The sequence below is a fragment of the Channa argus genome, chromosome 9 (assembly GCF_033026475.1).
Source record: "Channa argus isolate prfri chromosome 9, Channa argus male v1.0, whole genome shotgun sequence".
Taxonomy (NCBI): domain Eukaryota; kingdom Metazoa; phylum Chordata; class Actinopteri; order Anabantiformes; family Channidae; genus Channa; species Channa argus.
This window is the reverse complement of record NC_090205.1, coordinates 2,477,273-2,763,265: the sequence shown is the minus strand read 5'-3', so window position 1 is coordinate 2,763,265 and position 285,993 is coordinate 2,477,273. Positions and strand designations below refer to the sequence as shown.

General features: G+C 41.0%; 16 protein-coding genes across 34 annotated transcripts; 4 read left to right on the top strand and 12 right to left on the bottom strand.

Moving 5' to 3' along the window:
• Positions 1–27,145: 27,145 nt before the first annotated feature.
• LOC137133418 (5-hydroxytryptamine receptor 2A-like) lies at positions 27,146–86,788 on the top strand. Its single transcript, XM_067517033.1, has 3 exons — positions 27,146–30,254; positions 63,728–63,928; positions 82,040–86,788. The coding sequence occupies exons 1-3, from the start codon at positions 29,795–29,797 to the stop codon at positions 82,900–82,902; spliced, it is 1,524 nt and encodes a 507-aa protein (XP_067373134.1). The 5' UTR covers positions 27,146–29,794; the 3' UTR covers positions 82,903–86,788.
• Positions 86,789–111,338: 24,550 nt separating this feature from the next.
• Positions 111,339–133,209, bottom strand: sucla2 (succinate-CoA ligase ADP-forming subunit beta). The gene is made up of 11 exons (XM_067516108.1): positions 133,085–133,209; positions 130,756–130,951; positions 128,564–128,663; positions 127,324–127,486; positions 125,788–125,916; positions 121,560–121,698; positions 117,096–117,257; positions 116,316–116,458; positions 115,958–116,078; positions 114,609–114,697; positions 111,339–113,725 (listed from the first exon to the last, which is right to left on the bottom strand). Exons 1-11 carry the CDS (start codon positions 133,199–133,201, stop codon positions 113,651–113,653), a joined length of 1,434 nt encoding a protein of 477 aa, XP_067372209.1. The 5' UTR covers positions 133,202–133,209; the 3' UTR covers positions 111,339–113,650.
• Positions 133,210–134,450: 1,241 nt separating this feature from the next.
• Positions 134,451–140,601, bottom strand: med4 (mediator complex subunit 4). 6 transcript variants are annotated; one of them, XR_010915128.1, is made up of 8 exons: positions 140,462–140,601; positions 140,200–140,266; positions 139,945–140,115; positions 139,222–139,279; positions 139,050–139,136; positions 138,839–138,970; positions 136,956–137,184; positions 134,454–134,821 (listed from the first exon to the last, which is right to left on the bottom strand). XR_010915128.1 is itself a non-coding variant. In XM_067515006.1 (7 exons), exons 1-7 carry the CDS (start codon positions 140,533–140,535, stop codon positions 137,012–137,014), a joined length of 762 nt encoding a protein of 253 aa, XP_067371107.1. In that variant the 5' UTR covers positions 140,536–140,601; the 3' UTR covers positions 134,451–137,011. The 6 variants fall into 6 exon arrangements, 2 of the variants coding, with proteins under 2 accessions (XP_067371107.1, XP_067371108.1); XR_010915130.1 differs by having other exon boundaries at positions 134,454–134,802; XR_010915127.1 differs by having other exon boundaries at positions 136,960–137,184.
• Positions 140,602–141,615: 1,014 nt separating this feature from the next.
• On the top strand, positions 141,616–157,833 carry itm2bb (integral membrane protein 2Bb). Of its 2 annotated transcripts, none has more exons than XM_067515003.1 (7): positions 141,616–141,848; positions 153,513–153,695; positions 154,109–154,177; positions 154,899–155,048; positions 155,681–155,791; positions 156,560–156,710; positions 156,996–157,833. In XM_067515003.1, the coding sequence occupies exons 1-7, from the start codon at positions 141,765–141,767 to the stop codon at positions 157,082–157,084; spliced, it is 837 nt and encodes a 278-aa protein (XP_067371104.1). In that variant the 5' UTR covers positions 141,616–141,764; the 3' UTR covers positions 157,085–157,833. The 2 variants fall into 2 exon arrangements, with proteins under 2 accessions (XP_067371104.1, XP_067371105.1); XM_067515004.1 differs by having other exon boundaries at positions 141,617–141,848; positions 153,513–153,644.
• A 1,490-nt stretch (positions 157,834–159,323) lies between these two features.
• On the top strand, positions 159,324–181,835 carry LOC137132488 (serine/threonine-protein kinase Nek5). Of its 6 annotated transcripts, XM_067514996.1 has the most exons (25): positions 159,324–159,473; positions 161,113–161,243; positions 161,604–161,700; positions 161,789–161,886; positions 161,975–162,058; positions 163,164–163,234; positions 164,828–164,914; positions 166,329–166,383; positions 167,100–167,213; positions 168,767–168,853; positions 169,310–169,406; positions 172,600–172,721; positions 172,931–172,995; positions 173,098–173,274; positions 173,667–173,745; positions 174,871–174,978; positions 175,748–175,828; positions 176,140–176,235; positions 176,460–176,528; positions 176,752–176,850; positions 176,926–177,100; positions 178,826–178,936; positions 179,043–179,142; positions 179,496–179,792; positions 180,280–181,835. In XM_067514996.1, the coding sequence occupies exons 2-24, from the start codon at positions 161,118–161,120 to the stop codon at positions 179,779–179,781; spliced, it is 2,484 nt and encodes an 827-aa protein (XP_067371097.1). In that variant the 5' UTR covers positions 159,324–159,473; positions 161,113–161,117; the 3' UTR covers positions 179,782–179,792; positions 180,280–181,835. The 6 variants fall into 6 exon arrangements, with proteins under 6 accessions (XP_067371097.1, XP_067371098.1, XP_067371099.1 ...); XM_067514997.1 differs by lacking the exon at positions 168,767–168,853; XM_067514998.1 differs by lacking the exons at positions 175,748–175,828; positions 176,140–176,235.
• On the bottom strand, positions 180,697–187,018 carry LOC137132489 (GDP-Man:Man(3)GlcNAc(2)-PP-Dol alpha-1,2-mannosyltransferase-like). Its single transcript, XM_067515002.1, has 6 exons — positions 186,869–187,018; positions 186,502–186,723; positions 185,424–185,626; positions 185,156–185,324; positions 184,223–184,875; positions 180,697–181,610 (listed from the first exon to the last, which is right to left on the bottom strand). Exons 1-6 carry the CDS (start codon positions 186,922–186,924, stop codon positions 181,327–181,329), a joined length of 1,587 nt encoding a protein of 528 aa, XP_067371103.1. The 5' UTR covers positions 186,925–187,018; the 3' UTR covers positions 180,697–181,326.
• Positions 187,019–191,507: 4,489 nt separating this feature from the next.
• On the top strand, positions 191,508–202,605 carry lcp1 (lymphocyte cytosolic protein 1 (L-plastin)). Its single transcript, XM_067515008.1, has 16 exons — positions 191,508–191,667; positions 195,524–195,605; positions 195,780–195,928; positions 196,069–196,192; positions 196,281–196,413; positions 196,735–196,816; positions 196,907–197,072; positions 197,464–197,606; positions 197,727–197,822; positions 197,927–198,122; positions 198,210–198,288; positions 198,546–198,660; positions 198,938–199,071; positions 201,016–201,136; positions 201,440–201,564; positions 202,184–202,605. Exons 2-16 carry the CDS (start codon positions 195,539–195,541, stop codon positions 202,314–202,316), a joined length of 1,863 nt encoding a protein of 620 aa, XP_067371109.1. The 5' UTR covers positions 191,508–191,667; positions 195,524–195,538; the 3' UTR covers positions 202,317–202,605.
• Positions 202,606–203,678: 1,073 nt separating this feature from the next.
• Positions 203,679–207,612, bottom strand: cnot11 (CCR4-NOT transcription complex, subunit 11). Its single transcript, XM_067515018.1, has 7 exons — positions 206,634–207,612; positions 206,059–206,223; positions 205,581–205,733; positions 205,098–205,300; positions 204,758–204,960; positions 204,433–204,529; positions 203,679–204,179 (listed from the first exon to the last, which is right to left on the bottom strand). Exons 1-7 carry the CDS (start codon positions 207,007–207,009, stop codon positions 203,982–203,984), a joined length of 1,395 nt encoding a protein of 464 aa, XP_067371119.1. The 5' UTR covers positions 207,010–207,612; the 3' UTR covers positions 203,679–203,981.
• A 710-nt stretch (positions 207,613–208,322) lies between these two features.
• Positions 208,323–239,456, bottom strand: LOC137132493 (abl interactor 2-like). Of its 8 annotated transcripts, none has more exons than XM_067515009.1 (12): positions 239,274–239,454; positions 231,414–231,581; positions 226,233–226,409; positions 225,740–225,757; positions 223,862–223,965; positions 216,810–216,962; positions 214,760–214,884; positions 213,860–214,201; positions 213,273–213,437; positions 213,027–213,107; positions 212,395–212,574; positions 208,323–212,154 (listed from the first exon to the last, which is right to left on the bottom strand). In XM_067515009.1, exons 1-12 carry the CDS (start codon positions 239,388–239,390, stop codon positions 211,979–211,981), a joined length of 1,806 nt encoding a protein of 601 aa, XP_067371110.1. In that variant the 5' UTR covers positions 239,391–239,454; the 3' UTR covers positions 208,323–211,978. The 8 variants fall into 8 exon arrangements, with proteins under 8 accessions (XP_067371110.1, XP_067371116.1, XP_067371117.1 ...); XM_067515011.1 differs by having other exon boundaries at positions 212,016–212,154; positions 212,264–212,574; positions 239,274–239,455; XM_067515015.1 differs by lacking the exon at positions 212,395–212,574 and having other exon boundaries at positions 239,274–239,455.
• A 958-nt stretch (positions 239,457–240,414) lies between these two features.
• On the bottom strand, positions 240,415–244,761 carry LOC137133165 (transmembrane protein 237A-like). Its single transcript, XM_067516452.1, has 10 exons — positions 244,556–244,761; positions 243,851–243,976; positions 243,538–243,640; positions 243,293–243,447; positions 242,963–243,083; positions 242,655–242,846; positions 242,496–242,569; positions 242,336–242,423; positions 241,471–241,592; positions 240,415–240,591 (listed from the first exon to the last, which is right to left on the bottom strand). The coding sequence occupies exons 1-10, from the start codon at positions 244,623–244,625 to the stop codon at positions 240,524–240,526; spliced, it is 1,119 nt and encodes a 372-aa protein (XP_067372553.1). The 5' UTR covers positions 244,626–244,761; the 3' UTR covers positions 240,415–240,523.
• Positions 244,762–247,531: 2,770 nt separating this feature from the next.
• On the bottom strand, positions 247,532–261,613 carry LOC137132899 (MAGUK p55 subfamily member 4-like). Its single transcript, XM_067515918.1, has 20 exons — positions 261,582–261,613; positions 261,315–261,393; positions 259,834–259,840; positions 257,747–257,868; positions 257,581–257,658; positions 256,893–256,976; positions 256,670–256,801; positions 253,370–253,451; positions 253,189–253,274; positions 252,541–252,612; positions 251,987–252,183; positions 251,837–251,895; positions 251,275–251,292; positions 250,329–250,400; positions 250,050–250,214; positions 249,867–249,947; positions 249,062–249,155; positions 248,696–248,804; positions 248,124–248,258; positions 247,532–247,977 (listed from the first exon to the last, which is right to left on the bottom strand). Exons 1-20 carry the CDS (start codon positions 261,611–261,613, stop codon positions 247,792–247,794), a joined length of 1,890 nt encoding a protein of 629 aa, XP_067372019.1. The 3' UTR covers positions 247,532–247,791.
• A 4,642-nt stretch (positions 261,614–266,255) lies between these two features.
• On the bottom strand, positions 266,256–267,256 carry LOC137133054 (olfactory receptor 6N2-like). The gene has a single exon (XM_067516182.1). It carries the CDS (start codon positions 267,180–267,182, stop codon positions 266,256–266,258), a length of 927 nt encoding a protein of 308 aa, XP_067372283.1. The 5' UTR covers positions 267,183–267,256.
• A 4,347-nt stretch (positions 267,257–271,603) lies between these two features.
• Positions 271,604–272,557, bottom strand: LOC137132898 (olfactory receptor 11A1-like). Its single transcript, XM_067515917.1, has one exon. The coding sequence runs from the start codon at positions 272,525–272,527 to the stop codon at positions 271,604–271,606; it is 924 nt and encodes a 307-aa protein (XP_067372018.1). The 5' UTR covers positions 272,528–272,557.
• Positions 272,558–274,093: 1,536 nt separating this feature from the next.
• Positions 274,094–275,020, bottom strand: LOC137132637 (olfactory receptor 6N2-like). The gene has a single exon (XM_067515450.1). It carries the CDS (start codon positions 275,018–275,020, stop codon positions 274,094–274,096), a length of 927 nt encoding a protein of 308 aa, XP_067371551.1.
• A 1,826-nt stretch (positions 275,021–276,846) lies between these two features.
• On the bottom strand, positions 276,847–277,870 carry LOC137133490 (olfactory receptor 6N2-like). Its single transcript, XM_067517155.1, has one exon. The coding sequence runs from the start codon at positions 277,765–277,767 to the stop codon at positions 276,847–276,849; it is 921 nt and encodes a 306-aa protein (XP_067373256.1). The 5' UTR covers positions 277,768–277,870.
• Positions 277,871–282,171: 4,301 nt separating this feature from the next.
• Positions 282,172–283,098, bottom strand: LOC137133220 (olfactory receptor 13C2-like). Its single transcript, XM_067516589.1, has one exon. It carries the CDS (start codon positions 283,096–283,098, stop codon positions 282,172–282,174), a length of 927 nt encoding a protein of 308 aa, XP_067372690.1.
• Between the last annotated feature and the right edge of the window lie 2,895 nt (positions 283,099–285,993).

Below are 285,993 nucleotides of genomic sequence, written 5' to 3'. Positions count from 1 at the left end.
GAGAACTGTAAGTACTTTCTATGCTCTTCATGCTTCACATTTATTTCTTGGCCTAACTGATCATTGAGCAGCAGTTGTTGAATCTGTTGGGAATGTACGTTTAAAGTAGTTTTTAATGATGACTTTCTCCTTGTGAGAGCATCTACACTCAACAATAAATCATATGATGGACATCAGTTTTATCTGGAGGACAGACACAAGCAGGTTAATAAAGACCTAAAACAATTTATGCCATTGAAAATGAACTATGTCGAATTAGCAGCAGCTGTAATCGCACCATCGATATGCTGACAATTTTCAGTTAATTACTTTGGTATTGAAAATGTACATATGTGTTAATTCTATTTTTTTTGCTTCCTGCACATCCAGTAAACACGTTTGAGTACAGTTTGGCTTTTGCACCACCTGCTTTTTATGGAGCAACAGAAAGTTAATTAGAACAACCTGCTCAGATGTGGATCTGTTATCATCTTATTTGACAACGGAATTAAATTATATCCAGATCAAACCACAACGAAAACATTTGAGCTGTATTTTGCATCCTACACCTCCTTAAGTAATGACATTCACCATCATACAAAGCCGGCTGGATGAAAGGTCGTGCAGGTGGGTCCAGGGACAGTATAGTGCAGATAAGTTTCTCATTGAAGGCCCCTCACCCCCTGTGGAAACCTTTAATTGAGCTGTGGTGGCTTCAGAATCTCAGGTTGGAAACTGCCCAACGGGACGAGACTTTTCCACTCGTGGAATAAAAAGCTTGCAGTCAACATTTATCACAGAGCTTGGTGAACATTCCTTTATGTCACTCGATGTGATGGATGGCTACTGGAGTTTATGAGTCGTGGGTGCGTAAACACATGTGACCGCCAGCCACATGGAGACAGAGCAGTTTCTGGGAAGTATGGAAGGTTTTGAGGAGGAAACTAACTGTTAATAAAGCAGCGTCTCTGACCTTATTCGAGCTCTTATTTGCTCAGTAAGTTTCCTCCCTCTGATTTGGCCCAGACTGTCTAAAAGCGACTAACAGCCCCCTAATGAAATGGACAATGAAGGCAACACAGACTTCCACCCACATGGCCTCTTATGCTGAAATATATTACACTACCCAGCTGCTTTACGAATCTTGCGGCAGTACAGTGATGAATGCTGCTGCTGCACCTTTAAGACGACTTTCCCTGAAACACGCTGGGAATGATGTGACACAAGTTCATCAGAGATGAACAAGTGAGTATGAGTGACCATCAATTCTAGTACAAACACACTAATACCTGCAGATGGAACAATACAAGTTCATCATCCCCAGACTCTGTACGTGTGGGAAGACATGGACGTGAGCTAATATGGACCAGCTCGACTCTTTGGTTGTCAACACACTGACTTGTTCATTTCAAACTGCATATTATCCAGCAGTGTGAGACATTGGTGTTACCCGAATATCCTCCTCACATGTGCTGTAGCTGTAACCTTAATTTAATAAATTTATAGCACAATCGAGATAATTTAAAAGAAAAAAATGCTGTTGTTGATTTTAATCAGGAGAGTTTTGGAAATATTTCTGGGTGGACACAGTGGTTTTCATTTCCTCAAGGAAGCACAAAAGGCTGAGCAGTTACGTGGAAAAGTGCTACTCAAACGTAAAGAAAATGAGGAAACCAAAAGTCTCAACGTATCAGAATGTGTCAGTTCAAGACGTGAGCATGAACCAAATTAAGCTACAAAAGCATTTACCTGAAGCAGGTAGTGAAGTGGCTTATTAATTATTTCAGTAATGACTGAGCTCCTGTTCAAAGATCAAACAGTTTTATTAGATTTTTCAGAGTGTGGGTCTGACAGGAGGCTCACTCCTCCTCAGTGTTATCACAAAGCTGCCAGAAGAGGAGAAATAAAAAAGCTGCAGGTAAAAGGACATTTTCAGTTCACAGACACTTTTCATCGCAGCACAGTTTAACTCTGCTGTCTGCTGGTCTGTCTCATGTCAGCTCAGCGGTGCTGCTGAATCCAGTGGGGAGACGAACTTCCAGGCAGCTCCACGCATGGTTTTCTTTTGAAAGCCTGTTAAATTCTGGGATCATCTGACTCAGGTTTCCATCAGTCTGGCTTTAACATCCGCTCTCAGTCTGTTCTTCCCACAGAGGTCTGAAAAAATATCCCCGAATGCAGGAACAGAGGAGTTGAAAGGATGAGTTCATTGCTCGCTCTCTGACACAAATCATCCGGTTCTTACTCAAATGATTTCTGACAGAAACAAAGAAAGGTTCATTCAAGATTTAGGAAACATTTTTAGCATTTTATCTTTGTTATTTTTTACTTTTCTCACTTGCTCTATTCTTCCTTCCCTTTCCCCCTTATTTCCTTCCTTCCTTCCACTCCCAGCTTTTATTGCTCCCACTATGAAATATGATTTTTTTAAAAATGCTTCTTTCAGGTTTTCTCTCCTTGCTCACTCGGTTCATTGTCATTCTTGCTTCATTCCCCCTTTTCTTCTCTCACAATAATTGGTTTGAATTCTGAAATTGAGCACTTAAAGTAAACATTCAGATAATGGCTAGTTCTCTGATAATAGCAGGGGGAGAAGAAAAGTAGCTGTATAATGACTCACGTGTTACATTTAGCCAAACGTACCGCGTGTTTCTGCAGTCAGCACAACAGAGTCAGACATTTCATGTGAAAAACTGCCATTTTCATCAGTTTATTTTATCATATTGATTTTATTGTGCTTGTTGTTGCCTCCGTTTTATGTAGATTTTGACATTTAAAGCACTGGAAATAAAGTGTGTTGTTAACCTTATTATTACAGTACTGAGCTGAACCATTGCATGTGTTTTAAAGGAAAAGTTCAGCATGTAAAGAAATTCCATATTTAGTCCAGACCAGAAATAAAACCTGTGCTCACTGACTGTAAAGTATCTGGCAGCTCACACCAGCATGGAGGGATGAATCTTTGTTTGTTCCACGTTAACAGTTCGTAGAAGCCTGGTTGTGATTGACATGCTGTGGACATCAAATGGCATCATCGGCAGCCCAACACAAGTCCTGGCCTTTCCAGACCTTTTCCTTTGTCCTCCACCCTCCACATCTGTATTCAGCTGAATTCTAACTGGAGGGAGAACAAAATGGGTCCAGATGGCTCCAGATTTGGATTCAGCTGCAGAGCTGGTGGAGGCTGTGGATTAGGAAATCAGCCAAAGTACATGTTGAGTGTGAAAACACACGAACCACGAGATGAATATCAGATAAAAACAAAAAACAAAAAACAGTGTGACGACTGTTTCACGTGTTCAGGGAAAATGAAACCACAGTGAAGCTTGTGTGATATCTGCAGATGTTACCGAATTATACCCACTGTATTCATCTGAAACCTTCACGAGGTTTTCGTTCTGCTTTTACATGTCTCACACCAAATAGTCAGACAGCTTGTGATATGAAGAGGTTAACTTCTCCATCTCGAATAACTGGTGTTGGTGGTAAAATGCTTCACATGTGAAACGCAGGTATCAACACCATTTCATCAGACATACAAAGTTGTATGAAATATCACATTAATTGATCCAATATGTTCTTTGGGATACAGTACATTTAACTGGAAATGAATGTTTGGAATAGTAATACTGACTAGTCCATACTGAGTTATACAAAACACATCCAGTAAACATTTTCCAATAGCTGATACAAACAAACCTTAAAAGTACAGAAACTCCAACAGAAAATCCAACAACAACCTCATGTGAGCTGAGAGAAAGTGAATCGCAATCTGATTCTCATCTTTGAACCAGTAGCTCCTGAAAAAAGGGTGGGTCACATACAGATTTGATAAAATGTTACTTTAGGTGAATATTTATTCGATTGGACTAAATATTGAAGGACTCAGATCAGTGATTAAAAATAAATAAATCTGGACCTGAACATTCCATAGGACAGACATGACTATTGCACATGTTTCCAAACCTAAACCTGGTCCTGACCGTCATCCTAAAGCTCTGTTTGGTCTTCACAAAAAGATAAACACACACAGCTCCGGAATGGAACCGTGGTGCTGGTCACTGAGACCTGAGTCTGACCCTGTCTCGCTCAGCTGTCATGTCACAGCCAATTACTGCCACTTCCTGTGTGTCTGACAGCTTCAAGCAGCCAATCATAGACAATGTCAGTCAGGAGTCACTATTGCCATAGCAACCAAATGCCACATCAACGCAACCGGACTCAAGCAAATGTTTCTGTAAACACACACACACACATTTTGTTACATTATGTGCACAGAGCATTGTGAGGACTGTCAGATGGTCTTAATTGCTCACACACACTCTCTTCACCATTTGTTTGATTGACAGCTCCCTCCCTGGCTCTGTCAGAGCAGCAGGAGGGAATAAAAAGGTATTTCATTATGTTGGGCTTTAAAGCTTTGAACGTACCCTGAGCTCTGTGTGTGCTCATGCACAAATCTTCAGTCCTCCAGGAGGGGTTATGCCCGAAGCTCAATGTAGGCCGGGAACTTGCTTGGGTCTTTTCCACCCTTTCCAGTGTAAACATCCCATAATGCAGTGAGCTCCATCATCTCACAACTGCAGCTGGATGTTTACGGTTTTTCTCTGTCTTCATAACTGAGTGGTCAAACAAGCAGCAGTTGCCTGGGATGAAGGTCAATAATGAAGGCAAACGATAGACTGCAATTTCCACATTGGTCAGTGCAGTGTTTACACCTCCAGAACTGCTGGGGGCGCTGTCCTACATGGTGCCAGATTTGCTACGTGGTCATGTTGCTGCTAGCAGCAATCGACTGTTCATGGTTTGACCGCTGGTGAGTGTGTCGGTCTAGTTTTAATGATGTTCAGCAGGCTACAGAAACGTTCCAAAAGAATATCTAGAGGTTGGAGTTTAGTCCACTTTTGTCCACCGTCACCATGTCCAGGAGTGGTCCACCAACAAAGATCATACCAGGAGCAAGATGAGTAAAATTCGAGGAGGTCACAAGGAACCAGGGTAATTTCTATGAAAGTAAATGAGTGTCTTTCAGTTGCTGATATCAAAGTTCCTGAGTCCACTGTCAGGAGAATCTTTGAACAACTATGGCAAACATGTCAGAGCTACAAGAACGAAGCCACTACTCTCCAAAAAGAACATTACTGCCCAGAAAACCAGAAAATGGGGAGGATGCCCGTGGATGGATGAGACCAAAGTAGAACCTTTTGGGCTTTAATGCAGAAAGGTAGGCAGAGAGATGGATAGATGCTTAATGGGAAATTCACAAAAATCCATATCCATAGGATCGATGGTAATCAGATGTACCAGAGGAAAACAAAAGCACACAAAAAACCACGGCACACACAGAAATGCCGGAAAGGCTGCTACTCGTGGCAGAGGCAGAACGGCTCTCCACAGTGAACAGTTGGTGATGATCAAACTCTGTATTCCGGTGCGACAACCTGATCCCATCTGAAAATGTGGTGGTGGCAGGATCAGGATCGGGATCAGGATCAGGATCAGGATCAGGATCAGGATCGGGATCAGGATCAGGATCAGGATCAGGATCAGGATCAGGATCAGGATCAGAAGCTCCTTTGTTGCCTCTGGACAGCGATTAATTTTCCTGTAGAATTTACTTATACAACTTAAAATTCAAAGTATCATCTATCAACTGGAACTCAACAGAAAGGTGATCATGCAGCAAGTCAATGACCCCAAACGAACAAGTGGTTCTCCCACAGAACTTTTAAAGCTGAAGAAATGTGATGTTTTGGAACAGCTGACCTTAATCCCCTAAAATCCAATAGCTTTGTAAAGGCCTGGAGCAGGCAGTTCATGCATACAGACAAACAACATCCCTGAGCTGGAGCTGTTCTGTGAGGAGGAATGTGCTAAAACCCTCCAAGCTGGTGTTGAGGGCTGATAAACTGCTTATCCTTGATGCAGAACAGTTTGATAGTGACACCACAGATGTTTTCACAATACGTTACCATATATCTGAACAAAGGTGTCCATCCTGGTGCATGTGACACACAAAGAGTAGAACAGAATGCGTTAATCAAGCTTCAGTAGAAATGGCCCAGAGTGGCTGAAGAGGTCGAAGAAGATTTATAATGTCTGCAACAATGTGTGCATCTGAGTCCCATTGGCTGTAAAGTCCCACTGATACAAATTCAACACATGCACCAAAACAATGTCAGTTTGTTTTTCCTATAATTCAGAATCCAGCAGCACTTCTGGAACCCAAATCCAGAAACCAGCAGATGTGTGAGCTTTTTGTGTTTGTGGTCTTATATAAGCACGTAAAGAGCCTGTGAGTGAGTGTGTTGTCCTAGAAATATGACAGGCAGTACAGAAGACAGCCCTGAGGCTTGTAGGGCCTCTTGAAAGAAGTAAAAGCAGTTTGGGAGGCAGCGATGCATCGATGGCCCTTATCTCGCTCTGCAGACGAAGCCTGTGGTATTTAGCCTGTGAGTTTCCACCCATGCAATGGTCCTACATCACCCACACCTGAGATATTTGCTGCATGCGTGCTTCTCTCCGTGTTTAGATGTATTTCACTGTTTCTACATAAATAAATCACAAAGAGCACCAGTGGGACTATTTTCCAGTGGGACCAAGAAGGGGCTTAGATGTTGAACAGAGTAAACACTCAAACACAGAAGGAGCAGCACAGATGAAAAGCTGGATCAGCATCTTTCATTCTGCCTTAAAGTGCAGAGCAGTGAAGTTAGGAGCTGTTTGGGTCGATCTGTTTTCTTTTTTTTTTTTTTTTATTAAAAAGGGTACAAGTTCTTTAAGCAGCAACCTAAGGCAAAGCCCTGGGCTCCCCCCTCCTGCTGCCAGCTTTGGGTGAGCCCCTTTAAAGCAGGGGGAATCCCAGGATGCAGACGTTGGAACAGGTCAATGCAATATCGTGCAGACTTTCGTTGGAGGGAGAAACACCCTCAAGCCTGCAGCAAATGTGCCAGATTCACAAACACACAACTTGTGTAAAGTTTGCATTTTTCCGCTCTGCTTGGAATTCGTCTGCAGAGAAGAACTGGATGGAGCAGTGAGCTTTATTGACGTGACCTCCTCTGCAGCCTACAGTTACTTCTACCACTCTTCTCTGTTTACAGAAGCAAAATTCTAACTGAGTTTGTTTTGCTACTTCTGACATTTTAGGTTTAATCTCTGCTGCTATCGACATGTGGAGACGTCCCTGAGTTGGACAACATGTATAATCTGTAACTGTGTGTCGTGTCATGATCAAATACAAATTAATAAGAATTTTGAAGCACGGTGCCCCCTGAAGTTCTGGAGGGGTAATTTTTAAAAAGATGACTTATAACTTATGAGCGTAAACAGCATAGTTTTAACATTAAGCCTCTGGATCAGTTTGAGATGAAGCCAGTAACTGCACTGCAGAGTTTAACGTTTTCATAGAATCTGTGGCCAAGATTCATGAGTGCTGTAGTATTTACAGCCATTTTGATTTTAAATCCTTTTTCAGTTTGTCAGTTTGCACTGAACATCTCTTGAAGATTGTGAAGAATTTTGAAATTGGTTTTCGCTGATGGGACCAAACACGTAAAAAGAAAAGTTTCCTTTAATTTTATGCAAAGCTCTAGAGACGATGCACAGATTTTTGTTTGCACGCTGCAGTCATATCACTGACCCCCTGCTGGGAGCTGGAAATGTCACAGCAGTTAATGTGCGTCGGGGTGTTCGACCATTTTCGATCAAATCCAATCATTGTATCTGATAAAAGCTCATGTCTGTGCTCTGGAGTTAAACAAGTGAAGCTTTCAAGTACCAAGATGGCAGTTACAGCTAGAAAGTTTCTAACAGCAGTGTTTCCTAATAATCCGCTCAAATATGCTCAAAGTGTCTGCTTAGTCAGTTTAAAAAGAGCTCTGAGAGTTCACACAGTAAGTATGAAATTAAGGAGGACAGTCTGTAAAACCTGAATGGCATCATGACATTTGTGAGAGTTTCTGGGTTTTAAGTGCTAAAAGCTGTAAGTGACGTCTGGGACAAATGGAAACTAAACAGTGTGAGAACAAAGGAAGCTGCTGTAGGAGGCGACGGGCTGATCAGCACCAACATATACGGAGGAATCAGGTGGTCGAACCTCCCTGATGATGTGACACTGCTCCCAGGCTGATGCAGGTACAAATTTATCACAGAGGAAAATTAACATGAACTAACACACGGATGCTTCACCTTTAGGTGGTTTGTCCTTTTCCAAATCTGAGACAAGATCTTTGCATGTAGACTATTAAGAAAAAAAGGGTTTTCGAGAATCGGAATAATATCCCAAAATGTAAATTAGTGATACTCAAGTGGCCACCCAGCCTCTGGCCCAGAGCCGTGGGGAACCGAGCATCAGGGCCGGTCACGCACAGACCCATTGGCTCAGAACATCCAACTGAGTGCGGCAGCTTCACTGTAGCCTGCCCCCCGTGTGCTCTCCTAAGTGTTGTAGCCGAGAACAGGAAGGGCTTGGAAATGGAATAGCTGGAGCCCATTTTCTCCCTTGCTCTGCAGCAAACACAGGCCAACAGTTTCCTTCATTAAATCCCAGTCTTTCTACTTCCCTCTGAGCCACACTGTGCAGCAGTTAGTGTAAAAATGGAAAAAAGGCTTCGCACCATTAAAGCCAAAGCACTGACTCGCAACACCTTTCAACATGTGGACAGAAAGCAAAGCTGCGACCTGCAGAGGTGCGTCTGCGTTCGTTTGAACTAACCGCAGCAATGTAAGTGTCTGCATGTTCCTGTGATTGATTTTCTGTCACTCGGGGACGAGGCTCACAGGCAGCTACAGAAAGAAACACAACGCAGAGACACAAATGTGCGCCGGTTCAGTCCTCCAGAGACAAACATTGGACGAGAAAAGATGAATGTCTGAGTGAAGAAACCTCTGTAACAGCTTCTCACTTCATTTCTACAGCAATTGCAGAGAACCAGCGTTCAGCAGGAATCTATGACTCATATATGCACATATGAGTCACCCAGGCTAAGTGACAGAGACAGGCACCGCAAGCACACTTAATTGACACTGCAGGAAAAAGGATGCGTTTGTGTGTTTGTTTTTATCAGTACATAGAATGACACAGTGTGTACTAATTTAGTTAATATACAGCAATTATGAAATGTCAGCACTTACATTTGCATAGTACAATAGATTCCTCAGGTCTTTATGGAGCCAATTAAGGCCTAAAAAATGACCCTGGTTTATCAAAAGTCAGAGAAATTCTGTCACCGCTGTCAAAGCTTCTGCAGCAGGAGCAGAGATAAAACCTGTTTGATTTCACGCTTTTGTAGATGTTTGCACATATTTGAGAGGAGATAAGGGAAAACCAAGCTCAAAACAGGCTCCTGAACTTCCAAATGGGAGTTTTTTTCATGGGTTAGGGTTTAGAATAAAACAGCACTTATCAATAAAAGACACCTTCTAGTTTACTGGTAGCTACAGTTTGATGAGGTTTTTCACTGGGTGAACGTCTGACATGTGGAATCTGTCCCACACACAAAGAATTTACTGTTGTATTCTGGTTTTATTGTGCAGATTGTTACCCAGCACCTGGATGTGGACGGGTGTGGACGTGCACTTTGTGCTTTTATCCTAAGCAAATACTTTGACATTATAGTCACTAAGACTGGTGTCAAAGTCAGTCCCCCGTATTAGTGTCCAGCTGTCCATCCCTGCTCTGATACAGCTCTGTTTTATGCTTAATGCTCCACCATGCTCTGCAGAGCCCTTCAGGTGGTTGTAGAAACCATGTACAATTAATAAAATGCAAAAACGTCCTAATCCTGCTGACATTGTTTCTCCTCTCTGATTGGTCAATAGAGCGAGTCTCACTCACTTTTATAAGTGAATATTTCTGCCAGTGCTATGTGAAGCCAGCGCAGAGAATCTATCAGTGATGTGATGTGCACTTTGTGGCTGATCAGAAACGAGATGTGCTGCTGTGTGTAGCATCACATGGACGTAGATTAAAGGTTTGGAGTTTGGTATCACAAACACGATGCCTCTCTCCAAAACAGCTCTTTTCTTTACCCTGGTTCTAATCAGTGGTCCAGTTTCTAAACTTCCATTTTACCTTTGGTCCCTTGGTTCATTCCTTTCACATATAGAAAACCAAAAGGCATCACGAGAAGTTATGCACAAATTGTATTGTCTGCTCACTGGTTACATGGATTCAGGGTGGGAACCCAAAATAAGCTATGGCTTAAAAAACATGAAACACAACTGCACCATAGGCATTAATTCATAACCGACAATACCATAATATGACAACACCGCTTTGTAAAGAAGCACCACCAATAAATTGCTAGAGAGTGTTTGGGACCAGACTGGGACCACATCCAGTCAAGGGCAGCCTTTACCCGAGCCCGGATAAAAATAAGAGGGTTGCAGCAGGAAGGGCATCCGGCATAAAACCAAATGTCAAATCAGCGTTCGGGACACGTTCCGCTGTGGTGACCCTGAAGGACAAGCCGAAAGCCGAAAAACTCTAATATGTCCTCTAGATGATAGTAACCGAAGAGACATCCTCCCAAAAACAGTTTTTCCATCTCTTCACTGACGTCTTCCTCAGGAAGGACTGGTCTCCACTCTTTGTCTCATTTTCTGTTTACCATGAATCATCTTCATGCTGACTTTGAAGTACTCTCCTCCTCATCCCTCCATCCTATTTCTCATCACTTCAATCCCAACGCCAGTCACCTGGGATACACATGGGACTCCTCCTGCTGCAGGTGCATGAATCAATTTTACTTTTATGTTCTGCACAGTTCATAGAAAGCAGCCACAGTAGTGTGCAGCAACATTGTCACCTGCCAGAAGTCTGCTAATCATTTAGTTGGTTTTCAGAAATGTTGTTTGGCTGGCTGCAGGTGTAGTTGGCATTTCTCTTTGACCTTCTCCAAAACAAATTGAATCCACTCCCATACAACCCCTGAAATGTTGAGAAAGATTTTATCTCCAAACTTAAAGAATCTTTATCATGCAGCAAGACAAAGATCCACAACACACTGCCAACTTGACAAAAGACTTAAACATCAACATTCAGACCTTAACCCAACTGAATTCAACTAGAAGAGAATTCACCTCAAGAATATGTAGCGAACATAATCTGTCTTAGAACATGGTCTAAGTTTTGGTGCAGACTCAGACTCAAACTTTGTCTGACTTCCTCAGCGAGTGTTCCTGATTTCTCTGGAAAAGGACTGTTTATGAACGAGAAGGCCGACAATGGAGGATGTGAATGTGTGCAGTGGTTGAATGAATGTGGCTCAGTGAAAAACAGCAAAAACTTTGAGTGTCTGCTGAACTTTAGGTCTTCTACCGGAGACATGGGACCTTGAGGGTCCCTCACAGTATCTTTGCTGTTCCTAGGACTCCTGGACAGATGTTGTTCCTGGAATCAGCTGAAACCAATCTCCCAGTTTGGGTGTCACATCCCCCAGTGTTCCAGTTAAACCAGGGACCACTTGTGCCTTCACCTTCCACATTTTTTCTAACTCTTCTTTCCGCCCTTGGGATTTCTTGAGCTTCTTGTGGTCTTTCTTCCTGATGTTGCCATCGCTAGGGATTACTACTTCTATCACCTCGGCCCTTATCTTCTTTTTGTCCACCCCTACTATGTCCACTTGGTTGGCCATTACGTATTTTGACTTTGGGACTTCAGTCTGTACTAGGCACAGATGGTTCTGGACACTGTGCCAGCCACTCAGTTCCTTGTATGCCCTGCGTGCTAGAATCTTGCACCCTGCTGTTATGTGCTGGGTTCTATATATATGAAGGTTTGGGGTGCTACTGAGGGGAACAGGTGTGGACAGGTCTGGGGACAGGCAAGTGGATGGACAGTGACAGGATATAGGGGCAGAATTACTAGAATCAACGACCAAATTCAGGTTTACTTAATGAGATTTAATGAGTCAGCTCCAAAATAATTTCACATTTCCTCCAAGCAAACCAAAAATGACCTGACCCTGCTGCCTGATGGCTGACAGTGCACAGTGTGCTGTGAACTGGCCAACCTCATGTCTCATGTTTGTGTCCTGGAGGATTATTTCCCAAGCCTGCACTCGCCTCTTTCTATAAGTAAAGGTTAATTGCTCTCCTCCACGTTTTTACAGTAACCGACACGCTCATAGATTCCCTCTGGGCACTGCCCACTGCTGAGGGAGATGAGCTTACTGCTGTGCTCAGAAAGCAAAGCTGCAGTGCACATAGGACACTGGGAAAGATGAGGACCGAGATCAAAGAGGAGGACTTAGGGGGATATGAGTGGGAAGGAGAGGACGAGCAAACAGGTTGACGAAGCAGTAGATGAAAGGGACATTTAAAGTAGATTTACTGTTCAGTTGTAATGACAAGCAGGAAAGTCTTAGAGCTCTTCTGTTAGGCAGAGACCGAACACATTCTGGCTGATATCACCCTGATTCAGTAAGTCAGGAGCCAATAAATGCAGGGTGGGGAGGTTTGTTATTGCTACTTATTATTTATGCTTTCAATTCTCCATTGAAATCAGTAATTGAAGAATCCCATGAATCCTCTGGCACATTGAGAAGCGGGATGTGATTCAAAAGCATCCCACCATAACCCTCATCACATCTCTAATAACTGCCGGTATAATATTTGAGGATCTTTTCAGCATGGGGGGCTGTTGTGACTGTTTTTAGCAAATATATAATATCTGCCATCATTTCCTCAGCGGTGATTGATCAAGTGCAGCAGCTGTAATATACATTTCTGTTTCCCTCACACACACTTTATACCTTATAATAGAAACATAAAGCTTCAGCCCAAACACAGAAACATGTTTCCTCTTAGTACTTCAATACACAGGAATAAGCACAAATGGAGAGATTCTAACCTACTAGAAGACTTCAGATCTTTAATAAATACATTGGTTTTCTTTACACGCACTGCATAGAAGTGTGGGGCTCTGTCAGTCTGCAGATTCAAACATGCACTTCTCATCTTCTGCCTCCTGGCATTGCGGAAATGTCATCGGACACTTTATTGTAGAGGTCAGAAATTGGTGGAGAAGCTTAATTTAGTTGAATATTGGCCATAAAACCTGGCTGAAGATCAGATCTGCACACTGCTAAGGCTCACAAAACTGCAATCTCCATGGCAAACAATGGCCGTCCCCTGCTCCCCTCCTCGCTCTGACTCATGCAGCCAGCAGGTATGAGTCAGTCGGCCACATGTGGCAGCACCTCGCTCATGGCAACAACAACCCTGGGCAACCTGCAGTCACCTGTCTCCTACGATTCCACTTTCTGAGCAACTCCACTGAAAATGTGTATTTTCTGACTAAATGAAACCTTAGATTTATTAGTTGTTTTTATCCTCTGTTAATCAAGACCTGTCTTTCTTGATTATGTGAGTCCAAACCTCAACATCTAACTGTTACATACGGTCACACTGTTGTCAGACAAACTGGTGCATGTTCTGCAACATAGAAATTCTCATGATATAGATTCAGAATCAACAAAACCATTTGTGTTCGCATTTTAGTTATAGAAACTTAATTTTGACCAGACTGTAGGGCTGTTTAAATTAAATGCAAGTACTCGATGATGGTTGTAGATGTCTGTGTGTGTGTGTGTGTGTGTGTGTGTGTGTATTTTGTCCTATATATTTCTGAATACCCACAGTAAACTTCAGGAAGGGCATCGGGCGTAAATATCTCAGGCCGGATCAACGTGCGGAACACGTTCCACTGTGGTGACCCCTGAAGGGACAAGCCGAAAGCCGTTGATCTATAACACTGTAAACCAGAAGAGCCAGACTTCAGCCAACAGATCTATAGTTGTAAACAGTTATAAACAGGTTCAGGTTTAGAGAGCAGTCCAAACAAAAACAGAGCAAAATTTGTGAATGGACAAAAGATGATAGGGCGACTCGACAACACAGAAAAGGTGAGGTGGCTGTAGAATTCACATCGGGAGGAGGCCATGTGGGTGGATGGGTCAACATGACACAGGACTTTCTGACAGGAGACTGAGGTTTGAGTCCAGTGTGAGTTAACAACCTCGATCATTTTATTATTATGAGGGAAATAATTATCTTAATTTTCACAACCAGGATTTTCTTTCTTTCGTTTTTTGGGTGAAAAGGTTAAATATTCATCAGATCTGTCACAGGCTGAAAATAAGCACAAGATGATTTAGTCCTCTAGTTTCTCATCCTTGTCCAGTTAATGAGCACAGGTGAGGACCTGGACGTCCTGGAAGGATAAAAAGTAACAACCCATCTTTACCTGATGTCTCTTTACTAGATCTGAGTGAATGTGGATAACAAGGGGGATCCCTCCCACTTCCTCTTTCTAACAAACTGCATTTATCGGTTGTTACCTAGTCGGGGATATTTCAATGAGCTGATTTATAGTAAGCGCGTATCGCTGCATTCACACCGTGAGCGAGACGACCGACACAAATCACAGCAAAACAAAACAAACAAACAAAAAATCTTTATGGTTGTTTTTGCATCTTTTTGTGGTTTTTCCTTGGGTCCCACCATCTGTGCCGACTGTTGACAATATCTTTTTTACCAGGGTGACTTCCAAAAAGGGAAGCTTGTTTTTAGTCCTTTTCTGGTCAAAATAAAAAAAGAGAAACCACAGAATCGAGACTCTGATGTTTAATCAGAGAAAAAAAATGCAGTATCCATAACCACTGAGAGTGTGTTTGTGCTGAACAAATACAAACCGCAGGTTTTAAACAACAAACACTTTTGTTTGGATGGACGATTATCCACAGTAGAACTCTGCCTCTCTGAGAATCCACTTCATAGAAAACGTTGGATTGAGGTTAATGGGAGGACATTGAGGAACAAACTTTAATATTTTCGTCATACAGGGATGAAGGATTCAAGCAGATCAAAGACCAGAAAAAGGTTTACAGAGTTTTAGATGGCCTGATGACTGTGGATATGCTGAGGCAGCATTTGCAGCACTGAACCTTGTTACCACAGTCCAACCCAGAGACCATGGACTTTCTTGGCACCCGCCACAAAGCTAGAAGAATGACTGAAATAAAAAGTACTGCAGTTTTGGGAGTTCTAGCCAAATTGTGGTCCCTGGGCTCCTGCAGTGGAAACAGTTCAGCTTCTGTCCATCCTTAGAAACTGGAAGAACTATAAAAAGGGCCTTGATGAGCATTGTAAGGCTCTGTCTATCCATTGGTATCTGTTTTGCTTTGCTTCACATTTTTTGTAATTACAGCCATCATTCTTTATATAAGCTGTGTACATAATGTAAAACCACGATGGATTAATAATCAACTGATACAAAGCTTCTTATTAAGGCACCAAATGGATGAAGCTACTTTTTGTTTTATTGCTGTTTCCACGAACCAACAAAGTCCTGCACTGTTACATGTTTTAGAAGCAGAAGGACTTAACTAGGATTTGTCTTCTTTCCTGTTGAGTCACAGTCAAAATCTTCAAAGCTCAATTGTGGAATTGAATTGTTGATTACGAACAAAATAGAGACAGCAGATGGAGATGTACTAATCCCTTACATAATTTTAGTTCCTCTCAAGGGAGTCTCCAAACTGATTGCCAGCTTTTTCTTTCCCTATTCATTGGAAAACTACTAGTGTCCTGTTAGGACAAGGGTCAGTGGTCCGGTTGTGTGTCTGTCAGAGCTCTATAACTACTGAATGCAGGTGCATGAAATCAGCTGCCGACAGACATTTATGAAAACTGAAAATTCAGGTCAACATTCGTGGAAAAAAAAACAACCACAGCCAGGGAGTTTGTAGAAGCCCGTGAAATCTGAGTGCTGGTCCCAAGCCTGGCACAAAGTGGGGAGGGGTGCATCAAGAAGGACTTAAAAATAAAAACCCTGCAACAGGAAAATGCTGAAAGCATTCATGAAAAATTAAATCTCCATAGTAACACTGTATGTTGTGTTTTTCCTTTTTACGGCAAAGTCAGGACCCTGTCACCTGAAAGTTATCTATACAACTGTACTCCAAACACAAATATGTTTTATACAAAATATTTCTGCCAAAAGATCTGATCTCGCAGGAGAACATCCAGTTTCTTTCTTCAGCATTACTGAACTCGTCTGGTTGTGTTTGGATTCTCAGAAATGGGTTAAGTTTAGAGAAAGATTGTGGTCTGGCTGCAAAGAGACAATGTCACAACCACCGCTTTCCTTTAAAAACATCATCACATGTAGCTTATAGGAGGCAGGGTTGAGTAGACAGGACATAAGTCAACACATGACAGAAAGAGAAAATGGAAACGTAGTTCGGTTCTGCTGTGGACAGAAAGTAAGGACGAAAAAAGACATGGACCTACAGATATCACGAAGATGCAGACTGTGTGTATTCAAAACAGAAATTTACCACGTACAAATATCAGCTCAGTGACATTAAGGAACAAGCTCAATCACTGCAGTCACATCAAATTTTGATAATATGGCACCATGTTGCAAATGAACAACAGTACACTCTGTCCCCAGATGCTTCAATCAGAAAATGAAACATCCTAATCAGTTTAATCAGTTTGTTGTTGCTTTTGTTGATCTTTTCTTTGCTCTCTCCACTTTCCACTCACCCCAGCTGGTCAAGGCAGATGGCCGCCCACCCTGAGCCTGGTTCTGCCGGAGGTTTCTTTCGTTAAAGGGAGTTTTTCCTCTCCACTGTTAATTAGGGCTTGTTCAAGGGGGAATTGTTGGGTTCTCTCTATACATCTTTATAATCTTGACTTTATTCTGAAAAGTGCCTTGAGATGACTTTGTTGTGAATGGGCGCTATATAAATAAAGTTGAATTGAATTGAACTGAATTTATCTTTGAATCCAAACTGTTCCTGAGAACAGGAGGAAAACCAGCAGAATAAGATCAGGATAACTGTACACTTCCAGCTGCTGCCACATGACCTCCTCCACCATGAAATGAGGACCTGGAAGGAGGACAGACTTATTTACACATCTGGAGAAGGGACAAACACAAAAGAAGGGAGAGACAAAAATAAGCTGAGACTCTTAGGGGGTGAATGTCCAGATCCAACCCATCTGGAATGAGGTGGTGACAGCCAGGAGACATAAAAAGATCCCAGGGCACACAGCCTGGTTCATGTTTGAGAGACAGAGCAGAGTATTAGAGATGCAGTGATTTTCAGACTATTACAATAATCATTGTCAGCAGAACAACATGGACACATACAAGCCCTAAAATAATCAGATAATAAGGCTGCAAGTGAAAGCAAAAGCATATAAATGAGTTTTACCTTTGTATTTAAAAAAACTCTGCAGACTGACTAATGTCAGCAGAGAGGTTATTCCAGCCCTGCAGTCAGCAGACTTCTTATTAACTCTGGGGACAGACAGGAGTCCTGCAGTCCCGCTGCCTTTAAAATTCAGGCACTGGGATTTCAATTTGACAGATTCAGTGTAATCGTTTCCTCTCAGTCTCTGGTGAGAATTCTTCCCCATCACTTCCTGTTACTCACACTGCTAATTGTCTTTCATTCTTTTCTCTCATCACCACATCTGGTCAACAACCGCTCACCGCTTGCAGGAACAGTTGTTTGAATATGACTCTGCTTTTGTTACACAGTCCACCTCCTCTTAAGCATCACCTCATCCTGAAGGACAGTGTCAGCTGTAAACGTCCACCTTCACTGGCCTATATGCTCTCACCACTGGGGTAGAATGGCCAGAATCCTCTACTGTGGTAACTGTTCTTATGGACATTCTATCCTTACACCTGTCCCCTCATGTACGCAGTGTATGGTTGACAGCAGCTGAATGCACCAGGGTAGAGGAGGACAGAGGACTGAAGCCGCCACCAGGCAGTTTAGTTTGAGGAAAAATACAGTAGAAACAGTTTGTACGTTCCAGGTATAAGACAGGAAACAAATGAGTCAGAGTTCACCGAACCATTAAACCTGATTCATACTAACCATTAAGAGATGCTTCCTAATGCACTTTCAATACCGGTGACGGGAACAAAATCCACTGTTGTTCTGTGCAAAAGTATTTTAAAAGGTTCATATGAAGGTAGTCTGAGTTAGAAAGACCTAACATCCTCTCAAGGTGCAGTGTGTGGAATTTAGAGGAGTTAGCACGTTTTCATTTGCATGTAATCGCATTAAAATAAAAATCACCACATTCTCTTTGGCTTGGAACTCGGAAGTCTTTCTTTTCTAGCAGCCGTCATGTTTGTACAGTAGCTCACAATAGACAAACCAAACAGCGGCTCTAATAATCAGTGAGAATGTGGGAAGCTTGAGAGGATTTTTTTACAGTATAACTGCAATTTGACTAGGCACACGACAGATTCAACTTCAAGACTCACAACTCATGCCATCTGCAATTTTTCAGATCATCTCACAGAAATAAATTAAAACATGTTTATGATGCCGAGCGGATTACAAATCACAGCCTTTACTCTATAGAAACGGTCGGAAGTCTCACCTCAAAGATCCAGGTGAATGAGGCTTGAACACAAAAACAAATAATATTAATGCTAATAATAATACTGTAAATGTAAAACAGGACCCGAACTAAACACAACATGTGTTGTATGACGGAGGCGAACATATTTGTGTCAGATGTGAGCTATTGTTGGTCCTGCAGGGAAGTGAGGGTTTATTTCTGCAAAACCCACAAATGTGTCCACGAGGTTCATATAGTTGTTACATAAGAGAGACAGTTCAAAAGGAGGATTTCTGCATCACAGCTCTGCAATGAGTGTGTCCCAACTAGCCAGTGACCTTTTTATTTTCAAAATGAGTCAGGGGGCTGAAACGTAGTTTGACTCCTTCCACTCACTGTACGTACTCTGGTGAGTTTTAAAGACTCTGGGGTCTCAGGGAAACACTCAACTTCTCATTTTCCGCCTCTCTGACAAACATTTAAGGCTCAGATGTTGATTAAAATGATGTTGCGATTCCCTGCAGTTCAAACCACTTCACCCGCACTTCAAAGAGGCCAATTTCTATCCTGAACACAGAAGCTGTCATGCAGCACGCTCTGCAGTAGTACATGAATTAATTAACATTTAAATGGAGTTTGGAAGTGAGGTGCTGTAAAACACATCAACGTGCTTCGAGTTTATAGCAAAATTAACTAGTAGATAATTTGGGGTCAACCACAGGAACAAGCTTTTTAAAGGTTTTAGTTAAACATCCAGGATTTATGGTGAAAAACCAGTCCTATCGCTGTTGCCTGCTCATAGTTCAAATATGCGATTCAGCCAGCGTGAGTGCTATTGTGTCTGAACAATAACCAGTTGTTATCATGCACAGTGAGGGTTCAGTGGGTCACCTACTGAGATGCTCCCGATGTAAGTATGTAAGACGGTGTAAGTGATGTAAATGATACCATCACAGTCTTTGGTTCTGAACGTGAACATAAGCAAAATATTTTGTGCCTAAACAAAACGACATAGCAGCACATTATATGGTTTGATAATGACCTACTGAGCCTACTAACACGTGGGGCAGGTAGATACTGGCCCCTATCCATGGCACTGATAACAAGAGATTACAGCCAATGTGTTGTGACTTCATATGATCAGATAAAGTTTAGTGTTGTGAGGTTGCAGAGTTAAAGATGCTGCAGTTTTCATTGGGAGGGACCAGGATGGACGGGGTTAGGAATGAGTGAATCAGAGGGACAGTGCAAAGTAAGAGAAGCGAGACTTAGAAAAGGGGTGTGGGGTACATGTGGAAAAGAAGGCTGAGGATGGAGCTGCCAGAGAGTAAGAAAAGATGAAGGCCAAGGAGGAGGATCATGGACGCTTTGCAAGAGGACATGTGAAAGATTGGTGTAACAGAAGAAGACACAGAGGACAAAGCGAGATGGAAAAGCACTATAATGTGGTGACCCCTAAAGGGAGCGGAAGAACAAGACGATTGGTCCATGACAACTTTTATCCTTAACTAAATAGTTTACACTAATACAGCATTTGTTTTACTTCATTTGTCCCCAAAACACTTTACAATATTGCTTCTCTCTCCTGGGGTGGGGATCAAACCACTGACCACAAAACTGTTTCACAACCGCTCTACCTCTTCACCAGAGTCCCAGATTGAATCCAGAAGTATCTAAATAAAACCTGGTTTTTAAATATATTCACAGCCAGCGGATTATTTCCCTCAGGGTTCAGCTGAGGAAACATTTCTTTTCTGAGTCAAGTTGGTCACAGTCTACAAATTGAATGTGTTGTGTGGAATAAGTTTAAAAACACAATTTGACATTTCATTGTCTCTCATTGATCCCTCAGTGCTCACTTTGATCTGCTGTCATTTTGGTGGACCTGCTGTTTATAAGACGGTGAGTCTGAGTCACTGTCAGTGGATAACGCTGTCATATAAATGTGTCGTCAGGCATTAATACTCATGGTGTCTGAGTGTGAGGAAATTAGTTTGTCTTTCTGGGTATTTTATCTTCCCACATTACCTTAAATCTGTGCTGCACTCAGGAATTTACTGATGCAATATACTGTTAAATGAAAGACGACAATATTTTTAAAAGAGCAAACAAACTCATGGTGATAATGTTCATACTGGCAAATTTCATTTTTATGTTTATTATATAAGAGTCCACACTGTTTAACGCAATGATCCGAGAAATGTGTCCATGGATAAATTATTGAAAGGGGATACGGGGGACAGCTCTAGGTCCGTGAGAAGTCAGGGAGCTCCTACCTTTTTGTTCAAAAGGTAATTATAAAGTACAAAATGATCATAAAGAAACAAAACGATGAAAAAACAGACACTAAACGAGAACAAAAACAAGACAAAATACCCACAGAGATGAAAAACAACCACAAAAGCAAAAGCAAATATGGCAGCGTCACAGGAACTTTGACTTGGTAATTTAGCAGTTTGTGTGTAAAAGAGCAAAGAACGAAAAACACAGCAACACTATGTTCATGTAAAGCTGTAGTTACTGTAGCTCTGCCTCTGTTGGGACGTCATTGGTAGACGACTGACAGTGACTGGGTCTTAAGACTAGAATCTTTACACAGCACACACTTAACGATCGTCTTTGACGACTGCCAGCACCGACTAGGCTGGACTCGCTCTGACCAGGACCAACTATGTTTGAGCAGCCGTCACGGCTGAATCGCATTTAGCCGTACGGTCATTAACTGTGCGCCGGCCTAAACTTCAGTCCTCAGAAATTGCAGGTAAATGTGACGTCCATCATGCAAAGCAAACATCCAAGAAAATGAAGGTGAATTTGAGACAGAAGCAATGTGGTTGCAACGTGGAGACTGAAGTGCTGTGTGACGTTAGTGTATACATCACTAGTACAGTATATGGTGACACCGCTGGGATCCTGTCTGTGCTGTTGTTGGCTCAACACCATTAAAAGACAAACATTCCCAAACTAGGCTCCAACCTCCATCTGAACATGGTGGACCAGCCTAACAGGCCAAATACAGAGCAAATGTTTGTGAACACACACATAATGGACACACTGCCCAGATAGTGATTCATATGAATGTGTTCCCATCACTGACTGAAGGCTTTATTTTGAGGTTTTAGGCTAAATCAGAGTTACTGTAATAAATGTGCTTCTATGCAGATGCTCATTAAACACATAAAAAGATTCTTTATACGGATTACGAAAGTGCTCTTTCATTGTCAGACTGCTCCTCTCTCCTCCTCCATCCCTGCATCAATGTGAGAGGGTCCCAACATGAAAGTGTTGATTGGTGATGCATTTTATGCTGCGAAAATAAATCAGATTCAGATTGTATTATAAAATCCTGGAACATTTATTTGGCGAAAAGCAATTTGTCAGTGTGATGTTCAGGAAATAATCAGCTTTTAGGATTCTTCTACCCACTGTAAAAATGGCTGTAATGTACCTTATGAAGTGTGGGACTCATGTGTCAGGTCCCGTGGACTGAAGTCACTCAAGATGAGTGATGATAAAATTATTCCCAATTAGTGAAGTTAGTTTAAAGATCCACTGTAGCTGCTGCAGCGTGAGTGGGAACTGGGTTTCATGTCTGACACTCTAATTTAATAATTTCAGAAACTACTACTCAAAATATTAAGTTCAGTTTTATTACTACCATGTTATTATACTACTGTGAAGGGATCATAATGTTCACGTACATCTTGTTGAACATCTCGAGTTGACAGAAATTCAAACCACTTCACACCTTATACACATGAGTTGTCCTGACGTCATTCATTCCATTGCTCTCCTTCATAATAACATAATGAAGTTATTAAAATGAATTCAGTTCTTACTAACAGAGACTGTCCTGTAAACTGAGAATCTGAGAGTATTTGCAGATGATGTCTTTGTGACTTTTCTTAAAGCAAAAAAAAAAAACTTCATGTCACCGTAAAGACTTTATTCTTATAAAGTCTTATTCTAGAAAATGTAAAAAAATAATAAAAATGTATTTTGACTGACGATTGAACTTTAAGTTTGTAAGTAGAATTATTGGGCGAAGAAATATAAAAGATTTTAAGTTGATTAAACTTGATATGTAGTGTGTTGGACTCAAAATAACAGTTGTAATCCTTCAAGTTTTTAAGTTAAAAACTCAAGTTTTCATAACACATTATCTGTACACCAACAAAAACTGTCCGCTTCTTCCCAAACAACAAGCCATGTGTCACCAAAGACATTACAATCACAGAGAGGAAGCCTGAACAGAGGCTCCAACAGAAGGACACCAGAGCAGTTAAGACTGGCATGAACTGGATATAAGACCAGCAGTCAGAGGACAGGGACAGTACAAATAACTGGGTGTCTACCTGGACAATAAACTGGTTAGTGGTCAGTTAATACAGCATGAATATACAGGACAATCCCTCTCAATCCTGGAAAATCCCTCCCACCCAGTCCCCTGTGTGCTGGCTGCACAGAGCAGCACTTTCAGCCAGAGTCTGATCACAGTCAAGTGCTCCACAGAACAGCACAGGAGACCCTTTCTCCCAGCGGCCATTAAAGTGTTCAACTCATCCCCCTTCTGTAAAAAGGGTCAAATAGTATTGTTTTTATTTCAGTTATTGTCTTGGTATCTTTGGTTTTTCCTTTCTTTTCAACTTTTCACATGGACAGAAGCTGTAACAAGGCACCACAACTTTCCTATGGGATCAATAAAGTTGTTTGAATCTTGAATCATTGCTTATTTTTTTAAGGCAAAAATTTCAAGTAACTTCAAAGTATCCAGACTTACTGTGTACGTTAACAAAGTTGAGCTCCTTTAATCAACTTATCCAACAGAAGACATTGCACCTGTTGACCGCCGACCATCAGCCTGCTGTGTCATGGTCCTTAAGCTTTGGAGCAAATAAGTCCTTCTTACCGGTGCTGGAGGTGTTAACCTGTTAACTAAGCTTTGCTGTGGCTCATTGTGATGGGTTCTCGCCTCCCAGCCACCTCCACACTTATTTATGTAAGTGTTAGCTACCAGTTATTTGAAGATCCAAATGAATGATATAAATATCATCAAGTACATTTATTATTACAGGTTAATACATTATTCTGTTAATAGCAACCTTGAAAATACAGTAAATTTTAGTTTATGTACTGTGCAACTACTATGTGACAGAAACTGCAGTTTCACAGTATTCCCTCCTTTTTATGATTAATATGCCAAAGTACCTCAATTAATTGGACTATTTTAAGAGCAAAACTAATCACAAAAGCTTTAATTTGACAGTTTTCAGCTGCCAGGTGTTAAAGCCTAATCAGCACCTTTCATAGCACACAACCCAAAGGCTGAGACTGAAGATTATTCTTCTATAAATAATGTATCGTTCGCACACATTTATCAAGGTAAAATAGCTCTTAATGTGCACAGTGTCAGCTTTTCAGAAGCCAGGACACATCTTTCAGTCTGCATTCATTGTGATCCTTTAACTAAAAACTCCCAGGCTTGTTGCAATCACAGCCACTGAACATTTCAACAATGTCATCGCTCGCTCCTTTTCTTATTTCTTGTCTTAGCCGACTCTGTCCAGACCCCCTCTCCAATATGACAATGGCCTAAATGTGTGTCTATGTGCCGTCTGCATGGCCGCTCATCTGGAGGATTCCGTTGTTTATGTGTGAAGGATAACAGACAAACTGTTGCCTCTTCATCCCTCTTGTCCTCTTTATCTCCTCTCCCTCCTGCTGCCTCTAAATATTTATCTCTGCTGTCCACTTAGTGTGAAGTCTCAAATTATCTCCACCCTGTCTTCTTATCTGTTTTACTGCTTCTCTCAGTGTCAGGTCAGTGTGTGTCTGTGCTTGTCTTTTACGATCAGACATTCTTTCCACCTGCACAAAGAATTACTGGATTACAGAATCTGCATTGATTTCACGTTACAGCCCTTCATATTCGGTCCTTGCCTCTTACATATACTGAAGAGCAGGGAGAAAAGATCAGAACTCCAGCAGCACTTACAGGACACACAACTTTATTGCCTGGCAAAGGCAAAAAGGCCAAAAAACACATTGAACTAGATTTAAAGTTGTTCTTCATCCGACAGTTTTGCCTAACTTTTAGCAACAGTGGGTGTTTCTGTTTTTGGGGAGCATGATAAATTCACCAACCCACACAAAATATCATCTTGGCTTGTGAGTGTTTACAGACAACTATCTTTTGAGCTATAATAGGTTTTTGTCAAACCAACCACACTTACATACACTTACGTCTTGGTGCCTAAATACAATCAAACCACTATCTTTGCAAAGTTGGAATATGTTGTTAATGTTTAGGATGAACAAAGTGTCGAAGTGTGACTGGTGCAACTTCAAGAGGTGCCAGCTGTGGGTGTAAACGGTTGCTCCCCCTCCCCAGTTAAATAGAACTGGCTTTTTCCCAAGCTAGACAGAAACCTTCAGGAAACAATTACTAAAAAATCGAACCTGTGAAATAAAGTTGCCCTAGTTTTTCAGCACAAAATAAGTAAAAACACCAGATATTCAAAGGTCTGTTTGTCCAGTAAAAAGCTGCAGATGTTAGACTAGTGTGAATAAAGCCAACCATTATCTTTGTCTTCAGTCTATTATGCACACCCCTCACAAATGGCTCCATTAATAAGGCGTGAAAGGTTTTTTTGATAGTGTAACTCCTGCTGTTGCTGAAAAACCAAGACAGGCCAAAAACAAACAGGAAAATGGAGACAGAGCTGGAGAGAAGCTGACAAACCATCAACTAGAAAGGCAGCGACACCGAGCAAATGACAGTGAGTGTAAGACACTTTGAGACTCAGGGAGCGAACGGGGGAGACAGTAATTACCCTTCAGTGTGAGAGGGAGGCTGACAGAAGAATACAGAGACTCGGTCACACCGGACATTTCGTGTTCTCTCTGTTTCACACTGAAAATGTGTTGTTCCTCAGTGCAGCAGTTAAATCCAATTAGAAATCAAATCCCACTTACCTTTAAAGCTAAACACACTGCAATTTGACAGAATACTCACAGTGTGGCTGACATATTTATATGACACACTGTGTTTATTATTAGCATAATGAGGAAAAGTGGATATGTAAATGTCACATTGCAAATACATGATATCGAACAAGCAAAATTTTGCTTGAAAAAGTAAGAGAGCTTTCTTTTTTCCTACTATAACGTCCAATCTTTCAGAAAAACATTGCGAAAGACTGTGGATCCAGGTTTGAGATCCGTGTGTGGTTTATTGTAGACAACAAAACAACTTGGCTTAAGGTTAGAGAACGTTCATGGTTTTGGTTAAAGTTGACATGGGGATACATTTATTGGTGAACTTCAGTGGGGCTGGCAGGTCGATGGGATGAACTGAAGCCTGAACTCAAAGGCTGTTTTTTTTATAGAGCAGATTCAGAAACAATATAAAACATGGCTACAATCTCACTTGGTCTGATGTGTCAAGTTGGTTATGATGTAAAATATTAGGTCATGTTAGCTACTGTTGGCTAAATTATACTAGATGGTGCTTTATAACTAATATTTGTGAGACAGCTTATCAACTTTGACTCGTCTCTATTGCGTTAGTGTAAAAATATAGTTTATTAATAACTCGACACTGAATAAAGTTAAAGTCAATGTTCTGGAATTGAATATCGGAGGTCGAGAAGGTGCAGAAACCTTCGTCATAACTATGGACATAACAGACATAAAGTACAAAAAGAAAGGAAAACGACGACCACAACACAGATTTGAGATGGACATCGTGGACTTTAGAGTCTACACAGGAAAATTAAGGTAAAATAACTTTGGAAAACAATGAGAACTTCAGATAACATGTTAGCTACTATTAATTATGTTAAGCCCTCATACCTCTCCATCACCCAACCTCCATACCAGTGCCCCTCAGCTCCCACTCAGGATGAAGACGCTTAACTATCTCCGCTCTCTGATGAGCCCATCAATGGACCCAATTCAGTTTGCCTACCAGCCAGGGATCAGAGTTGAAGATGCTGTCATCTTCCCCCCGAACAGGGCTCTCTCTCACCAAGAGAAGACTGGGAGCTTAGTGGAGAGTTAGGTATTTGACTTCTTGAGTGCTTTTACTACAATCAAACTTGTGCTTTGGAGAGATAAGCTGTAGCACATGGGGATGGACTGTCCACCTGGTTAACATGCTAACCAACCAAAGGACTTGTGCCTGTGAGTCGGACATGGTTGTCTGCGACACAGGAGCCCAGCAAAGAACGATTCTGTCTCTTCACCATTTACACTGCAGATCTCATGTTCAGCTCAGCAACCTTTAGAAGTTCTCTGATGACTCTGCCATTATCGATCTGATCACAGATGATGATGAAAGCGGAACTGCCTCCAGTTCAATGCGAGAAAAAACCAAAGAGCCAGTGGTGAACTTCCGCAAACACACACGCTATTCACCAATTACCGGTGAACATCCAGAGAAATGACATCAAGAAAGTGGACAAATACCTGGGAGTTCACCTAGGAAAGGACAGAGCAGACTTTCTGCTGAGGAGAAGCACTACCGAAGACCTTTTTTGATTCTGTGGAAGCTTCCGCCTTGTCTACAGTAGACAGGAAGAGACTGGATAAGTTGATCAGGAAGGCCAACTCAGTCTTTGGAATGCCTCTGGACACAGCACAGTAGGAGATAGAAGAATGGAGGTTGGTAGCCAAGCCATCATGTAGGTGGGTGTAAGAATATTAATATCTTATTTATTGTACAGAAACACAGAGTTATGCAAAACACTTTCTTTCAGTTGGCAAAATACTGGAAATCTACATGATAAAAACACTGAATAGTAATTGCAAATTCTAATTTGTAAATAAAATTCCCTTCTGTTTATAACTATCTGCATCATTATTTTCACACTACACAGAACATATGTGATAATAAAAATATGAAATACATAATTTGAAGCCAGAGAAAAAAAGCGGTTCAGTAAAAGAAAATGAACCGGACAAAAAGAAAGCGGAAACGTTTAATCATCTTCTTTGTGATTTTCCTGCTTCACTGAATGCTTCTGTCTGATGACGGCCTTTTGTCTCAGCAGCCGCTCTGGATTGTGAAAAAAAAAGCTTTTACTCCACCTGAAGGGAAGTGAAAGAAAAATGTCGACTGCACACGACACAGAAGTGAATTCAAACATCAGACGAGCTGTTGCTGAAACAGCTGCTGTCACGTCGATCAAACAAAGCAGATTCAGCAGACTGCTCATCGGTCACCATCACAACAGTCAACATTAGATGGAGCGTTTACACATTCATTACATTTAGTTACAGCTGGAGAAATCTCGAAGAGACGCAGCTGTATGTTCTCAATCTGTGGTCTGTGTAATATATTTGCCAATTGTCAGCAACTGCTCCAAAACATCACGTCTTCGGCACAAACAATGCTGCACGGTCCATTTTCTGTTGAGCTTCGATACACAGATGATGCCCTGATATCTTCCTGTAGAACTTTACTGTACAGCGGAAAATTCCAAGCAGCTCTGGGATGCAGGGATTCTGGTAGGTTCATGGTGACTGTAGGTGTGAATGTGAATGGGTGAACGGCAGGATCTTCCAGACTCACACCTGGTTGTCATCACATTGACTGAAATGCCGGACCCCCAAGGTTCACATACTTTTGCCACACACAAATGTTTAAAATTGTAAAGAAATTGATAGGCTTCACGTTTTAGTCTTAGCGGTTTGATTCTTTTTATATACGACTTGTGTGGAATCACTTTTTTATACTCTTGCAGAATTAGAGAAAATTGTAAAGGGTTCACAAACTTTCAAGCACCAATGATAAAAATCTGTCCTCCTCCAGATCTTAATATGCAATAATTTTCATTTGTTTTGCAGCTTTTTCCAGAAATTGACCGACTTGAAGGAGGGAAAATGAGGCAGCATTTCATTAAAGGGAGAAAAGGTGCTGTTGTCTTAAAAACAGGGCCTCACAGATTCAGTGAACGAAATGGCAGCGAGAGAGAGAAAGAGCAAGAGAGCAAATACAGTGTGAGTGAGAGACCCCGAGTACAGAGAGAGAGAGAGAGAGAGAGAGAGAGAGCGAGAGAGAGCACAGGAGATCCCAGCCCTCAAGCTGCAGAGAGAGAGGCAGCACGAGCAGAGTAAGAGCCACTCAGCTCCTGATCATCACAGAACACCGACCCTCTGCTGGAAAACCTGGAAACCACATGAAAACACTTCCGCCTGCTGATGGGCTCCAGACAAATGGGAATTCTTCATTCCTTTCCTCTTTTTTATTGGGTTTCCATAGGAAAGTGGCACACAGTAAGAGGCGTGGAAGTATCCCAAGAGGGAAAGATGAAGCTTTTTAAAACCTGAGGATTTACGGGAGCTGGAGGAATAGTGAGCCACATCTGTGCCGGTCTGTGGACGTGCAGGGTGACTGACGTTTTCCACTGAGGGCTCGTTCAAGCTGGAGGACGGGGAAAAAAATCACGGAATATTTAAAGATTGTTTTTGGACAAGGTGAAAAACTGAGGAATGTTGTTATGTTACTGCAAGTCAGACATTTATCACCAAAGTAAAGTAAGTGTGTGTGTGTGTGTGTGTGTGAGAGTGAAGGGAAAAGTTAGTGAGCGCACACACACGTCAAACATCATCATGTTCAGCATCCATCTCTGTCGGCTGTCGACAAACTGTCACAGGTGCAGGGATGAGTTGAGAGAAGACGGCAAGGACACACACACACACACACACACACACACAGGCAGTGAGTCCATCTGTGCAGGTATGTAGCTCAGAGTGAACCTGCTTTCACACAGGAAATTGGAAAAGTTATGTGCTAATACAGAGTGAAGCTTTATTTTTCCTTCTTTCTGGATGTTTTCATTGTGAAAAGACTGAAGCCTGTTCGCTGGACTTTGGTTCCACCAGCAGATGAAACTCTGAGCCACAACACCCCGGACTTCACATGGACCTAATGTTTTTAACATGAGTGCAGACTTCAAGGACGAGGAACCTGCAACTTACCACTGTGCTCCGGCTTCAAACGGATTCTATAATCACAAGACGGGAAACCTTTTTTTTTTTTCTTAAAGAATGAAGACACGAGCAAATGAGTCCGACTCCTTTGGAATAAGCAGCGATGGCGTTAAATGGCCTAATTTCAATCCATTCAACATTGTGCTTTGAAATTGAACAGCTGCTCTTTTTGTGGCGCTGAATTCAGCAGTCTATTTCTGCCCCACCACCCCGCCCCCACGTGTGGATCCAAACAATTCCGAGGTTGGAGAGTAAATATGTGACAGCTCATTACTGCAGTGATAAATGCTGTTATACTTGCAGTGTTCATGCGGGGAGAGAAGATGAGAAGCCAGTAAATAATGACAAGACTTCCCTGTGTCTTACTCCACTCTGACCCATTTTCCAGGCAGCAGTCCTGAGGCGTTTCCGTCTCTGACTGCGTTACCAAGCTGACACCATGAACCTGCGTGGTGGTAACGTGTCGGAGTTGATCTCCAACACTGTCACAGCTGTTACCACAGCGGAGTCCGACCCCGGGCGTCCACGTGGATTCGAGGAAAACACCCTCCACATGGGCAACGTGACTAACTTGGGGTGTCAAGGGGGCGACGTGCTCCGTAACGCTGTGGACGCACAGTTGGGAAACTGGTCTTACCCTAACGCTGGAGGGGTTTATGGTGAGGACAGGATTTATGGGCCCCAGTGTTCCCCCCGAGAGATGGGGAAGAACTGGGCCGCGCTGCTGATTTTAGTTGTCATTGCCGTCACCGTCATGGGCAACATCCTGGTGATCCTGGCCGTGTCCCTGGAGAAAAAGCTGCAGAATGCCACCAACTATTTCTTGATGTCACTGGCTGTTGCTGACATGCTCCTAGGCATCTTGGTCATGCCGGTTTCCATGGTGACCATTCTGTACGGTAAGTGACGAGTGACACTGATGCTGGTGCTTCATTAAGTTGACATTTGGTGTGTGGCTGAATGTAATCCGACGGGCGCACTCTTCCTTCTCTCCCTGTAAACAACGTGCACCTGCCTGCATGTTGGAGGCTGACGTTTGAATTCAAGCTTGACTCTGTGATGGAGGTGTTCAGCGTTGTTGACACTGGGTTTATTTGGAGAGCTGTTTCCGTGTATAAAGAAGCTGGTGCACGTGCCGAGACGAACGAGCGGAGCCCACAGGACAGTGCCAGTGCAGAATTGTACAAACAAAAAGTCCAAAGTACAAACTGAATAAAGAAGAAGTTGGAGTTAGGATCTCGCTTCATCTGTTATGTACTTTGTCACCTGCAAGTTCCCATGACATGAACACTGTGGCAGCTTTGACAGTGTAACAACACCATCTGCGTGTCAGCTCGTTTGATCAAACACACTGTTATTTAGGTCGACACACTGCGTCAGCACAAAGTCAAGAAAAGACGGAATTTGTTTCAGTTATTATGTGATGCAGCTTTTCAGACACGTGTATATATGTATATATATATATATATATGAAAAAGAATGAACTTTTAATTATCCGCCCGGTGTTGAATATAGATTTTCAAACAGAGCTGCAAAAAATGTCTTGTCTCACTGCAGGACGTGTCTTAGCTGGCACCTGGATGGACATCACTTACATCTGCTATCTTAAAGAGAAGTCTAAGGGTACAAGACTGTGGATATTAAAGTAAAGGGATATTAGTCAACCAATGAATTAAAGGGCGACTTCACCAATTTTTTACTTGCTGTCTAGGGCTTTAGTTTAAGGTGTAAATGTACATTAATGCTTTTAAACTCCCTCTGACTCCCCTGTAATAAAACATTTCTCTGCTTCTAGATAAAAAACTCCTCGAGATGACATCAGCCGGAGGGGTTTTTAACATTAGGTGTTCAGATGATGTAATCTGGGGGAGCTCTGGAAAAGCAGGTTGACCATGATTACAAGCTCTATAGTGTGAACAATGAGATGACATAATCTGAAGTGAAGGTTCCTCCATCCAAGTGATGTCATATGGAGGCATTTGAGGCGCCTTGAAGGAGAGAGATCTTTTGATACAGGGAGTCAGAGGGAAGTTTAATGACATAATGAACATCCACTCACTACCTATGAACAAATGAAGTTCAAAGTCAGTGAAGGCATCTGTTAAACTCACTCTGATGTCTAATCCTGATCACACAGTTCACCGTAATACAGATAATTTACGAACGAAATCTCACCTGCTGTTCGACAATGGTTATATGCAAATGCTGGAATACAAACAGTTTCCAGCAGGACTCCTGCACCATGTGCAGTGTGGCGTTTTTTTAATTCCAAAGGAAATTAGGTCATGATACAGTTAGATGTTTATTGTAGCTTGTGCTGATGTGAGCCCTGATTGACAGCTGTCACAGGGGTGTCGCTGTATGCACTGCATCATGGGTACTGTAGTAGCTGAAGCCACGCCCCCATACCACAGTATTTTTAGAACAGTTATTAGAATCATGTATGTTCTTCCTGCGTGGAACCTCAGGAAAGAGAAACTGAGACAAGCATTTTTCATATTTTCATACTGTATATCTACATCTTTACATCTCGGTGTTTCTGCCTACACTTCAAAAAATATCCTGAAATATGCATCATGCTCGGTTCAAGAAAGCTCTAATCGGATAAGAAGCGAGGATTTGCTCCGGTTTGATGAAAGCCCACTGATAATAGCATCAATTCTGTCACTGCCCTCACTATCAGCAGGAAAAGACCTGACCCGCTCCGTCGGCATCTTTTCACCCTTTTAGATCTGACACTTATGTAACGGCATCTGTTCTTTCCAGCGAGTATAAGTAGAGTGTAAATAATTGAGGAAAGACATCGTTTTGCGTCATATTTCATGTCCTAACATGGAGCGGAACGGCACGATGTTGGCCCGAGGCAACAACTTACAGTGTGGGGACATGGTGTGTATAAAATTAAAATATTTCTTTAAACTATTGAGCACATGTCTTTTTAGTCAAGTTAACGGTGTGTAAAGGTGGAAAGGAACATTAAATTCATTTCAAACATGCACAGCTATGGAGCAGAGCCACGGATCCAGTTTAAGGCTTTGAGTTTTCCTTAAACCGACATCATTTGTCAGCCAACGTCCTCAATTTCAGCTCCTCAACGCAACACAACATTCCCCAAACATTTTTTTTCATTGGAAATAAAGTGTAAAATAAAATTACACACAAAAAAAACAACGCGTGAACCTAATTTCACGACAATCCTTCCAACAGTTGTTGAGCTACTTCACCAGAGGCCAAACCAACTTCATGCTGGTCCTAAAAGAGAAAAGATCATGGGATCTTTGGGTTCTGGTTGTCAGACCTTTACCATAATATAGAGTCCGCAGTGCTGTGAAACAACAGGGGCTGCAGTTTGTGTGTGGAAAGCAGAGCTACCATGACGGGATGTAAATTAACTCCAGCTGCAGGCAGCTAGTGTCCATATGCACTTCTTTAACCACGTCCCTCACAATAATACTAGTACACACACACACACACACACACACACACACTGGAACAGCAGCACATGTGAGCTGCAGTAAATACAAAGGCCTCCCTACACAATGCAATGATCCCAGCAGACTGGGTGGCACAGAGGAAAGGATAGAAGGCGCATTACAACCAAAAAGAGACTTGAGACGTGATCTGGACTGGCAAACAATGGTGTCAGCATCTCAGTTGGAATGAAAGAAAAGAACAAGGATGCATTGGGGTGTTAGGAACCTGGTGCAGACGCAGAAAAAAAACCCAGGAACTGAACCATAAAGTGCACAAACTCACACATATTTGGATTTACTTTTTTTATTTGGTTTGTACATCTCATTATAGATTTGCGTACCTGTGATGGACATCGATAAACTTTGTAAAAGTTTGTAAATGTTTGTAAAATAAGCAGACACCTATCAGACTAACTGAACCTTTGGTTCTATCCTCTTAACTCTGGAACTCTGGAACCTGGTGGTTCAGGTGGCTGCTGGTTAACACTGAGGTCTGTGGACTTCAGGAAGCAAACACACACACACACACCTTCCACCGTCCTTCACTCCGCCCCGTTTCCTTTTCTCCCAGCTTCCCTCTCCGTCTCCGGAAATGTCACGAGCCACTGCTCACACAAGAAGCTTTAAGCCTCGATTTGCAAATTCATTTGCATGAAAACAAGCGCAGCAAATTAGTCAGAAGGAAGAGCACTTCCAAAAAGAACGACCTCCAGTGCTTATTCCTCTCTTTCCGCGGTCTTTAATGAGGAGACAAAAGAACTCATTAGCCACGCCGATGCCAAACACAAACACAGAAACACACACACGCTGCAATTATCTTCTCATGTTGTTACACAGCAATGGTTTTTTTGATTGGTTTACTGAGCCAGAGAGAAAACACAGCATTGTCTCAGGGTGAGGGAGCAGCCTGATAATATCCCAGGAGAGAGACTGTGGTCATGAGTCGGGGGGCAGGAGGTTATTATTGATGTCAAATAGAAGATGATGGGTGAAAATGAGGGATAAGGTTGTGGATGCTTGTTAATGAGGTCATGGATTAGTTAGTGGCTGATGTCACTGTGGAGATTAGATTATTAACGAGGTCATTCGCTCTCATGCATGATGCAACAGGTGAGATCACAGGTGATCATTTAGGTCATGTATTAGACTGGATGAGATGATAAAGTACGCACATTGTGGATAAGATCCATTAGGTTGCATTAGTAAGAAGACAAGCTCCTGAAAATGTCCCGACTGTAACCGTGGATCGTTAGCATCCATTAGCATCAGGAGGTGAGAACCAGAGGTGCGCTGTGACAGTTCTAGCTAAGATTTTCCAATAATGCGACTGCAGCCTCGGAGCTGACAAAAAGAGACATTTATTGTGTCTTTTCTTCAGCAGCATTTAGTTTTCTATGTCTTATGAAGCACAAGTGATACTGGTGTTGGCGAACTTGTCAGTAGGGATTTTCAATCATCTAGTTCCCACAGTAGTTCAGCAAGTCCTCAGTCTTAGCACAGACTCAAGTAGTTTGTCGCCACCCTCTCCTACAGCCATAAACATGCTTAGATGTAAACCGTTAAAATGCCATTTTTATAATAAACTTGAGCATCTGAAACTGAACTTATTATCTCATTACAGTATTTATGATTCTTAAAATTGTACCTGAACAGAATAGAGGTGTTTTTACTAGCAGGACCATTCAGTGCAGTCACTTGTTCATGTCGCATTGTACAAACCAGACTGAGGAGCATCAGGGTTAAAGAAAACATCAATATCAGACTATTGGGATTAAGTCTGAGTCAGAGATATCAGGACAGCTACAGAATCTACATCTATTCATCAAGCTGCAAATTCATGAAGACTGGCAGTGAAAAATCTGAATCTGTACAAGCCAGTGGGCAAAGATACAAAGTATGTGTTTTCTCCACAAAAGAAGAAGAAGGCAGATTTTTACTGAATAAACAGGGATTTTCCTGCAGAGGAAGAAGTGAGGGCGAAATACATGAAAGTGCTGGGAAAAAGTGAAAAAGAAAACTAGCTGTTGCGAAGCATCATGGTTCATAAATGCAGTCTCTCATATGCAAATCTCTCCTCATTTTGTAAAGCTTGGAATGGACATAATAGTTAAAGCTTTTAGGCTTTCGGAGTCCTTGTACGTGCAGTCATGTATCTGACAGGAGGGCGGCAAATTCAGCTCATCAGTTTACCAGCTACAGAAAATGCTGATGTGTTTGTCTGGTGGAGCCACGTTGGCAGATGGCCTGACGATGACTTAAAGGTCCTGTTGTGTCCAACAAAGCTAAAACAAACATTCCAAGTGTCCTGGGAAAATAGGAACTGACCCTGCAGATACTGTGTGACTGTGTGAACTCTTCCTTTCTATTACACACAAAAGTGCAGATGGCAAAAACCATTTTATACTTTATAGTTTGTTTTTGTCGTGTGTTCCCCTGGGATGAGCTGTCAAAATAAACCTGACAGCCCGTTGCGCTTTCTTACCTCCCACAATCCTCCTGCCACTGCTTCCACAACTTTAAAGAGCTTGAATAACTTAAGTTTCACTTGACTAGAATTTGCACCCATGATAGTTGAAAGATGTACAGTTGAGGGCTCCTGTCTGAATTATCGACCAATAAAACATAGAGAATGATCATCACGAGCTTCTTTTACCAGATGGTTCCTGCATGTTTTGGCAAAATTCCTCTGGGGAAATTGACTTTTTTCCCCCAAAGAGATCAACAGCACTTGAAATACTGTCGTTCATGTTCAAGTGAAGCAACTCTGGAGTGTTAGACTGAGAAGCAGACCAGCAGGCAGCAGATTTAGCTGTAAACTCCCATCGGTTTATTATTTACATTTTTTTTGTTTGTTTCATTTTTATCTTTCATCGGCAGTATTGCCAAGTAAGTGACAGAACTGCTTTGGAAGCAAAAATAATCCCAATCAAATAGTTTTTCTAAATTGAGTTCAATTTAGTGCAGAGTGAAATGTTTAGCAGCCTCAGACTGGCAGAATGCTTTAGAGGGAAACTTTGCTTAATTGGCCACGTCAACGTCTTGCATTCAAAACGTTACTTAAAGAGCAATTTCACAAGTTTTCAACTATGGCTTTAGTTTAGGGTGTAAATGTACATTATTACTGACTTCCCTATATTAAAATATTTCTCTGCTTATAGCTGAAAAACTCCCCCTGGATGACATCACCCAGAGGAGTTTTTTTTTATCATAAGGACTGATGATCCGTTGATGTCACGTGGAGGAGCGATATTTTAATAAAGGGAGGTCAGAGTGACATTTAATGAAATGTGCTACTCAAACTGGAACCAAAAGAAACAAGTTAAATATTAGTGAAGACGTTGTTTAAGTAAAACTACATTCTATTATTCTGTATTTTTTATTATTAAAAATGTAAATCTGAAATGTAATTAGTTCCTATATCAAATCAATCTAGACATAAACGTATGAGACTATAAGACAGTGAGACCAATGCACGTAAAAATGATAAGAACCTAATAAAAATAATTACATTTAGATTAAAAAATACCTGGTAACAAAAATACCTTGTAATAACTGGTAAAAACAATCATGAGTAAAAAAAAGTAGTAAAAGAAACAAACAGATAAAAAAAAAAAAAATTAATAAAAAGCTCAATAGCCAGAGAGAGAGTTTCTATACACGATAAAGAAATTTTTAAAAAACATATTTATGCTCATTGCTAAGCTAAAAGAGCAGCTGTACCTGAAAACGTGCCACATAAATACATTTTCTGCAGAATCTAAAATGTTCAGTCTCTAAGAAAATTCAAACCCCAATTTTTCAAATCTTCCCAAATTTAATATTTTACTATTTTAAATGCTGCGTTCATCCGTAAACATCAACAGTGTTGCAGCTGGTGAAGGTGGAGCTGATTCTAAGTGCATTCATTAGTTCATTGTTCTAAGATTCTTCATCAAATGAATAAATAATTGTAGAGTAAAAAATAAAGTAACATAAAATGGAAATTCACAGTACAATTACCTCAAAACTATACTTCGGTCAGTACTTGAGTAAATGTACTTCCCACTATCATGTACTGACCAGTGAGAAGTGATGTATTGTGCCAGATTTAACTATTAATCATTACTATGAGAAGATAAACGGTAAGTAGACGAGTAAAATGATGCAAATACAAACCACTGAACTTTAAATATTCAATAAAACCGTACAGTCGCTGGTGTATAATTCATTCACTACATGTACTTGCTCCTCCAAACCCACATTTTGTTTATGTCGACAGACTCAGAGCAAATATGAGTCACAACAACAGGCAAATGAATTCTGGGTCTGTGTCAAATTACTGTTGACAGATCTGGTTTCTGCAAATCAATTTTTTTGGCAGCACATGAAAACATATTAAAATCTCCACATGTTTCCAGTACCAGCGAGTTTGTTCTGTTCCCTAATAGCGTTCAATGAAAAAGACATATTGTACAAAAGATCTTTTACAGATTGTGCTCTCTCCCCTGAGAGTTCACCTTGAGGCTCCGCTCTTCTGAGCAGAACTGAGCGAGTTTTGTCAGCGCTGAGGGTCCACTGGTGACACATGTTGTTCTCTTGAAGGTTGGATGAACAGCAGATCATCAGTGATGCAGTATTTGACAAGTTTTATTTTACTGACCATCCAGATGTTCCATTCTCCATGAACTGGGTACGAGAACACAGTAACTAGCAGCCCCAAGTTTCCCCCAAGTTTTCAATCACAAATTGATTAAATGGTGCTGTAGTCTAGTTGTTTAGGTCCCTTTTCGCACTAGACCTTAAGCCCGGTCCTTAGGTGGCCCTGCCCTACTGGTTTTCAGACCTGAGTGACAGCACATTACCAGGATCAGCTGTGGTCTGTCAATCACTAGCTAGAATATATATTATATATATATATAATATATAATATATTGGTATCTTGCAGCTTCTGACTCACTGGACACACCTGATGCAGGTAATCAGCAGTGGGCACATGTAAAAAAAAAAAAAGGAAGGGGTTCTTTGAGGAAACGAACTGAGAACCAGTGCATAACAGACTTTAAGTGGCTCCGTGATTGTGCAAATGAAGCTTTACCACAATCAAAGCAGAACAGGAGCCTTAATAACGTTGCTCTTGTGATGCCAAACATCACATCAACAGTTCCCGTGCCGTCAACATGAGACAAGAAAAGACGTAAAAAGGTGTAGCAATTTGACGCTTCGAGAAGTCTCATTGTCTGATGCTGTGGGACGAGGACGTGTTGGAATCTCACATGAAGCTGCAAATGAGAAATTCAGGACAATACAAAAATATGACAGAAAATCAGATACTGGTGGTTTAAAGAAGTAAACGCTGAGTTAGGATTGACTGCTTTTGCAAAATATAGCAATTCTGCTGCTCATACCTCAGAGTTTTGTTTTGTTCTGAAATCATCACCACTTCATCAGGGATCAGGGAGACATCCCCCTGTCCACCTGTCCATTCCTTCATCTAGAACAATCTTAAGGTTAAGACCTGACCATGACTGGGGACATATGTTGCGTTTCTCCGGTCTGATTCTAATGAAGATTTTTTCGGCAGCCATGCACATACAAATGTCATGTGACTCCTCCAGCGAGAAGCTTCGCGTGCTGATGAGGTTGGTCCTAATGTTTTAAAAGGACTGACCTTTTCCTTCTGTAATCTTAGTCTTAGTACTTCAGTCCTCCTTTCTGTTCTCCACAGGGCCTGTAGAAACCCAGAGCAAGCGTCTGCATCTCTTACCTCCTCAGTGACTTCAGTCTAATGTCATTCCACATGAGACTGCTCTGATCAGCCTGTGTTATCTGATATCTAGGAGAATATGAGCTTTATATAAGCGGGATGTGGGTGCATCTGTTTGATGTGCACTTGCAAAACCTCTTTAGTCAATGAAACAGCCTTTTAGCATAAAGCAAACTCCACTTTTTCCCCCTGCTTCTCATTCCGCTCAGGATGAGGCTTTTGTAATTCAGTTGCTGGGTAATCAATGCCTCTTGAGGTAAAGCCTCTCTCAGCTTTTACTCCTTTGGTCACCAGAGGCAACGGTGAAAAGCAGAGGGCCTATGGGAACAGATTATTTCAGGCAAAGCTCGGTGGAAGCTGGCCGAATCCCCCCCCACCCAATACTGCTTTGCCAGCTCTGATCTCTGTTCCTGTCAGAGTCACACCTCTGCTTTTCAGAGGTGCCGAAATGTCACATGTCACATTGATTTTTCTGAATTTCAGGTTTGAATTTTGATTTCCTCGGTCCTCTCCTGATGTCGGTCAGCCAGCGAGTGCCGGTCCTCTCTCTTCTGAAGTTTTTGACCCCACCATCCATCCATCCGTCTACTTTCCTCTTTCTCCCTCCTGGAGACAGAAACAAAAACACGTCTGTTTCAAAACCCCCTCGGGTTTTGTCCTCTTTCTTTGGACGGGCAGCTGCACAGAATGAGATGTACTTAAAAGATTAAGCTCTGTTTCTTATGAGGATTCCTGTGTGATTCACTCTTAAACTAAATCCACATCTCTTCAAGGGCTCGCTTTAAATCCTGCGCTTTTTAGGTTATTCAAAAACAAATCATCTCATATATAGCTCAAAAACAGGAAAGCTGTTTTTTATTTACTCTCTGAAGTCACAGTGATGCTTCCTTCCTTTTTGTAGCCATTTCTGAAAACAACAATGTGTTTCTAAACCATATAGTGATGTTTAGCCTGAACGTTGACTCCATTGTGATTGGAAAAATTGGTTGCCAAGGTGCCAGTAAAATTTGACACATCTCCAAACAACAAAAATCATGTGGCAGTAAAAAATCCACCTTAAGACGACATTGAATACTCGTTTTCTTTGTGTGTCTCTGCTTTTGTTAACATTTAGCACTTTTTTCTACTGAATAATAGAAAGAAGTGCATTTAATCAAGTACTTTAATTCATTATTTTGAGGTACTAGTATTTTAGTATTAGTGCATTTTTATTTTATGATACTTTACACTAACGCATTTCACAAGGAAATGTTGTACTTTCTACAACACTGCATTTATGTGGGAGCTCGACTTACTAGGAAATAGAAGAGCAAGGTTTCACATTCAAAATCTAAACTTTATAAAGTGAGATGAAGATGATTAAACGTGACTGGGGTTGTGACCTTTCCACGTCTGCTGGAGGAGAAATTGCCTCATGACATGATACAGACTTGAGCACAGTCACTGTGCATCGCAAATGTAGTCACAGATTCCGATTCATGGAGTATCAGGCTTGTTAGATAATGCATATGTTAAACGACAAAAACAGACCCTTATAGAAAATGACTGATTAATGACACATAAGGCTGCTGCACTTTCCAAAATGCAGCACCCATATGTGTCAGTTGCACTGAAAGTCCTGAGCATCTCCACAAAGTGGCACAAAGCACAACTTTTTAGCACTGTGGGATTGGGGATGAGGAAAATAACCAAATACTTTTCGCTCTGTTGCCAATGACAGGATGTTGTAATGCACACAATGATCTTTGAGACAGTAAGCACTTCACTAAGTCTAGAGAAACTAAGCAGAAAATATCCTGGTTCCTCCTCCACATTTCATACAATGATAAATCTCTGCTGTCTATGGAACAGCAGTTGTCCCCCGTTTTCCCTCGTCTGCGATGTTATAGTTTGTACTATTTCTGTAGTCTGATGTCTTTGCTTGGTTCATAGCTTTTTCCTTCAATAAAGTCAGCGAGTCATGCAGTGAAGTGCCTCATCGAAAAGCGGATGAAAATAAAGCAGAAGTCATTACGACAGAGCTCGACAGGTTCTGTAGCAGGCACTGAAATAGCAGCTCTGCAGCCTGCAAGAGCAACTGGGCTCCACACAATGCCGACACACACACACATCCACACGCAAACAATCCCCAGAACTAAGAACATCTCACTCTTTGACTTACTACATGCCTGTAGTAAAGCATCAGTGCGGAGTTTAATGTAGCGCTAGAGGAAATGTCATGAGCTCATAAAGGTTTTTATCCCCTGGTAGATTATAGTTTTATTTTTTACCTTGTCTTAATGTGTTTGTATCTGAAATACCTTGTTGTCTAAGGTTGAAGTTGCAAACACGGTCACTTACAGTGGAAATTGTTTCTATCATCTTGGAAGCATTAGTGCGGTTATTGTTATTACTGTGAAATATAAGTAGTCTTCATTTTAAAAACTGTATTTGCAGTAGCTGTTTTTCTGTTAAGACCATTTTTCTTTTCAGTCTATCCTTGAGGTTTTTTGCCGTAATATTGCAAAAAAGCATCTTTAATGGATTAGAAAAAGTCTAAATGTAGAAATGTACAGGGCGTTTGAAGGCCATAATATTACTGAACAGAGCCTCTTCATTTTAGACGAGAGAGTTACTTTGTACGTGTATGTTGTGTTTTCACTATGCTATTGTGTACTACTTAAACATTAGATGGCATTTGGTTTTTCTAATCTCATTACTGAAAACAATTCTATTTTAAATTTAGACCAATATAATAATTTGTTATAAGCGAAAATTAGCAAGAAACAGTAGTGAATGTTGTTTTTGTCCTTTCGGCTTATCCCCTGAGTTCAGGGTCCCCACAGCAGATCATTGTCCGCATATTGACTGTAGTCAGTTTTTACGATGCCCTCCCTGACGCAACCCTCCCCAATTTCTACCGGGCTTGGACCACCACTGCACAGCTTGGGATGGGAATGGGCTTTTGGGGGTTAAGTGTCTTGCCCAGAGACGCTTCGACAAATAGCCAGAACCGGGGACCGAACCACTGACCCTTTGGTCTGTGGATGACTGCCTTTACCAACTGAGCTACAGCTGCCCCCAAGAAACAGTAGTGAATCATCTGCCTATTATCGTATTTTTTAGTATTACTGCTCCAGAAAAGCATCTTTTTATGACATGCAAAACCTGCATTAACGTGTCCAGACCACTGTGCACTGCCTACAACTCCTGCCTTTGATATACACTCCCCTCTTAAAATATTAGAACAGCGAGGCCTTTCTTTTTTCCATAGAACATTTTGGTTAGATATCAAAGATAATTATATGAGACAGAAGATCAACATTTCAGCTTTTATTTACAGGTATTTACATCTGGAACGGATACACAACTTGGAAGAAAGCACCTTTTGTTTGAACCCACCCATTTTTCATGTGAGCAAAGCTACTGGAACACTGACAGGTGTGTTTTGTTGCCCATGTGTGTCCTATGACATTGATTATTTAAACAATAAATGGCGTTGAATATCTACGCTCTGTTTTAAAATTGGCTTTGCCTGTTCAGACTGCATTAATAGTTAATAGGCTGCAAAATAAAGGAATTAACCTAACTGTTCCAATACTTTTGGAGGGTAGTGTATGATGCTTAAAGAGGTTTATATGTATGTATAAAATAAATTGCATCAGTAAAACTAATTTAACAAATGCTGGCAAACCAGCAGCCAGAGTGATATTGTTTTCTGTAGTCCCCACTGGACAGGGATATATAACAGGGAATACATGATGAAATGATGAAGCAACAGATGAATCATCACCACTGATGAAATCAAACAACAACAGAACAATAAAAGCTTAGATAGATAAAAGGTGGCAGAGGAAATTTGTGTTTTACCCTGACAAGTAGGGTGGGTGTAACAGGTCTTATACAACAGAGAAAACTCTTCAGACGCTGGTGTCTCTGTTGCCTTGAAGAGCTAGTTGACCGCCCCTGGCAAAACAATTCCTTACTTGATAGAAGACGTGATGTAGGCAGCAAATGCGTAAAAGAGGTGAAATAGAGAGTCCCGAGTGGAAAATTGCCAGTTTTGTGCTCATCCATTTGTGCTCAGCTGCATAAGATAGAGTAGACTTTTCTTTTTCTGTGTCTCTGAGCTCCAGAGCTGAGCACAAAGCAGCCTTGACGAAACCAGAGTAACGGCCGCAGGCAGACATTCAGGTGTTCCAATCACCAGTCTTCCTCCTCGTCCTTCACTGACTCTGTCACATGAGCAGACTGAAGAAAATGACACATATGCAAACAAAAGGGCAGAGCCACTATCAAGGTCTGCTGGGCAGATTTTAGAGCAGGGTAAAAGGTCAAGAAGTGAAAAGCAAATGCCAAAATAACAGTGAGCAGATAAAAGGAAGAGGGATGAATGAAGGCTCTAAAGTCAAGACTTTAAGGTCCACTTACGTATGAAAAACTTAAATGATCTAGTTATTTGGAGAAGGCACTGGTTGGGGCACCAGTTTGTAGAGTGACCGCCCGACTACTACGGGATCAGAGGTTCACGCTCCGCTCTTCCCCACCACACATTGGGTCCACAAAACTAGCCCCTGACACATCCGGTTTAAAAAAGATCTGCTGTGGTGAACCTGAATTTACGGGACAAGCTGGAAGGACAAAAAAATTGGAGAAGGCACTGGGCATAAGGAAATAAACCCACACAAAGGATAAAGATTTTGCTCATAATCTGGGGTCAGATGGAGGCAGATGATTCGCTGTGGCGGCCTCTGAAAAGGAACAGCTGAAAAGAAGAACAAGAATTTGGCTCACAACATGTTACATGTTATCTGTGGATGTGTAAAAATATTAATGTCTCTGGGGGAGTTATACAGTCTGTCACAATAAGCTGGGTGAAAAAAACGATTGTGTAGTTAGTTCACCCAAAAAATATTTATAATCATATTTACAGTAGATCCACAGCTTTTAGATGTGAACCTCCCATTATGTAAAAGTATTTTTGACCTCAGTTCCAGTCATCACGTCATGGTTTCTGTTTCATGTGTCCAGGGCTTTGAAACACAGTTGTGAGGTTGATTTCTACTCCAATACATTAGAGGTGAATGGAATTTAATTGGTGGCTCACAGCATTGAATAAATAAATGACAATAAAAATGACGAACTGTCTCTTTAGTCTGAATCACTTCAGAGATACTAGTACGAACGCTCGTATTTCTGGCCATCAATACGTGTGGACGTTCTTTTCTACTAAGTCCTGAGCGCAGTGTATAATTAATGTCGAATAATTAGGGCTTATGATGACACACTGCTCTGGCACACTGTTATTTGGATCAAGCACATTTGGTTCAGTCTCGGGAGGAAACACGTTTCTCTCCTCTTGACGTGCATTGAAGACAAGATTTATCATTTACATTTGAGTTTATTGCCTTTAAAGTTTATTCATTGGTTTCTCTGATGCTTTGGTTATTGTGTTGCGTAAACTGGCTCTTTTACCTCCAATAAACATCTACTTGATTGTTATTATTCTTCACATATGATTATGTGAAAGCTCCTCCTGAAGTGATTGCACCTTTATTTTTCACTTCTTTTGGACGTTTTTGTGCAAAATGATCACGATGCAGGTTGTTCTTTGTTATTGGTGACTAACTCAGCACTCGTGTGTGTTTGCCTGAAAACTGAGCTCATTCAGTTTGTCTGTTTCCCTTTTAATTGGTCCTCATTAATGAGTTAATTAGAGGCTTCTGCATGAAGCCTTGAAGTCATGTTATTCCATGTTTTGAGTAATTGTATTCAGTGCTTACATAATTTCTTTGGACATATTCATGCTCATATTCAGAGGAGACTGTATCTGGTTTGATAATCTTGGGTTCCGTGGTTGCTCAGCTTTACAAATTAAGCTACTGCACATTGCAGTAAAGAGCCTCTAACGTGAGAAGACGAGATAAAGAAGTAGCTTCTTTACAAAGAGGCTTTCAAACACAGCAATCAGTGACTCGTTACAGCTAAAAAATCCCGCAAAACGCTTTATTTTCAATAAGTAAATGCACATTTCTTCTAATTGAGCTCCAGCCTCTCACTGCCTCTGTGCATGTCTTTGTCTCGGAGAGAAGGTGGTTTTGCAAAGAGCTTTTTGTAACGTCTCACTGCAAGGAAAATCATCCCGAAAAAATGAAGCGAACCAGTAGGAAACAAACAAATCAAAAAGCATCAAATTGTTTGCACGTGGTGCTCAGGCAGCTGTGATCATCACCATTGTTGGAAAGACACATTGCTAAGTTCCCAGCACTCATTTAAACCATCTACAGCATTGTCACAGAATCTGGCCTCATTATTCAGATGCTTATACAATCTGTGATGTGCTTCTTTGTTCAACATATATTTAAATCTGTGATGTAATTTCATCATGGTGTCAAAGCCTCAATATGATTGGATGTTACTGGGTATGAATCAACCAATCTGCCAGTAGGAATCTGATGTCAGTGCTGTGTCTGAACTCATTATACAATTGTAAATCTAAAAACAAACTCATTTACATGAATTTACATTTTTGTCAAAACACAACTTAAAATTCAATTGATGCACCAAAATTAACACCAGGTCCCCAAGTCAGTCTCCCTGTAACGGCGTGTGTACACGTCTACGTGGACCGAGACCCCAGGGCAGAACCAGAGTTCAGAGCTGGAGGGATTACATATCCCATCTGGCCTCAGGGTCCCTCAGAGGAAGCAGATTATCCCGCTGACACTGTGAGCTGCTTCCACAACAGCTTTCAACTCGTCTCAGTGTCAGAGAAGGAGAAGGAGAAAATGAAAGAACGGAAAGGTACTTCCTCTGAATTCACTGGGAAACCCTCACATGTGTGACTGTGAATCAGAGTCGGGTTCTTCTGGAAACATCTGGTCAAAGTAGAGCTGGGTCTCTTCAGGTTTCCAGATGTTTCAAGTAAAACAGGATGATCTCTCAGTAAATCTGATGTGAAGGTTTATTTTATGTGCCTTTGTTCTTGTGTATTTATTTTGAATGTGTCTGATCTCGCTGTGCGTTCACGTCCAAAATCATTTAATGTGTAAAAAAAACATTATTAATTACATGTCTGTTAAAGTTGTTCCTGTTATGTTCTACAGACCACCACAGTGACAGGGTTCCCTGCAGCTCCACACCAACAATGCTTTTTAACAACAGTGCTTAGTTTTAGAGCTTTATTAAAAATTGTAAAATGCCACGGTGGTGAAATCCAGTGAAGCTCAGTATCTTTGCGGGATGAGACTCAAACAATGATCAAACATGTTATAACAATTAACTATTTTTTATAAATAGATACCCGGGAGCAGAGACGTATCTGTGCACAGTAGAGAAGGTTTCAGGGGACAGTGTGAGACAGCAAATCTCAAGAGCTCTTACACTTTCTACAGGATGACTGTATCTATTTGATCCAAACACAGTGAGGTGAGCAGAGCGAGACAAGCACACGGCAAGAAAATGAGAGGGGACACTTTTGCTTCAAGATCCTATCAACTGGAATTGAGCCTCCAGAACCAGCATGTGATGATGGAGTCGTAAGACCTGACTAAGTTGCAGTGGATGATAGGTGGTTTTTTTATTGTGAGCACTGTTTTACCTACAGAAGTCAGTCACAGGATCATCAGTGTGAACCGGATTTAATGGTAACTCATCCTATTCTTACTGGTTTTAGTTAATACCTCAGGATAGACGTATAGATTTACTCTTACAGGACCATGAAATCTTCATGACCATCCTCCCAACAGTCCTGAGATATTGGACTCTGAAACCGTGCTCTGACAGACAGGGGACTGAATTCTTCAGCTCTTGACAAAAGCATGATGACAACCCTCTGAAGCTTCACTTTTCATTCTTTCAAACTGTCCCACAGGAATATCTGTCACAGCAGCTGTGTCTGTCCACTGCTGGACCAGCTTCATTAGTCCACTATCCCCTACATGTTCACACAAAACAAAACTGAAAGGGAAAGTCCAGCATTTTCCAAAATAAGGATTAAAGACTTGATTCCAATGGTGTTTTTGTCCAAGGTCATTATAAATGCAGGTGAATCCATTATTTAAGAATTGAAAGGCCACAGTCACGTGGCAACTGCAGACGTGTGACTCATGCACTGGTGTTTGTCACGCACCGGAGGTCTGGTATCCTCAGAGATAAAGTGGATGGTGTTACCATGGGAGATGGTAAAGCCAGTCAGGTGACAGGCTGGAAATATGATTTTCAGCTGAGAGCTAACAGGAACAACAAAGACACAATGGAAGAAAGAGACATCATTTATGCTGTCCCCTGCATAAAGAATATTATAAGCAGCAGTGTTAGTGCTGTAATTGCGGCCTAAAGACAGACCTGTCTTTTTGACTGCAGATTAAGACCTAAAACATTTGATAGCTGTATAAAACACAACATGTTAAAGTTTAAACAAGTGGTTCACAACCTTTTAGGATTGTGCCTCCCTAACAACCTCTGGTCATGGTACAGATGTTGATAAGTTGTTCAGCGGTTTCGTTTACGAAACTAAGAAGTAAATTATGCAATATTTCACAATAAAATGTATCAAATATTAGATAACAGCAAACGGGAATTTGTGGTTTCCCCAAACGCTGTACTCGGTTCTTGCTGCATTTGCTTGAGCATCAGCTGCCACTGAGCAGCTTTGGCATCATTTACCACTTCATGACCAACACATTGATGTCATTTGATGCGACAGCTGCTTGACGGACAAATGTCTCCTGCCTTTTTTCCTATTACACAATGTAATGACAGGAGGAGAATGTGCCCTCACATCATCACAGAGACAGAAACCGAAGGTGTGGAAGCAATGAGAGTAATGTTAAACAGCCTGAGGTTCACTAGAAGATTAGTGTGAAAACTTTATTGACATCTCATCTTTGTTCCCTCGGGTGTTTAGCTTCACATGTGGGAGCTGTTATGGTTGTGTGTTTACATTTAACAGGCTGCTGTTTCCTTGACTGTTATATGAGCTTAGTTTCCATGATCGAGCAGGGATTTTTCATAGAACACTGATTTCTCTGCAACGTTTACATGTAACTTGTTTCTGCCGGGTCAGCACACAACAGAGGCACAACGTGGCAAAAAAAGGTTCTGTCACTCGACTACAATGGCAATAGTGTGACAGAAACATCAACAACACACCCATTCATTCGCTTTTAATCCTCCCCAAGTTTCAGGACAGAGCTCACTAACATAAAACAGCAGAAAACCTGCTGCGATCTTAAACAACATCCTAAACGGGTCCAGACCGCTAGCGACACTGGGGTCAACGAAAAACTTGTTTGTGTCTTGAACTTTCTTCAGCTTTCACGGGTTTCATGACAAGCCTGTGGGGACGTAGTGGACTTCTCAACATCCTTACAGCATGTTGTGGCTCTTTTATCGTCTTTGTCACTGGCAGCCAAAACGTAACGAGCAGTAACACTGAGACAAAGAAGGCGACCGCATTCAATATTCCAGGCAGTATCTGGAATCACTCCACTTTTAAGCAGAAAGTTACAGATTCCAGCTTTCAACTTGATTTGCATAAAATGTCTCAGTAATTAATAAAGTGCTGGCTGTTAAACCAACTAAGAGCTGAAGCAGGAGGGACGCTTGTTTTCTTGCTGAATGTGTACATTAAGTGGTCAGTGTGGGTGGAAAGCATTCATCAGTGGAGCTTGTGGCTCTCATCATGGTGTTGCAGGAGGGACTTTGTTGTAGCTGCAGCTACAGCTCACAGCCTGCTGATTACACTCATCAGAGTTGTGATTTGTGCAGTTACATTAACACTTGGATTTAGTTGGAGAACAGGCAGTGAACTTTGTCCACGTTCCAGTTTTAAGTTCAGACAGGGGAAGAAGCGAGGACAAAGGAGGCAGAGAGTTTGTTCTTCACAGCCGAAATGTTGCAGAAACTAACATTTGTGTGTGTTGTATGAGCATGTTTGCACTTCATAATGTGTTTGTGTTTGTGGTCGTGGGCACAAGTGTTGTTTTGCTGTTTAAAGTGTGTTCATGGATTCTTTGCTTAGCATTTCCTGTCTCTCTCTGACCCTATTTCCTGTTGGTAGAGAAGGTTCAGCTGCCTCTCAGTCCTGCAAAGGAAAAAGTAAGGAAAACACTAATGCAATCAAATTTCTGAACACAGGAAAATGTTGCCACAATTTCCCATAGGCGATGAGCAGCAGTCCAGTGAGCAGTGCTGAAGAGCTTTTTTACTCCTAACTCGATTATTTTGGGGCTAATTACTTCATTTAGTACAAGTTTATGTCAGCACATTTGTGTCTAATTATGTTCATTAAAGCTATGATGATTGTCCTTTGTAGCAGCGATTTTTAAAAAGCCTTAGGTGTGAAAAACATTTTTGATTAGCATGTTTTTAAAAGGCTCTACCGTCACTGCCACAACTCCCCAGGGCCGGGTCAAAAATACACCAGAAAACACACTGATTACAAAAATGGCATTTCAACAAACTGAATAAATGTCATTACTAGTGTTAGACCAACCCAATCTGAATGAGCACTGCGCTAATAAGAGAAACAAAAGGAATCACCCTAAATTCACAGCGGGCTGCTGCCCACACACCTGGTCCCCCTTAAACACACAAGCAGCAAACCTAACAAACTCCTAAATATCTTTTATGCAGCAGTGTACATTCTGAAATCACCAAGTCTTACAGCGAAGCAGAAATGATCTTCTTTGAAGCAAAATCTTTGATAATATCCACAAAGTCCAACTGACGAACCAAGTCACAATACAGAGACATGATGGTTAAGTGGTTAAGATGTTGTTCACAAATTGTTGACCTTAGTCGATTTACTGATGAGGCCGAGTTTGGAAAAGAAACATTTGCCTGCATTAGACACAGTCAAAGCCAGGAAAAAAATTTAGTTTACTTGATTTTATAACTTTCAATAAACAGAAACTATTGAAAGCTATATTTTTGTGACGAATGCAACAATAAAAGCAATTGGAATATAATTATAAATAACAATTTAAAATGTAAAAAAAGAAAAAGAAAATGATCCATATGGCTCACTGAGGGTCCCGGTGAGGCATCTAAGATGGCCCTGGAACTCGCTGTACACGAAGAATGATGTTTCAAAAACACCAATGATTCACAGAAGCTGGGTATCCAGCAGCTCTGCAGACACAGAGAGGAGGAGCAGAGCAACACAGCAGGTGAAAAGCGGCAATGCATCATGTCGAGTCCATCTAAGTCATTTAAAGGTCGTCTTTACTCCAACAGTCTGTGGTAAAGCTCGTCTCATTAAAGCAACAGGAGGACAACAAGCTTTTTCAGTGTTTATCTGATGCCTGCTCGGTTCACTGAAGGATCTTTGTGGGGGAGGGAGCTGAAAGAGTGAGACCCTGTGAAGACATGGACGGGTGTTAACGGGCTGTTTAAAGTCTCTGTGACTGTGAGTTCATCTTCTGGGGTTTGATGCACAGTTTCAGGTGCATCACCTTTGTCTTGATGGAGGACAGACAGCAGTGACTTACAGGTGATCAACACTCAAACTCACATGAAAGAATGTCCTCGGTCTGTCTTCTGGTGCGGAGCGTTGACACAAGGCCCTTTACAAAATGAAGAACATTGTGTTCATTTGGTTTTTGTCCAAGATGCACTAATGAGGTACATTCCAAACCACAACTATTTGAAGTATGTAGTAACTGGGAGTCAACAAAAAGAATTTTTCATATTTTAGTTGTTTTATACCTATTTGTGGTGGATTAGGACCCAATGTGCTTTGTAAAACGAGAAGATGCCGTCCTACACAGAAGCTCTGCATCTGAGCGTTTTCTGCAAGCGGAGGAGTTATTAGCAGATTTCGCGTCTGCTCCCGCCTGCTCCTCTTGGCAAGCAGTTAATATAATTTTAGGCTGCTTCTTCTTTTGTAATTCTGCATTTCCTGTGTTTGACCAAACTGTCCGCGCTACAGAGCCGTGCGGCAGATTTCGATCACAAAGAGCAAAACACGGACTTTTGTCAATTTTATTTAATATCGTTGTGTTTTATTTAGCCAGCTCATTCTTTGTCATGAAGGTTGTTGGCCAGAGCATAATTAAATATGATTTACATGACTGGCTTCGTTAATGTCTGCAGCTTGTTAAAGACAACATGTCCAACAAAAATTTTTTTGACAGTCTGGGAACTTTTATTGTTAATTTCCATACATGTATTTGTTAGCTGAGCTTTAGCCTGTGGTGCACTGTCAAAGCTGTTGAAGAGCCACAAAACACAAATGGTGATTTTGATACAAAGAGATTTCTGGCTGCTTCGAGCAGAGAAAAATAAATAATTACAAAGTCAAAGTGACAAGTGAAGACGCCAGGTCACAGAAATCAAAAGGGCATCAGCAGCCATCAGTGAGGAGACGGTTCAACAGCACAAAGAAGCCTGTCAGGCTCGAATGCATGCTCTGAAGGATTAATACTGAACATGGTGACGACGTGTCTGAGCAACTCCTGTTTTCCTTTTGCTTTCTTTTTAAGTCAAATATCAATGTGTAAATATCGGAGGCCGGTCAGAGCAGAAGCCAAAAGAAGAAGAAGAAGAGTCAAAAACACTCAGTTTCTTCAAACTGGTTCCTTCCAACGGTTTTAAAGAGTAGACATTTTGCTACTAGTTGGTTGTACAGAACCTGCAGGAGAGTTTTATTTTTCTGCAGGCTGTAAATGTATGGAATTTACACTGTGCTGATGTCACAGTTTGAACTAAATAAAAATTACATTTTTATTTGGTTCAAACTGTGACAGGGAGAAAACGACATTTCAGCTGTATGAAAAGTCAAAAGGACTGAAAGTGAAAACTAAAAGCCTGATTTAATTTCTGTACAGACTGTACATAAACAATTAAATCTACACATGCAGGTCTGACGCCGTGTGCAGACAGGTGAAGACCTTTAGCGTGAAAATCCGAAAGCCGTCATCTTTCTAAACAACGACATCCATCGTTTGCCTCTTTTCAGCTTCCATGACAAACTGCTCACTCGCTGCCATAATACATCCCACCGCCTGACAGGTGCAACTGTAACGAGATAAACAACAGTACTCATTTAACTAGCAGGGGTTTAAATGATGTGGTTGATCATTAGGTAGGAGTAGATAAAAATTCACTGACAGGTGAAAGAGGAAGCGGAACAATAAGACTCTGTGTGAATAATGAAGTGAAATCACCCCAGAGAGATAATAGAGACACATTGACACTGGGCATTAAAGGTCACCTCACTGATATTTAACTTGCTTCTAGTTTGGGTAGAACACACAAGTAAATGTGGTTAAACTTTGCTGTATTAGCTATAAAACGCCTCCAGGTGACATCACTCGTACGAACCTCCAGGTCAGATTATATCTTGCTGCTCACACTATGAAGTTTGTAATTACAGACAACCTGCCTTTCCGGAGCTCCTCTAGATGATATCTCCTCCAGATGACGTCATCTGGAGGAGTTTTTCAGCTAGAAGCAGAAATATTTTAATATAGTGAAGCTTAAAAGCATTAATGTACATTTACACCCTAAACTAAAGCCATAGAGAGCAAATAGAAAATTGGTGAAGCCCCCTCGTTAAAAAGCTAAATCCAATAAACAAAATAATAAATAAAATTGCTGCTGCCACAATTACTCACTAATGAACAAATGTTTTAAACATTTTTACATCTTTTACTGGAATCAGTCAGAAATAAAGAAGGTTCCTACATGTCCTTCATCTTAATGTCCACATATGTTGTTGGTCCCCGTTAACCCTCTCCACATGGGGAAACAGCGCCCCCACGTACGAATGCAGGCATCTGTTAAAATTGCCCTTCATTTGCTTACAATGGTGCATAAAAGCTGCTTAGTTTTTCATCGTAAACACTGAAAAACGCTAAAGTGAAACTTCAAACACTGGTTTCATGTTAAGCACAAAGGCATTAGGTTAGACAATGGTTAGGTGCGAATTTCTGATTTGTCACATGACTAAAAGCTCACTGGGCTCAAACTTTGGTCTCCTGTGTATAAATTCTGCTTTGTAGGGCACCTGTCCACCCCATCCTCATCCAGGCAAACAGCCGTGTGTGCACGTACTCAGTGATTGTGTTCCATTCAATACAGCCGCTACGTGTTGCTCATGTTTATGGTGGTATCTTCCCCCTGCTTGTTTAAACGACCTGGCTTAAAGACAGCGTGACTATCCAGACCTGTACTGTACCAAGATGCCAAACTCTTCCCATTTCATATATCAGTGTGTTGTCTAGCTGGAGAAAGTGCTTCCTTCATTTTGCTTTAATAATGGGCTTTGCTTCTTCCCATTGTAGCTGCAGTTATTTGGAGTTTGACTTGATTTTGCCACCTGTGTATGAACTCTGAGACGGAAGCACTTTGACAATTTGCCTGTCTTCACACTCGGCTCTCTGGTGTCTATTGTGCGGCTGCCGGGTTCCCTCCCGCCCTCGCCTCCAGTGCTGTCATCCCGCCGCCTCAGACCGAGCGCTCTTGAAAACTAACACAATCAACTAATTTTATCATCGCAAACATTCTTTGGGTGAAATCGTGGGAATAATTTGTGGCACTTTGCATCCAGCTGAGGCTGCCTTTCAGCTCTGTGAGGTGCGGGGAACAATTGGAGGGTGTGTTTGCAGCTGAGCATCTTCTGGGGAAAATAGCAGCTGTTTGGCAGCTGACTCAGCGGATCGTAAGAGTGAATATACGTGAAGACCTGGGACAGTGGGTCAGACACATTCAGGGAAAAGTCACTTAAAGTTTGTTCAGTTTGTTCAGACTTTTAGATTAGTTTTGCACATCATTCTTGTCACAACTCTATTCATCTCCTTGTGCAACACGCTTCCAGAGACTTAATGTCGTAAACCTCCCTTTAACCGAAGAAACCTCCGGTAGAACCAGGCTCAAAGTAACTGTGGCCTTTTGGAAGGCTACCATAATAAAACATTAATTCTTTTTGTATCATACACTGTCAGAGGTTTTTAAATCTTAAAAACACCATCATTCTGAGACTCAAAGAAAGTTTCTGCTGATTTCTCTTTAACGAAGTGCAGTGGAACTTCAATGAAAAATGAAACACATGGTCCTCACTCAGTCTGCATATCCACACAGTCCACAGTTGGTATGGTAGGTAGGAGTGTGTGTGTGTGTGTGTGTGTGTGTGTGTGTGTGTGTGTGTGTGTGTGTGTGTGTGTGTGTGTGTGTGTTTTCCTGGCTTCTCTCTCCTGATATCTGGCAGAGTTTCTGACAAGGAAAACAAGTCTGATTTGGAGAAACGGGGGCACCTTTGACACTTTGGGAATCTGATCTATTATGATGCAGGTGTGTTAATTTCGAGTCTTCAATTCTTTTCCCCTCCTCGTCTTCTTCTCACTGTTTTTTCTCTGCTCCTCTTTCATCAAATCCACCTTTGTGTGTGCAGCTCTGGCCTCATGGGAGCTTCCCTGTTCCGACTCCCTGTTCTTCTATCAATTATTTCCATATTTCTTTGCTGTTGAACGTGTGCGCACTTGGCTATGGACTAGGCCGACTCTTTCTTTCCTCGCTTTTGTTTCCGATTGTCTTCTTAATCAGAACTCATGATCATTTTGTAATCAAAAACTTCCCTTCTTTGCTCTCATTTGTCTTGACCTCTTAAAAAAACATTTAAACAGCTTCAAACCATGAAAACTGTGTGTTTGATTTTGTGGCTCTAGATAGAAAACCTTTGCATTTGCTTTTGTCTCTCAGAGTCACATTTTGTGGTTCGACAGATTTTACAGTTATATAACAAATCTGGACACTGCAGCATCTGGTTCCTTTCACTTTTCAGTCTGCCAATGGCCTGATAAAGCAGATTAATTTTAATATTCAGTCACCATAGTTCACATTCATTTTAACCTATTAAATGGAAAAAGACTTAATATAAAAAATGTAAACATAGGTGTTTTAGATTTATTAATCTTTCATTCATCATCGCATTTCATCAGCTTTAACATTATGTGATTTATTAATTTATTTCATTTCTCTCTTTAATTGAAACCAAAATTTTGTACAACATACTGGTTCTAGTTTGTACATAATAAAACTCATCTGGATGAGACACTATCAAGTCATCTGTATAAATTATTTCTTGTTTTGACTATTAGACATCTAAAAAAAATTGTCACAATTTCAAATAATATTGTTAAATGTCTTGTTTTCCAAAAACTTTCAGTTTGCAACAAAAAGCTTAAAGCAGCATTGCACTGTAGGAATACTTAGGATGGACAGTTCCCACTGTCACCAAGTTTTTATATTAGCATTTTTTGTTTATGAAAACTTGCATTGTCTATTTACTGTGCTTACCGCTCATCCCCGTCCCCGGCCGTGCAGTGCCGGTCCCAAGCCCAGTAACATTGTTGAGGGTTGCGACAGTAAGAACGTGCAACGTAAAAATAGCGGAATAAGCCAAAAGACCAAAGATAAATAAATAAAACTCTGTGTGTGGTTATTCAATATTTGCATGTACATTTATTGGCGTTTGCTTTGTAAATTATTCAGTAAATCAGTTTGCTGTTAATTTGCAGAAAAGCATCATGAGCTCCAATGTAAATAGCTGCAGCCCTGTATTTACACCCACACAGTCTGTTAGAAATGATGAGAAACGACTGGAAGTTTAATGACTCTGCTGGGCTCAGTGATATTTTAAAAGAGAAACCAGTTTCTATTTCTATAACTAAAGTTGTTTGTGGTTGTTTGTTACTTAGATCCGTAGTTACCACATCATTTTTTACCTCTAGTTCAGTATCAAACTGCTGCTGTTCTGCTGTGGTTTCATATCAGTCTCATCAGCTGCAGCACCAGTGTCGGTCCGATAAAACACTTTTCTCGCTCATCTCTTCTCAAACATTGCTTGTTGAATCTCAGTGCAAACTATTGTAAGAACTGAGGGACTGAGGATTGAGGAAAGATCAATTAAGGGATTCTAACCTTCTTCATTAGGCGGCTACACCTAACGCTGATGTCTCTGTTGCTAAACTAAACAAACTGCTGTGTTCCCACAGGTCTAATTTAGTGGTTTTGATTGTTACAGTAGCTCTCTGAAGGCGGCCTGTCTCCCCATGTGGGGGCACAGTTTCAACAAGTTGTTCTGTTTGGTTCCATGGCAAACTATTGAACCAATTATAGGTTGGTGGACTTGGACAGCCCCCCTGGAAGACCCAAAGCCAGTGAAGAGACGTTAGCACAGAGGAGATGTGGTGTGGAGCTTTCTTGGTTTCTTATTGTGTTCAGGAGCTTCTGGTCCTTCCCACCAGTCCCTCCTAATCCTAAAGTGGGCTGGCTCACAGTCAGCAATAATGTTTAGTCGTGTCTTCTTTGACATGTCAACATGTCTTCCTTGAAAAAGGTCTACAGCGGAATCAGTCGTCATTTTGACACTATTTCGGTTCAACTAGGACGCTGCTATGTTTTAAACGTCATCAAGTTCGATTTCAACTAAAATCCTTTGAGATCTCAGCCTACAAAGAGTCCACAGAGCCTCAGACCAGTAGCCTCAGAGACTACTGGTCTGAGCCAGGTACTCATTTCTGATCAGGCAGCTGTAAACCTCTGTAGTAGGACAAACAGGAAACAGTAGTTGAAACATCAAAGTTAATTTCAGTCTAAAGGTTTGTTATTTTATAGTCTAGCTTTACAACTTTCCATTTGTAAAGCAACATATCACGGCATCAATTTGCAAATTTAATATCACATTAATCCTTTGGGTTCCTTCTTCTTTGAATTACAACCTGAATCTAAAAAAACTGTTTGAATAGTTTTCATTGCTGGAGAATTTCTTTTGTTGTGGATTCGACTGTAGGCTGTAGGATGTTTAGCAGCTTTAAAGGTCCATGAGAGCAGTTTTTCTGTGTATTAGAGTCAGTCAGCTGGGACGTGTTCTAGGTATGATTCACTGTAACTCAGACTATGAGTTCAAACAACAAACCTCCAGGAAGCTACAGGTACAAAGGTCTTCCTGTTCTGTTTGTTGTTGTTCCTCCAAAGTGCTGAACTTGAGAGCCAAAGTGTGGGGTGTGTTTACAGGAAAGTCTGCAGCATTCACCCAGATTTAACCTCCCTGAGAGACAACCAAAGCGATCGAATGTCTTCGTGTCCAGTCGGCCGATCGATGTTCCCCTCGCTGGACACACCACGTCAAAAGCTCAACAAAGCCTTTGAAATCCTGAACCGCTGGTCACCTCGGCGGTTACACAATGAAACCAGCAGTCATCGTGGTGCCCTCCACGGTCATATCCTCCGACTGCAGCAAATGATCAGTCTGAAAGAAGCAGCCTCATATTCACAAAGGTTTTATTTATGCAGGAATGTTCACGAGGCTGCACAATAATTGTGTTCTTAATGAATCTGCAGCCCTGGAGATGCATTGTATTTCCGTTTTTATCCAAGTTTCCAAAGACCACACGAACAAAGACAGTCTTCACATCTGAGTTTCTAATCAGTGCTTTAAAAAAATCACCTAAACTACTTAAAATTTAAAGCTGCTGCAGAGACAAGAGTAATTGAATATGAATGTTACAGATTCCTGCTGCAAACATTGATCAACAGAAAGAAGCTACAAATGCTACATTATGCTACAAATATTGAAATAATTTAAAGAAAGCACAATGAATATAAACATTAGTTGCAGCCACATCTGAATAAATTGTATTACATTAGCCAAAAGCTATTTTCCGACCTTTCCTTTTTTTACTGGAGTAAAAAATTTAAACTGCAGGATGTAAAGTATTGGAGCAGAGACTTACATTTTAAAATAAATGTTGAAGCAGTAAATATTTCTCTATGTCTCATTACCAGCAGAAGTGACACTGAGGAATCCACATGAGTGCGTATCACAGTTGCTGTTTCTATTATTATCATCACCCAAATGATTAATTTCCCATGAAACTGACTTATAAGGCTGCTTTAAACCAGTGGGACTTTGAGTGTCTTCCCTCAGATTGATTGGAGGTGCAGACCTGACTGGGTCTAATTGGTGTCAGGTACTGAGACATGTCTTTCATCTGAAGCTTCTCAGGTTTTACAAACTGGGAAGCAGAGACGTCGGCTCCAGGCTCTGTGAACGAAACAAGGTGGAAGTGACAATGCAAGAACACGTTGGGTGTAAGACTGGAGCCGCAGGTTTCATAAAGGTGGGGAGCAAAAAGTCACGTCTCAGCAGGTCCTGTGGGAGGGTTTCAGACATTTTACCTTTAGTGTGTTGGGGGGTCGTCTGTACCAGTTCCAGGTCGTCTCGGTAGAGGTTGTGAAGCCAATACAAATTTGGCACTTTATTGGTCCCTGAGGAGGAATTCTGTTCTTCTCTCTGTGGTAGGTTGGAGGATGAAGCACAGAACGGGACAGGAACTGATCACAGGTCAGAGACTTTAAATGACCAAACCACTGCTGACGCATGGTGTAGCACGTCTTCCTGTCCACACGGCCAATAATTTCAGCTCCTCATCTTTTAAACTAACTTGACATCAGTAATCAATCATTGTGGCCACGCTCAAGGATTAAACTCTGATTCTGCAGATAATATGCACAATTTCCCGTATCTGAAAAAATAAGCATTTATGGATGTAAGTGGAAAATTGACATTTGCGGTTTTCCACGAGTAAAGTTAAAGAGTTGAAAAAGCATCTTAGTAAAACCCAGTGAACATACAACATCAATGTCACTGAAACTTCCAACAAAGACAAGAAACTGTCAAGTGGCCAACAGAACTAAAGTACCACATTATTTTTCCTCTGTAGTCAACACACAGATTGAAATAAGTTCTGTCAGAACCACAGATTCACACTGTGTGGCCCCAAATGTAGGCAAGTTACACTTTACTAAATAAAAAATTAAAAAAATCATTTCATTGCAGGCCTCTGCCTGTTTACATAACTCACATTCTAATCAGTTCATCCCTGAGTCTGAGTGGACGTTTTTGCCAATTTTAATAAACCAAATGGCTAAACCCAAGAGCTGGTGATGCAAATGGGGAATTTCTCATATCCAATCAGATCATTTTGGCCTGAGCTCACAGTGATCTATGCGCCTCACTTTCGTTCTTGAGTGTGACAAATCTAAAGAAATTCCTTCAACAGTGCTTTATCACATTAAAAATACAGTATGTGACCAAACGATGCTGTCTAATCAGTTCCAAATTCATTCTGCATTATATAACAACAAGCTCAAGCATCCAGTCTATTTAGAGCCATGATGAACAAGAAGTCCAGCAACACATGGAGTGATCCCCCCACAGAGCCCTGATACCATGGAGTAAGTCTGGGATCACATGAAAAGACAGAGACACTGAGACAGACTAAATCCACAGCTGTGGAAACTTGTCCAAAATGCCAAACGAACAAAAACTGGACAAATGGGATGAGGCGATGTTGTGTGTTAAAGGAAATAACAGGAAATGCTGGTCAGATTTAAAGTGTTTCCACGCTGATGAATTCACTCATGACCAAAATATATTCATCATGTTCTTTTTGAAATAATCTCAAAGCAAACTCTTTTTATTACATTAGTCTAAAGTTATTTTCATAACCACCACTTGCCAAACACCAAGTCTACACTCCAAGAGGATTTCGGATGACGGGGAATTTTGTTGCTAAAATGAAAATCAAGTCCTCACAGTGAGACTGTGTGGACAGATTTGTGTCCACACTGATTTATGTCTCATGTTTGTGTCTCATGTTGTGGGGACGTGTGTATCAGACTCTCAGATGTTTTTAGTTCTTCTGCCTGATTAGTTCTCTGCTGAAGAATGATAAAAGCAGTAAACACACACGATGCCACGCAATGAAGTCTACTCAGACAAAACAATGAAAATCCAGAGAATGAGTTTATCATGGACGTGTCCAAGTGTGTGTGAGACGGCTACTGAGACAGTGTCGATGCAAATTCTTTATTTATCCTTCAATTCAAGACAAGCAAACACAATGAATCACAGCAAGTGATGCACACAATCACAATAAATCCGTCTGTTGATCCACGAGCTTAATTTTTCTCTAATCAAGAAATCAGTATTTTGGCAGAAAAATGTGTTTTCATTGATATGATGATTATCAACATCTTATATTAATAGAAATCCTAATCCAGTTGCTCGCCACATCTCTTTAATTCAATTTGGGCACAAAATAAATAGATGAATAAAGACCATTTGTGAGCAGAGTCTGAGCTGAAGGAGTTTAAAATACAGAGAAGAAAATGGAAAAGCAGGTGAAGAAACAGGACTGAGGGATTAGCATCAGAGGAAGACGATGTGATGAAAAGCAAAGAGACTAAAAAGAGCACAGCAGAGGGGCAACGAGGAGGAGGTGACGGCTGAGTCATCCACCCCGATAATAAAAGGATCAGGTTGTCCCTCACCTGTCGGATGGAGGAAATGACACAATCAGGAAGGTATATGCTCCATCCTGACCCTGAAACGACGCGGACGCTCTAATCGCCCCAGCTACGCTTCTATTTTTGGTGGACTGTGGGGAGGCGGTGACACCTGCACCTGTCATCTGAAGCTCAGGCCTGAGTTTGAATTAACTTAAACGAACTGAGTCGCTGTCCTTTCTGTGCTCGCTTCCGGTTGAGTTGCTCTGACCCAGCACAGCAGTGTGCCGACAGGACGCCGACAGGACGCCACTGACGTACAATAAGTGGAGGTCCCCGTCTTTTCAAATTCTAGTTTTAGGCCCTGGGACAAAACCTTGTATTTTTCCACCGAAGAACTGTAAAGCTGCAACCGAAAGTCATTTCCTTTAACTGATTGTATCAACTATGTGGTGAATTGGGAGCAGAGCCGAGCAGCAAAGCTTTCAGTTCCAAAGATTCGGCTCCAAAAAAATGAGCTTGTGAATACAAGTGGACAGTTTTATCTAAACAACCCAAACCCTTCAATCCTTCTGCTATTCAGAAGCCAATGGTTCAGACATCTGATGAGGATTTGTGGCCCTCGGTTAACCACTGCCAAGTGAGGAACTCTTCTTCTATGGGTTCCTCAAGTAAACATTACATATTAATGCAAAAACCAACAAAGTTACAAACTAATAACAATAGGAATTTTTTGCATGTATGTTATTTGAATGTATTACAAATGTCGCAGTACCACTTTTTTCCAGATTGAGTACAATTCAAATACTTGGCAAAACAAGTACAAACCTATTTTGCTTGAGAAGCTGGAGATTAAAATCCTCATCAATCCATTGTGGTGCTTGCAAGTCTTGCAAGGACGGAAATCATTGCCCGGTCTTCTGCTAAAACAAATATGGCGGCAACTGTCACTGAAAAGAGTAACAAGAAAAGATAATAAGATATATGATGAGATACTGGATGGAGAAGCATGGACAACATGGATTATAGAGTCTACACATTCTACATATAGTAAGGTTCTAGTTACTATATATAACCCTTGTTGCTGATGTCACACGTAAATATTAAAAGCAGAGCAGAGTTTGGATTCAGCTTTACTTTTGTCATCATCAATTATCTTAACTTTAGTTATGATACTGTGATCGGCATCGGGACGTCCCAAAAATAAAGGTTGTACAGCAACATGGACAGTTATATTCTGGACGAACTGCTGTTTTTCTTTACTTGATGCGTCATCCACACTGCTGGACAGTCGACCAAAGAGGAAGGAAAATCATGATTCAGTGATTAGAAAAATGCATTGACGTTAAAAAAAAAAATTCATCTCCTGCCAACAATTTAATCTCCCTCAATTACAGCAACAAACTTTTCAGTCTGCTTCAGCCACTTTCCTTTTAGGGGTTTTCTGGCCACATCCATCTGCCAGAAGCCTCTATGGTAGACCCACAACATGCTGCAGACACTATATATCTGATCTGGTCTGAGAACAACTCATATCCCACAGGAGCTGGAAAAGACTGCTGGGAAAAAGAGGGTTGTCTGGACCACGTTGATTAACCTGTGGCCACTTTGACCGGACTCCAGATAAGTGGCAGGAAACGCATGAACACTAAGAAAAATAAATGTCAGGAAAAAAGTGGGAAAAGCCACAACATTATTCCCTGAAGTGGAGCAGTAGTATTAAACTGAGAAAGGCGTTTGCCTTAAAAAGGCTTTTCTGTCAGCCACTATTTGATTAATCACTGTCTGATGTAAAAAAAAACCTTTATATTGTACGTGGTTTGTTCCTGGGTGCTTTCCATTTACTCACTCCTTCCTTCTCTGCTGCCCCAGAAATCGATCTGGTTCACGATTAGCCTCCACTGATGACTTCCCACAGAAACACCCCATTATTTTCACAGCTGATAGGACGTTTCTGACACTAAATCACTTTTTAAATACAGCTTTAATGCTTTGTCCCTCACCTGAGTGTATTTTGTATAACTTCGTTTGTCTCAGGCAGCATGGAATAAAACTCACAGCGAATCTGTGAAACAATAACCAGGTTTCCAGAGAAGCTAATGATGTAGACAGCAGGAAACAGCTGGATCATGTGCACTAAGCCTGGTTAGGAAATAGGAAACGGGTGAGGAGGTGAGACATCTGTAGGCTGGATGAGGAAGTTTTCAAAGAAAATGTGTGTGAGGAGGTTTATGGTAGAGATAGAATAAATTAATTACTTCTGTTTGTGTCAACTCTTTTTAACGTTGACATTTTCAATAAGAATCCAGCTCACTGCCTTCTACCTACTTATAATATTGGATCTTCCAGGTTTTGATTGACTGAACACACCTGATCCAGGTGACCCCCCCCCCCTGAAAAAATATAATATTAGAAAGTTTAACAGTTATCAACAAAATTTAAAAACCACCAATAATTTGTGTTGAATGTCTCGTTATAATATATAAAGAAACACACACAAGGTTCATTATGTAAAAGCAACATGGACAATAATTTTCTTTGGTTCTTATTGGGACTGGCTGAGTTTTTACCTCAGGTACAGAGAGATTTTCTAACATTTCTGGGACTTCTCGATGTCTCAGCTTTCTCTGACCTTAGTCCCTCGACTTTTTCGCCTGACCATGATTCCAAACTCCTCGTCCTTCTCACATGTCAAAGTGACCATGGGAAAGACACCATCTTCATCAGCGTGTTACCTGGGCTGAAGAAAATGCTTTATTCTGATTGGACAATTGGTATCGCAGCATGTCCAGCAATGATGACCATCTTCTCTGGGTTCAGGCTCAGCAACCTACACTATAAGAGGTGGGAGGTGAGAAAAAGGACAGAGAGACGGACCTTTTGACCATTACTACTGCAACAGTGGCTTCTCTTAGCTGGCATGGACATGGTAACGACCACGAGCGAGCTGAGAATTCTAACAACGTGTCCAAACAGGGACACGGAGGACCACCTGTTTTATTGTGTCTACTCCTTTAAGCGGTAAATATCTAAGAATAGTGATCCTTCCAACTGTTTTCTGTCTGCTGTGTAATGAGCGTTGCAGCCTCTCGGGGTTTTTACTGCAGCTGTTCACGTTTATAGTCGACTTCTTGAATCTGTTATTTGTCTCTTCTGGTGTGTTTTTCTCTGGTTCCCATTGAATATATCTGTGATTTTTGATACTATAGAACATAAAAAGCAAATCTGCCTCCATTTGTGTTAATATTCAGAAAACAGTAATTTCCATCTGCATCTCACTGGCTTCAACAGCGATTTACAGGATTATATTTAGAGGAGGCAGCATGATGGCTGTGAGGTGGAGGTGTGTGTGTGTGTGTGTGTGTGTGTGTGTGTGTGTGTGTGTGTTTGTGAACATGTGTGCAGATGTGTCCCGTCAAAGCAGGTTGTGAAGCCTACGGCCACGTTCCAGCTGCATGACTCATTCCATTTATCACAGTGTGGTCACTGTGAAATTAGCTTTTCAGAGGCTACAAACAGACAATGAGTGCATGTAAACCATCGCCGTGGCCGAGCTAATGCTTTTTATTACACAGTCCAGTTACATCAAACAGAGTCTGTAGTCAGGCAGAGAATCTAATGTTGTTCCATTTTTATGAAAGAGACCAGCTGTGTATATAAAGCTATAGTTATTTAAATGACTTTCTTTGTTTTGAGCCATTCAGACCATCCCAGATATACACATATACACCTCCTGTACAGTTTCCTCCGTCCTCTTTTAGAATGAGACAGGACATGCAACAGAGGCCTGGTACATTTTTGTCCAGCAGGTTTAACGACAGAAGTCAGAAACTACAAATATTGTTTAGAAATCGAAACTTTCTTTCTCCCTTTCCTTTAGATTACGGCTGGCCGCTGCCCTCAGACCTTTGTCCCATCTGGATCTATCTGGACGTCCTGTTCTCTACGGCGTCCATCATGCACCTTTGCGCCATCTCTCTGGACCGGTACATCGCCATTCGAAACCCCATCCACCACAGCCGCTTCAACTCCCACACCAAGGCTCGCATCAAGATCATGGCAGTGTGGACGATATCAGTGGGTAAGGACACACACACACACACGCACAAATGCAAAATGCAGCTGTCAAAAACTTCATATGGTCTGTGGTGTGTTTAAGTTCTGTACTTTGCTTCATAAACAAAGTGAACTATGTCCTCTCGAACAAAATTCCCAGTTCAGTATCACACTCTGGGACCTTTGAGACATTCGGGAGACTTTACCAAAAAGATCAAAATGCTGTGATAAACTAAGAGGTGGGTTCAGCCTGCAGACACCTTGAAAAGACCGTGTTGGCCCAAATATAAGTCCATATTTGTCTGTGGTCATAATTTATTATGTTGGCAGAAATAAAGTTGTAGATTTGAAATGTGAATGGAGTAAGTAACAGTTTGGCACCAGCTGTCTGTAAGAGAAGTGCAGTTTGGTTTAAAGTTGGACTTTACACACTTAATGATTGATGCCTCATTATGAATGTGAGTTGTTGTGACTGCTTGGACCTAATCAGTCCAGTTCAGTTGGCGCTGACAGTCAGCAAAGACAGACACTTAATGTGTGTGCTGTGTATAGACTTCAGTCTTTACTCGTAAGACCCAGCGTCAGTCAGTCACTCCGACGAGGATTTTTTTAAACATGTTTAATGCTTACGACCATCGTCAGTAACCACTAACGTCCGCCTGAGGACGACCTACAGTAACCACAGCTTTACGTGAATGTAGCGTTTTTTATAAGGGTATTTTTACCTCTATAGTCCATGTTGTCCTTGTCTTTACAAACATAATCTTGCTGCTTTTGTTCTTTTACGCACAAAAGGTTTAGTTAACCTGTGGTATTTGCAGGAATGGGAAATGTGCGTGTTGTTGTACAAGGGACAGTTGGTGGAAACAGTCTTTACGTGTGAACTGTCCAGTCTTTCACAGTCTTCAGCCATGTTCCCGGCCTTAGTCAGACCCAGAATAGCCCAGTTTGATCACACTTTACAGCTCAGTAATACTGGTGTAATATCTGCGTAATAACACAGTAACATGGGCTAATATATCAGTGAATAATGTAACATGGTTTTCATGTCAGAAATATATAAAGTGATAAATTGCTAACTTACTCAGTATGAACATTGGATCTAGTTAACAAGAAGCCAACAAATCACGGGTAATAATACAGAAACCAAACATCAGAGCTGGACCTGCTTATTACTTTAATAGCCAGCCTCCCATTACCTCCTTATAACCTGGATATTAGTCACATTTGAGCCCACCGTGCTGTAAAGTGCTACAATTTGATCTTCATTGGGTTTGATGAAGCTTTGTAATGTTACGTTGTAGTCCTGAAATTATCATCACATAAAATAGCCACGTTTTCAGGAACAAAGTAAACACAGTCAATACTCAACAGTAACATCTGAAAATGCATTAAGACCAGAGTGTGAGAGGCTGACAGCGATAAAAACATCCTGCTTCTGCATTTTCAAGTGGGATTTATGTAGATCACATAAAGATACGATCACACTGAAGCATCAGCGATTCCAGGACCGGTGTCTGCAGGAGCCCACTCACATGTTGACGAGGTGGCTGAGATGATTAATGAGGCTTTAATGGAGGTTCAGTGACTTGAACGCTTGAAGGTGACAAAGCAGCTGATTGTGGTTAAAGGAAACATTTAAAAATATTTCCCAGTTCAGAGAAGGCTTGTTTTTGTCGAAGGTCGAATATTTATAGAGCAACCCTGAAAGTGTTTAGTCCTTTAACTTGTTTGCTTTGCTCAAAACTTGCAGCCACGTTCCACTAGCAGCAATAATATGTCTTCGTTTTTTCTCTTGTTATTGTCTTTGTATGTTAGTTTTGCCCAAACTGTTTCTTCACCACACACACACACACAGACACACACACACACACACACGTACAGATACACACACACACACACACAGACACACACACACGTACAAATACACGTACACACACGCAAACAGGTTTTCTTAGCAATATTTGTATTAACTAGCAGCAGCACTGTCAGAGTTTAGCTCTTGTCCACAACATCACCCAGAAACGAAAGCAACGTGTTTCCTGCTCTTCTATGCACGTTTGCAATCGAAACATGTTTAATGTTTTAATGATTACTGCTGGTTCTGTGGTGTTATGTTCTTGTTGTGTCCCACCCATATAACTTCTGTGCCGTAATAAAACAATGTACACACATGAAAAATGAACAAAATAACTTTGCTGCCAACCAATACTTGGCAAACCCAATTGGTGGTTTCTCTTTTCATGCCACTGAGGGAATAAAGTGGAGAGAAAAACTCCGAATGAAGTCGTGGCTGAGAAAACAGAAGCGTCATGATTCATACGTTTTACAACGAGAGCTGGAAGAGAGTTGGGAACAAAAGTGTGTTCCTCTCAGTCTCTAACGAGGCTGGTGGAAGCTGCTGCTTCGAGTACACAACATCTGGCTGCTGACGTTTCCCAGTCAGCTCCCTCTGGTTGGCTGTTGTCGTAAATATCAGATTCTGAGCCAGTTGCCATTGAGATCACGTCTGAGACCCCCCTCACTATACAGGATCATTTGGCCCCAGTCTTGACTTGGGAAGATCGAACCGCCAGTACCAGCTGCAGATTATTGAACAACTTCATTGTTATATGTGATCAGCGTATTTCAGCCTGTTCCACAAGGATCTTTGAGTAGAGTTGGGTTTGGAAACAACCAATCATACAAATATACTTTATATATGAGTCAGAAACAGGGAATGTATTTGGTGTCAGACATGGTTGATACCATATTGGCTCAGCAGGTAAAACAAATGTATGTGGGCATGTGGGTCGTCATGTCATGGTCAGACCAAAAAACACCATCAATCACTAAAACAGCCAGTAAGATTATAATAAAAACGGTAAAAGAAGAAGTGATATGAAAGGATACATCCTGAAAATAAACTCTTGAGATAAAAACTGACTCAATCCTGAGTTGCAAACACCTCCAGTTGTGGAAAGGTGGAAAATTTGGCCCGAGATTGGCCCAGTTATTCTGCAGAGTGACCCCAGCTTAGACTTAGCACCATGTATCTGTGGTGTCTGGTTGTTTCTGTGTGTATATGATTAACAAACTGTAACTAAGAGTTCATCTACGCCAGCGTTGTTCACATGCTCACAACAACAATGCCAACATGTTTATGCTGAGCCCGTAAAATGTTCACAGTCTTATTGGAGCACGTTAATTAGACAAAGGAGAAATGTTACGGCTGATGGGAGCTTCAGTACTTTTGAAGGTATTTGATCATAAATCAAAGTACTGAACACTGCTTCCATTCAGTTCATGTCTGCATTAAACCTCATCGTAGAACCAGACAAAACACAGAGGAATCAAATAAAGGACATGAATGTTTCAGAACAGTTTCATCAAAATAAAGTGTACTACACACAGCAAAACAACACTGAGAGCATATAGTGAATTCACCAAGGAAAATAACAAGGATGAAAAACAGTCATCTCTGACGTGTTCGACCTTGTTCATTGTAGCGCTCTGCTCTTTGGGCCTTGGACACAAGTTACCCAGCAAAATGCCAGTTCTCGCCTGGGAGAAGCCGCAGTAATATGCACAAAGCTGTGAAGCAGACAGGGCACTAACCACGGCAGTGGGAGTGCAGTCAGCTTCCCATGAGATGCAATTTTCTTATGTTCAAAACGCAAGTGACGTTTATGACTCCTTCTAATTTTTATGGAGGCAAGGGAACAATCCGCTCTTGATAATTGGTTTCTGCCTGCCTGGCTGGTGTCCAGCAGCTCAGGTCAATGGACCCAGATGAGCAGGAAATGTAATTTTGGGGCTGCAGATGAAGGCGATGAAGATGGTGGGAGGGACGAGCCGAAAGCAGACCAGCTCTACAGGAGCCACGTTTACACTCTGCCGGATGAAAGGAAGGAGGAGAAGGAAAAGCGGGAAAACCACGTATTCCCGGTTCATCTGGAGTTGGATATCTGCAAAACAAACCATGAGTTGTGGTTTGATTTAGGTTGAATCATTCCCAAACTTTTCCACTTTCCTCTGCTAACTGATTTGTTTTCCCCGTCATTAGTTGGCGCGCTTTCACACTAAGCCAATTAAAATGAGAAATGGTGGAAAAATTGAGTTTTCTGCAGGTGGCACCATGCCCAGCTCTTAGATTTGATCAAATTAATGGATGGCAGGAACATTGTAGCTCGATGTCGGTGCTGTTTGGTTTCCATAATGATTTACAGCAGATGTAACTGAATTACCCTGATTTTGGAAGATAAAAGACAAGAGAAGCAGCACTTTGTTCAGGAGAATGACGCAAATGTCGAGTACAGGAAGAATCCATCCATCCATCCATTAGCTGGACCCGCTCACCCCACAGAGGGTCACAGGGTCCGGAGCAAATGAAGCCGACACTGTGCGAGAGACTGAGTACAGACTGGACAGGTCGCTAATCTGTCACAGAAAGTCTCATATTAATAATGTCAAGAAATGTTAAATAAGTAGTGTCACCGACTAGTGTTGCTGGACCATCAGCAGAACGCAGCAGCTCGGGTTCACATGCAGATCGTCGTTTAAAGACATCCAGACAAAAAGAAACACAAAATAACCACAAGAGCTGCACAAAACCAGACACACAAGCCTCCTAAAAATAGACACAAAAAAACAACCAAAAGGTGCTAAATGTCCACCAAGAGATAGACACCAACTACAGACAAACCAAATGACTACAAAGAGACACAAACAGTGCAAAGTGGATAGAAACACGAAAATATGCTCAGTACCTGCAAAATCATGCAAATTCACCACATAGACACTCACATGCCTCCATAAAGATGCACAAAATAATGCTAAATGGGCACAAAACATCACACAACATCACCAAAAATAGAAAGATATTCAGGGGCTTGTGTATTTTTGCAGTGGGGTGACTGTGTGTCGCCTTCATCTTTTTATTTCATTCTATTACGACTCAAAGACGCACACCCGCAGCTAAAATTGGAGAAAATCGATGTGGCAAAAAACCCTTTTCCCACTGTCTCACTGGACTGGACCTTTCTCCTTCACATCATTCAAATCAAATCTTTCACTCATAAAAAATGAATAATTGTCACACTGAATAATGGAGCTCTACTCAAATAGACACCTGGGTTTAATATCAGAGCACAAAAGGATTCACAGGGATACAAATGAATCCACCACAGGACCAGGACGAAGGGAAGATGTCCCTCCTGTGTCAATCTCTGCTGCTTTTCTGGTTATTTAGGCGAGTGAAAATGGAAAGGGGTGAAGCGAGGACACCACAGAGAGAGAGAACTGTAAAGATGCTGATTTACAAAAACCATCATATACCTAAATGGAGCTTTAGACATGATCAATGTTCTGAAGCAGAAAAACTGCAGCATTTAGTCCATTGTAAAGTGTATGAGAGCAGCGTGTTTGGACAGTCTGACACATGAATGCACCAACAAATGGGACAATGATGAGGTTGAGGTTACTTCTTCTACACAATAAATGTCACATAACTTTATTTGCGAATAACAAATCATCGGAGCATCAGCAGTGAAGTGGTAGCTGTGTATGTACTTTACCCACACAAACTCTCCTGCACCTCTTTAATTCCACACAAGCTCAGTAGACGTCTAATGCGAGAAGAAAAGGACCTGCAGCACAGTAATGGTCTTTTATTATTATTGTCCTTCCTCTTTAATTTCAAGTAGCAGTCAGTAGTCTGTGGGATACATGCTCCTATAGAATGATACCCAGCTCATTCTATTGCCTTTCCCATTAACGTATCTCCACAGTGTCTGCAGACTCTTGGGAACCACAAAAATAATAATAATTATTATAATAAGATGGCAGTAAGTTTGCAATGCTAGTTCACAAACAAAACCGTTCTGGAAGCTACTGAACATGTGTATGTATAGAATGTATGGACTCATATAGAGAATGTGAACTTAGGTCACACTATGTTAGCTGATAGGGGATGTGGGCACCATCTTGTGAGGTACTCACTATCTTCACCTTTGCCTTCTAGAGTGGTTACAACATCTTTTCTTTGGCTGGAAAGTTGTTCAAACATTTAAATACGATGGAGATGAAGAGGAAGAAAAAGTGACCAACACCTCATTTGAGTACAGTTGTAGTCATAAAGACTTTTTCAGAAACATGATAGAAAGTCAAAACACAGAGTCCCACTCAGCAACAGAAAGGCAGGGGAAACCTCACAAGATGGTGCCCACGTCCCCCAATAGGTTACCATGACTTCAAAACTGTCCTATTGTCATTTTTTCTCTGCAATGCAGTTCACTTAATCAGTTCCTAATATTTTGGCACAAGGAGGGGGAAAAGGTGTTTCCAACATACTGGATGACTGCGATTTTGATTTATGTGAGGGGACACATCCCCCTTAATATTCAAACACTCCTTAGAGATTTAGGTCCAGGTTGACATGGCAGCATCACAAAATTAAAGCAGGTTTGTCAGCTGTACATCAATGATGCAAATCTCCCGAACCACCACATCCCAAAGATGCTCTATTGGGTTGAAAAGTGGAATATACAATGCATATACAAAAGCATTTATAAATTAACAATTTACAGTAAAAGCCTGACCAGAAATATTCAGCTGAATTGTTGAGTTGAACAGATTTACATCAGTGGGAATCAAAGACTCACGTTAACGCTCCTGCCTACACTGATGCTGTGTCAGTCTGCCACTGAAGGAGCTGAACAGAGCCCCCACTGTCTGATGCATCAGGTGAGAGGTAGGTCCAGCTCGGCTAACATGCTCCTCTCACCCACCTCCCCCACAGCAGGGAGTCCAGCACAGAGCCGGCCCTCCTTACCAGCTTGTTCAGTCTCTTCCTGTCCGGTCAGTGCTGCCCACACACTAGCAGACCACAGCATAGTGGATAGCTGAGGCTACCACAGAGTCATAGAACCCCCTGAGCAGAGGCCTGCACACTTCAAAGGACTCAGTCTCATCAGAAGGTGGAGGCCACTGGCCCCCTTGTACAGGGCATCTGTGCTTTGGGACCAGTCCAGTTTATGGTTGAGGTGAAAAGCCAGGTACCTAAAACTATCCACAATCTCAATGTTCAAGCCCTGGACATTCACTGTTGTTCTGGAGACAACTGCTGGTGTAAAGTCTGAAGTACAAAGGGTGCAGCAGACTAACACCTCAGACACAGTTGCACAGGGTACTGTGGCAGAACAGGCAACATTTTCCACACTTAAGAAGATAAATGATGATGATGAGTGCATGCCAATGAGCGAAGTATTGAGCAATCACACTACTCAAACAAACTGTAACTTCGAGGGTCAAATGTCCTCAGGCACCGTCGACTGCCTAGTGTTAGTACACGCTATGTGTGAACAAACGAACAGCCTTTTTCCTGTTCGTGCTCCATAAACAAGATTAAGTTCACACAAAAGGGCACTTTGTGGAATTGATTGTCCACAATTGGATTTGATTCCATTTTAAGCCTGCATCCCAATTCAAGATTGGATCAGCCATTCAGCATGTTTGACACACCCCCAAGGGGTTTTCTTAAACTTGAGAGGTGTGATTAGGTTATCAGCACCCAGCACCTCCATCCACATAGGTCATTACCTGGTTACATGTATCTTTCAAAATTGCAGCCAGAGTCATGAAATGTTTGCTCACACCAACTGAACCGCTGTACAGCTGTGGAGAGGCAATAGCAGTTAGAAACATTCCCACGTGAAGACACCTTGAAGGTTTGTCTCGATGCGCAAGACCTGAGCCAAGCGAGAGCTGTACCAGAGACGCCCAAATCAGAGACTGCAGAAAGGAGGATCTGAAGGTTTACGAAAGGCTGCAGATAGCTTGAGCAGGATTCAGACAGAAGAATGATCTGCAGCTTTTGCAGTGTGCAAGGACTCTGCAACCATCAGAAGTGCTGTTTCTCGCTCTTCGTGCTGTTTCTTGCATCGAGTGTTTAGAGACAGAAAATCTGAAAATTGGTTGAAGACGGCTCCTTATAGGGCTCCCATCTGTTACAGGGATCAATGGTAGGTTTGTTTAAGTGGTGGATTAATCTGGGCCTATTAAAATGTAGTCGAGGAAGCTTCATTGAACTTTTAATTAGTCAGATAGTTTTTAATTGGGCAAATGGAGCCAAATTCCAAGAACAAGCAGTTTATTGGGTGTAGAATAAACTAGTCATGGTTATAAAAGAGCTTTAGGTCTCAGTGGACCTACAACATAAATTGCTCCTCTCCTGCCCTATGATTTTTAAGAAAACGAGAAAATAGATCCTCTGACAGCTGGAGCAGCTCCTTAGACAGGTGTAGGTGGGGAAAGAAGGAAACAGTTAATACACAGTCCAACAGCGGAACCATTAAAATGAGTTCAAAGAGTTTCAAAGAAGTAATCGTGTAATTACGACGGATAACCGCTGTTTTCTTTATACGTTGAGTAAAGTCAAAGGGGGCAGTTGAAGGGAGCAGCTTCTTTCATTAAACCAGATAAACCTTCACACACTGACTGTGTTTCTCCAAACTTCATTGACCAAAAACAAAGGCACTAATTTATCTGCAGGGAATTGTCAGCCTTGCCTAATGCTTCTTCACAGCTCCTCTGTGGCCCTGAGCTCTCTTTGCTTCCTGTTGCCTCCACTCCATTAGCTCCATCATTCTGCACCCGTGGCTGCTAATGATGCCGGAGCTGCTGATAGCTAATTCAGCCTTCCTTCCTTCTCCAGATTCAAGGCACGATAGCCGGGGATTCCTTATATATCACATGCAATTGTGTCATTTCTGGAATCTGCTCACCCCTGGAGATTTGAATCATGTTGTCCAGCTCCCCTGCAGCCGCTTGTGTTATACGTTGCTACTAGGCTTTGAAACACAAGAGGCTGTGTTTTCTCTTTCTAAATGGTAAATGGTCTGCACTTAAATAGTGCTTTCTACCTATTAGCACTCAAAATCACACACACCGGTGGGGGAGCTGCTATGCAGCTGGCCAACACTCACCGGGAGCAACTTAGTTGGGGTTCAGTATATTGCTCAACGACACTTCAACATGTGTTCGGAGGAACCGGGGATTGAACCAACAACTGCGCTATTGGTGGACAACCGCTCTACCTTCCTGTGCCATAGTCGCCCCCAAATAGATTTTAACAGATTTAAATAAAACAATTGTGATTGAAATGGTTGCAAGTAAGAATGCAAAACAATAGCAAAAAAAAAAGATTTGTGTAAGACGGGGAAATACTCTTAGCATAAATAGGAAACTGGGATCTTTTCAACAAACTAAGAGGAAGTGGATACAGCAAACAAATATGGACGCCAGCATCTTTCCTTTAGCATAGCTGTGGGGAGCCCATGCTCCTTGAGGGACAACGCACTGCTTGTTTTCCAGCCATTCATCCCCCACCCACCGCTCCTCCAGCTTCTGACTGACTTAACACACCTGACCCAGGTAACTAGCAGTGGGTGGGGAGAGTTGAAATCCAGCAGGGCTGCAGCCCTTGAGCAGCACGAGTTCGCCACCGCTGCTTTAAGGGGATTACATTTCGTTTATTTCTGCACACAATTACTTCTGCTTCATCCCTAACAGGAAGAGGCTGCTCACACACACACACACACACACACACACATTAGAGTTTGTTTCCAACACTTTTTACATCCTCTGCCATATACTCAGTTAATTCAGGCGTGTAGGGGGATTTGTGATCAGAGCAGAAACAGAAACAGCAGAGAAAACCATGATAGACTTCTTTTAGTTTAGACTCTGTATGAACACATCTGATAAATGCTGTTCAGCAACGATACATGTTCCATCACAGCAACACTACAAGTTCCGCTGTGGCAACCGCTGAAGGGACAAGCCAAAAGCCGTAGATCTATACAATAATAGATTAAGTTAAGGTGACGGAGAGTGTGGACGATTCCACAAATTTCACAGATTTGCTGGTTTAACTACAAAATTAAAAACTTTGAAATGGACAAATGAATAAATTAGGTAAAGTTCGATCAATTGACAGTTAGGATACATATGCATTATTAGTAGTGGTAGCAGTAGTAGAAGATGTTGTTGCAGAGGTTGTACATGTACATAAACTCAATACTTACATAAAGGTTTTAGGCACTTGCCTAAAAAAATACTTCACTACAAGTATCACCCAGAATTCTTTGTTTGACATGAAGTGCAGATTACATACTTTAAAATACACCGAAGTGCAAGAGCTCCATGTTTAAAACCAAGAATTATTAAGTGAATTGGAAGCTGTTGATAATATAAATGTGCAGGTTTAGTCCAGATTTGTTCTTAAAGGCGAAATTTATGACAAAGTAACACTTGTAGTGTGAAGTGATCAGTGTTACTATTAGAATCAGCGTGAAACAAAGGCAGAGCTGATTTTAACCACTTTAAGTGCTGACAGCTGCTTCATCCAGAATACTACAATACATTCTCTCTGTTTCAGGCTTTAGAGTGTAATTAGTGGACTTTTGATGTTCAGTGGTCTCAGGTCTCTGACTTGTCGTCTCAGAGCTGACATGTAACACTCCCCTCTGAGCGTCTTGTTCCCACACAGTTTCAGAGCGCAGTTGTTTTTCGCAGTTTTTAACATGTACGTGTAAATAACTAGAGGCTAAAGTCGAGCTGAAGCTCCTCAGAGTCGACAGGAGGGCGAGTTGAATCATGTAATGTCAGCACGGTGGGCAGCAGGTCCTGGCCTGAGGCGGCACCACGGACGGCCAAAGTTGTCTTATCGCCACGCTAGGCTGAGTCGCCCATGAGGTCACTGCAGGGTTTACACATATGTGGCTTAACTTCACCTTTGTTTCTGCGTGTTATGGTGACGGCTGCTAACTCAGGCTGCTAACTCAGGCTGCTAATGTCCTGATGTGATTCCACTGGATATATAGCATCATGACTGCTGCACAGAGGAGGAGAGGGGGTGTATACTGATACACATGAACATGTGCTCATAGTGCGTGTGCGTGCATGTGTCAGAGAGAGAGAGAAAATGTCATCAATATTACATAATCCAGAAAGAAGTGTTTCTCTACAACCAACAACCTGCAGAAACAATCTATTTAAGAGATGCGGGTTTGATCGTTTTTGCCTCGTACACACACCAAGCAGCCACAACATTAATACCGGTTGTCCTAATAATGGCCACTATGATCAGTCTGCAGCTACACAGCCCCAAACACAGCAACACGTGATACACTGTGTGCAGAGCTGATGCTATTGGACTAAAGAAATTCTCCACTACAAGTGCTACTCAAGTGAAAATATTCAAGATTATCTGCATTTTACTTCAGGTAGAAAAGTACAAGTAAGAAAACAAGGTAATACTGATTGTGGGGATTATAGAAAAGTAGGGAGGGTTGCGTCAGGAAGGGCCAAAAGGACTTAATAGAGTAATTAATAAAAACTCGGGGTCAAAGGTCACTGTTGGTAAGGTGGAGCTGATTTTAACCATTTCATGGGCTGATAGGTGGTTAACTCATGATGATACATCAGCTTTTATTAGTTAAGGATTTTTATATTAAGACCACCAAGAGCTGTTAAAGTTGTGGTTGATTGATGTAAATATTCTGTATTTTACTCATTTTCGATTTTTCTAACTCCGTCTTTATAAAAAGCTCAGATTGCCTGCTGTCCTCTGTCAGTCTCTTTGGAAGATAAGCATTATTCATGATTCCCTGCTCTGATTGGATGGGGGCGTGGCCTTCACGTTCACCTCCAGCCAGTGGCAACACGACCTGCTGAATAATACGTGTTACAATGCAGCTGCAGCTACGTTATAGTGACAGGTGCTAACGTAATTAGGGGAAGACAGTAGTTTTAAATTGAGGCCTAATCCAAATGAAACGCCTGCTGATGCACAACACAAAGATTGTGTTTAAGGGGAATTTTAGGGGCTTTTCCTCGTGTAGCCCCAGTGTGATGTCACAGTGGGAGCACCTACAACCCCATTCAATCTTTAGGTGAAGTTAAAAACACAAATAAACTTTGAGTAAACACATACAGTATATACAGTACATACAGTACATATACATATACTTCATTTCACACAGACAACAACACCAAATACGTAGGTGCCTTTAAGCTCCGTCCACTGGTAAATCCGTTTTCAGTTATCTGGGTCACTTGGGTTTGCGGGGAGGGATGGAGACTGTACCACTGTGTCTCTCATACGGACACCGCCGTGTCTGTCTCTGTCCTATTAGCAAAACAAGCACCTTCCTCTGGAACAAGTGTCCATTCTCCTCATTCTCATGTCAGTGGAGACAAACTCACTGTGACCTGTGGACTTGTCTCTTCTTTGAGGGACCAGTGAGAAATGGTCTATTTCGAAAAGCCACTACGAACCTCGATATTGGACAAACGACAGCACAAAGGGGACAGGGATGTTTTTTTTAGTTTTTTTAAACCTAAACTACCGTTGTTGTAATCACACCACTTACACTGGGATGCACAACACCCCCAGGTGGTGGGAAGTGATTCCCACTGACAAATTGAAGACACAGGAAGGGGGTGAAAAAGGGTGAGAAAACGAGATGGAGATAAGACGGGGACAGACGACCAGCAGCAAGACAGTATAGCTCAATCCATTGCTGCATGAATGCGAGGCTCTATCTGTGTCTGCAGGATAAACACGTTTAAACTCTGTCAGGAATTCCCAGCGTCGCCTGCTGGACACGGCAAATATTGATTCACTGGAGTGGAAACGTCTTTTGACATAAGCCACATTCATTACAGGCCGTTTACTGCAAGGCTTTGTTTTTTTTTTCTGAGGAAACACAGCTGTGTCTCTCAGCGCTGGAGTCTGATTCTTACATTTTCTCCTTCCTGCAGAAGATGTAGCCTGAGATCATTGGAACAAGTTGTCACCTGAGAGAAGACGGGAGACAAACAGGCCGAATCCATAAGACGAAACATTATCATATTCAGGCTTAAACACTGTATGTGATGCACAAATCAACAGATAATATGTTGCATGTTGCTGTTTGGGTTGAATTAACGTTTAATTATTAAGCAGTTGTTTTCTGTCCATTTTTGTCATTTTGTGTCCACGTCTGGATTCTCTGGGTCTGTGTTTGCACATTCTGTGCCTCTGGGATAGTTTTTCATTATTTTTGTGTGACTTTTATCTCTTTGTTTGATACTTTACTGGTTTGAACAGAAACATCTGAGGCCTCCTGTGCTCTCAGGTCGGCTCATTCAGCAGTATTAAGAGTTTAATTATGCTTCACCAAACTTCTTTGTCTGTTTTCGGCCTGTGACTGAGAACACAACTTGGACTCCTCCATGTTTCTTTATCTCTTCTGATGTGAGCAGATGATGTTCTCCAGGAAGTCAAACTTTGCAACCATGTCTCACAAACTAAGCCGTGAGAGCAACAACAAAGTCACTAGGAGATGGTTGGTGACCTTAAAACTGGAGTTTATTTCTCAGTTTTAGGTTAAAAACCTGCACAGCTTTGTTCAAATCCAGATCCATTGTGTAGCACACAACAGGACACTGTGTTAGATCGGTGTTGCTGTGGAAATCTTCACTCTGATGTTTGGATTCTCCTGGTTTCAAGCGAGTCCCATTATAGAAACACCATCAACACACCACCCCAGTAAATTGTCCTGACTCTGACCTGCTCCATTCACACATGGGAGGAGAAAGTCTGTTTAATGTCATGACATTTGCCTCCTCACAGTCTGTGTGTCAGAAAACAGCTAAAATGATCAGGAGCAGAGTTTTTAGATGAACGTGACATTTCTTCCTTCTCCAGGTCTGATGCTCCTGGATCAGGAGATGGAGATAACTGTCCACGGTGCAGCTCAGAGGTGTTACAGATACAGACAACTACACTCATGCATGGGTGTGTTGCTAAAAATAAGTTAACTGTGTGTGTGTGTGTCTGTTGGTCTCCCTCCACTGTAACACTCACTCCCAATGGGAAACACTGAGCTGTCTGCCTGCACACACACACACACACACACACACACACACACACTTATAGATGCATTATGAGTCAATCTGTTTGCTCAGACACACAGATGGTGAATATTTCACTGTGATTAAAATGACTGAAAACACAACATTTTTACTCACTTGTCACCTCAATCTGGCAAAACACAAATATTATATTTATTATATTTTTTAGTCCCTGCAGGATTTTCAGACAGTTTTTCTGCCTAAAATGTCTGATTTAATTTTTTTTATAATTTTAAAGTTTTCTTCAAACATGCAAGGCATGCTGTGTTGTTTTTTTAATGTAACTTTAATAAAAATTTATACATTTTTTTAGAAAATAAAATTATTTTAGAAATTACTTTAATAAAATTATAAAAATTATATTAAAAAGTTGTACTTTTCAGGTGTTATCAGAACATTCATTGGTCATTGTACCTGTTCCACATGCTAACAGGCTCCGTAGGTCACGTGATGTGGCTCGGTTTAGGCACAAAGATGAGAAAGTGGCACTTAAAGTCGGGGCACTGATTTAACGGGCAGGTTTTGGATGCTGGTGAAAGATAAAAGTGATTAAAGTTATTTTTTATTCCTTTTCGAAAGATTGAAGCCAGAGCTCAGGACATTCTGAAGAAGTTCAGTGAAGTAGAGCTACATACGTTCAGAGACACAGGCTGGTCAGAAAATAATCACTGCTTGTCAAGGTTTTTTATCTCTTCATTGGCTGTTTCACATGTTCTTCATTACTGAGGATAATGTGGATTTTACAAAAAAACAACAACATGATTTTACAGTCGCAAAGTGAAATGTATTCTTATTAACAGCGAACAAGCTTTGAGTAAATTTCATTTCCAGCTCACAATAAACTTGGTGACTCAAGTGCTATCTACCAAAGGATGTCTTCGGTTCCAAATGGCCTACACTTTGTAGTGTCCCTGAACACACCGCACTCACAGAGTGCAGCAGACCTTCAGTCTTGAAAATTAAATGATTAACATCGAGCAGAAATGTGCAGCTCCTGTTAACATTAGTGAATAGAGCGTCAGAGGTTCAAATACACATCTTAACATCAGTTACACCTGTTTTAATTTCACCTGTGCATAAAAACCAGCTGTTTAATGTTCCTTAACAATACAGAAACAAGACTGAGTTTCTGAAATCATCAGACTGTCTGTTGGAAATCTGCATTTCATTTAGCGTAAAAACATCCAACTCTTCTTCAGGAAGAAAATGTCTCCACAGCCTCTTTTGTTTTATAATATTTTCTTCTTCCACCCCTCAGACTTCCACCAGGTACAGACAATTTAAAGAAATCACAGCTGTTACACAATGATCGCAGCGTAATAAAAAGCACTTACATGAGTCATTTTTCCAGCCTTCACACTGACGAGCGTAGATTGTTTGAAACATTGTCCAATCAGTTTGTCAGGCTGCAAACTTCTCGTGAATCCCTCTGTTGGATTTCCACATCAAAACCTGACCTCTTCTCCCTTCTCTCTCTTTTCTCTCACTTGATCCTCTTTTATCTTCTCTCTCACTTCTGTCAAGTTTCTTTCCTACGTTTGGTTTATTTAGAGCAGAGACGCACCATCGGGGAAAAAGAGAAATAGACCAGAAAAACTGACAAAAACCAGCTTTTGATTTCTGTGTGAAGGGGAACTCTTCTCTGAAGTACAGAGTAAATCAAGGCTCTTGTGTCAACAGCATGACCTTGAAAAATAACATTTGATCAGCTGGATGGGGGCAGAAGCCAGTTTAAGGCCAATAATGATATTGTCTTTATCTGTGGGACAAGCCTGAATATGATCACATATGAGTTTTAAGGCCCAAACAGGTCCTGTGCCTGAGATTAACGGTCTGAAATGAGAATATCCGTCAGCAACAATTTCTGTCCTCCCTCGCTGTGTCTGCCGGTCTTCACCCTTCATGTCCTTTCCTCTTCCTCTTCCTCTCACTTCCTTCCTATTTGTCATGAGCTGGTAATGAGAACATGGCGTGGGGAAGATTGCTCAGCCTATCGCCTCCTACCCAGGTCCTGTTGATATGGAGCTCTTCTCTCAACCTCATCCCAAACTTTTCTGCCAAATGTTTTATTTGTTATATCGTGTGACTGCAGAAGAACTGTAGGACGTTTAGGGTAAAAATAAGGAAAATGATGACCAGCAACAGGATAAGGAACAGGAAAAAGTAGAAGCAGCATCACCAGCAGAGAGATGTCTGCTCCTATGTACTGGCCTTTACCTTTGGGGTAAAGAAACCGATAGACTACAGTCAAAGCTGAATTATAGAAAGGGAAATGGCTTTATCTGTACCTGCACTGCCTGCTGTTACCTGCTGGAAGCCACTGGAAAAAGCCACACATCAAGAAATGTAATGTTTCATAGATTTTGTGTTTATTTACCAAAGACTGTGGCCAATACTGTAGATCATTTTCTGCGAGTAAAAATATTTTTCAAATGTTAGAATCCACGTTTGTTTGTATCACTACATTCCAAATATCTTGACATTGTCCATCTCTACAGTCCCACAGTCATTACATGTATTGGTATTTATTAAGATTTTTATGTTCTGCAGACCTTAATTTGGAAACATTGCTGATATCTTGATTTTTTCTTGATGCGTTTCACTGGTCAAGGTTCTCACTTCCCCTCATCCTAAAATGATTACTGTGAAAATTGAGAGATCCATAGTCTCCAGAGGATAAACATTACAGATTCTGACCAGATCCAGTAAACAAGTACAAGTGTGAAACCATACTAAAAGTCATGGAAGGTCACATGGAAAGATGGGAGATTCGAGTTTGGAGCAAGTTTTATTTTCAACTGAATATATATTCTCTTTTACATGAACCTGAATATAAAACATGTAAATACAAATAGCTAAAGGCTGACAGATGAGGTTAGACAGGAATCTCCATGGACTATGATGTTTGCTGATGACATTGTGATTTGTAGTGAGAGCAGAGAGCAGGTGGAGAAAAATCTAGAGAGGTGGAGGTCTGCTCTGGAAAACAGAGGAATGAAGCTTAGACTCCTGAAAGGGAACAGCCCAAAGGAGAACAAGAAGAAGATTAGTGTAATTAATGTTGTTAAAGTATTTCTCATGCTGCCTGCAATAGTTTCCACTGGTAAAAACAGAAAATCTGTCATTCAAAGTACAGTTTCATTTGTATGTAATTAATATTGGAGATTGACTGACAGCCTGCTTTGCAAATTGTTGGTGTAGGAGTGTGTAGTTATACAGTGTTAATAGTAAAATTAAGGATGACTCAGCTTTTGCTTTTAAATCACTGGTTCCTCAAGGTTCCTGAAAGCCCCATTATTCAAGAAACATTGTGAAAGCACCTGAGCTTGATAGTTTGAACAACAACCCTTCTCAAATTTGATTGGTCCTTTAGCCTGTTTCTAGTCTTTATGCTAAGCTAGGCTAACTTACTCCAGTCTCTAACTGCATATTAGACTACAGAAAGAGAATTTAACCGTTGTCCAAAAATTCTACTTCTTTATGGTTCACCATGTAAGGACACCTTCACTGGGTTTAAACTTGCTTTTTTTGGTTTTGGTTTATTAGTTCATGTACATAAATGTACTGACTTCCCTACGCGAAAAAATGTCTCTTCTACTTCTAGCTGAAAAATGCCTCCAGATGACATCACTTGAAGGGACCTAAAGTTCAGATTATGTTGTCTTGTTGCTCACACTATGGAGTTTGTAATCATGCTCAACCTGCTTTTGCAGAGTTCCCTCAGATGACATCATCTGAACTCCTAATGATGAAAAGTCCTCCGGGTGATTTCATCTGGAGGAGTTCAGCTAAAACCAGAGAAATTTTATAATATGGAGAAGTCAAAGAGAAGCTTAAAAGTATTCATTTACATTTACACCTTAAACTAAAGCCATAGAACCCAAGATGAAAATGAGTGAAATCGCCCTTTAATACCTTTAGAAGCAGGAGCCATGTGCTAAAATTTACAACATATTCATTTTCCTAAATTAAATTTAAGTTTAAACAAATGACCATAATCCAGCTGTCAGCAGAGACCCAGGCGTTTGATTGACTGAAGCAGAGGAGCAGCAGACAAAAGGTCACAGTTTAGAGCCAAACTAAAAGTGTTATAGTTAAACTCACTGACATGTGCTCATGCTTCAGTAACTTTTTTATTTTTTTTTGCTGCAGAAACTAATCCACTTACGGCTCTAACCTCTCACACATCTCTCTGCAGGGATCTCCATGCCCATTCCAGTGCTGGGACTCAGAGACCACTCCAAAGTCTTCAAAGACGGCAGCTGCCTGCTGACAGATAACAACTTTGTGCTGGTCGGCTCCTTCGTGGCCTTCTTTGTGCCCCTCACCATCATGGTCGTCACCTACTTCCTGACCATCAATGCGCTGCAGAACGAAGCCACACTCTGCTTGGACCAGCTGGTCCCGCGGCCCAAATGGAGCACGACGTTCACCTTGAGCTTCTTACCGCAAACCTCAGTGTCCTCTGAGAAACTCTTCAGACGCTCAATAAGCCGTGAAGTCGGCGGCAGAGGGAGCAGCGGCGGTCTGGGAGGTGCCCGCGGGAGCGTCTCCGGCTCGCTGTTCGGACGCCGCACCATGCAGTCCATCAGCAACGAACAGAAGGCGTCCAAAGTCCTTGGGGTGGTGTTCTTTCTCTTTGTGGTAATGTGGTGTCCATTTTTCATCACCAATGTGCTGGTGGTGGTGTGCGACCCAGCGGTGTGTGATGCAGGACTCATGGGAGGCCTGCTGAACGTTTTCGTCTGGGTGGGATATCTGTCCTCTGCGGTCAATCCGCTGGTTTACACACTGTTCAATAAAACGTACAGAGCAGCTTTCCTGCGCTATGTTCGCTGCCAGTACCAGCCAGAGAAGAAGCCTCTGCAGCTCATACTGGTGAACACCATCCCACCGCTGGCTTACAATTCTACACAGCTGCCTCTGGGCGACGTCGGGAAGCTACGTAACGGAGCAGGTCACTCTGTTGGCAACAAGAAGGAGTTCTTTTTATCTGGACAGGACAAAGAGAAGTGCAGGCCTGACAAAAGTCATGCAGAAAAAGATGAAAGTTGTGTGTGAATGTCAAAGCCTTGAACCAAGACTTGTTCTGGATCCGAATAAACTTTTACATTTATTTAGGCTCTGGTCACAACTTGTTCTGGATGGTTTAAAGTGCCAAAGACTAAGTGCCTCACAGTCAGGATTTTAAAACTACAGAGGTGACGTGTGTTCGATTCCTCCAGGGATGGGAGACTTCCATGTCCCCGCTCACCCACTCAAGTATAAAGTAGTCCTCATTATCCAAGTCTGCATCAGTTTAGTTCCTTCTTACAACAAAAAGACCATCAGCAAACATTTTTTTTCCAAAATAATGTCAATCAATTCTTGTTTCTTGGATTTAAAACCCTAAAATTCCTGAAAGACACACAGCAAGATGTTTCACATATAGTGTCAAAGTCAAATCTATGGAAATGACCCTAGAAACTGTAGGACATATTCCCCCATAAAGAAAAGGGACGTGATAAACCCAGTTTGTTACAAACTCTTATACAAATAGGTAAAAAAAAACGCAGATTCTTCACATAATACATTTTCCATGGATGTCCACCTGCAGTGACCTCAGCTTCCCCTTCATTTCACCAGCTCCCTGACTTTAGTCAGGAGGCCTCTACCTCTCATCATTCCTTTGGGTGGATCAGCGGGATTAGACCGGATTTTCTGCCAACCTTATCAGATGTTATTGTCGGAGAGGGGGATCCACGATGAGCCCGACAGACTGGGGCTCCAGACACATGCACAGGTTAGATAAAGCTGCCAAAAGGAAAGAAAGCCACCAGTGGCTCCTGCAATATGGAGAATAAATATTGTGTGGAAGCAGGTGCTGATGAGACAGCGTACATCAATCTATATTTGTATTTTGTGCAGATATGTGACTAAATGTATATGATTGTTGACAATGAAAAGATTTTGTTTACATGTGAAATGAAACATATTGTTCCTGATGAGATGCAGTATGAAGATTATGAGTTTGGAAAACAGGAAATGAGGATTTAAATGGAAGTGTATCCGTTGTAAAAGTTGCACTTTTTATTGTGTTCTTGCCAAATCACCAGTGCACTTGTTATTCAGAGGAGTTTTCCACAAATATCAAGAAGTTCTGTCTTTCGACATTGTTCTGGTTTGTTAGTTACCACGTATTAAATAGAATTGTGAAATCTGGAATTATCAACCTGCTGTTTCAGACTGAGTAGAGGACAGAAGCTGGATTGGTGCACAAACGTCGGCTGAGACACGATCAACTTCATATTAAATTGTTGTCGGGGAAAAAAAACGACAGTACACTGAGGACATATTTATTATAATTGTGAGAAAGTTCCAGAAGATTTCACTTTTCATCTCCTGATATTAACTTGTGGATGTTTTGAAGAATAGATAGAACATGGCACCTTTTGTTATCAGTTCACCCAAAAGCTATGAGCACAAAGAGAAAGTACATTATAGTACATTTAAAATGTAATATTCTGTTTCAAATCCCTTGTTTGCAGTAACAGCATCAGACCTGATTTTTGATGCTTTTCCAGGCTTAACCTGCTGCCTCCTTCAGGTGTTTGGAGGGTTCCTCCCTTCATTCTCCTCTTCAGCAGGTGAAGTTCACGTTCAGTTGGGTTACGATCTTGTGACTGACTCAGCGTAAAACTTCCACTTTTCCATCTGATGTAGTCCTTTGTTGAGTTGAGGTTTTTTAAATCATTGTCTTGCTGCGTGATTAAGCTCCTCCTCATTAGTTTGGTGTATTAATCTGCAAATTTGCAGATGATATGTTTCTGTCCACCTCTGCTTTAATCTTGATATAACTCATGATGGTAGCAGCATCAGTAAAGATCAGTGGGCCTGTTGCAGCCATGCAGCCCATGACACAACCTTCACTGTGCTTCACAGATGAGCTTGTATGGTTTAGATCATGAGCAGATTCTTTCCTTCTCCACACGTTGGTTTTCTATCACTCTGGGCATCATCTCTGTACTTTTTCACAAATTCCAACCTGGTTTCCAGATTTGTCCTGCTGATGAGGGGCTTACATCCCTTTGTCAGTCATGTCAGTCCCCTTTTGCTCATGTATTACATGTCTAATCTCAGGCAAAAGGTGCTGTGTTCTTTGTAGTTTAATAGAATTAGCTGTAAATACCGGGAAATAAAAGCTGAATCCCTGAATACAGCAAACAGTCAATCGAAAAACATGCATTTCTAATACAAGCACACATTCCTGTTTCTCTGTATTGTGAAAGTGATCATTCTGATGTGGATGTAAATAAAAGAATTCATAGAACAAGGTTTCAAAATTCTTCCTCTAGGTGTGATAAGCCCTCACATTCATGACTGTATCACTTAAATTGTGTGTATTGAATCATCTCACTGATTTCTGATTTCATGAAACAACATGCAGACACTTGCATTTTATATGAGCTCAGTGCTGTTTTGGGGGTCGAACGCCTATTAGTTTCTATTTTCCTTTAACTGTCCTCCATTTCCCATGTGCTCTGAGAAAACTTCACATGTGCATTTGACCAGTTTTATAGGCCGGTTTAGTAATGGAGGTCTACACGGGAAAGCAGCTTGGGACAGTGGGTGTTTTTTTGTTGCAGCACCATATTTGGTCACTAGGACAGATCGGCAGCTTTTGGAAACTCTGCAACAGTCTGTTAATACATCAGTGACTCATGCAATGTCTGCCATGTTAGGAGAAACCTGCAAAACCAAAAGCAGGGAGAAGCCACCTCTCAACCGAAAGGCTTCGTCAGTTCTGACTGGTCGTCCCACCCAATGTCTGGAGCTGGAGCATGGACCACACACTAGTTAGAAATGAAGCTGTTAGCGTGCCTTCGTTTTCATAGGTGAGGAACATTTAGAGCAACCCACCTATGTCGTGTGTTTTCGCTGTCACTGCCATCTTTGGCACATCACAGCTTAACCCCGGAGCCTTGGCGAAGCCTTGAGGTAATTTCACTACTGGCTGCTTTTTACAGGGCTCCACCCCTATTCATCATAAATGATGGCATCAACACAAAAGTCTATTAAGTTAAATTTGTGCATTAATAATAAATTGCGTCATCTCTAATTGAACTAAAGCTTTTTGGCCGAGAGGCAAAACCTTTTGAAGAACCTCAAGTGGTTCTAGTTGCCTGAGATTTTTTATTATCAGCACAGCAGGTGAGGAGCCATCAGACCACAGTGGTTTACAAAAGGAGGCGACAGACCAGCGAGGCCGCTCACACACAACAGTAATGAAGTTAAGAGACATATGAGCTCAGCAGGCATCTGCTTTGAGCTAGAGAGCAACATTTAGCAGTGACGCACTCTCTAGAACCCACTGAGTCACAAACTGGATTTACACAGAAACAGATTCTTCATTTTCTTTTTTTCTGTCCACATGAACAAGCAGCTGCACAGATGTTCAATATGAAACAGAAACAGGGATGAGGCTAATAACTGTGCTGTCACACTGCATCATTTTTAAGTGGGTAAATATTCGGTCTCAGGGGGCTTTGTTCAATAAATGAACAGCAGTGGTTTCTCAAAGGAAACTTTGGTTTATTTTACAGTCCTGGTTATAGAGAAAGCCCTGAACGGTCCTCGAATGTCAAAATGCTTCAGAATCAGCCCAATTAATGTCTGTGGATGTGCAGCCATGATGGGTGAAGGACTCGGTTTGAACATCTTTTGAGCCTTTGTTCTGTTGCTCATCCTGGTAGCTTAAAGGATCTGGATGATGTAGCTGAAGTCTGTGCGTAGTTCTGTTGCCGTGATGTGAAGACCATCAACCTGCTGACGTATATCTAGATCCACAACGTAACTCTGGTTTGGAGGTGTTATCTTTAAACTACAGTAGTGTGTTTGTTTGGAATTCGATGTTTGATGGTGACAGTCACGTTTCTTTTGTATGTCAAATGTATTGAAACAGTTTTTTTGCCTCGTTGTTTTCAAATCAAAGTAAAAAGAAAAAGTTGAGATGAAGCTTTTTTCCTGTGTGTGTGTGAGTTTTGTTTAGTCATGTGTGCACATAAAAAAAAAACAGACTAAATTCTTGTAGCTACACATTTTTTTCCTTTAAAGGATCTTTGGTCCTATAACTGCGTTCTCATCAGAGGAACCTGGATCCAAATTTAGTTTAGAGGCCATAGAGCTACAATGTCTTGCAAAAGTATTTATATCCTTTGAATTTTTTTACATTTGTCATGTTACAACCACAAACATAAATGTATTTTATTGGGATTTTATGTGACAGACCAACACAAAGTTGCACATAATTGTGAAGTGAAAGGAAAATGATAAATGGTTTTGCAAGGCACTGTACTTCACAAAAATGTCCCTGGCTGGGAGGCAGTACTTTCTCAAGGTGCAGCAACAATCAAGGTTGGGTCTGCAAAGTATTTTTAAAAACTGCGACACTCAGGGCTTGTGTTGCTCTGCTTGTTTGCCAGCGAGTTTAAGATGGAGCAACCTGAGATTCCAGAACAGCAAAATAAACAGTTTTGATGCTTTAACAGGCAATTTGCTCTGTCTTCCTTCATGGAAATCCTAAATTATTTGAGGAATTTTTCCCTAAGGAAAGTTCCAGGATATAAGAAAAGTTCCAGGAACCCCCCCCGGTGGCAACTCCCTTTTATGGTTATAGTAAAAACCACTATGTTGTGGTCAACAGTTATCACATCCTTTCAGAAAGTAGGTAAAAGCTGCTGGAAAAGTCACTTGGTAATGTTCTGCACAAACTTATAAGCATAATTTCGTTAAGATACTGTATATACTGCTGCTCTACCCACTTTACTGGCCTGGTAGCTCAATGGGTAGAGCAGCAGGATCAAATCCCAGGCTACTCACTAGGTGTTTCCCTGAGCGACACACTCAGCGACAGCTCCCCCAATGCAGAAGCCATCTAATGGAGAAAAAACTGTAGGATATGCTTTAAATTAGTTGTAATTTAGTTGCTGAATCACAATTTCTTATTGAAGGCCGAAAAATGGTCCATGGTGCCGAGCATGTGGAACCTCTGCTGTACAAACACAGTTCTTCTGTTTATCCCTGGCTCTTTGAAGTCCTTGAATCTAAATAACGTGTGGTACAGTTCCCCTGATGCAGCTTGTTTGATGCCTCATCACATACCTGTAGCTGGCAGCACAACTCGCACATTTACATTTACTAAAAAAACTGGGTCAGAGCAGAAACCAGACGAAGGTAGAAAATCACAGTGTTTACATGAACTGCGGTAACATGACTGTGAAACCCGTTTCTCCCTGAGCCTCCCTGACTCATTTTTCAAGCAACCATGTATAAATAATACATGAAGCTCCAGCCTGAAAACTGCTTTATTTTTTAATCAGAGCATCTGGAGAAAAAAAAGAGGTAATGTTTTTTTCTTCGTGAAGATGTTTAAACTGTACAAAACTAATGATTCATTTGGATCAGGTCAGTGCAGGAAAAACTGCTTTCATTTTTTAACACAGACTCTCCAGAAAATGAGAAAACTCCAAGCAACATTACGAGCCTTAACCTATCAAGCAGCAGAATCCAACATCCTTCTCTTTTAGCTCCGTTTTTGGTCTCCTCCCCTCCTGACGGAAACGTCTGTGTTCACCATCTGCTCTATGAATGTGTCCGTCTACTGTTTGCCGCTGGACAGGTAGTGGACTGTGTCTCTTAGTTTTTATCTTTTCACAGCTTTTCCCTGACAGGGACACAACACATAAGAACTGTAACAGTGACCCAAAACAGGAAAGATGTTGAAACACAAAAACCATCTGAACCTCAGCTGTTTAAAGACGAGATGAAAGTTGCAGATCAGCTTATCATCCTCTGTTGGTTCTCTGAAGACACCTTTCACACTGTGACATTGTTTTCTCACTGCTAAAAAAACGCCATTTCCAAAAAACATCTTCATAAAAAGTATGAAGAACATTTTAGATGCTGAAACTGAGAGATGCAATAATGCTAAGTAAAGCACCAAATATTCTTAAGATCTGGACTGCAAACTCAGCCATGCTGTTGAAATATTGGCATAAAATATGTGTTGCTGAAATAATCATTAGCCAGTCAGAGAAAGGAGGCAATTTCTGCATGATTAGTAAGTTAATTGTCAAATTAAAATAAACTAGACTACAGCTGCCTGCAGCGTTTTTCAGAGATAATGAAATCCCAGGTTTATTATTTCCATTTGTATGTTGGGAAAAGTTATTCTAAAAGGTGCTGAACCTAAAAAACTGCTTCTCTCGGACGCTCTTCTTCCACCAGGTTCTTATGCCCCATTTTTTGTCAACTTTTTTCAAATGTGCGGCTGGCTTCAAATTCTAAATGAGCAAATAGTTTTCATTGAACTAATTGTTTAGTTTACAATCAAAAATTTGTGTCAAAAGATTTGCAAATCATACTTAAGTGAATGAATTCATTCAGATCCAGAAAAGTCCATGTGCAGGATTTGTGGGTGCTACAGCAGCTTTATGGTCCAGAGAATGACGGATGAAAAAGTACAAACGCCACATTACAGAGCTGCAGAGTTTATTCAGACCAGCCTGATGCAACGTAACACTCTGCTGCTATAGTTTCCAACTTGTACTTTGCACTTTTTCTTTGTTTCTTCTGCTTTAATGCAACACAATGTCCTTATCTAACACGGAGGCAGCTCTGCTTTTTACTTAAATAACCTGCTCCCCTCTTTTCATTAGTAATGATTCATTTGCAGACTGAAACACATTTAGAGCAGCACACGCTGGAACCTGTGATGAATACTTGGGAAGAGAGAGTCAGTCTGAAACTGTGCTAATCTGATTCGCCCACAGCAAGTGCTGTCCAACCATCCAATTTGTCTTTGTGAAGAATTTATCTTTGCCCCATCTGTCTCGGCTGTTTAAAATAGCACAAGCCAAGAGCTGTTCAGAGCACACACACACACACACACACACACACACACACACGGTAATTAAAAAAGTAAGCTTTCATCTGAGCCCGACTTACACAACATGAGTATCTGTTGCTGTTTATCTGTGTAGGAGCAACAAGTGTGTGTTCGTGGTCTGAAAGTGACAGAAAGAACTGTGTCTGATATTGTTTCTAGATAAATGATGCTGAGGCTCATTCACAGGCTGAGACATTTAAACCCACACAAAGCAGGTTTATGTAAACCCCACCCAACACACAAACACACACACACCACCCTGTGAGACCTCCCTGGTGGAGGTAATGACACTGTGTGTGTTTGTGTTGAGACCCCATGAAGCCTGTGAGTGTATAATCCTCTGAATGGGTTATTATCCATCAGCTATCAGCTTTGTCTGTGTGTGTGTGTGTGTGTGTGTGTGTGTAAATGGTCAGGAAATGTCAGTCAGCATGACTGCTCTGATTGATGCACCTGCTGCTCCACACACACACACACACACACACATCATTACCCTTTAAACACACACTTATTTCCTCTTTTTTAAGTTTGTTCCATTTCAGCTATAAATTATTCAAAGACATTTGCTTAAAGATTCTCTGCTTACTCACCAAGAAAACGCAGATGAGGCAACATCAGCACAGAGAAGAAGGATTTTAAGGGCCTCTGACAGTAAATCCTTACTTGTTGGGAAACTTTAAAGCCCCAAATCATTAATGCTAACAGAGTAGGTGGTAACGTTTTTGCCCAAAGTGCATAAATCAAAGTGTCTTTCCATGCGTTTCCTCTGAGGCGCGGTCACCACGAGCCAGCTTGTTATCAAGGCTAAAGAAGTTTGCTCTAAGTGGTTTCAGTGAGCATGTGGTAATTAGAGGATTCCTCACAAATCCCTCCAGAGATAGGTGTAGGCGGAAGAGGGGATTAATTACACATCGGGCGAGGGGGGGGGGTCATAGAAGAGAGGGCGGAGGACTGGATACAAGCCGAACTTAACGAGGTCAACAATTGGTGTGTGATGCCGTCAGTCGTTTGACTGACCTTTCACAACTCGATCTCATTCCTGTGACGACCATGTTGTGTGTCACAGTTTTGTTTGGATCAAAAATTCACAACACAGAAATGATTCGGTTTTCAGGCAGAGATTCAAAGATGTTCGTCCAGCGTCCACTGATCACCGCTCTGCTGCCCTGTCACAGGCCTCTATTACACACACAGCAAACGAATGGCTTTCACTTTTATTTTCTTCTTCCAGCAGCTTCCTGAAGCTTCTGTAGTCAGTGAGAAAGCTGAATTTTAACGTATTTCATTCCTGATTTCCATGAATGCTACTCGACTGAGCACAGATAAAGTGTTTTATGAATGAAGAGTTTCTGAGAAGCTTTTCAGGGTTGACTCAGCATCTCAGAGGGGTCTCAATGGGGTCTTCAGTGAGTAAACAATGTAACAGGAGCTGCAGATATCAGAACAAACCTGGGGGCACGTTGGAGACGATAACACAGAATTGATCCCAAACATTTGACTCATTTCTTTTCCGGCTCATCCTTTCCTCCGTCATTTCCCCAAGGAGGTCTGTCAGGGATTAAGTTTTATCTTTGCCCCAGTGTTTTATCGATCTTCACGTGCACAGTGTGCTTTCACTCAAGTCTTCACTGTTCATGCTCATCAGGACGTTTACTGACTCGATTTGAACCATTTTGACTGAGCAGCTGTTCGTTGTTGTCACTTCATTGTTCTTTTACAATATCGATGAGTCCGTAAGGGTCATGACAGAGTCTGCCTGCATCCTGCGGGTCAGCACATACATGCAAACTATGCAACATTTGTTTCAACATCTTTCACTGTCCTTGTGAAGTAAAACTTTATTGGTTTGGACCCTTATCATAAAAGCATGCGCAGATCTGTTGCAGAGCAAATGGAAAGTATGAACTGTCCGTCTGTACAGTGGCCATGCGAGAGCATCATACTGAAGCTCAGGCAGTAAAGTAAGAAAAGAACTTTTAGAATAAAACTGCGAAATAACAGAGAAAAGCTGAATGTTTCATCATTTCTTTTTTCGACTCCTGGTGACGTATTTAAATTCCAGTCTTTCCATACGTCTGTTCAGATCGTCTTTATCTGGACGGCGGATGAACTTTCGTCCACTGTAACTTTTTAGTGCTGCCAGTCGAGATGAGTTCTTCTTTTCTCTGACTCTAACAATTTAGTTGTGGGTGTGCTGAGATGTTTAATATGAAAATGAAAACTGGGAAATGCTCCTCAAAGACAAGCCGGTTTGTGGACGGAGCTCCAGGACATTTATTAAGTGTTGATTATCACATTTTCATATCAGAACATCTCTTCGTTGGAACGTGCTTCCCCAGAGACAACTCCTCTTCACACAGCCTGACTTTTATTATCTGATGATGATGAAGAGAAATTAGTGAGCAGGACGAGGTGGGAGGAGGAGGAGGAGGACAGACTGACATGTGCTTTAATAAAACAACTCAGAAAGATGAAAAGAAGAAAGAAGCAAAGCGAATCTCTCACACCCACAGACACACACCCACAGGAAAACATGAGCCGCACACACAACCAGAAAAAAAAAGGACTTTTAAAATGAGAACACGATGGTCACTTTCTTTGAGTTTACATTAACTTCAGCTCAACTGGCTCGATAAGAACAACACCTCTGCTTTGTTTCAATCTTATTCAGTCTGTGCATCACATGCTAAAGAGTGAGACAAAGACAGTTTGTCCAATTCATGGACTCTTCAGATGCCACAAAGATCATTTAAATAAAAGAAGAGTGGAAGAAACTGCTTGGTGCTAAAGGTGCTTCAGCAAAGCATTAAACGATGGCTGTGAATATGTGATTTTTAATAACTTTTTATAAAGGATTTCAAACAAACTACTTTCACATTGTTATTATGAAGTATTGTTTGTAGTATCTTGAGGAAATTAATGCATTTAATCGATTTTGGAATAAGGCCTTAACATAACAAAATGCTGAAAAGCGGTTTGAATACCTACTGATGCTCTGTGAAGCTCGGTCACTGGTGGATGCTGCACACACACAGTCATTCAGTGTTACTTGCTCTTCGTGCCGGTGCTTTGATGACGTGGTTCATGAGTTCATCTGGGACACCTGTGCTCCTGCCTCGCCCTGTCCTGATTGGTCTTCTCTGATGAGCCTGATGGATCACTAAGACCTCTGGATGCTTTGTTCTCATATAAACAATGACAATAAATAGATTTTTATTATGTTTTTGCCATCTGAAGAGCTTCTTGGCTGTTTGTCAGTGTGCAGCATGAGACTCACACTGAGCTCCTCAGCTCCTCTTCACAATAACATGTGTATAGTAATATTTGATATAGTAATATCATTCAGTGATGTGGGTTCAGACGTGCATGTGCAGGAGGAACTGTGATGACTTTCCTATGATTTGATGCTGCTGCTGGATGAAAATTTTGAATATCTGCACTACTTTGGTTCCTGACCAAATGTTTGCAGATCTAAAGACATCCCCATCCCCCTCACCTGGACTTGTGTTTGGTTCTAATTAGCATGTAGCATGCTAACTTGCTAAACCAATATGGTAAAAATTATCCCCGTTCACCTGTTTATCCACTGTTGTCACCAACTACCACCCTCGGGATGATCAATTCAGATTCACATTTAAATGGTCCTCTGTCTTATCAACAGCACGCTGAGCCTCGGCCCCCCTCTCGCCGGCCTGCAGAGCTCCTGCTGGGATTTCGAAACAGATTACATGAATCCAGCCATCTTTAGTCCCTGTTTACACACAATTCATAGCATTACTGCTCGACTGTGTGGCTCCCGGCACTGGCCAGATGAATAATGCCCTGTGAAATTCAGCAGGCCACATGCTGGTTGACTGATTACAGCAGTGCTTCATACAAACCCACAATGCGCCACATGGGCTGCATGTTGAGATAGAGAAAAGATGGGAGGAAACGTTTTAGCAAATGTAAATAAGCCAGATGGAAGGGTAAGAGAGGAGCAACGAAAGAAACCCAAAGAACAAATTCAGAAAAGTGAGAATGACAAAAACAAGAGGATGGGAATAAATAGATGATTAAAGAGATTTTAGAAAAGAGTCGACAGTGACAGGCAAATTGGAGACGAGTGACAAATATTTGGAGGCTTCTCTAATGAATAAATCTCTGCCTGCACCGTCCACAGGCAATAAATAACCGTGTGAAACTGAAAGAGCCAAGAGCTAAACTTCACATCGGAAATAGTTCATTAAGAACTGAAAACAAAACCACTCCACAGATTCCCCTTGCTGCTGCCAGTGGATCCAATTACAGTGAGGACTCTTTTAAAGGAAGGGAATTAGGTGCAAAAGTTTGTTGGCGTAAACGCTGATGTGACCAGACCTGATTTGACCGAGCTGTGTCCCACAGAGCGGGACACAGCTTGTCAGGGTGACAGTTCCTGCAGATTTTCGCTGTGCCGCTGGGAGACGTGGGATAATTGGCCCATTAAAAGAATAAAATTCAATTTAAAAAAATAAGAACCGAACAATTCACGAGCTAAAACTTTAGAGCTCAAACACTCACTGATAAAGTACACTCCCAAGCCCCCTGTAACCCCAACCCTCACCCTGAGGGCAGAGAAACACCAGGCTGACATCTAACAACTAGAACCAGGCCTCCACCCAAAAACAAGCACATCATCACTTACATGTTGCCAGTGTGTGAGAGGGCGAGCGGAGGGCGACAGGTTGCATCAGTCATCCATAAACGTAAAGGGAAAAGATGTGATGTGACAGAGCTGGCACAGCCCTAAATCCGATTCTAACCTGAACCTTAAAATCAGACTCAACCCCCAAACAGACCTTTTGAAGGTGTCAGGACATGTCCTCACAATGATGGGTTTGAACTAAATTGAGAGCACACGAGCACATAAAGAGGATTTTACATTAGCTGTTTTCTACACAAGCACTGCGACACTGAGCTGATGTAGACATTAGCTGAGGGGGCGAGTGGCTGAGCATGTTGGGCCAGTAGGTTGGTAGCATTAAAGGCCTGTGTTTTAATAAAGCAGGTCATTGAAAACGTCTCTAGAGTGATTTCCCACTGATTTCTGCACCAGGACCTAAACCAAACCAAGTATTTACAGCAGGTGAGACAGATATTCTATCTTCGGGTGCAATATGTGTGAACCAGAGTTTGCCCCAGCGATGACTGGTGAGTCTGTTCCTTATCACAAGGTGCTACATGTGCAGGCTATGGTTCTCTGCCCATTGCAGGGAGCAGAAAGGGTGGGGGTGGGGTGCTGGGTAGTCATGCAATGGAAGATGTGGATGTTCATCCATCCATCATGCGTAACCACTTATCCTGTTCAGGGGCCATGCAAACACCAAACAGGAAGCCCTGACCGCCCGGGAATTCGAACTGGGGACCTTCTACAGCAGGACTAACCACTGCCCCACCGTGCTGGCCTGTGTAAAAATGAGTAACTATAGGATAGGCTGACATCACAGCTGCTCATCATGTGCCAGACAGGTCTAAATCATTTAAAGAAGAGTTATTAGTGTTGCAGAAAAGAAGAAATGAACAGATCTGACACACAGGCATCCTGCTGTTTGTGTACAAATATTTCTACATCCCCTTGTTTATTCCCACAGGTGAAGTTTAACTGAAAAAAAGCAGATAATCTTCTGAAGGCATGACTCAGCCAGTGGCTTCCAGAAATAGCCTTTCCATATCTGCATGCATCACTCACACGGCGGTGAACTTTGCCTCCCTCCTCCACGCCGTTTCTCCGTCACAGCTCCTCGGCAGGCGGTGCAGCAGCCATTCATTTTGGACCCTTTTAAATTCTGGAGTTAAAATTAGCTCCCAGCACCCAGCGGCTCTTCATTCACAAGTTATTACGACTTGAAGGGAGACAGAAAGGAAAGACACTAGGCGTCTGCGCTCAGCCCCGACAGAGGATTTGTCACCAACCTATTTGGAATAAAAACGTCCGACTCACAAACCGTTTAAGCAGCACGAGAGCTGCTTTGTCGAGCAGATTCTGTTACAGCACTGATGGGGGTGTTCGCAGATCTAGACCCACAACACAAACACAGTTTGTCAGCTACGTGTGAACCATGAGATGACGGGGGGGTGAATTCGTCAATTTTACATCGGAGGCCGACAAGCTGATCAGTGGAAGGCTTCCCTCATTCATTTGGTTTGCTCAGACACACCAGAGGCTTCTTACGTATCCCGTGGCCCCTTGATTTGCGAGTCCTTCAAATTAAAAGCAGGAAAGTGAAGAATTTGACCTGTTACATACAGTAATGTAGAACAGAATAGAGGATTCTCCAAATCCTATAGAAACTGAACCAAAGGTCTGTAATGAACATCCTCCCCTCTCTCTGCTGGTTATGTGGCTAATATTCCTCTATTCGTGTGAGCAGATTCTTCCCAACTACACTCACACTCCCAGAATCCCCCGGGTCCCTGTTACTTTCTGTGGTCGTCCTCCTCCTGCGTCGACCTTTTTCTGCTCTCCCTGCTGGATTCTCCCGTTTCAATCCCATCATCTCTGTGGATCTGTGACCGTGTCTAACGAGCAGCACTGTATAATGTTACACAAACCTTTAGTATCAGAGAGAATTCAGGCGACAAGTCCACAGGGATTTACCTCTAAACTAGTCACCATCTCTACCTAAACTTACCATAACCAAGTCAGATCAATAGACCTTTTTAACATTTGACTTAGCTGATGTGAATTAGTGTAATACAGTATATTTTCTTCTGTTAGCACCTTTTTACTTATTCATTTAAGTGACACTGAAATACTTTGGCAGCGCTGTGTAGTATGTCCGAAGATGAATATGGCTGTGACGCAGAACTATATTAAGACCAGAGTCCACACGTTCAGTGCATCAGCAGCCTGGTGGGATGTACAATTTAGGATTAAGTCTGCTGCCACTTAAGTCAGTGTAGCAGCCTAAAACTGACAGAGCTCTGGGTGTATGATAAGATGATGGACCCCTGAGCACAGACTGGGGAAGGGTCCCCACACCCTCTGTTGTTTTGTGGCCTAAAAACACACTCTTGATCTTTTATAGTGGTTGATGTCATCGTCTTCCGTGACGCACTTTTTGTAGTAATGTCAGCGTTGTGTAAATAAAGTTTTCACACTACAGTGATCACTGCAGTAATGTTGTGTTGCAGTTTGATGAGTGATCTGCGTCTCCTGGCCGTTGGTGGGAGCAGGGCCGAGGTCTCTTTACGTTTCACCTGCTCACTCTCATCCTCCACTATAACACAGCGCCATGACACTTTGGAGAAGACGCCTGCTGGCTGGGAACCAGTTTGACGACGAGCCAGAGAGGCTGACGCTGAAGAGGGAGACGGTGGCGGTGTCACCATGACAACGTATCTTCCGCAGATCTGCTGAAAGTGACGTTTGTGTGTCTGAATGGGAAAAGTTAATATGAATGTATTGCGTTTGTACCTGAGAACAGTGAGGTGTGAGCCTGAACACAGAGCATCACATCCAGGTTTGTTTCCCTGTAACATTATTCTGACATTTAACCACAGGGTTTTTCCACCAGTGTCTTCACGTGTCAGCCTGCTGCCATCAGAGTCTGACCTCCAAACGGTCTCACACATGGAGAAAAGTCATGCAGTATTTTAATAAATAGGACAAATACTCTGATCATTTATGCATAAGTAAATAAGAGTAACACAGCAAGTGAAGGAAGTATGAAGAAAGTGAGCAGGATGGTGACCCTAGTTCATCCCAGCAGTAGTAGTACTCCACTGTACCGCTTCACTACTTGGTAGAGAAACTTTACATGAAGCAAAGTACACAAATATTAGCATAAAATTTTACTTCAAGTACCAAAAATGTGGTGCTGTTTCACGTTTGTATCAATCCGTTTGGGTGCAGATCTTTTGAATATTGAGTTTTGCCTTGCTAATCTGAATTCAGACGGTGAGGCCACCACGTCCCATCACAACAGTTCAATCCTCCGTTTGAAAAAGTTAAAGTCTCTGTAACTACACTGGTGGACCAGAGCTTCTGTTCCTATTTCTGCTTAAAAACCTCAGTGAAAAGACACAAAATGATGCAAAATGATGAAAAGAATTAAAACTCTACAGGAGCGGAGTCTAAAATTATACGGATATATTTTCTTTACTCTGTCTTAACCTTTCGCCTTTGTCTCTTCTTGTTCATGAAGACTTCCAGGTATTTCACGCTCTCGGTGAGTCATTACCATGAGTCATGAAGGTGATCACAGACCTGGAGTCACATGTGCATCAGGAAAGTGAAGCTGCTACATTTAATATGATCATCACAGTGCAAGTTCACGTGTTTCTATGTATTTGCTGGATTCGATAAAGTTGAAAGACTTTGCTTCACCACTTGTCTTCAGTTTTTTTTCTTCATTCTGTGGTTCAGTAAAAATGTCTCGTCCCCCCGTGGACACCGAAGTGTTGGCCTGTGTAGTCTTCAGCTTGAACTCCTAAGTGTTTGCTTTAATTAAATTGTGTGCAGGAGCCGTTTCCTTCCACATAACGACATTAGGCTCCGTTACAGCTGTAATTGTTTCCAAGGTATTCACCCGAGCCCAGAGGACGCAGCAGCTCCTTCAGCAGCTGATTACCATGGAGACCTCAGTGCCGTGATACCGTGGTGAACATGGTGGAGGTAATTTGTGCTTTTCTTGTCAAGGGACGACTGTTTGTGCACATTGAAAAGGCAGCTTTCAATATGAATTTTTAAAGCAGTGCAGCTGATGGAGCACAGAGCTGCAGAGGAGTCTCAGCTGTCCGGGAACAATTTGCTGCCACGACACCCACAACTGGAATTGAGTTAGGATTTCAAACAGTGTCTACTCATGTTCAGTGTAGACTGGATTAGTTTATTAGTCTTTGCCATCCACTGTTGTCTGCAAACATCAAAAACAAGTTCCAGACACACTGATCCATTGGGGGAAGGCTTCTTAACTCCAGAATGCTTGGTTAAGACATTTAAGTGATGTCCCAGAAGCTCAGTTTCACCATAATTCCACCTGGAGACATTGTGCATGTGCAGATAGAACTTCTCTAAGGCCCCTTGAAATAAAAAATGCGTTTGTTTTACACAAAGACAGGCAGCTCACCAATAGCGATGCAACGTTTAGTCACAGATCCTGTTCACTCATGATGTTTCCTACTGTTTGCTGCTTTACACCTGAGAGCAGAAAACAGCTCAGCTGATCCAATGTGATGTCAGTTCCCTGTGGTTTGCTTCACATTATTTCCCTGTTTATTTAACGGATTTTATCTCCATGTGCATAAACCAACAATTAAAAGTTGGGTTGCAATTAATCTGAGTTGTCCTTTACACCCACAACTTGCTGCTTTTTTCAATTTGCAAAGTTACAAAGTCAAAGTTCCCAGTTGCCACCATTTTTTTTTTGGCACAAGAACACATGAGAATTTCCTACTCCCACTGGATTTTTGGGGGGGGGGGGTCCATCCCCAGAACATCTAGTCATTCCTGACCCGTTACTGGCCCTCAGGTTACTCAGGCATCGGGTGTGAGCTGCTTTCAGACTAGAAATTTGTGATAGTTGGTGAAAACAGCCTTTATGTGCGCACTGTCCCGACTTTGACAGTCTTTGCTGGTCTTTAGATGTGTCCCCAGCCTTAGTGAGACTGCTGCTTTAGCTTTTACAGGAGGTATTCAGGCAGCAAATGAAATTCTCCTGTCGCTTGTGGCTTTTAAACGGTTAATCCTGGAGTTTCTGACGTTCAACAAGTGACAGCAGAGGCTTCTCTGAAGATGTGGACGGGCTGTGATGGATCACAGCACCACTCTTCATCATCGGTAATCAGCTTGAGTGTAAACATTGTTCCACAGCAGATGCTTCGATTGGGAATCAAGGGCCATGTGCGCTATTTTAAAATCATCCATTAGCGTATTTTCTCTTTTTTTCACTATGTACTTTGCTTCGGGATTTTGTGGGTTTGTCTTTTTATAAAACCTTTTTTTCTTGAAGTCAACCTACTGATATTCTATCACTGGGTAATCGAAGTGTAACACAGTAAGCAGGTTCTCTATGGAATTAATTCTCATGGTCTTGGCGCCTGGTTTCTGTGCCAAAAAAGATCAATGGCTTTCGGCTTGTCCCTTCAGGGGTCACCACAGCAGAAAGTGTTCCACAAGTGGCTTTGGTGTGAGTCTTTTACGCCAGATACCCTGCCGGAAATAAGATAACCCTTGATGGCTGGGCAAGGCCACACCTGGTGGGGTGGGATTCAATCCTGCGGCCTTCTGCATCCCAACCCAATGCTCTACCCAGTGATCCACCAGGCCCCCCGGGTTTCGTTTCTGTGCCAAGTTGAATTATATTCACTAAAACAGCTTCTTTAGATCTCTGACACCAATGTAACATTTTTATTGATTGATGATCTACGTTTATCTAACAATAAACTTTATTCACACCAACTGTCACTAGGTCACACTGGGTCTGTTCACCTGTTCCCATTACAGTGCTCAGAACAGGTCACCTGCACATCTTTTATTTGGCAAAAATGTTGTTTACATTGTACAAGTTTGATGGAAATGAGAAAAGGTGAAGGGACCCCACCCTGGGAGAATAAATCACAGTAGCAACAAACAGGAAATTTGGAAAAACTAATAATGAGAAAAACAGGAACTCTTCTCCAGCGGCTCGGGGCAAGAAAAAGAACAGCACTCATTTACTGTGTATATTTCAGGAGGAACCAGAAGCCCCCCTGGACCTCTAGGGCCCCTGGGCCTTTGCCCCCATCCATAAATTTAAAGGACAGAAAGACTTTCCTGTAAAAGTTTGGGATTCATGGCTGTGCAACTCTTATGGAGAAATGTCAGTAAGCTCAGGTGTCAGCTGAAGGTGGCTCACATCTGCCAACGAATGTTTACTGTGGAGCCAGAGGAAGAAGTTTAAAAGGGTTTTGCAGAGGGAAAATAAGTGGGTTGGATTTAAACATTCCTCACATCAACCTAAACGTCTTAATTAGACTTACTGGCATCAGCCTCTTATATTCCAGTAATAGCAGCCAAACTCAGCATCTCAGAAATCAGAGATAAGTACAGAGGGAAACAACCCTCACACAGGGTGAGAGCATTACAGCATCAGTGTGCTCAGTCTGTCTCCTGACCTTTGTTGAATGTCAAACCGTCTCTGTCTGTGACTGTGAACGAGCTGCTGATGCAGACTGACAAAGTAAAACCCACTGCAATGGCTCCTTTATCTTTTGTTTACCCGGGTTTTCTAATATGTTGTCTCCCTCATGAGCGTATCTTTATCACCAGGTCTTCACCTTCACTCTCATAAACAGGTGTTTTTAAACCTCAGGTCCGTGCAGAGTTGGATGTCATCGGCTGCTGAGCTGCACTGACAATCGTTACTTAACCACATTAATGTGGAGCACATAACAACCAGGGGCTGACGCCCTGCCAACATAAGGCTGTAGTCACAGAGAGACAAGAACCTCATCAGTCGCTCCAGGATTTCACAAACCCAAACATCATTGTTAGACCTATTAGCATAGTGAATGCACGTGAATTTCCCGTTGGGATGAATAAAGTATGTATCTAGACCTTTTTGTGATTGTTGCGGTGTAAAATGCCTGATTTCGTGACATCTGAAAACAAAATTGATGCCTGTTGCAATGTTTTTAGAAGGTTTTAAATTACAGAGACACACAAACTTTACAGAGATCCATTGAGTTAATTGTTGCGATCGGAACAATGTGAATTCTTGGAGGACCATTCAGCATCGGGTGCAATGTCAGGTGCTAGAAACTGGACTTCTTTTTGCTCTACACTGGTCTGCACTAATGAGGTCCTGTCACAGTGAGAGGCTACAATTCTGCTGCAGTACATCACATATATGTCACTACTCAGCACAATTAAATGTTCCAAAAATGGATGGGCCTTCAAATTATGTTAAATTATGTTTTCAGCAGCATTATGTATTCATCCTGCTGTCATGATCTAAATCCTTCAATGGTTTTTTACCATATCGTGACCCAAGCTAAGAGGAAATACTCCACATCCGCGGTGGTTGGCCCCACACCACACTAAATCCCTCATTAAGTGGCTCAGCCAGCCCTACACGTAGTTACCGGTTACAGGAATATATACAGATTTACACATGTGCATGCTGCTGGGGACTCTGTGGTCGTGGACGTGTTCGGGTCAACGACAAACAATATTGTGAAGGGTTGAGAGTATCGATAAGGTAAAAAAAACTTTAGAAAGGTCAGACCTTTCTGAATCTGCTACCCAGCTCGTCATGCAGGCACTAGTCATATCTTGTCATTTTTGTTTTGTTTTCTCGATCTGATCATAGCAGGTTTTAGGTGCTAATCATTAGCCCTTGATGAACTGATCATCTGCAGGTCTGCAGACCTCTATAAAAGCAGTTTTTGGCAGTTGGCTGATGTGGAGCATTCAGGTGTGTGACACAATGCCAACAGGGAAAGACAGAAGCAATTGTTGCTGCACATCAATCTGGAAAAGGTTATAAAACCATTTCCAAATAATGTGGAGTTCAACGTTCTACAATGAGAAGTATTATTCACGAATGGAAAACATTCAAACAGTTGCCAAGGAGTGGACGTCCCAGCACATTCACCCCAACGTCAGAGCGTGTAATGCTCAGGGATGAACCGAAAAAAACCAAGAGCCCCATCTCAGACCCTACAGTTTGTTTGGAGGATTGTTTGGGGAAAGCGTTACATTGTTAGGCGAAGAGAACATGAAAGCACGACTGAATGTTTGTAAAACCGCATATAATGCTGAGACCTGAGGCGACATTACAGCAGAACATCAGCATCCGACACGTGACTGAGTTTTAACCACAAACACTTCACACATCAGAACATTAATCTCTTTCCTTCATGTTCTACTGGAATCTGTCTCATGTCTGTGTATGGACGATGAAGACAACCTGCTCCCTCCACCTGCTGTGACAGGAACATGATGGATGGATGGATCACACTCTCCATAAAGACCAAAGTGGCCTCCAATTCCTCTCCTGCATTTTGCTCCACAGGGGGCCCACCTTGATGCCAGACCAGCTGCAGGGTAGTATCCACTTTCACTCTGGTCCAGGACCAGAACTATTTCCAATCTCACTTCACACCTCTGACCATTCTGGTGTGTTTCAACTCTTCCTGTTCACTTTCTTGTGGCCATTAGCATATTGTTAAACCATGTGAACTTTTATTTTCAATACAATTTCCCGTTGTCATGATGGGTTATTGTTTGTGTAATTTTGAGGAAAAAAATGAATTTGATCCATTTTGGAATAAGGCTGTAACATAGCAAAATGTGGAAAAAACTCTCTGGATGCAGCGTAAATTCAGAAGTACTGATTTGCTCCTATAGCTGAAAGGCTGGTTTCAGACAGAGGTGGAGCAGAGAGAGCGTAATGCTGGAGCGTGAAAATATTGTACCTAAAGAAAAGGATGAACAACCGTCTGAGAGGAGTTTCCCACCCTGCAGCTGGTCTGGCATCAATACTCACAGCAGCTTCACACACCTGAACTCGTCTGATGAACATCGCTCACCTCCTGTCGACTTTTCTCATGTGACCCATCCAATAGTGCCCCCAGTTACCATAGCAACCCGGCAACACAACTGGTTTTTCCTCAAGTTGTCTTTACAAATTTTGGACAAGATTAGGAGGCTTTTATCCGAAGCGAAGACACTGTGGGGTTTGATGTCATGCCCGGGGACAGTTCGACACGAAGCCAGGAGGACGAGGAGTCGTCCACGAACCACTGACCCCTGTGGTTCGTGGATGACTCACTCAGCCACTGAGCGATGCACGTTCTTTTGTCTGATTTAGGTCACTTTGCACCTCTTTTGTGTCCTGCTAATTCTGACCTACTGTCAGACAAACTGTCTTAGCAGTATTGTCACATACAGCTAAGACAGAGGAAAACATCTCTCGCTGAGCACAGCTGTCCTCCTGTCAGTCCTATTTATTTCAACTTTTCTTTTTTACATAATTCCCTGTCTGTCCTCAGATAGTTTCACTCCTCTACAGGTGTCCCCAACATAGCAACAGCATCATCACACACCCTCATGCGCACACTACAGTCCGGCTTTCGCTCTTGGCCTCCCTGATCTCTCGGGCCCCTGAGCTCGCTCAGTAATCCATCCACGCTCTGAGGTATCCACCGTCTTTTCCGTCCAGAAAGAACAACAGATTGTCTGGACCTTGGCCTTTACCAGGATCTGCACACTTCAGTTTGAAATCCAGATTAAGAGAGAACGTTGATGTACATTACTCAGTGGTATCACTCCTCAGAAAACAATACGTGCAGCAAGACTTATCCTGTTTTATCTCTCGATGTCCTGTACATGTTCTATTGGCTTCGATTCCATCTTCAGCATTTAATCATCCCACACATTGTGCTCATTCTTGTGTCCTGTATCTTGTCTGCATCTTGAGATTGTGCTGCCACGGTTTCCCCCAAAGCCTTTAGTGTTCATTTATGCTCAGACGGTTAATCCTACCATAACACACCCCTAAAAAGAAAGCCCAGGCTGATTAACATGAAGCTGTTTGAGTTTCCCTCTTGGTTCCATCTCAGCCGCCAAGAAAACAGCTTTGTCTTATGGCTTGCTGTGACATTTTGTAGATATCCATGGTACAGAGAGTGAATCCTAATGACTTCGGTGACTGTCTGAATTTTCCTCAAGCACAATTTGTGTTTAGGGTGAATCTGTCTGATGGATTATGGTGAAATGTAGTTATTTTGGTTATTATCATTAATAATTACTAGAATTTTTAAACTATTTTGACGGGTCCCTATAAAAGATCAGAAGCACAGCACAGAAAACCTGTCACACCTCACGATGAACTGTAGCGATGAAATGGTAATGAAAACCACCCTGATGTGGAATAAACCATATTCATGACATGACATGTTGTTCAGACATGATGATCCATTCAGAGTTATTGGACAAGACAAAACTCGGAAAACACATGATCTTTTTTTTTTTTCTGTGTGGGTTAATTCTTCTCCAGCAAAGAAGTTGAGGACACAGATCACATTTTCATCCAGAGCTTTTTGTGTTTTTGAGATGGTTTAATTGGAATTTGGTGCCCTGCAAATCAACGTTTCCCTCTTGTGTCCGAGTGGGAATCTGCTCTGACGATGTGATGTGAGACAGATGGTCTAGTGATGCCATCAACAAGGAAACATCTGCCGCTGCTGCTGCTTCCTCTTCACACCTATTACCGAATTTTAGCACAAGGATGGTGGCAAGATGAATCGGGACTGAGCTCGTTGTGGAAGCTGAGCTGAGATCTCTGCGAATGTGAGATGGAGCTAAAGTTTCTTGAGGGAAAATCCCTGTTCAGTTCCTTTGAAAGCAGCTGTGGTTTGTGCATGAATGTGAGCTCAGCACCGTGCATTCACTCAATTTACATCTTTTTCATCACGGACGTCTTCTAAATCCTTAAAAATCCTCCATTAATAAAAATGCAAGCCCCAGAGTTCAGTCTCCTGCAGGTCTTAATAATGGAGGCAGCCATGGAGGTAATAGAGCCTCTGTTGGTCGTATTAAAGATCCTGAAATGAGATGTCCCTCACTCGGCATCTGTAAGCCACAAATGATGAAAACAAACTGGTTTAATAAAATCTGAGAGGAGTCACAGGGGGTCGTTAATTCAGAATCATCCACCTCTTCATGGAACGTTAATTATCAGGTTTGTGGGTTTTAGTGGTTTATTCTCTAAAGAGGTTCAGTGTGATCAAGAGAAAACTGACGACGATAATTGGTTGGTACAAATACTGTATGAAACACAAGTTGGCACAGAGAAACAAACCCTGTGCTGCAGCAGCTGGGTGTAGACCTCTTTCATTTACCTGGGATCACCCGGGTTCACGGTAGGAGCCCCAGACTCAAAGAGACACAAAACGTTTCATTGTTGTACTTTGTCTCTTTTGCCCCGTTTCCACTTGGTTTTAAAATGCGTCTCAGGGGATCAGAGCACCAGTGTGGACAAATACAACACAGAATGTGATCCCATCACCGACTCCACCGAAATAATGATTTTCATCTTCACATTTGGATGTTTACTTTTTCTAAATGAAGTAAATCTACCATACACACCAGCTCACTGGGGCTAAACGTCACTAAATGAACTGACTGGACTCCCATACACTCGGAGCCTTATCAGTGTGAGCCAGCTGCCTTCACCTGCACACATTCACACAGCTGGACCTCCATGGCTCCCTGCAGCCTGAGGAGGGGCAAACTGAGACCTGACAATAAAATCCAGTTCACACACTGTTCATCTTACACAGGTGTTTCAATGTGTGGCTGATGTAAAGGGTTAACACTAAAATAACCCTGTTAATCCTCGTCCAGATAATCTGGTTCTTCAGAAGCAGTTCGAGGGCTGAGATGTTGATCCTGGGTGAAGTTATGATTCACTGAGATCAATCAGCCACAACATTAAAACCACCTGTTAAGCACTCTGCAAGTCCACGGGTGGAGACAGGATGTGGGACCAGATGTGACGGGCGCTAACACCTCCACACACATTTTAGCCTTTTAATCAACAAATGTAGGAATAGCAGTGTAAAAATACTGCATTTACAGTCTAAAGGAGATACAGTATGTACCATCAGTACAATGTGCTAATTCTGAGTAATTACCCTCCTCAGTGTTATTTATGACAACATGTCATGTTACCGTTAAAGGCTGAACTGTTTTTTTTTTTTAGGCAAATACACAAACGGCTTGAAATCTTAATAATCTATCAACAGATTGATCTACTTGACAGGACCCACACAGACCATTAGTGCAGCAGAGGGAAATACTGTAGTTGTGTGTAGTTGTAATGCTGAACCAAATCCTCCCTGTTTGGGAATTTAAAGTAGTGTAAAACCATCCTGATGTATAAGCATTCAAGCTCAAAGCTCAAAATGAAGTACTAGGTACATGCTCTAAAATTCTTTTATCTGAGAATCAGTCTGACTGAGTTCCTTTGTTATACAGAGTATAACAAAGTAGAATCACTGTTGAACTTTATGCGCTGCAGGGTGGTGGTGGATGGTTAGTGCTGCCATGTCACAGCTAAAAGGTCCCTGAAGGTCCACCTTCCGACTCTGTCCTTCCCGTGTGGAGTTTGCATGTTCTCCCTGTGCGTTGTGTGGGTTTCCTCCAGTTTCCTCCCGTGGCATGTGAGTGCGAATGATTGTCTCTCCGTGTTGACCCTGAGTGTCGGTGACAACTGAGACAGGCTCCAGCTCCAGGCTCCCCCCAGGACCCTGAACGGGGTAATGGTTACCGAGAATGGATGGATGAACCAGATACTGTCGATAACGTGAATTCACAAGTCTGGTCCAGATTTGTTCCACGTGCCTCATGTGCTGTACAACAAAAGGAGACCCAAGGGGGGGGGGGGTAGCTGAGGATCCTGCAGCATCCATGTCACACATAGCATGTCAATGTTACTGATGGTGATGAAAAAACAATTAGGAAAGTTAATCAAAATGCTATTTTTATATTCCAAACAGTAAAACATAATAAGCTGGTAAAACTTGTTCCGTTGTTCAACATATTATAATTATATCATTATAATCTTATTCACTGGTGTGGATTGAGCCAGTCTGCATAAACAGTACTTTTACTATAATTTAGTAAAGAAGTATCTTCATTTCCTGTGGGCTGTACCCTTTCAGGGGTCTCCACAGCGAATCATGTGCCTCCATCTAACCACTTTTCTCCACCTGTTCCAACCGGTTTGCACTTGCCCTTAAGCATTTAATGTATATTTTGTTATAATACCTACAAAATTTTGTAATTCTGTACATTTAAGAACAATTATGAATGCAGGTTTTGCAGACTTTTAGTTGGCCTCTGTTTATTCAGTGTTTCCTGATTTGTTTTTTAATCAACAAATCAAAGCCTTTGCCTCCTGCAAACACATTAAAAAAGAAAGAATCATTTTCATGTTTCATATTTTTATTCTAACATCCACAGCGAATGGGCTCTGATTTAAACTGGACCCCCTGCCCTGCTGCCAAATTGGCGTCAGCTGCAATCTTTCGTTAAACATAAAACAGTATTTATCTCTCGTTTTTCTGCCATCGTGGCCTTTTCATCTGTGAACCAAACGTCTGCACTCAGAAGTTTACAGCCACGACCGTCTGTTGGGGCTCGAGAAAATAATTGACAAAAAAGCTCCAATGAAGACTTTGACATCAGCTAAGTAAAGATCTACCCGCAGCAGTGAGAGGCCCTCAGTCCCCAAGCAGGTCAGGACCACAGGGAACATTATTGTGATGCTTGTGGAGACTGTGACACCATGAAGAAAGTTTCTCCGTGCTGTCCTTGGCACTGGGAGACGTGCACAGTGTGTGGAAGCTGTCGCTGGGCTGATGATCAGACTGAAGAGTCGTGATCTGCAGGGTTAGACCTTCAGACAGTGAGAGGGGACATCAGGATGAAGAGGGAGACATCTGGTTCTCAGCTTTGGGATACAAACATTATTACCAACGTTAATGAGATGAAGGAACTTAAAGTATAAATGTGATGATTTCTGATTAGAGGGGACATGTTAAGTAGAAGTACACCTAGTATTACAAGTACTGATATTAGTCCTACATCATGCACTGCTCAGTAGCAAACTGGATGGATGTGACTCATTAGAAAGATGGTTTTCCTCCTCTTTAAGAACTGGTTGTCTTTCATCGGTAGGTGATTTCTTACCTGTCACGTAAACAGTTATTAAAAAAGGGACGGCTGTAGCTCAGTTGGTAAAGGCAGGTGTCCACGGACACAGGGTCAGTGGTTCGATCCCCTTTATGTCAAAGTGTCCCTGCGCAAGACACTGAACCCTCAACAGCCCATTCCCCTCCCCAGCTGAGCAGTGCCGGTCCAAGCCCGGTAGTAATTGGGGAGGGTTGCATCAGGAAGGGCAAGTTTAAAGCCATTGCTCATGTAAACAGTTAAAGTCCCCTACAGTAGAGTTTGTCAGAAGGCCAGTAGGAGACGCTCAAGACAACAGGAAGAATGAGGTCTGAGACCAAAATTGAGCTTTTTGACCATTAGAAAATAAGCTCCAACTGCTGAGGAACACGGGTAACAGCTGCATTACATCACATAACTGTTGTTCTGGCTACGTTTGGACTCTTTGAAAATGAGCGTCAAACATCAAACTGTTAATAAATGGTTAAACCACAGAAAGTCCAAATGTCCTGCAGCTCTTTCCACAACACGAATGGTCCAACAGTCAGTTAAAGTGTCATTCAAATAAAGCTATAATGGGTGTTACTAAATAATTAACCCTCAATTACAGATTAATGAAGGTTCCGGTCAAAAACCTGTTCCATTTATTTATTTTTACAGTACTTGAGCAAAGATCACCAGAGTCAACTACATTTCAACCTGCAGCACCACAGAAACACTAAACACCCACTCAAGCAATCACCTAATGATCACAATGGTCCTGATAACACAACCTGTAATCAGGGTCAGTACATGTCTGCAGGCAGTTAGGAAACATGTTAACACAGCTACTAATGTTGCTGAAGCTACAAAATAAAGCCCAGACCCACACTGGAGGCAAAGACGGGCTGTGGTAATTACTGCACACCAGCAGTGCTGGATGAAGTACCAATACACGATTACAAGAAAAGACTGCATTCAAATGTTAATTTGGTAAATCATCAAAATATAGAAAGTACAAAGGTAAAAGTAGGTATTATGCAGGAAAAACAGCGGCTTAACCATGAGACAGTTTTGAATGCACATTTAGGTTTTTGTTCCTGTAGAGATTTAAAATCCATTTACAACAAAGCATCATAATCTGTTACATCATCAAAGACGTGTAGACGTGTTTGTTTGAAGAGGTGTAGCTTCAAACAAATGTAGTGGAGTAAAAAGCAAAAATGGGCGATTATAACTGATTAAGGCAATATGTACATTACTCAGTGAGTGGTGGGAAAACACAGTTCACAAAGTCTCCCCTTAACTTATCTGCAGTAAAGTCTCCACAGTTAAAGGCTCACATACAGACTCTGTTTGCAACATAGTGTTCTAACTGATGATTAAATCCAGCTTTTTCTAATCAATTCAACTTTATTTATATAGCGCCAATTCACAACAAAGTCATCTCAGGGCACTTTACAGAATAAAGTCAAGATTATAAAGATATATAAAGAGAACCCAACAATTCCCCCTGGAGCAAGCCATAGGCAACAGTGGAGAGGAAAAACTCCCTTTAACGGAAGAAACCTCCAGCAGAACCAGGCTCAGGGTGGACGGCCATCTGCCTTGACCGGTTGGGGTGAGTGGAAAGTGGAGAGAGAAAAGAAAAAAAGAACAAAACATCGGGCAGGTTGGTTGGAACAGTAGCTTCACACTGGAAAACACACAGCTTCAAAGCCGGCGACACCTGCAGAAAGGGAGACAGAGAGAGGACAAAGACAACTACAGGAGAAAACACACATAGTTAATGTCATACAGTGGTGACAATTGTGGGGTGAGAGGAAGGAAAGGAGCTCAGTGCATTGGGGGGTGGGTCCCCCAGCAGTCTAAGCCCATAGCGGCATAACTATAACTAACTATATGTTTTATTAAAGAGGAAGGTTTTAAGCCTAGACTTAAAAGTAGAGAGGGTGTCTGCTTCCCGAATCTGAACTGGGAGCTGGTTCCACAGGAGAGGAGCTTGATAGCTAAAGGCTCTACCTCCCATTCTACCTTTGGAAATTCTGGGAACCACAAGTAGGCCTGCATTCTGAGAGCGAAGTGGTCTACTGGGATGATATGGTGCTATGAGGTCTTCTATATATGATGGAGCCTGACATTCAGAGCTTTATATGTAAGAAGCAGGGTTTTAAATTCTATTCTAGATTTAATGGGAAGCCAATGGAGAGAAGCTAGTGAAGGTGAAATATGATCTCTCTTGCTAGTTCCAGTCAGCACTCTTGCTGCAGCATTTTGGATTAATTGCAGGCTCTTTAGTTACTGGGGCATCCTGAAAGTAGGGAATTACAGTAGTCCAACCTAGAGGTAACAAATGCATGGACCAGTTTTTCGGCATCACTTTGGGACAGGATGCTCCTAATTTTGGCAATGTTCCGTAGGTGGAAGAAGGCTGTTCTAGAGATTTGTTTTCTATGTGAGGTAAAGGACAAATCCTGGTCTAAAATAACTCCAAGGTTCCTTGCAGTAGTACTGGAGGCCAGACTTATGCCATCTAGAGTGCATTTTGAAAAACTGACATAATGGGAAAATCTGTTGCAGGATTAGAAGCAGCATTGGATCTTGTATCTGTTAAGCTAGTTAGGCAGAAACTAGTCTTTGCCATCCTGTTTAGCCGCTACGAGTCCAGATTTGAAACATATTCCAGCTGAAAATGGATCTTTGCTGTTTGATAATCGCTATTTGATAACTTGTGATATTGAAACAACCAATCAGGAAGGTTTAAAGAAACTCATCATGGTGAGTTGAAGTGTCCCAGTAGCATGTGTATGGTACCGTCGACCTCAGGAGGTGAACGCAAGTCCAAACTGTGCGAGAAAAGCCTGAAGATCAGCGCAAACATGGGACAAAAGAACAGACCACAGAAGCAGCTGTGTTCTCTGAATTTATTTTTGTCGTTTGCTGTGCTCCTTGGGAGGAGCATAAATATTTTACAGAACAAGAACATCAGTTTGGTTATTTACAAGATATAATAAAGGACATACTGTTTCAGAGTGTGTTTCAGAGCACTGGAGGAGGAGGAGGAGGAAGATGGAGGAGGGGGATATAACGCAACTACAATCGTTTCAGCGTTCTGCTGATGCCAAAATAAAGAGATACTGAGGCATGATGGTAGACGGACAATGCAGCGGCAGCCACCGCTCAAACCCTGTGAAGCAGCCAGTTTCTCCAGAGAGGCCAGGTGGGAGTGTGGGTGGATACAGTAGTAAAACACAAAGTGTCCAGTGTCTCCAGCAGTTCATTTCCTGTAACTGTCAACATCCAAAAAAAGAATGAAACTCCTGCAGGACGGGACTAACGAGCTGCAGACAGTTGTTCAAACCTGCAACTCATTCGACAGCAGCTACTTCCAACATGATGCTAAACCTGCAGCTGAATTTTTAAAATTCAACAGAGCAAAGAGTTGGGAAGAAAAACAGATTAATCGTTTGGTCGACACAGCCTTCAGTCCACACCAGGACCAAGCTACAGCTTAGTTTAGTTCTGGTACTTATCTTTCCTAGGAGCTAAAGTCTAAGAACCTTCTCTCGGGTAAAAGTCTGCAAAAGAAAAAGAAAACTGCATGTTCACAGTAGGGTTAGAGCCTGCTGATCGATCTCAATCACAACCGTTGGTGCCTTTTTAAGTGTGCGCAGGATTTTTCTCTCTCTCTCTCTCTCTCTTTTTTTTTTTTTTTTTTTTTGCAGTCAGACAAAGGTCTAATTAACTGTAGATACTGGTTCCTGTGGTGGAAACACAGGTAGTGGAACTCTTCAAATGGTTTCTGGTCCTGAGGGAAAGTTCCTGCAGTGGAAACAGGCCTAAAGAGATGCTGAAACAACTACATGGCTGATGTTGAGAATTAATTGAGAATTAATCAAAAAGTTTTAAGCCGCTTTATTATTATTCTGCTATTAATCCTCCTTTATGTAACTGATTTTTATTTTTCAAACATCCTGATTTGGGAATTTGAGGAAGTTCCAAAATATTCTTTGGGTTTGGCTTTGTGTTGCTGGAAGCTAGATCTCACTATTTATTTCGTAGACTTAATGGGGAAATAATGGACAGATGAAATAGGCCAGTCACTTTCCTGCTGAGAGACTAAAACCAACAATAAATTGTGTTTATTCACCATAAAGTCTGAGAGTCTGATTTCAAGAAAACCATTAAAAGTATTTAAGTTGTGCGACGAGTTTTCCTAATAAAAAGTCTGATGTATTTATTTACACAGGGTATCAAACGCCCGAATCAAGCGGAAGCTGCTAAACAGGGACTAAACAACAAGTATGAATTAAATAAGGTGTTTGTATCATCACTGTTGCAACGTATCCGAGGGATGCAAGGATCCCTCACCTTTGGAAACAGGATGCGGTGCCAGATCGGCTTTAAGGTGAAGATAGTAAAGAAATAGGATGAGGACCCCCTGCAGGGAAAAGGAGCACATTCTTATTTCTGAGTCTAAACATATTAAATCATCACTGCTGTGCTCTTTGATGTTATGTTGTAGGAGAAAACTAAGCCACAGCTCAGACAAACGTACTAACCGTTTCACAGCCTGGCATTTTATGGGGTTTCAGCTGATTTGTTTGATCCAACAGGTCAATAAAGTCCTGCCCAAAGGAACAAGTCTATTCTTTTCTTTCTACTTGGAAACAACGCACTAAAAAGGCACTCATGCAAAGATATGTGTGTTTATATGTGAATCTAATTTTCCTGAAGCCTGCCCAGGCTTATTTTTGCACCCACCTGGTGTAAGCAGCCACGTTAGTTCCTGCCTCACAACTGGAAACACTGAATAATGTGAGTGAAAGCAGCGTCTTCACATGTTTCAGTCTGAAATTAAACAGAAAAACACCTCCGCTCGTCTGGTTTTATTTTCCTAACACGTACCGAAAGTGAACAGACCGGTTGGCTGCAAGTCTCCCTCTCAATGTGTGGAGGTGAGGGGGGGTTCAAGGTGGATGTTTGTGCGTATTGACTCAAGTGCAACATAAGTTAGGGAGGAAATGTGGAGGGAGACGAGAAGCTTAACTCGCTTTGAGCGAAACATGCTGCTTCTGTCCATCATGCCACAGTCAGAAAGAGAAATCTACAGGTCGTCTCCATCAGTTATGAGTGGTAGTTGCTGTGGGTGTTTCCGGCGGAGGGAGGGGGGAGGGGGGTGGGGGTGGGCAGACAGAACAAGGGGTACAAATGCTAGTTTCTTAGATGGGCAGCTGGAAGGTTATGTCCACCTGAGCTTCCTTAGCCAGTGAGACGATTTCAGACAGCTTCACAACCTGAGGACAGACAAAAGAAACCTGCTGTTATAGTGAGAATTACCAGTGGTTATTGTGTAACTGGATACTCAGTGTGTAGTTTATTTCCTCTCAGGAGTTGATCACAGGTGTTCATTAGAACAGCTCCTACTGAATTCCTGCCGTAGACCTTTACATCTTTTAATCTTTGGTACAACTGATTTCCATTTGTTTCTATTTGATATGAAAATGTATTAGTTAAACCCTTTGACATGAGCTGTTAAAGAAAACAAATACAAATCATTTTATCTTGCAGCAATGTGGAAATTGTAGGGAATTTTTATTTGATGTTAAAAGTTTTTAAATTGTCTTGTTCTTTTATCTCTCAACAACAAGTCAACACAAAGTTGTGTACAGTTGATGGAAAAGGTGGTACGGTAAATTATGGGCTACTTTAAAAGTCAAATTTGGATATTCACCTCCTCAGTGTTGCTTCACGTTTAACCATTCTCTCACACGCACACACCGCTCACAGAAGCTACCAGGGAAGGTGGACGCCCGACCCACTAAGATCAGTGTCAGGAGTCAAACCACTGAACCACTGTGGCTCACTGACAGCTGCTCTACCACCTAAGCCCCATCCACAGGAACATGTCCCTCTAATATTGGTCTGCTCAACATAAACGATCAGCTGGTTGGATTATGTTGGCATTAAGAGTAGACAGGACTAAAATGCACCTACTTAATTAAAATGTTACAACTCGTTTGATGTAATTCCTGCATTTTATTCTTAAATTTAGATGTTTACAACTACTGAGTTTAACTTCTGTCTTATGGCTGGTGATAACTCCAGCATTTTCTATGTGTGTGTGTGTGTGTGTGTGTGTGAGTGTGTGTGTGTGTGTGTGTGTGAGTGCGCGTGTACCATTTTGGCGGCTTCATCCAGGTCGTCACAGGCCAGGATTTTCAGTGGACTGGCAGCAATCAGAGCTTTGGCATCATCCACTCTTGTTCCTAAAAATACAAACACATTTCCTCAGTTTTATTTCCCACCCTGCAGCACTTCCTGTTTAACTTGTCACTGTCAGAATGGCATTACTTTTTAAGACATGTCCAGCCTTTAGCCAAAGGTTTTACAATGGTGAGGACAAATGGACACCTGGATCTCTGTTCACCAGACCTTCAGTGTTTATCTTTAAGCTCTCCCTCGAGAGAGTCAACGTAAAACAGAAATTGTAATTGAAGGTTTTCATTGATTGTGATGTATTAAGTTTGCCTGTGTAGAAACAAAGTGTCTAAAAATATTTTAATATCAAAGCTTTATCATCCCCAAATATGAAGATTTACTTTTTATTTTTGTGCTTCCACATGACCCCGATCTCATGTGGACTTACTTCTCTGCACATATTGACTGTCATCATCCATCTGTGCCGGCTCCTAACACAGCCGGTAAAAAGACAAATGGAGGACGGCAACAACACAGACTGGGGTCCGTAGAGACACCGAGATGTTTATGGAGAAGCTTTTGTTCAAGACGAACTGGAGGAAACATATCGTAACCCAGCAGTAAACTCATTTAACTGTTGTTAACTGTGGTAAATGTGGCTTCAGATAAATCTTGTGAAGCAGTTAAGGACCTCAAGTACAACATCACAATGTAGCCTTGCGTTAAAAATAGATGAATCAGTATTTGGCACATGGTTAGTATCTTGTTGAGTTTACCGCCAACAGCAAATTAATATTAGCTCATTAACAAAGTAAATGCTTTTTAATCAAAAAGCACTAACAGCAGTGACAGCAGTTATTTCTGTGCATTTATCGATTCACTGTGGTCCCCAGCTGCTTAATGCAGTGTAAAAAGTCTCTCCCCAGTTCATTAAATCTGTGCACCATCTGAAGGCAGCATGAGACACATGAAGATAAATTCTGATAAATTCACGACCTCGGATTTGAGATCAGCACACAGGCAGCACCTCTGCAGCTTCAAAGATCGTGTACATCTTAAAACTGCAAGCCCAGCTGAAGCAGTTCGAGGGGACAATGTGTTGACTCCAAAAAGCAAAAAGTTTTTCCTCCCCTGAGGAAAATATCAGCTTGTTTCTGTTGTAGATATAGGCAACAATCATTTCTGTATCCCTGCAAATGTCGATGCTACGATTTGGATGAATAAGGATGAAGGTGAATTTGGCAGCTGTGGATTCAGTACATGTTGAGTTCAGGTGAAACACAAAAACAAAAACTGTTGATGTGTTGCAGCAGAGTAAGGTGTTGTACCTTGTAACCGAACTACGATGGGGATCTTGAGGTCCAGGTCTCTCACGGCCATGATGATGCCCTGAGCAATAACGTCACACCTCATGATGCCTCCAAAGATGTTGACTAGGATGGCTTGAACCTGATGTGGCAAAAATATGAAATGTGACCAATGATGAACAATAAGTAACATGAATATGTCTTATAATAAATACGGTAATTAAATAAATTCAATAAACTGACAGCATCAAACTGATATTCTTTAGAAATATGGCTCATTAGTTTATGTAGCAGTGTTAATGAAAATCATGCTTGTTCCCCAAAAACACAGATTAGCTTCATACACAGTCCACAAGTGTCCAGAGTCACGTGTTCTTACCTTCCTGTCAGAGGTGATGAGTTTGAAGGCCTCCGTCACCTGATGAGCTGTGGCTCCTCCGCCAACATCCAGGAAGTTGGCCGGCGTGCCGCCATGAAGCTTGATGATGTCCATGGTGGCCATGGCCAGACCGGCGCCATTTACTGCAAAAACAGATGATCAGTGTCAGTAGACAGATTCTGATTTTTTTTCTAATAAAGATGCTTATTCTCTGAAGAGGAGATCTGAGGAAAAATATAAGCGAGCTGCAGTATGGGAAACATCAGAGTCAGGACATCTCTATCTCTGCTGCTTCAATTACATGTAAGCCCCCAAGTTCCCTTATTCAGCACCAGATATCTTCTCCGACGGCTGACATTTTTTAAGGATTTCCACTGCACCCCAAAACAAGCTGAAGTGTTTCCCTGAATGATGTGCTGGAGGTGTATTCAGCTCACTGTTCCATTCCTGCCTGCAGTATTGACTGAACAAATACAGCAGAGTTTATTCATGTCTGTTTGAACATTGGGACAGAGGCAATGCATTCCCTCTCTACTTCCTCACAATAAAAGTGTCCCATTAGTTTGCTGAAAAGGTTCAGTTTGTTACGGTAAAAGTAAAATAATCTGATGTCAGGAGTGAAACTGATATAAGCAGAGGCTACAGAAACAGTGGAAGCTCGACACAAAACACAAAAGACAAGGATGCAGCTGAGGGTACAGGACTGTGGTTGACCCTGATACCAAACAGGACCACGGCAGTGTGGGTCTTCATCATGATCACAAAACCTTAATAACTCACCCAGGCAGCCAATAGTTCCATCCAGACCAATGTAGTTGAGGTCGGCCTTGGCGGCCTGCCGGTCTCGAGGGTCCTCCTGGGACCAGTCACGCATTTCAAACACCTTCTTTTGACGGTATGCTGCATTGGCGTCAAAGTTGATTTTGGCGTCCATGCACATCACTGTTAATGAGCAGACACATGAGATGCTGGAATTAATAGGAGGGGAGAAAACATCTTGTTACTCTAATGGGCCGAAATGTCACAATTTATTTTTGCCAACAGATGACTACAAACATTCTGGAAGCGGAAAGCCAAAGACTAACAACACAGTTTCTCCTTGCAGTGGAGTTGGGGTTGTTGTGAACATTAGCTGTGACCAGCTCCTGTGTACAGTAAATATGCAGATAACTATCACTAATGCTGACCGAGACCTAAAAACATGAAGATTTTAAAAACTTCTGGAGGTATATTCTTTAAGGACATAAGAGATAACGACATCCCCAGGAACTGGTTTAAATGTGTTTCATGTTTTTGAATGCAGATTAAGTTATGGCTCTGAAAGAGGAGGTTTTTATTTACTCTTATTCACTTTCAGTCCAACGTCTGAGGTGTGTCTTTTAGCTTTGTCTGTCTCAACAACCGTGTCTGTAATCTCACCATGATTGACAAATTGTCTGCATCAAAGAGTTGAATTACCCTGTTACATTAATCCTGTTTGAATGTTGCTGACACAGTAACCCATTACATCCTGTATGTCACAGAACAAGCTTGTGTTGCCAGCGTCCATTTTTCCTGCCTAAAAATATAGTGAAACATAAAGCTCCTAAAACCGTCCTTGCTGGTAAAGACCACGGTGATGTTCAGAAGCATTATTACATTTTGTACCTCCAGCTACAGTGCAGTGACTCTCTCTAGTAATTGTCCTGGTTTTAAACCATCATCCCTGAGACTAAGGTGACTTCAGGACTTCCAGGACTGCTTAACCTTACATCCTTCTTGCTCGACGGCACCTAAAGGAGGCTTCAAACTCTTTTTCTGACCTGCTGGTCACTCTGCTTGGAATTCAAGGCTATTAGTATTTTTATAATCAGCCTAATTACTATAAACAGCGAACTAAGACAGTCCATGCTGCTGAAGGTGAAATCAGTCAAACCTGCAGACCTGACATTTCTTATAATTACTGTGTGTTTCTTGGTAATGCAACACAAGCGTAATAATAACAGACTGAGCAAACTAAAGGTCACTGCACACAGTCCAGCTCCCAACCTGTTAACACAAAGACCTTTTCTTTTCTCAGTATCACATCCCACCGTCTCATAAAGGAAAAGTTGGTTCACCTGGTTCACAAAACAAATCTAATCTATGGGTTCAATACCTTTAGAGATAACGTGATGAAAGTTTGTAGGGAAAACAAGAATGAGAAACTCTCTGTGGCCAAGGTGTTTACAGAATAAAAGCATGAACTGACCTTGCAAATAAAATGTTTTTGCAGAAATATGCTGCCATAATAAAGTGCTGGCAGCTCTGTGTGGTGTAATAATCTGGTTTATTATCTGGACCACATTCCTGAGTGCACAGCAGTGTATACTCAGTACAGGAATATGCTCTTAATGTATTTTTTATAGAACACAAAAATACTTTAGCTTGAGTTAAAAAATAAAAATCTACAAAAGTATTTGTATGCCTCTTACTAACTGCCAAGCTTTGCACTTGCTCAGAGCTCATTTGTTCAGAATGTGCTGTAGTGCATTCAGAAACAAAGCACAAATACATGGTAATACCACAAACCGCTGGCTGATTTCAGTAAAGTACTAACATCAACATAGGTACAGTGGTGGAAAGTAATTAAGTACATTTAATTAAGTGCTGTACTTTACTATAACACTGTGGTTCTTCTACTTTACTTAAGTAATACTATTTTCTGCTACTACGTTTCTAAGGCAAATTGGATACTTTTACTCCACTGTATTTATTTTATAATATTAGATACATTTCATACTTAGATTAATAACACAAAAATCATTAGACTTTAATGATCCCGTACGTAAACTAATTCACAGTATAATTATCAGGGGCAAATCATCTGATCAACAAAACAGCCTATAAGGTTGTTAAAACCAGCTCCATTGTAATGCATCAATAATTAATATCTAATAATATCATTCACTGACATGGGGGGCCTGGTGGCTCAGGGGTAGAGCATTGGGTTGGGATGCAGAAGGCCACAGGTGGCAGCCCAGCCCTCGGTGCCGGTCCCAAGCCCGAATAAAATGGGAGGGTTGTGGCAGGAAGAGCTCGTGCCGTATCAACATGCGTAACACACTTGAAGGGACAAGCCGAAAGCCATTAATCAACATCATCCACTGATGTAAAATGAGCACTTTTAATTTTGATACCCAAACTATTGTTTGAGCTAATATTTTTGTCTACAGGTCTTAAACTACAGTACACAAATTAAAATGCTGATGTGTTGATGGCACTAGATGGAAAGTCATTCATCCTGAGGGAACATATATCTGTCTGAAACACATCTCATGGCAATTCAACCAAAACCTGCAGTTATTTTAGTCTGGAACAAACAACACAAACATCTCTGGGGCCTTAATGTGACCACAGCATGGAGCCAATGGACAGGCAGCAAACATTTTTAAATAACTGGCTCCTGGAAAATTTCTCATCACAACAGAAACTCTTCAGAGCAGCAGAGAACACTGTATCTCAAGCAGCCGCTGAAAGAGTTATTATTAACCAACCACCACTTAAAACTGATACTAAAGCAGACCTCATCAGGTCAACCTGAGCACTTCTCCTGAGTGTCAGGTTCTAGGCCTCAGTGAGACGGTCAAGATCTGTGCTGGTGTTTGCCATTCACCACCAAGGTCAGTGGTCTCCTCTTTATGAGTGTCTTCACAGAGCTCTGGTCCATCAGTGTGTGTTACATCAGCATCATTAACGCACTTGCTAAGCTCAGACCACAGGCCGAGATGAAATGATTATCCAGGCTTTTTTCCCCCCATCCAGTCTACATCACTGTACCTCCCACTTCACTCATGCTCCAGCTGTTTAACCTCACAGAGAAACGGTGTAATGCAGATCCTGATCTCTCAGTTCAGTTCAAGAGTCTAGTGATAATTTTCATGTAACCAGCACATGTGTACATTAGAGATCTACTGCAACCTTGTGTAATCAGCAGGTCTTTATGGATGTGTTCACATTACAGGCCTTAATGCTCTATTCGGTTTTTCCTCGGATTTGATTGGTTTTTGTTAGAGGTTTATACTGATGTTTGTAAGTGACATGTATGGGGCGATAGACCAGTTGTCCACCAATCTCGCAGTTGTTGGTTCAATCCCTGGCTACTTATTGCTCCCAGTGTGTGTTGGCCAGATGCATAAGAGCTCCTTCATCGGTCTGTGAGTGTGTGTGTGTGATTGTGAGTGTGAATGGGTGAATAAGAAGCAGTGTAAAGTGCTTTGAGTCCCAATAGGTACAAAAGTGCTATATAAGTGCAGAACATTTAGCATTTAACGTCATAAACTAAGCCTCATGTTTACAACAATATAATACATCATCGATCTGCATGTTGATTTGGCACATTTTTACGCCAGACGCCTTCCCTGACGCAACCCTCTCCAATTTTTACCGGGCTTAGGACCGACACTGCACGCCTGGGGACAGGGACACCAGGGACACTTCGACATGTAGTCAGGGTCTGGTCCTATGGTCGGTGGGCAGCCACTCTACCAACTGAGCCACTGCCGCCCCAGCCAGGAATCATGATGTGGCCAAAAACCTAAATCTGTTTTTTTCAGATTCAGCATTTTAATCAAAGACAAAACATTTGACATTCATTTTATTTATTAAAGCTGTACGTTGTTCCCCAATCAACAGAACCAAATGTGTAGTATTATAAAGAGAGACATGACTAGAAAGGTTGCTCTCTTTTTACATACGCTGTAAAACGCTGTAAGGATTAAGCCCTGGTGAAGCTGTGCAACAATAAAAACACCACCAACCAAGGTAACTGCATAGTGGGTGATGTCATGCAGTGGTGCACTGTGTTGCTAAAAGGTGGCTAACGCTACGGCATTAATGGAGACACTGTATCTTCTTTCTTTCTTTCTTTCTTTCTTTCTTTCTTTCTTACTTTCTATGAACCCTGTGCACAAAGACAAGCAACAGAGAGAGGAGGTGGGATGTCTGTGTTCACGTCTATTACTACAGACATCTGGGTCTCCAGTGCCTTTCAAGTGTAAAACACTACTGGTAAATGAACACATACCGTGTGACACAGAACATGTGTAATAACGTGTGTGTACATGATTATCTGCTAAATGACTCAAAATGTAAATGTCCAAGTGAATCGTTTGGGTTTAAATTCAGTCAGAAGAGGCCACTGATGCTGTCCTGATAGGTGCCACCCTGCTAATTAGCAGCCTAGAGAACAGACAATTGTACAGATGTGTCAGAGCGTGTGCGTACCGATGCCAGAGGAGTCCTCCACCATGGGGTTGATCTCGACCATGGAGGCGTCGTACTTGATGAACAGATTGTACAGTTTGATCATGTTCTCTGCCGCCTCGTTCACCAGCGCCGGTGGGAAGCCCATCTTCTGAGCGACCTGCAGCAACACAAAGCTCTAAGCATTACTTTCACACATTATAGAGATTTTAACTGCAAAGTCAGCACTTAGAGTGAAGTCACACGGGTGCCAGGGCCTGATAAACAGTCTGTCATCACATTATCATTAAAAAGAGAATACTTTTAATAAAGAAGTAACCAACTTGACTTTAAAGGATGTCAAAACAATAAAGTTACAAAGGTACGTCCTGTCATGCCCTGCTTACCACTGGGTACGGTAAGCAAAAAAGTCAGAGAGCTGCTTTTACTGCCATTTAAAATCTCTGAGCTTTCAAATAAAAGTCTGAAGTAAAACAAATCCTATTCCTCTTCTTATGCATGTATATGCAAATGTACAGCAGCCTAGTTATTAACTACATAGAAACACACTCAGTGTCATGGGGGACATGGGTCAGCATCTACTCAGACCCACACACAACAAGCTGTGATGCTCTGTGTTCTCTTACTCCTGTTGCTGACCCCTGACCCACCACAACATTAACATCACCAGGTGGTAATAATGTGCCGATAGTATTAACTTTTTATCCTTTCGGCTTATCACTAAAGTTCAGGGTCGCCACAGGGGATCATTAGTTCGCATGTTGATTTGCCACAGTTTATACACCAAATGCCGAAATAATTTTGCGGCTGGGGATGGGAGTGGGATGTTGGGGATTCAGTGTCTTGCCCAGGAACCCTTCAACATGTGGTCGGGAAGAGCGGGGCGCAAACGGACGGCCACTCTACCAACTGAGCCCTGCTGATAGTCTTAATTGTTCTGTGTTAAAATGTATTTTAAAATTTCCCTGAAAATAACATTTTGTTTAGTTTTAGTTGTGAAAAATAACCTACTGATCAAGAAGAGTCAATATTCCAGCAGTAAACTAAATTAACATAAACAACAAGCTCGGTTTACTTCAGCCTGGCAAAGCTATTACACAGACTGTAAAAGGCAAGACAGCGATTACATATTTGACTGGTTTACTTCAGGAAACGTACTGCATCAACAAGAAGAGTTGTTGTTTTACATCAACTGTGTATTTAACTCAAATCCTTATTAACAGACTGAAGATCTGAGCTGCACTTGCAGCATAATAAATTAAGTAACACGCTCAGCGACTCCATGAGCAGACTGATGAGAATTAGTCTACTAATCATTTCTCATCAGTAGACTGATGAGAAATTATTGGTTATTGGAGCCTGTCATGCATTTTTTTGTAGTACTTCATCTACTGGTTCCATCACTGCTCTTTCTTGTCTAATTATATCAACAATATAAAAATCCCTGCACAGAGACTTAAAAAAAATTATTTATGGTGCCTGGGCCTTTCCTTCTGATTTGTGACTTAGACAATGTTAACTGGATGAAAACAAACTGTGTTTCCTGACCCACTTTTACTATAGTATTACATTATTTTATTTCAGCTAACAGAAATGTTTAAAAAGCAGTAGTTTCTGTGTTTTTGTATTTGATAGTAACCCTGGTGCCTATTCATTAATGCCACTGCATGCCCTCAGTGGACCTCCATCCATGTGAGGAGTCCTGCAATCAGCACCTCTTCTGTCAAATATATTGTGCCTCTGCTCTCACAATCACAACCAACAAATTCAATATCCAGAGAGATGTGCCGCAAAATTATAGTCAAGCTCAGAGGAGACAGAGAAATAGGTGAAGAGAAAGCATGGATTGCTCTCATTGCTCTTCACTGTTTGCAAACACTGCATTCATGCATGAATTAGCTTTTGTGTGCATCTTACAGCACTTGAGATACACAAAGCTCAAACTGAGGAAGAAAAACTTCAGGACTGTGAAACTATCTTTGGTGATTTGATGAAAAACGTGAGTCAAGAACTGAAAACCTGTAAAAGGTCAGGACACGCTGCACAGCAGGAAGTGATGCCGACTGTCTCAACAATACTTGTCACTGATGTTGCCACTGACAAGAGCTTTAATGAAAAGAATCACTGCTTTGAGAAGAACATAAAGCAATAAAATGGGATTTGCAAAGCACAGCTCTTGTACAAGTTCAGTTTCCAATTTAAAACACCCGGCAACAGAGTTCATCATATTTAGATTTCATCTTTGTGTCACAGACATTAATACCTGTAGGAGCATATGAGTGGATGCAGACTCAAATACTCTGGGAACAATGATTACTGCAGTTTTAGAGACAGTTCGACATCATTTATCAGTATCACTGTCAGTGCAATCACCTATTAAGACAGAGGTTACATAGGAGGAAGCTGCTCTTCAACTGTCACAACTGTTGTTGGTAACTATGCCCACGCACACGTTTTTTTATTTAAATGATTTATCTTCATTAGGATCATTGAAATTTCAGAGAGGTGCTACATGGACTCTTCTGTATCTTTGTGGACATTTTATGACTGGAATTTTCCACCTCTGGTAGAAAGGCTGCACTGAATTGCAGTTTATTTCCCGTGGCTCTGAATCTTACTAGTCTGTATGCAAATCCTTTTAAAAGTCAACTCTAAGTGGTCAGCTTAGGGTGAAGCATAATCTATAGTTATATTTTTATATCATTTTAAATAGCAAAACACTGGAGCATTGTTTGAACAGGATATATTCTTTAACTCCTTCCATCTGTGGAATATTAGCAAAAGTACGAAGATCCCGTTTCAAAATGATGCTGAGAGCTACTGTAACTTCCTACTATTATGCTGCACAGTAACCACCAATCCAAACTTCTGCAGCAGGAGTACTGCCAGCATTTCTCCTGCATTTTCTCTCCATGGTGGTGAAGTGGTTAGTTCAGCTGCCTCATACCTTGTAGGTCCCTGGTTTGAATCCAGTGGCCAGAAGCTTTTCTGTGTGGACTGCGGATGTTCTCACTGTGGCCCTGAGCAGAAGTGGTTACAGATAACGTACAGAGGGATGGATCACTTATGTCCTCCTTACATACAAAGCCCTCGATGATCAAGCTACATCATATGTGACAGCGCTTATGGTACTACGTCAGGGTCTGAAATTCACCACTAATTGCGATCTCAGCTACAAGTCTTGCTGGTCCTGTTCTTACCCCAGATGACATTTTGTCACTCTCCTCCAACTTAATGAATTCTCTGCACCACTGCTGTCATTACTTCTCTCTCCAAAATAAAACTTTTGTTATGGAAGGTCTTAAATTTGACATGTGAAACCAGCTGATTTAATGTCAGTGTTTTAATGGCTTCAATCATCCCCTGGAAGTCTAGCATTATATTGTGTGTCCTGGTTGCAGTCCAGCAATATCAATTTGAGTCCGTCAGACTGTGTAATAAAACCTACGATGTCAACAGAAGCATGAGAGCACAGGCATGCTGTCAATCTGCAGAGCCTTTTAAAAATTGCTGAAGCTTTGGCCACAGTACAGACACTTCCGCAGCTCCACCACAGATCAGGAAGAGGAGACTGGGTGTGACTTGGGAAAAGTGTGTGGATTTCTGTGTCATGTCATGTTTGGATTGGTTAGTAAGCAGAGATAGAAGCTTTGTCATGTGCTTCTGTTACACCTGATTCCCCCCTGAGGATCAATACAATCAAAACTTTATTGAGGAGACACTGGTGCTATTTCATGGTATGGAAGGTTTAGAGAAGTCACAAAAAACCTGTTGGCAACACATCTGTTCATCAGTTCTGTGAAAAACACTTGACTCTCATGGAGACACCGTAATCTGAACTGAAGATTTGTTTTTGTCATATGTTTCACATCATTTTACCCAGCAGAGCATATATTTCTGACTGCAAGGAATGATTTATAAAAAGCCTTCTGACTGGAAAATCAAAAATAGGACCATTATTTTCAAAGCGAGTGCCCATGTGAAAGTGCAGATCAGAAAATACAGGATGTTTTCTCCAAATTGTGGAGGAAAACAACAGGTGGGAGGAAACTGTAAGAAAGAAAATGGACCTGTATCTTATTTAGAAGATAATTTTCCCTCTGAGAAATGAAACACAGCCTCTAGTGAGTAAGACACACAGCATCGCTCTCTCCTCTTCCTCCTCTTTTTCGATTTCTGCTCCAGCCCAAACCACACTGGAACATCTCCAGCCTGCTTTGTGGCTCCTTCCATCTGCTATTGATTGTACCTTGACAGCCTGCTCCATCTTAATGCCCTCTACAATGTCGATGGGCTCCTTCACAATGGCATCTGGGTTTTCAGCTGCAACATCTTCGATGTTCACGCCCCCCTGTGAGCTGCCAATCAGCACAGGACCCTATGAGACACAAGGGGTGATGGAGACTTGAGAGTTAGTGAAGTATATCAATTAGAAAGTCTGGGCAACTTTCTTGGCTTGAGTTTCACATTCCAGTCTAACTAAGTCACCCATCACACCAACACATATCTAGCACAGCAAAAATGCCATCTCATTTTTAGGGGCTGTACTTAATGATTTCTGCCATTATCTGGTATTTATCTCATCTCTAAATGTCAGGAATTCAACAGAGATGCCAATCCCAGTTTCCCAAAACGCAACATGATGTCTCAGTTTTTTATCTACCAAGTATAAAAACCCAACAATATCAAATTTTGTATCAAACAAAGAAAAGCAACAAATCCTCATATTTGAGGAGGTAGAACAGGCCCATGTTTCTGTATTTCTTTTTGAAAAGTGACAAAAAAAACAATACATGAGTATGAAAATAGCCTCCTTACAAATTGAACGATCCACTGACTGTTTGAGCTCAGTGTACTGAGTGTACTCAGTCATGAGTACTTCTGCAGCTGCTTTTATATCACAGAAGATTATCTTTGGATTGTGTAATTTACAAAGTGTGTAGCAACTATTTCACCATATAATGCAGCAGAGATTTAAATTCCACTCCTGCTGCAGTAGCTTTTTACTGCTAACATGTTTCGTGAATTTCACAAATGTAGATGTCTCAAAGGTAGGATGGACACAAGCCTTCGTCACCTAATTCTACTTTTTTTGAATGCATTTATTTTATTTTTTTGCTTTGAGGTGATGCAGCAGTTAGGTGTTAACATTTGGTGTTGAGAAGCTCATCCTGTGAAGTCTATTGAGTGGAAGGTATTTTCACTTTCTCTGAAGGAAAGTTTAGAAGAGTCCTGATAGCTGAATGTTTACACTTCCTGTCACATGGCCACAGTTGGAGTCTGGCTGTCACATCGCTGAAAAAATGTATTTTTACAAATGTCCTTCTCTAACATGCTGTTTTACAGTCGAAAGCAGATTTATAGGGAAAGAACATACATATTTTCACTCAACTGTAAAGCCTGTCACATCCACTACATACACTGCTTTCTGTATTCATCTGATCCAAGTTGGTCACTCTGTAAAAAACCCTAATTGTAACTTGAATTTAACAATTATAGAACTATGACTTCAGACCAGTAGGATCAGTGTTGCCATTATTAAGACTGTGCTGCCATCTAGGGACAAAATGCAGCACAACCTAATATGTACAGGACAACTAAAGAATGGATTTGCAAATACTTATCTTTTTCTTCATTTTACTTCAGAATTCTGCCCATTTGTGAGTATTTGCTAAAACACCAAACACAATTCTGGCTACAATTTCATTATTGGATTTATCTGGCAGCTATTCTGAATTTGCCGCAGAACAGAGCCCGAAGGACACAGCTGTGTCACTGTCCTCACCTGGTAAGACCTCTCCATGGTGATAGCGAAGTAGTATTCCCTGCGCGGGTACCTGCGTTCACAGATGAACACCTGGTTGCAGATACGACCCGCCTCTCCAGTCTGCTTGGTGTACAGCTTTCGACCAATCATCTGTGAAGAAATGTCACGAGCCTCCTCTGGTCTGGAGAAGAGAGGGACAAAGAACATTTATACATATAAATACAGGATTTTAGAGAGGTCAAAGTTGTAATTAAGACCTTTAATAAACAACAAAGACTTCAGTTTATTCATTGGATAAAACAGTATTGCAAATTACCATTTCATTTAGCAACTGATGTGATAATTCTCACTTTATGAACTGTTGCATCTATTACATGTCAGAAAATGGTGAAAAATATCTAATTTCGCTGATGTGATGTCTGAAATATTTAATTAACTTTTACGTACAATAAAAAAGTAATATTGTGGAAGGTTTTCTTGTTGAAAAAACAAAAACAGACAAAATGGGTAACAGGGGAATCAGATGAAAAACTGATTTAGTCACTAAAATCTAGTTACTGATTTTTTATTTAGTACCTACCGGTAGTATATGACTATAATTCTTCATTATATGATGAATAAAATAATAAGCAGCAGGAAATGGATGCATACTATATAAAAATGATTAATTTATTTGGGCTGATGATCCTGTCTACTGCTGCAGCACTAGTGACATTGTTTGATATTTGAGTGACAGACAGCTTCTAAGACGTTTAGGAAACTGAATTTTGTGGTTTTAATTAAAAAAGACCAATAGGTTCTGTGTCTGAGTAGTACAGGAGACCAGCACCTGTCCTTGGAGTCCTTTATTTTGATGCCACATTCTACTTTATCTCAAAAGGGACACACTGTTCATTTTACTCAAAATAACTGACTATTCAGTTTGGTAGGTCATCATGGAGATGAGAACAAACAAAGTGCTTTCATTGCAGTTTATTACATTTTAGGAAGTTGGAGACTTGTCTTTGTGACTGAGCACAGAGTCAGAGAACTGTGCTGAAGTGGTTTGTGGTGTAAAACAAACTCTAGTTTGTGTGTGCAGCATGAAATGGGCTTGTTATTATTGACTGACTTCTTTATTAAAGCCACTTGGAGACCGCAAGCGGCTCGGAGGGTGTCTGCTGTAAACCACCATAGGAACCACTGGTGTTTCTGATTTGACCAGGCCGAAATTTTCAGGATTGGATTATTGGTGGGTGTCAGTGGCTGGAACACTTACGAGTAGACGATCCTCACTCCTCCCTTCAGTCCACCCTCGAATGTCCCCTTCCCCCTGCCACCAGCCAGCACCTGAGCTTTCACCACCAGGTCCTTTGAGCCTGACAAATAACCACAGTCCATCAATAAAACACTGAGTGTGACTGGTGTTTGGCCATTTTATACCACAGTAAACGGAACATCTGGGAGCTTTGGTCAGAAAAATTAGTAACCTGAGGATGTCACCTTAGAGAAAAGATTTGAAAAGACACGTGTCCCCTCATCTTCAAAGCCTTCAGGTATTGATCTTTGAAATCACACAACTGCCAGTCACATCGCAATTTGGAACAAAATAGGATATTCAAATTTTTTGGCCTATTTCATTTTAGCCCTTGTGGTTATTCATGCACCCCACATTCTCAGGATGTAAATAAATAAAAATGTTAAGATTTGTTTTTGAAATCAAACTAAGAATTTTCTTTGTTGTAGCATTTTTGACGAATCAAACTGTACACGCTTAATTCCAGGCCTCAGCCCTGCATCAACTTCCAAATGAGTCCCCTCTGGACTGAAATCGTTTCTTTTGTGTCACAGAGGTTTGCTGGTTACCGAGACAGACATATTTCAATTTGACACCTAATAAATCTGCAGGTGTTGCCTGTGGTTTGCTCTTCTCAGTTTGCGTCTGCACATCCGTGCACCTTGTCAGCTGGTGTGGTTGCACCAGCGTTTTTTGTTTTTCAACTCGACACCGAGCCTGAGGAACTATTTCACAATGTGCAGGTATCATGGCAGTGTACAGAATAGGTTGAGGAGTGGTGATAATGTGCAGCCTCAAAGGATAAACTACTAACCACTGAGCTTGTTCAGCATACACATTCAGAAAGAGCCACTTGGTTTAAGTAGCATTTATTTGCAGAGAAGTTAGACTTTATTAGGGGAGCTACGCAGGCCTCCAGCAGCTGCACACATCTATTTATTTGTGGGTTTAAAACCACCTAAGTTTTATAGTAACCCTGGCCAGATGCACAGTGTACAAAAGTTATAATAGTTTAAAATTCAGACGTGTAAGTAGATCTGATTAGGCATCTGAGCGTTTAAAGGTGGTTTTAATGTCCGTTAGGTCGGGCTTAGTGTATGGTTTGAGAGGACTGGTGTTAGGTGGATTTATGCGTCAACTTCTTACTATCCTGGAATTTGACTGTCAGTTGATACCACTGTAGCAGGAGGAGGCTATGTTTAGACTGTGTACGTCTATCTAAAAACTGAACAGCCTCGGCTTCAGCTGTTTAAATCCTACACACAGCCACACAAACACAAAGGTCATAAGTGGGTAATCAGGTCCTTGAACACAATCGAACTGTGTTCAAAAGTGAGTGAGCTCTAGAGGTCTGGTCAGATTCTTCATGCATCAAATTGTAAACTATGCTAATTAAATCTAGTTTAGTTTTATTGAGGCAAAGCTGTTATTTAGCTGCTAGTGTTAACATACGACATACAACAAACAAATCTGTCTGCTGTTTCATAAAATCTTAGGCCACTGAAAGACATCCATGACTTAAATGACAAACATAAGTATCACTGGAGCTTTATGTTACTTCAATGGATTTTATGCATTTCCAGAAAAAACCCACGCAGCCAATGAGAAGGCAGCTACAACATTTTTTTAAATAACAGGAAAAACTCACTGTTCATGGCAGAAACAAAATGAATATAAAAGGGTTTCAGGGTTCAACTGCTTTTGATGCAAAAGAAATCATCAGGATCATCATAGTTATAAGTCATCCCGAGGGGAACACAAATGTTTGTAGAAGGTTTCATCACAATCAATCCAATAATTGTTTTTTAGTCTGGGCCAAAGTCCAAAGCTGCAGCCTTAAAGTCTGGCTGGTAGCTTGCTAGACAGATCGAAACAGGTTATCGCAAGTTTACAGGATCCAAGGCGCTGAAATACCTTTTTTAGTGCAACTAACAAAACACCCAAGAGATTCCACTTGATAAAAGAGTGAACTGTTCTTTTACGGTTTTACGTAATTAACTGTCTTATTGCTTTCCCTACATCAAGAACAGAGTAGTATAGAAAAGCAGCCCCCCCTCCCGACTGACCAAACCTCCGCCTAAAATTACTACAATAAAAAAAGTTTGCTCTACATTTCCGAGCCAGTAAATGTGTTTGACCCTAACATTCTGTGGTTATGGAGAGCTTCATCTTACCGATCTGCTTGGCCACGGCGTAGGCCTCCTCGGAGGAGCTGGCCACCATGCCAGCGGGCACAGAGATGCCAGCCTCTTTCAGCAGCCCGATGCTCATGTACTCATGCAGGGAGAGGTTCCTCTGCTGCTGCTGCAGGTGGGGGGGCTGTAGCTGGGACACATGACCTCCAAACAGACCAGAAGAACAACTGAGGACCTGGAGAAACCCAAGGAGAGAGATAATGTACATTAAACAAGTAAAGCTGCTGTCAGACAGGAAACGCAAACTTCTCCTGACAGAGTTCATACGTGAAAACTGTTTTGTTGATTTTTATAACAGTAATTAAATTCTTCCACTAAATATACACCTTTAAACATTAGTATATTAAAGTGTTAAACACACATGTACAGTGTGTTAAACGGGTATATACATATCTACAGTCATGTGCAAAAGTCAGTGAATCCTTTTTTTGAAATGGCAAAAACAGTAAAACATGGAGCTTTTTCCCCATCAACATTACATCAGGTGCACAACTGTAAATTCATTATTAATTTATTCTGGAACTTTTGAATTTTTTTCAATATTTTTTTATACACTTGATAATTTGTTACTTCTGATGATGAAAGAACGTTTGTACCAGCTAAATGTGCATAATTACGTTACACAAAAAACCCCTAACCTACTACAATAAAAGTGTGTGTGAGCCAACAGGAGTTTTCTCTGTGTTTGTTCTGCTTTTGATTTCATTGTGACTTGAGGGTTTGGGTAGTGTCTAAATGTATCTTAAGAAGTGTATTTAGCGTATCGATCACATCAACAATTACATGAAATAACTGCCCTGAAGTTTTGCTTTGAAGTGTGTCTAATCCGTTGTCAAGGAAATTATGTTTGTTTTCCATAAAAATGTTATGTTTTACTTGCTTTACATTAATAAACTTCTCTTCTTTGTGGTTGGGGAAATCCAAATAAAACCCTGAATGGCAAAAGCAAAACCATCCCGAGTGGACACAAGACAATCTGGGAAAAGCACAGAAAGTGTCTCCGTCTGTGAAGTGACTGGTGCCATTCCATTTAGTCATTTAGCAGGCGATTTTATCCAAAGTGACTTACAAGTGAGGTACAAGGCAGTTTGGTTAGTGTTGGTGTGTGCTGAGAAACTGCTGCACAATATACAGTGGGTTCAAAACAGATCAATAATTAACTCAAAATAACTCAAACATTAACTCAAACTGCAGAAATTAAAGTACTCCATTAATTTAAACTGGACATAGAGCAGATGTGGACCTGGTCAGCAAACATATCCTTAGTGGCTGAGTATTAGTCAAGTAAGGTATAACTTTTTCTAAGTAAAACATTTGCACATGTACTTCATGGATATTGTGGCATCGCAATTTGTATTAAAGGTTTTGTATTAACTCTAAATACTTCTTCCATCTCTGCAGCGGTGGTAGAAATACCTAAAACCTCTACTCAAGTCATCAAAACCATGTAAAATACTCAATAGAAGCATTTTCAAAGAGACACAAGACACCAAAATGAAAACGCCACCAACATTTGCTTTTTTTTATTGTTCCTAACTAAAGGGTCAGTTTGTGAAGAGAAGAAATTTAAGGCAAGTACTTGCCCTTGAATCTGAGTACTGAGTCCGAGTACATCTGCTCTCTTTACTCTATACGTTCCCTGTCAATTGGCATCGCAAAGTTCCTGCACCTGATGACAGGCTCAAAAATATCCACCTGTACATCATTAGCAAAGCTTTCTGCTTAGGTGCAAAACACATCTGGTTGGATCCATGGTGCCGCACAAACGTTAACTTGCTGTATGCCTCAATATTAACTGTTTACAACCCTATGAGACGAAATTCTACTTGAAAATAGTGGACACCTTTTCTTGAATACCTGCAGAACAATATGTTTGCGGATCTCCGCGCTGAGTTTCCCTGCATGGCCCTGCAGTCAGAGCTGGTGATGATCGGATTTATCCACATAACTTTACTGCGGGACAGATGTCGCTAAGCACCGGTGGAGGTCAGTGAGCTCCATGTGCCCACCTCCAACACCCGGTTAACAACACATATGTTACAGGCTAAACTGAGGCATGTGTGTGTGTTCACGGGGGGGGGGGGGGTTGATGGGTAACTGCCGCTCAGCAGCTATGACAGCCGGCTAACATGCTAACTAGCTCCGCGCTACGTTAGCATGTTAGCAAAAACAACGGAAACTCAATGAATGTCAAACTTGACCCGGTCAGTTTTACAGACAAGTGTAGTCGTCAGGAAACACTCGACCCCGTCACAGACACCTGATCCGACAGCCGGGGACCTGCGCTTCCCCGTGGGCACTCACTCACCTTGGAAGCGGAGCTGAGAGTGTTCCTGGCCCCTGGATTCCTCAGACTAGCCGTCAAGCGGCCGCAGATCAGGGACGTCGCCATGTCTGCCTCTCGAGCGGAGTAAGTAACGCGCATGCGCAGTGAGCTGCAAATTCTGGTTCGCATGCGCTGCCTTCAAATACTTTGGAAATTTACAATATTCTTTCAAAATATTAACTTGGGATGAGGATATTACTGATCTGGATTAGTAGAAATTAATGTGCTTGAGCACTGTTTAAAGAATTTTCATTTTCTGACTTGTTATGGAGTAAGCCTAATACACACAAAATTGTTAAAAATATATATATTTAAACAAAAATCTATATACATTTCTTTATTTTTCAATAACAGAATCCATTCGTACCAGTGGAAAGTTGTAACGAACAATATTGATACCACATACTAACTTTTTTCAAATTAATCAAAGGTTTTCCTATATACATAATTGAGCGACTTCTGATTGATATAATACACCATCACAGCTGAGTTTAACTTAATCATAAACTTTGACTGGCATTGGTACTTTGGTAGTACTGTCAATGACGTAGTGTACAATTTGACTCCAATACTATGCCTTTTACAAAGAGGTTAATGTACTTAAGTAAAGGAACTAAATATTTTTGTAGTACAGTAGTGGGAAACCTATTTAAAACGTTACAACAATACAACAATGTAAAAATACTGTTGGAGGCAGGTTCCAGGCAACGCAACTGCAGGATTGGTAGTTACTTATGTTTAAGTAAATATTTGAAGACTTCTTCCACTGTTGCAGAGATGTACAGTATAAAACCCTACTGCTGAGGCTTATTTATGACTACTTTGACATTGGGAATTTAAAGACCGATCCTGAACGCAGCATTGTATTTGTGGCCTTTGACCTAAATTACCACTACCAGCTGAGGTGGAAGGAGAACATTTACTCAAGTACAATAATAACAATAACATTCATTTAAAGTAACTTTCTAAATACTAATTATTCAAAACAATGTAAAGTTACTCCAATACAAGTAATAGTCGTCTTTCAAAACATGACTTAAGTAAAAATACAAAGATACTATCAGCAACGTGCTTAAGGTACTAAAGCTTAAAGGCCTATTGTGACAAAAATATTTGATCTAATTTGTTTTGCTTTATTTCAAACAGAGAAAACTGAAAACTTTTGCCTTATTTCAAATGAAAAGTACCAGCTGCACTGTACATTGTTCACATTTCACCTTAATTTTGCAGTTCTGATAACTACAGGTATCACTGTTTTAAGGTGACATGTTTCTATATAGTCAATGCTTACAGCTGCAGGGTTAACACTGCCCCTATGACCAGAGCCAAAAACAAGCACAGGCACATTTTCTATTCAAAAAAGTATTTATTTACAAGGCCGAGTATGTACAAGCTTATTTACACTGAGTTAAACTAACAGCATTTGTCCATATTTTTCCAACCAATCACACTATAACAAGACCATACAGGCTACAGGCATGAAGTCACACACATACAGATTCAAATATGTCACCAAAGAGCAAGAAGAGTCAGGTTTGAGTTCATTTTTGGAAGGAGAGTATTGTTTTGAAATCTCCATGTAGGAATGAGAAAGGGCCTCCAGAAGTGACAGATCTGAGGTTTCTCTCTGCAGTTTGAACAAACCACATCAGATATGGTCGACTTCCTTAGCTGGTCCTGGATCTGTGGCCCTGGGACCACTGTCAAAATGTCAGAATCCTAAGATCAGACAAGGTTTTTTTGTTTTGGTTTATACTATAGGGGATAGTAATATAACTCAAGTAAAAATACTATAATAATAAACAAGGACAACAACAGGAACAGGGATCAGTGGAGAGAACGGGACATTTCACATTTATTGGGATGTTCATGGAGAAGAGTCTGTTAAAGGCAAAGTAGAAGGAACATATTGTAACTTAGTTTGAGGATTTCACGTGTTGCACAAATTACTTTATTAATCACTACAGCCCAAGTTAAATCTGTGCCTATGTGGCAGTTTAGGCCTCAACAGTGTTACACTGGTGCTGGACACGTCCGTTACAAATTTAATGATGTGAAAACAGACCAATTTTTACTGCTTTGAGGTCACCTAGTTTCTCAAACTGGTGGTTGCAGAGGGAAATATGCTTATTTGACTTGGTGCTGAGAAATGACTGATCCCACTCGTGTCTGCACAGGAAACATGAGCTGGTTTGCTTAGCTTAGCGTAAAGACAGGGAGCAAAGTGAAAACAGTTCTGATATAATAACACCTCACTTCACATATTAAAATGTATTTGTTAAATCTTTACAAAGTTTACTGCATTAGAATAGATTTTCTTCATTTTAGGCAGAGCCTCACTGTTCATAGGACTGAAATGATTAGTCATCAATTGGCAGAAAAATTATCTTTTGTGAAACTGATGTAAAAATCTTTCTTAATTGTATTTAAAAAAAAAAAAAAAAAAAAAACTTAAAAATGAGTCACTTATTTCTGTCCTCACCCACCTGGTCCTCCAGAGCACGGAGGCTCACGGCTTGCTTAGCTCCTGCTTACATGAGCTCATAAAAGAAAAATCACCACGAGACTTTTCTTTAAGTTAATCCCCTAGAAACATTCCTCATAATTTCCTACAGGGGAGCTGGTTTTTACATTTTAATTATTGTATCATAATTTATTCCACAGAGCAACTTATTTCCATCTGCTTTCTCTGACCTAGGGCACTTGAGCAAACAATTGTTTTTTTGTGCTGAATGCAAGTGTCCTTGTTTAATAAACTAGTACATATATGAACAAACCTTGTTTTTTTGAGAATTTATCTGAAATTGAAGTCCTTCCAGTTCTCTTAGTGAGCCCAGTCAAGCTTTTAAAGTTACTAGTTATAAAAGATTAGCTACAATGTTCTGGAAATTGATAAATAATTAACAGACATGTATTAGTTCTATTCTAAATTATTAGTTAACAAAAAACGTGCTGGATGGACTTACTTTATGTTTCAGGCTTGTTCTGTGGAAGGTATGTTATAGAGTGTGTGGCGTTTCACAGCATGGTTTATTTTGTGTCACAAGGAATCCAAACTGAATCTTCTTTAAAACTCAGTTTATGGATTATTTTTCACTAACCTGTTACGTAGTTTCATATTTTTTCGTTTAAACCTCCATGTGCATTTCCATTATAAAATCAAACTGCCTCTGCTTTTCTTACAAATATCCTAATAACAGCTAAATACCTGCTTTATTTTTGGAAATTACGAGAACATCTTAGGAAATTAGCTGCAAATATATTAGCAGTAAAATATAGTGTGAACAAGGACGCAGCACATGTTTTTTTCCCCCTCATTCCGCCCTGGAAATAAAATTTCTACTCACACAACTGTTAAAATGAAGTAATGTGAATGGCTGATAGCAACAAACGCACATTTTTCCATCTGTAGTCTCAAGAGAGATGTCGAAAGTCAACAGAAACAGATTGTACTTTAAAACGAAATCTGAAAGTATTTAGGAAAGTTATCTGGAAAATACAGGATTTGGAAACTAAAGGGTCACCAGTCCTTAACCAAAAGACAAATCGCAGAGAATGAATCCCGATGTTGTTAGTCAAACTGGAGCCTTCAATGCAATGCCAGAGTCCATAAGGGGCATTAAACATTTACCTTCTATTAAATCAAAATAAATGGTGGCACTTTTTCAAATAAAGAACAATGGCCTCAGCTGACATAATAGTGATAAATGTTGTTTTACTAAATCAATTTCTTTCCACTTTAGGAATGGACTCATCCATTACTGACACACCGGAAGAGGTTTTAACATAAATGGAAAAGAAAGATCCTTTAATCATCAATTGGACCTTCAGCTTTGTCCTTCTACGTATTTACCTACATGTCTTAAATGTTGCTCAGTGGTGACTTCCTATGGTCCCTCTATCAGTTCTTTAATCAGAGTCACTGCTGCTGCTGGATGAATCTGTTGACATGGCTTCTACGTCATCCTCGTTCTCCTTGTTGTGACCCGGAGGCTCCAGGCCGAAGTCATTGCTGTGGTGGGGAGGTAGCATCCCCACCGAGACGTCTGAGGACTGCCAGGGGTAGTGAGGCGTCAGGACGTCTGGGGAGACAGGACAGGTGGTTATTCTCTGAATTGCAGTGTGGTCATCTTTTATACTGGGCTGCAAATAAATCTCTCATGAGTGATTGTAATGAGCGTCTGTGTCCTAAAGGTCACGTTACTTTATTGGTTCCTGTTCCTCAGCTGCCTCATGGCTTCTTACAAAGTCCACTAACAGACTCATCTATATTGGACAATTTACCATCTATGCTGTAGAAGCCAATATTACCACACAATGCTTCTCAGATATTTTATTGTTGTGATTATCTGGTCAACAGTGTTTGATAATGCCCATCTTCCTCTGTTTCTACTATTTACATTTATGTATTAATCAGTACAGGAGGGCAGATAACATGTAACCAAAGTTGTATGAACAGGTTTATTCTTAAGCAGCACATTAAAGAGGATGTGTGGCATTCAATAGCTTGTTTTCCCCTCCTACTTCTCTTAGAGTTTTATTATCATGTTTGCTCCCAGCAGCTTTCACATGTCAGTTGAGTCTGGAGGAAACCAAGGAAACTTGTCTCAGTGTCTTTCTTCAGGTTTAGGTCCAGTAACCCTCCTCTGTATTAACAGCTAACAGTGGAACCTATTGTAGCTGGAATATTCTGTGCTGTAATATCTCAGTGATTCCTGTGGTTCCTGTCACCTCCTTCCACATATTAGTCATGAAGCAATTTGCAATGATATTTTTAGTGTCTAACTTAATGCAGTCTGAGCCCCTTTATTTCTGTCATAGTACAGCTGCTTTAATCACACTGTTAACATTTAATCAATGTTGTAGCTCCTCTAATATACCATCTCTATTACATTAGCTCAGGTTTAGAAGGACTGGAGCCTTATTTGGTGATTTTAATGGCATTGATTACGCTAAGAATAGAACTAAGAGGTGGTGCTTAGTCTGAAACAAGTAAAATACATTTGACACTTACAGTTGCACTTAATAGTATACAACCTCAACTGCAAATTAAGTGTCTCAGCAAAATGTACAGATCAAACAAGAACAATTTAAATAGACACAATTATTATTACAAGTTGTCCTTTCAAAATCAACACAAAATGCTACTTTTAATAACTACTGCAGTTTCAAAATGAATCAATTCTCTGAATAAAAGGGCTTCATTAGTTGCACCAGTTGTGCTTGAACTAGAGCACATGAAATACTTGAACTGGCTAGAGGTTTGTTGACCAGCATGCTTATCTGCATCTTATAAATATGGCTAAGTCAAAAGAATTGTCAAAAAAAAAGAAGAGATGAGATTTTTGCTTTTCACAAACTTGGAAAATTATACAAAGAGATAGGGAAGGCACTGAATGTTTCTAGAGACATTAGTGGAAGCTGGTCTCTGGCTATGCATCAAGTTTGCAAGCAGCTCATAACTGCAAAAGTGTGTTCTAGTTAGGTATTGAAGACACTTCTACATGAAGTAATTACAACAAGCAAAACTTCAACACACACACACACACACACACACACACACACACACACACACACACACACACACACACACAGGTTGTTTAAAGACAGTAATAGAAAAACGTAAACCTTTAACTTTTACTTGTATTAATGTGTTGGTTCAGTGTCTGCGCTTTGAACACATGCAAAAGTCCTTTAATGAAAGTGGCTCTTTGCTAAGCCTGTACATAGACTTACCTGGTAACCTTCCAGCAGCCAGGGCATCACCTGGCAGGTGTCCGTTAACCCCGTTGGTCGGCAGGTTTGCCATGTGACCCAGCAATCCACTGCGCATTTCCAGGTCAGTAGGGTAGGGTCGGCGTGGGTCACCTGACAAATAAGTACGAACAGTCAGTGGGGTCAGATATGATGTGACCAGCAGAAGCTACAAAGACTGTGTGGCTCCTACCTGGTACCCAGTTAAGAGGAGCACACACGGCGTTGCTGGCACTGATCCTGTGAGCATATTTGATGATTTCTTCTGATGAAATACTTCCTGCACAGAACAAGAAAACATCCTGAGTCCATGGACAAACCATTAGAATCAGCTGCCTGAGAATTTATTGGGTGTGTGCACTCACCTTTCCTGGCTTTGTCAATGGATTTGAGTTTCTCCTTCGCTTGGTAAACAGCAGTGGCCTGAAAACAGACAGAAGAGTAGAACTCTCAAATCAGTAGAAGAACTTGCAAAGAGCTGTGTAAAATATACTGAGCTTGAACTATTTGTTAAGAAAAGTGGGATGTCTGCAATTCATCTGATTACAAAAACACATTAGACCAACACTGGTACAAAATGTATCTGAATAACTACTTCAAGGCTAAACACTGATGCTTTGTAATAAATTTGTATGGATTTGTTGTGTTTAGGTGACTTTTGAGTTACTTTGGAGTCAGTTTGAGTGTCTCTGGTAAGTTCTTATAGATAGTAATTTAATGTCTTGTTATGGTCACTTTGCTTAATCATTTTGTACAACTTTGTAGCTTTTGTTTTAAACTTTGCTATTGTTTTGTCTTTCCGGTCATTCTATGCCTCTTTGTCACTGTGCCTCCTCCTGGTCCTTTTGTTCCTCTATAATTGTTTGGTGTCTTATTGTTGCCACTGTGACTACAACTGGAATATAGTGTGACACAACAGTGCCCTCTATATTTGATGTCTCTAACATACTGTATGTCCAAGTCTGTCACACTATAAAGATCAGAAGAATTTTATAAACAATAACACACCTTTGAAAAAAGGCTGAAGACAACTCTGTGTTCACTACAGTGGATAAAAATGCTAACATTGAAGTTAAGCGCCAACCCACCAATATGTGTTCAGCCTCTTTCAGCTGTTTCTGGAGCTGCTGGATGTCTCTATCCCTCTTTTCCACCTCTTTCTCCAGCAGCTGCATCTCCTGGTGCACCTTCCCCTGCTGCTGAGCCATCTCCATCAGCTCCTGAAACTCCCTGTCCCGCTGCACCAGCAGCTCCAGGATCTACGGACACAACACACACAAGGACTGAGCAAACAACACGCTTTCTACCTGATGCTTTCTACTGTGTCATTCTTGTTGTGTTACCTGAGTGTCCTCTCCCGGCTGGGGCAGTTTTTGGCTCCTGGACAGAGCCAACATCTCAATTAGCTCCCTAAGATAAAAACACACAGAGGATAAACATGAAGAACTGAAAGAAAGTAGCTAGCTTACCGCAACGGATTCACAGCTCTGACCAGCTAAGAAAACGAATCACAAAATAAAAACAGCCGCTGTAAAAATAATAATAATAATAATAATAACTTATAACCGGAACACAACGAAACAACAAAAATGGGTTTAACTTTACCGGGACAAAACCTCCAAATCATGCAAAGCAGACAGAAGCCGCTCTTTAGTTGATTTCTCTGCTAACGCCGCCATAGCCTCTCTGCCGCTTCTGCGCAAGGCGGGAAGTGACGTCGTTCTTCTTCTTCCTCTGGGTTTATAGGAAGTATAATTTAAGTTTAACTCCACCTACCGATGTGTAGGGACGTAGGTCGACACACTGAATCTAGTTCTCTCTAGTAACCTGCCTAATTGCGTCACTGTCAATAGTGGAAAGTTACGGTGGCGCGTTGCATTCACCAAAGAAAAACATTTAAGACCTTCTCTCGTAATTACGAACTACGGATTTCACAATCATGACTTAGGGATATCATAAATATGAGAACATTTCAGATTTGCCTTAGAATAATCAGGTTTTAAGATGTCTTCAGATTCCCAGTAGTTCAGTGGCAGTTTTCAACACTTCCAAAACTATAGTAAAACAGATCTGTGGATGGATAATTCGAGGGTCTTAACTTTCCAACATGTCAACAAATAGGCTGTAAAGCGAGGTTCAATTTGCAGCATCTGGTATAATGTATGTTTCTGTATCTTTCCTCGGAAGCTACTCTTCCGAACTTAATAATTTTAAAATGTCCTTCAGTGATACGAGGAAATAAGATTAATCTGTACGTCCAATGGTCCAAAGCGATAATTAACTGTTCATAACTAATTTGGCATATTTAATGTTCCAAATTGTAATGCTATAGGCCAAAAACGAGATCAAGTTGAAGTTCGTAATACTGATATACGGTCTATAAATTCTTGTCTTCAGTGAAAACAAACAACATCCAACAACTTCAAAAAGTCCACAAACATTTGCTATTGTTTGTAGATTTCTACTATGAGGCAGCAACTAATTGTTTTCCTTATCAATTAATCCGACATTTATTTCAAATTCCAAATTAATTGGCAAAAAAAAAACTGTTTTAGGGAAACATTTTGCATTTGCCAAATGAAAACAAATGAATATTTCCACAGTTATTTCAGTGTTCCGTTGTTTCTTTTTTCATAAGTATTTAATTTCACATTTATTTCTAAATGTAATCGGTTCCACTTTTCTTTCTACGTGCAGTAGAGTAGCGCCCGGGCTTTTATTTTGACACCATAACGGAATTGGACTCCTGCTCCTCTGCTAACTCTACTCAGATGTTATCAACAGACCAGACTTGGCCACAGAGAAGTGCGATTGCTTCTGGAGCAAATTCTATCTGTTTTGTTTGTTTTGCGGAATTTTTTCATCGTCTTTTTTTCCGGATAACAATTTTTTCAACGTTGGTTCCAGGATGGTTAAAGTGTCTTTTAATACCGCGTTAGCCCAGAAAGATGTGAAAAAGGACGCCGAAACTCTTATCCCCGCTGAGGACAAAGTGAGTAAAAATGGCTAACGGGGCTAACAGCTTAGCTTTAAGCTCGGTGCGAAAACACGCAGTTTGAAAAAGTGGGTTAACTTAAAAAGTAAATACCTTTCTGTTGTTTTTGTAACTTTAACACACTTCTGAAAAGTCACGAATGTCATATCTAAACTGTAACATCGTGAACATGAACATTTTCTAACCTATTAGTTTGTCCACTTCCTCGTTTGGGATTATTTTAAATTGATAAAACACAGTGTTTGGTTTCCTTTTCCTTTACATATTAAAACGATTTGTGGAAAAACTGCAGCTCTCTGTCAATCCAGAAAATCAGGTCAGGTCACGAGAAAAAAGTAAGTTCTGTGACATTGATACGGTTTAAATCTTAGTGCAAATGCACATTTCTTGAAGCAAAGTGCATTAAATATGGTTTTGTGATACAGTGCAGTTTATTTGTGATCAGTTAGTGGAGTAGCAACGAACATTGTTCATTTTTCGAAATGGAATGCAGCCAGAAAAATACGTCTGTGTGTAGAGAAAAGTGAAGTATGTGAAGCATTTTAACCACTTGATTGTGAAAACGGAGGGACAATTAAACCCTCCTGGTCATTTGAGCTTTGAATGGTTCCAAAACAATCGGCTTCTCACTTATCATGAGAACATAAGGCTTTTTTTTTGGTTCTTATGTTGTCTTCCAGCTGCTTTGTGTCAGTTTCCGTAGCGCTGGGGGGACGTTTTAAACAAAAGTCCATCAAAACTCTACACATCCCCCCTTTAAGAAGTGCGTCACCCCTTCAAAAGTGAAAGAAGTAGACAAGCTGAGGGTGTTAATCAATCAATCAATCACATGCAAAACCTTACATTTTTAGCTGAAGCAGGATATTTTTTTCCTGCTCTCCCTGTTGGCAAATACATGACATCCTGATCCATTGTTTGAGCTTTACAGCAAACAGAAAAGATAAAGTGTCTCCATTATGTGACAACCAAGAGCGGGCAAAATGGAGTTTACAGCCAATCTGCTGCTGTAAATCTTAGGGTGTTTTTTTTAGGAGGAAATAAATAGTTTTGCAGCAGTTGTGAAGACAATTCCTTCTCTGCTGTGTAATATGTTGTATGGAAGAGTTTCCTTGTTGCCACATTTGCTCTATGCTTTTATGTTCTGTTCAGCCAAGGAAAGAAATGTTTCCTCTCTACTGAACAGTAAACTTGTATTCTCTTTAGATTATTCAGCCTTTTGAAAGCGGCTCAAGGTTTTAGGCTGCTGCCTGCTGAGGCGTGTCTAGTTAAAACCTCCTCCCTCCACCCTGTCGTGAAAATTGCTTCTGTTACAGGCTGCACAGAGTTAAGAGATCTGAGTGTATGTGTGGGTACAGTAGCTGTGTTGCAGAGTACAATGCATGCTCTGTAATACAGCCAGAAACCAAAATGTACAGATGTAGATTTTAAAAGCTGTGAATTTTTTTTTTACTGCTGCTGCTGTAGAAGCACTGTGTCTTCCTATGTGGCTATTGTGGCTGCAGACTGTGTGCAGTGGGAGTCGGGGTTGGTTTTCACCTCCCCCTGTGTTTTTCCCTCTGAAAGACTCTTATCGTGATAATCGCAGCTTAATGTTTTCTTTCGGGGGGTTGAAGTTGGCACCAATGCGACAGATTCTGTACTCGCTCATGCTGTTTGGGGGGGATTTTCCTGTGTGGTGTCATGTGCAGCACAGTACCCAGAGCAGGGTCATCCAACACTACACCAGCTAACACTTAAAAGCTCCTTAATTAGGGTGATAATGTTTAGTTTCTCTTCAAATTGTTTTGGGAGAAGTTGATTCAACTGTATTGGAGAATGCAGGAGGATGAAACCCAGAGAATACTACAAACTCACATGTACAAAAGCTGTTTTCTGGTCTGGTTTTCATAATCACATCAAAACTGTGTAAAAGAAATTAGTTTTCTTATAAAAAATAACATTAAATACAAGGCTGCCACTCACGACTGTTTTTCTATCAATTAATCCACTAACCGTTTTACTGATTTGCCTTTTTCATTAATATGCCTAAAAAAACATTCATGGCTGTGGAATAGAAGACACACACAAACACACACACACACACACACACACACACTCATCCTGGCTCTGTCACTAATAACTAATTTAAATGTACTAATAAAATACACATTGAGCAGGTTTTGGTGTGTTTGATTTATTCTCTTTCTTTAGTTGAGGTGCTCATCCGATTAAATATGTGTGTGTTCTTGAAAAATTCCAAAACATTCTAAAAAAATTCTAAAGCCAGTTTGTTTTGGTTCCAGTTTCATTCTGACCCATTTTAAAAAGAGGAGATATTTCTCAATTCCACTTCACTACTTTCCCTCTCTGCAGACTTTTGTATTGTTACACATATTTAATCATACGGGAAAAACCCAGCTGAGGAAATCTTTTTTTTTTTTTCTGATCTCTCTACCGCGATTACTGTAACCAGGTTTCTGAAGAAGTTAAACTAGTTTATTTATCTGTTTAGAGCTTGATGGTGAAAAAGAACTTTAAATAAAACCTCTTTACATCCTGGTTTTCACTGCTTCCATTTCTCTTTCTCTGAATGTTGTTTTTCTTTTTGAGTTTGAACTTCTCTAGAAAAGGGCCACATAATTGCTGTAAATCACAAACAATGGAAGAAACCATATTATTAATACTATAAACATGTTTATTTGTATTATGTGTCAACTTTGTGTCAATGATCTGTTAGTGTTAATGTTGTTTCTTCGTCGTCTGCAGGCAGATGTCATTAGAACCTATCAACCAAACCCACAGTACATTTACAGAGACAAAAAATAGACCAAGCCAAATATTTAGGTTAAGCACGTCGACATGCTCAGTTTAGCTTTTCCCTGAATAAGTTCTGTCGAGTTTATTTGGTAAAGGTGACGCTCGAGGGCCTTTAATTTTTTTTGGCTGCAACTAACAATTTTCGCTGATTAATCTGAAGATTGTTTTCTTTAATACTGGGTTGTTTGTTCTATTTAATTGGTTCTTTACACAAGAAAATATTTTTTTTAATTAGTTTTCCAGAGTTGCTCAATGTTTTCCAGCACCAGATCTCTTTGTGCTCATTCTGATTAATGTAGAGCATCATTTGGGTAAATCAGCATCTTATCCACTTTACCAAACAGTTTAATTTAGTTCATCTTAACATTTTAGTCCTGTCGTCCTTGTCTGCTGATTCTGCTCTTTTACAAATCCTCTTGTTAATCAGCATCTAACTGAGCAAAGCTACTGTTTGTCTGGCACTAAGAGGCATGGAAATATCTCAGTAAAGCTGCTATATTTTACATCAATGAATAATTTGTTGTTTGGTGTTTCATAAATCACATAAATTCAAATGTTAACCCTTAAGTGCCTTTCTGGCACCTGTTGGTTGTCTTGTGACTTTTTCTCATTTGTTTGTTTCACATTTGCAGATGTCGTACTTACAGAGTATACTTTACACTAATGGTATTTGTGTATTTTAAAATGTCCCTGTACTTGGGTTTTATTAGAAATGTGTTGTGTTGCGTTTTGAGCTCATTTTTTTTATTATGGCGTCTTTAAATTCTGTCAGATCAGCTAAAAATCTTTAATTGCAATGGTAAGTAAAGACAAGAAGCAGCAAATAGTCACATTTCAGAAGCTGCAAGTAGCGAATGTTTTAATATCTGGATGTGCAGACTTAAATATTTAAGTCTGCAGTAAAGCACCTTTGCTGTGCATGAGGCTTGAAAGGCATTAAGACAAGATGTAAAATGAACACGAGAGTTAAAAAAACGCACAAATGTCTTGGAAACATTAAAAATGTCCCAGAACATGGCAGAATTAGAGATGATCTTTTTCTGCAGAACTACTATAGAAAACCAAATAAAAATAACCTGAAGGTTAGCATGGTGGAAGATCTAAGCTCATGCTACGCACATGAACACGTCACACTAAGCTGCCACCTTTGTGTGATAAAGTTCACGTCAGCGACAGACAATCCTGCTGCTGCAGGTTAACATTCAGGTTGGGTTGGCACTTAACGGGGTGAGGGTGGTGGCGCTCAATAGAAAATGTTCACATCTCACATGAGAGGCAGTGGTTTAGGGTGTGGAACATCACTCTAATGGGGTCTAATTTACTCTAAAACTGTTTTTTTTTTTTCCCTCACGATGAACAAAATTTTGAAAGGTTTTAACTTCAAATATTTTCTTTTGCCTGCTGAATTCAGAAATAAATGAGCTTCCAAAGAGCTTCAGTGGTCTATTTTTTATTTTAATCCATCCATTTTTATCTCCTATTTAAATCAACAATCAGTTTAATTATTTAAATGGAGATTATTGTTATACAGAATAATAATTGGGAACTAATTGTACAATTATTAAAATGTAATCCCAGCAAATGAGTTATTATATTCCGGTCTGTGTGGCATTATAATGGTCTTTAATTTTCTTTTTACTTATTGTGGTGAGGCAGCAGAAATTCTGCACCAAATTTGAGTATGAATTCATCCTTCTTCATCCTTGTGGCTGTAGCGGAGTAGCACTGATCAGCACACACAACTGTGCTGATGGTGTAAGGGTGAAATATTTTTATGTTTTAAAATATGAGGAGCGACATGTACATGCTTGTTGCTGCGTTTTCATTCTTCTGCCCTACACGACATAGCTGTGGGGTTTAGAGTGTACAAATTGATTTCTCAACCCAAAATGACAAACATTCTTGAGTGCTTGGGATTATTAACTATTTCCTAATACTCTCTATATTCCATATTTTTCAACAACAATAATTACTCATAAAATGACTTCCATTTCCGTGGCTGTTGCTTTGTTTATGCAAATCATGCAGCTTTGCCCTCAGTTTGCTGATTAGGGGGAGGGGTAGCTTGTGGGATAGCAGTTCTATCCCTGACTCTTCAAGCTCAAAAGTTGCTTTTGAGAATGTTCAATCTGTAAAATTGAGTTCATTGTGAGAGGAAAAAACATATAGTTTCTATTAAAAAAAGATGGAAATTCTTCATTTGACTGCAGCTTTATTTTTCAGGGCATATTGAAATACCCACTTACATACTCACATTAGCAGATTACATTCTAAATCTGTTTCTCAGCTACTTACGTGTCCTCCAATTGTCATCTGACCCTGCGGACTTCTTGAAAAGGATTATGTTCTATAATCAGTCAGTGAGAGACTGAGCCGGGGAGCATTAGCCGCCTCCTGCAGGGTGCCGACCACTAAAAATCAACAAGAGGGAAGATTAACCACCCACGTAGATCCACAGTAACCAGAGGACGACTTCCACCTAGAGGAACCTGTAGAGCCAGTGTTGCTCAGCTGACACTTATTGCAAACACATTTATTACTGCTACAAAATGCTCGTGTTTGTCTAATACTGCAGTTGCAACCTTTTTGATAATTGATCATTAACTGGTTTGCTATTTGCTGCTTATCTTTGGTCACATGCAGCAGTAAACTAATTTAGTTTGGATTTTGTGCTGAGCATATGTGCATATAAGATTCTGCTCTGCATTATTGTATCAATAGAAGGACATTCATTCAAAGACAAGTACAAACCATGATTTGGCCTTAAAGAGGGTTTGACTGATTCTGTTTTGTTGCAGTTCAATTTGTGCTGCGTTTATTAGCATCCTCTTCACACAGAATGATTGCTGGCCACAGTACAGGATGAAGTTTCATGTGGTCCCACTGGCAGGCTGAAACTGAACCGGTCTTGGACACTGATACTCACCTGTCTCCACAGAGACAGAAAGACAAGCTGCTCTCAGGTGGACGCATGTTCAGTTCACTGCAGGCTCATGTGCTTTGGCTGGAACATGGAACTGTGTGTTTAGATCAGAGTACACACACACACACACACACACACACACACACACACACACACACACACACACACACACACACACACACACACACACACACACACACATGTGATGGCCCTGCATCTAAAAATGTCGAGGACTGATAAATTGTGGCCCCCAAACAGCTGACTGTAAAATGTTTGTTTGTTGTGGTCGGCAAATGTAGTGGCGGGTTTGTTCAGCTCAGACACACACAAAGACCATCACTGAGCTCTGCTGTAGCGTGACTGTGTGATGTGAATGCAGACAGAAACAGAAAAAGCTTTAGTAAAACTAAATGGGGAAGAAAAAGGCCAAAATGTGCCAACAGTCAATGGGACAGTAGATGTGAATCCTCTGCAGAAGCACAATGCACAGAGATGGTGTGAGAGCAAGAGAGGAAGTGAATAAATGGCTGCAGTCTGCTTATCGCAAATGTAAAAAAGAACTCTTGAAAATAGAATCTTGTCTATAAACAATTGCTATTGGCTGCACAAAAAGTAGTTTGTGTAAAACTAAAGCAGCCAAGTGTGAATTTGATGTTTTTATTGTCATGTGATCGTAAATAATTACATGTCGGCTGGATATTGCAGGCGGCCTGAGTATGAGCTCTCACAACTAACTGGTTTATCAACTTGTTAGTTGACAGATAGTTGTCTAGATCCAGTTTTTAAAATAAGAGAATTTTCTGCATTTATTAGTTATATATTAGAGTAAATCAAATATGAATTTGAATAGGACATTTGAAGATGGCACCTATAGCATTTCAATCTTTTTAATCTGAACTGCAAAACCTAATGGTTGGCTTAAGTTATAAAAATTCTGATTTTTCAATTTAATAATAAATCAAATATTTAGAACCTTTCCTTTTATTCTCTTTTTGTTTAGATTGCCACTGAAAAGGTGTGATGGAGTTTTTAACTTTTTTATTGTAATTTGTTGTTCCAGTAAATCAATACTCAGGTGCTTAGGTTTTCTCCTTCTGTTCTCGAGCTGTGCAGTGAGTTTACTTGTTGTACCTGCTGTGACGTGTGTGTGTGTGTGTGTGTGTGTGTGTGTGTGTTGTTCACCACGTTGGAATATGAGTGTGTTAGTGTTATGAAATTTCAGTCTGGGTGCTTGTTGGGTCTTGTTGAAGAGTCATAAGAGGAGAGTGTATTGAAACAGAGAAAATACTGTTGGCATTCAGAAAATATTTGGAACGATCAGATTAGTGTATCTGATTTGATAACGCGTAGCGCTAAAACTTTTTTGTGTGCGATGTTTTGCTGTGCGTGCATGTGATTGTATTTCCATAGCCAACATGAGAGTAGTCTTTAAGATATTCTGTGCAATATTGAACAATTCAAATTATTAAATAAAATAAAAAAACTATCATTCAGCTCTATTTGATATTATAATAAATAGGTATAAATACCTGTTACAATGATTCACCTTTTTGATGTTTTTGTTTGTATGATTAACTTATTTTTGCCAATGAATGAATTAATCAATTAGCATAGGTTGATGTCCCATCTATTTTTTTTCTGTCAATCATCTGATTGACATACTGGGATGATATTATATAAAATTGGAATTCACATTAAACAGTTTAGTTTGGTTTAAGCTTTGGTTAACTCTTTTTGCCATTTCAGAATAACAGGGTACCAGGTTTTGCATACGACTGTTTACTATGCAAATGTCTGCACAAAATGGCGCCCTCACTTAGTCAGCATGGAATCGGAGCATTGGTCATGCAGAACGTCAAATGTTAACGCCGCGCATGTGTGAGATGCAATTCTGCATGTTGCTGGGGCAGTATCAGATGTTAGTTGCTGACTTATGTTTGCTGCAGGAGCTTCAACACCTGCCAAAAATAAAGCTGTGGGGGTTATTTATCTTTGTGATGTTAGATCACACATCCTTTTCTGCTTTATTTCTACCTTTTCCTTCAATTCCTCTGCATCATTATAAGAGCTGAGCAGTCTGAACCAATCCGAGCTTAGAGGAGGTGACCCGAGCTTTATAGCTGATGGAGAGAAGCCCCCAGGAGATGTTCCCTTTTAGTTTGTGTCAGCCAGTATCTGTCAAACTGTCTGATTTCATGAGGGTTCATTGCTCTCCCAGTACCAAAAATGTATTTTTCTGTTTGTATATTTTAATCTCAAGCAACTATTCTTTAGTTCCTCCTTTTCTTTAGTTCTTCTTTTCTTAGCGTTCTTTCTCCCTCTATTGCACAAGGTTTGGGGACTTTTGTTTTACTTTCTAAAAACTGCGATGATGTCGGTTCTGCTGTCAGTACTGGAGGAATTAAGAAAATATGTTTTCTATTTATTATTGCTACTTAACAGTTATCTTGCCAAATCTACTTTTGATTAATACATTGGTCTAGGATGCATTTTCACTATTTCCTGTCCAGAGGAGGTCTCTCTCTGAGCCTGAGTGCAGGGGCAGGGACAGATGCGTCTCAGACTTTAGCAGAAATGCTAATATATAACTCGCAGGAACTTGAGCTGGATTTTCAGTGATCATCCCCACAACTGAACACAGCATAACAGAGCAGCATATTTCCTCAGTCCAGGGATCAGGCATTCAGGCCTGTATGCTTGTCTTCATGTACAAAGTCTAAAATGTGACAGCAAAGTAATTTTGTACATCAAGACAACGCCCACACAATGCTTAGCATTTCTTCACCTGCCACAGAGCATAGGTTGATGTCTCCCACCTGAGTGGGAGCATTTGAATACATCATGTTTCGCATTCATTCTTCCAGGGTTTTCCCCTAATTTGTCACACTTCTGTATTTCTCAGTTATTTTTGCACTATATGTTGGCTTCATAAACAGGGCAAAACAATATGATCAATATTGAAGTTGGACTGTCTTTAAGTATGTCAAACATCAATTTAATCCATGTCTAAGTCTTAACATTAACAGACACTTCAGACACAGTCATTAGAGGTAAGATGGCTGGGACGGACTGGAGGGGAAGACATGATACTGTTTGGAAACAGGAGTCAAACAGCACATTTCACACATTCTGTCTATGAAAAGGTTTGTACTCAGCTGTTAAACGTTAAAAGGACACAGTTAAGGGGCAGAAGGAGTTTCCACTATTCTATTTCTACATCACAGCATCAATAATATGCCTCAAAGGGGCTTTACAGTCTGTACACTATACAGCCCCCTCTGATTTCAACGCCTCAAATTGAATAATGGAAACTATGAGAGCTGACAGTTTCTTGATGTTTGTTCCATAGCCAGTATGTATAAACCATGAGGCAGTCTACTCTTGGAATTATTTATTTCATTTGTGTTATCAAACCAAAGTGACACAATATTTAATCCAAATCCAGGCTCCGAAATGTGAGATTTAAATCTGAACTATGCTTGTTTGTGTTTCTGAGGGCCAGGGAAGTTTGCGATGGGCATTTCTTACATAATATTTTGCAGTGTTGATCAACCTGACTGCATTTGAGAGATGAAAATGAAATAATCACCTGTTGCTGCAAACAGACGCTAACAGCCGTTCACATGTTTGATGTCAACACTGGAATTCATTCTAAAATGAATAACATGGTTTAGGAGAACTGTGTGTTGAAAATAAACGAAAAAGTTTTGTGTGTGTTTCTGTAACAGAAACCACAGGTTCTCTTTTCAGGATTAAGAATAGCCAGAGGCAGTGAAGTGAAACCCACAACAGCAGCAGATACAGCTTCTGCAACTCTCACATTAACGATCTCTGGCTGTTTACCTTCGACTTCAGACGAGGTTTCTCCCGCTATGTGAAAGCTCTTTAGTTTGAAGCAGGAGGAGATGAAAGCAGGAGACGTGTCAGGGCTTGTTCTGAAAAGAGCTGGGTCTTTATCCGTCTGGCCAGAGTCCATTGGCTAACGTTTGTCTTCAGATAAGCCTCAGTTTCTCCTGCGCTGATGAATATTTGCCTACAATCCTCCTGTAGAGTCTTAGCTCAGCTCAAAGTCTCAGGTTTCTTGTAGAGATTGTTTGGATACACAACAAAAAAGTGCTTTGACAATGTTTTGCATAACCGGCAAACTTCAACTTTAGAAGTACAGCAACAGCAGTGCTTTACAGAAAAGGCAGACATGTAATAATACATTGACTTTAAAAAGGTAAAAACCTTCTTCGCAGTCTGCAGTGGAACAGTCAACAACTCAGGATGATTGGGATTGGTCTCACTTGCCAAAAAAAAAAATAAAAATAAAATAAAAGCCGTTCTTTTACAGAAACCTACCTGGGGAAATCGGGTTTCCCTAATACCCTGATCCAATTTCGGAAAATTTCCTTTCCTGTCTACATCAAAAGTTAAAGCAGCTTTCCTGAGAGCCTACTGTAACCGGGTTACTTCAGTTCATGTAAACCTGCTGATTGTTGTATTACCAAATACATGGAGGCAGTTGTGCAACGTATCTATCTCATAATCGAGTTTGACTTCATCTTTCACAGAATCGGTTTTGCCTTATGGCATTAGTCCGAAGTTGTGCTGAAATTCATGTAATCTTGTCGTGTAGTTAGAGCATGAAGGATAAAGGGCGTGTTGTGGGAGTTTGTGCAGGGCCAGGTTTTATGGCAGCCGTTGCTGACTCACCTTTTTTAAATCTATTAATTTGAGTGCTCAGCAAGCTGACCTGTCGCACACTGTCTGAGAAGTCTGCTTCCAATCAGAAAATTACTCATTTTCCTTCAGGTTTCTTCCAAATGCTGCAAATTGAAACACAAATTGAAAAAGAAATTTCTGAAAATGTGCAAAATGAAATGTAAATTATTCCACCTTTTCGTGTGTGAGCATTGGTGGCGCTGATACTGCAGAAGGAGTGAAGGTGATTCAAACAGCCTCAAACGATGAAGTATGTGGAAAACAGAATGTGAATTAATGTAAGGAAGGCTTCAGCATCCTCATCACTCCACACACATCTGATATTTTTTCCTTGATCAAAATACTTTTCAGACATAAACGTAATATCTCAGTCCCTGCCATTGTAGAAGAGAGAACTTAAATTTTAGTAAAACGCAGCTCCTTCACTCCACATCTGTCTGTCATAGCAACATACTGACAGACAGAGCAGTCAGTCCTTGTTAGATTTCAGTTCCTTCTCTTTGCAAAATGCAGTGACAGTACTGCATGAACTGCACACGTTTAGTGTTTTTCACTTGTTCAGTTTGCGATTTGCATCGTGATGAGTCACACTGTTGATCTGTATGTCTGAGAAGGGGATGAGCCTCATTCATTCATTCATTTTAAACAAAGGCTGTTGTGTGTACACACAAACACATACTCACTCTCTCTGGAGAGTCTCCAGGCTGACTTCATGTTGTTCTCAAACGGCTTTTGATTTGTTAGTTTCTACGTTAACTATCAGACCCTTCAGGATTTTGTGGACCTCTCAGTGATTATTGTGCCTGTAAAATGCCTGATTTTTGGATCCAGTTTTCTAAACTAACTTGTTGCTATTTTCTTTCTGTTGATTCCTCAGACTTCTCTCATGCAAAAGTTAACTTTAACTGGGTATAAATGCACCTACAGGCAAATTTACTCAGCTGTATTTACCGAACACTTATTCTGCATCTTATTCTACGTTTGTCATATTATAATTTTTTTTATTTTGAACATTTGAAACATTTTTTCACCTTTTTGTAGCTAAAGAGATCAAATGTAAAATCACTCACTTGAGACACAGTGTTAAAGTAGTTCTTGTCCTGAAGTGCTAGTTAGTTTCAGAAGGAGTAAAATAATAGCAAGTGTAAAGAAAACACACTTATTGGGAATATTATTTTCATTATGTAATTGACACTCTGTCTGATCCCTGGGACACCTCTTCTTCTCTGCTACAGGATGCAGAGGCTGCTTTGATCGTGCATCAGCAGTCCCGGGCCTGGTGCTGGTGCATGTGCCTGGGCCTGGCCCTCATGCTGTCTGGAGTGGTGGTGGGAGGAGCCTACCTGTACCGCTATTACATCGTGGAGGTGAGCAGCCAGGCCCCACAATGGAGGGAAAGTACCTCCTTCGACAGTGAGGTAAAATGAACAGAGAGAAAATATTACAGTTGATTGAGCTCCACCGCATCAAAACAGTTTGAACAAAAACTGAATCTTTTTTCAAAATTAGTTACACTACTGCATTATTAAGGTCTTCCTAAGAAACTCTTAATAATTTTTACAGAAGAAAATCGAAATTCACCTCAGTGCTCAAGACAAACAGAAAATCTTTAGGACAAAATGTCAACTGATGTGACCTGACTGGTCGGAGACCTGAAAAACCTACTGTATTATATGTAAATAGAGGTCTCACTCACAACAATATTGTTATCATGCAATGACATGGGCTCAAAATGGGCAGATATTATAGTTATTTCTTTAATTTTAGGCTTTTAGGCTCTTTTTTTTTTTTTTTTTTTTTTTTAATATATATTCCTTGTCTGTCCATGCAGGAGGGCCAGGTGTTTGTGTGTGGGGTGAACTACCGTGAGGAGGACTTCATGGTCCCAGACGAAGAGGAGGTATGATCCAACAGAGCACCAGCAGTCAAAATCTCTTTCTAAATATGTGTATTAAAACAGGGTCTAACTGCAATTAATCTCTGTTATATTTGCAACTTTAAATTTACACACACTGTGTTGTACATTCACCTCAGAATTGTACACTGATTACTCCCCAAATCAAAATTATTAACAGGATAGAAGAAGCTGGATTCTAAGAGTGTGACGACTTTATTATAACCCTGATTTTGACTGACAACAGATTTGATAAAATACTATCAGATTCCAAGCTGTTTGTGATGGACCTACAGAGAAGGATCACGTGTCAAATGTTGACGGTTATAACAACATTCACAGGAAGGTTATTTTAGTTTAATAGGTAACATGGATAAATCAGTATCTGAAATAGTTTGTAGTACTACTACTCAAATCTCCACTTTGTTTTTTTATGCTTGTAAACACCAAGTGGTACTTTGATATGTAAATAAACACTTTCTGACTATTCTGATTATCTAGAGAATTTAGTAAGCCCATAAGCGAGTGAGAAAGACCCTTGATCCTTCTCTGAACACTGGTCAGACCTCTAGAATTCTAATTTATGCTCAGACCGCAGGATGCTTCATGTCTTAAATTAATGTGGTGCCTCATCTTGAGATCAGATGCGTCTTAATTGTGCTTCTTCAACAACTTCAACAAGAGTCACAATGCAACTGGTTGATTAACTGGCTCCACTGGTTTGTAGATGGAGGTGCCGCTGCCAAACAAGTACTTCCTGCGACAAATGGAGGAGAGGGTCCGGATCCTGGAGAGGGAGCAGGTGGAGCTCATCAATGTCCCTGTGCCCGAGTTCGATGACGGAGACCCTGCAGACATTGTCCATGACTTCCAGCGGGTGAGAGGACAATAAAAGCTTCTAAGCAGTTTAATTAAAAGTCCTGCATTTAAATTTCCACTTGAGTAAAATAAATATAGTCTCAGGTCACTGATGCTTCAGCATCATTTTACTGTTGGAGCTGGGGAAAGAAATAAGGAAAATCAAAGGTTGTGGTACAGAAATTTGCTTTTACTGTTTGTTGTTTTGTTTTGTTTTTGTGTGTGTGTGTGTGCAAAATATTAGATGTTCCGCCCTCTATGGGTCTCAACAGTTACTGAGATAAAACCATGTGAGAAGTGTGGACTAAATGTCTCTTTGGTGGAAGGGAAAACAACTCAAACATCAGAAACATGACAAATGGTCCAGTGTTGTCACATGTTTGTCTACATTAATCAAAGCTGTAGTGGTGGGAAAAATTGCAGCGCTTCTCTCTGAAGTGCAGGTGATTCTGTTGTTCTTGTGGATTTAATCCTTTAATAATGAATTAAACAAGAGAACAAGTGAACATGCAGGATGTTCTGCGTTTAACATCTGCGAAGCAGGTGACAGAAGACATTTTGAAATGAAAGCCAGTAAAGGCAGAATGTGATCTTATTTTCACTGCAACAAAATTACAGTTGAAGAAAAAACCATTTTATCTGTCGTCTCAGAGGTTGACCGCCTACTTGGATCTGAGTCTGAACAAGTGCTACGTCATGCCTCTCAACACTTCCATTGTCATGCCTCCCAGAGACCTGCTGGAGCTGCTCATCAACTTCAGGGTAAGAGACAAATGTATTGTGTGTTCAGTGAGATTAGTTTGCTGCAGACTTATTATTTAGGGGGATATGTGCTGTAGCTGCTGTAGACAGTTTTAAAGGGATAGTTCAGGGTTTTAGGGAAGGACACTTAGGTGCTTTGTTTCATTGAGTTAGATAAGTTGATTCTGATTTTTGTACAGACATGAGAGTGGTGTCAAATTTCTAACTTTGCAGCAAGAAGTCAAATGTCCCAAAATGTGAAGAAGACAAAAATTGGAACTCAAATAAACTTAGTAGTTCAGTTTAAAGCAGCTATTATCAGAATATTCACTTTTATATTAGTGTTAGAGTTAAATCCTTGACTTTACTGAGCTTTATAGTGCGTTTCAGCTATAACTATAGCATTTCAGTTCACGCCCTCCTCCCTCGCAAGCAGGAGGTGGTGGAGACTTGGAATGGACACAAAAACCACTCAATTCCAACTGTTGACTGCTTTTCTCTGTTGAAAACTAAGACGAAGGCAATTATTGCTCCTTTTTTATTTTTGCAAATGTTTTAGCAGAGCAGAGGAAAAGAAGGCGATTTTGAACTCGCTTTACAGTAAAGGGGGTTAAATCAGAGAAGGGAGGGAAAACATGGAAAAAGGACACCACGGCATTTAAATCCGTTTCTAAAACACAGTAGGACCTAATTAAGATAAGATTAATTATAACATTTAGAGGAGTTCAGCTCAGCTACCAGTGGTGATTCTAATCTGCCAGACTAAATGAGTGTGTTTCCTGTGTGCAGGCTGGCACCTACCTGCCTCAGTCTTACCTGGTCCATGAGGAGATGATTGTGACCGAGCGCCTGGAGCAGGTCGACCAGCTCGGCTACTTCATTTACAACTTGTGCCAAGGCAAAGAGACCTTCAAGCTGCAGCGCAGGGACCGGATCCTGGGTAAGGACAAGACCTCGCCCCCCTTTCCTTTTCTTTGATACACAGTGTTACGTGATTTAATTCTGGATTTGAAGGAATGTGTGGTACAGTGCAGTTGTTGATAGATTTCTGATAGTGTTTCACCTTGTCAGCTTTTTCCATTTCAAATTGGCTTTGCAGTACAGTGTGTGAAGACTTGAGGAGTATAAATAATATTGTTTCATTTTGTGTTATAAAGCGTTATATTCTCTGGTTTTGATAAATTCTTTGTTAAAGCCGTGTATGAACACTTTTGTTTTCCTACAGGGATGCAGAAGCGTGAAGCTCTGAACTGCCACAAGATTCGTCACTTTGTGAACACATTTGTGATGGAGACTCTGATCTGTGAGCCTTAAGATGCCTCGTTGCTTCACAACTGCTCATATAGCCACTGGGGTGCAGTGAAATTATTTTTAATCCTCACCTGTTCCTTTTTTTTTTTTTTTTTCTTTTTTTGGGGGGGTTGTCGTTGTTTCCTCTGTCCTTTTACTTCCAGTAGCTTGAGTGAGTGAGATGAGTGAAATGTGAAGCTGTTTGGTTATTTTCATTAGTAAATAAAAAAGGGTGAGGATTTGTGTATTTTTCACTTTCTTTGCAGGGGTCTTTTCTGAATCACTCTTGACAGATGATGTCTAGCTAAATCTATCAGAGTGAACAATAGTAAATTATTTTAATCAAAGTAACTGCAGCTATGGCACCAACATTTATTTTAATAGTCATGGTTAGATTTACAGTTTGCTTTTTCTGTCAAAAGTTGAAAAGAGAGGCAATGTTTTGTAACATCCTGATGAAACCATGAATCTTTTGAGTTTTTTTGTCTGCTGTAGCTGTTAATGTACTGCTCCAGAACCTAACTGGAAAACGATCTTAAAATAAGAGTTCGGACATGTATTTCTCTGATTTAGCTTTAAAGAAAAGAAAAATCCATTCACATCTGAGTTTTTCTAGGAAAACACACTTGTATTAAAATCTTTTTCACGAGGGTTTTTTTTGATTGTTTTTTTTTTTTTTGAAAGTGTAATTTTTGAATAACTCTTGTACTAATTTGTGTATATAATCTCTCTAAAGATATGAACAGACCAAGACAATAAAGAAACAACAAAGAGTGCTGTTGTGTAAGTGATCATTCACCAAACTCCATGTTATTTTGAAAATGTCTTTATTCAGAAACACATTGCATTTGCCAAAGAAAAACTTCATAATTGCAAGATAAGGTCTCCAATTTAATACTTTTTGTTTGGTGAATGCAGTGTTTTTCTGTACAGAGGAGACTGCTGTTGAACTTTTTCCTTTTGCTCATCCATTGTTTTCAGGGCCGTGACACACTAAGCTAACGTTCAGCAAGCGACCAGCACTAGAGTATTAACACGACCAGTAGTTTACACTTGATTAGAAGTAGTTATAAGCCGTCTGTGGTCGGGCAGAGGGGTGTGAAAATGCTGCTTTATGGTTTGTACATTTACAGTGGCAGGTTTTCAACTGTCTCTACGTCTGCAGGCAAAGAGTGCATGCTACTGTCCCAGTGGCTGTTGTCTTTGGTGCATTCAAGTACCTCACGTGTCCCATTCTTATCTGCACAATATTTCAGGAATGTCAAACATCCGGAATTCATGGGCGGACTGATTTAGAATTTGTAGTTCAGGGCACTGAGTTCGCAAACAAAATATTTAAATTTTTTTTTAAATCACAGCTGAGAGGTGATTCACAGATGCACAAATTCTAATTATAAATGCAAAACTTTGCATCCTGTAACTTTTAAATAGAAAAAAAGTCAAACAATGATTTCTGTTTTACTATTTATTACTATGTAATATTAAATTTGTGAGTAAAAAATCCTTTTTATAATTAGCTCAATTTTTTATCCACTATAACAGTAAATTGACCCACATTTTTTTTTTTTAAATGAGGGCCAATTTACACACTGACTAAATGCCATGTTTTATTTATTTATTTTTGTTGAAATGACAAATAATTCTGCAAATGCAGAACTTTTACTCGTAGCATAGCATTTGTAGACGTCGGTACTGATGCTGTAATGAAGTAAAATATCTGGATTCTTCTCCACAATTCATGTGTAAAAATAAATAAAAGGCAAGGCAAAGGAGGATTTGATTACATTCATGCCTAGATTAAATATAACTTCACACCCATGCTGACTGCCTGACATTTCATTCTGTGGTGTTATGGTTAAATCTGACAACAGTAACATGATCGGTGACTGTGAATAAAGCATGGAACCTCTGCTGCCTCTCTGAGGCTTTAAATAAGGACCCCATCTTTGTGCTGGCAGTGAAGCCTGTGGTTGTGGTTTCAGACCTCACAGCTAAGATGGTATCACAGTCTAGTCCCACTTTACTGGTGTCCCCCCTGCTCTGATGCTGGGGGGCTGCGGTGCCTTTAAATGCAAAATAACACATCATATTCTGAGATAACCATAGTTTCTGATTGTAGATTTTATTACTAGTGCACAGTATTTGAATAAACGTAATTTCCACCAGGATTAGGCTACAATAGAAACACAACAGTGTCTTGTTATCAGAAATAGATTGGAACCTTGTGTTAGCGAAGTCAGGCCGTTGAAAATCCAACTCCCATCATGCCCCGCGCGTTCGCCTTTGGCTCGCCGTAGTTTAGACAGTTTTATCGGACAACACTCAGATACTTTAACGTCCTTGTTTTGTTTTGTTTTTTTACCGCCGCCTTGTTTCACTCTTTGACTTTGGGAACAGGGAAACTTTGTATAAGGTACGTTTAAGCTGCTATCCCGCTTAAAAAAAGAAAAGCATTTTCTTATTGACTGTGAACCGACGTTTGCATGTTGCCATATTAGCATGGACGCTAGCGCCCGTGTTGCCGTCTCCATGGTAACGGGTCTCTTTCTCCGGGACGCTTCAGACCAACACAGACACGGTTAAAGTTGAATACAAATCCTCCTTGAATACAAAACCTCTATTTTTTATTTTTTATTAACCTCGGTGTTAGAAAGTAATCTTGGTACTCAAGTAATGTTAGGCCTGACGTTTTCTACTTAGTGCTGAAGTAACAGTACTTTATGTCTAAATGTGCCACTTGGTAGATTAATACTTTCCAAGTTTAACATCCCTGCATTTCATTTCCAGCTCTAGTTAATTTCTGATATTTAGCGACGTTACTGAACAAAGTCACGTGAGATAGAAGTTTTCTCTTGAGCTTCTCGTGCAAACAAAAGTCTTAAGACGATTGTCATTAAACGTGTCATCAATGACGTCATAGTTTAAAAGGTTGATTTAAAAAGTATAAAATATATCAAAAAGCTGTATACAATTAATAATGTCCGTTATAAGCTGAACGTTTTGAAGTGTGAACAGTGTTTCTAGCTGAAAGTTAGCCAAACTGGTTAGGCACCAAATAAGGTACGAAAGAAGAAAGAAAGAAGTCACAAGAAATCCTGAAAACTGTAGAAATGTAATAGCTGAGTGCAAAGTTTAAGTCAAACACCTGAGAAAAACTAGAAAAGGGAATTTCCAAGGAAATTACGTGGGAGAGTTGTCAAGATGCAGGAGATCCGGCGATTTGTCAGATGCTGCCAAGAGTTGTCCAGTTTGCACGTACAAAGCTGCAAACGCAAGAAGACAATAACAGGTGGACAAAAGAAGAAGAAAGAAACAGGATGACAAAAAGAAGGAAACATAGAAAACAAAGAAATGGCTACAGCATTGAAAGAAACAAAGGAAGAAGTTGAAGTTGACATTAAAAGTTGAAAGTAAAGAAGAAGACATTTAAAGAGAAGTATTAAATAGGTAGAGTTCACCACAGTGTTTTTTCTATTTAAATGCTAAAAATCAAAACAACAAAATTTTTGAAAATTTTTTTCTGTCTGTGTCTGAAAATCTGTTAAAGGACACAGAGGCTGATCACATGAGCTGATTCAGCTGTATTTGTTTCCATGGCAACGGCGGCTTTGAACCTGCTGAATCCCTCACATTTGCTGAAGACAGGCAGTGAACTGCTCAGACTCTGCCTCGCAAAATGTGCAAAAGTATTAATCCTATTAACAAAATTTAAAAAGTGAGTGGCAGAAGGCTTCGCACAACAGTGAGATGTACTTTATTTGAAGATACTAAACAAAATGAAGGCAGGGCAGTAATTTTAAAACATTCAGAATTTGGAGAGAATTTCTGTTCCTCTGTTATAATTGACTCCAATGGGAGTTTCAGACGGAAGAAAAAGAAGAGTTTTTTTCCTCTGTTCTAATCAGTCAAGAACATAATTAGCACAATAGTCCCTAATGAAAGTCTTGATCATAAAAAATATGTTAAGGTTTTTTTCAACATATTATATATGTAACTTGCCTGCTGATATTCTGTGTATGAATGTTACTCTGTTTTTGGTTGTGGGTCCTCAGGTATTATGAACGGCTATGAGGTCATCCGTCAGATTGGAGAGGGTGCGTTTGGGAAAGCCTTTCTGGTCAGAGACAAAGGTGGAGGTGGAGGAGACAGACAGTGTGTGGTCAAACAGATCAGCTTCAGAAAGGTAGGTAGCAGTGAACTGTTTCTCTCCAACATGTGCCACCTATGCTTTAAGACATCAAGCTGAACTTCTGTTTTGTAACACAGAGTATATTAGACACCTCTTACTTCCTAGTAGTTTCTTAGAAAGAAGAAACTAGCTGGTTGCAATTACAAGAAAAATAGAGACCAAGTTCGGTGCTTTACTCCAGGGAACTACTCAGGAGATTTCTTGGAAATAAATAAGAATTAAGAAACACCTACATACTGTGTGTGCAGTGATCTCTCTGTGTTTTCTCTCAGTAGCTTCTGAGACAATTATAGGTTAATTTTCACAGGGACTTTGCACATTGGATTAATTCATAATAAAGTTTTCCCTGCTCAGATGTCAACGAGGGAAAAAGAGGCTTCCAAGAAAGAGGTGATACTGCTGTCGAAGATGAAACATCCGAACATCGTGGCCTTCATCACGTCATTTGAAGGTGTGTGTGCCTCTGTAGAGAATGTGTGATCCTGTATTTTCATCATCACTGTCAGAGTCTTTACTGTTTAATGGATGTGTGTGTTCAGAGCAGGGCAGCCTGTACATAGTGATGGAGTACTGTGACGGAGGAGACATGATGAAGAAGATCAACATGCAGAGAGGAGTCCTCTTTAGCGAGGAACAGGTATATACACACACACACACACACTTATTCCTAAACCTGAATAAATATAACAACCTGCTGAGTAGGACTGAGCAGTGTGTTCCCTCAGATTGTGGGCTGGTTCGTTCAGATCTGCTTGGGCCTCAAACACATTCACGACAGGAAGATTCTCCACAGGGACATCAAAGCTCAGGTATCACACCTGCGTCACTGCTGCACATATCCACTTTAATCACACTCAGAAATCTCTGTAAACTATAGCATCTGGTTACCTCTGGACCACAGTGGGATCAGTAGATTCACCTGCCCTCAGTTCATCAATGCAACTACAGTGTCAGTTATTGTAATAAATGGTTGTTTTCAACAGTTTACTCTGGGAAATGATAAGAAATAGTGAGAAAAGTGATGCGTTTAAACTGCTATTTATCTGAAAACTTGTTGAAATGTTTAATGTTTCCACTTTCAGCGCTGAGCCCAGCTCAGGCTGAAGAACCTAAATAGCTGAGTTGTTGTGATTTTACATTGATTTTGAAGCCCTACTTGTACAGAAACATCTGTAACAGGGTTTTTCGGTATTAATCCCTGTCAACTAAACAAGTGAATAAACTAATTAACTGGACCATGACAAGTGACATACTGCACAGGTGGATTCTGGTCTACATCCTGACACAATATAACGTAATCTAAACCAGAATCTCAGCAGCATTTCATGCAGCCTGACTCGGACTGTCCCCGAGGAACACATCACTATCATGTCACCTTACCTTTCAGAGCTGAAGGTGGTTAAAGGTCCTCACACCAAGTTAGCAACAGGATAACTGTAGAATCTGTAGAATGTAAACATGGCCATGTAGTGGATGAGTATTTCCAACTGTTCTTTAAGAACTTGGTTACACCAAGAAGGCTTTACAGAAGTACTGTTTGTCTGTTTTCTGTATACAGGTCTGGAGATTTTACACTGTAATTTTGACTTGTTTTATCCGATCAAACGGGTCATGCTGTCCTAGTTGAACATGTTAAGTGTTTTAATTAACGGGTATTATTGTTACAGGGTTGAGGGGTGTTGTATGGCTGAAATGTCCGTAGCTCAGCTTTGTTGTGAACAAAGAGCTCACTGTGTGCCAGCTCCCAGAATATCTCCTCACAGCTGATCTCAGACTGTGTCTGTGTTCGCAGCCATCACTGTCTGTCATCAGTCATATCTGTTTACCCACATGAAGAACACATCATACATGCCCAGTCACTGTTTTCTGCTTAAACACAGACATGCTTGCATTCATGTTCTCCCTCTGCTCTAGAATGTTTTCCTAAGCAGCGGAGGGTTGAAAGCAAAGCTCGGGGACTTTGGAATCGCAAGAATGTTGAATAAGTAAGTCAGTTTCATCTTCACACACACACACACACACACACACACACACAGTGCAGCTGTTTTATCACTGAGCGCTCTGTAACACATGGAGGAGCTCCAAACAACTCATTATCATTCCACAAACTGTCATCGAGGACATCCAAACACGAGCTGTGGAAATACCTGTCGTCCTTTCATACACTGCAAGCAAAGCTGAGCTTGTAACAGAATAACAAATAAAATATGTGTGTAAATAACACACCATGCATGTTGGTATTTTTTATTTTTTTTTACACTAGATATAATAACAAAAATAAGATAAGATTTTATTGACTACATTGGAGGTGAAGGAAGAATTTAAGATTTACCTGACTGGAAGAAAGAAAGGAATTTGAGTGATATGTGATGATAAAACATTCTTTAACATAGAAATCATACTGTTGTCCCCATTTTCCACTTTTTCCACGTTTCATTTGAATTTTGTCTGAGCTTTTCAGAGTGATCATGTTTACATCTGCATGAGATCTTGAATGATTTTCTTCTCTTTTCTTTTTACTGCAGCCAACAGTTATTCTCACCTACTAACTGAGAAAGCCTGATATTTCATTACTGTTCGGTGTGGCAGAATGCTGAAAACACACCAGCTAGCCACACTGTTGCTCTGTGGATTAATCCGCCACTGAAAATAGTCCCCAACAAATTCAACATTTCCTCCTTCACAAGTATGTCTGAAAACATGTCCGGTGTCCTTATAAATATTGAAAGGAGTTGTTCTTGCTTTGTCCTCCTGTTAAGTCTGTGTATTAAACAGTCACCTCCCAATGCAAATCCTACTGTGTGTACTTGTTCTATGCAAATATTTATTTCCATTTTTCAGAGCACCCCAATAGCTAAATTGGTCACATAACTGCAGCCTCCTGGGTTTGAGTCTGCTCCTGACTTCTGTCTAATAGTGTATCTCTAAAGGAACAAACATGCATTTTAAAAGTTATATCAGCCATTCGAATAATTAGAATAAGTGGATATTACATGTGAAACCAACTTCATTTTTTTTGCTAATCCACTGCAGCTCAACAGGGAAACACACCTTGGAAGACAACTGAAAGCTGAAGACTCATGTTAACTTAATCACTTTGTCCTCTGTCACTTACACGAACCACAGTATATGTCCTTGAACAAGAAGCAAAGCAAAACCTGAATATGCGTGTGTGCAGCTCAAGTTAGTCAGCTTTTTCATTTTTTATTAAAAACAGGAACACTTACATCCACAGTAGGGGCTTAGAGATAAACTAACGTGTTTTTTTTTTGGGGGGGGGGGGCAGTGACAATAACATGGAATGTCTCCAGCTTCTTTTACAAAATAGCATACTGTGGTATTTTGAACAATAGTGTTTCTCCAAGTTTTTGGCAGCAGTTTGCGGAAGGAACTTTCCTGCCTCCACAGCAGCTCTGTCTCTAACAAATGTTTGTCAAGCTAAAAATTGCATTTTGTAAAACTTCCAGATGACCATAATAACATCAGAGGGAGGGAGCGACTATGTCAACACCATCAAGAGAAGCATTACGTTGACCCCTGAACTAAGTAGGTTGTCTTTTTGGCCTGTGTTTGTGCAGCACCATGGAGCTGGCCCGGACCTGTGTCGGGACACCGTACTACCTCTCCCCAGAGATCTGTGAGAGTCGACCGTACAACAATAAGACGTATGTGCAGTCAACCCTCTGCTCTCAAACTAAACCGGATCATTTAGCCTGAATTCTTGAATGCAATATGATCCTGTGTAGTGGACAAAAAGTCTTACCAGTCAGCTTTCTGCCAACGACACATTAAAAAAGAGCCTGTATATCAGCACAAGTTATGCTGAAATATTTATACAGCTGTGTTTGTATGACTGGAATCTGACTCCCAAGCTTTGAAATCTAAAACCGATCCACACAGTGGGGAAACATCACAGAGTGATGGTGCTAGTCGGATTTTATCAATGTAACCTGTAAGAAAGCTCCTTGGCTCTGGAAGTAACACTCACAATTGCATGTTACTTTAAAGCACATAAACACAAAGTTAAATCAATGGCTTCGTCTTTATAAATCACACATCCTCCAAAATCTTTAAATGTGTTCTAGAACTATCTTTACACCTACATGTGCACTGTACTGGTTCAGCATGTGGGGACATTGCTCAGGCGCCTTTCCTAGGTCACCTCAGGACCCTAACCCAGTGACAGAGTCTGCAGATGTCCCCAGTGTTAGGGCGTGATAATACACCATGGTTCTGTTATTATACTGTCATCATCTGCTCATGCAACAAATTCTCTCAGAGGGGTTTTCATTTCGACATGTACAAACACACAGAGCATGCTTGTCGAAGAGGAAACTCAGCTGTGCTCCAAACCTCCACATGCAAACATTTCACAATGGTTATCATTCTCTGGACAGATCATAGCTCTGTTCTCTTCCGCAGTCTGAGGTCAGAGCAGCTTCCTCTTTCCCACATTCTCACAGACTCGCTCAGGGTTCACTATTTGTGAGACACTTGTTAACCAAACATGTGACCAATTCCCGCCAACCCTAACCTTATCTGGCCTAATCTAAATCTACTTCTGAACTTAACCCTAAAACCAAGTCTAAATATATAAACAGTTCTGTCATGATGAGACCAACATGTTTCTGAAAGTCCTCACAGAGATAGAAGTACAGTAGCATGCACACATAGTTGGTCCTGGGCAGAAAAGTAAATGCCAGAGTAGCTATATGAAAAAATTGTTTACTAGACTTTCCCTCTTGGTAGCTGCAGCTCTGATTGATCACTGCACTGCTCTGGCTTTTAACATTACATCTTTGTTCTTGGTGTTTATGACTTTAGCTCAGGGGCACAGGGGAGATGTTAGGCCCTGCCCTGGCATCCTGTTCCAACAAGAAATGTGCCAAGTTACACAACATGTATTAAACGTGCTGTTGTGTGGTGACACCATAGATACACTCCCTGAATCTGTTGCTACTGAGCTGGACAGACATTTACTGTGGGACGACAAGGTCAGGAACTTATGGTTAAATTATCGTCAGATGTATGTAACATCCTCTATATAAGCACATGTCTGTGTGTTTGGCCTGTTTGCAGGGACATCTGGTCTCTGGGCTGTGTCCTGTATGAACTCTGCACCCTGAGACACCCAGTATGTTGCACCACACCCAGCACACACACGCATGCTGAGAAACACTAATGCTAATTTAGTGCTACACAATCCTTTTTTTATAGTTACACAAGAACGGGAGAGTTATGGAAGCAAATCACTGGTTTGATGATGTAAATTATTACACCAACTATATAACTTACGTCTAAAAATCTTGTCAAAATCAGGGAAAATCTAAATTCTCAGTTGTGTAGTTTCCATTATTAATAGAATTCTCACTTTTATAATTTTCCTTTGTTACTTCTCTTTCTCTGTTATAAACACAGCTTTAACAGAGAGAAAAGGTTAATTGTGATATTAAGCCAAGATTCTACCTGCACTGTTTTCACTGGGATTCTTCTCTGAGGAATATGGCCTTTAATCTGGACAGTATACTTCAACAGCACTGGGGTTTTTGTCCATTTTATCTATTTCCCATAGACTAAATAACACTATAGCATTTCCACCTCACAACCAAGGATTTGTTGAGGGACTTTTGTTTTAGCTGTCGTACCTAATAAACTGGAAGATAAGAGACTATGACTTTCTTTAAGTCAAAGAAATGAAGTTTACTGTAAAAAAGAAAATTACAAGCAGGAATAGAGCATGTTCCGCCTTTTTGCTTAAATAATGACAACACGATTACAACAAGGCTCCGGTTAATACATTTTATGTCAGTCCACCGTGTGTGTGTTGAGTGAACCTTTCTTCACCCGCAGTTTGAGGGCAGCAGTCTGCGACAGTTGGTTGTTAAAATCTGCATGGGGCGCTACAACCCGGTACCCAAACACTACTCATACGACCTTCGCCTGCTGGTCACTCAACTCTTCAAGGTAAAGACTCTTCTGATTTCTTTCTGTTTTTACTTCCTGTGTTAACACCACCACAACTCTGTTGGTAATTTTGTACTTTTTGTATTGTACCATTACATTAGTCTGACAGAAAAAGTTACATGATACTTCAAAGATTACGATTTCAAATAAAACAGTTTCCCCAAGTTTCTGCACCATTTACTGATGTTTCTGCTCCTGGACCTTTCATGTCAACCTCCTTAGATGTGTGAGACTGTCTGTTTTTAGTTCAACTTTGGGAATCCAAAGGCCGCATAATAAGACCAGCACGAAAACAAGAAACCGCTGCAGCTTGTTATGGTCTGCTGACTTTCCATTAATAGGTTCAGTTAAATTCAAACTTACAACAGAAGCATTTTTAAAAAGGGAAAAGGGCTTAAACAGATGTTCAGGATATTAGCCTGATGTCCACATCAGGAAGTTTCCATTGTCTTAATGCTGAAGCACAACGATTGCCAGACAACCTCTGAAATGTTTTCTCAGTGCTCAAAATTAAGAACATACTTATGTTGTGGTCACGTGGTCTGACATGACAGTTATCAGATCACACTTTCAGCATACAAAAACATCCTGTGTTTTCAGGGTGGCAGCTATTTTAGTTTGTTTTGTACTAATAACTTGTCAGTGTAGTCAGTCAGTTTATTATTAACATTATTTGTAAGTCGATTGACTAAGTTAATGATGAAATCGAGATGCAACACGAGCACAAGCAGCAGATGTCAGGTTTCACAATGCAATATATTAACACGTCTGCTGCAGAAACAGTTAAAAGACAAAATACTAAAGTTGGAACTGAAACAAATAATGTGAAGAGTATATAATGGACCACACCTTCAGACTACACAATAGATCTGACAATTCTCTGTGCTTCATTTAAAGAAGTTATATTTATTACTACATGGGTTGTTGGTTACAGTTTTTATTTATTTGTTACATTTTATTTGTAGAGTTCTATCACGTAGGGAAGTGACACAGATAGAGATGTTGTTGGACTGCAAAAATACTTACATTGTAAAATACTTTTTTATAATGTACATGTCAAAGTCAGCCATTACAATGTAGTAAAGAAAAGTCACCTCATAAACACATGAATACACACATGCATAACATAATTATAATATGAACCCATGAAACAAATACATTTTTAGAAGTGATTTGAAAGACGAAACAGATTTTGTTAACTTGTAGTTGTTTCAGGTCACCTTTAGTCCTGACCCTGAGGCCATGAAGGTCTTTCTAAGGCTTTCAGTAAAGTGTTATAATCAGTTATGGAATAAACTGGTGGGAAATGTAGAAACGCTTTTTGTGGAGTAATATGAATAAGATCTCTTTTCTTGATTTGTCAGTGGCCTAGCTGCACTGTTTAATGTTAATGTCTCTCAAACGTCTGACCATTAGTCTTTCGCAATCATCGAAGCTGAGGAAATAAAAATCTGTATAACAGTGTTACTGGGTATTTCTGGGATCATCAAATAATCTTTAAAGTTAGGTGATGATCATTTGTCATTCTCACTTTCATGATGCACCTTTGTAAGGTAAACCCACGGGACCGTCCATCGGTCACCTCTGTACTCAGACGTCCCTTCTTGGAAAAGCACATCAGCAAACACCTGGATCCACAGGTAATGAATCTTGTTGACAGTCACTGAAGGGAAAGGTTTAACTGGAGATCTACCAGAGAACTACAGTCAACTTCTTTGTAGGTCTACTGTGTGTCTTGTGCCAGAAAGAAAGGTTTAGTCAAACAGATAATATTCAGACTAAACAGGTGATTTGTGAGCGCGCAGTTGATGCAGACTGTCCTTCCATTAAATAAAATAAAAAATAAATTAAATAATTAAATAAAACATGGACGGCTCCAAATAATACACTGAATTGTGAAAGATGTTTCTAATATTCTCAACTGCATGGCTGTAAATGTGAGCGGAAGAAGGGACCAAGTGACTAAAGATCAGTGTACAGTATTCAACAGTTATTGCATTTCAAAGTACGTATTTATTTTGTAGCAATCGAAATCTTTATTTAGTTCAATCAATAGAGGTCATCAGAAGTGTGTGTGTGTGTGTGTGTGTGTGCAGGTGATGCAGGAGGAGTTTAGCCACACTGTGCTGCATCGAAGCAGAGCGACTGTGTCACAAGTTGCTAAAACTAGAGCAGGAGCACTCAACACACCAGGTAACACAGCATCAACAGTTGTGTGTAAAGGTTTTAGAAATGAAAATCCATCATTTCAGAGATATGTTATGAGCAGTGGCTGTGAGCAGCCTTTTCTCATAGTGCTCACGTTCTGCAGGTACTCAGCAGGTACAGGATGGTGTTCTGTGGATTTAGCCTGTGTCAGAGTGTGACTCTGTGGGAGCCAGACCATCTGCTGCAGCCTTCATTGTTCTTGCCTGTGAACATAGGCCTGCAAGACTGTGAAGACTAGCTGGGTCATTGGGCTGGTTGTTGTGCTGCAGGATAAGTCTGTGAATGATCAGCGCCTTTTGATGGTGCTAATCCAGGAGAATAGAAACATGTAAAGGGCCATTTGCTCAGATTTGAATAGTAACATTGTTAACTTAAAGTCAGTACTTGGCATCTTGCCTCCCTTTGGCAGCTGTTAAGAGTCTTTCTGAGCACTTCACAACATGTGGAAGATCCTCCCACTGATGTTCAGGTCTGGGGTCTGTTTACAAAGCTTCACAAATGTTTTAAGGGCTGCTTTGGAACATTGCTTCTCACTTTCTCGACAAACTGCAGGATGTTCTGATGACTTTCACTGGGACTGCGCAGTGTTTCCTGTGCCACCGGTTGCCACAGCAAAACGTTCACACCCCCATTTACACACCCGTCAACAATGCACAACAAAGTGCATCAGCACCAGAACGTGCTTTTAACAGTTTCACTTCATCACCTGTTGAATGTGGATTCTGGTGCCACCCAGTGGTCTGTTACTGACACTTCATTCAGATGGATCTCACTTTGTTGCTGCTGGCTCTGATCCATCTGCCGTCCTTCAACACCTGCGTGCTCGGTCATATCGCTTCATCTCCTCAGGAGTGAATTTTCATTGGGTCGACTGTGATTGCGTCAAGCCCTGGTTACATAGGAACACAATGTTACTTTAATCACTGAGGGAGTGTGCGGCTTTACCTGCTGCTCTGACTAACGTATTTGTCTCACCTTTTATCCCTGGTCTGGCAGCTCTTACTGCCGATTTTAGGATTCTACCCTGAATTTATTGTTTTATACAAACTTGGATCAACTATTTTATACAGAAAAACAAGAAAAGGAAGAGCAGACTAAACAGGGAAGTCCTGCCACCTATGGGTCACTTGTAAAATGTGATTATTTAATAAAGTTACACATAGAAGTACCCAAACACAAAAGGTGCACACATTTGCCTAAGTACATACTCAATGGATTATTACGTCAAACTAATGTACTGAGCACAAGCTCTAAAATGTACAGTACAAAACAAGTACTTGACCAAACAGTATAATTCAAACACTACTGAACTTGATGCTGTTGCTGACATAAACGTAAATATCTAGTCAAAACTTGGTTTGTTTTGGTATTGAATAAAAACTTAAGCACGGAGGTCAGTGTCTTCACCCTGTATAGCTCTGACGACCATCCAGGTTGGAGATATCATGGAGTAACCATCAGTGGGGGAAAATACCTGGGTGTCCACCTGGATAATAAACTTCACTGGTCAGTTCATGCAGCATCATTATACAGGACAACACAGAGCAGGTGGATTTTTTAAGTAGACTAAGCTCCTTCAACTTCTGCAGCACCATGCTGCAGAAGTTTTATGAGTCTGTGGCGGGGGACTGAATGGTCAAATACTATTGATTTTATTTCATTTATGTTTACTCCTCTGGCTGGGTTTGTTCTTACTTATTGATCATAGTTTGTACTTGTTTATTGTCTTGGTTTGGTGGAAGTTTTTCCTTTCTTTTCACGTGGAGAGCAGCTGTAACAAGGCAACACAATTTTCCTGTGGGATCAATAAAGTTTGGATCTTGAATCTAGAGACTGGATGTGAAACAGAAACGGCAGCAGGTATTGTGGAGCTGATTTAACCACTATATGTACTGACAGCTGCTTCATCCACAATAATACATCAGTGAGGAAAACAGCACGCTTGAGGTTTTCCGGTCTGGATTGAAACCTCTTTGGCACTGTTGAGGGTTTTTACTGACATCCTCCTAGGTACAGATGCTGGGGACTGTCGTTTTGGTGCTACTGGGCCTACTGCTGGTGCTACTGCTGCCTTTGACACAGTGGCTCACAGCAATAGGTAGGTATCCGTGGCACTGCTCCGGAGTAGGGTTAGGTCCACGCAACAAGATAATATGAACCCAAGGTCCAAGCACCAGCAATGGGTCCTTCTTCGTAGACCTGAGTCCTTCTTTGTAGACCTGAGTCCTTCTTTGTAGACCTGCGTCATTCATTCTAGACCTGGGCCCTTTGACACAATTTGTTAACCCTACTGCCACAAATTTGGATAAGTAATTTGGACAGTAATCCATGCTTTTGGGCTGGGCTGGATTACTGTAATTCTGTAATTTAGGTGTCTCTCACTCATCCATCTCCAGATGGTACAAAATGCCGCCAAACGTTTGAACACGGAAGAGCGAGCACTTTGCACTGGCTGCCTGTCCATCGTAAGAGGGCATCTTAAAATTATTTTATTTGTTATTAAGTCCTTAAATGGTCTTGCCCCGCCCCACCTCGCTGCTATATGTCCACTCCCCCTGCCGGTCATTCAGGTCAGCTGACCAGCTGCTCCTGGACGTGCCGAAGACAAGGCGGAAGCTCAGGGGTGACAGGGCATTTGCTGTTGCAGGCCCCAATTTGTGGAATGCACTGGCTTTGCAAGTTAGACAGGCATCTTCACTGTCTAGTTTTAAATCAAAGCTGAAAACTCACTTTTTCTCCCTGGCTTTAGAGCCAATATGAGTTTTTGATTGTACTATTTTTATTGTATTTTATTCCTTAATTCTTTTATACTTTTATATTTATATTTATTTTTGGCATTGTAAATGAATTGTTAAAAACTTTTCTCAGTCTTTTTATAAAGTGCTTTATGAATAAAGTTGTCTTGGCTTTCTTTTCAGTAAGAACATCCTTCTAACTTTGTGGATCATAGAATCATGATAATTGATAATGTCTCCCTAGAATAAATTACTCAGGATTAATTGCAGAAGTAATGATGAGGCTTGTAAGTGCAGCTGTTGAAGGTAACTGAATAAAAACAGACAGTCTTTGACTCTACAGTGTCCACATCACTCTGCAAGAAAGATGTTGACACAATTGAAAGTTTTATTCCAGGATACGTAGGGAGTTAAACTTAAAGGGAATTAATATTGTTCAACAGCTTATGCAGAGAAGAAGCAGAAGCCCAGAGGAGCAGAGAGACCTGAGCCTGCTGTAAAGAAACTGCCTGCTAAACCAGACTGGAGAGTCCCATTCAGAGTCCACACCCCCGCTCACTACAAAGTAATAATGAACCTCTATTAGTGTTTTTTTATTCCATTTTTTATTCCATCTGAATGGTAATATTTTTATATTGTGAAAGAAATAAGTGCTGTTGCAGAGACTGCTGAGGAATATGTAAATTATAAGTAGTTTACATCAACAGTATCTACTGTTTGTCAATATGCAGTTGTTCTATCGTAAAGATACTGTACATTTACTTATGATTGCAGCCTCTTCATCACAGAGCAGGACAACCGGCTGCTGACAGAGAATTTGTTGGGAAACAGAACCAAAGGTGAGACAGAAACAAGTTAATTCCCCCCTTTGTTATCGGTAAATGAAATCCTGATAGAAACTACTGAAAGTCACGTTCTGATTATGTTTATTATGGATGCAGGTTTTATGGACAGCAGCCTCTCAGCCATTACCAGCACTACCATGTCCAACTGGATGCCTTTCAGAGGAGGAACAAGGAGGACCCTCCTCCTCCCCCTCCTCCTCTTTCTCCTCCTCAGGAGAGAGAGAAGGGACGATGTGACAACCACGCTGCTCCTGCTCTTGAGCCATACCAGCTGTGAGTGACCACTCAGCGAATATACAGCTGCAGCTAACAGTTATTTTTCTTACTAAAGCATGATGTTCTTGATTCCACCAATTCAACCATTTAGTGACAAATTGTCAGAAATGTAAAAAGTGTTCGGTGCAGTCTAGGAATGATGATGCCTTTAAATAGACATGAGAAATTTGTGTTGGTGATGTGGTGACTGTATGACTGTAAATAACTTAGGGGTTAAGGAGAGTTTGCAGTGTGCAGGATAAAGCACAAGTGCATTAAATGAGCCTTGTTGATGACTAACAAGTCTAAAACACCATAAATCATTTGATTCACAATTACCCAAGACGGGAAAAAAACCTTCAAAAAGAAAAAGGTGAAACCTCACATTTCTCTATGTGTTTGTGTGTCAGTGTGGCTGCAGCTCGTAACGAATTCCTGCAGAGAAGACACGAGGCCAACCAGTACAAGCTGAGGGCAGAGAAACAGCTGGTAGGAGGAAGCTCAGCAGCAGACTCACACACACACACACACACACACACACACACACACACACACACACACTTTAGTTTCTTATTTCTGCAAAAACAGCTGATTAATCATTTTAGTAATTTTTACAACAAACATGTTGAGGATAAGTAATGACTAATGACTGAATAAGCATTTTTTATGATGCAGCCCACTAATCTAACCTGAAACTAGCTGTTGAAGGTTGGTTTTGTTGCACCAGTGGAGTTTTTTTTTTTGATGCAGCGTTGGCTGCAGGAAGATGACTCAATCATGAAACCCTCAGTGGTTCTGTTCAGAACCACAACTGGAAACTGTGTCAAACACGGGCCAAGTGAAAATTAAATTAACCTGGGTCATAGTTTGAGCTCTACACTAAACACATTTTTTAGTTGTTGTAACAGTCGTAAAAAGTAGAACTTAAGTATATGTATTTTATTATACTTTATATTTTACTTCACTACATTTACCTGACAGGTGCAGTTACCAGTTACCTTTTAAACTAATATTCTAAAATGATGATTACTAAGAATTCCAAAGAATTCAAGTAAAAAATATACAGTGAAGTAGTTGCTTAATTAAAGAAAGAAAAATATATTTATTACTATATAAAGTAAATGAAGTCAGATCAATTGTTACCAGCTGTGGGGCTGCAGGGTGGTGGAGTGGATAGTGCTGCGAGTTCTCCCCGAGTTAATATATAGTTGTGAATGTGAGCGTGAATGGTTGTTTGTCTGTGTGTGTCTCTGTGTTGGCCCCACCTCGACCACTGGAATTGGTTACAGCCCCCGAGTGACCCTTACCAGGAGGGATGATACCAGCTGCAACATTAATGCATCCATAATATACTTTCTGTGTTACATTGAGGAAAAAGCTGCATAATACAACAAATAAAGTGGGTTGGAGATTCTTGCATCCGTCCATTCATTATCTGCAACCACTTAATCTGTTCAGGGTCATGGGGGGTTGGGGCCTAGCTGTCACTGAGTGAGAGGGGGGTTACACCCTCTAAACATGATCCCATGTAAACACAGGGTTAAATGTCGGATAAGAACCACACAACATTAGCCTGGCTGCTAACCACCCATATTTCCTCTCCATCACCATCAGGGTCTGCGGCCGTCCACAGCTGAGCGCCACAAGAAGAATGGAGGGCAGGAGCAGGAAGCAGGAAGAGCTGAACACACAACCCAGGGCAAGAGGCAGGAGGGACGGCAGGTAGGACACACAGGAGACACGCCCGCTTTCACTGTGAAGGGTTCAAATACTGAAGTGCAAAACAGTAGCTATTACATTAAATATCTCTGGATTCTCCTCACTCACACGTCTCATGTATTATGTACTTCACACATGTAAAAATAGAAATGAGACAGTTAAGTTCATCTCTTTAATTTCCATTTGTGGACAATCGTCGTCCAGCACAACTTCTTAGCTCTTTTATTAATTAGAGAGATGACCTGTAACTGTAACTAGCTACAGGCTGGATGAATAACATTTAGTATGACGTTAGAAACTTTGAAGTATTTATTAACATCATACTAACATTTATAATGGCAGAGCCTATAAACCCTTTAGGAATGGTGCCTTATCAGAGAGGCGTATCCTCACCCCCACCTACTGCAGTGAGCTGACATGTCCTGACACAGACCAGACTGACATCAGCCAACCATCAAACCAACACAGTGAACAAGTATAGTAACTAAACTGAGGGCAGGAGGAGCTGGGAAAATGTTGCTGTGAAGGCCACCGTTTCCAAAAAACCACATAGTCTGAACTATTATCGGTTGCACTTTAATGCCAGTTTGGAGGTTTTGTTGTTTTTAAATGTGAATTTGCATGAGAACAGTTCAGTAGGGCTCCAGTTCCAGCTCTGAGTCAGGACCACAATCGACCAAAAGTGGGCAGATTTTTCAAGTCTGACACCCTGTTGATGCTAAAACTGCTGCTTTAGTGACCATTTTCTGTGTGTGTGTGTGTGTGTGTGTAGGAGTACCTGCGTCAGCTGGATCTTATCAGAGAGCAGTATCAGCAGGAGATGAGACAGATGAGGCTGAGAGCCGAAGTAGAGGTAGTGACACGAACTGTCTCTACCAGCTCTAGTGTTTTAAAACAAAGTGATCCCATTAACACACATCAACTCCATTTGCTTCAAAATTCAGGGGTCAGTGTGACTGACTGCTGTAACATTCAGCTAGACATGTGCTTAATAATTGTGTCGGTGTGTTCAGTCGGCACAACGTGATGTCAGAGCAGAATGTGTGGAGGAAGCTGGTGTTTGGAGTTATTTTAATATTACTTTGTCAGGTGTGAATACACAGCTGGTTAAAATAACTTACAACAGAAGAAGATGGCATTATATTTCAGTCTGTTCTTTGTCAGGCTCAGCCACAACCCGGAACATTTATTGTGGAAAACCCCAAAGACCCTGAACCTTCTGCAGACAGTAAAGAGCAGCAGAAATCCCCACGTGTCGAGGTAAATACAATCAAATCAAACACACCTATATAGTTACATTTTTTTTTTTTTTTTAGTTCATTCTCATCCCACAGGCTCTGAACAAAATGCCCAATCCATCAGTGTGTAGGGGCCTCATTTCTCTCCCAGGATGCTCCGACATGTTTGGAGAAACAGTTCTTATTCTGCATAGAAACAAAAACCCCAGTAACAGGATTTCCTCCTGTGTCTTCTTGCGGCTACAGGATGTTGAAGCAGCTCTAAGGCAGATCAGAGAGGCGAACAGAGATCAGAGGAGAAAACACAAAGACAAGGTTAGATTAGACTAAATACTGGCTCAGTCCCAGGTTCAGTCTTACACTCACACATCTTGTCTGCTAGCGCCATTCGAGTGACCAATGTCATGTCATTTGAATAGTTATTAATTAGCATTAATTAACTAACTGAAGTTAATTAGCACTATGAAATTCAGATCTGACAATGTTACTGCAGGAAAAGAGTCAGAGAATCCCAATTTTGTATTTACCATTTGTGCAGAGAGGAATCATGTTTGAGATTCGGTTAGACGAAGAAGGGATGAAAGAAGATCCAGAGAAGGAGAACGAGGAGACAAGGAACGACGAGGAAGAGGAGAAGGTGAGCGATACCAAATATCTCTTTCACAGCACACACCTCGTTCTTTCTCTTACCATGTCCCTGACCCCCGAACAGGACATGGACCCTCTGAACCAGACTCTGAGCTTCCAGCAAGGCGAGCAGTTGAAGCTAAGGAACTGGACGGAGTTGAGAAGAAGGTGGAGCCAGAGGACTCCTCAGACACTGCTGGATGTGCTCGCCAACATGGATGTCAACTCTGTCTACAACACCGTGGTTGAGGCTGAAACAGGTGGAGTTCGCCTGTGAAACAAACAAAAAAAAGGTTAACTATGACCCCAATTCCAAACAAGTTGGGACAATGTGTAAAATGTAAATAAAAACAGAATGCAAATCTCAACACATCAGATGTTAAAACTGAGACATTTTACCATTTCATGGAAAATAGCGCATTTTGAATTTGATGGCAGCAACACATCTCAAAAAAGTTGCATTAGGGCTGATGCTTACCATGCTGTCACATCCCCTCTTGGTTTAACAACGTTCTGTCTGGGAAGTGAGGACACCAGTTGCTGGAGTTTTAGCAGAGGAGTGTTGTCCCATTCCTGTCTGATACAGGATTCTAGCTGCTGAACAGTTCTGGGCCTTTGTTGCCAGAATGTATGTTTTATGATGCACCAAATGATTTCTATTGGTGAAAGATCTGGACTGCTGTCAGGCCAGTTCAGCACACAGACTCTTCTCCTGTGAAGCCATGCTGTTGTGATGGATGCAGCATGTGGTTTAGCATTGTCTTGCTGAAATATGCAGGGTCTTCCCTGAAAGAGACGTCGTCACGATGAGAGCATGTGTTGCTCTAAAACCTCTATGTAGTTTCCAGATGTGTAAGCTGCCCACACCATAGGCACTAATGCACCTCCAGGCTTTTAAACTGTGCTGATAACAAGCTGGATGGTTCCTCTTCTCTTTAGTCCCACAGGACACAGTGTCCATGGTTTAAAAAAAAAAAAACATTTCAAATTTTGATTAATCTGACCATAGGAACAGTTTTCTATTTTGCCTCAGACCATTTTAAAAGAGCTTTGGCCTAGAAAACATGGCAGCATTTCTGGATCGTGCTCACATATCGTTATGCATGATACAACTTTAACTTACATTGAAATGTGTTCTTTTGATGATATGATATACTGGAGATGCTGGAATCTTCAAAGTCTTTAAATTTACACTGAGGAACATTTTTGTGAAATTGTTCACAGTTTGTCACAGTTTGGTGAACCTCTGTCCATCTTTACATTTGAGAGGATCAACCTCTGAATTGCTCCTTTTATACTTAGTCGTGTTACTGACATGTTGCCTATCAACCTAATTAGTTGCCAAATGCTCCTTCATTAGTTTTTGATTTGCAGCAGTTACTTATCCAGCCTTTTGTTTCTTCTGTGCCAACTTTTTTTAGATGTCTTTCTGCCATCAAATTCACAATGAGCTCATATTTTCCAGGAAATGCATTTGATATGTTGTTTATGTTCAACAGTGAATAAAATATGGGTCGATGAGATTTGCAAATCATTGCACTCTGCTTTTATTTATGTTTTACACATTGGGGTTGTAGTTAATGAAGAAGCCTCTGTCTGTATTAACACATTTTACTGTGGACTCATTTCAGGTTCATCTTTTTGAAGCTTTCTTTGCTGTTCGCTGTTCTCTGCTCTCATCTTCTTCCTCATTTAAAATTTCAACTATTGAAGGAACCCAAAACATTTAACATCTTACAAATTACATTCATATACATTGTCTATCATTTAGTTTTACTTTTTTGTAACAAATATTAACTATGATAGCCATGCTGGTTCCTTGATGGGCAAGATTACCAAGCATTAACTGATAAAACAACTTTTGGTTGGTTTATGTTCTCAAACTCTGAGCTTTTAAATGACTAATGGGGACCTTGAAGGACTTAAACATTGCTCATATTGAGGAAATCCGTATTCTTACAGTGCAGTATGTTTGTATCCTTTAGGTGAGGAGGTGGCAGGTCGCAGACAGTGGGTTGATGGCCCCCCCAACACCCTGATGAACGCTCTCGCTCAGGCTGAGCTCAAATCATCAACTCTGGACTTGGTGCCTGCAGGTCATTGATCACACACACACACACACACACAGGCAAATTTGTCAACTCTACATTGCAGGACACTCAAGTCAATCTCACACTGAAATGTCTTCTCTCTCCAATGCAGAGTCAGAGCAGGACAGAGAAAAGGAAGAAGAAGAAGAGGAAGACTCTGACGTGGAGATGGATGAAGAGCGATTGGATCCGAGATCAGACGATGACGACACGTAAGTAAACACTCATCTGTCTAAGTCAAATCATTGTTTAGGTCATTGTTCCAGCATTAGCTGAAGACTCCATTTTGGTTTTACAGTAAATTAATCTTTATTCTGGAGAGAATTTTCTGATCTTTAAAACAAAGGATGTCACTAGCCATTTTTTCAGTATTGATTTTCCTTATGAACTAATTATTTGTTTATAAAATGTCAAAAAGAAGTGTGGAAACGATCACCAACCAACCACTTCAAAATGCAAAAATAATAGATAATCAACATGTGCAGGAGAAAAGTTAAGGTGGCTACTTTCCATTGACACACAGTGAAGCAAAGCACATGGTTTCTAACTTATCTGCTCCCATCAGGAACTTTGAGGAGTCAGAGGACGAGCTGAGGGAAGCAGTGGCAGACTCCATGAAGAACCTGTTGGTCAAAGAGGATGGGAGCTCGGACGAGACAGAAAACACACAGGATGATGGGACAGAGCGAGGAGCACTGAGTGCTGCAGACGCTCAACAGATCCAACCACAGGTGGAGGATAAACCTGCAGGAGACGCTGGAGAAAATGAGCATCGTTGTGAGTGTTCGGGCGAGTCTCAGACAGATGACAACAAGTCAGCATCAACCCCCCTGAATGCTCACAAACCTTAACATTTTATTCTGTAAGTAACCCTGAATCTACAGTGCACCTTTAATCAGCCTCTGTAAAACCAAGCTGTCCTGCTAGCATCACTGTGCTCGAGGCTTTATCTTTGTACAAAGGATCAGTCAGCTCTTTGTTCCACTAGTTCCTCCTGCATGTAAAATGTCTCAATTTGCATCAGTTAAAATATTATTGGACTATTATTGATGCATTTATATGTTCATCTCATTAATGTTGCAGCTTGTAACAACATAGCTGAGTATAGAAACCTTTTGCACTGTTTGGATGTTCTAATCATGTGAATTGTTTTACATATGGCTTTGTATTTAAGTCTTCTTATTATCCTGTACTTATCAAACTCATTTAGTGGAGGTATAGTTTTTGGGAACTATTTTCATTAGCAGATTTATCCACGTTTGGTCTGTAGCAATTGTTGCTTTTTAAATTGTGTTTGGACTAATGTACTTAGACTCAATTATTGGTAATTTTTGGTCTTTTCCTTGCAGCTTACTACTGAGTATGTCTTGCCTATCGGGTGGTCAACGAAACAGCTCCTGCTTACTTCAACTCCCACATTCAGGTCTACGATCCCTCCCGTCTGGTGGTCCCAGCACCACACAGAAGTGATCCCACGATGGTGGAACGAGCTACCAAACTCTGCACACTCAGCAAACTCACTCCCAATATAAAAAAAAAACTGTTGAAAACCAAACTCTTTATTTATTATTCAAAAAAAAAACTTCCTTTCTGCCCTTTCTTGCACTCACATCTCATGAAACGGAAACACTCCTTTGTTTTGATGATTTCTCTTTGACTTCCTCCATCTGCTAAATGACTCAACGGAAATGTGATCATGTATCATCATCTTTTAACAACAGCTTCAGACCAACGTTTAGCTATAACAGCACACAGAGGAAAATGAAGAAGTTTGATGATTGCATTTATTACCTTTAAACTCTACATGGACAGACTTAAATAGTAAGAACTCTCTCTGTCAAAATAAAGCTTTTCTTAATATTTTAAATATTATATTTTCATGGCTGGACCACATCACTAACAGGAATGCAGGAAGTAAGACAATGTTTAAATAAGAGAAATTTGGCTTCATCTTAACACAGACATGATTTTAAGAGATACACAAAACCTTATTTAATTCCCCCAACATACAAAAACAAAGTCCTTCACATCTACTTAGGACTTAGTCATTAATAAAGATCATGAAACATGAACAATAATAAAAGTCATATTAGCGTCAAGTCCACATGAATCATTCGTAGAAGAAAACAGATTTATTTAGCTCCACCTGTGTCTTCATCTACTTTATCTCTGTGATTCCAGCTCGATCTGACGACTCTCATTCTCACTTGCAGAGTCACAGGAAGTGTTTGTGTCTGTCTCAACTGACTTGTTTTTGTATATTTATTTTGGAGATCACACTTAATTAAAGCCACTGGAAATTATTTTGAACATAGATATGATCCTCTCTCCATTAGCCTCATTTTAAAAAGTCCATTACTGGCTCCCGCTGGACACTAGACCTCGTGTGGTCATCTTCATCGCTCCAGATTACTCATCAGAGGCTCCGTGGCGGCGAGGAAACAAGTCTCAAACTCCTGGTCGGAGAATCGTTCCACGGAGCGCCGGGCATTTTGACGGATCTCCAGTCGGGCCGATGGAGACAAAGCCAGGATGGTCTCCATGGCGGCTGCGTAGCTGTCCTCGCTGTCGGCCAGAAAACCCGTCTGCCCATCCTCGTACGGCACCACGATGTCGAGCTTTGGTCCCCCAGACTTGTGGGCGAGAACAATGGTTCCTGCAGCCATACACTCCACCACACCTGCAGAGAGACAGTTGGTGTAGATCTATTTACTGCAGACACTTCAGTGAAAGGCAAACACACTAAAGGGGAAATGTCTCAGCACTGAAAATAACCACCTATTGACATATTGGCTTTAACCAGGAGTTGAACCACTGACCCTGTGGTTCATGGAGGACGGTACAATAGATCAAATTATCATCAAAAATAATATTATTCATAATCCAATAAACAAATGAGACAAGATGAATACACTTATTATTTTTATATGGTGAAAAATGTTTTGATCTTTATGCCCCGAGGTTAAACAGTGTGAAATAACTTCCACCAACGCTTCCTGTAACTGCTTATCAGCTCTGAGCATCGGCCTGGATGGTTGAAGCTCATTCCTCTTTGAGGAGCAGCTTCAGCTGAGCGGTGCTGGTTGGCTTCCCGCATGCCCTGCCTGCTTCACAGCCTTTCACACCATTTCTGCAGGATTGAGGTGAAGACTTTGACTCAGTTCATAAGTGGAAACCTTGATATTTTCCTGTCAAATTTGCTTGTACGCATCAGGATTCATATCTGTATCAATGGGGAAGGTAACAGTGGTGTTAAACATTCTCCATTTGTACACAATCTGGCGGACAGTCGGCGGGTGGAGCATAAACTCTTTAGAAATTCTTTTTAACTCTTTCCAGCCTGGTAAGCATCAACAGCTTTCCTGCTAAGATTGTGGTTTAAGTATTTTCTTACAGGAAGAGACTTGTCGTGTCCTTTGATGAAGTCACCAGCAGAGTTCTTCAGGGCTTCGTTTTATTGGCCAATGCGTTTTAATCTTATCATGCTGTCATTAGTTAAGCATCACGAGACAACACAACATAGATTTCCATACTCACACTGATGACACAAAGCTTGTACAGTGTCAACAAATTGATTAACAATGACCAACCATTTTCTACAGTTTAACAGGGACAACGATCAGCTGCTGCTTTTTTGAACTAACTTGTTATGAGACTCAAAATTGTGTTGCCTTGTTACAGCTGCTCTCCACATGAAAGTAGAAAGAAAGGAACAGTTGAACAGTTTAATGGCCACTGGTAGAGAGGATCTGTAGCGTTCTGTGATCAGTCTCTGGCTGAAAGTGTGGGTGGGTGGGAGAGATTGTTCGGGATTCAGCCACAACATGCAGGGGGTCCAGCTCCTCTCCAGCAGAACAGCTGTAGGACTCTTTAGCATTGAGTACATCAGGTCCAGTGTCTTCTCCCCCCTGTTATGACAGTCCTCATACTGTGTGAAGGTGGGAAGGGTCTTGGAGAGAGTTGCATGATTAAAGTCATCTGAGGTCTGAAGTCTGGCTGCGACCGAGTGTTTGACGTCACATGTAACGTCTGAGGAGGCAGAGGGAGGAATATAGACAGCGATCAACATGAGGTGTGAGAACTCTCTGGAACTATAGTAAGGACGGAGGCCCACCGCCAACAGTTCAGTGTCCGGGCAACAGACTCTTTCTTTCACAGCAACATGACCAGTATGACACCACCTGTCGTCCTCTGATCCACCCGCACTGTACTGAAGCATGTGTCGGACAAACTGTCCTGCAGACATGTCTCTGTGAAACACATTAGTTTACACGAGAGAGAGAGATTTTCCTTCCTCACCACTGCAGTCAACTCGTCCACCTTGTTCTCCAGAGACCTCACGTTGACCATAACCAGTGATGGGAGATGCGGCTGTAATCTTCTCACCCTCACTCGCCTGTTTACTTTTCCACCCTTCAGCTTTTTACCAGCTCTGCGACCTCCCGCTGTTTTTCTTCTTATTTCGTCCGGGATGTTTAAATTCAGAACGAAATTTAAATTCACGGTGCCGGTCTGCTGCAGCCCGATCAGCTGTTCCCAACCGTAAACAAATGAGCGGCTCCAGCTCCAGACGCCCTGCTCACAGCTTGAAGCAGAAAAAGTTCAGCGATGATAAAAACAAAGATAACAACTCCCTCCAACCACATGATCAGAGAGGCTGAGCTTTACACGGCAAACTGGATACTTTACTATAATAAAATACTACATTAAAAATATGAAAAGGGAAGAATCAATTAAAAGGAGAGCGACTGCAACAGCTGTGGCTCGAACGGCGCCTGCATAGTATCCAACTAAAATCTAATGCAGAGAAAACATTACCCCTGTTCTGAGGCCCCTTCATCAGCTCCCTGTTTGTTTTACAATTCTGAGTTTAGTTTTAATCTCTTAATGGATTAGCATCAGATTGTATTTCCCATATGCTGGTTAGGTATTTTACAGGTTTCGAACTCCATTTTATTCTTGATTGTATTTGTGCACAACATCAGTTTGGTGAACAGTCTGAGGCAAAACACACTTGTACAAACCTATGTTGTCAACATCAGACAATGACAGTAAAGATGCAGATTTAACCTTTCTCTGTCTCATTTGTTTAACTGAGTTACCTATATCAAGTTTTTAGGACTAATCACATTTTAGGTCAGATTTCTGCAGAAATAGAGCGAGTTTACAAACTTTCTAACTGAATTTATATGTTTTATCCATGTTAACTTTCCAATTTTTAGAAAACTTTGAATGTAATGTATCTACATATGTACAATAATGCGTGTGTAATAAGTGACATGTTGTTCTCACCGATGCCAAAGTGTTCATTCCACATGGTGTGCAGACCAATGGTAGCAGTCACCAGCTCTCTCTTCAGTTCCTCAAAGGGAACGTTGAGCTTGAAGTCGACTCGGTCCGACACCCCAAGCTCCTGACAGAGTCCCCGCAGCATCAGCACCCTCTCCTCATCCTCCTGATTCCTGCATCCACCAATCAGCAAAAGCCGCAGCATCTCTCGTCCGCCAGGACCCTCTCCTTTACTGTCCAACAGTTTGCTGAACGCCCGAATCTGCAGCTGGTGGTCCTTCTCTGGTCTGAACTGACCCACCGACACAATGGAGTGGCACTTCCTGTCCCCTCCCCTTCCACCTCCACCTACTTCTTCTCCACTCCCAAGCTCCTGCCCCAGCTCCTCCCAGCCCTCCTCCATCTCATCTTCCTCGTCTTCCTCCTCCAGCGGGACATCTAGGAAGGCCCTGACATCGCAGGGTGGGTAGACAATGCTGGTGCGGCTGGGGCAGCGCCACAGGGCCAGGATGTGTCCCAGCGTCCATGTGGAGTTTACCATTATGACATCGCTGCAGGATCCAGCCAGGCCATACAGCAGGGCAAAGCAGCAGTAGTACACCACCTTCACTGCACTTAGCAGTGGGTTCCTGGAGATAAAGTCAGCGTTGTTGAACCTGGAACAAAGAAGTAGGAAGGATGGTGTACATCCATATAAACTGGTTACATTAAAACCCAGTTTCAGTGATATGCAATCCTTTATCTCAAATCTCATGATTGTCCACGACTAAGACCGTAAGATGTGTTGCGATGTGCCTACTTTCAATGTCTGGATAGTTCAATCAGAAGAAGTAATAGTTATTGTAGCTATTTTTACTGATCCCTGACTACAAAAGAGAGCCGCTCACATTCCTGCCCACAGTGTTTTCCTCTACAGCTATGTGTGTGTGGTGTTACCTGGGGTTCCTCTCTCTGACCACAGACAGCATGTCAGTGCTGACAGTGGGATAATGAACGTAGCTGGCCACCTTACAGCCTCCCAGGTAGCGGAAGATTGGCAGAGTAAAGGCATAGCCCATCGAGTCCACGTACAGATCAGGAACGAAGGCCGTCAGGGCCTCCCAGCCTAAAACACACACACACACACACACGTTAATGAGATTAAAGACTATTTAAGTCTTAGCAGGAGGGAAATGAATTTAAGAGTCTGAAGACCCGGCCTAACCAAGGAACATAGAGCCGGCGCTCTGGCCCAGCAGAGTGAAGTGAGGGTACGAAGAGGCCTCCACCAGCACACGGTGGCGCAGGAAGATGAAGGCGACTGGTCGAGGCAGCGTGATGTTGAAACGCTGCCTTGCTCCTTCCAGGATCTGCTCGCCAGTCACTCCCTGATCGCCCGTGTAAACCACAAAGAAGACCCCAGGGTAACTGAGGTGAGGAGAGAAATAAAACTCTAGTGAGTCTGTATATTTTACTCTATTGCTTCTGTCGCTATGTAACAAAATGGTTCTATTTTTTGACATTTTGAAAACATAAATATGAACTGACTAATTCTGATAATAATTCAAAGGTTAACTGATTATGATAAAATTTTTTGATGTTTTGTTTTTCAAACAGTTCATGTTAGATGTTTTGGACATAAAGTCAGAGAGGTCAGATTGAGGTGGTTTGGACATGTTCAGAGGAGAAACTGTGAATATATCAGTAGAAGGATGCTGAGGTTGGAGCTGCCAGGCAGGAGGTCTAGAGGAAGAACAAAGAGGAGATTTATGGATGTAATGAGAGAGGATATGAAGTTAGTTGGTGTGAGAGAAGAGGATGCAGAGGACAGAGTTAGATGGAGACACATGATTCACTGTGGCTACTCCTGAATGGGAACAGCTGAAAGGAAAAGAAGTACTTTACTCCAGTACATTTCAGAGTTAAATATTGTATTTTTTACTTCGCTATTGTATTTACAGATGCAAAATTTAGACAAGAATCTAATGAACTAACAACCGTTGATGCATTATTGTGGATGAAGCAGCTCTCATAAAGTACATAAAGTGTTTGAAATCAGCTCCACCTCAACCTGCTGTAACATGAATACATCAACATCTAATAATACTTTATTCTCAATAAAAGGTGCTTTAACTTTTGGTACGTAAACAGATGATGATGTTGTCATTCGGGACTTTCACTGGTAAAAAAGTATTTGTACCCTGATCAAACGCACGCTATAGTATATGGACAAGGCGACGGGGCGTCCACACACTTTAGTGTACTGTTATCACAGGATGGACACACAGCTAAGTCCTCTGTACCGGTTCATGAGGGCCCGCAGCGAGCACCACAGCACCCGCTCCCCGCCTCCTCCGGCGTTGCAGTACGGGTGGAAGAAAGCCACCGTGGGGCCTCCGTCCTTAGCACGGCGGGCCTTGCGGCGGCCCTGCAGCCACATGCGGAGCCCCAGCAGCAGCAGCAGCAGGACCAGGGTCAGAAGCAGGCTGAGGTAGGCGCAGGGAACAACCAGGGACCAGAGCAACCTGAGGACGGATTGGACTGTTAGCTGCAAGTCAGGCTAAAGTTAGCTGTTAGCTGCCTGTCGGCTCACCCAGTGGCCGGACTTTATTTGAGTGGGACAGCGCGTTTCTTCAAAGCTAAATCAGTTCGGTGTGGGGACACATTTACCTCATAAAGTCGCAGAAACACAGAGACAGGTGGTGCTGGTGGTCGTGTCCTGCCATTTTCACAACTGCCTCAGTAGCGGAAGTAGTGACAAGTCAGCTGACCTTTGTTTACACACACGTCATCGGCACATGACATTATTTATGTAAAATGACTCTGCTGTACGTCTATACTAGTAAAAGTACCAATACCATCGTTTCAAAATACTGCATTTACATTTACCTCATCAGCATATTTCTCTAAAGTATCAAAATCCCGTGTATTAGCCTGAGTATGACTGTACGTCTTCCTGCGCCACATTTGCAGGAAGGTAGAGCGGTCGTCCACCAATCTCACAGTTGTTGGTTCAATCCCCACCTCATCCAGTCACATGTCAAAGTGTCCTTCAGCAAGACACTGAACCCCAACTTAGTTGCTCCCAATGAGTGTTGGCCAGCTGCATAGCAGCTCCACCATTGGTGTATGAGTGTGTGTGTGTGTGTGTGTGTGATTGTGAGTGTGAATGGGTGAATAAGAAGCAGTGTAAAGTGCTTTGACGGCCAATAGGTAGAAAAGTGCTATATAAGTGCAGAACATTTACCATTTACTGTGGCTGCTCATTGACATGTAGGTAGGTTGTAGTACTTTATCAAACCCAAAGGCAAAAGCATTACAACAACAAACACTAAAGTTTTAAAATATGAATAGAGTATTGAAACTAATATTTACTACACAATTCCAGTAATGAACTTTGAGATATTGGTAGAGTGATTGTTCTACAACAGCTTCACGCTAAAGGGCAGGATTTTATAATATTACATAATAAATAGAAACAGCTGTGATACACAATGTAAACACATAATGGATTAGAAAAGAAGAAACTGTTTTACTGCAAATATATAATTTAATTTATTCCACTTTTCTTTGCTCTTGGTCACAAGATTTTTCATAATTACACTTATTTATTTTTAAATGTTCAGTTAAAGATAAACTGTATAAACTCTAAATAAACTGTATCTTTGCAACATGTTAGTATTGTATCATCACCTGGGAACCGGGAACATCTGGTTAGGTGATATTGACCTGAGAGTTCAGTCTGTTCAAAGTGGAAACCGTTGTGGTTCTGAAGAAGGGGGTGGTGGAGCTCAGAAGCATGTATCTGCCAAAACACAATTTCCATTTTATTTTTTTTTTTTTTGGAGTTTGTGTGATATGGAGGAAAACATAAGCTTCAATGGAAGGTAACATTCCTATGACAAAGCACCAACATAGTAACAGTTTACTTAGCTCCAGCAGGGGGTTCCTCCACTGGGTTCGTGGAAGTTTACAAGGGAAGCTCTCACTGACTCTGTTCATAAGCAGGGTGGAGGAATCAGGCCGCACAGGGGTGGGTGGGGCTGCCCTCGGGAAGGGCAGCTTCCTGTCTGCTGGTTCCCTTCATGATACTTTGATCAGCCCAATTTAAAAGTGGGGGCAGCCTCAGTCCACCTGGGATTCATGTGGATTCATGAAGTGTCATCACACAGTCTTACTGCACATTAGTCCCTCATTGGTTGTTATGTATTTATTACACAAAAAGAAGAAGAAGCAGATCACGACCCCTCAGGGACTGAATGTCTATAATATCAAACACGGCTTCACCTAATTCACACAGTTTGATCTGCATTTCCGGATCTGGGGGCCTGGTGGCTCGGTGGATCAATGGATAGAGCATCAGGTTGGGATGCAGCAGAATCAAATCCCACCTCACATGGTGTGGCCCTTTCCAGCAATCACGGGCGACGTTGCTGCTGGTCCCGAGCACAGATAACATGGCAGGAAGAGCATCTGGCCTCATCCCAAATCAATGTGCGGTGCGGCGAACCCTGAAGGGACAAGCCGAAAGCCAATGATAATCGGAAATCTCTGAGCCACTGTTGATGAAAGAGCTGAGCTCGCAGCTAATGTTGATGAGACATAATTATTTCGTGCTGCACGTCACTGACTGATTCAGCAGTTGTGTTTTACCACGAGGCTTTCTACAGAAATAGCTTCACATTATTGTTTCATTTGCCCAGTTCCTTTACTTTTGAAAGCATACCCTCACCCTCTTAAAGTAACGGCCTAAGAAAGAAAATTATGAGGGGGATTGAACCAACCAGGGTCTCCTCTGTTTTTGTTTGTTGTGTATTGTGAGGTTGGTTAGATTAAGACGCTTATGAACGTGTACTGATGATGTCATTAATGATGTTCTATTACTGCCTTTTAACTATGTTTAACTAGTTGTTGTACAAACGCAGCTATAGGAGCTACAAGGTGCAGCTATTAGAGCTGATAGAACGGACTACAAGCAAGAAGTGGATAATTGTTGGACCACCGGATACAAGTAAGATTGTTTCCACAGATGTTTTTTGTTTTGTTTTGTTTTTAATGAGCATTCACATCTTCCTTAACATGAACAAGCGAGAGCCAGTGAGGAAAAGTGCTTTACAAATCATCTGTGAATCAAAATCCTTTTAACCCCCACAGTCAGAGGTTTGACCCTGGTGTTTGGACCATGTTTTTATTAGTAAATGACTAAGTGGAACTGACCCAAGGAAAACAAAAGTTCATCCATTAAGTGACAGAAAGTTGGTGATCTTACACAGTAATCTACACTAAGCTGAATAGTCAGATACAGATACAGAAGTGAGTTTACCTGAAGGTCTGGGAGCTGCAGTAGGTCTGTGTCTGCGTCAGAGGCCCCGAAGTAGACACAACGCATAGTCAGAAGACATGATATGACAACCTCAAAAATCAGATTTGAACCAGTAAGTGAGAGTAAATGCAGAGATGTTTTCTGTCCTAGGTCCTTAGCAACAGGAACCGAAAAACTCCTTCATGTGATCATATCACAGTGTGTCTGAATCAGCCTACAGCCCACATTTTGTCTGGGTTGAGACCGTCCCATGTCTGGGGGTAAGACCAGGTTTGAGGGGTCAGGTTTTTCGCCCGGTGCTGGCACCTGGAGGGTGGTTCTGATCTGTTTGACGAATTTAACCTGTTTTTTTAACATATCCTGAAACAACCAAGAATCTAATTACAACTGCTCATCTTTCCAGTCTAGTAGTGTTGCATTTCTTTTAGATCATGTGGGAGCAGGGTGATGGAGGGATTCATCTCCAGGGTTTTGGTAACTCACTAATTGACTCATTCCAGCCCCACTCTACAAGTTGTCCTTTGAGCTTTGTGTCACCAGACGTGGATCACCATGTTGTGTGTCTCCACCTTCTTCTCTTAAAAATTCAACCATTGTTACCTCTGGGAGTTTTCCAGAAAGATGATCTTTACGCCTGCCATAGATGGAGACAAGTCCAGTACATGGCAGATCTCTTTTAACGTTGGGCTGAAGAATATCTGCATGAGGTCCAAAGGCGTCAAAAATGGACAAATGCAAATGGCAGTTTTGTTCCTGGGGACATTGTGTTGATTGTTGATGAGTTACCTTGAAGCTCCTGGGTGATTGTCAAAATCATCCACACAAAAAAAGGATGAACGTGCTCTAGTCCATCAGCCTCGTATCAAGACGAGGACCAAGTTCCACAGACCCGTAACCCAGGTCTGTCTTCTCCAACAATCAGAATGAGACAATGGTAAATACTGATCTCCTACAGTGTTAAGTGCTAAATGGTAAAAAGTTGCTTATATAGCACTTTTATCCAAAGCGCTTTACAATGTTGATTCCCATTCACACACACACACACACACACACACACACACACACACACACACACACACACCGATGGCAGTGGCTGCCATGCAAGGTGCTCACCTGACCCACCGGGGCAACCTGGGGTTCAGTGTCTTGCCCAAGGACACTTCAACATGTAGCCGGGAGCGGGGATCAAACCACTGACCCTGTGGTCCGTGGTCAACTGCCCACCAACTGAACTACAGCTGCCCCTAGTGCTGGTGACCTCTGACACCGGAGGAAAGAGAAAACACCATAAAGATTAGTCATGATGTTTGTGGGTTATTTCTGGATTTGTTTTGGGTTTTTTGTGCATAAATAATTTAGTTAATGTTTCTAATATTGGAGAACAATTAGGGGCCGAACATGTCAGAGCCAATCAGGGTTTTCTGTGCTTTAGTTTATGCTGTGCATTGTAAGGTTAATTAGATTAACAAGTATACTGATATACTGAAGTGTGCCGATGATGTCATTACTGACATCATATGGCTTTGATCTTTGCCTTTATAGTATCTTTTGTCTGTTATCGGCTGAAGCGAGAAACGTGGAATACAGTACATTTCAGTGTTCATCATACATGATCTCTGGAGGGGATAATTGTTGGACCACCGGATACAAGTAAGATCACGTCCACACAGATCTTACCTGTCTGTCTCTCTCTGGGTGTCTGTGTCTATTTAGAAAGTCATTGTTTCATTCAGTTATCATGGGGTAAATAAATGTTTCATCCTTTTCCCTGTAATTGTTAAACAGCTGCCACAGATGAAGTGGTTCAGTCTTTACCATCTTCATTAAAGACTCCTAAATCCACAATCTCTCCAATCCAGGGTGTGTGTGTGTGTATGTGTGTGTGTGGGGGGGGGGGTTACCTTACAGCCAGCCTTGCATTGCCATATAAAGACAAAACGCCTTTCATTACTGTTTCTGAAGTGTTGCGTGTCACTTCCTTCCTCGTAGATTTGAATACATGCGTCGTCGCCCTGCTCTCTCTGCCGAGTGTGCTGCCTGTGGAGTTGTTGAGCAGCAGCCAGACGAACCAACTGACAGAAGCAGACACGGCTGATACTCCTCCACGCCCGGACATCTCCAGCCTCCTCACCACAACACCTCACAGGTAAAGACGCACAAGTTCAGGTGGCCTCGGGTCAGTGCGTGCGGTCCCTGAAGGCATCACCGCTCAACAAACTTGATGGAAACTTTGATTTATTATTATTTACTTATTTATTTTTGTTGTTTCTGTGAAAGAGGGACAAGAGAGGAAGGCAAAGTGTGCAACTGGGTTTGTAATCACATGAGGTTGCATTTCTTATTGCACAACCTCAAGCTTTCGTCAGCTTCCTTGCAGCTCAGCTGTTCTCAGTTTTCCCGCGCTTAGCGAGAACCCAAATCCACAGCTCACACTCGACACCTGCCTTTCCTATGTTGTTAAACGTAGTTTTAAATGATTCAAAGGTGCAGAAATAAGAATATAACAGCCATTAGTGGCAGAGTGAGGCCTGCAGGCCAGAGGAGAGGAAGTTAAACCACTGCAGCGAGCTGAAAAAGGAAGTTTGTGGTTAGCTTCACCTGAACTGCAAAAAATAAAAATAAAATTTAGCCAGCGTGAACTGAGTCTAATATGAGCTCAGGACTCTCACTGGACTTTATTGACTGGATGGAGGAAAGAGATCAGGTGACAGAGCAGCATCTTCACTGTCTGAAATCATTTTATAGTAACTAACAGCCCTAACTGGAGCATTTCCCTTTATTTTACTGCTCAGATCCTTCTCTAAAGTAGCAGTACCACAGAAATGCTGTCCTGCTTTCCTAATGGTACTTTAGTAAAAATATCAGCTCAAAAGCAAAAGTAATTTCACACCAGGAAGGAACGAAGTGAGGAGTTTGTGTTTGTTTTATTGTGAAAAGTAATTTAGTCATCACATAAATATAGTGGAGTGAAAGTACAAATTATACCTGAGTAAAACAGAAAAGCATTACCATGCACTTCAGTAAAACTACTTCCAGAGCACTGTTTACTACAGTTTACTCCACCACATGTCATGGAAGCTGACAGATGCATTATTACAAGTCAATATTAGATTATAAAGTAACTAAACTCAGTTTTCTGCTGCAACAACAACGTGATGAACATTAAATCATCAGTAATTAGAAATGAAGAATATACTGTACAATATTTTCAAAATAAGTGATTCTGAGTACTTTAACTCTTTTTCTGATAATACTATGGTACTTTTACTTACAGGTTTAAATGATGCTTTAACTTTTTCTGTCCTCAGTGAAAACGACTGAAGCTGAAAATACTGTGTTCACGTCCTTAACTATGAAGCATGTTGTGATTGTCACTGATCAGGAAGTTATAACCTGCAGATTAAACTTGATCACCCGTCTGGAATCAGCTTCCTCACACCCTTTTGAGTTTGTAGGTGGTCTTTCTGAGCAGGAAGCCGACCACAGTATTTCTACACCACATTATGTGACATCACTAATTCACAGTTGCTGTACAGATTTATTCCTATATAGTACCTAAGCGCATTTACTGCAGTATTTTCAAGATGATTTCAGAGGTGTTTGTCTTGGATTACACTCATGTATCTGGTGACAAAATCAGAAAAGTGCGACTCACCAGTGACATTTGCCTTTAGTTTTATGAATCTTATGACTAGCTATTTCCCTCAAACACAGAAATAAGGAAGTGTGCAGATAATCGTCTTATTAACACATTTACACACTGATTGGACATAAATCCCTTCATTCCTGGAGGACACAGATATGAAGCTACTGCAGCTCCAACAGAGGCTAAAAACTGCCCAGAGCTCCAGAACAGATGTTGATCCTCAGTGGGTTCAGCAGTACGAACACTTATCATGACTCATTTAATTATTATTATTTAAAATCAATATTTTTTTTATGTAGATTAGCCTGTGACACACATATGTGATATTTAGCCTGTGTCATCCTAATTTAGGTTGGTGAAGCTGCAAAACCCTGATTGAAGTGTTCTATTAGTAAAATTAAATATTAACTGATAACAAAAAGTAAGTTGAAGCTGTGGGAAGAAAAAGCGAAGTAGAGCAAAGAGAAGCGGCTCAGTCACACATTAAATGTCAGCCTGAGTCATCTGCCTACAATTAGCTCCTGCAGAGCCAATGAGATGTGAAGATTAAACACTGAGAGCAGCATTGTAGCTTAGCGAAGTTTCGTTTCTGCTTCTCTGCAGAGCCGAGCTGCTGAAGTCCCTTCTTACTTCAACCACATTCACACACCCCACGTTTAGACTTCCGAGGTGTGAGGACAGAAATGACATAGAGGTTATCTTAAGAAAACTAACTGTAATGAGTCTATAAACAACTTGGAAATAGATTTGTCTTTCTCTCAGAATAACCCAGAATGAAAATGACCTGTTTAAAGTGAATGAGGGGGCAAAACATTAGAACCACAACAATAAATACATAAAATTATCCCCTTTCTGACAGTTTTAACTTGTAAAAGTAGAATTCATGGCCGAGCTGCAGCCGGTCAGGATGCAGGAGCTGGAGAGAGGAGCCCAGACAGTGTTAAGTTTAAAGTTTAACCCAAATCATTTTGTGCGAGATGGAGCTGAAGTGGCACCTCTGCAGCCGTGCAGCGAATAACAATCATTGAGCAACATGCCAAAACAGAAGTATTTGTAAAGGAAGTGCTTTCAACACCAAGAACACTTCTTCTTAACTGTGTGGTCCTGTGGTTTGCTCTTTCAGTTTTAGCCATGTAAGAACTTAATAAGTGACTGACTTAATAAGTCAGTTTGGTTTGATCACTGCCCTTTATGGTGATTTTACTGGAAGTGGAAAACTGGTAAAAATGGTGTTCTCATACAGGAAACAGTTGAGCTCACACATCAGCTCCTCCGTCCGTCCGTCTTCACAGATTTTGTGTTGGAGAAATTCAAACGTTGCAGCAGAGGATGAGGCAGCTGTAGTGTTTCATGTCTTCCAGTGATGATAAACTCAACTTCTTTAGGTTTATTAAACTTGGGCTTAGAACAAAAGAAGCTGTTTATGATTTCAGTGTGCATGTAAAGTCCCTCTGTTCTCACACAAATACAAATAATTATCCTATCACAGATCTTTGCCGGATACAGGCTTTACTCATCATTCTATGTATGATTAAGCCGGTTCAGTGTCCAGGATTGACATCAGTTCCTGTCTGCTTGTTCCTGTTATTGATGCTGTGAAGATTAGACTCTTGTGTTGACAAACCTTTACTCTGTTTTTCTGTGCTCAGTTTCTTTGGATGCACATGCTTTACATTCTGTTCCTCCAGCAGGATGGACATCATCAGTACTGCCCTGAGTGTGGGGACAACTGAGCTCTGTCTCTTTCAGCATCAAAGCTTTCAGACTCTGTCTCTCTGACAAACAAGCTCCTTGTCCTTAACTTATACCTGTGCCTGTTACAAGTGAGAGAAGAACAGTGTGCATCTGCGTGTGTTGGTAGCCTTCTAAAATACTGTTGTGCACACGAATGTGGTGGGAAACCAGAAGTCTGATGTTTCCATTAGCATCTAAACACAGCATATACTGAACTTGTGAATTAGATGTTTAGAAAAGTCACAGCCCAAACATCTCGGTTTTTCACAGCTGATCCACGTGTTTGAAAAACCCGAAACACAGGAAGTTGACAGTATTTTGTGGCCTGGACAAGTTGTTTTATTTGTAGCACACATTTGTAATATCACTTAATTCTGTCCACATACTTCTGTCCTGATCAGATCTTATTCCACACAGCACTAACAAACAAAGCAGCGATTCTCAGTGACGCAGGAAGTGCACCAGAAGCAGGAAGTTTTCGGTTGGCAGAAATGAGAAATTTCAGTTTGCATCACAGTAGAAAATCAGACCCCTTTTCAGGTTCCTCATTTCCTGCAACATCCTCTCAAACTGCTCAGACTTGGACCCATTATTTCACGATGTCGTTTCTGCTCTGTGTCAGTTTCAGTTTCACAACATGGCTGCCACCACACCGATCTCCCCAGAGGAACTGGAGGAGCTCAGAGAAGCTTTCGCCAAGATTGGTGAGGGAACCAGTTATTGTTTAGTGTTTCTGCTTCAGTGAGACTAAAACCAAACTGGTCTCATGGTCCAGTTTTTGGTCAAAGGACCTAAACACTATCCTGTTAGTCAAAGATGAACAGATTCCAAAGTGTAATGAAAAGTGAATAAAGTTGTGTTTTGTCCGTCTTCTCCAGATGTGGACAACAATGGATTCATCAGCAAAGACGAACTCAACACACTCTTCAGAGCTGCCAACCTGCCTCTGCCCGGGTACAAGATTCGAGAGATTGTCCAGGAGTTGACCAAGACCAGTGACCAGCTCACCTTTGACGAGTTCACTCAGGTGAGTTCACAGGTTCACATCAGACACAGAAATCCAGTGGAAACAGAGGGTGCAGGGTTTGGTTTTTACAGCACAGGGTAAAAATACTTCATGACGTCAGAGCTAAACCTTCCTTTATTTTTCCTAATGTGAACCTTCAGATTGTCCATGGGCTAAAGAGCACAGAGGTGGCAAAGACCTTCAGGAAGGCGATCAACAAGACTGAAGGGATCCGTAACGTGGCAGGAACCTCGGACCAGTCAGGGACTCAGCACTCTTACTCAGGTGTGTAACCCACAAACACGTTATGGTACAATGTCTGTGTTTGAGCCTTAACTAATGAAAACCCTCTTAAAACTTGACGTATTATTAGAGGAGGAGAAGGTGGCCTTTGTGAACTGGATCAACAAAGCTCTGGAGAAGGATCCAGACTGTAAACATCTTTTACCGATGAATCCCAACAACGACGACCTGTTCACTGCGATGGGAGATGGAATCATTCTCTGGTAAACCACTACTTTAATACTGCACCATCGCTCATCACACAGGAACTAAGTACATTTACTTTAAATGCTTCTTTTTTGATAACACGTCTGTACTTTGACTTAAGTGGGATCATGCAGGACTTCTATTTGTAAGGAAGTATTTCTGTGGGTTTCTGTTGGTACGTTTAGGTAATAGTCAGACAAAGTCCGACTAATCCTTCCTCTAGGAACTATGCATTTCTGGGCCAAACCTTGTCTTGTCCAGTAAATGTATTAAGTCAAAGATGTTTTAATTTTAGTTTGTGTTTGTGCTTTATTCTGTAAATGTGTCTGACTTCTCAGTAAGATGATCAACCTGTCTGTCTCCGACACCATCGACGAGAGAACCATCAACAAGAAGAAGCTCACTCCCTTTACCATCCAGGTGAGGACAGGAAGTGTCTGCTTCAGTCTGATGACAGCTTGTGTCCCCTGCTCTGTCCTTACACCCGTATTGTTCTGTCTTGTCTAACAGGAGAACCTGAACCTGGCTCTGAACTCGGCATCGGCCATTGGCTGCCACGTGGTGAACATCGGAGCTGAGGACCTGAAGGAGGGCAGGCAGCACCTGGTTCTGGGTCTGCTGTGGCAGGTCATCAAGATTGGACTGTTTGCTGACATTGAGCTCAGCAAGAATGAAGGTGTGTGAATTAACAGTTTACAGGTCTTTTTGTGAAATTGTTTCCATCTATGTTGACACGTCTTAGCATAAATACTGGAAAAAGCAGGAAATCAAAGCCTAGCTCTGTCTTAAGAGGAAAAACTCCATCTACCAGTTCCTCTAAAGTTATTCTTATGTTAAATCCCAACAAAAACAATAATGTAGAGTGTGAGACCATGAGGTTGCCAGCAGAGATACAAACTCAAGTTCTTTCCTTAAAAAAAGTACTGAACATAGACCTGTTTTTAAAGCGAACAAGCATATTTCCCAAAATGTATTAGTGACTTTGGACTTTTGACCAGAGTTCTAGAACAGGAGATGTCAGTGTGTCGTGCAGATGTTTTAACATATGGATGTTTACTCGTGTGCAGCTCTGATCGCCCTGCTGCGTGATGGAGAGAGTCTGGAGGATTTGATGAAGCTTTCTCCTGAGGAGCTGCTACTGCGATGGGCCAACTATCACCTGGAGCAGGCCGGCAGCCCCAAGATCAACAACTTCAGTTCCGACATCAAGGTGACTTAATGCATGTCCCAGCCCCTTCCCACGATGTACCATGATGTTTTCTTTCTCCCTTCATTATTTCTGTTAAAAGAACAAATGAATGGAATCTGCAGTTTTTTGGGTGTTTTACAGGACTCAAAGGCCTACTACAACCTGCTGAACCAGGTTGCACCTAAAGGAGACGAGGACGGAATCCCCCCCATTGCCATTGACATGTCAGGAATCAGGGTAAGAGAATTGTGAAAGAATCGGTCAGGAATTCAGTTTAAAAGGATCATGGCATTTCCTGAGATTGTTGGGCATTTCTTCATCATTCTCATCATCTTCTGCAGGAGAAAGATGACCTGAAGCGTGCAGAGTTAATGTTGGAACAGGCAGATCGGCTCGGCAGCAAACAGTTCGTCATGCCGGCGGACATCGTCAGGGGTAACCCCAAACTCAACTTGGCCTTTGTTGCCAATCTGTTTAACAAGTATCCGGCTCTAAAGAAACCAGAGAACCAGGACATCGACTGGAGCTCCATCGAAGGTGAGTTGTAGTCTGACCTTTATTCTTCTTCATAAATTACCTCAGTAGTTCTGTGGTTTTATTCAGTGCACTGATGTTTTCCTACAGGGGAAACCAGGGAGGAGCGAACCTTCAGGAACTGGATGAACTCACTGGGGGTCAACCCTCGTGTCAACCACCTTTATGGGTAAAGACACTTGGCTTGATTAGCCTTCACGTCATTCCTCACATACAACACTGGGATAATGTAGCTTTCATCATTAGGACACAGGTCTTTGTGTAGGGCAACAGACTGAACTGAAGAAACGCTACTTATTTCTGTGAGAACTCCTACAAGAGGGAGTAAGAGTTCATGAGAGAAGTAAAATGCAGACACAAAGGTGGATCTGAGCGAAGTCGTGTTTGCCACTCAGGAGTCTAATTTGAAATGTGTGTTAATTCCAGAGACATTGATGATGCCATAGTGATCTTCCAGTTGTATGAAAAGATCAAGGTACCGGTGGACTGGGACAAAGTCAACAAGCCCCCGTATTCTAAACTGGGCGGCAACATGAAGAAGGTACGACAGCTAATTAACATTCCAGCCTGTTGTCAATCCAGCCTTGGAAGTCAAGAAAAATGCTGCTGAGGAGAAAGTTTACAGTGTAAAGATTTTAAAGAGACTCGTATTCTGAAACAAACTTTTTGAAACAAGTTGGGAAACACACTGAGCGTTTACACAGAATCAAAGTGTTCAATACAAGAACAAAAAGATACAAAGTGTATTTAGCACAAAATCTGTTGCAGTGAACAAATTCACCCGGTCTGAAGTCTAAACCCTGTTCTGTCTGATCCAGCTCGAGAATTGTAACTATGCTGTGGAGCTGGGAAAGAAAGAGGCCAAATTCTCCCTGGTTGGCATCGCGGGTCAGGACCTGAAAGAAGGGAATCGAACCCTCACCCTCGCTCTGCTCTGGCAGCTAATGAGAAGGTAACAATATCTCATTTCTAACAGTTTACTAATATTTAAAGTCAGGCTTTGTTTCTGCAGTATCCCAATATCACTAATTGGCTTCAGGTTTTTACAACCTGTACAAAACATGACTTTGTTTGTACTGACTGCGTTGACGTGGCCTGGATTGACCAGGTTGCAGTAAATGCAGGTCTACACAGGACGAATCTGAGCCAAGAAAAAAGATGCTGCTTCCTCCACTTATACTGTTAGCTTCAAATGTAATGATCTTTTACTCTTTTCACTGCCTTCTGAATTTAGGCCATTCAGCAGGACAAGCTTCTTCTTCTTCTTTTCCTTTGAACTGTTCTCTTTCAGGTGTCATCACAGTTAATCATGTGCCTCCATCTAACCCTGTCCTCTGCATCCTCGTCCCTCCCAAAGTGAACCTCAACATCTTAATCTCTGCTACCTCCAGCTCTGCCTCCTGTCTTTTCTTCAGTGCCACTGTCTCTAAGATGAACAACATCTCTGGTCTCAACACCGTCTTGAACACCTTTCCTTTCATTCTCGCTGATACTCTTTTATCACACAACACACATGACACTTTTCTCCACCCGTTCCAACCTGCCTGCACTCACCTCTTCACCTCTTTTCCACACTCACCGTTGGTCTGAACCGTCTCTTTCACACAACTTCATTGTTTGGCTCATCAGCTTTATTCCTCTGTAGTTGCCACAGCTCTGCTCATCTCCCTTGTTCTTAAAAATCAGCACCCTCCTTAGTGTCCAACCTAACATACAAGTCCTAATATGCTGTTTGTTTGGCCTTTGCCACCTACCTGCACCTTACGCTGCATCTCCCTGTACTCATGTCTAGTCTCTTCAATCGTCTCTGTGTCCTACTAACCTCTTTCTCTGGATACACTCCTGAACTTCCACCACTTCGTCCTCTGCTCTGCCTTTGTCCTCTTCATCTTCCTCACCACCAGCATCATTTTACACACCACCATCCTGTGTTGTCTGGCTACACTCTCCCCTACCAACACTATACAGTCACTGGTCTCTTTCAGATTACAACGTCTACACAAGATGTCGTCCACCTGAGTGTTTCTACCTCCGCTCTTGTACGTCACCCTATGTTCCTGCATCTTCTGGAAGAAAGTGTTCACTACAGCCATTTCCATTATCTTTGCAAAGTCTACCACCATCTGTCCTTCTGTGTTCCTGCTTTCTGCATCACTTCATCTAACACTCCAGAATTTCTACTTCTCTTCTAACTCACATCCTACCTGTGGGGAATAACTGCTCACAACATTGAACATAAATCCTTCAATTTCCAGCTTCAGACTCATCAACCTGTCTGATACTCTTTTCACCTCTAGAACATTCCTCACAAGCTCCTCTTTCAGGATAACTTCTACTCCATTTCTCTTCCTATCTGACCCATGGTAGAACAACTTGAACCCTGCTCCTAAGCTTCTAGCCTTGTTACCTTTCCACCTGGTCTCCTGGACACACAGTATGTCCACCTTCTTCTCTGCATCATGTCGATCAACTCCCTAGCCTTCCCTGTCATAGTCCCAACATTCAAAGTCCCCACTGTCAGTCCTACATTCTTAGCTTTCCTCTTCTCTCTCTGCCTATGAACACACCTTCTTTGACCAGCAGTAGTCCAATTTCCACCGGTACCCTGTAGGTCAACAGCACCGGTGGCGGTTGTTGTTAACCTGGGCCCCGACCGATCCGGTATGGGAGTCATTTCTGGTGTGAAAGTCATGATTCGCATGTTTAATTTGGCCTGTGTTTTATGTTGGATGCCCTTCCTGCCACAACCCTCTGCATTTATCCAGACTTGGGACTGACACAAGAAGACACTGGCTTGTGTCCCCTTGCGGTTGCATTCCATTCAGCAGGACAATGAGTAGCAGAATTCAGGTGCTGTTGTTGGACAGTCACCTCTGATGCTGTGTGTTTTTCTCAGATACACCCTGAACATCCTGGAGGAACTGGGTGATGGTCAGAAAGTGACTGACGACACCATCGTGACCTGGGTCAATGACATGCTCACACAGGCCGGAAAACCAACCATCTCTGGCTTCAAGGTAAAGGATTGGTCCAAAGAGCTCAGGATTTTTAATGTATCTGCTTTCTGGTCAGACCTCTTTCAGTTTTACAGCTGCAAACATTTGATTTGGAGTTATGGTGCACATTTATAGAAACACAGATTAGGTGCTGGACCTGAAGCTGATTTTTATGGTTAAATTAAAAGCACAGCTGTTTCATTTAAAAGTGAAGCATAATCTACTTGAATTATCACAGCTGGAATAGCAAAAGAGGAGTTTTAGCTGTGCTCAATCATTGCAGATAGAAATAACTTCAAACTATTCTGTGCGTGTGTAATGTAGGATGGGTCGATCAGCAGCAGCATGCCAGTTCTAGACCTGATCGATGCCATCCAGCCTGGCTCAATCAGATACGACCTGCTGAAGACAGAAGACTTGACTGAAGACGAGAAACTCAACAACGCAAAGTACGTAAAGTTTTAAATGTGTCACCTCGTTTTTCACATCACATCCTTTTAGTTTTACATTGATCTGTATCAATTTCAGGACGTTCAACAGTCGAATGTAGTTTGAAGAAGCCGTAAAAAAAGTGCCACCACATTTAAAATGTAACGCAAACTTAGCAAACTGGAATCTTTAGGCCTGTAATGAAAAGCACCATCAAACACCATGTGGCCCCAAACACTTTACAGCGATTGACAGGTGGCATCAGCACAGCCTCGAGTTTCTAGGCCAAAACTCCTCTGATGATGTCACCTGGAGGCGTTTTTTCAAGTACAAATACACGGACACACATTTGAAAACATGTTTGCACCGAACAAGAACTGTGGACTTTGTCCCCCATCAATTCTGTCATAACCGCTGTAGGAAATAATGTGCTCCAGTGTTTGTAAGTTCACCCAGTTTGAGGTTTTTAACGGGGACAGTACTGCTGACCATCGTCCCAATGCGGATTATATACACGTTCTCTGAACATCAGTGACGTCACCCTTTAGAAAGACGTGTCCTGGGATAAAAAGTCCGAGCTTCAATGCTTTGATTGATGGACACGCATCACGATTTGACTTGGGTTCGTTGTGTCTGCAGGTACGCCATCTCCATGGCCAGAAAGATCGGCGCCCGAGTGTACGCGCTGCCCGAGGACCTGGTGGAGGTAAAACCTAAGATGGTGATGACGGTGTTCGCCTGCCTCATGGCGCGCGGCATGAAGAGGATCTAAAGACCCGGAGCAGAGAGCGTCTGTGTGTCTGTCTGTCTGTCTGTCTGTCTGGTGACCTAGAAAGTGGCTAAAAGGTCCAGATTAATGTGCGTTACGGTACTGAGCAGCTCCCTGCTGGAGGCAAACGTGGACTGAATCCACCTTTTTTCTCGCAGTTTCATTTCTTTCATCAAGTGCGTCTTTACATTTTGCGTGCTGAGCCGTGCGGTTCGTAAAGTCTGCTCAGTTTTTCTGTTTTTGCCAAATGTACTGGATAAATAAACAGAGTTTTGTATGAAAACAACTATGATTTAATTGTGAAAGAGGGTTTTTTTTAAAGGAGGTGTCGTTTCCAGTGTTTATGAAAGTAAATAAAAACATCTTGTTTTATTTTTTCTCTTTACCGGTTGTGGAGGAAATACATAAGTGTTAATATCACGGTGTACAAAAACTATTAAAAGATACTGAACAACTCACAGCACTAAAAGTACTTTTTATGCAGAATGTCCGATTGTACATCAGTGAAAGTGATATTATAGGATTAGAACTGACGTTAAAATGTCTTCATCACTTTATTGCAGCTGGTTACGATGGAACTTTCAACAACCATATTCACTGTTGGTTGATGTGTCTGAATCTTATAATTATGGGATTTACTTTATGTGCTGCTCAGTAAGTTTTGTTTTACTGATTTAGTTTCATTGATCTGAAAAGTAAGTTATCAAATAAATGCAGTGGAGTAAAATTACAATTGATAAGACAAAGAATGCAGTGCTAGAAAACAGAAATACTCAAAGTAGACATACAAACATTTTTCTTTGCCAATATATAAGTAAAAATACCTTCCACTGATTTTAACTAGTTAGGTTAGAAGGTTGAAATTATTGAAATGTATTTTTACATTAAAAATTTTAAATTAACATCTAAGTACCGTCACAAGATATAATTCTAGATATAGTCATCAGAACTAGTCCAAAATCCAAAATGCATAACTTTCAGAGATGAACAACTAAATTTCCACAACTAGAACCTAAGTTTAGTCTGAATTATGGTTGGTCAGAATCAAATTAATGTTGAATCGGTTTCTCTACAGGTTGATGAGCAATTATTATAAGTCACAATCTTAATTACGCGACTGGAATTAACTGACTGCAAATCTCCTTGTAATGTAATTCCTGTTAAAAAGGCCTTTTATTTTGTGCTGAAGACCCAAGTCAATCTTTTCATCTAACTCTGGGTAAGTGGAAATCCAACATCTGAAGTCGTCAACCTAAAAAAAAAAAAACCAAGTGAGTTACCATAGCAACTGTGTGGATGCACTGAAGCTGTGACGTTGACCTGATTAAAAAAAAATAAATAATTAAACACAAATACACATTCAACTTCATTTAATCAGTTTAATTAGAGGAAAGACAGGAGTGAAGAAAATGAAAAGCAGAACTGGGTCCATCCTGTCTTTCCTTGTTGACAAAGTTCAGAGTCAGAACACGATTGCAGACGGTGAGCAGTGGAAACAGGACATTAGAGGCTGAAGAAAACCTCACTGCATATTTACAAAAGAATTCTTGTTAGAACCAACTGCATCACAAAGGGGTCTCTGCTAAAACCGAACCCTGTCTGTCAGATTTACTTTAAAAAGGGGGATGTGGGAGGGTGGGGGTGTTGGTCCACTGTCCGTGTCCACCATCATTTGGTGGGTTTGGCCTCGGTGGGGTTTTCTCCCGTGTCCAGGGTCTTGAGGAGGCGGAAAAGGCCGGCGGCCTCACGTATGCGGCTGAACTCGATGCAGAAGGCCTGAACCTCAATGAAGAGGTCCTGAACGTTGATGATCTTGTTTCGGATCAGAGACTGGAGGAAGACGCAGACCAGTCGGACCAGACGGTTCTGGAAGAAAAGAACAAGCAGCATAACATGACCAGACAGCTCAACACACATCAAGGAGCAGTTACTGCAGCATCAGGGCGTTTGCTCTGTTCTTCTTCTGTCAGACTGAACCTGAACTGCTGTGTCATGTTTGGGTTAAACGATTCAGTGAACGTCCAGCAGACTCCGGCTGAACTCTGTGGAGACGTGTCCAGTGCATGAAACCTTTCCCCCTGAAGATTAATATTAATAATATAAACGTTTTGTTCTGTACCTGCATGTATTTGTCTTTGATTTGCTCACAGGTGGAGATGCAGTTGGAGATGTAGAGGTGGATGAACTCTGGAGGCAGGTCGACAGCTGTGGTCAACCTGAGGACAAGACAGGAGAAGGTGATTTCATTAAAGAAAAAACAAACACAATGAAATGTAAAACCACTGATCAGAATATATTTACACTAAAAATGTCAAACACCTACAAAACAATATAAAACCACAAAAAACAAAATATTGGGCCGTAAATGAAATGGAAGAAAACATCCGACCGTCAAACTGTGTGACTTCACTTTCACATGTGGACAGAAAAGGCCGTTTGCCCACCTGTTGACGACCTCCATGGAGTGCAGAGACATGTCCATGTTCACCAGCACGGAGAAATACTCCGTGATCTGGCTGCTCTGCATCAGCTTCAGAAGCATCTCGATGGCCACGAGGGGGTTGTTCTCCACTAGGTCGGGCAGTTTTGCCGGGGACAGGCCGATGTGATAAACCAGCTTCGGGTCCTTCTCCAGCTCAGCCAGCAGCTGCACAGAGGGGTGTTACAACAACATCATATGGCTGCAATGAAGTCGCTTTAATACTTGTTTTGCCATCATAACATGCCCTTAAATCACGTTTCTTAGTACTTCCAAACCCGAACACGAGGAGAACCTGTGCTCACCTGTGACTGTTGCTGGGCTGACAGAGGACTCTTAAAGGCCTTGGACATGATGCGTTTGATTTCCACACCGGTGCTGTTCTTCACACACATGGAGCGATCCCACTGCACGCTGTGGTCCGGCTCGGTGGGGTTCAGCCATGCCAGCTCGTCCTCGCACACGTGGAGAGGAGGTGGTGGCCGGATGAACTCGGGGCGGAAGTGACCTGAGGAACAGAGAAAACTGTTTTTTCTGTTCCTCTCTGTATTTGCTGCAGTGTGGCAGATATGTGACTTGGATGTTATGAATAAATGGAAAAGACAAACAGCAGGACTTCTTCCCAATGTTCCTATTAATATTCTCTCCATGTTATCTACAGAAGTTGTATTTGTCAGACCAGTGAACTCCTCTCTTATTGTTTCTATACCAGTGGAATTGAGCTACAACTTTGTCCCGTTTGTGGGGTTTTAGTTCTGAAAAGAAAATACCTATGGTTCAACACTTACTCTCCAGTGGGGGCCGGGGCCCTGTGACCAGAGACTCTATGATCTGATTGGCCACTGAGCTGTCGAACCCCGAGTTGGAGGAGTCTGGATCGGGGTCGTTGAGGATGCTTGGGAAGCTGGCCTTGCTCTGAGTGGGCAACTCTGACTGACGCTCTGTAGATGAGAAAAAACAAAAAAACAAAACACTGAGCCCAACAAGAAAATAGCTGGTTCCTTCCAACAAACTCAGGTGACTCATACTGATGAACACTACTCATATACACAAGGTGAAGAGGTGACTGACACTCTCATGAGCTAAAAGGAGTCATAACACTGAAAGTCACAGGGTTTATTTAATGGACTTTGGCTGAGTTCTTTAGCTCTATATAGTCACATAGTTATCATCATCCTTCCACCACTGAAAAACTGTTGCTGACATTAGAAAGTCATTCAGGTTTGGAGCAGACGTGTTTCCGTTTCTTTGCTGTTGTGTACCAACCTGCTAATGCTAGCTGCAGCCCGCTGATGTCTATGGACTGGGGCATGTTCCCAACGTCCATGCAGGACACCTGTCTGGGCGTCTTCTTAAAGAGATCCCTGGGTGGTGCCAACATCAGCTGAGACAGGAAGAACTTCTCCGGCTGGGTGATTGGTGGCAGGAAGCCTGGAGAGATCAGAGACATGAAGGTGGTAAACACGTTCACTCTGAGCTGTTGAGACAGTCCGTGTCACTTTTAGCTGTGTATTATTTGGGAAAGTGAGGAATGACGTGCTGCAAACAGTGCACGCGCTCATTTAACACTAAACTAACACCTGCTTCATGGTCACACTGACCACAACATTAAATACAAATAAAAAACCTGATAATACTTACCAAGGGTCTATCTGACAGCTGTCAGGATGCCACATGTATATGTAATAATCATTCCTAATATTAGCGCTGACAGACATTATGCATAAATCATGTACTAAGTTAGATGGGATTGTGACCTGGGACAAGTATTTTATAACTACATGACATTCTGCATCTTAAAGTGAGCTGAAACAATATCTTATACACACACACGAACCTACCGGACAACACCTTCTCCTGCTCCTCCCCGGCCGGTGCGGGATTCAGCAGGTGAGCGAACACGGCGGCGAACGGATTGGCGGCCAGCGGCTCGGTGCGGTACATCTCCCAGAGCAGGTAGAGAGCGGTGAGCCGCTGCGGGGAGCTGGGCAGCAGGTCGGGCTGCTGGAGGAGCATGACCAGCACCGAGCCTACCCTGAAGTGCTCCGCCTTGCCGAAGTAGTGATGGAAGTGGGTGGAGAGGGTCTCGAAGGAGTTGGTGCAAGCGTCCTCCGTGAAGATGCTCAGCAGGTTCGCCAGTTCCTTCGGAGCGAGGGTCATGTTTGTTCCGCTCTGTGGAGCGTGGGGCTGCTGTAAGACTGTGTGCTCCGTTAACATAGAACACGAAGCATTCCTGCGGTCAATATTGGAGACTTAATCCACATTTGAAGGAGAAAACGGAGGAACGAGTCTGAAAGTCATCGCACAGGTCCGAAGCCTGGAGCTCGGTTAGCAACGAGTTAGCTTAGCCGAGAAATCCTCTCTGCCAAAAACCGGCCGGGGCATTGCTAAAAAACCGAAGAGTCGTCTCAAAAACAATTATCAACACCGACCGACTCGCTATTCACATAACAATCTGACCAAAAACCGACAAACACAACAGCGAAATAGTTCCAGTTGGTTTCGTAGTCGCCAGAACGGTCAAACACGTCTGTTTCAGTAGCCGTTTAAATTCAGATTCGAACCTTTAGAAGCAGTGCATCATGGGTAGTGGAGTTTTGTACGGTAACAATTATCTTTCCTCCTAAATACAGCAGTCTTCTCTTTTAAAAAGCGCCGTGGTAGCACTTCTTGGAAATATCTGGTGGTGATAATGGTTTACTTTTAATGTAGCGGAGTCATAAACATCTAAAAGCCGATTTTAAAGCTAAAATAGAAAAGAAAATAGCAGCACGTTATCTCAGTTAGCTACCTTCTTCATTTACCCATAAGCCTTTGATGTATGACGTGTCTTTTGATTCAAATAACTTTATTCAAACTAGTTAAAATGCACAATTGTACGTTTCAATGTTAAGATGGAAAATTAAACTCGATGGATGGATGAGTAAAAATGTATATGTATCCATATATATGTATACGTGTATCCATATATATATATATATATATATATATATATATATATATACATATATATATATATATATATATATATATATATATATACATATATACACACACACATATACATATATATACACATACATATATATATACATATATATATACATACATATATACATACATACATATATATATACATATATATATATATATACACACATATATATACACACACATATATATATATACATATACATATATATATATACATATACACACACATATATATATACATATACATACATATACATATATATACATATACATATATATACATATACATATATATATAGAACTACAACTAATTGTTAATTTAATTATCATTAATCCCCACAAATATAAGCATCGAAATGTCTTCATCTATCATCAGAGAATTATTATATAAGTTTTAGACAGTAAATAAATGTTTCCCGTTAGTTGCTACATAATTATGTACCTTTTTTCCAGAACCATGGGGCAGATGCAAAGTAAATGTGCTGATCTCTACCTTTCATAAAAATGTTTGCAAAGAAAAGACCTCATCACAGACATAAAGTTAAAACATTTACTTATAATAATTATTTCACTTTCTTTGTTCTTACAAAACAAGAATGTGCTTTGGAAAGTAGAAGGCTTCTCAAGACATCACATTTTACCAGGAAGATGCGGCAGATTCAGCTCATAAACATAAAGCAAAGGTGACTCCCTAAATTCACTTGATAGTCATGATATAAAGGTGGGGATTTAGGAAACATTGGGCTGGTGTGTGTGAAGCTGCTCTTAAAATGGTTTTAAACATTTCATCATTTAAAGAAACATTAATGTATACCGTTTGTTTTAGATTTAAAAAATGTGTTAACACGTGCTAATACTTATTATTTCAGTTACAAGCTGAAAAAGACCTGAAGCAACACCCACAATAAGTAAATAAGAACAAGTTGATGGTGTGGTGGATTCTGCATAAATACAATCAACAATGTTTACATGTTGGTATAAATCTATATGAATAATAAAATGTGTAGAGTGAATTTTGTTAGGTAAGTGCTTCATTGTTTGGCTGAGTTTTAAACATACTCCTGGTTCATGCACAAGCAATCATCACAGATAAATATCAATTACTGCCACTTTCTTTAGCTCGTTGTAGACTTTCAAATAAATACCATATACTGGGGCAGGTTTGGAAATGTTTTAATGGAGGATCAGACCTGGTTTCAGATAATATAAGATAATATACTATATTTTAGACACATTGAGCATGCAACTCTATGCACTGTGATATCAAATAATAACACTAGTTAGTGTTTGTAACTCGATAAATTATAAATAAATATTACGAAAATTGATGCAGGTGCAGCATTCATCTGCGACAAAATTACAATATGACAATAAATGAATACTCCTTACAATAAATAATAATTCTTATTATTTATAAACAGAATAAAAAGGTGGTCCTATGAAGCCTCGGTCTTGATCCATTCATCATTTATTAACCAAGCTCTAACTCTGGCAGAAAGTCATCATGGTTGGACAGTCAGATTTTGGGGATTCTGTGCTACCCCTGGTCACCTCTAACCCTGCCCCTGAGCATATATGAATATTGTCAAAATAACTTTTACTACACTTTAAAGTCCCCCAGTTTATAAAAAAAAGGTTAGAAGGGATCAAAGTTTTCCACATCGGCCCTAAAATCATAATCAAATGTCACATCTATCAACCTTTCTCTATGTAAATAAATGTGTTTAATATGCAGCCAGCATGGAGCTGGTTTTTTGAAATAAAACACTTAATTATAAAAATAAAGGTGTAAACTTGTGCAGGAAGCAGGATGAAGCAGGTTCCTGGTAAAAATCAGCCTTGGAGAAACAGCCTGTAACATTTCACAGATCATATTCACACTGCTTAAAGGGATATTGCAGGAGGAACAAAAACCAAAGTAGGTCAAAATGTTCAGGAGCCAGCAGATCAGATGAAGAGAAACACAAGTCTGTGTTTAATAACAGAATAAAATTTAAAAAAAGTTTTGGGTAAATAAATAATTTCTGACAAAAATGTCAGAATCCAAAAAAACTACGTTCACAAATTTGCTTATTAGCACCAAACACAAAATACAGAAGAGGAGAATGATGGGACGTTAGTAATTTTGCAGGTAAGAAACCACATTTTTGGATGAATAAAATGTTAATCAAAGTCAAAGGAAAGTTAATGCAATTGATCCTGAGGGAAACTTGAGTTTCTGCAGCAGATTTCACATAAACACTGCTCCATCCACGTACTTCTTCAGAACATTAGTTTGACTTACTCTGGTTTCTAAGACACCTTATACTGTAATTAATACAACAAGGAGATACTGTCTTTAGGTCCATAGTCACGTTAGTCCACAAGGGAAGGTTTGGTTCTCTCTCTCACACACACACACACACACATTTATATGGCACAAAAATATGCACCTCCACCATAACAACAATCTTAAACAACTCAACAAAAACCATCAACACATCCAGCTGCTCAAAGAGCAACAACAAAGCAGGTTGGTGCAACTGTAGAAAGATAAGTATTCAAATACTGAAATCACTGAATAAAATATGTTTCAGGCATGCAGGCAAACACACTGTAAACTTCAACACTGGCACCTGGTGGTGCATTCAGGTCCACTTCACTACACAACTACGCACGTCAGAGGACTTCAAATATGTGTCAGTTAGTGTTAAATATGTCAGTTTCCTGATGAAGATTGGTCAAAGCAGATCAAGGCTTCCCACCCAGGAGACCTTTACCTGAACCCATTCACTTCATTTAAATAATATGTGAAGATCTGTAAGATTCAGGGCTTCACTGGAGAGTTTTAGTGTCTAAGAAACTTTTCCAGGAAAGATTGGGAGTAAACTAGTTTCATAAAAATCAGTTGTTTTTCCCATGTATTAATGCACAGTAAACAGTTTAACACTGGAGATATGTGCAACAGTTAAATTTAGTGTTTAGTGCACAGCTTCTTTCAATCTGTCTTTTAAAACTGTTTATTATTAAATGCGTCATGAGTTTCAGGTGAAAAAAGACTATGGCTATGTCCAAATTCACTGTCTTCTCACTATATGTCCAAATGTTGAAGAATTGTCCCACAATGCAACACTAAAAGTAGCATCCACGTACACTATTTTCTCTGAACAATTCCATATTGCAATGCTCCCTGTTTTATAGATGAGAAAATTACCTGCCTCACACAGCTGTCAGTGATGACGCAAATCTCATCTGACCGCTCACTGTGAAGTGAACTCATTAGTACAGATTATTATAAAGAATATAAAGGAAGTAATGAATGAGTGTTTAGTAAGAGATTTGTAACACAGTTAAGAAAAGACTAAAACTATGATCTGACCTGTTTGTTTTAGCATAAAATTACTATTTAATAATAGTAGTTAATAGTTTTACCACGATTAGGGAAAAAAACTGTCTGGGTTCATGAGTAAAGGGTCTTTATTAGTTTAAATGTCTCTTATCCCTTTAAACATTAATTTTGTTGCTTGGTTTGCACTTCACACTCATATTCTTACTGTCTTACTTCTGCTGGAGACGTTGTTATTTTATACCAATAGCTGAATCAGCTGTTAGCAGCTCATGTTTGCAGTGCACCCACAGATGCACACGTGACTACAGCTGGATCAGTGTGATATTAAAGAAAATAGTGTTGGTATTTCTGGAAAGTAAAAGTCACACTCCACCTGACTGTATGTGAATCACGTCTGTGTCTTCAGGTTTGACTTAGAGAAGAACGTGTGCGATTTTTTTATGCAACCTGTGCCAATAAGTGATTTCTAGAAATCTTGTAATGTTGTGATCTTGATTAAATGAAAGTGATCACAAGAAAACACATCTTTTTTTACTCTTTACCCTTTGGTACACATATAAAACTAATTTCTCTAGGTGAGAATAGTTAGTCGTGCCTCCTAGTTGTCCAACAAGAGAACTTGAAGTGCATCTAAAAGCAAAAGCTGAGTGCAGGAGAGGGAGTAGCATTTACAGGAGCTAGAATCACATCCTGTCATATTCTCTTAATAAAATATTAAGATTTTCGTTCACCAGCTGTGATTTTCTTGTGATACATTAGTGTGAATCTGAAGAAGTTTTCCCTTTCCCCTTCATGTTAAGCTCAAGAACACAAGGCGACAGAGCAGCGACTGACCAAACAACAACACTCTTCTTTTCTCCTTCTTCAGTCGGCGTAGTGCATGATGGACTCGACATAGTTTCCGGGGAAGAGGCCGGTGGTGGCGTTCATCACTCCTTCAAACCAGCCGTCCTCATTCTTCTTGATGACGTAGATGATCGCTCCTTCCTGGAACGACAACTCGTCCTCTTTGTCAGCCGTGTAGTCATAGATGGCGACCACTGGAGGGCGACACACACCAAAGTATTATTGCACACAAAGTACTTCTGATTGTGTACTGCACCTATGTTCAATTTGACTTTTTAACTATTGCTTAGTTTGTGTTCATACCTGTCTCGGAAGGCAACACAACTAAATGTGAGAAGCTCCCCACAGCTGAGAACTGAATGCAGACAGAGGTGGAGACCTGACTTCTGCAGAGAGTGAGACCTGAGACACTTGTGTGTTTCCTTCTAAAGTACCTTTTTCCAGGTAGTTCCTGGGAGCCCATGATGGGTCTTCTTCGGCATACGGGTCGCTGTACTCAACTACTGCTGAGTCCTCCTCTTCATGTCCGTCCTCCAGAGGCTGAGGGGAAAGGGGCTCCGTGCTCCCCAATTGGGTTTCAGGAGCAGGTGGCGAGGGAGGGGGGGCATCTGTAACTGCAGCAGACGGAGGTGGTGCTTTACACAGTCAATTAACCTTTCAGCATTCTTGTAGACTTCGCAGATAGATTTTACAACCAAGCAATTGGGCCTTTCACTGACAGACCTGCAGTACCAGTACATACGCCTACGAAAGGTAACACTGACAAAATGTCAACACGGACAGGAAACCAAGCACAACTTTACACCTTCATGCAGACGAATACAGATGTGGCACAGCCCAGAGTTAAGGCCTGGGTCCACTAGGTGAGTTATACGTAAAAAAAACGTACTCAGTTAATTTAAAAAGACGCATGTCTGTCCAGACTCATTTTCTAATCAGTTCACCAGTGTCCAAGTTCACATTTGTGCAAGCTTTGCAGGATTCCCATCAACGTGGTGTTACACTGCATCACAGTCAAACAAATTAGACAAAATGGCCAAAAACATAAAAACACATTTACACTTACTAGACTCCTGAACTCGAGCAACAAAACCCATCAGAGGAAGCTGAGGGGTGAACTGGAGGAGGGAGGGGGGTGGCGGAGAGGCTGCAAACACATAGAATAGTAAATTAACATTGTTAAATCTTTTATATTCTACTAATTATGAGAATTCATTAGGAGTTTCACTAAGATGAAAATGTGTCATGCTACCAGCTCAGGGGGGCCATTTTCTTAAGGTCTGAAGACTGGTTGATGAATTGTTCCACTCACCTGGGCTCTGGTTGTAGTAGGGAGCTCCGTTGACTTGGTTCTGTGTGACGATGGGCTGATCGGTCACAGAGGGGGGGCGACGGTACGGCAATGACCCCCCCACCTGTGGAGTCTGCTGCCGAGGATGGGGACGGTTCATACTGTAGAACTGAGGGACGATGGGACCTGACGGAGTAGTGAGGGTTTAATTAGTGTTTTTTTTAAACACAAGCTGTGCAGTGGTCAATTCGAGGTCACTACAGTCAAAGGAAACATGTTCGCTGAGAGAGAGAGAGAGAAATGCTAAACATTTCCAGCAGAATAAATGACTTATCTCTCATTTACAAGCAAAAATGAAGAGATATGAATGGACAGCTTGATGGTTGGGAAGAAGTGGGAGGAGCGGATGGGATTGCTGTGGGTTCCTTTAGATTTTGCCCAATTGCACCAGTTGAATTCTGGTTTTTGTGATATTAAACAACGATAAAAATGTAAAAAGACGTGAATGGTTTGTAAAAGGCTCACTACTCTGTTCTGAGAGAGTGCAGAGAGGAAACAAGCACAGGCATGAAGGGAAAGAGCAGGCGATGGAGATTGGAGAAACTCACCTTCAGCAGGTGATGAGGAGAAGGAGGAGGAGAAGATAGGAGGAGGAGGAAGGGCAGAAGAAAGAAGAGGAGACACTTCTCCAGGAAAAACACCTGATTGGACCTCGGATGTGCCAGGGGTGGGGTGAGAGGGTGGGGGGACGCTAGCCTGTGTGTCTGGTTGTGAGTTTGGTTGGGGAGAAGAGTCTGCGTGCTGTGAGGGTGAGTTTTGAGGCAAGAATGTGTTGGGTTGTGTTAAAGTAGTGGTGGAGGAGGAGGAGGAGGATAAGGAGGAAGGTGTCGGGGAGGGAGAGGAGTTAGGAGCAGTGGAGGAAGAGCTAGCTGGTCCGGCTGTTGGGGAAACTTCAGGACGGAGGGAAAAGAGGAATGAAATAAGATTAAAGGGAGTTAAAGGGGATTTAACTTGACCTGATTATTATTTACTAGTCTCCACATAATCACATCACCAGGTTTCTGATGCTGATGTACTGTAGCTGTGTGATCCCAAACATCCATTCTGGGTCTAATAACTAAAGCTTGTTCGGCCTGTTTGGATTTGACAGTTTGTCACCTCGCGCTGACAAGACTTTGAACTGAGAGTTCCACCTGTTACATCATGGTGAATATATCAAAAACCTAATATCCAGACCAGTAGCTAACAGTAGCATCTGTTTTGCTCAGAGAGCTGCAGGTGAAATTAGCATTAGCCTGTTAGGAGCAGGAAACAAACATTAAGAAGTGATTCTCTGCAGAGAAAGCACAACATACAGTGTGTTTCTGTGACAGCAGGTCTACAGCTACATACAGACTCTGTGAGCTCTGGGTGGGGGCTCCCTAACCCTTCATCCTGCTGACAGGGCACAGTTTGAGGGTGTAGTTACTCTATAATACAGTGTGGGATCTTTTGTGTGTGTAGCTTACCTGGAAAGGTGGAGGGTGGAGAGGGCGTCGGCACCGCAATGGGAACACCCACACAACCGCTGCCACTGTTCTCCCTGCTGCTGCTCCGACTGCTGCTGCTGGGATGGCTGCCTCCACTGCTACCACTGCACGCACACACACACACACACACACACACACACACACAGCAAAATGTAAACTAGAGGGGATTTTTATATTTTGCAGACCCAAAAAAATATAAACAATTTAAGAAAATATTTAGAACTTTATCTTTATGTATTCCCCATCCCCAGTATGTTCCTAGATTGTTATGCAATATTAAATAAACAAGAGCCAATTTACTTCTAGTAGAAACTCTGGAGGATTTGCATTTATTTTACATAAAAAATTTTTTTAAAAAAAACGACACAGAAAGATAGAAACAAACACTTAGTGAAGGCAGAACCAGGAAAAAGGACACTGGAAGGTGCAGAGGCAGAGAAATGAGCTGCCTGCAGAGAAACGGCTGCAGCAAGTTACCGTCAGCACAGAAGCAATGAAACAGAAAGAGGCTGCAGACACACAATGTTACGGTCTGAAAGCTCCAGAGTGACACAGGAGACGGTGATGGATGGAAAAGATTCTAGAACACAAATGTTTGCTGCACTATCTCACTATTGTAAATAGTCTGTAAATAGTCTACAAACAAATACACTAACAAAAGGTAATTTAAAAAAACAGGAAGACACAAATATCTAATATTTACCGCATTCGATTTTAAAGACATTCCAATGCTAAATTTTGTTGAAATATTTAATTAAAAGTAAATTTTAGCTTGAATCAAAAGTACTATTGAATATATGCTCTAATCAAAAAAAGTTTACTAAATAAAACATGAAATGACACGATTACAGAGAGAACTTATCGCTGGTATCTTCACCATCTCTTTATGTCTTAAATAGTTTCAGAGAAAACATATAATTATAACAATTTTAACTGGATCATTCATTAAAAAACTAAAATCTAGAAGTGAAGCATTTGTCTCCTTTTCCCACCCAGAGCACCAACCAGCCTGCCCGGTCACAGGAACTGCAGAGGCGAGAAAACAAATCAGTGAATGAGAAAAGAGTCAGTTAGTTGATGCTGTGAGGGTGTGAACACATTAGCTCTGTGTGTCCTCTGTGTTCAAACAGCAGTGATAAAACAACATCCACACTGTGGCTGCTGGAAGCTGGAAACGTATGGAAACGTAGCCACGTAATAAAGTAAAACAAATAAAATAATTTGCTCCACACAGAAATTAAGAAGATGGCAAATTATGTCTAAGTGATGAACCGGAAATATGAAGTTAAATTTAAGGGAAAAAAAATCTGTTTGAGAACTAATTTGGCATTTCTGTGTCATCTGTTCATGGGTGTTTTTATTAAAGAGCAATAAAACAATAAGGCCTGGGAGATGAGGTTTTTACTTTACTTCCAAATCCTTGATCATTGCATGATAATCTCTTTCAAAATAAAGTCTCCTAGTATCACTGCAGGATATAGAAACCACAGAGGAAACATGGGACAGCAGCAGAAACCGAACCAGGAGGACACAGGATGAAGCAACAGCAAACCACACAGACGTTTTCCTGTTCTTGGCACAGACCACCTGTAAAACCTTTAGCTTATTTGTGCCATAAACTCAGCTTCATGTAAATCTTCATGTAAGTTATTTTGCTGAATGGGATGAAACCAGCTGCAAACACCAAGAAGCATGAACAGACAGGTGCTGAGAGAGAATGAAGCATCGAGGGGGAAAGGATGCATCTAAAAGCAGCTAGTTTAACTTCAACACATCTGTGACTGCAGTTTAACAGCAGGAACAACATGCTGTTATCCAGCCTCACCTAGCGGTACAGCTGTCAGAGTGTAAACATCAGTGAATGTGCAGTCCAAAACCAGACATGTAGATATGAACATATGAATATGTGTCTCTTTGTAGAAGCATCCCAAGCAGACACATATCTTTTTAAGACATCGGGAAACTGTGATCAGAGCATGGTGAGAAGCTGGAGAGTTCTGCTCTGGCAGCCATGTCTGCACCCGGCTACCTGTATGTTCGAGGGCGGTGGTTGAGGGTGGCGGTGCGGACCGGGCTTGAAAGCTGCCCAGCAGCCATATTGTTTCTGGTGGGGCTGGAGACATAATCGTTGGGTACCACTGGGGGGCGCACAGGCTCCAGTGTCCTGTAGGGGGAGTTCTTCCTGTACATGCAAAAGGTAAAGAGTGGAAAGGTGGTTAATGGGGAGGATCTCTGTCTTTACAACCAGCGTCCAAACGCCTGAGAGCCTGCAACCAAACACTGATTTCTGGTTATTAAACAACTGCTTCATCAAATACCACATATTCACATACAGACACTGACAGTGCTAACAGGATTTACACAGTACAACCTGTACTGCAGACAAAAGACTCACATACACTTCTGTGTACACAATCATAAGATGTAAATGTGACCGTACCCGAGCTGAACCTCTGTCTTACTGTGTGAGAACAAGAGAATCAGTAAAGGTCTTTTATTTTAAGTCAGGGGGTATTTTCGTCCAACTCCTCCATCCTCAACAACTGCAGGGAATGAGCATCATAAAAAAATAAAACTAGACTAAGACAAACACTGACAACTTCTCCCAGGATCAGCAAAAATAATGTTGGTTAGTATAGTAGACAGAAACACAAAAACACGACTTATAAGCGAGATCAACATTTTAGCAAAATAGTGTGTGTGTGTGTGTGGCGGGGGACAGAAGGACGTGTCCTGTGGACTGCTGCCTGATGCCAACCCACCGCTGTGTGTTTGGGTCTCGTCTCTGTGTGTTTTTGTGATGACAGATGGACTCGGCCTGTTGACCACGGCTTCTGGTCACTGTTTCCAAGTGAACCAAACCCGTTCTCGTCTTATTCTATAAATCTGTCAAATGTTTACCTCAATTCACTCAAATCTTCACGTCGCTTGTTTCTGGAGGGGGAACAATCCTGCAGTGATCATAAGACAGTAATCAGCCGGCTGATCAGCAGCTTACATAAAGGAAACAGGAAGAAACACTGACACAGCCAACAGTGGGTCTGGGCCAGCTGGCTACACACACACACACACACACACACACACACACACACACAGAAATGTTGTATAAAGCCCTGTGATTTCATAGAAAAAAGCAGGAAAATTTTGGGAGAGTCAGATGTCCATCAATTAAATAACTAACAATCTATTGTAGATAGATGTAGATGTATAGATAAAAAGTGTAAACATCGATGTCAGTGGAGCTGTGGTTTGTGCAGCAAACTGCATTGTACTGAGCGGTGAGGACGGAAAGGTGGAACGCAGTACTACAATTACTTCACTGCCTGTGCCTCTCAATTACTAAAACTCATTGGTCAGAGGAAACTGGATATCTTCACACCTCCACCTTTGGACTCATTGAGCTGATGCTCACTAGCAACCCCCTTCAGATGCACACTTCCCAAGAACATTGATCATCTTTGATCATCTTTGTCCATAAATCAGCTCAGGTCAGTTCCAAAATGGGCACGTCCAGACATTCACTGTGTTACCCACAGTGAACTCAGTCATCAGCTGTGTGCTACTTCCAAACTGTCAGAGACTAGAAACCTGTTAGTTGGTGCATAAATTCTTTAGGTGTGAACTGTTCAGTCTTGTCAGTCTTTGCTTGTCCCCAGCTTTAGTCCGGATCAGCAGTTCTCCTCCCCTGCTGAATACAACGTGGGCCAAGCTGTGCTTTGCTGGATGAATGAATGGTCTATTATCATCTGGCTTTGTGCAAGACTGTGAATACGTGCATCCCTACAAAAATGCTGAACTATTCCTTTAAACTAACGTGAGAAGAAAAGAAAGAATTAAGAATGAGAGTGAAAGAAACAGATAAGGAAAATTACTGCCGGGTGACCTAGATGTTTGAGGGGAGGGAGCACAGCCAGCTTTCACAGCACATGACGTTATTCCTCTGCGCACTGACACTGTGTGTGTGTGTGTGTGTTGGAGCTTACTACAGATACGGCCCTGCACAGAGCCACAACACCCCACCCACCTGTGCAAGTATATGAGGCGACATTTGTTAGACCTAAATTTAAAATAATTTTGTGTTTGAATTTCAAACATTATTTGCAATAGCATGTTTGAATCCAAAATACACAGTCTATAAGAGTCTGTAAGCACAGCAGGCAGTGTGATGTGCTGTGCAGTCAGATGAATAGTGTGTGACTGTGGCAAATTATCTGTGTTCTTAAAGTGTAGAAATATTCATAGAGTAGCTTCACATTTTGCTGTTTATTTAGCATCGATGCTATTTCTGGTTAAAACAAAACTGAAAAGTGCGTCAACTAACAGACAGACAGTCTTTAAAACTCTCCTCTCCGAAAAACGTTTTCCACGAGCAGGTTATTTCATAACTAACTGCCAGCAGTATCTCTGTGCTGAGGTTAATGTTAAATCTCACCAATATACTAACTAAGAAACTGAGACCATTTTGCCTTAATGTTGGAATTGATGAGCGAAACACAGCAGCTTTCCCACATATAATCTGTGCGTATTTCACCGAAACATAAAAACTCCAAAGTTCATAAACGACATCCAAACGACAAATTGTGTCTTTAAATTTACATTATGGGCTTCATTTAATTTAGATGTAATTAAACTCCTGCCTGTATGTATTTTGTTATGCTTTATTCAAAGGCCCTTTATTTAAAGGTGGGAGACTTTGTAAGAATATCCAAAATGTGTGTTTGACTAAAAATAAACTATTGAAGAGTCATTTTATGAGGCTGAATTGCAAAATGCTGAAATTGCAAACACAAAGCATTATGGGTAGAGAAAATTCTAGGTGAGTGCAAAATAGGAGGAGAGAAATAGGTTTTGGTGAAATGGCAGAACTGGGCTAAGAAATACGTGATAATTGTGTGGAGGGCTGGAGAACCTCGTGCAGTGTCCTCGCAACGTAAATCCTTCTGAAGGAGACGGAGGGTTTTTCCTCACTCTCCCCTTGAACACCAGTATGGATGTATTTAAAGAAAACACAAGCTCAGTTTTTCGTATAGATTTAACTCAACACCTTGACTTAAAAGGTCAATGGAAAGTTGCTTTAACCGATTTCAAATCCAAAACCCCTGGATAACTGGATCTCATAATTTGCCTACCAGCTGATGTAGGTTTTATCATATGTACTGTTATTCAGATGTGGTCCGTCACCAGATGGTGGGGGATGCTTATGCATCTCTGCCATGGTGACATTATCACAGAATGTTTCCACCCACTTCATTATCTACCTCTGTCAAAAAAATCAGAGATAATATATACATTGAAATTAAATCTGATCAGAATAAGCCTGTTAACTTATGGCAAGAGAATAGTGAAACTTCACTTTAGACTTTCGACATGAGCCCCGCAGATTATAAAAACAGGACCCGTATCGCTTTGTGACTTATTATGAGAACGAGGCTGTGTCAAAAGAGCAAGTCGGTTGAAAGAAACCATCGTAAAGGAAGGAAGTCTGTGGCAAAGGATATATTTTAGAAATCATGGCTCTTTTACAAAAAAAAAATCTTCAGAATGCATCATGTCCGAGCTTGATTCGTTTTCCTGCCCCTTTTCTCAGCTCACTATCCAAGATAAACAATAAGTGGAGATTCTAGCATCATCCTCAATAACAGACTGAGGACCTATCAGAGGATAAAAAGTACATCAGAGAATATTACGATATATTTTTGGAAAGATCCTTTCCAAGTTTTGACAGAAAGGAGTTTCAACGTGGATTTGCTCTTCTTTCCTCTCAATGATAGGATCCTCTTTTGGTAGAGTTAAGGTGATTTCTGTAAGTATGTTGTATCTTTTAATTTCCTCAGGTAATCGCTAAAAGTCCCTTTTGATCCTGTATGTCTCATCTACTCATTCAGTTCACTTTCGGCTCTGTCTCTGATGTTGTCACAAAGATTAACCTTTTCATGCAGACTTGTTAGTTGCTCCTGGGAAATTAGGTACATTTTCTTTCAGAGCATTTTTTTCTGCCTCAGTCTCTCTGTGAATCAGGCCACATGGCTGAAATGGGTAAATCAGCTGTAATAATGGTAACAAAAACCCTCAGTCTGAATAATCTTTTCTTTTTAGTTATATCTGTCTTCTTATCAGTCACTATTCAGGTTTTTTTCCCTGATGTTTCAGCTTGTTATACTGAGTGGGAGAAAGGGCAATATTCCCTTTGAGCAGATTAAACGGCACTTCACAGATAGATTTAAAAAGGTCTGGAAAACAGGTTTCCAGAATAGCTTTACACTGTCCAGCTGAAGTGGAGACTAATGACTTTAAGAGGGGAATGTTTCTCCTCAGGTATTTTGACATTAGATTTTTTTTTAATTTTACTTACTCTTGGGGAGGTATTTTCGTGAGGTAGCACAACCGTTCTGAGTTTGAAATGATCTGGACAGGAAGGTTTTTGGAACGATAAATTCCAGTGGGTTTTTTTGTAGGATCTTCATAACTCTCCAGAAGAAAAGCTTTTTGCCTCAGGAAAATCTGATTAGCTAATATAGACATTTGCAGTTCATCGGGCAGATATGTAAATAGGGTGAGATGAGATGTTGTGCTACATATTTTTACGACCTCAGGGTGAACAGAAGGTTCAAACATAACATCGGCAAAAGTGATGAGATCGGTTTGACCATGAGGAAATAATTATTAATCTTCAAAAGAAGCTGGCAAACTTAGCTTACACAAACTCTTCCACAACTTCTTTTATTCATCTTTTGCAGTACAGAATACATGAAATGAAGTATAAAATCCATAAAATATTGTCTGGCACGGTATAAATTACATATTTACAATTTTCCAAAACACGCTTTTCCCGACCCGCTGGGTCCCACAATAGAACATGAAAATAGAAGTTTAAGTCTAGGATCGAAGTGTGTCTCCTTCACATCATCCAAACGTGACATTTTTTTCTCAATATCCAAACGTTAAACTTTTTTCCTCCTCCTCATCAGGGGTATCAATGTAGTTTTCCACTAATATTTAACAGAGTCCAAGTTGATTGACCTACAGCATTCACACGTTTCAGTTAATCTTTTTATTTTAAGCTCTTCTTTTTCTCCTCTAGGGGAGACGAAATTTATGTACGTCTGTAAAAGACACGAATGTCTGATCAGATAAGCCTGTTTTATGTGTAGCTCCAGTGCCCGCACTTCAACCTCAGCATCGCTGAGTTCAGTTAACGACAGGTACATTAAACAAATGGCGGAACCCAGTTGATTACCGATATTTTCTACAATACAAAGAAATCTCGGTTTCTTTTTAAGAATTTCACAGTCTAGTGTTTTGGGCACAAGTTCGACCACAAGTTACAGACTGGAGTCATTCAGAACAGAGAAATTCGATGTGTGGAGCAGGTCTTGAAAAAGTGTCAGATCTATTCTATCAGATGCTGTGACAGTAACATCATTTTTAAGCATCTCACCCTGAAATTCTAACTGAATTACATCCCCCTCCTGGCTCTGGGCCAGAGCTCTTTCCACCATTACAGACACACTCCCCATCACATCCCCTCAAAAAGCACCATAGTCGGCTTAACTTAGGTCTTATTTCAATGTTATTAAACCTGGAACGTGTCACCACAGTTGGCCTGTTTTGTGGATGCTAAGTTGAGAAAGTCTGCTCAGAGGATAAAGACGCACTGTTTTAATTTAGATTTTTAATTTGACCCCCTATTTGTTGTGAATTGTTATCAGAAAGAGATTGTATCTGCATTATTAATAATTTGTAATCATAATCATCATCATCGTCTACTAAATTTTAATTTTAATGTTGTGAATTGTCATAGAAAGAGACCTTATTGGGTTTATTAATGATTGGTTTTCATTATCATCATCATCTACTAAATTTTCATTTAGTTGATGAAGGAGCATTTTAAGAAATTAGATTTTGATGTTGTGAAATGTTATAAGAAGAGATCTTAGCTGGTTTATTAATGATTAGTATTCGTTTCCCATCTTGTACTTGAAACACAGTCAAACAGAATTTTATTGACTTTGATCGAATAAAGTCTCAGCTGCAATATGAATGATTTCCCTCAGTAATTTCATCAAGCGTTCGTCTTGCAGCATGGTCGTTTAAAGCACCCGAGGGATGTGTTGCTTCATTATCATCGTCATCAACATCATATATTTCAACAGTATTGTTGTAAAGTTGAACCGTCTGCATTAACTCATAATCAGAGACTAAAAAAGACTAGAAAAACCCAAACTTTTTCATATAAAGTAGAGAAATAAATACATTTCAAATCTCTTATAAACTCCTTTTTTTGTAAGACACATGTTTTTTACTACTTTTTACAAACCTCTTAATTCCACTTTATGATAAACCAGTATCTGATGAAAGAGGATGTTGTTGTAATACTCATGTGCTGAAAAAGCATAAAAAAACAACAACATAAACTAATTTACTTGAAAAGTTTCCATAAATATTTATTTTAAAAACTTACCATTTTCCTCTGCATTTAACAGATAAGAGAAGAATGTGTCTTGATACACGTTCCTGACTGTGAAATTAATAACAACATTTTACCTTGATTTAAAAAAACAAACAAAAGAAAAAACTCAAACTCAAATACATACATGATCTTATACCTTAAAACTCATATACCTGATTCCATGACAAAAATCACAAGCACTTTGTTTCTCAATGATCTAAAAAAAAAAAAAAATCATGTTATATACTTTTTAACTTAAATGCTGGAATTATGTTTTACCCCCAAACTCAGCTAATAACATACGCACAGCTAATCTTTTCATAATAAACCTAAGAGAATCTGCATCTGCCCAAACAACACACAGGCGTATGAACGCAAAGCATCATGTCCGGGTGTGTGAACGAAAAGCTCCATGATAATAACACCCAGAAGCCCCTAAGTCCTGGGGAAGGGTGGGGGTGAGGGGGAGACGGAGAGGGGGTTAAAAGAGGGGAGGGGTGAGAGGGGCTGACCTTTCCCCCAGTGACCTATATCTGTGAAGCTTGGTTGAGATATGGGGTATATACCGTGTAGTGGGTCAGGGGAGATGTGTGGATGTGTGGTGGTACATACAGTGTGTGTGTGTTACATACCCTAAGATGCCCTTGCCTGCCCTAGGAGGGCTGGGTGGTTTCTGGGTGGGGGGGTTGGATCGGGACAGACCACCTCCTAGCTTCATGTTCTGCTGGCCATTTACCTTTGGAAGCAAACACAATCAATTGAAGGTACAAACTAACCTGATGTCAGGTATTTTATGAATCTCCCAATGTGCATAATTTAACACGTTGACTGATTCATTCTTCACAATGGCAGGTTTTGTTTTTAATCAGAGGAAACATTAAAACATAATAACTGACAGACTGTGACTGGGGTGTAGCTGTCAAGTGCTCATTAATGAGCCAGATGATACTCTGCAGGTGGTGGTAAATGATGGACAAGTACTGTGGAAAGGTTCCAGGCACTTATTTCTTTAACTTCTTTACTTTTTACAAAGCAAATGTTTGTGGTCACTGCATCATTCATACAGCTTTGGTATAGCACCCTACGTACAGATAGTAACATCTTAACTGCACCCTACATATCCACAACACTGGACCTAAACCTGGGTTGTAGAATCTTTAGTAGTAGGTAGAAAAACCCTTCGTAGTACACAACTTTCAACAGTAGCACCTTTAGTGAATACCTTACCCTGCTGTCTCATTGTTATGAATACACATTTTCACATAATTTTTTATTTCTTAATTTTATTATATTTATATGTATTGCATCCTGTTGCATCTCAATGTTAATAGTAAAAATGAGGTGCAACATATGATACTTTCAGGTTGATATCTCATCATCGTTCCATATGTATACTCCACATTGTGGATACATGTGGAGGCTTTATCGCATAATGACAATGAAGTTCTTTACTCTGAATCTTCTGGTTTTGCAGTCTGTATTAAGTATGAGTATGAGAGTAGTCATGAATGCATGTCCTTGTTGGTAACCTGTTCAACTTTCTTTGTCTGCTCCCACTCACTTCCACTGCAGGTTTTATCTAAGGCCTGTGGAGGCAGCTGTTTGTGCCTCTCTTTTTTAGAATCTGTAGCATTTTACCTCAAAAAGGAATTTTTAAATAGCTATTCAGCCCTATTCTGCAGCATTAATCATCAGTAGGTGTCTGATGGGTTTCCAAAATCATTCTGCGGCCTGACAACGAGCCCAAGCATGGAGCCAGAGAATGTTCAGACATGAGAGGAACAAGGAGTCCTGCAGCAGACAGTCTTTCCCCCTCACAGGACCCTGATCTCATGGAGATTTTCTGGGACACTGAGCCACACTAAGAATCCACTGAACAACTGAAAACTCTGAAGTGTAAACCAAGATTAGCTGGTGGTCACAGCAAAATACTGATGTGATTTGGATTTTCTCCTTTTAATTCTTAGAAGTTCATTGGTAAATACAAATTCAATGCTAAAAGCATGTTACTTTGAGTGCAAAAGAACATTAGCACAGAAATGTCTGTCGGTCAATAATAAAGAACATGCATACTGTAGATTCATATTTAAAACCGTGTCTCTGATAGTTTCTCTTGATCACAGTTCTTTAACAACCGAATGTACCCAGACAAAGATTCATGCTATTTTTTTCTCACATACCAATATTGGCAATATCACACCCTGTTCACACACAGACTCAAACTCCCCGAAATTTCCTTGAGCGATGTGTTTCCACACATCATTTTCAATTGCCGATAGGTTTTATCATTATATTTTTATTTTTAATTACATTTGTTTTAAGGGTCATAGGAGTTGGAGAACAAAGATCTGTAACCTGAAAAGTCACCAGGTGAACAGTGTCTGAACCGCACTGGTTGTTTTCTGAGTATGTTATGTATGTAACATTCATTAGCTGACACCTTTCTAATGGTGTTGTTCCTTCTTCAGCTACAGATGTTATGTGTGCGTAGGTGTGCTGCACGTTCTTACCTTGAACCTCAACAACCACTTAACACGCCAATGAAAGCAAAGGAGAACAGGAGAAAGAGAAGAAAGGTTTTCTAGACGTTAGTTTCAGTGCATCATGATCAGCTAGTAGGCAGAAAAACCATCACAGAGTGAGAGAGATACAAATGAGCTGAACTACAGACAGACACTGAGTGAGAGGAAACGTTTAACAGTCACAAATGTCTAGGTGCAATTACATAAATCATATTTTGGGAAACAATTACTAAATCATCAGTGGTCTTATATGTGCCATTTTACACTACTTCAAGTTTACTCAGCATATTTAGTTAGACACACAGTGAAAGTAGAAACACAAACATGCAGCCTCAGATCACACCCCCCTTCAAATTATCTTTTCATAATCAGTGATGAAATCTTCCTTTACATCTCAACTGCAGTGTTATGTTCACTTCTACTGTGACCTTTATGCCATCATTTGGGGCACTGAGAGCATTTTGCCTGTCATTACTCCCACCTTGACTCCATGACCGATGTCATCCAGCACACTGTAGTCAATAGGTTTCCTGATGTAGCGCACCGGCCTCTCTGGATTGCCTGGAGCAATGATTTTATGTGAGCGGGATGTGTTTTTGTTAGTTGTCAGGATGCCGATCTCCCGCCTCGCCACCTTCTCTTTGTGAATGTCAACGGTCTAAAAACAGAAAGAGAGAGAGCGAGAGAGAGACAGTCTGAATTATGTAGTATGTAGCTTAGTCAACAGAAAGAATACTCATGTTACAGAGACACACATTTATCACATTACTGTCACAATGTTTATGGTTTAAACTACATTTATTGCATTGCGGTTATATTACTCCCCAGACTCCTTTTCACAGTGCAATGCATATCTGCAGCCACAAAGCTGGTTTGATGTAAAGCAATCTATGGGTTTGTTCCCTCTTCACTATTCGTCATTATGTCTGTATTGGAAAATGATGTTTAGACTAAATCCAAATTGTATATGTACTGAATATACAGACATTTTCAGGCAGCCTATAAATGAAGACATTTCAGCGTGAGTGTGGTCTGAATGGCTTCTCTGTGTGAGGATGTGTATGTTTTACTGTGACACACTGACAAAGCTCTGATTCTCTCTTGTCCTTTACTAGAAAAGCTTGGTGTTTCATTTAAGTTACAACATTTACCAGTGTTATTGTTTTAGTCCTCATCTGCTGCTTCTTATGCCGATCTATTTGTCAAATCTAAAAAGTCTGAGATAACTTTTTCTTATGTGACCAACAGCTCTAAATGTGTTCAGTGTGAGAAACACATCTCACACTGCTCTGTGCTCTCACTGTGGATATTTTTGGTGTGATGCATTTTAATATGGATGAAGACCTGTTCTTCAAGTCTGGAGAGTGAATTTTCACTGGTGCATTAGGAAAATTGTGACTCTGTGTGTTGTAGAGTGAATGGGATCAATCAGCAGATAAGCTCCATGGAAGTCTAGTATCCATGACAGGTACCTGCAAAACTGATATGATCTAATTTAAGGCCGAGTTCAAACAGCCTTCTTTTGTATTTCAGTGGTGAAACGTGTTCAACACACAAATTACTAGCACTCAGCTTTAAACACATACAGTACAAAGGGACCTCAATCGTATACGAATGTTTCACCAGTACATTAAAACATTTCCAACAAAAAAAAAACAAGACAACTGTTACAACCCAGAAGAGAAATAAACATCTGTTTCCACGTCTTATGGCCACACAAACACATTTCTTCATCATCAGTATCAGAAGCAGCTCAAAAATGAGGTAGAATGCGGAAAACAGCTCAGTCGGGAAGACAGTGAAAAGCCCGGTGTTGGTTTGAGACATCAGTGTCTGACTCATTGTTAAATGGTGTTAGTCACTCTGTTAGTGATGCAGGTGTATTTCCCTTAACAACAGAGGCCAATGTTGTTCATTTTGACCTCACAGTTGCTGCATTTTTTTCCCCAGGTGGACATAAAAAATAGTCTGGAGCTGTAGGGATTAAGGTACTTTCCCCCAAAGGGTTAGAATTATGCATTTGGTCTAAACCCAGAGGTACAGCTGCTCGAACCCCGTCTGGATTCTGCTTCACGTTACATAATTACTGTGTTGGCTGATTACTCCAGCACAAAATGCAAAATGGATTAGAAAATATCTTCTCAAAGAGAAAGTCTCAGTGCATAAAGTGTTCGCCTACATAACAGATGTGACTGTCTCACTGAACAGAAAGTGGTAATTATAACGTGCAATCACAGGCCAGGCCTGACACAAAAGACAGAAGCATCTCATTATATCTGCACAGAGTATTCTGATTATACTGATTATTCACAGGTCTGAGGAGCAGAATCAACCCTCTGTACCACTACAAAAAAAACTACAGCTCCTCTGCTGGGGATTTCAATCCTCACTGAATGGAAGTACTTTTTGTCTGCAGTTGGAGTAGAAATCGTGAATCTCAACCCAGAGTGCACTGAGCTTACTTTGTATGCATGACTTGTGAGTTTATCTAGGAATATGAACATACTGGACACAGCTGCAGTGTGAGATGTGTGGGTGCAGAGTGTTGTGTGAGACCGATAGAAACACTAGCGATGCTTCACACTCAGTAGACTGTTGGGAGCAATTGCACCTACAAGTAATTTGATTTAATTTTATACAGCCAGGTTTTTTTAGTCCTCTAAGACTAAGCATTAAAATGCACTTAAGTGAAATGTTTGCATCGCCACGGATCAATGTAGCAATAAAATAACCAACAATCTGATGACGTTGATAAACACTTACTGTCCAATATATTAGGTACCTGTGCAATCAAATGTAATTCAATTCTGCATAAATTCTACTTTTACAAGGTTATAATGTATAATTCTCAGGTTTTAGATTAACACTGTCAGAAAGGTTGTCATTTTAATATGTGCTTATTACTGAGGTTATAGTTGCTGGTGGAGTCATAATGGATCCCAACACTGTTATCCTCCCCACATGTGATCAGCCTGTGGACAGTACAGTAGGGTAACATATAGAAATCAACGGCTAATTACAGTGTTCGTTAGTCCACCGTCAGGATAACAATAAACAACAATGGTGAACATGTCAGAGCTCTAGGGAAGAAGCAACTACTCTCCAAAAAGAACATTAATGCTCGTCTACAGTTTGCTAAAGACCATGCAGATAAACTGGAAGAATGATGGGAACATGTTCTGTGGATGGATGAGACTAAAATAGAACTTTTTGGGCTTGAACTAAAAGAGTTTTGTTTGGTGACGACCAAACTCTGTATGTCAGCACAAGAACATTATCTCATCAGTGAAACGCAGTGATCTAAGGATCTGGAACTGTTTTGCTGCATCTGGACCAGGTCGACTCATCATGATTGATGGAGCTTTGAATTCTGCACAAGACAAATATAAAGCAAAATGTCACAATATCATCCAACTTTTTGTCCAGTGACCCTAAGTCAGTACCAGTGTACAGTCACGGCACCCTGAAAATGTTTTGCTATTCATGTGCTTATTGTTTTAGTTTGCATTGGAACAACACAAAAAAATCTGAGAAGAAAAGTCAAATCTGATACAATTCCACACAGAACCCAAAAAATGTACTGGACAAAATTATTGGCACCCTTAACTTATTATTTGGTAGCTCCCCCTTTGGAAACAATACCTGAAATCAATGGCCTCCTGTAACCATGAATGAGGTTCTTCTATACTGGAATTGTGGACCACTCTCCTTTTGTAAACTTCTGCAGGTCATTCAGATTTGAAGGAGGCCTTCTCCCAACTGCAGTTTTGAGATTTCTCCACAGGTGTTGTATGGGGTTCAGATCTGGAACCATTTCTGACTGCTTTTTGAAGTGTGTTTCAGGTCATTGTCCTGCTGGAAGACCCATGACCTCTGGTGAAAGGTCTTTGGTAATCCTCCGTTTTCATGATACCGTTCACACAGTCAAGGCATCCAGTGCCACAAGCAGCAAAGCAACCCCAGAACATCTTTGAACCTCCACCATGTTTCACTGTACGGACTGTGTTCTTTTCTTTGAAGGACCTACTTCTTTTTCTTTAAACAGTGCCATGATGTCCTTTACCAAAATGCTCTACTTTTGTCTCATCTGTCCACAGTACGATCCAAACTCCAGTCTTGCTTTTTTATGCCTTTGTGTGTCAGCAGTGGTTTCCTCCTGGGTCTCCTACCATAGCATCCCTTTTCATTCACATGGTGACAAATAGCGCAAATTTAACTGTTGTACCCTGTGTCTGCAGATCACATTACATTTATTTAGAAGTTAACCTCTTGAGGATATTGTGCACGGTGGACACAGGAGCATAAAGATCTCTGGAGATGGAATTGTAGCCTTGAGACTTCTTTTTTCCATGCTCAGTGTGACACAACACAAAGGTTGAGTCAACTTTTTTCCATTTTAACTGGTTGCAAGTGCGATTACTACATTGCCCACCTGTTACTTGCCACAGCAGTGTGTTATTTGCAATTGGAACAATTTTCTGACAGAATTGCAAAGGTGCCATTATTTTTGGCCATGGCTGTAACAGTCTTTTACAACGAGTTGCAGGTTCTTTGTAGTCTTAATGTTGCCAAGTCCAATGTAAGCTGTAAGAGTTTCTGAAGCTGCTGTGAGCACTGGAAACACTGGTTGTTCGTCTCAGGCGTTTAAAGCTCAGACCCATCGGCTCATGTCTGTCTATCAAATTCAAAGCCGCTGGATGAAAGTGGTCATACTGAGACAGCATCAGACGCAAGGCAGAACACTACAAATAACCATGTGCACGTTAGGACAACTAAATTACAGTGAGGGCTGATTCTGACACGACCCATTGCTCATTCCCTCTGGATTTTTGTCTTTTTTCTTCAGATTGTAGTATTTTTAAACTGTGATATATAGAAAATATTGGCACAACAATAAAAAACAAGTTTATTTTTCATCTGTGTAATCTCCTGTTCAGTATTGGTTAGAACACTTCAATTATTAAATGTCAATTATCCTTTTGCTAATGTTTTTAATGTTTTGTTTATGCTATGTTATATAAATAACATATTTTAAAACCTCAAAAAGCTAAATTAGCCTCAGCCTTAAAAAACTGGAGCAGAAATATTGTTATTGTGATTTCATTCCAAGGCCATATCACCCATTATTACTGACCGACCAATCACTACATGACTCACAGACTCGATGATGTAGACGGTCATCTGGAATCTGGATAAGGTCTTCACATTCCAACCTGCATATTATTATTTGAAATTCTCTCCACTTTAACCCACCAACCCCCAAAAATCCTAAAACATAAATTTTACCATGAAGCCCAACATTAATCATAAAAAAAGACATGTTTCTGCACTAAAGCCAGTTTTTCCTGTTAATAAACCACTTTGCCGTTTGTTAGTGTTACATGCTCTTACATTTTTCCATTGTCCAGAGAACCGTGGACCCTGTGTTACACAGAGATGACAGCATCATCCACAGAGCAGTGAACATAATCAAGCCCGCATGAATACATACAATATGTGTAGTGCTGATGCTGCGTCTGCTAGTAGTAGTGGTGGTGGGGGGCTCTTGCATCTCAGTTTACCACAAGAAAAGGAATCAACCTTTTAGCTCAATGACTATGACTTGCAGATATGTGTATGATACTCAAAAAATCTCACAGGCTTTGGTGCCTCACACACCCACCTGTGAAATGTGGTTGACGGAGCTCTCCATGCAGCGCAGCTGTGAGGCCTGGATGTCCAGCATCTGCAGCACGTTGTTAGCCAGCGTGTTGATGAGGTAGGCGACGCTGGCCAGGGACTGGGTGGTGTAACTCTTGGTCTCCTCCAGCGCTCGCTGCTTGTCTGTAGACTACAGGAACAGGCAAAACTGATTCAGGACAGGAGTCACACACTGCAACATTTTATTCACATACACCAAAGTAATAGCAGACTGTGGAGAACATCTTTGATAGGAATGAGACAAATAGAAATACTGTCTGGTGATATCGTGGTCTGACCACAATGTGAGAACTCCCTCTGTCCAAACTGAGATTTTCCCATAACTCTTTGAGAACAGATACCTAGTTATTTAGTTTTAACCATTTGCTTAACGTTACTATGTCAGTTCACCTTTGTAAAGTAATTAACTGTTATGCATCTGCAGCAGTTATGTTTTCTCCTGCAAAATGACAGAACTGAGGATTAAGGTTGGAATGGTTTGGGTGGGTGGAGCATTTTCTAAGGCGAGTGTGTGCATGTGTGTTTGTGTGTGACTGCATGATTGCATTTGTCAGTGTACATCAGCATGTGTGTGAGCACATGTGTGAGTACATTTACATCATCTGTGAGCCCACATGTATAATCTCTGTGTAATACAGCAGCACTAGTGTGTGTGTGTGTGAGTGTGTGTTTGCTGAGGCATGATGTAGGTCACTGCAAACTCATTCATGCCCGAGGTCGACAAGTAACTCACTGACACCCACGAGTACACACACACACACACAGAATAATATCACAACAGACTACACACAGAGTGTCACACGTCCATGTGACCCAGAGCCCTACATTCACATTCAGTACTCAGATTTCTTCTACTACACTGCATAAGAAAACACGAGGCTGTGATTGGGCAGCAAAATCAACGTTAACTTCAGACTCACAAATGACACAAAAGTTGAGTCTTGGAACTTCATTTCTGCAACTGAATACAACACTGTCACAGTCCCAGTTTTTGGACTTCAGTTTTCTTAATTTTACTTCCTGCTCCTGGCTTTTAGTTTGTAGAGCCTCAGCCCCACTTCCTATTTAGTTTCTTTAGCTCCTTGTTTCTCGTTAACCCTGATTGTTTTCACCTGTGCCCCCATGTACTTATACCCAGATCTCCCCACTGTTCCCTGCCAAATTGTCTCTCCTTCCTCCTCCGTGACCAGCGAACATTCCTTTGGATATTCGCTGCTTCAGGACATTGTCCTTCCATGCTCGACCCGATCCTTGTGTTTGGACTCTGTCCCCTTACGTTTTGGTCTGAGGTTTGCTTCAGTGTTTAGGTCTTGTCTTTTGTTATCCTCGCTTGTTTGGCCCTGGTTTTATGTTGGAGTATTTATTGGTATTTATTCTGTCTTTCTGCACTTTATGTTCAGTTTGTTCGTGTCTGCTTCCCCTTAGTTATTAAGTTAGTTCCCTTGCTTCCCCAGCACAGTTGTAATTTAGTTAATCCTCCCTTCCGAGTGTGTTTAAGTTTACGTCCTGCTTTACTATGTGTGTTTTTCCTGCCTCCTCATGGAGTGATTTTCAGTTGTTTGTCCTTTTTTGGTAATAAACCCTCTTTAACCATAAAACCTCCAGTCGCCGTCTCCTCTTTTGGTTCCTAATTATAAAATTAACTACACTCTGGTTGTGTGACACTTTTTAAAAAGGTGTTTTTGTCTAAATATTCAGGTTTGTTGCCATCTTGGAGACGTGAAATAAAGGTGGAAGAGAATGTAGCACAAGCCTGTAAATGCATTTCTCTGATGGGAACAAGTGATGCTCCACCATGGTGTTACACTGGTAATTTGAGCACCAAGCGTAGCAAGAAAGAGGACGCTCTATGATGTCGACAATTGTTGACAATGCACAACTAAAACTGGGATTTCTGGCTCTTCCATAAAACCAGAGGTATTGATTAGGTAATGATTAGGCTGTGCACTGTCCACATTTAAACTAATACTGGTACCTGGAATTTGGTACCGAATCCCCAACCTTACTTTTTTCAATACTTTCTCTGTAATAGCAAAAAATAATTTCATTCACATCAAGAGAAATTATAATCAGCCAATTAATCAATAAAAACAATAATCGTTCCAGCCCTGGAAGAAGAAGCTCTTGGCTGTGATTTTAAATAAGCCTGGGTATTAAACAAAATTTCTTAAAAGGAACAAATAACAAAAAGAACTTCAGTCCAGTCTGACCTTTTTCATTTTCTCTCTTTCTTATCTTTACATTTGTGTCTTGTCATTTTTCTCTCTTTCCCTTCTGTTTCTTTCCATTTTATCTTTTTCATCTTTGTCTTCATCTTTTTTTCCCTTGTTGTCTGTTCCATCCTCCAGCTCTCCCTCTCTTTATCGCATCATTCTAACATCTCCTCGCTCTCTCTCTGTCATCTGATGTCCTGTTAGCAGTGGCCTAGTTGGAGCGTTGCCTTCTCTGGCCTGAGGACAGACACACAGCTGCTGTTTGTTTCCAATTCCAACTAAATATATGTAGCTCGTGTACATGAATCACATTACATGTATGTGGAATCATATGCACGCTCTGATTCCTCCGTCCTCTTTTTAATGGTTAGTTATAACAAAAATACAATTGAAAATATCAGTTGACTAATATGCTGGCTGATGTAAGATTATTGCAGAGGAAACTGAAAATACACTAAATATAAGTGATATTTATAAGTGAATTTTAAAACTAAAAACAAAATTATTAATGGTTGCAAATGGATGCAAAAGCATTAACTAAAATAAAATATATCACTTGATTCTTGATACCTTTTCACAATGTGGCCTAATATTTAATCCCTGTATTGCCTTTTTTCAGATTTGCCAAAAAACCTGTAGCCTTTAAATCAATGAAGTGTATTGTTGAGATGTTAAATCTTTATAATCCATTGATTATTTTTCACACTACACTTCTTTTGGACTATTTACTTTTATTATCAACTAAACTGACTAAAACTTGAAACAAAATAGAAATGATGCCACGATCCAAATGTATTCACCTGACTGTTTATGTTGTTGATGTTCCTCACCTCAGTCAGTACAGTTCATGTTTTAATAACTTTATTCTTTACCAGTCAGTGTGTGCGTCATTGGTCATATTCACTTGTAGAAAGTTTCCCCTGATTGGCTGCAGGCAGCTCTGTCAGCAGGAGGACAGAAGGGGAGGAGACTGTCCCAGCATCTGGTTCAAGACCCGCATATTTCCATCACGCTTATTTTTAAAGTTGAGGATTCCTTGTGTCACTCTATATACACAGAGATGCAAACAACCATAAACAGACTCAAAAGGACCATAAACAGGTCCAAACTGACCACAATGTGAGAACAATGATGAAGCTGAAGAAATGCAGTGAATCTTCAGACTTAATTTAAATTTTTTGACTTGGAGGACAGTCGACATACAGGGGGAACCCTACATGTTTTGCAATATAAAAACCGTTTCCACATTGAAATGTTGCATGTTTCTGTTCCAACTAATTTTAATCAAAAACTGTCTGAGAAAATATCAGTACATATAAGATTTCCAGCCCCAAGTTTGCTAATCAGAGCTGTCAGTTACACAGCCTGTGAGATCAGTGTGTTACACATCATCTGTCTTCCTCTGCCATTACTTCTGGCTTTGAACCAGATCCAACAAAGCCAGATTCTGATGCACTCTTCTGAAACACACACACGTTCTGAAGTCTGTTTGTACCTTCTTTCAGAGAGACGGCCACCAACGAGCAACAATCTGCTTTTACCGTACAAGGACAAGTCCCCCTCTCCTGTCAGTGGCTGCTGCTACAGGAGCTATTTCCACTTCACATGCAGTAGAAAACACACACTACAGCTGAAACCATTAGTCTATTACTCTTCAGTAAGCATGAAATTTTTTTAAATCAGTGAACTTTTTGAAATTTCACCTCTCAACTACTCAAGATCTGTTTGTCTTTATTAATTAAGCAAACATTTCACTTGGAAAGACTCCTCTGGGTCTTGTAGGAAAATGACTAACTCCAACAGAAAAGGCAGATTGAACTCTGTACGAAGTGGAAAAGCTCCAGCAAAACAAGCAGATGTAAAATGACCAAAGAGACACACAGAACCACAAAAAACTAGGCTGCATTGGATTTAAAAAGTACATGGTCGGCTTATACAGTGCTTTTCTCCATAGGACTTCACAATCACTGACCCTGTGGTCTGTGGACGACTGCTTTGATAACTGAGATACAGCCCATAAAGTCAGACTGTGATTACTGAGCTCCAAGAGATGAAAATCAACTACAAAGAGAAAACGTCCATGAAACGAGACAAAGAAAAAAAATGACTACAAGGATGCACAAGTCAGGAAACAGATGCAAAACAATAAAGAGACGAATGGCAACATGGAGATGCAAACACAAAGAGACACACAAAGAACACATCCATAAAGAGCCAACAAAGAGATAACAGACCATGTTTTCCTACAATCAGCAACATTATAAAGTGATGAGGTGCGTAGTTGCCAACTCGCACTAACTCAAATTTATTTTACTGTGCATAGTGGACAAGGACATTGTCTCACACCTTCTAAGGAATGGGAGTTCAGTTCTTTTTAAGATTTTTCAAAACCTGCAGATGGTAAGTAAATAACTGCAGGAAAGGTTGAATATGACAGAACAAAGTAGGAACACTCATCACATGATCAGCTCAGGTTTGCCAAACTTCTGATCACAAACCCGTGTTTCCAAACGCTCAGCCTGTTTCGCCCCCGCAGGAGCTGTTCCTGGCACCAGCGCTGAAGGTGGAGGCTGATACTCCTTCGACTGGAAAACCAATCGCCATGGTTTCCAACCCAAAACACATACACACACACACACACACACACGTGGGGTTGTCCATGTTCAGCCTCCTGCAGAGGTACCATGTGTTTCCAATGAGCAGCAGGAGGTCATCTCACATTATAACTACCTCTGCTGACAGCTAAATGATACCAGCTGTGGAAGATCCAGATGGAACTGTTTGCATCCATGTGTATATATATGTGTGTGTTTGTGTGTATCGCTTCACCGAAAGACTGGTGTTGTACAGATTCCTCAATTTCAAATTCACCAGCTTTAAATTAAACTTACGATGACGTGACATGTTTCCTCACATGTTAGTTTCTCTCAGTTAAGAATAGAAAACATTCAGGCTCTGTGTAAAGCTTCACTTGCTGTCCCAGTTTACAAACCTGCAGCTTACAGTGGACATGTGGGTGGTGTTATATTAGACAACCTGGTTTCAGCAGTAACAATGCATTAAATTTTCCCAGCACAGGATGGTAGGAGGCCAAGCGTGTGAGAATTTTAAACACCTGGACATTAAACGCTTCATGATTTATTATTTATTACTGTGAATAAATCAAGTGTTTTTAATATAAGGCGTATGTTCTTATATTTATTTTTATTTTTTATTTTAATTGGTTAAGTTTTAATTGGGCTAAATGCATAGAAAGAGTTTCACTGTAACATTTCTGTGTGCTCAATCATAGCTAATAAAAAGAAAAAGCTTCTAAAAACAGACAGCATACGACCAACACACACACTGAGGTTGGCTGAGTTAGCAAAGCACATCGCACATGTAACTGTCTTGGTTTTACACCTGAGCCGTGGACACAGACTCTCAGAGGAATTTTCCAACAGTTACAGCATCAGTATAATCAATATAAGTAATAGATGTTGGTGGTGTGGCTGTTCTGACAGACTGGTGCTTATACCAAAGACTGCAACTAATGCCAGTGTTGTCTCAGAACATGTTTCTTCTTGACAATAAATCCACCAATAAATCCCAAAAAGCTGAAACTACCTCAACACGAAGTGGCCAGTACAAGTCGAAATAAGTCAATATCCACTGCTTCTTTTGTCACTGTAAAGTAAAAAATCAGTGCCCATGTTTCCAGAAAAGGTTCAGCAGAAATCTGTTATCGATCTGCTGATGAATCTGTGTTCTCTAATCGGCCCTGTCAGGTTACTGCAGTGCATGTAAATACACACAGTCTGTTCCTCTCACAAGTTATTTGATTTGAGTTTCATGTCTGATCCGTTTCCAATTTGGCCAAAAAAAACTGGACCTGATCAGGGTGACATGATCACTCTCTCTTACAGATTCAATCATCCCTCCCTCTCATTGTTATTATAAGATGAGCAGCAGCTTGCTGCACAAGCTTGACGCTTATTTCTCACATAGTGACGATGGTGGCTGTAGCTAATTAATGATAATAGGTAAGAAATAATAAAGTGACCTATATCTGAGCAGGAGCTGGTGCCTCAGTAAACAGTAACATGAATAAAACTATATTATAACAGTGCTTTATATTACCAGATTCCAACCACATGACTATGTCTGAATCCCAACGTAAAACAGAATGAGCAGCACTGTTGGATTATGTAACAGCTCCTATCATCTGCTGGCAGCGGGAATGTAGGCCATCCAGAGTTAGCCCTGTTTGGCCCTGCTTGGCCCAGTATCGGGAACAGTTTAATCAACCAGAAACTAGTTTCTTTCTCTTGAGTAGACACATTGTGATTCCACCGACAGGAATGTTAAAGATCCCAGGGACAGAAAAGGGTAAAGTAATGACTGAAGACAAAGAATGATAGAGGGAGGGCGGACAAAAAAATAGAGTATAGAAAAGAAACAATTAATGTGGGAAACAGCTGCATGTGCAGGATGATCACTGCTTTCACTAACAGAAATCCACACACAGCTGCAGAAACCTGATAAATGTGAAGCCTGGTGATGAGCAGGTGTTTATGTGAAGCCAGCTGAGGAACAGCTGTCCCGAACAGCCCAACACGGAGAAGATGACTAATGGAATCTGATTGCAGCACTTTTGTCCTAAATTGTCTGTGGTGTGAGAGGAACATTTTGCTTTTGCATATAATGACCGAAGTGTGCAAATAATAGTAGTAGTAATGATACTGAACCGAACTTTCATAGATAATCAGTTGGACACTTATACAAGACCGAACCTCAAACTGAACTTTTCACACTAACGAATTTATCAGAACTTTAATATATTTGTCTTTTCTCTTCTTATTTTCTAAGACTGGGTCCATCCTTCGCATTAATCTCTAGTTGTCAATTACATAATAAAAAACTCCAGTGAGGGGTTAAAATCGGCTTCAGAAAACCTTTGTTATTATCTAAATGCATTTCTAGAGCAAAAAAATCTAAATTTAATTAAATTACTGTTTGTTATAATAGTGTAGTTCGTCCAGTAAATGTGCGAACTGTCCTGTAACACGTTGTCTTAATTAGCTGTAGTGAGGCGTAAAGCCAGACTCCCATCAACAGATCCCCATTTTATGCTTCCATGCTTTACTGCAAATCGTACTCAACGCGTCGAAGACGCTTTACGACGTTTTTAGAATTAACATGAACTGGTCCTTAATTCGGCACGTGGAGCGTCCGTCTCACACGTAACCCAGTAAAGACAGCACTTTATAACTTAATGACATTCCACGCGTTAACTGCTTCTGACTTTCCCACGGTCACGTTCGCCCGAACGCACAGCGGCGCGGCGGGAATCTCTAATAAAAGTTGACTTTTCCTAACAGTAGTCATGTTTGGGGGGAATCCGGACGCCGAATTGACGTTAATGTGTTTATTATCCAGCCACGTCAAAGGGCAGGTTGTAAATTGAATACGTCGCGACTTCCATCGTTGTTATAAAATGTAGCGGTAACATAACGGAACTTGGTGCAGTCATTCCATCACTCTCCCAGCCGCCCACTCCCTGCTAACATCACCCCGACGGGTTTTCCGACTTGACTTTCACACTCTGGGGTTCAAATACTAGCATGTACCTGTACATAGTTGCTTTCGCAGTACTCGGCTACTCTCTCCAGGTTGGTGAAACTGTCCAGTAGCGCTCTCCGTCCCGCAGGAATTTCCTCCTCCAGCAGCATTTGTAACTCCGCCATCTTTACGTGGTTTTACTCCCGACGGCCGCGGCTCCGACGGGATGCGGCTGCTGCATTCAGGGCCTGTGGGAAATAGCGCCACCGTGCAATTTAGAAAAATAAGAAAAAGTATGATTGGTTTTCGCATTGGAGCCAATCCCCCCACCAAAAAAGCCAGGTTTAATCATTTATCATTTATGTCCACATAATCTGCAAATAAAACATCACTCGTCTTCAGTGCTAAAAGCTACTAAGCTGCGTATATTTTACTCGCAAAAATTTCACATATACTTTTATGTCTTTATTGATCATCTTGTGTGGTTTCAGTCATTTGATGTCTGGACATTTTTCTTTTTATTTTAGCCATTTTTGCATGTCTTTTGTAGATTTGGCTTTTGTAAATAAAGTTATTGTTGACTCATTTTTCCATCTTTTTGTGGTGATTCCGTGTCTGATAACACTGGCTCCTGGGCTTGTGCCTGTTGGGCTAGTTCACTAATCCATTCGTGCCTTCACCCCACTAGATTTAATCCACATGTATGGAGTAAAAAACAGGAGCAATACAACATAAATCCCTTAAACACAGGGAGGGAATTCTTCTTTCCAAAAACATTTAAACCATTTGCCTGTCAAATTAAACAAAAATGGACAATTTACACTAAAATGTATGAATATTAATTTGAAATATTTCCTCCACTCTGCATTCAGACAAGGTACAATATTCATTGACTGCCTGGTTGTCATAACTATGATATTTAACATAAAACTACAAATCACCTCTCACATGTCACAAAGATTATTTAGCATCTTTATGCCAATTTTCTCTTTTCAATTTTCTCTTTACCCAAGTTCCACATACAGTCTCACTGTCTCTATCGGTGCTTGTGGTAACCAGCAGGTGGTTCTTCCTGAGAGTTTTCACCACCCATGACATGGTCCTGATCATTCTGGCTCCTCTGCTTCTGTTTCTTAAAGCAGCAGCTCCCCCCAGTTGTTGAACACTGCCAATACACACAAACACCTGACAGCTGCTAATGTCCATGGACTGTGTTCCTTTATTAGAAAATCACACAAGGTGCTGGCAAACCAGACGTACAAAACATGCACTAAATGAATAAACCATCTTTAAATCATAGAGACAGACACGGGGAGCATCACGCAGGGATTTCTAGGCTCTCGTCCCCTCTCGGATATTCCTCCACTTCCATCGTCATCAAAAACTCTGCAGAGAAAAATAAAAAAGGTCAAAAAACAATCATACATAATCGGTTTATTAGCTACCGCTAGTGCTGATTTATGTTATTTAGCCGAGCACCAATAATATGCACAGAAACAGTACTGTGGACCACATTAGGCTAATTCGGGTGACTTTAGTCTCACTGAAGCTGTTTGCCAGTTCACAACATCACCAAAACAAGAGAGGTTAGAAAAATACATTTAGGTTAATATATGTATAACAGCAATAGATGTACAATGCAAAATGAAATAATAAGAATAAGAATAAAGAGTGCAGTGACCATCTGTTTTTAAATGATCTACAATAATCTAAACTACATTCATTTCATTGTGATGGTGAAATCTCATTGATTTGTATCTGTGACTTCCTGCCATTAGGGAGAAATATGTACAATTTACTTTTTATAATTTATTTATTGGTAATTTGGGTGAAGCAGCCATTTAATAGTAATTGATGGTGGAAAAACCAATGAAAGACAATGTTTTATTTACTTGGAAATTCTTTATTAAACACTAAAATGACCAAGTGTGTTAAAATAAACATTCAAACTGCATCTACAGTAACTTTTAGGATAAGTACTACAGCGTTTCTTCATTAGGTTGAGAATTTGATGCCTGTTTTGTTTTATTTACTCCTCTAATTTCCACACATTTTGTTTCCAGTAATAATACAAATACAAATACTGCTGCTCCACTCAAAAGTCCAGAAAAGAAAATCCCAACTCTCCAGATGAAAAGCTGTTTAAAAATAAAAATACAATATTTCCTGAACACAGTGTGGTTTCACTAAACTGTAACTGTGTGGGCTCCTGCTCCCTGTTCCCTTAGTCAGGGCTGACAAACATCACACATCATGTCCACAAACCTTCTGTGTAGTCGATGTCTGGCTGCGTTGACACGATGGCCCAGGCCAGGCCCACCAACAGCGCCACCACCAGGTTCACTACAATCCACGGCTGCAGGATCTGCTGCTCTGACCCTGGAGGCCTGGAGGAGGAAGTGGTAAATACTGCAAAACATCTTAAAGGTAGTTTTAACTTTCAATCCACGTCCAAACGCATTAAGACGAGTTATTCCATCCTGAGGTCTTTCACCTCGAAATGAGGAATTGAAAGAACAAACTGCTGAGAATTCATTAAACTTAATCATGTTTAAAGAAGCAGAACCATCAGACTTCCCAACACGCACTGAGACTTATTTTTTGTAAAACTTTTTGAATCTTGATGTCCCGATGCCAATCTCAGTAACGGGTGTCGAGCCCAATCCTACGGTGCCCTGAGAGCTCACTGGAAACATTGGTAAGACATTTGTCTACAATGGGCCCGAGGGACACTAAAAAGTGACGGACATTTAGATTTGTAAATGTAATTTTAGTATACTTCTGTTGTGGTATAGCTTTTTGCAGCGTCTTTCTCGGTTTGGTGGTGTTGTGGCTTTTGCAACGTTTGTCTTAATGCTCTGCCTGTGAGTACTCAAATGTTAAATTGCTAAATTATTATTAAAGCCATGGATATTACTTTTCATAACACAAATGAAGGTAACCCTGGTTTAAGTATTTAGCCTTGGACATAGTCCCAAGTCTGTCCATGTGACTACACAGCCAGGTTAACCTAACTTCTTCAGCTGAATGAGATTGTATTTGCGGGTTCATTGAATTCAGTGAACAAGTTAACCTAAGATGACTTGACTCATGTCCTTGAACAAAATGGTTTAACATGAAAATGTCTCACCACAGAGTTTTGTTGGCTGTGGGGTAGAGGTTGATGCGATCACTGGTCATCTGCTGACTGAGGGACAGGATCAGGGCTATGAAATACACTGAAAACACAGAAAGAGATGTTACAACATTAGCAAGCTTCAGCTTCAGCATCCAGCCTTCATCTCACTTACAGAAAGAGGCCAGAACCGCCGGGTCCAGGGTGAGGAATCCTCTCAGCGCCATGGAGGCTTTGGCCAGATTCACTCTGCAGGAGTCATAGTGTGCACTCAGATTACTTAGATTTAAGACAGGTTTAGGTTAAGGACTGTAAGTGAGACCCACACACAGACCTGTCGAATGCAGACACAGTGCTGATAGCCAGGAGCAGGTAGAGTAGAGACTGAGCTGGGTAGGCCAACAGGTGGTACTGCTGCAGCAGGTTGGGCAGCGTGGTCATCTGTTCACCCGCCAACACATACACAACTATTATATTCCACACTGCGTATCCAGCCAGGAAACCGTGAGAGAACAGACCGATCACCCTGCAGAGGGAACAGCACACACACAGGGTGGTTACATGGATAAATACCTGGTCTCATGAATGGATTACTGAACCAGCCTACTGTGGCCAGGGCCAGGGCTGTGTTTGTTTGCAGACCTGAAGCCACTGTGGACCCTCAGAGCAACGTCTCTGGTGGTCCAGATCTGTCTGTGGTCTATGTGGTCGCCCATCGGCGACGAGTGTCGGAAGTGCTCCACCTGCTCCACCTGGAAACGCCCTGCACACACACATCACAGCATGGAAACTGCAGCTTTAAGTGTTTTAAAAGCCTTGCTGTTGTTTCCTGGGTCATTGAGGGTTTAAGTTTCTAACATTATATGAAAATACCAGAAAAGGACAGATACACAGGTTGGTCTTAAGAGTCCCTGCCTTCTTTAGCACGTGACTCTACATATTAAATGTGTGCGTAGTAACATTCACACTGACTGTTCCTCTCCACAAAGACTTTTCCGACTGGTTGGCTGTGTGTGGACGGGGCGGAGAACAGGGAATGCTGGGGGATGGGCGACTGGGCGTCTGTGACAATATCATCGTCTTCTGCTCCCAGGTCATTGTCGCAGTGCTCTGTCACCTTCACCCTTCTGCCAGGTGATAGAAGAGGGAGGATTTGAGCAGATCACAGCTCATACAAACATTCCCAGTGAAGTCAGGTTCAAACTTCATCCACCTACCTTTTCTTTTTCATTTTCCTGGTTACAGTGACTGTTTCTTCTCCATCCATGACACTGTCTGCCCCAATACCGTTTGGCGTGTCGGCACGTTCCACTTCCTGATCTGACATAAAAACACACGATATGAAAGCTTTTAATAATAGGTTTCATTATCTGAGTCACTGTGTCAGGTAAAATCAGCATTACATCTAAAATCTTTATCTTTCTGCATTAATTGTAGGCAAAGACAAGTTGGAATTAATCTTCAGCCCAGTGCCCACTTTTCTACTGACAGCAAACAGGAGTTCATTCCTGGTTGTGTAAGTTATGCTACCTATAGTGGCCGTCTTCTTCTTTTTCTTCTTCTTCTGTGGTGCTGCTTCCTGTGGCTCTGGGGTCAAAGGGTCTCTGCTGTTGGAACGGCTCCTGTTGGCCACCACTTCCATTTCCACCTCTTGACCTGCTTGAGAATAGAAGACCATAAATCCAACACGTTCTCGTCCCACAGCACCAGATATTGAGGCTTCCTGAGGAATTAATTTGCCCCACTGTTTCACGTCCTTTGGTGCATCATGGTGACGCCACAGGTACACACTGGCATTACTTTTGGATGCTCCACGAGCACCATTATTTGATGGCACGGGAACGACTTTATATACATACAAAAACTGTGTTAGGGTGAGGCACAAAAAGTTCAGGGTAAGATTAACTTACAAGATAAATTACAAAAAAACTAAACAATACAAACGGTGACAATGGCAGACATGTACTTCCGTGTAACCACACGCACCACGTTGTGTTACGATCATTGTTAAAGCTGATAACATCTTGCACTAAGTTGAACCCTGATCTCCTGTGGAAAAGTCCAGTGTCGTGTTGCCAGTTTCACTTGTACAACACTGTACCTGAGTGATGCAAAATGTACCCGAGCATCAGCGTGTAGCACTAATGAACTGGTGCTTTTTGATGCCTCAGGAATGAGAACGAGCTAGTAAATCACAGCAGAGAAGAGTGTTGTGCACAGACATTCACCGCTCACCTTCTCCCTGCTCCTCTCCATCGTTGACTTCCTTCTTAGGCTTCTTCTTCTTGCTCTTGACAGTTGGCATGGTTCCTCTTGGGGACACTCAACAGTTCAATGTGGCTGTTAGGGGGAACCCTCGGTATGTAACGCAATTTAAATTAGGTTGCTAAATTAACGTTTAATTAGGATCCTGAGGTGGCCGGATGGTGATGCCTGTTGAAGATAACTGGATTAGCTTGAGCTTTGAGGACAGGTGATGGAAGTAAGCTGCAGGAAAAACACCCCACAGAATTAGTTCACGATAACTGCAGTACACATGGTCATTTGCCTCATGTTGTGCTTACATGCAGTCCATCCTGTCTGGCTTCACTCCCGACAGCATTAACTCACATTTATTTGTCACTTTTACCCAACATTTTGGAGCATTTAGAGCTTTCCGCACAACTCAAGAACCATTTTAATTTCCCCTGATCCTCAGAGGAATTCTGATTTGTGTTATGATACAGTACCAAAGTCTATTTACTGTGCAGTTTGCTGACTATGAGCTACAGCACCTTTCTACACTGTGTTATTAGGGTGCAGCTGATGCCAAGACCGACTGACACAGTTATGATTTTGGCTATGACCCATCGCTTTATAACTACACTGATACCATATCCACAGCCACACAGAGCAGCTGCCCCAGTCAAGAGCTTTCAGTCATTAACAGTTATGGTTCAGTAGGTCGCCTGCTACCCGCCTCCCCTCTTATTATCAATGAGTCGTAAAACTTATGAGAGAAGAAAGAGAGGCAGTGGTAATCTAAAGTAGGATCTTCACTCACCCTAACCTTGTTTTTTCTGGTTCTAAACTCACCCATAAATGTGGTTCTATTATGCCAGAACCAAACAGCTGGATCATAATATCACATGATAACAACCCACTGTACCTACTGGCCCATGTCTATAGAGCTGCATATATGAACCAGGTATCAACACTACATAACAGCATCTTTGAGGGTTGTGCCACATAAAATCTCTTTAACTGAACAATAACTTCCAAAATTAAAGTCTCCTCTCTAGTATATCTAGAGTTAAATTCAGTTTTTGTTTTCTAGCATCCGTAACAACGAGCTTAAAGACACTTCCTTCAGCTTCCCTGATGAGGCAGTGAAGAACACATAGCAAAACCAGCTGTAAACAAGTGGATACACCTGACTAAACAAATGAGCTCCAGCAACTGAAGAAAATCTCAGTGAGACCACTGACCACTGAGATGCAGATTTGAATTTAAGTCTGTCTCGCCCCACCTGACCAAACTGTCCATTCACAGTAAAGTGAAATAACAATATTTTCAGAAATTAGCATCTTCCAGGATTTATTGAAACTAACAATGAGGCTTCATCACATCGAAATAAAGATCTCATTTTTCTCACTGTGCATATTCAGATAGCAGGAAGATGGTGCACATAGAAACACTGTGACTTTTGTACAAAAAAGTCTGAAAGTCATGAAGATATTTGTCCATCTCAGACTGCTGCAGGTCCATTTTAGCCTCACATAAGGACATTTCTTATAAATGTTCCGTCAAAGATGGTTAAATCCTTAATGCCCTACTTCCTTTTAGGTTGGTTCACCTGAATAAATGCAGTTCATCATGACTGGAGCTGTGATGAATTCAGTCACACTGTTGTAGCTGATAATGTGGTAAAACTAATACAGAAGTTACTGGTCATTAGCTCATAGACAAATGATTAACTACAACCTGGAGAACCTAAAGTGTCTAACACAAGTCATTGGTTTTCTAACTAGTAACTATTTCTACATTAAACATATCTGAAGTGTGTATATTTGCAGGTGTATCAGTGCTCACCTCTGCAGCGGAGTCTGTCTGAGGCTGTGAAGCCTCCGACTGATCCAGCCTCGAGGTTTAAGGGCAGGTGGATCATGTGCTGAGCCGTGGTTGGCTGATCGGGCTCTGATGTCACCAGCTGCCAGGGCTCCAAAATTCCTCACGCTGGTGTCATGTCCTCAGCAGCTAGTGGTGGTAATTAGGTACATTTTCAGTTTTAATGCACTTTAGTATTTTTATTTTTTACTATGGTAAACTTGTGTGATTTATCTGACGTTCATGAATAAATGTATTAATGTGATGATCTTTGTCCTTAGTTTTAATCCATCACAACAAATGTTCAGTTGCCTTATTTCTAATCTTTGAAAACAGTGTTTGCAGTTTTCAACACAAACGTGAAACAAGTTCACCAGAAATATTTTCTCCAACATTTGCTTTTTTAATTTCCGCTAACTAATGAAATGCATGCTGATAATGTTTCACAGTAACAGTCAGGAATCAGTGGTTCTCTGTATATGCATTAAACTTAAAGGGCAACTTTTAATAAAACATAGGAAAAGCTGATTTTTATGGCTTTTCATACAATAAAACATTAGATCAGAATAAACGTTAGTGGAACAATGAGGCGTTAGTCTGAGCTGAAAGAGGGCAGTACTGAGTAAATGTTTCCACAAAGGTCAAAGTGCTGGTCCATTCTGAGGTTCACAGATCAGCAGGAAACCAGGTCAACAGCCTGAATCCTATTAACACACTCGTCTTTCCCTTTTCCTCCACTGACAGACTCATTTCTAATCTGACTTTGTGAAGAACATGTGAACTGGGTGAAACACTGTCCATTAGAAGGAAATCACTTCGTGTGTTTTACCTGAGCCCTGAGACACACACCTCATACAGAGTCAGTGTCCATCCAGGTGTCCAGTCACAGCTAATGTGGCACCTGACACACACACAAACACACACACACACGTCTCCTGTTTGTTTGTGCAGAATCTGAAAGATGCAGAGAGGGAGGAGATGCTAATCCTGCTGCTAAATCTGCTGAGCTACATTTGCCCTGCACAGGATTAACCTGTGAGGGTGGGTGGGGGGGTGGGGGGAGTAGACTTATCCTTTAGAAGAGATAAAGACACACAAACCGTGGGATTTCACCTTCATATTTAATTAGCACACATGTTACAGCAGTTTCATTCTAGATCAAGCAAACAGGCTGTAGTTGTCCTGGACGTCACACAGACTGAATGTTTAACACAAGCAGACGTGGTCGTGTTTCTGTTGGGCTCATTTTATGTACATACAGTAGCTCATGCTATTGTTGTAAATCACAAACACAAGTTGGATTATTTTCCCTTTTTCCTCGTTTGTCTCTTTAGTTCATGCCGGTCGTCTTCTGTCCTCCTAACTCTCCCTCACCACCTCCTCCTCTACTCCTCCGTTCGGCACCAGCTGACAGGGATCCACTGTGGCTCATCCTGCGCCTGCTGGATGATGGAGCACAGCTGGATGCAGGAATCCTGCAGGTCGTCATTCACCAACACGCTGTCGAACAAATGTTTGTACTTAGCCTCAATCAGCCAGGACGACTCCTCCAGCTCTGTAAAGTCTTCCTCCTGCAAACATATCAAGCCAATCATTACATTCCATAGAACGTGCACGTACGTACATAGAAATAAGCAGATTTGTGTTGAAATATAATCCATTTGTGTTTCAATGGAGAAGCAAAATTGAGCTGAATGAAGGTTCAGATCTGTCTTACGGTGATCGGTCTGTTGATGGCGTAGTTGGTGATGATTCGGGCGTCTCTCCTAGTCTGTCTGAGTCTTTCTGGACTGGGGGCTTTGATGAAAATTACGTAGGGCTTCAGTTTCCTGGTCCGCAGCAGCTGGATGCTCTGGCAGAGAACAGACAAACATTAGTCCAGTGTCTCATCAGGTGGGACATACTGGGAAACTCAACAGACTGGAGGCTGTTGTCAGTGTTATTGCAGTTTCAGCTTTTTTAATTTATTTCCTTTATTACCCAGAAACTACCAGGAATGTTTCCAGATGAAGTTATGGTTCAGCTCTATGCTTTATGCGTTCAGCTTTATGGGCTGCAGCTCATGGTGTTCAGCTTCCATATTACACCAAACTATTGTCTACTTATTACCATGATATTACTATATTATATTTATAGTCAATAATCACAGTACACTGTTATTACAGACATGTCAGCTGCATCTTTAGCTTGGTTTAAGTCAAGTATGACTCCAATATTACCCAGTCATTACCCTGCTGTAAACTGCTGCCTATAAACCCTCTGAAAAAAGACCTGAAGCCCAAGACTCACATGTGCTTCAACATCGACGATGCACAGTCGTCCTCGTTTCAGCACCTCCTCAATGGCATCAGAGTTGATTCCATACAAGTGGCCTTTAAACTCGCCATACTCCACAAACCTGAAGACACACACACGTTTTTGATTTGCTTTAATTATCAGTTATTATCAGATCAGAATTATCAGATTTATCAGATGTAATAAATGGTCCATAAAATTTAATAACAGGGTTGTAAGTGTTTATTACTGAAACTCCTCCACTTATTTGAAATTTTTGAAAACATGATTCTTATACCAAGCACAGATGCATAGATTCCCAATAAACGCTAAAATCAATATTGGATCATAACCATGTTACATGTCCCACTGTCACTGTACCTGTGGTTACAGACCATGTACTCAAACAGCTCTTTAGTGACGAAGTGATACTCTCTTCCTGTCTGCTCCCCGGCTCGCATTGGGCGAGTGGTGTCTGCAGAAACAGGATGACAGCTGATCAGTACAGCGGAGGACAAATTACCAAATACTCTCTTAGAAATACAGTGTCCTCCTTTCAAAACATTACTTACGTAAAGTAAAAGTCCTATATGCAGAATGACTCAGAATAGTGTACATGTCGCCTTCATCACATTAGGTTGCAGCTGATAATGATGGAGTGGGTTTAACCAACTTTATAAAGTGCTGAGCATTTTCTTCATTCAATCTGCAAATTAGCTACAGCCATTAGATACGTGCAGTGTAAAAGTAAATTTAGGTTTTAGTTAATTGTGACTATGTGCTCTCACTGTTTGTGTTCACAACCTGACAGGTACCATTGGTACATGTGGAGTATTTCATTTTATAAATGTGTGTTTTTACCTTTATGTTAAGAACTCTCAGCTGTGATTGGTGCTGACAGTGTATTCATATGCACAGAATGCACGCTGCAGAGTACTAACGTGTATTTCTGCTGGCAAGACCATATTCAGCTTTTTGTTTTGTTGTACTTATATACAGTGTTTTTATAGTTAATATATTAAAAGTGAAGCAGTCATCGTGTTTATCACCTGTTGTTAATGTTTCACTATATTTCTATCATTTACAGCTAAAACAAAATTAAAATAATTATTTTTTATTAACTATAGTTTACTACAACGAAAACCATGTAAAAAAACATAACGTGTTAACGTTGGGGGACACGTACAGGGTACAGGTCCCTGGAAGGTTGCAGGGTTCAGTTTGATGAGTCTCTTCCTCAGCTCATTAACTCCGACTCCTGAAGCTCCTAAAAACTCAAAGGAAACCAGCAGATGATAAACAACTAGAGGAATTTAGTTAATGAAGGTTCACAGGAGCTTTCAGGCTGTGATCGAGAAAACTGTCTCACCGACAAGGACGATGAGGCGGTGGTTTTCCTGCAGGGGGCGCTGGTACAGAACCACTTCTTCATAGGGGGTAGACAGAGTAGTGTTGGGGGAGCAGGAGGTGCAGGACTGACGCCTCCTCCTGTAGGACGTCCTCCTCCAGAGACGGAAGCTCCGACGGAAACCAGCTGATGAACAACAGTTTGTTCAGTCTCCACAAGGACGCAGTCTCAACCTTTCAGAATAAAGCTTCTTCCATGTTTATTCCTTTTTGTTAATGAACGAATGTTCTCATGTCTTACCCAGGTAGAAGCCCTCAGTGACATCAGAGTCAGCTTCATCTGTAAAACAGTAAAACTCTTGAAGGGCTTCAACTTGCTCCCTGTGGCTTTAGTTTAAGGTGTAATTGTACAATAAGTACATTAAGACAGAGAAGACAAACATAACACTAAATCTGCTTTCAAACAACCAAGAGACTGAACCCCCAACAGCCCATTCCCCTCCCCAGCTGTGCAGTGCCGGTCCAAGCCCGGTAGGAATTGGGGATGGTTGCATCAGGAAGGGCATCCGGCGTAAAGACTGCAAAAAATCAAGTGTCAACATGGACACTTCTGTCCAGGTCTTGATGCGTCCTATGTAACTGGGAACAAGGTTAGACTGAAAACACTACAAACAAGGACTGTTAATTTTCCATCAGTTTTCTTATAAAGTGGACAGACTCAGCAGCTTACGTGCCCAGTTACAGCATAACTGTTCGAAGACAGATGTGTTAGACTGTTCAGGTGAACAAACACGGGCAGTGATAATAGGCAGAGGTCAGCAGACAAAGCCAGGGGGACAAACGACCCAAACATTGTGGACTGAACGGGTTTCACAGGGCACAGTGAGGCTGGGGAACAGCAGGAGACAAACTGGGTGAGAACGGAGCAGGTCTGAGGGAAGCAGCACATCTAGTGGAGTCAGCTACTAAACACTGAACAGACTTACCTACCAAAGTGTATTTCTTCCAGATCTGTGGAGAGGACAGAAACAACAGTGATGGGTGATGCTTCATTTCAGTCCGACATTCTTCACGGTGCCTGACATGTTTTACCTGTTAAGGCGCATTTGCCTTCGTGTGCGACGTCGTCCTCTGAAACACAAAAAGACACACTGTCACACGAAACGTTTGCTCTTCTCAGAAAAGGGTGAAGTTTGATGATGCAACCAGAGAGCTGCCACAGTGTGTTTGTGCCGTATCTCACCCACCGTTGTCGGCCGGGCTCACTGAGGTCAGCGGGTGAACACAGAGAAAAGAAACAGAGCGGTGTTAGACACAGGATTCACCTTCACTCACCGCCATTACCAGTAATGACTGAGGTCACACGATGATACACAGCTGGAAAACAGCTGCAGGCCAGCTTCCATCACCTCACAGAGAGCACAGATGTGCACACGTACTCTGGACTGATCCCAGTGATATCTTCTAACTTTTAAATTGTATCTGGAATAATGTTTATTTTTGGTTATGGTACAATGTCACAGTGTACTGTCGTACATTATACTGTATACATTGTAATATAGTATAAATATATTGTATATTATATAATATTGGGTATATGTCCATTGTATAGACTATGGTATATTTATTTTAGCTTAACTTTTCTTTTTAATTCTACATTGGAACTTGTACGTACATTCAAATAAAGCATTTAACTACATGTCATATATAGATTACAGCACAGTTTGCCACCTTTTCTTGGAAATACTCTGATTTTTAAAGCTAAATGCCAGTGGATTTGGAGATGATAATAAAATAATGAGTCCTCACAGGGTCTGATGCAGGTATGAACATGTAGCGGCTGACACCACCACTGCTCCCTCTGCTTACTGTAGAGAAAGAGAAGACACAGGACATTATGAGGCAAACACTAAAGGACACCGTGTGTTCTGTCAGGACTGGGAAAGTGGGAGGTCTCACCTCTTCAACATGCTAGCAGATGGAATCAGACCGGCACAGGACACGGTCCGCGGCAGCTTCCTGGCCTGCCACCACTGTCCGTCTGACTGGTCGACCACCTCCAGCAGGTCTCCCCTGCTGAAGGCCATTCCTGCATCAGGACAGGGGATGGAGGGGTCCTGCTGGGGGCAGTAGTCCACCATGGCCTTCATGTACACCTGACAGACAAGATCTCAATCTGAACATCCTCACAAAGAACAATGACATGATCTACACTGTGGGGTCATGTCAGTGAAACTTCCAGGCTCGTCTTTCTACATCTACACTGGAACTAACACAAACAGTTCAATTACAGTAAGCAAATTAAATAGCCAGTGTTCATTAGTGAACAGTGTAGGTGTTAGTGAATTTACATTAAACTCAAGGAAAAGTGTGAGGACTTTAAATGGTTCTCGGTACCGTTCCTGTGTTTCATACACAGAGAAACTAACAGTCTGTAATGTCAACATCTCCTAACTCGATGTTTTTTTAATCTGTCTCCTAGATTTTCTTATTATTTGGTGGGTTGTTCTTACTGGTTTCTGGCTGCTGCTGGTCTGAGCTGAATTTGGAATAACTTTAAACAGGATGGTTCCCTGGGAATTGATCTGACAGGGACAAAGACACACACAGAGGGAAATAGGTGGCTTATAATTATTACACAGTTTTAACTCCCAAAGGTTTGTTTCTGAAAATCTACTGGTTTACTTTTCATGAATTTCATCAATACTGCAAATAGCAAGAAATTAAATATCACGTGACATTTCAGTAACGGAATAACTAATACTTTCTGTTGTTAAAAGTACTAATACAACATGTAGAAATAATCATGTTTTTAAAGTATCAAATGTAACGCTGTGCATGAAAGATGATTAATTATTCATAATAATTTGTCACACAATTGTGTTATTATTAGTTAGTAATAATGCATTAATGCATTCCTCTGTCTAGTGAAGCAGCTGGTTATGTTGGGGATACTTTTAACTAACCGCAGTGATGGGTAGTTAATCCTAAATACACATCATTATAATTTGTATTAATAATCACAAGTGGAATAGTAACTATGGCCTTTAACTAAAAACGAAAGTTTCCCTCTGAAATTACAGTGAAGCAGAAGTATAACACAGTAGAAAGTGGAAGCACCATCTACCAGTGGTCCTGTCTAGTCCCCCCAGGTGGCCTACCAGCATCTGGATGACCTGTTCTGGCTCCAGACCCACCACAGGGTTTCCGTTCACTTCCACTAACATATCACCAGGATGAAGGAGTCCTGAGACACACACACACACACACACACCCCATAATGGCCATGCTTAATTGGATCTCAAGTGTTGTACTTTCTCTTGTTAACACACACAGACTCACCACTGCGATCAGCCAGTCCTCCATTAATCACTCTGGCGATGTAGATCTCTCCCGTCACCTCGTCTCTCCTTATTGTGGCCCCCTGACAGGAGCACAGATACTCTAAATTTAACAGCATTTAATAGATGCAGTGGCACATTTTAGTGTAGAGGGACACAAAAGAAGGAGGGATGGAGGAACTGGATCTCAGCCTTTGCCCTCAACACAACTGTCCATACTATGAAACAGCCTCAAACACTGTTTATAATGTGTTTAAATCATATTCCTGACTAGGGCCTGATTCCACTTTGCCAAGGCTCAGTACTTTTTTAAAGCTTCTTATTTCATATGGCTTCAAAATCTAAAACTACATCAGCCATAATGCTACTCTTCCTTCTAGTTTTGTATTCTACTGGGATGTATCCTGGAACGTGAAGCAGAACTTCCACACACTCAGAATATTTTTTACTATTTTTAACATGCTGAACAGGTTAGTCAAACAGACTCAGTTCCTTCTCTACTACGTTTGTTTCACATATACAACACACACCGGAAACACAGTCAGATGTAGAAAAACTATTATTATGCAGACAACACCAAATTATTCTTGCTATATCACAAATAAAATATGAGTGTGCATCAAACCAAGCACATGGCAACAGACCAGAACTTCATTCGACTCAGATTCATAATATATCAAATAGAAAAAATAAAATAAAAATAAAAATAAATAAATATATATATGGATGGTGCATCTGACAAGTTAAACAATAAAGAATCAAAGAAAGATGATGATGGTTACAATTTTGAAAGTACCTGGATAAAAAAATTGGACTGGGAGAATATAAATGCGCTTTACCTTTTAAATATTGGCTTTTCCCACCTCAAGTGAAAGATTCGGTGACTCAAAGTCTAAGATTATTATAAATCTGCTTCTGGTAATAATGGTTCAAAAATTGTAATCCAAAGGCTGATGCTGATGCACATTGTTTATTGTGGGTCAATAATGCTCTTGATAATTTTATTGGATTGAAAACGTTGAAAAAGTAATTTTAGTTAGTTTTATTGTCTATTTCCAGTATCACAGCAGACACAGACACACTGTTTATATCCTACTTGTTCTTTTTCTTCTTCTTTGTTGTCAAGCAGCCTGTTCTCTTATAGGGTTGTTGGTCCTCCAAAGGCGCTTTAGTAACTGATCCATTGCTGAGCCTCACCTGTCCATTACTACCACCTGCCCTCTGTGTGGCACCAAAGGTCACCACTGTCCTCTTAGAACATCCATTCATTCGTTTTGGACTCCTAGATGTTGCACAAGAACTAATAGATGTGGATGAAGAAGTGGAGGAACATGAAGTAGAAGAGGAGGAAGAGTGGTGGTGTGAGTAAAGCCTGGGAGTTTTGTGTTCAACTTTTGGAGAGTTAGAAGAGACTCTTGGAGCGAGTGACGGAGAACTGTGCTGTTTCGGCCAGTGTGGAGGTGATGACTCTGTGTGTTTGTTGGCCACAATGAGGCCCTGGAGCTTGTCAACCACCTCAGCCAGGAGGTTGAGTGCCTGGGCATTCTCTTCCATGCTCTCTGTGATCATCTCTGTGGCTGCCACCATCTTCTGGCCAAGATGGTGAACATCATGAGTGCTGTGTTCCATGCAGCTGGTCACCTTCTGAACAGTGGGCTTGAGGTCCTCCATGCTGCGTTGTTTGCTAAGTTCGGGCTGTGGATGTGGATTGTGTTTTGGATGCTGCTGCTTGTTTTGTGTCTGTTGTGCTGTGTGTGGTTGATTCTGGCATTCATTGTGACAAAGAGTCATAGAGTTGTGCATGATCAAGGGACGGTTTAGAGGATCTTCTTGGAATCTGTTTTGAGGTCCAGTTTGACACCTATGTTGGCTGCCAGGGGTCGGCATAGTGCTCACCCCCTGCTGACGAGTGGAGCGTTGGGCTGCAGGACTACAAGGCGCTGTGTGGGCTTGATGAGAGCTCACTCCAGGACAAGAAAGGGTTCTGCCCGGTGTTGGGATGATCCTTGATTGTCCTCCTGTACTCCCCTTTTTGTATAGGACAGGGGAGTTGTTAAGGCTGTAAGCTAGGACTGGAGGAGGAGGGTAGGCATAGTCCTCAATGCTCTCTTCATTAGAGATACTTTCTTCTGCACTCGGGTTCAGTTTTTCTGAAAATGAACCTCCATGTTGAGAGGTAGGAGAAGAAGAGAAAGAGTTGGCATAATCAGTGCCAAGAGAAAGTGAATCCCCCACCCATCAATGAAAGGTATGATTCCAGAAAGAAACTTAAAAAGTGGCTAAATGAGGGTTGGATGAAAGAAATTATTAGAAAAATGATGACTGTGAGCTGAAAGACACATGATAGATCTTGACAAATGCAGAAATGGATGGAAGTGCTACACATGAAAGTACTGGTGTATGTACTGCTGCTCATTTGGTGCCTGAAAAGCTTGATGATGGACATATGGTGGATATATAGACTGAATGTCTTCCTTTCCTCTTACCACTGCAGGGATCTAGACTGAAGACAGATGGAGCTGACTGGTTAAGCCTTTTCTTCCAAAGCTCTGCAGTTTGTGGACACAAACAGCAGCTTCCTGTCGACTCATAGCGTGGGAGAAAAGGGCGGGACTGGCCTCCTCTGGGGAGGGGCAAAAGCCTGGACTCATCTTCAGTCGCTCTGATCTCTTCCCCTGAACGCGTCCGTCTTGCAGGGACAAGTCGTTCCATCGTGAGGCGACGAAGGCTGCTCCAGCGATTACGAATCATTCCTACTTCATCTCCTACACTTGCCCTGTGCCCTCCTCCACTCTTAGGAAACGAAACATAAGAAACTGTATTTTGCATGATTTAAAAAGTAAATTTCAAATGTGTCAATGGCCTTGTACCAGACGACTTAAGTGGTGTTAGGTGTTTGAGTGTCCTAGAGACCAGCTAGGTACTATATCAAGTGTCCACCTTCCTCTTCACATAGCAGACATTTTGCAGATACGTTTTGGGACAAAGCAGTATAGTATAAATACATACTGCAGTTTCAATAGTAGTTTTCAGTTCAATTAGCTCATTACTGTTATTTCCGATGTACAACAGGTGTTGTTTGCTCTACTGAGAAACACAACATTCTAATCATATCCAAATGAGTTCACAAACCTTTGTATCTGATGGGTGTCTGATTGGTGGCACCACAAGGTGCCTACAACAAGGTCTAAAAACACCCACAGAATCTATACATACAGGCTTTTATGTGAGCAAACGAGTCACATGCAGATCCCTGCTTTGATTTACTATGTGGTAAAGATAGAAAACAAACTAATCTCACCAGTGGCTGGTTGTTCTTCACCAAACAAACAATCCTCATGGCCTCCTCATCCTCAGGTAACTCATCAGGCAGAGGGGGTAGAACAGGTCCATAGTCTGACTGTGCTACACTGTCATGGGATGAAAGTAGGGCCTAACAGGAAACAGAAAAGACTATAATATAGTGTCAATTGGGAGTCATAGGCCTGGGGTGCACACAAGAACTGCTGACTGTGTATAGAGACCTGGATGTGTGGTGAGCTGAGGAGGCCGTAGAGCTCTCTAGCTTCAGCAGAGGGACGTTGGGCCTTGTGAATTACTGTCATGATCTGATGGACCAACAGACAGGAAAACAGTATTATACTGAATAAATTCTGAGATGGAAAGTTCCCTCTAAGAAGAAGAATGTAGAGCCCTCGGCTCTCATGTATTAGCATACATTCATGTGACAGAGGTGGCCTAAAACCAGTCAGTGCCCCCCCACCCTGCTGACATATACTGAAGAAGAAGAGTGTTGCAAGATGGAAATCCACAAGTGGCTGAGGTCTTGCAGAATCATGAAATTGCACTTCACACACACTGGGTGCACTATACAGTATGTAGTTTCATAGATATTCAGAAATTACTGTGGATGAACATTGTTTTTTTTGAAAAAGTTGCGTCTTTTGAACACCCCTGTGCAACAGTACATGAAAATTTTCAGAATTTTTATCAAAGAAAGATTTTGAACTGTTAAAAAGTGTTGACTTTGTATGTGTTGATGCATCATTTTTATTTGGTACACAAAGACCATTTCTGATGAGATAAAACTCAAAAGATTTGTAGCTGTATTATGAAAATATCAATAATTTGGTTAAAAGGACAAAAATGTGTTGCCCACACTTGGCTAGTGACACATAGGACTGTACAGCATATTTCTGAGTGTGTACAGACCTCATGCGAGAGTCCTGTGGCATAAGGGAGGAAGGGGCTGGGTGCCAATCTCTGGAACTGCAACAGGGACTCATAAATCTGGGGAGGCAAAACAGGGAAGGATGTTATCTCTTCACAGTTCCAGCGTCCGCCTGTGTCGTCTCACACCTGTTGAACTAGTTTGTACCTTCAGCAGGGAGCGCAGCCACGGTGCACTCAGTAGTTCATGCAGAATCTCAGCACCAGTGATGTTCCTGCTGACAGCTTGACCAACGTCCTCCACCACGTTAGACAGCACCTCACTGACACCTGCACACATAGATAGAAATTAGTTTTTAAATCACTGTAGTGGTTTGGGCCAGGCCAATATATCTCCTGTGTGCTCCTCAAAGATGATTTCTAATGACTTTGATGATCTAGACCTAACAACAAGTCAAATAGTCACCTCTGCACTTTAGTTTGGAGTCCAGTAACCTCACAGTTTGTAGATAAGTTCATAAGTGCCATGCCCACTGCAGGAAGTCATTTTTGTGACTTTTTCCCAGACTGAGTACAAGAACTTGCGTTTGAGTACTTGCCGGTACTCAGTACCAATGCAAGTATTAAACCGTTTTGCTCTAGAATGAGTTGCTGGACATTAAAATCATCATCAATCCATTGCATTTAAGCAAATCCCATGAGAATGTAAAACTGGGGATCTGGCGCAGTATCAGACAGTTTTACGAGTACGAGTACACAACAAATCCTATGCTGATTGGCCACCTGGCGTCGGGACATCCCTGAGTAATTAACGTCATTATTTGTTCGTCATTGTTGCATTAGATGAGAAAATGTGCTGAACTGATTGTGTCATTTGCACTCAACGATCTCAAATCCCAAAAATTACTCATGGGTGCATGAAACGCACGAAAGCAGCCCACGAACCTGGATACAAACATGGACAAAGACATCAGTTCCTCCAGGACCTTTTTGACATTGTTGCAGACCAAATTGCCGGATTTTGATCCAGCTTTTCAAAATAAATTGTGATGCATTTTGCAGTGTTTTTATCAAGTTTTAAATTGCAAAGAAACAGGTTTATTCCTTGAAAGGATTAACATCACTGAGGAGCCCTGGCCCTGCTGAGAAACACTAATACCATTGGAATTAGGTTTTGGATAAGATTAAATTCATTAAGTCAGGTCAGGATTTGGATGAGGGGTTCTGGGTTGAACCCAAGTGAGAAAACGAATGATAAAACAGTGAAGACAGAAAGTGAAGGTTGGGTGTGTGTGTGTGTGTGTGTGTGGGGCTCACCATCCCCCATTGCTTGTCCAATGGTAATCATCCAGACTCACCAAAGAGGAGAGAGGTGTTTTCCACTGCAAAGAAAAGTGAAACATCAGTTTATTTCTGCTCATAGCTCTTTGCTGACTGGGACACTCTGCTGCGTTGTACCTGATTTTTACCTGTTGCTGTCAGCAGCACAGGTACGGGTCAGTACGTACCTGTCCCATGTGCTAGTACACTCAGCACCATTCTATGATGTTCTGGCACCAAAGTGAGATGGTTACAACAAACAGGACACAGGCTGGTGTCTGTCAGCTCAGAGTCACTCACCCATGTCCTGCCTTCAAAGACTTTATCGACTTCAAACTGGATCAAGTGCCTGGAATGTTTTAGGTGTCCAGGTGTCACTGTCTGCCCTCACAGCCACAATGTAGGCAGTAGGTAACCTGCCAAACCGTAACCATTAAGTCGCTAGAATAGAGAAGGTGAAGTTACAGAGTGTTAACAGTTGGGGACCCGGGTGCTGCCTTTCTGGTTAGAATTTGGAAGATGTGTTTTGACTTGATGTTCTGAATCTGTGATGTGATGTTATTTGGCACTGGAAACTTGAAAAGTGATGGTTAAGAAGCAGCGCAGCAGGCAGGACTTAGTGCAAAAACACGTTTTTATTAACAAAATATAAAAGAGAAAGCTGAACACACAAAACTGCACCCTCACAGCAAGCTGCCACCTCCTCTTTGCTACCAGGTCAGTATACGGTGAAGTTAATCACAGCAAAATACATTAGAAATAATGGGCCATATATAAAGACTAAATTTCACATCTCCTGCCAACATCACAAGGTGCCCAAGCCTGTGCATACATCTCTCTAAATACACCCCATAATCTCTGAGAGCTCTATTCTCCACACGCTCAGTCAGCGTGTAGCTTCCAGCCTCACAAACCACTCTCCTGATTAAACCCTGATCCATTCTACCTCCACAGCAGAAATTCCTTCCAACAGACCCTGATCCTAGAAAACAACAATACAACAAACATGTAACTTATCAACACAAAATCAATCACATTAACTCAAGAAGTTTATTGCAGATAATAATAACTGTAACCTTGTTGCATTGATCTCACCAGGTTCATTTATATATCATATATCTGCCCATCTTCAGCAAACGTGAACATTTTAGCCTAATGAAAGAAAAGCCACTGTAACTTAGACCTTGAAAGGACGCCAGCTTCCCCTAAGAGCTAACACGGTGTGATGTAACTTCACATTGAATGAAATGTAAATGTTAAAGGTTCAGAAACACCAAATGAATCAGTGTCTGATTCTTACCACCATTCAGCGACCTTTTATCAACAAATAAAGGTCTCAATAAACATCATGCAGTGTGTCTGACTACAGCCTCGTTAAACCGTTTCATTAAAGCCTTGTTGCCTAAACCACACACACAACTCTGGAGATAAACTCGAGTCCTATAAACCACCTGTTGGGAGTGAAAGTGACCGACCTTACCACACAGCCGACAGACACGCCGTGATACTCCTGTGAAACTGAACACACACACACACATAGGCCTGGGTGTGTCGTGGTGTGTTATTCTCGTACCTGCTCCTGAAGCTGACTTTGAGGTTCCGTTTCCTCTTTGGCTTCTTAACCTGACTCAGCTCGTTTTTTCCACTGCGCAGGAAAAGCTTCGATTAGCACGTCTCAAAGTCAGTGAAAGTCACGCAGAGACGCAAACTTGATGTCTAATATTTGGGTCTGATGATTTGTATTGATAAGTGACACCTATGATCATAAGTGAGTGTGTTCATGGAAATAATTTTCATTTACAACACATTTTTTACATTCTTACATACCCAAAGCAGTACTTCAAAGTACTTCAAATGGGTACTAGCACCCGCATTTCCAGATAAATTCATGAGTCTGAATGTGCACTTCATTGAATCATTGAAGTCTCTCTGTTCTATACACGTGGTTGGATTTGACTGAACGACCCAATCACTGCGGAGCTGATCAGCCAACACCAACCCAACTTCAGCCTGAACGTTTTGCTTCATTAAAGCTACAATATACAGTTTTTAATAATCAAGCCAGCAGCAGCATGAAACTAGAAATCGAAAACTAAGAATTAAACGTGCTGCCAGTGCAGAACGTTACACACTGTGGCTTTGTGATAGTTGACAGCTGTTCTGCACATCACACTCCTCCCAGTCCTGTGGATTTTGGCCCCACATCACGCTTTTCCAGCCATTCGATGGCTTCCTGTAATACTTGTGCAGACGCCCAGAAGATTTGATTTTCTTCTAGTTTCAGCATCAGGTTTGTAGTTTTTACTTCCTATCTTTTCCTAAACTAAACTTCTAATCAGTGCATCGATTTTAGCATTTAGCTCAAGGGGCTGCAATGGTCCCAGTGGCTGTGGTGTGATTCCTCAGCTACAGGTAGTGAAACTGCTGGAGGCAGAACTGGAAAATGATCAACTCACCTCCTCTTGGTCGTCCTCGTCCTCCTCTTGCCGAGTTTCCTGTTTGAGCGTGTGAGCAGCAGCAGCCAGTGGTGACGGACTGATGGATGGGAATTTACAACCAAAACGAAACAGACACTAATCCTCTGTAACACGCCTTAATCCCCCAACCACCGGCCTGCCTCTCTGCCCCCCCCTTTCTTTTCTTCATTGTGGGATTTGTATATATGTCATTGTCCCCCTCCAGTCCTGTTTCTCTGCTCCACCTCCACCTTTTTACCTTCTCACTCTTTCAGTGGAGAACTTCCTGTTTCGGACATGTTGTCGCTCTCTCGCTCTCTTTAAGCACTTCAACAGATCACAAAGCTCCTTAACTATTTGCTGCTTTTAGCCTCACACACACACACACACACACACACACACACACACACACACACACACACACACACACACACACACACACACACACACACACACACACACACACACAATCGTTCTGATGCATTAAATCCTTCTGCAACATCTGGGTCTTCAAGATACCAACTGTGTGTGTGTGTGTGTGTGTGTGTGTGTTCTCAGAGGTTAATGAGTCACCTTCTTACAGATTAACACTGATCCTTTGGAAAGAGAGAGAGGCAATAGAGGTTGGAGAAAAGATGACAGCTCATTCTCACACACTGAGAAAAACCAAAGCTCACACACTCACACGATGTCGCTCTCTGTGGCATCAACTGTGCAACATATTTCAGTGAAGATGAATTAACTTTTTCTCACTTATACCAAAGAAAATACAAGTAACATTCTTCTAAACCTACTAAGAAGTCTGGGGTGATGTGGAGTTTGCAGACCACTTTCCTCTCCCCAAGTGACGAGCGAGTGAAGCAGCACAGTGACGTCTGGTGGTTTGCAGGAATCACTGCAGGATGAAGCACAGCGACGCCTCACAGATACTATTAATCTCTGAGGGGCAATTCTTGTGTTGCAGTAGCTGTAACAAATAATAATACAGTATATATACAAAGTAATAAGAAGTTAAATATCTAATATAATAATAATAATAATAATAATAATAATAATAATAATAATAATAATAATAATAATAATAATAATAATAATAATAATAATAACTCAGAGGGCATTTGCTTTTTAAATTAACTGTAATTTTCTCCAGCCTTAGAAAAGCTCGTGCTGACACACTGAGGACTTTACAGCAGTGTGGTTCAAGGGCAGATGAAGCTGTCAGTGATTCTTCTGAGGGAGAAAGACTCATTTTGGGAAGTGAATCCGTTTTGCAGTGCACACTGTACGGGAAGAACATGCAAACTCAGAAATGCCAGGGAATCAAACTGGGGAGCTCCTAGCTGTGAGGCAGCACCACTAACCACTCCAACATTCAACATTCACTGGGAAACAAAACACTCAGGATGTACAGATGTAATGTGCGACCGTGTGCAGTGTGGAAATAAATGTACACATCTTGAATGTGAGTTGTGTTGTGAGGAAAACAGACCCGATAGGTCACATTAAAGCAGCTCTATTCGGCGTAAATACATCAAATATTGTATTAATAGTCAGGATTTGTCTGTCAGGGCTTCATCAAGGTTTAAACTCTCACTTTAGTTATGACGCTTTTGGCCCACAAACATAACACGTTGACTTTTTACTGTAATGTGAAGACGGTGTAATGTTGTGTTCTGGCTTTATTAAGAACCGGGAATAATAAACCGAATCCTTTAAATAAGTGGAGAACAAATGTTGCTGTCTCAAACAGCAAAACAGACATTAAAATGTTGTCCAAATTTTAAATAATGAAGTACTTTTATCTATGGGATCTTCTTGTTTTGAAACAAATTAATTTTAAACCCCTGATCATTTCTAATTTATGTAACTCTGACCAACTACTTATGTTCTCATTTGACTTTTGAGCTTTTTTAAAACCAACCCTATTTACCATTGCTGGTAATAATAAAGTTTCCCAATAAGATAAGAAAAAGAAAAACTCTCATTATGAGTGTTGATCAGAGATAAAGTTTAGTTTGTGGACAACTGGCTGAAGTTGCATTATGTGTTTAATTGCTCTCAAAGCACAAAGGACACAATGACCTGTTGACCACTTCATAACATCATTACTGAGCTAATTAGCGGAGCTCACCTGGACACTCATTAAGGAGCAGTTAAAGTGAAAATCCTCTGGTGACGTGTTAATCACCAACATGGTGACTCGCTGGGACAGTTCTGTCCCGAGAGCAGCTTACTGCGACCACTGGGTCATAATTAGCGGCCTCCAGTTTGGCCGCAGTCTGGCCGGTCCCCTGAGGCCTGGCCTGTTTACCACCGGGCACCCGTGGGAGTGCAAATCAGAGGACACTAATGACTCAGATTACAGTATCCTCACAGCAGCTGGGGACGAGTGAGTGCAGTCAGTTTCATTTGTGTTGCCAAATATCACAAATCTGCCTTAAGGTGATGTGTTGGAAAATGACCTCATATTAGAGACAAATTGCTTCCGGTGGTCACTTGCTGCCATCAGTGTGTGTGTGTGTGTGTGAGAGAGAGAGAGACAGAGAAAATAAATTAGAGAAAGACAAACTGTACAAAAAAATGCATCATTGTTGCCACATAACATCCACAAAGTACCAGGTGGTATTATTGTTGTGGCTGATCCGTGTATGGTATCAACTACAAGCAAAAAATACAGACTATGACGTTTTAACCACAGGGTCAATGGTTTGATCCCCAGCTTCTACAGGCTCCACACGTCAAAGTGTCCCTGTGTCAGACAATGAACCCCAAGTTGGTCCCTTTGCGTCAGGCCAGGGCCTTGTTTGACAGCACAGCTGTCGTCTCTACTAGGTGCTGCATAAGTGAAGAGTTTACAGATGTACTGAGAAAACTCAGCAAGTGCCTCAGTGAGGTGAAGGAATTTTTCCAGTTATTCACAACCTTTATCCCTTTGTTCCCCCTGCTGCCTCTTAACTAGCACCTGTGGTGCAGGAAGGTTGAGCGGTTGTCCACCAATCTCACAGTTGTTGGTTCAATCCCCGGCCCCTCTGTTCACATGTCGAAGTGTCCTTGAGCAAGATGCTGAACCCCAACTTAGTTGCTCCTGGTGAGTGTTGGCCAGCTGCATAGCAGCTCCCCCATCAGTGTCTATCTGTGATTGTGACTGTGAATGGGTGAATAAGAAGCAGTGTAATAGGTAGAAAAGTGCTATATAAGTGCAGAACATTTACCATTCACCTGCATAAGCCTGAATCTACAGATAGTAATATAGTAACACTGGTTAACGGCAGCCTGCGTCTTATAGTAACAGTGGATGCTGGAAAATATTTAAGCTGATATTAATTTTGGGGTCTAGACTGAACCAACTTGAGCCTTCATCTAGTGAATCTGGCTTAATCTATTTCTTTTACATCAATGAGGAGAGGCTACGGACACTTTAAGGAAACCTTATAAGATTATAATTAAAGCAAGGAAAAGGCTGGTTGAAGAGTGTAAAAATCAAAAATGTAAATATTGTTTGGTGAACGTCTCTGGTTAAAGCTTGATCCCATCATCTGTTTTCCTCCTCCGTGATGGAGTCTGATCTCCAAGCCCGATGGCCTAACTACCTGTGGCAGTCTCGCCTAGTCCAGTGGATCCTGGAATGTCTCCTGTTAGTCTCTGTGAACTTCTGGTTATGTGAAGATTCCTGATGCAGACTAATCCAGTCCTGTCTCCCCACACACTGTTCATTCCTATGATCCTATCATTCTATTTTTGTCCAGGTAGTTTCCTTTTTCTCCAGCTGTCTGTGTCTGCACGGCCTCCTTGTTACTTCCTCATTACAGCTTTACACACATAGTTCAATCAAAGAGTAATTACACATAACATTTCAAATCCTTTTAACCGTTTTCTTCAATTCTCTTGGTATTTGATACTTGTACATTTTGATTTGATTTGATCACACATCTTCATTGATATTCTTCTTGAATGATTATCCATACTCATACATTCTCTTGTAATCACTGTGTCAAAATCAACCACAATGTAACAACTTTAGGCGTTTGTTCTGGGTGGAACCCACTTAAGTTATTTCTGCAGAGGATGCATGACCTTGAGTATTTGTAGTATTGGATGTAACACTGCAAAACTTGAATCAAAAAAAGATACGTTGAGTAATTTCATGCCCTCTTATGACAAAGCATCTTAGCCTCTAATGGTCCTGACTGGAACAAAGGAAGGAGTACGAGGACTTTCCTTTGGAGAGACAGATGCTGGTAAAGCCATGGTGAAAGCTGTGAGGGTCTTGGAGGATATGTAGCCAAAAACTTTGTGTCTGTGTGCAATATCTGCACATGTGCCAGAGGACGACTGGACACTTGTTTCACGCATTGAAGATATGTAGAGTTTAATTCAACATCCTTGATGCTTAATTGTGTTATTTAGACTAACAAAGAAAGGAGCTGCTTCCTCTATTTCTTCTTACTGTTGCTACTTTCCAGAGTTGCACAGTGCATGTGTTGAACAGAATCACATGAGTGCATCTGTCTGAGCACATGCAGTAACCAAAAACTGGCCTGCAGAGTCCTGTTGAACATTTTGCAAGTTTAATGTTGAATGTTTAGAGCTTAAATCAATATGCGATAATGTGCCCGAAACATTTGAACTTAAGGGCACAGTGGTGATGCCATCCCAACCACACACAGGAACGTGTGTGTCTATTGCAACATACATCAACTTCATCTACGTTTTATTAGTTCTAAAAAAGTAAAAACCTGACATCATGGTTCTCATGTGTTTTTAGGTGAGAGGGAAATTAGCTTGTGTTTATTTATCATTGATCATGTTCACCAGTACAACTAAAGACAATAAAATAAGTATAAATGACAATTTAAAGTCAAAAATAATCTTAAAGTCTATACAAGAAAACCACATCTCTTCATTACCACTACACATGAAACAACTGTAATTCAGTTAGTATTAGTTTGACGTGACATGAAACACCAACTTCTTAAGGTGCCTATAAATTTCCTTCATTTTCAGTCCATAAATGATTGGATTCAATAGAGGATGATATAAAATCATTTGTAAAGTCATTATTACATTAGAAGTTGCAGGAATATTTGATTCTAGTTTGACTATAACAACATCGTAAATTAAAAAACAGGAAAAGCTGATTAAAACCAGCAGGTGAGGCAAACAGGTCTGTGCAGCTTTTCTCCTGACTGATTTACAACTTCTGTAGGAAATAATCAGGATCCTGGTGTATGAGAACAGTATGAAAAGCAGAGGGAGAATTGTAAGATTTAGCAACAGGAACACACCATAGATAGTTAGTGCTGCTGAAGTCAGACACTGAAGTTTGTAAAATGAATTGTTGCAAAACAATCTTTTCAAAATAAAGTTACAAAGTTTAATGTTTCCATTCAGGACGGCAGATACTATCATCTTACAAGCAGGTACAGTCCAAGCTAAAACCACAAAGACACTGACAGTTCTTTTTCTCATGATCGTCTGATAATGCAGAGGTTTACATATAGACACATATCTGTCATAGGACATAGCTGCCAACAGTAAGAACTCTGAACCATTCACAGAGTAATATATAAAAGCTTGGAAAACACAGAGAGAATGAGATATGATCTGTTTTTCAGATAAGAAGTCAATTAGCAGCTTTGGGTAGATGTTCGTGCTGAAAAGAACAGAGTTCAGTAACAAGGCAGCAATGAAAATGTACATAGGCTCATGGAGGTTTTTGTGGATCCAGATCAGACACACAATAGTAAAATTACAGCAGATTATTAAAATATACAGCATGAACATGATGACAAAACAAAGATACCTGTATTTCTGCAGCTCTACAAACCCATCAAGAGTTATATATGTTACATTTGATGTATCATCCATCAGGATTCTCCGAACCAAATAAATGTTTGACAAAACAAGACTCACGCTGAAGATTACAGTAACATATTACCTGATATCAGTTCACAGTTACCAAAGTTAGAGAAAGTGTTCGACTCTGCTGAACGTTTTTATCAGGCTGCTTCACCCTCCATGGATCTCATTAAACTTTTCACTAACATGTCAACAACTAAAGAAAACTCAAGAGTCCTGAACCCAGAGGTGCTGGTTTATTTAACATAGAAACAAAAATTGTGTCTACTGATGAACACAAAGAAAATGCATCCTTGGGCACAGAGGGGTAAAATCTCCTCTCTCCTACTGAATATATGGGTGATTTTGTATCTCTTGTATATGGAAATAGGCATCGGTTCTGCAACATCTTCTCCTTGTCAAGACAAACGTGAAACTATATCCAATCTGTGTTTACACCATCTGCCCCGAATGGAAAAAACAAGGCCAAACAAGTCAGTTATTGTAGGTGTCAAGTGGTACTGACACTGCTTAAAGTTGCCCCCAAAAGTATGAAAAGCAAGCTGAAGGTTTTGTTTTTGCTGCAAACTAAAGACATTTTACTTTAAGATCAAAGATCTGAACAGATCTTTTAACAGAAGTTAGTTAATGCAGAGGTGCTGCAACTGGACTTACCGACGAAGTGCAGAATGGACAACATCTCAGTCACTCCTCTGCATTTATCGGATCACTTCTTCACAGTCTTCATCTCGTGACATTCACATTCTTCTACCACACTTGTAACATTCCCACACAATCCCATCGCTGGTCTCTCAACTCTACCCACACCTCCCCACCTTTGATACAGACACAGTCACGGACAGCATCTGCAACACACTTTCATCCTGTCTGGATTGTCTCTGCCCCATGTCTTCAAGACCTGTTCATCCCTCAGCTTCTAAACTGTGGCTGACCGAGCGGATCTGTGAGCAATGCACCAGCAGTGAAGAGAGGAAGTGGCAAAAATCCAAGACTGCTCTTGCTGAATATCAAGATCTGCTTGTGTCTTTCTCTCACAGTGTCACCAGGACAAAGACTGAATACTACCAGGGTAAGCTCAGCAACACCACGGACAGTTTCTTTACTAGTAAAGTGGCGGCCATCAGCTCACAGTTCTCTCCTCAAAATGATGACATCCTGCTCACTTCATCCAACATTTCATTTTAAACTCAACAAGTAAGGATGACGTATCCACCCTCCTCCTCTCTAACCATCCGACCACCTGCTCTCTGGATCCAATCCCTTCCACTCTCCTTCAAGCAGTTGCACCCGCACTAATGTCGGCTATTACACAAATTATTCACACATCTCTGACAACAGGCCCAGATTACCCCATGGCTTAAGAAGCCTTCTCTTGACCCCTCTCTTGTGGAGAAGTACAGGCCCTTCTCTCTTCTTCCATTTATGGTAAAGACCCTGGAATGAGCAGTCTTCAATCAACTCTCAGACTTTCTCTCCCTGAACAATCTCCTCGATGTCAATCAGTCCTTAACAGTGGTCATTTCACAGAGAAGACACTTATATATAACAGTCGTGAAATCCCTGGGGGCTGCAAAGACAGCAGGTCAATCTTCTGTCTTAATCCTCAATATATCTGTAGCCTCACACAGCTCTTCCTGTATTTTCCATCACATCACTCCACTGTGTCATCCCACATTTCTGCCTGTCTCTCTTGACATCTCTGTTTGGATGAAAGAAGGACAGGACGCAGGTCAATAGAGCAATCACAAGGCTGCTGTAGGGAAAGAGAGATGGCATGTATCTTGATGTGGAACGTGACTGTCTGCTGATGGCTTCCAGCTGTTCTTACAGAGGACTCAGTGAAGCAAGTGGTTTTCTAGGGCTCACAACAGTATGTCTCATTCTGTGATGGTATCAATGTGGGTTGAAAGATCAAACATACCCTCTAGAGTCCAAGGCAGCTCCCAAGCTGCCAGTTTATACTGGTGTCATACAGCGTTGCCTCATTCAAAGTGCTATTGGCAGTGTAGGTTTTAAAATTGATTGCAAAGTCTGTAATAGACTGGGGGCCCTGAAACAGCTGGACAAGTCTCCATAAGGCCTGTTTTTTGGGTAGGACATATTCAAGAGTGTGCATGGCTCATTTTAAACCCTCAAAACTGGATGAGAACTCCCAAGTGCCACTGCCATTCTACTCTTTCCCAGAGCTGCCCTATCCAGATAGGAGGTACATTATATAGGTCCCTTGGGATCTTTCTGTGGTGATAGCAAAAGGCAAGAGTTGAATGTTTAAGGAACACTGGACCAAAAATGCTCTACATTGACCTAGTTCTCTGTAGTATCTTTCTGGAAGACAAGTTCTGGGTTCAGTCCTCATGGCATGAATTGAGATGGAGCAGGCTCTGACTTGGAGACAGAGGAAGGAGTTAATGAAAGGAGTTTCTGAGGGATTTGCTGAATTCCAGAGGCTATTTCCTCAAATTTAGTTTCACAACTGGCTTTGCCTGTCCTTATCATTTGTGTGTCTGCATGGTCCATTATAGCCAGATTATTCTATGGGGCTAAGAGGACCCAAGTTAAGCCTTGACAACACAGGGCAGTCTTAAAAGTGTTTTAATATAAAACTAAAGTTGTCTTGAAGTGGTCAGGACAGGCAGGAAGCAGGATGGCGCTGGAGCAACTTCTGGGGCCAACAGGTGGGTGTGGCTTGGTCTCCATGTAAGCAGCAGGTGATGGTACGGAATAGTAGGTATGTGAAGGAAGGTGCCGGGTCCCATGCAGGTGAGAGACCAGATACTGAGAGACAATGGCCATCTTCAGGTGAGTAAGAACAAAATGGTGGCTCTTGTCCTTTATGAGCCCAACAGACCTAATGAAAAACATACTCTGGAGATCAAACACAGAGTGGGTGAGTTTTCAGGTAACCAGACATTAAATCAGAAGTAATAGTCCACAGATTTGTGAAAAGATTGTAGAGAAAACTGGCCAGAAGAGCAACTAACTCAGCAGAGAGGACAATAATGCACAGCTCAACATACAGTTAAATCAATTTTCAAATGATTTTTAAATATTCATAAATCAACATCCAAGCAGTCAGACAACTTCTCAGAAATCTAAGTCAATTTTATTGGAAGTCCAACATCCAAATGATCAAGAATTCACATCCAAATACAAAAACAGGAGGCAGATTTCAGAAATGTCAGAGTGAGGTTTGTCCGGACTTAAAGAACAGAGAGTGGCAGGCAGAGTTCAGGACTCAGGGAAGGCAGGTTTGGTAGAAGAGAAACCAATTATCAGATTTAATAAATAAAGCAGGCAGGTCAGCAGGTCTGAAAAGGCACAGTCCTACTGGAGGCAACAATCTTAAAACTGAGGGTGAGATGAGTCTGGTTTAAGTCGATGGGAAGAGAAATGTGATCACATAGGGGAAAATAATTTGAATGAAAATGCAGCTGAGAGTAGAGAGGGAGCAAGATGGGAATCTGTAATGAAAACAGGAAGTCAAGTAGAAACACGACATGTGGAGCGACTCCATCTCAGCTCAGTGTACATAAACACATTCCATAAAACAGATTCAGTGTGTTTGTTGAAACAAATGAGTGACACATATGTCTGAACTGGTGTGATGGAAAATCAATTCTGATTAAATGATTACATTTTACTCTTAGCATTTTACCTTGTTATAATAGCAACTTGTACTCAGTGTACTTTTGAAGGATGTTTAAATGTTGTTTAAACTTCGTCTCATATGCAGACCATCCCACACTGTAGTGACCCAGAGTCACTCCATGCTCACAGCTGCTTATCAAAGTGCTGAACAGGGAAAATGCTTCCATAAAAGGAGAAAAGGGCTGGGAGCAGTAGCCTGAGGGTGGAGGATGACAATAAAACTTTAAAAGACGTCCTGGATGTTGAAGATTCTTTACTGATTACACTTGAGGTGTCTAAGACCAGATATTGTCAATTTTGCCACGACAACTGTCCATTAGATGGACTTTAATAGCACCTGGTTAGAGGTTATATTCTCTGGAATTACATTTATACAAATGAACTGCTCTGTAACGCTGCATAGCTGTGATGGTCATGTAGAGGAACATTTCTTTTAAATAGTCTAACTGGCTTGGGTAGGGTCTTATTTGTCTACTGCAGGTCTTAAGTTTGTCTGATTAATTAATGAAATCCAGCGTAGGTGGTATCAGGTGGGATCATATGTTATGTCACTGTGAGATAAGATGAACAATCAACATTTCAGAAGGTTAAATAGCACATCTTCAATTTACCATTTTTAATGAGCTTCACCAGTACTAACTAAAGACAATGACACAAATTATGCAAATATTAGCTGATCATATTCTACACAGTACATCAGTAATAAAACATCGATTTAAATAAATGTCACGATTCTCCACTTCACATAAAACATTTACACATTAGTTACCAGCATTGACTCATTAGTGTGATTTGACCGGAAACAACTTCTTCAGGTGCCTATAAATTTCCTTCATTTTCAGTCCATAAATGATTGGATTCAATAGAGGATGATATAAAATCATTTGTAAAGTCATTATTACATTAGAAGTTGCAGGAATATTTGATTCTAGTTTGACTATAACAACATCGTAAACAAAAAAACAGGAAAAGCTGATTAAAACCAGCAGGTGAGGCAAACAGGTCTGTGCAGCTTTTCTCCTGACTGATTTACAACTTCTGTAGGAAATAATCAGGATCCTGGTGTATGAGAACAGTGTGAAAAGCAGAGGGAGAATTGTAAGATTTAGCAACATGAACACACCATAGATAGATACTGCTGCAGGGGTCAGACACTGAAGTTTGTAAAATGAGTTGTTACAAAACAATCTTTTCAAAATAAAGTTACAAAGTTTAATGTTCGCATTCAGGACAGCGGACACTGCCACCTCACAAAAAGGTACAGTCCAAGCTAAAACCACAAAGACACTGACAGTTCTTTTTCTCATGATCGTCGGATAATGCAGAGGTTTACATATAGACACATATCTGTCATAGGACATAGCTGCCAACAGTAAAAACTCTGAACAAGCCACAGAGTAATATATAAAAGCTTGGAAAACACAGAGAGAATGAGATATGATCTGTTTTTCAGATAAGAAGTCAATTAGCAGCTTTGGGTAGATGTTCGTGCTGAAAAGAACAGAGTTCAGTAACAAGGCAGCAATGAAAATGTACATAGGCTCATGGAGGTTTTTGTGGATCCAGATCAGACACACAATAGTAAAATTACAGCAGATTATTAAAATATACAGCATGAACATGATGACAAAACAAAGATACCTGTATTTCTGCAGCTCTACAAACCCATCAAGAGTTATATATGTTACATTTGATGTATCATCCATCAGGATTCTCCGAACCAAATAAATGTTTGACAAAACAAGACTCACGCTGAAGATTACAGTAACATATTACCTGATATCAGTTCACAGTTACCAAAGTTAGAGAAAGTGTTCGACTCTGCTGAACGTTTTTATCAGGCTGCTTCACCCTCCATGGATCTCATTAAACTTTTCACTAACATGTCAACAACTACAGAAAACTCAAGAGTCCTGAACCCAGAGGTGTTGGTTTGTGTCTATGTATTCAAGTCATTAATGTTTAATGGATTTGATGAGCCATGAGCCCAATTTCTGTTAAAATATTAATATTGCACACTTAAAAGTGTTGTGGAACACATAACTAATATTTTAACAATCAAATAGATTGTAGAAGTCTTTTGAATGGGTTTTTAATTAAAAGCCTTAAATAAGGTCTGTAATAAACACAAGGTGCAGAGATTTTCACATTTTATCTTCAGATATAAAATCCATCAATATAAATATCCCACTAGGGCTTTTTAAAAATTTTTTAATAGGCTACAGAGGTTGTCAGAAAAATGTATAAAGACATCTTGTCCAACACAGAGAATCATTTTACTAAGCCACCTTTAGTCTGTAGATATATCAGGTCACTATAAGAAACACGTCTTTTACAGAAGAGGTAGGTGCACTAACTCAAATTACAAATCAGAAGTTTAGGGGGGGTAGCGGTCAAGTCATGACAGTAAGGTGTAGTTTGTTTATAGCCTAACAACAGGTTTTTACTTCTGGCTCAAAAATCATTAAGTGGTTTCATCTGTAAAGATTATTTTGCTGCAAAAATCTAAATGTCAATGGAAGCATGCATTGAGTTTTTGTTAAGGTTTGTCCTACCAACGAAAACATCATCTGTACGATACTACAAGCTGTAATACTGTACATCACAGACTGTTATTGTATGTGCAGTATGTGTCATTTATTACACATTTAGTCCACATGTACACTACTTTCTCACCAACTGGACATATCTACCATATGTCACAGTGATCTTTTCCCAGTCCTGCTCTTGCTTGTGTGTGTGAATTATTAGTGTAAATCCCTCATTATTTTAGGTTGATAAAAAGAAGCTGATTGTGAGAAAACCATTCTATTTGTTTGAATTCTCCAGGGCTAAGTCTTGGAACACAACTGAGTTCTAAAGTTGCTCTCCATTGGCAACTGGACTTGCTAGTGGTTCCTTTTGAAATGCAAATTTACAGAGATGCTTCAAATTTGAGATTCTTCACCTCTCATCCAAAAGGCTTCATCAGTTCTGACTAACCGCTGCCCTACAAACTCTGTGGAGTCATTAAGTTATTGACACACTCGCTGATGGTCACCTGGGCCTTAAGATTCAGAAAGAGAGTCCACTTGCCACTGAACAGAACCTTTGGTACAACCGTGACCCCGATGACTGTGAATCTTTAAAGACATTTTATCACAAGAAATAGCTGGAGTACTGACATCTGCTCAAATTAAACAATTAACCATCAACATTGGAAAATGTACTAAGACGCTCATATGATTGATTCTTGTGTGATCATTATCACTGAATGAAATGATGTCGATGAATTAGTGTGATTTGAGCTGGAACAACAACCTTTTGAGTTGTTTAAAAATTTCTTTCATTTTCAGTCCATACATGATGGGATTCAAGAGAGGATGGTACACGATCATTTGTAAAGTCATAATCAAACGAAAATTTTGTGGAAAATCTGATTCCAGTCGAACTACAACAACATCATAAGTGATAAAACAGGAAAAGTTGATTAAAACCAGCAGGTGAGGCAAACAGGTCTGTGCAGCTTTGCTCCTGACTGATTTACAACTTCTGTAGGAGATAATCAGGATCCGGGTGTATGAGAACAGTATGAAAAGCGCAGGGAACAATGAAATACTTAAAAACACGGCTGCACCATATAGTAACTGTACTCCTGAGATCACACACAGAAGTTTGTAAAATGAATTGTTGCAAAAGATGCCTTTTAAAGTAAAGCTACAGAGTTTAACATCAGTAAGAAATACAGAATGCAGTGTAAGGCCACAGGCAGGAAAAAGCCAAGCTAAAATCAGCAAAATGTTGACACTTCTTTTCCTCATGATCGTTGGATATTGCAGAGGTTTACATATAGACACATATCTGTCATAGGACATAGCTGCTAACAGTAAGAACTCAGCAAAGATCAGAATGTAATATATATAAGCTTGAAAGAAACACAGATGAGACCTTATAATCTGTTTTTCAGACACAATGTCAATTACCAGCTTTGGGTAGATGTTAGTGCTGTAAAGTATAGAGTTGCTTAACAAAGCTGCAATAAAAACATACATAGGCTCGTGGAGGTTTTTTTCGATCACTATGAGAAACACGATTGTAGAATTACAGCAGGTTATCAGAATATATACTCCAAATATGATCACAAAATAAAGATATCTGTATTTGTGCAGTTCTACATATCCACCAAGTGTTATGTATGTGACATTTAATTTACGATCCATCATCCATCGAAATCCTAATCAACAAATTCAGCTGATCCTGGAACAGACAGTCATGCATAAATACCGAATCTCACTCTGACAGTTCTGCCAACATGTTACCAGTATTAGATTCTCTTACTCATGCGCACATACCAAAGTCAGAGAAAGTGAGGTGTTTGATTCAGCTGAATGTTTTTATCAGACTTATTCTGTCTCCATGGATCTCATTAAACTCTCCGCTAACAAGTCCACAACTTCAGAAAACTCTAGAGTCCTGAACCTGTAGGTGGTGGTGCTGTTACTCTGTAATCGGTGGGCTGACCATGTTGCATTTTTCTATAGAGGTTGCATGTTCTTGTCTTTTTATTCAATATACGTACAAGACTGATATTCCAAAAAGCAGTTCAAAAAACCAATTGCTCCACGATCAACCTCTTTTTGCAATTGCAACCCCATTTGTGACCAACTCATATGGAGCTTTAGTTAGTGTAGTTAGTTTGGTAGAGTATGTATTTAGTGTTCAGACCACAACGTTACAGTTTTGGTTCAACGTCCTTGTTAACGACAGCATGAAGAAAAGTTAGAGACGAGCTGGTGAACATGGTGGAGCAATTGGAAGCTAAGGAGCTGATATTTCGTGTGCAAGATGTGATGAGATACAAGACCGACGAACTTTGACCCCCAAAATCTAATCACTTAATCCTTAATATTGAAATTCCCAGATACAGACATAGTAAACTCTCTGTTGTGAACGTCTTGCTGTCTTTGTAACAACAGCACGTTTTACCCCATACTACTGCAGTAAACTGAGACTTCTAGTACTAATCATAATTTAATGTTTATTAAAGTTCTGGGCTGGCTCCAAAGGTAAGAAGGAAGAAACATGAATGGGCAACTCAGCAGCTTCTGGAGTTTGGGATTTTTTATGTTTGGAGGCAGGGATTAAAATGTATCATATACGCTGTGTCAGGTTTGGGTTGTCAGTGTTATGTCCATGGCATAAACCAACCAGTAGACTCTGAGGCCGTATTTTCATTCAGGGTTATATATGATCGGAGACAGTTTTCATCATTTTGGGTCTGTACACCACCATAATGGATCTGAAATAAAACACTAAAAATGTGGGCAGTCAATAGTTTCAGCTTCAATTCAAGCGACTACTAATGGAGTTTACTATACGACATTAACCACTGGTCAATTGTCAAAAGCCTCTGGGGTCTGGAAAAACATCCTGTAGACAAACAAGACCCACTTGCAGTAGAATGGTAGGAAGAGAAGAGTTTAGAGAAAGTTTAGTTTCCTGATCTGAAACCACCATCTGATCTGTGGAGCATGTGGTAGTGGTTAAGTGTGGGTATATACAGCATGGCTGCCAAAGCGACAGGTTATTGAAGACGTTGACTTATAATTATGTCAATTGTATCAAAATCATTGATGACTATTTCAATGCTGGGGGTCTAAATAAAAATGGCTGTAATGTCTGCATGGGTTTGCCTATATTTTCAACCAGTTAATGGAATTGAAGCTTGACGCACTTTAAGCACATTTTCATTACAAGTTTAATCTTTGCTGTTGCCATCACAGACAGTTGGAGAACACAAATTACATTTTTAAAATGGGTAAAACGAGTTTAAACTCCACATTGCCAATTCATAGCCTGCAATGAAGACAAGAAAGAATAGAAAAACAGGCGTGTTCTTCATCGGTACAACTAAACAACGATACGAATGTGCATGAATGTCTGTTGGTACAGTATAGAGAACATCAATCATTAAATAAAAAAACACATCTTATAACTGGAGATTGAGGGACATTAGGTAACAGAGGTGATAACAGAGGTGATAATGTCATTTGACTTGACAAAACAACCTCTTGAGGTGTTTAGAAATTTCTTTCATTTTTACTCCGTATATGATTGGATTCAAGAGTGGATGGTATAAAATCATTTGTAAAGTCATTACTAAATGGACAGTTTCTGTAATATCTGTTTCCATTCGACCTGTAACAACATCATAAGTAATGAAACAGGAAAAGTTGATTAAAGCCAGCAGGTGAGGCAAACAGGTCTGTGCAGCCTTTCTCCTGACAGTTTTACAGCTTCTGTAGGAAATAATCAGGATCCTGGTGTATGTAAAAAGTATGAAAAGGGTAGGAAACAGTGAAATTATTACCAACACAGCTGCACCATATATGACCTGTGCTCCAGAGATCACACACTGAAGCTTGTAAACTAAATTAGTACAAAAAATCCCTTTCAATGTAAAGTTACAGAGTTTTCTCTCAGCATTAATTGCACCTGACAGTGTGAGCTCACAGGCCGGTGTAATCCAGGCTAAAACCAAAAAGATACTGACAGTTCTTTTCCTCATGACAGTTGGATATTGCAGAGGTTTACATATGGACACATATCTGTCATAGGACATAGCTGCTAACAGTAAGAACTCAGAACCAGCCAGAGTGTAGTATATAAAACTTTGGAAGAAACAGAGTGAGGACATTATTACCTGTTTCTCTGATAAAAAGTCAATAAACAGCTTTGGGTAAATGTTAGTGCTGTAAAGAACAGAGTTCATCAACAAAGCTGCAATAAAAATGTACATAGGTTCATGTAGGTTTCTGTGAATCACTATGAGACACACAATAGTAGAATTACAGCAGATTATTACAACATATGCTGTAAACATGATGACAAAACAAAGATATCTGTACTTGTGCAGTTCTACAAACCCATCAAGAGTTATATAAGTTACATTTGATCTATCATCCATCAAGGTTCTCTAAACTGAATGTGAATTCCTAATGCGTGCAGGTCACAAACAAGTACCAGACAAAACAAGCCTTTCTATTCGGACTGTATTAACCTCTTACCAGTATCACAGATACTAAGCTCAGACTAAGTCAAGTTTTCGCTCTGCTGAATGTTTTTATGAGACTGGTTGTCTCTCCATGGAGCTCATTAAACTTTCCAATAACATAACAACTTCAGAAAAACTCAAGAGTCCTGAACTTGTACATTCAAGAGACGACAGTCCTTCATTTTGTTGCAACATAAAAAAGTTTAAGTTTCACATTAGATAGTTCTCGCCACACACACACACACACACACACTCTGACATTCTGCATTCTGAGATCAAAGTCCTTTACTTGGATGATGTGGAACTATGAGGTCTTTTATATACGATGGAGCTGGACTGTTTAGAGCTTTATATGTGAGAAGCAGGGTTTTAAATTCTATTCTAGATTTAATGGGAAGCCAATGGAGAGAAGCTAGTGAAGGTGAAGTATGATCTCTCTTGCTAGTTCCAGTCAGCACTCTTGCTGCAGCATTTTGGATTAATTTCAGGCTTTTTATGGAGTTACTGGGGCATCCTGAAAGTAGGGAAAGTTTGTTACCTAAAGGTAACAAATGCATGGACCAGTTTTTATGCATCACTTTAAGACAGGATGCCACTAATTTTCTTCCGTTGGAAGAAAACTGTTCTAGAGATGAATAAATACCAGCAAGGTTTCTTGAAGTAGCACTCGAGGCCAAAGCTATGTTACCTAAAGTAACTATATGGTTAGATTATTTCTGAGAGTTTCAGGCCCACATTTTTGTCAAGTTTAATTTTTATCTTTTAGATGTGCTTGATTAATTTATTGATTGATTTGTTTCATCTGATTGAATGTTAAATACAGTTGAGGGTCATCTGCAGAGAAATGGAGCTGTATATGTTTCCTAATCGTGTTGCCTAAAGGAACAGAACCTGTTGAACTGAAGATTAATCAGTAAGATGAACAATTTGGAACCTGACATATTCAAACTAACCTAGAATAACCAGAAATGATGCACGGTTTGGACTCCTGTCTCTCTAACACCATGACTACACCAGTAGAACATTGAGGCTCGGTGACACCAATGTTTGCATCTTAACATATAGAAGGACAGAAGAAAACTACTGATCAAAACCACTGTACTGTATCGTATTTTGTGTTTTTGTGTGTGTGTGGTTGTGAATGGGTGAATGAGTGTAAAGCGCTTTAGATAAAAGTCCTACATAAACAGCCCTTTACCGTAGGTTGATTAAAATCAGAGGATGAGCTAAAGTAATCTGTGCAGATGTTCTTGTGTTTTACAACCAGTATCCTGGTGTACTGTACTGAATGCAGTCGAGTCCACCAGGAGGTTGAAACCAAAGTAAAATCATCAAAGTATGAACAGTTGTCCTCCTTGTTATAGCTGGTTATTGCAGAGGTTGACATATAGACACAAATGATGGGGAAAGAGTCTCACAATAGATGGCTGGAGAAGGCTCTGAAGAACTGTCACAACTTGGATTCAGGAGAAACAATGTGGATTCTGCCCTGGTCATGGAACTGTATCCCCCCCCCCAATCTTGTGATTGTTTATATTGTACCGACTGTTACCAACTTGGTTTAATTAGCGATACGACATGTAACGGAATGTAACAACTGTTATTTACCTATATTTTATTTAAGAATAATCCTTATAAAAGTGATATTGTACAGTTTGAAATAAGTTTATTAAGCTATTTGTGTTGTATTTTATTTTCTGTTTATGTCAAAGAAAAGATTTGTGTTTTATTTATATTTGAACTTTATTTAGTTCTCACGGCATAATGAACATCTTTGGAAATAAATGCCAGTGACAAGAGATCACTGTGTGTCCGTGATTAACTGGATGGGAGTAACAGTTGGGAAGAGGGAGCTGAGCTAGAAGGCAAAGCTCTCAATCATTCGAACTCTCCCCTATGGTTACAAGCTCTGGGCAGTGATAGTTATTGTCATTGTAGGTTTCTGCATTTCTCTGTGGGCCCCCATTCAATCCCCTATTGTGTGACCAGGTTCCTACATGGTGTTTATAATATTTGATTAGAAATGTGCTTTAGAAATAAATCTTTACTTGTACTTTTTTCCTCACTATCCACTGTGGCTAGTGGTTCTCCAAAGTTACGACCCACGAAGCATTTGGCCACAATTTTGTTGCTGTTTCCTAAAATTGTTCACTGAAACTTACTTGTTTTGACTACAAAACCACTGTACAAGGCCAAATCAAGATTACATAAAACTGCAGGTCATTTTCAAGTATTCAGCAGTGTACATCCAACAAGTAGTGCTCATGGGCGTTTGTGTTGTGACCTCACATTGTAATTAGTTGTAAAAAGTTTGATTGTGAATAATGGCATGACTTCTATAGTTAATTAAGGTTTAATTACAAATGAATTGCATGTTTTATGTAATTAGATTATGGTTTTAAAACTCTATAGGACATAGGAGTTGACACATGGCGGTTCACTGCTGAGCAGGTGTAGCTGGCAGAGGGATGGGGGCTGATTTAATGTGGAGGTTGCCAGAATCCACCAGAACCTGCTCAGTTATGTGACATATTACTCTTAACGTTTAGCGTAACATGCAGACGGCTGCTGCTTTCGCATAATCAGAGCAATTAGCGATTTGTCGAGAACCTCACTGTTTTAACAAACCAACTCACAGAGCAGAGCTGACAATACTCAAACGCTTTTTACTCTGGAAGTTAAATTTGTAAAATTATTGAACTCACGGGATAAGCTGAAAGGACAAAACAAAACAAACAAACAAAGACAAAACTGCAAATGCTGAGAATCTATTGTCAAGCCCTGCCGCTGAGGTCCTTAACACATCTAATCCTTTGATTTGTTTTTTATGTTCAGTTAGAGAAAAGTAAAGCTGGACGCACTTAGGAGCAAACTGGCATCACAGCAAGAACTGCATTATAATGGTTTTCACAGACGCTTGGGTAGACTCAGCCACGCCTGACTGGGAGGGATGTTCCATTTATGAGTAGGATTGTCCAAGTCACACCAGGGTGTGCGTGCTGTGCTAAACAACTTACAGTTGGTTGTTTGTGTGTGATTTTACACACAGTCTGCATTTTGAGGCTGGAGCTTTATATTTTACCAATATTTTGTGTCCTTTCAGCCCCATCCAAAAAATCCTGACCACAAAATTATACGAAACTGTGCAGTACTATAGTTTACAGACTTTAAAATACTATCAGTAACCATGTTCTGACATGTATAGTGTTTTTAGAAACTAATCACTGGTTTAAACACATTGATTTGTTTTAAGCAGACCTCTAGCAGCATCCCTCCCAGGATTCCCGGAGGAAAGTGGTCATTCATAGAGTACAATGTTCTTTTGAGTTTGCTAGTTTGGGCTCAGCTCTCTTCGCTGTAAAGGATAAAAACTTTGCACCAAACTTGGCTTTCTGGAACTCTCATTTGTGGCAAACTATTTCTTTACTGAAGCATTTACCTATAAGAGTCTCATTTTGATTTATTTCTTCCAATCCAAGAGGTCGTTCTAAGGTTTTGGTCACCTCACTGAATTTAAATATAGTGGCCAAAACATCAGTTGACCCAACCACTGTCTTATTTTTACTGCTATTTTGCTAAAAAAAAAAAAAAGTGACTGAGCCAAAGTGAGCCTGACACTGTGTAAGTGATATTTTGGTGAATTAGTTTTCCTCAAACTTATCTGGGCACCAAGATGTTGAGGCTTACATGTTAAACCAGTGGCCTGAAATAAGGTTTGAATTAGCTACAGTTGTATCTGTGATGTAAAAAAAACACCACGCTTCTAGTTACTGTGGCAGCACGTCCCTCTTGTCCTGTGTGTTGTAGTCCACCATCTCCAGGTGTGGCACATGCAGTCCCACCTCTTTGTGCTTCAGGATCTCTAACATTTATTTGGTGCACTATTGATGGTGTGAAGAAATAAGTAAGGCCATGAAAAACTCACAAATCTTTGTACCAATCACCACAATGCTCCAGTTCAGTATCATTCATTTTTATGTGGGACTTTTCTTTCTTTTTGAGGAGCCACAATCCTAGTTTCTAAAAAATGTTATAATTTGTACAGTGTGTGAAATGTATAAAAATGATACATGTGGTACCATTACTATCATTTTATTGCACTGCTGTGCTCAGTGTTATCATCAACTTTAAATTGTTCCAAGTTTTGACATTTAAAACATTTACTCACTTCATGACCAATATGAACTTCATCAGTATAACATGAGGTATTAATATGAATATTGGAACTGACACTGTGTACAGTGCATCAGCCATAAAAACTAATTCATTCAGTGCCTGACAGGTAAACCACATACATCAGTAAATAGTGATGAAATATTAGTGTGTTTTGACCTGACTCATCAAACTCTCAAGGTGTTTAGAAATTTCTTTCATCTTCAGTCCATATATGACTGGATTCAAAAGAGGATGATACACAATAACTTGTAAAGTCATTATTAAATGGGCCGTTTTTGGAAAATCGAATTCCAGTCGAACTATAACAACATCATAAATAACAAGACAGAAAAAGTTGATTAAAACCAGCAGGTGAGGTAAACAGGTCTGTGCAGCTTTTCTCCGGACTGTTTTGCAGCTTTGGTAGCATATAACGAGGATCCTGGTGTAAGTAAAAAGTATGAAGAGTGTAGGAAACAGTGCAATACTTAAAAACATGGCTGCACCATACACCAGTTGTGCCCTTGAGATCACACACTGAATTTTGTATATTGAATTGTTGCAGAAAATTCCTTTCAAAATAAAATTACAGAATTTTATATTCGAATTAAAGGCACTATTGAGGGTAAGTCCACAAGCAGGCAGAATCCAGGCTAAAAGCAGAAAAATACTCACAGTTGTTTTCCTCATGATCGTTGGATATTGCAGAGGTTTACATATAGACACATATCTGTCATAGGACATAGCTGCCAACAGTAAGAACTCAGCAAAGACTAAAGTGTAATTTATAAAAGCTTGAAAGAGACAGGCTGAATATGATATGACCTGTTTTTCAGACAAAAAGTCAATTAACAGCTTTGGGTAAATGTTAGTGCTGTAAAGAATGGAGTTAATCAACAAAGCTGCAATGAAAACATACATAGGCTCATGGAGGTTTTGGTGAATCACTATTAGACACACAATAGCAGAATTACAGCAGAGAATAAGAACATACACTGTAAACATGATCACAAAATAAAGATACCTGTATTTGTGCAGTTCTACAAACCCATCAAGAGCTATATATGTTACATTTGATGTATCATCCATTTAAATTCTTAAAACAACATTAACAAATGCAGCTGATCATATACGTAACAGCTGGTAAACTTACTCTCACCTTTGTAGTAACATTAACTGCACTGGTCTTGGTCAGTAACAGATGCAAACACACAAAATGAATTGTGTGACTCAGTTTTTATCAGACCGCTTCTCCCTCCATGGATCTCATTAAACCCTCCACCATCACTTATCAGTTTCAGTAAACTCAGTAGTCCTCAGTGAATAGCTGGTGTTATTACAATTTGTTACTAGTGACTTTCTTATACCTTAGACAAAATGGATGTGATCCTGAACTTGAGCATATTTAAAAACATCAAATATACCAATTTTAATGGGGGCCATTTCTGGAAAACAGAAAATTTGTCTTGTTGTCTAATGTGGATGTGACTGTAAAGTGGCCAATGTGGTAAACAGCAGTGATGCTCAGCAGTTTTGCTTCTTCACTGGGCAAAAGTTGTAGTTAGGTGCTTTTTTGGTATCACCTCTGTATAAACATGGCAGCCTACTCACAGAAAAGGCTGTTCAGTGGCAAGTGGACTTGCGTTTAGTTTGAGTAAACATTTCACCTCCCATCAGTTCTGACCAACCAGCTCAGACAGGCTGGCTTATATCTCTGAGTCATTAAATCAGTGTTCTTTCGATTATCAACTAGTTTGTTCTTGAAGGCATGTGCTTTGGTCTGTGAACCACTGTGGACGCTCTTCAGATTTGTACAGGTTGGCCAAACAAAGAGATATAGATGGGAAGGATGTGCAGCAGGTTAGAGTGATTAAAGATAATGATGGAAATGTATTGACAGGTGCCAGGAGTGTGATGGGAAGATGGAAGGAGAACTTTGAAGAGTTGATAAATGAGGAAAATGAAAGAGAACAAAGAGTAGAAGAGGTGACTGGTGTGGAGCAGGAAGTAGCAAAGATCAGTAAGAGTGAAGTGAGGAGGGCATTGAAGAGGATGAAGTGTGGAAAGGCAGTTGGTCCTGATGACAAACCTGTGGAGGTATGGAAGTGTCTAGGAGAGGTGGCAGTAGAGTTTCTGACTAGTTTGTTAAACACGATCTTGGAGAGTGAGAGGATGCTGAGGACTGGAGGAGAAGTGTACTGGTGCCCATTTTTAGGAACAAGGGAGATGTGCAGAGCTGTGGCAACTACAGAGGAATAAAGCTGATGAGCCAAACAATGAAGTTGTGGGAAAGAGTAGTCGAAGCTCGGCTAAGGGCAGAGGTGAACATTTGTGAGCAGCAATATGGTTTCATGCCTAGAAAGAGTCCAACAAATGCAGTATTTGCTTTGAGGATGCTGATGGAGAAGTTAAGAGAAGGTCATGGGGAGTTGCATTGTGTCTTCGTAGATTTAGAGAAAGCGTATGACAGAGTGCAGAGAGAGGAGCTGTGGTATTGTATGAGGACGTCTGGAGCAGCAGAGAAGTATGTTAGAGTGGTGCAGGACATGTATGAGAGCTGTAAGACAGTGGTGAGGTGCTGCAGGTGTGACAGAGGAGTTCAAGGTGGAGGTGGGTCTGCATCAAGGATCAGCTCTGAGCCCCTTCTTGTTTGCTCTGGTGATGGACAGGCTGACAGATGAGGTTAGACAGGAATCTCCCTGGACTATGATGTTTGCAGATGACATTGTGATTTGTAGTGAGAGCAGGGAGCAGGTGGAGGAAAATCTAGAGAGGTGGAGGTCTGCTCTGGAAAACAGAGGAATGAAGCTTAGCTGCAGTAAGACAGAATACATGTGTGTAAATGAGAGGGACCCAGGTGGAACGGTGAGGTTACAGGGAGCAGAGGTGAAGAACCTGGAGGACTTTAAGTACTGAGGTTCAGAACAACGGTGAGTGTGGAAAAGAGGTGAAGAGGCGAGTGTAGGCAGGTTGGAACGGGTGAAGAAAAGTGTCAGGTGTGTTGTGTGATAAAAGAGTATCAGCGAGAATGAAAGGAAAGGTGTTCAAGACGGTGGTGATACCAGCGATGTTGTTCATCTTAGAGACAGTGGCACTGAAGAAAAGACAGGAGGCAGAGCTGGAAGTAGCAGAGCTTAAGATGTTGAGGTTCTCTTTGGGAGTGACGAGGATCGACAGGATCAGGAATGAGGACATCAGAGGGACAGTTCATGTTAGATGTGTTGGAGATAAAGTCAGAGAGGCCAGATTGAGGTGGTTTGGACATGTTCAGAGGAGAAACTGTGAATATATCGGTAGAAGGATGCTGAGGTTGGAGCTGCCAGGCAGGAGGTCTAGAGGAAGAACAAAGAGGAGATTTATGGATGTAGTGAGAGAGGACATGAAGTTAGTTGGTGTGAGAGAAGAGGATGCAGAGGACAGAGTTAGATGGAGGCACATGATTCGCTGTGATGACACCTGAAACGTAACATCCAAAAAGAAAAGAAGAAGAAAAGTTGGAGGGAGTTTAAAAGTATTAATGTACATTTACACCCTAAACTAGAACCAAAGAAAGCAAGTTAAATACCAGTGAAGTCGTCTCTTATCATCTTATTTCATCATTAATTTGCCATTTTCTTCTGCAGCATGTTTCTATCTCGGTTTTTAAATCCCAAGTTTGTCCTCTCTCTTATCCATGACTCATTCAGTGCTCTCACTGGACTGTCCTGTGGACAAAAAGGTTAAGTGTCACACAGTATTCAACTGGTTTTCTAATACAATTTAAAGTTGTATATATGTTTGCATTGACTGTAGATAGCTGGTATATGGTGATATAAAATGTGCAGAAAAGGATTATGTGATGCTGAGCTTTTGAATACTTTCTTCTGTAGTAAACTCACACAAATAGTTAGTGTGCACAAATCTGTCTGGAGGGGGTTGCGTGGTCTATGCTGACGGCCTATTCCCTCTATGTGCCCCCAACACATTGCTGCCCAGGGCAACTGC

Coding starts and splice junctions, on each gene's coding strand:
- lcp1 (XM_067515008.1), top strand. CDS start 195,539: ATGGCTGCCACCACACCGATCTCCCCAGAGGAACTGGAGGAGCTCAGA. Junction 197,823..197,926: donor TTGACATGTCAGGAATCAGG/GTAAGAGAATTG, acceptor CATCTTCTGCAG/GAGAAAGATGACCTGAAGCG. Junction 198,123..198,209: donor CGACTGGAGCTCCATCGAAG/GTGAGTTGTAGT, acceptor GTTTTCCTACAG/GGGAAACCAGGGAGGAGCGA.
- itm2bb (XM_067515003.1), top strand. CDS start 141,765: ATGGTTAAAGTGTCTTTTAATACCGCGTTAGCCCAGAAAGATGTGAAA. Junction 154,178..154,898: donor TGGTCCCAGACGAAGAGGAG/GTATGATCCAAC, acceptor ACTGGTTTGTAG/ATGGAGGTGCCGCTGCCAAA. Junction 156,711..156,995: donor GCGCAGGGACCGGATCCTGG/GTAAGGACAAGA, acceptor GTTTTCCTACAG/GGATGCAGAAGCGTGAAGCT.
- LOC137132637 (XM_067515450.1), bottom strand. CDS start 275,020: ATGGATCGTAAATTAAATGTCACATACATAACACTTGGTGGATATGTA.
- LOC137133220 (XM_067516589.1), bottom strand. CDS start 283,098: ATGGATGATACATCAAATGTAACATATATAGCTCTTGATGGGTTTGTA.
- LOC137133418 (XM_067517033.1), top strand. CDS start 29,795: ATGAACCTGCGTGGTGGTAACGTGTCGGAGTTGATCTCCAACACTGTC. Junction 30,255..63,727: donor CATGGTGACCATTCTGTACG/GTAAGTGACGAG, acceptor CCTTTCCTTTAG/ATTACGGCTGGCCGCTGCCC. Junction 63,929..82,039: donor AGTGTGGACGATATCAGTGG/GTAAGGACACAC, acceptor ATCTCTCTGCAG/GGATCTCCATGCCCATTCCA.
- LOC137132489 (XM_067515002.1), bottom strand. CDS start 186,924: ATGGCAGGACACGACCACCAGCACCACCTGTCTCTGTGTTTCTGCGAC. Junction 186,724..186,868: donor TGTTTCTGCGACTTTATGAG/GTAAATGTGTCC, acceptor ATCCGTCCTCAG/GTTGCTCTGGTCCCTGGTTG. Junction 181,611..184,222: donor GAATGAACACTTTGGCATCG/GTGAGAACAACA, acceptor GTCTCTCTGCAG/GTGTGGTGGAGTGTATGGCT.
- sucla2 (XM_067516108.1), bottom strand. CDS start 133,201: ATGCGCGTTACTTACTCCGCTCGAGAGGCAGACATGGCGACGTCCCTG. Junction 130,952..133,084: donor CTCTCAGCTCCGCTTCCAAG/GTGAGTGAGTGC, acceptor GGGTTTCTCCAG/GTCCTCAGTTGTTCTTCTGG. Junction 113,726..114,608: donor TGGATGAAGCCGCCAAAATG/GTACACGCGCAC, acceptor GTCTGTCCTCAG/GTTGTGAAGCTGTCTGAAAT.
- med4 (XM_067515006.1), bottom strand. CDS start 140,535: ATGGCGGCGTTAGCAGAGAAATCAACTAAAGAGCGGCTTCTGTCTGCT. Junction 140,267..140,461: donor GATTTGGAGGTTTTGTCCCG/GTAAAGTTAAAC, acceptor TTTTTATCTTAG/GGAGCTAATTGAGATGTTGG. Junction 139,280..139,944: donor AAGAGGCTGAACACATATTG/GTGGGTTGGCGC, acceptor GTCTGTTTTCAG/GCCACTGCTGTTTACCAAGC.
- LOC137133165 (XM_067516452.1), bottom strand. CDS start 244,625: ATGCCAACTGTCAAGAGCAAGAAGAAGAAGCCTAAGAAGGAAGTCAAC. Junction 243,977..244,555: donor TGGAGAGGAGCAGGGAGAAG/GTGAGCGGTGAA, acceptor ATTCTCAAGCAG/GTCAAGAGGTGGAAATGGAA. Junction 242,424..242,495: donor GGCGGTTCTGGCCTCTTTCT/GTAAGTGAGATG, acceptor CTGTGTTTTCAG/TGTATTTCATAGCCCTGATC.
- LOC137132493 (XM_067515009.1), bottom strand. CDS start 239,390: ATGGCGGAGTTACAAATGCTGCTGGAGGAGGAAATTCCTGCGGGACGG. Junction 226,410..231,413: donor CCGTCAACCACATTTCACAG/GTGGGTGTGTGA, acceptor TTCTGTTTTTAG/ACCGTTGACATTCACAAAGA. Junction 214,885..216,809: donor CACCGCCCTCGAACATACAG/GTAGCCGGGTGC, acceptor GTGTGCGTGCAG/TGGTAGCAGTGGAGGCAGCC.
- LOC137132899 (XM_067515918.1), bottom strand. CDS start 261,613: ATGTCCGAAACAGGAAGTTCTCCACTGAAAGA. Junction 256,802..256,892: donor TCAGCTCACCACACATCCAG/GTCTCTATACAC, acceptor GTTTCCTGTTAG/GCCCTACTTTCATCCCATGA. Junction 252,613..253,188: donor AACAGGTCATCCAGATGCTG/GTAGGCCACCTG, acceptor TGTCCCTGTCAG/ATCAATTCCCAGGGAACCAT.
- LOC137133054 (XM_067516182.1), bottom strand. CDS start 267,182: ATGGATGATACATCAAATGTAACATATATAACTCTTGATGGGTTTGTA.
- LOC137132898 (XM_067515917.1), bottom strand. CDS start 272,527: ATGGATGATACATCAAATGTAACATATATAACTCTTGATGGGTTTGTA.
- cnot11 (XM_067515018.1), bottom strand. CDS start 207,009: ATGTTAACGGAGCACACAGTCTTACAGCAGCCCCACGCTCCACAGAGC. Junction 206,224..206,633: donor GCAGGAGAAGGTGTTGTCCG/GTAGGTTCGTGT, acceptor TGATCTCTCCAG/GCTTCCTGCCACCAATCACC. Junction 204,530..204,757: donor TCCATGGAGGTCGTCAACAG/GTGGGCAAACGG, acceptor TCTTGTCCTCAG/GTTGACCACAGCTGTCGACC.
- LOC137133490 (XM_067517155.1), bottom strand. CDS start 277,767: ATGGATGATAGATCAAATGTAACTTATATAACTCTTGATGGGTTTGTA.
- LOC137132488 (XM_067514996.1), top strand. CDS start 161,118: ATGAACGGCTATGAGGTCATCCGTCAGATTGGAGAGGGTGCGTTTGGG. Junction 174,979..175,747: donor AGAGGCAGGAGGGACGGCAG/GTAGGACACACA, acceptor GTGTGTGTGTAG/GAGTACCTGCGTCAGCTGGA. Junction 179,143..179,495: donor AGATCAGACGATGACGACAC/GTAAGTAAACAC, acceptor TGCTCCCATCAG/GAACTTTGAGGAGTCAGAGG.